The sequence below is a fragment of the Theropithecus gelada genome, chromosome 15 (genome assembly GCF_003255815.1).
Source record: "Theropithecus gelada isolate Dixy chromosome 15, Tgel_1.0, whole genome shotgun sequence".
NCBI classification, from domain to species: Eukaryota; Metazoa; Chordata; class Mammalia; order Primates; family Cercopithecidae; genus Theropithecus; species Theropithecus gelada.
Window position 1 is genome coordinate 41,929,229 of NC_037683.1, and position 244,451 is coordinate 42,173,679.

General features: G+C 46.1%; 1 protein-coding gene and 1 pseudogene across 1 annotated transcript; both read right to left on the minus strand.

Annotated features, from left to right (window-relative positions):
• Positions 1-24,317: 24,317 nt before the first annotated feature.
• Positions 24,318-152,209, minus strand: COL15A1 (collagen type XV alpha 1 chain). Its single transcript, XM_025360377.1, has 42 exons — positions 151,453-152,209; positions 151,276-151,364; positions 109,130-109,677; positions 107,878-107,952; positions 106,010-106,090; positions 99,983-100,130; positions 96,170-96,282; positions 93,553-93,687; positions 92,091-92,243; positions 82,743-82,892; positions 82,191-82,334; positions 75,339-75,392; positions 73,634-73,693; positions 72,329-72,421; positions 71,035-71,160; positions 70,069-70,131; positions 61,461-61,496; positions 60,904-61,044; positions 60,640-60,708; positions 59,786-59,821; positions 59,592-59,675; positions 57,253-57,318; positions 55,430-55,465; positions 53,121-53,183; positions 50,618-50,686; positions 50,484-50,519; positions 47,437-47,490; positions 47,276-47,335; positions 45,755-45,823; positions 45,620-45,661; positions 43,071-43,116; positions 40,851-40,931; positions 40,360-40,409; positions 40,139-40,249; positions 39,106-39,250; positions 35,565-35,629; positions 33,438-33,566; positions 33,247-33,306; positions 32,130-32,189; positions 28,035-28,220; positions 26,425-26,540; positions 24,318-25,439 (listed from the first exon to the last, which is right to left on the minus strand). Exons 1-42 carry the CDS (start codon positions 151,461-151,463, stop codon positions 25,226-25,228), a joined length of 4,167 nt encoding a protein of 1,388 aa, XP_025216162.1. The 5' UTR covers positions 151,464-152,209; the 3' UTR covers positions 24,318-25,225.
• Positions 152,210-203,100: 50,891 nt separating this feature from the next.
• Positions 203,101-211,487, minus strand: LOC112607702 (annotated as a pseudogene).
• Positions 211,488-244,451: the final 32,964 nt, after the last annotated feature.

Below are 244,451 nucleotides of genomic sequence, written 5' to 3' on the forward strand. Positions count from 1 at the left end.
ACTTAACGGTAAGGGCAGAAGATCCCACCTTCATCTAATTATAGAGTCCTGGCCATCGAGACCAGCCTGGCCAACATGGTGGGAAACCTAGTCTCTACTAAAAATATACAAAAAAAAGTCAGCCAGGCATCGTGGCGCATGCCTGTAATCCCAGCTACTAGGGAGGCTGAGGCAGGAGAATCTCTCGAACCTAGGAGGCAGAGGTTGCAGTGAGCCGAGATCACGCCACTGCACTCCAGCCTGGGCAACAGAGTGAGACTCCGTCTCCAAAAAAATAAACAAAATAGAGTCCTGGCCACAAGGTACCTCTGAGAATGCTCTGGGCCAAAGAGTGATGCCAACTATCTCCTGATGGTCTTCTGTGGAGGAAATGGGAGGTCTCAGAGAGCAGTTTCACTGCCTCACCTGGAAAACCCAGGAAAAGGAGGATGAACCGCAGCAGGCTTGAAATTCCCTGCCCTTTAGTTTGAGCATCCTGTGTTCCCAGTTTCATCTGAATATCCCACTTTTTAAGCCAAATCAACAGGATCTGGGCAGCAGTCATGGCCCCAACCAGCTTGAAAGCTCCTAGGGGACCCAGACAAAGTTTTTGTTTATCTTCCCCTGAATGCCAAATGGAGTATTAAGGACAGAGTTACACCCTGACCCCAATGGCAGGAGCTTACATTTGATTTTAGTAAACAAGAGTAGTGCGTTTGCTCTGAGCTCCGAGGCAAGAGACCTGACTTCCAATATGATCTCTGCCACTAGTTTGCTGTGTAATCCTTCCCTTTAGCTGTTTCCTGCTTGTAGACAGTGTGGAGGGAGGTTTGGGAGAATATAGAGAGCTGAAGCTGCCTTCTAAAATTTGTATTTCCTACATCCATCACCAGAGAGAAGGAACATTGCTTCCTGAAGCCTCGGAATTATTAGGATTCTTTAAAAAATTTTTTTTAATTTATTTTTTAAAATTTCGAGACAAGATCTCTCTCTGTCATCCAGACTGGAGTGCAGTGGCACAGTCACAGCTCGCTGCAGGCTCAACCTCCTGGGCTCAAGCTATCCTCCCATGTAAGCCTCCCAAGTAGTAGAGACTACAGGTGCATGCCACCACATCCAGCTAATTTTTTGTGTGTTCTTTGTAGAGATGGGGTTTCACCATGTTGCCCAGGCTGGTCTTGAACTCCTGGGCTCAAGTGATATGCCCACTTTGGCCTCCCAAAGTGCTGGGATTACAGGTGTGAGCCATCGCACCCAGCCATGGGACTGGACTAACCCATTCTTTGGGTTGCAAGAGAAAGGAACCTGACTCAAAAAAGAAAAAAAAAATGTTTTGGCTGTCATAACAGAAAAGGACAAGGGCAGATGATGTCACTGGCTGTCTCACACTCTTGTCTCCATCTCTCATCCCAGCCTTTCTCTGTGTTGGCCTTGTTTTCTCCTTCAGACGTCTTCTTGTGTGCATTACAGGGCAGAGGGAAGGGCCAAGGTGCTTCAGGCTCCCCTTGAGCTGAGGAACCCAAAGAAAGAGGCCTTTTCTTGCCAGACATTCTTAGACAAAACCCAAGGGAAAGACTTGGGTCCAGTTGGGACCAGGGCCCCGTCCTTTAGGTGAAGGTTTTTCAGCAAAGTGTATTGGCCTTTGGAGTAGGACAATTCTTTGTTATAAGACACTGTCCTGGGTGCTGCTGATGTTTGACACCCTGGCCACTAAATGTCAGACACGCTCCCCAATCTAATAACAACAAAAATAAAACTGCCACCCTGTTTTTCCAGCACCAGAGGTGTGGGGTTCAGTACAGTCTTATGTTGTGAAGCACTGCCTTGTATCAGTCGCCGAAGCCAGGGTCTTGAGGCACTGTGATTGGCTGAACTGGGGTCATCTGTTTTCTACCACGGTGGAAGTCAGGTTGGACATGACACTGTGTTTGGCAGCCCCACCAGACCCATACGGTGTGGGTGGTTGAGGTGGAGTCATTTTTCAAAGGAACCCTCACCAGGTTTCTATTCCCAGAAGGGATGCTAAGACCAGCAGCTGTTGATTGCGCCATCCCAGAGGGGAAAAGTGAGTGCTCCCACAGGGAGGGAGAGACGATTACCCTCCTCTTACCAGCTGTCCTCCATGCCTCAGCCACTCTACATGCCAAATCCTGGAACTCCAGCTCAAAACCACACATCCTTACTGAGGCATTTGAGGCCCCCCTGATCGCTTTTGTTTTGGACCCCTCCACGTGTTCCCTGGTCTATAATCTCCAAGAGGGTTGAGGCCCACTATGTCTCCAGTGCTCAGCACCAGGGGTAGGGTGGCAGGGGGGTCAGCTCAGAAATGCTGGAACAAACAAGAGCCAGAAGGGAGGTTCTGTAGACTCATCACATCCAAGGGCAAACGTCATTTTCCACGTGAGCCCATCAGAACTAGGCCATATGGTGTTTCCAGGAAAGACTGGAGAGGCCCAGAGCCCCGGCCATCTCTGCATTCTGAGAAAAGAAGGCGGGGTTTCTTTTTGAAGAGCCCTGGTGTCTTCCTGGCACCACAGCTGTGTTGAGCTGAACCTAGCTGGGGAAGATCGTAGCTGCAGGAGCGGGACTCCGGGAAACATCTCACCCAAGTCAAAAACAGAGGCCAGGATGAATTTTTAGGAGAGATTTCAGAGAGCCTGGGCGAAGGCTGAGCACTACTCAGATAAGGCAGACCATGCCAGCATCTCCAACTCTGCCCTGGCGTCATTATACCCAGCCCCTCAAAGCACAACTCCTGACTCCTCCTTCAGGCCCCAGAATGAAACCAGAACCCCTTCCTCATTTCTGGTAAGATAGTGAGACAATGAGGTACTTTCCAAAGAAACTTAACTGTGAAGCTAAGGGAAATGAAAGAAGAAAATGCTAGGAATCCACCATCCTTATAGAATGTGTGTCTGAGTTCCTGGAAGGTTCTGTTCCACACCTTATCTTAGCGTTCCATTTACAGAGGACTCCATGTTATTTCTGAGGTGGGTTCCTGCCTCTGATTCTACAGGCCCTGGGGCTGCACTGTTGTCTTTCTCCCAGTCCTTCTACGTAGGGTTAGGTGGGAAGGGCAGGTGCCCCTGGAGGGACTGGACTAAATAAAGCAGATCTTTCCACTCATCTTTTCTTCCTTCCTCCCTCAAGCATTGCTAGATCCCCTGCTCTCAGCTCAACTCCTTTTTTTTTTTTTCCTAGGCACTCAGTTTGGTGAGGGAGATGGCTACATACAATTAATTACCTACATACAATTAATACAATTAATTACCTACTCTAGCATACATACTCATAGCTCTAGTATAGCTGATCACCCCGAGTCCTCTCATCATAATGTTTCATCAAAAGAAACGACAGTCTGACTCCTTCCACCACACACCAAAAAGTTGCTTCAGTTTTTATTGAAAATAACATTATTTATTTATTGATTTTTTTGAGATGGAGTCTCACTCGCCCAGATTGGAGTGCAGTGGCGAGATCTCGGCTCACTGCAACCTCTGCCTTCTGGGTTCAAGCGATTCTCCTGTCTCAGCCTTCCAAGTAGCTGGAACTACAGGTGTGTGCCACCAGGCCCGGCTAATTTTTGTATTTTTAGTAGAGACGGGGTTTCACCGTATTGGCCAGGCTGGTCCTCGAATTCCTGACCTTAGGTGATCCACCCGCTTTGGCCTCCCAAAGTGTTGGAATTACAGGCGTGAGCCACCACACTTGGCTAAAAAGAATATTTTTAATGATGCCAGGGGATTTACATTTAAACCTTCTTTCAAAATGTGGTTTATGCCACCCCATCCTCTTTCCCGGATGTCTTCTTTCCTTCAAGAGGTTGTCTGCCCATTAGAAAGTGTATCCAGTTAGCCTTCTCCCTTGACTTCCCCCACTGCCCAGCTGTCCATCGCCAGGGTCCTGGAAGTCTGGCATGCTGTGTAGACCAGGTCTTGGTAGACTAACAGAGGGGAACAGGAGGGAACACTGTTCTCATCTGTATCCACCATGCTGCAAAAGGACAAGCACCGTAGTATCTGTCTTCTCTCTGTCCACCTTTTTCTTTGTCCACTCAAGGCACTATTGCTCCCCAGGGTCTGCCCCAGCTCTTTTCCCTTTGGCCAGAACCTCTCCCTGGACAGCCTCAAATGTGCCCCTGCCTTCCCTGGCATGGACATACTGATGATTCTCAAATCTGTTTCCTTAGGCATTCAGCCTCCTAAGTGCCCAGTCTTTTCCATGTGTAAACTACTCCTTGAGGGAACCCAGTGCTTGAGAAGGACCTGTGGTCACCTACAAAGCTCTCTTTAAGGTAGCAAAACCATGACTTTTATAAGTAGGTTATTAATGGTGTCACTTAAAATTATCCTGTGTCTTATTTGTTTGTTTTTTGGTCTTTTCTTCTCCCTCCCCAGCAGGCTCTGGTCTGACGGTGGGATGGGGTGGACAGTGAATAGCCTTTTTGTGTTTCAGACAAGACAGGGCCTCTCCAAAGCATGTCTTTGTAAGATTTCCAGGCCCATCAAAGGATGTGGTTGGATTCCTGGAAGATGGATCCCTGGATCCAACTGTGGCCAGGGAATGACATGTCCTAGTTGGTGTAGGCATTGGATTGCTGACCAACCCTGAACCGATCCTGGTAGCAACTGGATTGAAATTATGGTAATTGGTTCAGGCTGTTCATGGCCACTCCTACAGCCCATCCAAACCACAGAATTAGCCTACCATAGGGAGAGGTGGAATAGTGGGTACATGAGCAAGCAACCAATGTCCCTGGCAAGGTTCCTCCAGGAGTGGCTTAAAAACATCTTTTGAACATAATTTATAGAAAGAAATACATTTTACACTGTGACCCAGGACACACACACACACACACACACTTTTCACAAAATAACATTTACCCCTTGCTACCTTGCTACTGGGAGCACATTTTGATATTTTTGTAATCCTGGCTGCTTGATAAGGTAACGCCCAGTTCTATTTCAGTTTTTAAAAATCCTGGTCTGAACCCACTAAGTTGGCTTTACAACTCATTAATGGGTCATGCATGACCTACAGTTTGAAAAATGTCATTCTTCAGACTTGCACAAATCTCCTGCATTGTTGAAATGATTGTTAAAATGTGGCATAAATTCTCCAAGAATTTGACAGGGAAACATGTAAGGAAATGGAAATTAGGTTAATGGTAGATCATTAAGGGTTGGGGGGATGGGGGTGCTTGTCACCAGCGACTCAGAAGCAAGGGCCAGGAAGAAAAGATTTTTGAACTCCACAAGTAAGGCAGTCACTAGGACTTCCCTCTGAATCAATGTGACTTGTGGCTACAAAGTAAAACTGCCTTTGTAAAAATCATGACAGCAAGAAAAGTCTAGCATGGCCAACTCCATCTTGCTTCTAGCCTCACAACCTGGCTGTTCTCACTCATTCCTGGGTGTAGGTCAAGCTAACCATGGGAATAACTGGTTTCTAGTTTAACTTGGAAACAAAGAATGATAATCGTCCCTCCCTAAAATTAACCTCCTCCTTGCTCAGGGACCAAAGCCACTTTTGTAAAACAAATGAAAGTCCATGATGTTAGGATTATGGGAGGAGCCTGAATTCTGCTAAAATGTAGGTGTAGCTTCTACAATCTCTTACTGCTCAGGAGTCATGAGGCCAGAAGTCACAAGATATATGACTTCCAAACTTACTCCTAGAGGTAACATCCCTATTGTAGAACCTAAAATTGGTGTTTTGAGATGGTTTTTAGACTTTTTCATTCTGGCAACCAACTTATTCCTCCTTGACCTGTGACTCATGAGTGAACTGGTCCTATGGCCCCCACCCAGAGGAGGATTCCATGCAAGAGGATTGTTTTTCATACCCCTAGGATTTCAACCCCAACCAATCAGCAACACCTATTCCCTAGCCCCCGCCCACAAAATTGTCCATGAAAACCTTTAGTGCAATAATGCTCTGTCTGTGAACTGGCTTTATCTGTGCAGCAGGCAAGAAGAACCTGTTGAACAATTACAAAAGGACTCCACTGGAGTAGCAGCATGGGCATGCAGTGTAGCTAGGTGCTCCAAGATGCCGTGTTCCCATGATTTTTGTTCCCCAGAACCCAATGCCAAACTTTGACCAGACTTCTTCATGCCCTTAGAAATGATGGTGGGCAGTCAGATGCTTTCTGGTCGTGCAAGAGCCAGGCCAGGCCAAGGACCTACTGTATGTAGGACACTGTGTATGTATGTGGAGGGTGTGTAGGGACAGGGGATGGTGGTGAGGATAAATAAACCATTTACCCATTTATTTAAACTTAAACTACATACTCATTTAAATAATATGATACATTAATATAATAAAGACGAAATTCAGAAGAGTGGTTGGAGGTTAAGATACAGGGAAGGGGCACAGAGAAGCCTTGGACAGTATAGTAAAATTCTATTTCCTAATTTAATTGGTGGATACATGACTGGTTGTTTTGGTATTCAGTAAACATTAAAGATGCATTGTATACACACATATACATATGCACACATTTGTTGGAATATAGGACAAAAAATATAAGCCATGGACTCCGTGTTTAACGAGCTCACAGACTCAAGTGGAAGGTAGACATATTCAGAATGAATATATTACACAATGAGGTCATATGAAATCTAAAGAGACAATTCATTCTGAATTGTTATATTACCTTGGGTAAGCCATTTTCTTTTTTGAAGCCTTGTACTTCTGACACATTATATAGAGAGATACAAAAATTTTATATATGTTAAATAAGTATATTATATACAATAGGCACACACATATATATACATATGTTTAACAGATTTATTGTGAGAATTAACTGATATATAATACATGAGAAAATGACAAACTCTGAAGCACTTTGAAAAAAATGTGAGATAATGTGAACACTTTGGGCATCTTTGCAACTATTTCTTCTGTGAAACTGCCATCCCACACAGTTTTGGGCTCAAGTGGCAGTCTGTAGCAAGCAGGTTGTAAGTGACTGTAAACTATTCTTAAGCTAACATATTTTGTGTCTAGCACAATGAGGGATAGAAATAAAGAAGACACTGGCTATTATTGAATAGCTCGTGATTGTCAGAACAGGGACTTGGAGCTTAAGAGACCCATGGGATGGCTCAGCTAGGGGGTGTAGGAGTTTGAACCAGTGGGCTATTTGCAGGGGGCGGGGTAGTGGTTAATGTTGAGAGGAGAGTACTGTGCTTTACCTTCCCTGGGGGCTCTCTCAGTCCAGTTAGCAGAGCCTCACTGCCATCATTACACTTGGCCCTGGCAGGTGCTCCCCTCCTAGTGCTCTGGCCTAAGCAGGGACACAAATCTCTCCCCCTAGTTCTCATCAGCCCAAATGTAAGGAACACTCTGGCTTCCAACATTGCCACAGTAGGCTCTCTAAGATCCCCAGACCCCCTCTTTTTGCCCCTCTGTTATATGAGACACCTAACGTCATCCCAGACAGCCAGCACAGCTCTCCAGCCTCCTCACTCAAAGGCCTGATTTTCCGGCCTCTTGCCATCTCCATGTGAGAGATTCTACTGTAAGTTCTTGGGGGCTTGTTCTCAGGAGGAAGGTGAGAATTTGCAATTCAGACTTAGGAGTTCAGGTTCAAGGAACTTGCAGACACACTGACTCCTGAAAGTAGTCTCCAAATATTCTCCTTCTTGGGACAGAATATGTTCCAGAGACTGGGGGAGGTGGAGTCTCAGGTTGGAGTCAGGTAGTATATCAGTCAGAGTCCCAGATGAACAGGTGGCACACTCAAATGGGGTAACTTGAGGTGAGTTTAATAAAGGGATTATTTTTAAAAGGGATAGCAGGGTATGGGGAAACCACAAGAGACAATGCAGAACCCCAAAGGGCTCATCAAAGCGTGAGTAACAGCAGGTGCTGTTACCTGCCCAGGCCTGAACAGGCAACTGGAAGGAGAGGCTACTGGTACCTGGAGAGAGAGTCCTGTGATGGGAGGAGCCACTTGGTGGGAGCTGAGGTTTTTAATGGAGGGATGCAGCCAGCCCTTGGAAATCCCACGAAGAGGGAACCGGGCAATAAGTACCTCAACCTCACCCTCGCCCTCTTCTTTTCCACCTCTGGTCAGTTGGCTGAACCCAACTGCAAGCTGCAGCATTATATTCCAGACAGGCCAGGTTGTAGGGCACAGAGAAAGGTGGGTGTGGAGGAGAAAATGGCCCCACACAGCCTTGCTGTGATGACGAAGGTCCACGGGGATCGGACTTGAGCAGCATAGCCTGACCATCAAGATGGGAAACCAGGAAGGTACCAGAGACGACAAAAACACGGTCAAGTAGTCTCCTCGGTAAGACGAATTCAAAGGCCACTGGAAGGCAAAGGTACTATGAGCAAAGCCATGACCTTGATGTCTGAATCCAGTTGCCCACAGTGTTTAAACCAAGACAAACTCATATCTTTGTAGAGATATTCTTGGCATGCAAGAATCAAATTCATTTAGCAATTTCACTAGCAGCACCAGGTTGAATTTTCCAATCAACTGCTTTCAGGGACATTTAGAAGCAAATCTGTAGCAGACACTCCATTATTACTTTATTAAGCATCCTTGAATGAGTTAATGGAAAGATCCTTGTCCAGTGATTTAAAAGACCTCAGTATTAGGTTCTGCACTTCCTCTAACTCACTAGGTCCTTTAAGTGACTCCATTTTCCTCTTTGGGTCTCAGTTTCCTTCTCTGTAGCATGAGAGGGTTGGCCATGATCTCTTCTGATCCCTTCTGATTCTGGCATGGTAAGATTCTAATGGACACTGTTCAGAACAAGTCATGATATTTCAGCACAGCCGACTTGGCGGTCACTACATGATCCCATTTTTTTGTAAATTACAATATTGTTTCTTTGAAATCCCTCTTTAAAATTGCTCCATTTCTCTGATGCAGCAAAGAAACAAGAGAAAATAATTGCTTTCCCATGGACCCACGCCCATGAAAATAAACCCAAGTGTCCTGCTACTAAAAAGAATCCGTCTGCCACACTTCCTATTTATTTGGCTTTGGAGAATTGGACAGAGCAGAATTGAGGGAGGCGTGATCCACCACATTGAGTCATCACCTGCAATGGCTTCCCTCTCCAAGAGCCTCCAAGAGCCCAGTGAACAAAGGTAGGGCCTGCTCTTACAACCTCCTGCCTCAGTACACTTCTCCACAAAGGAAGAAATGCTCACTTCCTCATTACGATTCCTGCCCACCAACTTCGTTTCTTGTTTAAGTTAGGAAAGAAAACCAAAACAAGCCTTTGAATGCTCGCTCTTTTTTTGGGTCCTGGCATTAAATCTGACTCACTGTAAGAGGGATCTGTTGTCTTTGCCTGAGCAGCTTCTCTCTCCTTTCTTAATGAGGACAACCATCCTCCCCTTCTTCCCGTAGATATCTGCTCCTCCCCTAGTCCAACCACGGGGTTGATTTTGGTGGGAGTGCCACTCACAGATTCTTAGCACCTGGCCACAAAGACTATGACCTGACCTAGGCGTGACCATCCCCCAGCCACTGAGATTGAATGAGGAAACTGATCAAAGCTGGGATAATCGGCTGGAACTTATGTCCAGTAAAGCATAGGGAAAAGAGAGAAGCCCTCTTCTTGCTTTGGCAGAGCTGAGCTACATAACATGAACCAGGAGATTAAGCCCTGCCCTTGCCAAGATGAAGCCATCTGCAGTCAGATAAAATGAACCCCAAGCACAAAGAAAAGTTGAGAGCAGTTATGGAAGGAAAGTGATGGGAGAAGGGAGGAGAAAGACTTGACAGTATTATTTGTTTATCTGGATGCAGTGATCCAGATTCCAGACCCATTTGGGTTTTTTTTTTTTTTTTTTTTTTACAAGAGTCATTAACTGTGCTTTGTTAGTTAAGCTAATTTTACTTGGATTTTTGTTCCATAACTAAAGAGGCCTGAATAATGCAGAAACTGATGTCTGCAAATGAGGACTTGTAGGTAATGGTCCCTGAAATGTGGAACTGGATGAGGCAAGGTAGTGAGGAGCTGCTTCAAGAGATCTAAGGTCAAAAGATGTCAAAATGGGTTGACTATTTCTTATGCCCTTTAATGAAGCACTGCCAAAAAGGATGTTTCCATCTAAGCTGGGCTGTTTTGAAGCAGAAGAGGAACAGCAGGCAGATATAAGAAAGGCTCCTCCTATTTGCAGCAAGATTCCAATACTGCAGAGTTTGATGGTCTTTTTCCTTAAAGAATTGCAAAAGCAAATTCTGTAACTGGGAAGAGGGATCCCTGAGGGATCTGGAGTAAAGAGGGAGCACCTTATCCTGAAGCAACATTGACAGCAACACTGCTCAGGCCTGTGTTCATCACACAGCTCTCCCTCATCACTCAGAGCATCAAGGCAGCTGAGGCCAGGAAGCTGAGTCCCTGAGGAATGAACACTTTTCTAGGCCTGTGCTGAGGAGCAGAAATCCTTCTACAATGGTGGCTATTTTACTGCTGCTCAGTGGAATTCACACAAATTCTCTAAGGGGTAGGACCCATAGGAGGGCAGAAAGAACTTGCTCCTCTGGCAGCAAAGTAAGTCTGTACTGTCCCTATCCAGAAGGATGGGACATAGGTTCTTAGCCGATGGCAACTGGAATTGCTTCCCCGTTCCTCCTTATTTTATTTTATTTTTTGAGAAAGAGTTTTGCTCTTGTTGCCCAGGCTGGAATGCAATGGCGCAATCTTGGCTCACTGCAACCTTTGCCTCCCAGGTTCAAGTTATTTTCCTGCCTCAGCCTCCCAAGTAACTGGGATTACAGGCATGCACCACCATGCCCAGCTAATTTTTTGTATTTAGTAGAGACGGGGTTTCACCATGTTGGTCAGGCTGGTCTTGAACTCCTGACTTCGGGTGATCCACCCACCTCAGCCTCCCAAAGTGCCAGAATTACAGGTGTAAGCCACTGTGCCCAGCCCATTTCTCCTTTTTAAGTGGAAATCTTGCAAACATACATAGGTGTTCCTCAACATACACTGGGGTAATGTCCTGATAAACCCATTGCAAGTTGAATATATCATGTCAAAAGTGCATTTAATACCTAACCTAACATAACCTAACATGGCTTAACCTAGCCTACCTTAAATGTGCTCAGAATGCTTCCATTAGCCTACAGTTGAGCAAAATCATCTAATACAAAGCTTATTTTAGAATAAAGTATTAAATATTTCATGGTGGTTTGCCACTGTGATTGTGTGGCTGACTGGGAGCTGTGGCTACTACAGCTGCCCAGCATCACAAGAGAGTATCATACCACATATCACTAGCCTGAGGAAAGGTCAAAATTCAAACTTTGAAATACATTTTCTACATTTCTACTCAATGTGTATCAGGTCTACAGCATCATAAAGTCAAAAATCATAACTTGAACCATCCTAAGTTGGGACCATCTGTATAGAGTGGTTACATGCATCATTTTGTCCTAGGTGGCAAGAGCATGAATATAGGCTTCTCAATGACTACCTGATAAACGATTGCTTTTGCATTTATTCAAGACATATTTGTGGGGTACCTACAAGGTAGCAGACACTCTTATAGACCCTGGGGCTATAATCATGAAGAAAAAAAGCACGACAACTATAAATGAATCTTGCCTTTACAGATTCATTCTCGTCCCAGGAGGGAGCATCATTCTCCAGGCAGTCAGCCAGCCAGGTCCAAATACCAGAAATCATTCTTTCACAGCTGAGACCTTTCAGCAAGGCCTCTCCTCCTAAATTCATCCCAAATCTACCCACTTCTCACCACCTCCACTGCTTCAACCAGCGCCCAGGACATGATCATCTCTCAGCTAAATCACTGCATCAGTTTATTAACTGGTCTACTTGCCTGTAGCTTTGTCCCCACAGTCTATTCCACACACAGAAAAGTCACAGTGGTCTCTCCAAAACAATGACCAGTTCATACACTATTAACCTAATAGAGCTGTGGAGAGCAAAGCTCTAGATCGTTGTATCCATCTCAACAATAAAATGAACGTTAGCCAGAAGAGGTGAATTATGCCTTCGTCAGACTCTCTTTGTGTAAGCAGTCAATGTTGGTTTTATTTTTTCTGACAGTGGAAAATGTTGTAATGATCCATCCACTTACAGAATTGCTGCCTTGAAAAAGTAAAATCTGTCCAATTACATGAGCTACATCCATTAGCTTCTCAGAGCAACCAGACATAAAATCTAAGCCCCTTACCTTAGTCTACAAAAGCCTAAGTATCCGCAGCCGCCTACCCATTCTCCCTTATTTTTCTGTGTCCTCCCACACATACTCTTGCTCCAGCTTCTACCAGCGCCCTTCTACCCCTCAGCCACAGCAAGCTACTTTGCATTTAAGGCTTTTACATTTGCTGTTCCTCCTTCTTGGGACACTCTTCCGCTAGATCTTTGCAAGCTCACCTCCTTTCCATTGTTCAAATGCAACAGGATGTTTGATGAGACTTTTCCTGTTTGGGAATTCCAGCTAAAGGCCAGATGTGACAACAAAGAGGCTCTAAGCATGCCACCTTCTCAAGACAGCTACCCATCACGGCACCAGATTCCTCTCCCAGGGCTTATCATGAGAAGTGGCTATGCCTACCAGATCTATCCCTACCAGGCTTCCCCCAGCGCTCCTTCCCAATCTTCATGAGATGACTGTGAAGGCGGAAGGAGGGGAGTTAGTGTCAGAAGCATCAGTCTTGTGGAAGTGCAGTGTTTGTGATGAGAAGTGACTCCTCCCCGCTAAGCTAACTACTGGGGAGACTCCAGAGAACTAGGCATAAAGCAGGAGATCCCTAAAAGAAGGGGCAATGTGTATACTCTTCCCTTCCAGTTGGATATTATTTTCTAATCTGCCCTTGGACTTATCTGGTTAAGCAGGAGATAACGGGAATTATTTCAAGGTGAAAATAGGGGCAGAAGGGGAGCTGCCTATACATAGTCCTACAGTTGCTCTGGCTCAGGGAACGTTGCAGAAAGTGGTTGGACTTGGTCCCATGAGTCCTCCAGAGGACTGACCAGCATTTGAATGCCTGCCACAGTGAGGTTATCTGTGGCCAGCATTAGCCAGAGAAGCAGTACCCGCCAACCCAGAAAGAACTGCAGCTGTGGCCAGATGAGTAAGACTTTTTTCCAGTTTCTTCTCCTTCGGCCCACCTGAAATACACAGGAAGGGCTGGGCCTTGAAGAAGGAAGGGGAGCAGATATCTCAGACCCAGATCATACCCTTTTTCCACTTTCATTTCTAGAAGTCAATATCCCAGCTCAAGAGTGCTCCATGTGAGGGCAAGAGAAGGGAAAAAAGATTTCAATGGAGTTTGAGACTGAAGCCTTAAAGAAGACTGGACTTTTAATAATCAGAAAGTTATGGAATCCTCCTGTGCCTGCCCTGGACCTGTTTGCCCTCCCCCTTTCCCACCCCTGCTATGTACTGGGGCTGGGACCTGATCCCTGCACGCTGTGCTTCCCTGGGTCAGTTACTTTTGGTTATGTGGTGAAAGGCAGGCACAGGTGAGGGACTGGAAAACAGGAGGAAGGAAAACAATCAAGGTATTCATTGTCCACCTCTCTGTCTCCAGGGGAGTTTCTGACTGTGGGCTGTTCCTCTTGTGTGACTCTAGGCCTCACACGGTCTAGCTTTCACTCTTTTTTCATAGTTTCTGGGCTCTGGTCACACATCCTCCTCCATTTGCCCCTCTTCTGATAATATCTGGGTAGTCTTACTGTCCTCTGTTCAGTTTCTCACCTTTTCCATCACCCGTGTAACTAGTTGTCTGCATCAAATTCTCTCTGTTTCAGATACTTTTTTTTTTTTCCTTATACACAGGGTCTCATTCTGTCACCCAGGCTGGAGTGCAGTGGTGCCATCATAGCTTATTGCAGCCTTGAGCTCCTGTGCTCAAGCAATCCTCCTGCCTGAGCCTCCTGAGCACCTGGGACTACAGGCACGTGCCTCCACACCCAGTTAATTTTTTTTTAATTTTAAAAATTTTTTGTAGAGATGCAGGTCTCACAATGTTGCCCAGACTGATCCTGAATTCCTGGCTTCAAGTGATCCCCCTCTTCAGTCCCCCAAAATGCTGGGATTATAGGTGTGAGCTACTGTGCCCAGCCCTGTTTCAAATACTGATAGTGCTGTTTGTCTTTTGGATGGACCTTAACTCATATACTTCACCACAGTCTATAAAGGTCTATGCTCTGAGGGACTATGCTATAGGGATAGCATAGTTGAGATAGCAATGGCAAGAAATCAAATGATTTCATATTTATACCTCAATCAAGACATCTTAATAAACCAATGACAAACATCTCAACTCAAGTGTCATCTCTTCAGGAGGGACTCTTCACAAGAGCAAAGGCAGCACGTCCATCTCCCAATCATATTCAGCCCTGTTACCTTTACCTTCTTTTGGCAGTTTTCAGTACCTGAATTCATCTTATCTATTTATTTGCTTGCATGTTTACTATCTGTCTCCTCCCACTGGAATGTAAGATCTTGGAGGACAGTTACACGTCCTTTTTGTACTCTTATGTCCTCAATACATAATTACTAACTGACCGGCGTCAGGGTCTGATTGAATGGAATGTATCTCACCCAGCGACCGTTGACTTGCAGCTGGATGTGATAGTTGGATGTTGCTTTGGTTGTCAACCCTTAAGGACGAGGTGAGTGCATTGTATTATGTTTGCCTTCTTGGAATTGTATACGTGGAAGAGCGTACGTGGCGTTGTCTCTTTTACTCAAAGGGCGGAATGCCATGAGCATCATTTATTTTCACTTTCCTGTTACTATTTCTTTCTTCTGTAGCATTGTCCTTTCTTTCAGGAACTGTTCCTGTCCCACCCATGAAACTATCTAAGAATGCAAAACTGGGTGAGGTGAGCAGATTTTCCATAGTCTTTTAAATTTCGTTTGCGGTTAGTAAGCAATTCAGATATTTTCTTTATTTTTCTTTTTTGCATTGGTTTTTGTCATTACATTTTCATAGCACATTATCCATTATATATATATTTTAAAATTCATATTAGTAAATTGTATAAGTCTCTTTTAATTTTTAAAACATCTTCTGTGTCAGTGGTTTCTAGCTTTTTCATTACAGTTTTGTATATGCGTGTTTTTCTTTCTTTTGCCAGAAGTCTGCTTCTCAGACTTGCCAGAGGTTTCCTTATTTTCTGTTTTCAAATAACCAAATTTATCTCTTTTTAAAGTTTATCAGGTATACTGTGTTTTATACACTTCGGTTAATTCATTTTTGCTTTTTCTTTTGCTGACAGAGGATCAAATATGTTAAAACATATCATATCCACTGTCGTTGCTCTAATGGGACCCAAAAAGCAATACAGAACTATGTGGAAGATAGGGTCATGACTGAAACTGATGATGAGGAGTGGGAAGGCTGGACTGCTAAGTGGGATTGTAGTTGTTGCCTCCTGTGTCTGTGTCACACCCATTTAGCCCATCTCTGATTTCATTCATACCTGTGATAGACAGTCTGACTCACCTTCTGCTGCTGGTGCTCTACCTCCAGACTCACACCTCTTGTCTTTCTTCATTCTGTGCTAGGGCCTTCTCCTAATGTCAGGAAGCTTTCCAGGCTGGCCCAACTCAGAAGTACCGAGGAATTCGTACCCTATCGGCAACCCTCAAACAATGCACAATGTTGGCCAATGAACAAATGCTCCATCCTCTTCTCCATTGGGTAGACACTTGTAGGGAACATTCTGCATACTTCTCAGAGGTCCTGGTGGAACTGAGCTCTTGTTGCTGACAATAGTGACCTCACAGTGTGTCTGTTGATGGACTTTTCCTCTTTCTCTGTTTTACTCTCCCTATCTCCTTGCTCCTACTTCCTGGGATTGCCTGCACTAAGTCCTTGTCTCAGGCTCTGCTTTGCAGGACACCAAAACACTCATCACCATAGTCTGGGAAATGTTTGAGGTGAACACATAGGATTAATTGTACAACTTCTCAGCTGGCTTCTCTCCTGCTTGGAGAGATGTCTTGAAGAAAACTACAGTGCACAGATGAACAGAAAATGCTGTGCTATTTAAGAGCTGTAACACTGAGACCAGGCAGTTTTACTGTGGGCATCTTAAATAAGCACAGCACTGTGAGAAGAGGCAAACATTCTTGAACTACAAGAAAGCACTGTGGAATCGATTGGCAGAGAACTGTATCAGTGGCAGCTGACATGGTTTGGGTGACAGGACCACAAGAACATCTCTTCAAGATCTCCATGACTTTAGCGGACTGCCCCAAAACACCAGCTGGGCACTTACTGCCAATGGAGTGTTGACACCAAGGAAGTAAATCTGGCCACAGGGGCATCCTGGAATTCCCTTTTCCCAGAAGGTACCCACAGATAAACAATGAGCTGAACTAATTCCTGGGCAAATAGAAGCAAGCCTAGAATATTTGAAGGAATAATTTTTGAAGAATATTTGAGAAAGAAAAAGATGACCTTGTGCTAATTTTGTACCTAGGGCATCAGCCCTGTAATTAAGTTTTAGAAGAAATGCAAACCTGTTTTATCATCACAGTTGGGTAAAGTCTGGAATGTATTTTACAACCACGTTATTGACAATTATTCGGCTCAACATTTCCGAAAATTCAGTCAGTTGTCTATCACCTTGACAATGTATCATTTGTACTATTAGTTACCTAATACTTTCCTTTCAACCAGCCCACTTTTTAAAACTTAAATACTTACTTTATATTAAACACAAATAAATGTGAAATTATGGATTTAGTATGTATCTATATTTTTCTAACAGCTATTGAAATAAATATATAACTGTTAAAGTAAAAACCGTCTCAATCCATATGTGTTATATATACTACACATTGGGAAAAATTGATTTGGATACAACCATAAGTTATCCTGACTTTGTTTCTCATTAGATTTCTATCATCACATCCTCTGCTTTGTGAAATACTAATTCTCGGTTAATTTCCATTTGGTTATAATCCTTTCACAAAGTCTGTTTTTCAGAAAAGGTACCTGGATGCTCTAATTTTGAGTTTTGACACTTCTGAAAATGTCTCTCTTTGTTCCCATACATGAAAGTTTGGTTGGCTGTGAAATTTTAATATAATTCTTAATCCACAGAATTATTTACACTTTACCCCATTGTTTTCTAATTTTTGATATTGCAAATAAGAAGTCCAATGCCAATCTGAATTGCTGTCTATATAGAAGTGTACAGGATTTTACGTTATTACTGAAATGCATAAATTTTACCAGAAACGTACACAGGTGGATATTTTGCAACAATTCTGCCCAGAACTCAGTGAATCATTTCAATCTATAGATTATGCTCCTTCTTTAGCTCAGGAAATTTTCTTCCATTTATTTATTTATTTATATTTACATTTTGATGGGGATAGTGTCTCATTATGTTGCTCCGCTGGTCTTGAACCTCCAGGCTTAAGTGATCCTCCTGCCTCAGCCTCCCAAGTAGCTGGGACTACAGGCTCGAGCCACCACACCCAACTTCTTTTGTTCACTGATACTTCTCTTCCATCTAATATTCTCTTTTATTCTGTGACTCCTGTTATATAAATATTGAAACATTAAGTCTATCTACTTCCCTCATCTTTTATTTCGTGAATTTGTCTTTTTGTCTGTGTCTTCTGAGCAATTATATCAATTCTTTTGATTTGATCTAACAATTCATTAAATCAGGTTTCAGTAGCATATATGCTGTAGTTCTATTTTATTCTGGTGATACAGTCATTCTTTTATTTTCAAGGGCTGTTCTTATTCTCCCAGTATTTCATTTCATGCTTCTTTTACTTTCTGAAAATTTACTGAGAATACCAATTTACTTTTTTTTTAAAATTCCTTGTTTCCAGTAGAGTGGGATGAAAATAAAAATTTGAATCTTTAAAAGTTATCTCCTGTTTTCTGTAATCATTCTTTCAAAATAGAAGCCATTGGCTCTGATTGACTGTTGGTTCCTTTTGGAGGCTGCTAGATCTCCTCAGATGACTAATTGGTGCTTGTTGTTCTGTACTGATGTTCATAAATATGAAAGCCCACATTGGAAGGACTGATAGGTCTTCCTGGTGCTGTCAGTAACTGCACAGGTCTCTATGAGCTTCCCCCTAGCCTTTTCCCGGCTTATTTCTGTTTCCAGCCCCTGCTGGCACTTTCCTGTGGCTATCAGCCTCAGGAGGGACTTGAACACGGGCCCTGCCTTTGCTGCTGTGGCTATAGGATAGCCAATCATAGCGGATTTCTATCTTCCAGAAAGTTCTCAAAGTTTCTGCCAGGTTGATATAACTCTTCCTTTTTTAACATGGGGTTGCAGGGTTTTTTTTTTGTTTTTTGTTTTTTTCCTCTCTCTGTTTGTTGTTTTTATCATTTCAATAAGGTTTGAGGAAGGTATTGTAAGCTTAAAGTGTTATCTTGTAGTAAACCCTGAGTGACTTCCTGCTAGATTGGGCCTGATACTGCAGCCTCTGGGGTGCCCCACCCATAAACCTCCAAGTTCCCACTGCCAGCATCCACGTGTCTGCCTGAGAGCGTTCTGTGGCAGCTGAGCCCACCCTGCCTGTGTGCAGCAGGCCGGAAGTCCTGGACTTTCATCCAGTGCCCCGCCCTCCTGCTTTTCAAAGACTGAGAGAGGTTGGTATATGAATACCATAACATCCTTGCCCCTTTGGTTGGAAACTCCGAGGTGCCAGACTGCACTGGCTCCCAGAATTCCTAAGAGGACAGTGTGATGTAATCATTCACAGTGGGAACTAGATGCGCCCTTTAAAATCTTCCTTCCCATCCCTGTCTCATTTCTCGGCTCTCTTACCTTGTTTCTTGGGATCGCCTTGCAGAGAAACTAAATGAATCCTCCTCTGAAGGGAAACTCATATCAAAACATGGACTGAGTATGGCAGGTTTTCTAGAAAGCTCTCTCCCCTGGTGTGGAGAATGAACTGAGGAGATGGAACTGTGGAGGCCCGGAGATGTGAGCAGCAGTCCTAGGGAAGATAAGAAAAGAGCCAGTACCACATTACCTTAAGGGAAGACTGCCATGTGCAGCACTTTAAAAGGCCGAGGCAGGAGAATTTTGTGAGGCCAGGAGTTCAAGACCAGCCTGAGCAACATTGCAAGACCTTGTCTCTACAAATATATATATGTACTAAACATACATATATTAGTACATATACGTGTGTGTGTGTGTGTGTGTGTGTGTGTATATGTACTAAAAATTAGCCAGGTCTGGTGGTACGCACCTGTAGTTCCAGCTACTCAGGAGGCTGAGGTGGGAGAATCACCTGAGCCCAGGAATTAAGGCTGCAATAAGCCATGATCACACCATTGTACTCTAGCCTGGGTTAAAGAGTAACATCCTGTCTCCAAAAAAAAAAAAAGGAAAAGAAAAATGAAAGTAGTCATCATAACAATATCCCAACTTTGCTGAGCTTCCTAGCACTTATTTTATGGTTCATTGCTGTTGTTATTTTTATTACTAAGGAGACACCTAGTCCATATTGTTGAATAAATAAATGATTCCTTGGCCACTGACTGGATGGTGGAGCCACTCAATGAGAGAAGGACCAGAGGAAAAGGCATAAGTTTAGAAGGAGAGGAGAGGGAGGCAATTTCCTCCCACAAACATATCAGATAAAAGGGTGCTCTGGGTCCTTCTTGGAACTCAGGGTCCCCAGCAGGCTCATGCAGGGGGATGACGAGAAATCTTAACAGTCGATGTGGTACGTGTGACTGTCTATCAGAAAGAATTCAGCCCTCTTGTTAGCAGCCCATCATGAGCCAGATGATAACATTTTAGTTGTTGGATTATGAAGGGCAGGTGCAGAGGGGCAGGATATTCAAGACATTTGGGGTCGTGGGACAATGGATATTTACTAACAGCAGGCAGAGCTGTACCGCTATGTATACATGGAGTCCCAGCCCCGTGCCTGAAGACAGGCAGAGAAGACAGGCAGATTGGAAGATACCAGCTAGGATGGCTGAAGGAGAGATCTCTACCGAGAGACAACTGGAACAGGCCAAAGATTGCAAACACTGATTGGATGCTCACACAGGGCCAGAATGCTGTTTCCAGTGCTTCCTGTAAATTAACTGAAAGGAGAGTAGTTTCCATGAATATCCTTTTACAGATTAAGAAACTGAGCTGCAGGGAAAGATCGAGTGTGGAGCATTATTTTCAGTAACTTGGAGGTTTTCAGTAGCTTGGCTGTGATTACATGGTTAGTAGGTGGCAGGACCAAAATTCAGACACAGACAAAGGCATCTCTCTACTTACCTGCCCTATAAATTGGAGTAGAAGGTGGAAAGCAAAAGGAGAAAATCAGCTAGTGGCTACCAAAGAGGTTTGAGGAGGCTCAGTGGTGTTTTGATGGACCAGGAGCCCAAGGGGTAACCAGAAAAGTACTTCTCCAGCTGTTGGGATAGTGTGCTTGTCTCCCACTGGTAGGGTTCCTGAGGAGTTGGAGAGCAAGCGGCAGGAAATATACATGAGATTTGAAAAGTCTGTGGCATTAGAATGGACTTAGTAGATTTGAAAAGTGGGTGCATCATTTATCTTTGGACTCCCAAGTCCAAACATGATCCTGGGTACAAATTATTATTCAAGAAATATTTCTGAATGAGTGCACGAATAAACAAAAAACTTGCTTGATCTTTCTCAAACATAGATCCCATATCACCTCTTATCTCATTTAAATATTCCCAAGATGTCCTACCAGTTGTGAAGTGGCATCATTGTCTCGGTAAATACCCGGAGTTTGTCATCTTGCACCAAGAAGATTAAGGACAGGGACACATGTGGGAGGGTCAAAGAGCAGAAAGTTTAATAGGCAATAGAAAGGCAAGAGGAGAGCAGCCTTCTCTCTCCTGAGGGAGAAATGACTGAAAAGGAAAAACTGCAGCAGATTTTATACACACTCAGGCTTGAGGAGGTGGTGTCTGACTTAAGTAGGGCCCACAGGTGTGACATTTACATAGCATGTGGGGAAGGCTGGTCACCCCACCCTAATCTTATTATGCAAATGGGCTTTCCACTTGTCCAGTGCCATCTTGTCTGCTCCTTACTGTACACGTGGCTGGCAAAGAGAAGGGAAGATGGAGTCATCATTTTGATCATGCCTAGTCCCAGGTAGCCTTTTCCTATTGGCACAACTGCCAGCATTCACTCATGCAAGCTTCCAGCTTGCTTGTGTATGTCTGCAGATCAATTTTACAGGCTGCTCTTTGTTAGAAAAGAACATGATTGGCTGGGTGCAGTGGCTCACACCTGTAATTCCAGCACTTTGGGAGGCCGAGGCAGGCAGATCATGAGGTCAGGAGATCGAGACCATCCTGGTCAACATGGTGAAACCCCATCTCTACCAAAAATACAAAAATTACCTGGGCCTGGTGCCATGCTCCTACAGTCCCAGCTACTCGGGAGGCTGAGGCAGGAGAATTACTTGAACCTGGGAGGCAGAGGTTGCAGTGAGCTGAGATTGTGCCACTGCACTCCAGTCTGGTGACAGAGTGAGACTCCATCTCAAAAAAAAAAAAAAAGAAAATATGATTCTGGGGCTGCTTTTCATTAAAAGGAAAACCTTACCAAGGATTCCTGTACCCTCACGATCTGCCTAAGTACTTTCTTCTTAACTCCTACATCAGTTGCAGGATAGTCTAAATGCCTCTTCCTGGATTTCAAGGCCAGCACGATCTCACCTCTGTCTATTATTTCACTGCAACGTCCCCCACACTTGATCTTCCCTGCTGCTGTGTGTGATAGAATCTATTTTGTTGGCCTTCTCAACCTTCTATCCCTCATTTTCAGGTCATTGCAAACCCCCATGCATTTTGAATAGAGGAATTTTCCTTCTGCACAACTCATCTCTGAGATGGGGGCTGCCAAAGACACTCATGGGCGTGTGACACAATTGGAACCAATCAGAGTCCTTTCCACAAATTCATATCATCCCAGTTGAAGAGGAAGTCTTCTCTTTCCTCTGGAGCCACTCTCTGGGGTGGTGGAATAATATAAGCCTAGAGCTGTTTGCAGACATCTCTGCCACATGAATCTTGTCCTCACTTGGAGGCAAGGAGCCATATTTACAGAAAAAGAGAAGCAAGACAGACAGACATAGACTCACACACACACACAAACACACGGAGAGAGAGAACAGAGTGAGTGACCACATTGTCATGCCACATTGCTTGAGTCTCTGCATCCCCTGTCCTACCTGGTTTCATGAGCCAATACATTTCTTTAAAAAAAAAAGTGTAAATTTGAGTTGTGTTTCCTTTATGGGCTAATACAAAGTGTCTTGACTGCTATTCAGCTGTACTGGATTGCTGATGGCTCCCAGAATTCCACGCTGTCTCTGACTTACACCCTTTACAGGTTCGAGAGACACCATGTTAGCTACATGAAGTCCAGGAGGGAAATGCAAGGATGGCTCCTGCGACCCATTCTCCTTGTTCCCTGGGTTTTTCTTCGGGCTACTCTGTGTGGCCATGTTCAGGTTGCCAGGGGGATTCTCCTGGACCACCTCTTTCGTGCTCTCCCCCCATACCTGCTCAGACCCTCTGCTCCTTTGTACTCTCCAGAGTCTGCCTCCTTATGGAGCCTGGCCCCTGACATGGGTTGGCAGCCATTACTCTCCCTCTGGTTCTGTTGCTGGGTAGGGGCTTTGGTTGTAGCAGGCTTTAGACCCTGAGGGTGTGCAGTGTGGACTCACAGCAAGTCTCCAAAAGACCTCTAGCACGATGAATTACTCGTGACAATTCTTCCCTCCCTTATCATGCCTGAGACTGTTCATTGGCTTCCCAGCCTTCAGGCACATTTGAGACAGCCAGGCATGAGACAGAGTGAAGGCTTAGAGGCCCTTCCGCCATTGCGTTTCAACTGTGTAACAAGACTCAGATGCTACACATGTCAGGTGTTCAGAGGAGGACGTATGAGGAAAGGCAGGCAGGTTTGGGAGCTGGGGGATGTCACAGATGTGCCGGCCATTGGCAGAAGGGCCAGGCTAGGCCTGGAGTGTTTAAGGCTTTCCCAAGATGGGGTGGGGCTCTGATGACACAGCCTGCAGAGGAGCCTCTGTGGCTTGCCTGATTGACCTTGAGGATACCGGGTTGACAGTTTTCAACAAGTGACGGGAAAGCTTGGGCAAGGGCTGGTGTTTAGTGAATGTCAGTCCCAGGATTTTGACACTCATTCTCCGAGTCTGAATGGGGCTGGGGCTGACTCAGGGCCTCCTTCTGGGTCAGCCAGTTATTCCTCCTGTGGTGCATGGAGAGGCCTGAACGGCAACGCCATAAGCCTCAATAATTTTTCCATGGTTAGCAAATGAGGTCTCCTTGACTTTGGGCTCCTCCCCAAAACCCCAACCCACCTTGCCTCTTCTGTAACCCTGGGCCAGGTGGGCTGTGACAGAAATGGACAGTGTCTGCGCTTCATTGCCTCGGGAGCCTCCTGCCCACCTTCCCCTTGCAGTTCCTGTCCATGCCAAGCACCCCTAGCCCTCCTCACTCAATGGATGGGCTGGTCCTCAACAAGCCACCTCTGGGGCTTTCCGGCCTCAAACTGTCTTCATTCTGTGACTCATTAGGAAGATTCTCACCGCTCATGTATTTATGAAGCCCCTGCATGGAGATTCTGGGCTGCCTTTTTTTCTTTGTTTTTCCTCTTTGATTTCCTTCCTACTTCAAGGAGTCTGAGGGCGGATTCACTTTGCTGAGCTTCTGGGCCGCCCAGCTGAATGGGAGGAAATATCCCAGCATACTTCTTGCCTGGTGATTATGTTTCTCCTAGAGGGTCAGACCAAGAGCCAGAGAATCACATGCTTGCAGCTGGGAGGGAGCAGCGAGGCAGTCTTGCATAGGGGTTCCTTGGGAAGATGATGGGCCCTGATGTGAGACAGACCCTGAGTCTGAAACCAGTCCTGCCATTCACCAGGGTATGACCCGGAACAAGTAACTCCCTGAGTTTTGACTTTTTTTTTTTTTTACATTGTAAAGTAGAGATTAAAAAACTACTTTGCAGGGTTATTATGAAAATTAAATGGGGTATATCAGAAGTCTGATATTTAATGACCAATAGCCAATACTACGCTTGTCTTATCCCAATCTCCTTTAGAGACAGAGGCCAACTTGCCCAAAGTCATGCCCTGAGACGGCGGCAGAATCACAGCTCATCCTGTTTCCCACTCTGAGGCTCTACACAACCTACACTGGCCCCACTAGGTGGGAGACAACAGCCAGGGCAGATGAGCATGATGGGAAAACCCTTCAGTTCTCTGATCATCGCCTGGGGGCAGCACCAGTGGCAGGATTAGCAAACCCACCCCAGGTCCGCTTCCACATCAGCGATGGAGAATAAAGGAACTAGCAGGAAAAAGTCAAATGAAGAAAGCACCCGGAAAAGATGTTTTTATGTTCACTTACACGGAAAAAAAAATCCAAGTATACAACATGTAGATATATGTTTCTCAGAAAATTCATCTCTATGAACCTGTTTGTTTCAGTCGCAGTTATAATTCAAGAATTGCCAAATGGAAGTCATAAAATTGTGGGGTGGGGGTTGGGGAGGACAGCAGCCAAGGGGAAGGTAGTAATTATGTGCTATTTCTTTTCTAGTTTCAGATAATTTGGAGTTTCAACTTTTCCAGCAAGTCAGTTACATAAACAGACGCCATACTAAAATATGATTGTGTAAAAATATAAAATTCCTAAAGCATGATGGCAATAATATTTTAGGGAAAAAAACATTAAAGTCTGATAGCATCAGAAAATACAAAGCAGTCCTGTTTCTGTGTACGAACGGCAGTTGCAAATGATGGATGTATGTGAAAGAAAAAAGCATTTGATCTGTATATAACTTAGAAAGCATAACCTTTCTAAACACTGACTTTGTAAGAAAACATGAAGGACATCTTACACTCAACGACAATGGTTTAAAAGGAGGATATAACTGTCTGAAGGATGCGGTGGCACAATGCCATGGCCTTTGTTTTCAACTTGCTCTTAACCTATGTTGGGATGCGTTCACACTGCTGGGTTTCCCGCAGAATCTAGCACCAATATATGGATCAGATTTTGTCTTTGATCTGAGTCCTCTATGTCTTCAGTTTTGAGTGTATTGAGGTATGTTTTCTTTGGTTGCTGTTGTAGCGAATGTGTAGTAAAAAAAAAAAAAAAAAAAAAAAAAAAAAAACAAAACTATAATATTTACAACAATTAAACATTTTAGATCTCAGTGTCAACTCTTCACATAAGAAAACATTGAAAACTTTAAGAATCATTGGAAGGCCATTACTTCCTAGCGTCTGTCATGAAACTGTTTTCGATACACAGAACAATTAGCCGATTAGCACAGCTGTATGCTTTCTGGTCCAGAATCTTCCCCGTGCTCAGCGGGGAGGCAAGTCCCGTGACCGCCGTGTCCGTGGTTCGCCACGCTTCACAGTAGTTATCCACAAGGCGGACACCATGGGGGCTGGAGCCGTGCCAAATGACCTTCTGGGGCCTAAAAAGTAATTTTGTCGTGTTATTTTTCAAAATGACACTTCTTTGTAGTATTTTTTGGTAAGCAAATTGGCATAAGTTTAGTGAATCAAGTTAAACTCCTTAACCCTGATGCCAGATCACCTCTCTATCCTCATTGCCCTTGCTAGCTTTCTTAACACACGGGATTCCAGCCATACCCGGGTTGCAGTTGTTTTCAAATCACACCCTCTTCTTTTGTGAATATAAACCTTTGCTCATGGGGTCCCTTAGTCTGGAGGGCTTCTCTTTCATTTTCAGACCAGTGACTCCTTCTCCTCTTTCAAAGGCCAATAAATAACTTCCTCTTGCAGGAAGCCATCTCTAATTCTCACCCCTAAGTAAAAATGAAAACACACATTTCCTGTATATCCTATGGTGCCTGTTTCTCCACTTACAATTATAATATTCTGTCTAGAGTCACAGTTAGTGTGTATCTATTTCCTCTGTAGACTGTGAGCCCTATAGGTTTATTACTGTGCCTTCCAGGCCTGGCCTCAGGTCTAGTACAGACTAGGCACTGAGGAGAGGTTTGCTGAGTTGTTCTATTCTGAAAAACACACATAATTTTCAAGATTTAGAGTGCAAATCACAGTGTAGAGTTACAAGATCACCAGGAGTTGCATTGCTTACCACTTGTGATGTGCCCACTGTGTGCTACATGTTTTCATATATATTCATTTTATTCTCACAATGCTATGACATAGACATGGTTATCTTGCCCATTTGACAGGTAAGGCAGCTGAGGTTCAGAGAGTGGAAATGTCTTGCCCAGGATTCCATATTGAGTTACTGGATCTGGGTCTTCTGACTCCAAGGACAAGGCTTTCTCTGAGGCCCTCAGTTGCCTCACTGTGGCTTTATGTTGGCAATATCCTAGAGAAGCAGCTGATAAAGGCATCCCATTGTTAGGATGCCCCCTAAAACTGTCTATCACACCATATCTGAGAACTTCCAGCCTCACTTACCATGAAGGATCTGTCATTACGTCTCGACCATCAAAGGAATATATTGGAACATGCGTATTGAACTGACCTCCATGGCCAGAAAAAATTGAGTCCCAATTATTAAAAAGTACTTGGCCCTATAGAGACAAAACACCACATTAGAATAATTATACCATCAGCCTACAAATGAATTAGATTTTTACTTTTTTTTTTTTTTAGAGACAGTTTTGGTTTTGTCATCCAGCCAGGCTAGAGTGCAATGGCGGGATCTTGGCTCACTGCAATCTCTGCCTCCCAGGTTCAAGCAATTCTCCTACCTCAGCCTCCTGAGTAGCTGGGATTACAGGCATGCACCACTACACCCAGCTAATTTTGTATTTTTAGTAGAGGTGGGGTTTCTTCATGTTGGTTAGGCTGGTCTCGAACTTCTGACCTCAAGTGATCCACCCACCTCGGCCTCCCAAAGTGCTGGGATTACAGGCATGCACCACCACACCTGGCCTATTTTTACTCACTCTTCAAGGCCCAGATGCCCCCTCACACTAGAGTCTCCATCCCCAATCCCAGAGCATGGACAGAGTGAAAACTCAAGAAATGTTTGTGGTTTGATTTTATAATCCATTCATGAACCCTTTTGCTTTTACTGTCTTATGTCTTGAGGCAATTTCTCTCATTACATGTGTGTACAAGACTCCTTCCCATCAAAAGTGTGTTTTATGTCTTTATTTTATTATTGTTATTTTGAAAATATTATACATATGTACTAAGCTTCAAATTTGTGGCAGATCTTGTGCCAGTCTACGCTGTGGGTGAGTCTACACTGTGGGTGAGATAAAGATGAACTTCTTAGTCCTTTCCCTGAAAGAGCCTGATCCCTTGTAGAGAGATCCAAGAATAAAAATAATTTCAGTGGGTGAAGATGCTGGAACAGAATTCTGGGAGAGGAGGTGGAAAGTTCTGGGTATGGGGTTAGGATGGAACTTGCTAGCCTCAAGGTTTCAAATTCGAGTACTGGGGTTGCAGAGATTAAAGGGTCTTGAAGTACCTTTAAGAAACAGTCATCAGGACCCAGAGCTTCTCCAGGGTGTGTGTGAGTGGCAATGAGCTTTCTCTGCCTAATGTTGAAGGAGTCTGCTATTTCTGTGGAATAATCGAGGGATCCCACAGGCCCTATCTTACCCACAAATGGGGCAGAGAAATATCTGCTTAAATGCTCAGAGAACACCAAACCAGGGTTCAGGACAAAGTGCTCTAGTTTGCAGTGATTTTAAGCAAACTGTTTTCTTCTTCTGAGCCTCAGTTTTCTCATCTGACAAACTAAAAAATGAATAATTCTCATGTTTGTTAGAAGTACCTATTAAGATAATGAGGTACTTTGTAAACAAACAAGAAAACCCTGTATCACCTAAAGAAGTTATCATTCTCTCTCTTGTATGCTCCAAGGGTCACACAAGCATAAAGAAAACTGAGGTTCAGGGAAGGCAAAGAACCCGCCCAAAGTGACATAGCCAGTCAGGCAGAGAACGGACTTAAGTCAACAGTCTTCTGTTGATGTCAGGAATGAAAAGTGCCTCCAGCCCCTGTGGCAACCAATGCATACAGAAGGCAATGGGAACCATATTTATTTTTACCTTGAGGTTCACTATGGGAAGGCTGTATCTCTCTGCTTTCCTCACAATGGTGGACAGATCTTGCAAATGGGAAGATAAGAATGCTCGGTAGGTGGACAACAGTCCTGCAGCTCTGGCCTGCTTGAAGCACTGAAAATCAGCTCGAATGTCCCCAGAAAATGGCATGTTCAGAGCAGCCAAATGCAGCTGAAAAATGCGAGACAAAAGAGAGCAGTCAGAATCAAAGGCAAACTCCAGTCCCCAGAACCATCTCACATTCCTGCAAAGATTCCAGACTTCTTAGGCTGGAGGGCACGTTGAAGGTCATTTTATTCAATCCCTCCCTGACATTGGAATTACAGTCTCTGCCTGACCATCTCCAGGAAAGGAGAGCTATGGTCTCCCAAGCAGCCTGTTTCAGCTCTCTGAACAGCTCTAAGTGGTAGAAATATCTTCCTTAGGTGAAAACAAAAACAAACAAACAAAAACAGAACAAAATATTGCTTGGACCAAATAAAGCACTTCAGGGATCTGAATCCACCTGCAGGCCATAAGTTTGAGACCTCTGGGTCTGTGCAGGGGTTTTAAGCTGGCTTTGGCCCTGGATCCCAGAGCTTCTCCCAGCTATCTGCCTGCTGCCCTTTCTTCCATCTCCTGGATAAGCCTGGGGCTAATCACAGGAGGGGTCTGGGGGAAAGCCACTGAAAGAAGGACATGGCACCTATGACTAAGACTGCTGAGATAGGCCGTTCTGGAAACTAGGGGTCTTATAGTAATTCCAGTCTCACATCCCTGCTATCTTGGTCAGCAGCCAAAATAAAAACCAATCCACAGTCTATTTCTCCCACACTTTGTCTCCCAAAACCCAGCCTCCTACTACTGTCCTCTCTCTCAGCCTTTCTACCATACCCTCTGAAATGCATTCCATAATCAAGGAACACTCATCTCCCTGCCTCCCATCAGTCTCATCTCGGGGGTAACTTTTATCTCATCAACTTAGAGCTGGAAGGCTGGTGTAGGACCTGGGTCCAAGTTACCAAAAAGGAAAATATTTTTAAATATCTTAAGCCAAAGGACATGAAATGAGGCTCAAGCGGTGGGGCAGGAGGCGGCCAGTGTTTCTCTCCTGGTTTCTACCCTGCCTCTCAGATCTAAACAAAGCCCCTCTGTGTCCCAGTGACCAGGATTGCCATGGTGGTTTTCTGCTTCTCCAGCTTCCAGCCAGTTGGCCACAACTGGCCATGAGCTACAGTGAGTGTCCAGACTGCCCCAAGCAGCCCTTGCACGTCTCTGGATATTTTTCTCCATTCACCACCCCTTTCGTTCCCGCAGAGGACAGACCCCAAGGCTGCCACCTGCTCCAGTCTCTCTCTTTTTATTCATCCTGGTTCTGTCTTGACCACCATGCTGGATGGAGGTCCAGGTCAAGCAGCATCACATCCCATCCCCATCTCCTTCCTGCCCTGCACTGAGCCAAGACTTCCCCAGCAGGCGTCCCGGTGGCTAGCATTTTATGCTCTACATTCCCAGCATTAGGATAAGAGGGAGCTTTAGCATGCTACCCACCCACCACAATCACAGGCCTGTGATTGATGGAATGAGGCTTCCCCAATGCCAGGGGCCACCTAAGAAAGGCATAGGCAGGGGTTTCCTTGCCATACCTCTAATTCCACCAAGCCCTATTCTCCTTTAGAGAGACACAGAGAAATGTCTGAAATTACAGTTGTTTCTGAATGACAGGATTGGGGGTTTTTGTGTTCTCATGTTTGTATTTCTTTAATTGTTGGAACATTTTTATAAAACAACATTTTTATATTGTACTTTTATTAAGACAGTAATGTTACAACACTCAAAATGTTAAAATTATTATTTTGTGGATGGATATGTAGTTTTAATAAAATTGTAGGTGTGTTACTATTTTCTTCTCCATTCTTTTCATGCATTGTTAACATTTTCTGCAATGAATACGTATTAGTTCTGAATTTATAAAATACCATTTAAAAAATCCTTTAGCTACTACCCTAACTTTGGGGCTTTTTGAAGGGTTACTGATACTCACATCTCTCTTCCTTCACTTCCCACTGACTCTTCAACCAACTAGAGTCTTTTTGGCTACTAAATGCTTTGCTCTAGTTTCTAAATTTGAAGGACACCTTTTGGTTCTTCTTCTGAATTTCCTGGCAGCCTTTGACACTGTTGGCTACTACCTTGCTTGGCTTGCTTTCTTCCTCTCTGGCTATGGCTTCTCAGTTTCCTTCTCATATTTCTCCCATCAGGTCCTTTTCAGTTTTGCTCCTCATAGTCAGATCCCTTCTGACTACACAGATTCTCTTTTGGGAATCCAACCAGCCCCACAATAATGAGACGGCTCATCTCCAGCCATGATTCCACTGTGGGGTTTCAGACCTTCAGAACCTATTCTCTCTTGGTAGTCTCCACTCAGGTTTCCTCCAGGCACCTCAGACTCACCACGCTCCAAATTAGTTCCTCCTTGGTCAATGGCAGCGCGATAGGAAATGCTCACCTCTGTTGTTAGAAAGTGCCCCCACAATCCTTGCTACAAGAAATGGCCTTAGACCTTCAACCTCATTCTCCTGGTAACTCCTGATTGGGCTGGGAGTGGGCAATTGACCCAAGACAGACCATATAAACTATCTCTTCCAAGACTCTGAACTGAGTCAGTAGTACTGGGGTCAGCAGCTATAAGATCACACAGAGTTGGGGCAAGAATCAGTGCCAGGGTAACCCAAAGCTGTGTGCAAGCTCATGTCACCTATGTATGTGTGTTGGGGTGAGGTTGGGAGGAAGAACGACCCTTTCAGAAGGTGGTCTGTAGAGATAGCAAAGCAGACTAGTAGAGACAAGAGTCCCAGGCCTGGCTGTTCTTCCTGTGATGGAGTTCCATGAGGTTTCTTTCTTTTTTTTTTTTTGAGATGGAGTCTCGCTCTGTCACCCAGGCTCCAGTGCAGTGGCGCGATCTCGGCTCACTGCAAGCTCCCTCTCCCGGGTTCATGCCATTCTCCTGCCTCAGCCTCCCGAGTAGCTGGGACTACAGGCGCCCGCCACCACGCCCGGCTAATTTTTTTGTATTTTTAGTAGAGACGGGGTTTCACCGTGTTAGCCAGGATGGTCTCGATCTCCTGACCTCGTGATCCACCCGCCTTGACCTCCCAAAGTGCTGGGATGACAGGCATGAGCCACCACGCCCGGCCTTCCATGAGGTTTCTATGCTGAGTTAAACAAAATCTTTACTTAACCTAGCAAAGGAATAGAGAGAGAGTTTCTAATCCCAGCAATGAAACAATCCCTGGAAAGGAAACTGTCACCACTCAATCATCCAAGCAGAAACCTGGGCATCATTCTTGACCTCTCTCATCCTTAATGTGCCATATTCAGTCAATGACCCCATTAGTCACTCCTACTTCCTTCATGTCTCTCAAATTGCCTACTAGTCTATGTGCTTACTGCCGTGATTCTAGTTCCGGTAACACAGGAGCCACCTAACTGGCCTTTGGACCCCTGCTCCTGTCCCTTCTGATTAATCTGCACACTGTAACCAAGGTAATTTCTGAAACACCAGTCTTATCATACCCGTTTCTTGCTTTAAACCCTTCTGTAGCTCCCCATTGCCCACAGAAAATGGTCAAATTCTTTGGCTTGACTTGCGGGCAGGCCCTTGAAATCTAGCCCTTGCTTTTGCTGACTTCCGCAGACTAAACATCTCCCTTTTCTGCCTTGAACTCTACTTTTTTGCCTGTAATTTAATACTAGCAATTACAGGAATGTACAGCCCTTCCCCTTGCCTCCCTCTGTTCCATCTTCCCTTTGCCTCTTTCTTCCACCTGGCTCACCCCTGACCTCAGCTGTCCTTTGGGTCTTAGTTTGGAGGTAACCTCCTCCAGGCAGACTTCTCTGCCCTTCCTCATACCCCCAGCACCCTGTGTTTGGCTTGCCCAAACAACTTACCACACTGTATTGTACTTCTCTGTTTTTTGTTTGCCTCTCTCACTAGTCTATAAGCATCATGATGGTAGGAACTGTGTACTAAGCATGAGACCTAGCACCTAGTAGATACACACTCAGTAGTAGAAGATTAAATGTATAAATTGTACTTACAGCAGGCTTCTCGTAATTGGTACTTGAAATGGGGTTTGGTGGAGGCAGAAGCTGATGTGGCTGTTATGAAAAGGAGGAAAAGAAACAGTTCTGAATATGCATTCAATCTGTTCTTCAGCGTGTACTGAGGTGCGAGTGCAATGTTTCTTGAGAAGATGCTTTAAATAGTTTGCCATTGTCTGTAACTGTGACTCTTAACTGTAAAGAGTTTCATGACCTGCTGAAGAAATCATCTTCAGAAAGGGAGAAAATGTTCTCAAGACTTTTAAAAAGAGCACTGAATCAAGGAAGGGCATTCTTTTTGATAAACCCATGTCTAATTGCCAACTCTTTCACTTAATAGAGAAAGCTACCTCTTCAGAGCCTCAGTTTCATCATCTGCAAAATGGGGATGATAGTACCCACCTCAAAGCATTCATTGCTCTAGGGCTAAAAGATGGACAATGCCAGTTGCCCATGTTCTTATAAGGCAGACGGTGCCAAAAATTTTTTTTTTTTGAGAGGGAGTCTTGCGCTGTCGCCCAGGCTGGAGTGCAGTGGCTGGATCTCAGCTCACTGCAAGCTCCACCTCCCGGGTTTACGCCATTCTCCCGCCTCAGCCTCCCGAGTAGCTGGGACTACAGGCGCCCGCCACCTCGCCCGGCTAGTTTTTTGTATTTTTTAGTAGAGACGGGGTTTCACTGTGTTAGCCAGGATGGTCTCGATCTCCTGACCTCGTGATCCGCCCGTCTCAGCCTCCCAAAGTGCTGGGATTACAGGCTTGAGCCACCGCACCCGGCCAACGGTGCCAAAAATTAAAGGAATCTTCTAGATTGCTTATACCAACCAATGACTCCACAGATGAACAAACTGAGGCCAAGAGAGAGGAAGCCCTCTGCAGAAGAGGATTTGGCTATTACATGGGGGCAGCAGGTCTCCAGCCTCTGGATCTAGTTATTCCTCCACTCTATTGTGGGAACCTTCTGTTAGCACCCATTAATTTCTAGGACTTCTCCAGATACTAAACCGTGCACAGTTGACTCTCCAGAGTTTAGAGAGCTTGGTGCTAGATACCAAGCAGGACTCAGGAAATGCTGATAAATGAATGCATGAGCAGTGCAACAGGGTAACTACTCACGTTGCTGGAAAGCGCAGGGGGTGGAGGGCTGTCGGCAGGAATGGGGATCAGTTCTCCTAGCTTTAAGAAAAACAGTACATTGAAATGAAAGATCAATTACAAACTTCTAGAAAAAATGGCATTTATGGGAGTAGATTATTATTTTTAGAGGGTATTTGAAGGCAGTGTGTTAAAGGGAGTTTAGAAATTACCTGTAATTTTTTCCAGCCATCTCTCACGCGAATGAAAAACTCAGTGCTGTCCCTCAGGTAGATGAATGTTCCTTCTATAACCAAATGCGCCTTCTGCAGCATGTCATCCATGTTGCTGAATGCTGTGACCTGTCGGATCATTCAAATTCCAAACACTGCCATTATCATTAGAGCAATGGCACCATCTGATAACCCGGCCTTTCTGTAAAGTCAACTAGGAGCCGTCTCCAGATACTCAATAAAAAGACTTGTTAACATGCCAGATAGAGATATACACCTTCATTAATAACCACAGGGCATTCTTCTTGATAAAACAAAAACATGTACACTTTGAAACATAAATCTAACCTATAATAAATGAATTAAAACAAAAACGATAATATTCTGTGAGTATAAACACATTTACAAATTGTCAATGGAGTTATCTTTGTTTTGGTTTGGGCATTAGCAAAAGCATTGGTAAGTTTTGCCACTTCTATTTTTTCAAGCTACTTGGTGGCACTAACATGGTTAAATGGTGTTACTTCATGCTAGTCCTTGAAGAGTTTCAAATTTTTCATTTGGAATAAGAAAGGCAAGCAAGTAAGCAACTATACTTAAGGTCTTAAATCTTTTTTGTCTAGCCTGGTAGTTACATTAAATGCATGATATAAAATGGAGGTCTGTAATTTCTCTGCCTAGAAAAGTGCCAAAGATTAGACAGCCATTTGGCATATCTAGCAGCACATAAAGAAGCTACAAAAATCTATTGGATAGTATCAAATCTCAAAGAAACATCAGCCAAGAGAGTTTTTATTTTTCATTGTAACTGAGAAAGATGATAAAATATTAATTTTCACCTAGCCTTGAAGATAATGGCTTTGTGCATCAAAATGACTTAGATATCCCCCAAGGGAACTAAATATCAAAATTCCATTATATGCAGGACAGTTCTTTCTTTTGGCAGCCAAATTTTACAACTAATATCCAGCAAAGAGCAAAGAACATTATTAGGACTCCTGACATCCTTGTGAAGTATTTGTCCATTTTTCTGTGAATTACAATAATCTTGGAGTGCTATGTCTTGTTCCAATGAACTGCAGGGTAACGAATGTGCCAGAGATGTTCTTTGGCAGAATGGGAAAGACTGAATTACGCAAGTAAATCTGACCAGCTCAAGGATCTGCTGTAACATTGTTTATGCTCTTGGGCTTTTGTTGTTTTGTTTTTTCTTTTTTTTCTAGAGATGGGGTCTTGATTTTTCACCCAGGCTGGAGTGCAGTGGTACAGTCATGGTTCACTGGAGTCTCGACTTCCCAGGCTCAAGTGATCCTCCCACCTTAGCCTCTCAAGTAGCGGGGACTACAGGTATGCACCACCACACCCAGCTAATTTTTACATTTTTCTGTAGAGGCAGGATCTCACTATGTTGCCCAGGCTAGTCTTGAACTCCTAGACTCAAGCGATCCTCCTGCCTCAGCCTCTCAAAGCGCTGGGATTACAGGAGTGAGTCACTGCACCTGAGCAGTGTTTACGCTTTTTGAAATACTGTGATTGGTGGCCAGGCAAGGTGGCTCGTGTCTGTAATCCCAGCACTTTGGGAGGCCAAGATGGGAGAATCACTTGAGCCCACGAGTTCAAGACCAGCCTGGGCAACGTGACAAAAACCGTCTCTACAAAAACAAAAACAAAAATTAGCCAGGTGTGGTAGTGTGCATCTGTAGTCCCAGCTACTCTGGAGGCTAAGGTGAGAGGATTACCTGAGCTCAGGGAGGTTGAGGCTACAGTTAGCTGTGATCTCAGCATTGCACTCCAGCTTGGGTGACAGAGGGAGACCCTGTCCACCCCTCATCCCGCAAATAAATAAATAAATAAATAAATATTATGATTGGTTCTTGTTATAAGTTAGTCAATTAAGGATTCGAATGGTGGAACTTACATATAAATGATTTTGTTTTTCATGTCTGTTTACTTAATAAGTCATCCAAATAGATAATAAATCCCTTCCACTATTTATGGAATTGCACCAAACCTACTGTCATGAAGGCCTGATTCCCAAGTGATGTCAGACACAGCAGATTGTAGCCAGAGTTTTAAGTAAATCCATCCCAAATGGAATGATGATGACACATTGATAATAATACTGACCAGGTTTCTGGATCCTGGAAGCCCTGGCTGTCCTGGAGGGCCAGGGGGACCTGGAAGGGCCACAGCTAAGACAAAACACAAAAGAGAAGTTATACAAAAACCACCCTCTGAAAAATGTCTGAGGTATCATCTGATTCCCAGAGAAAAGTGTGTTCAACCCCATTCACAGTGTCACAAAGCATCCCAACTTCGACCTGTATCTTGGGTGCTCTGCCTGCAACGTATGACTTAGGCTACATTGACTGGTTCAGGGAAAAGCTGGAATTCTTCATTGTTACCCTGGATGAAGCCATGGCTAATGCTTTTCCATTTCAAAAGTGAATGAATTCCTTTTATGGTTGTTTTATAAATGCCAGTTTAAGTTGAATATTTTGTCACTTGCATTCAAAAATATCCTGACTCATACAACTTACTTCACCCAAGAGACAAGCATGTGACACTGAACAGAGGAAGTAGGCTCAGAAAGAGGAAGAGAAGGCTCTAGGGAGTGGGAGGAGACCAGGGTGGTGCAGTGACAGCAACCCTGGCCTTGAGGCCAGAGACATGGACTCAAGTCCTTAGTTTGTCCATTCCTAGCTGTGTGATCTCGAGCAAACAGCAAGCTCTCTGAAGCTTTTTCCTCTTATGCAAAATGTAAAATAGGCATTTCTTCTTCCCTGGGCTGTGGTGAGAACTGAGTGCTTTGCAAATTGTACCTGTACAGCATTCATTTGACCAAGGGCTCTTAGCTTTTGAAGAGTCACAGTGCCCTTAAAAATCAGATCAAGGTTATTGCCCTCTTTCCCAGAAAAATGCACACAACAATTCTACAAAAAAGAAAAAAAAAAAAAAAATTACTGGGATGACAAATCCTGGAGGTATATCCTTGGACTCTCTAGGAGTCTATGATTCCTCAACTGAAAAGCCCTTACTTTAGGCTAACATAAAGTAGTATTATTACAACTATTCCTTTGGCTGTTCTTCTACCTCTCTCATCTTCTGTTCACCCTACTGCCGACACCTCCTCCAAATGTGCCAAGCTCTTGGCAGAATTAAGGGTGTTTTCACAAGTCCCAGTAAAATTATACAATTCTTCAGGTCATTGCAAGCACATGTTCAGTTCCAACATAGGACTTGAACATCCACACATAGGTGGCAAATGCCTAGTGGATAGAGGGCCAGTGGGCTCAGATTTGGATCCCAGTCATGCCTCTTAATAGAATTTGTGACCTCGAGTAAGTCTCTTCACCTCTGTGGAGCTTCAGTGTCTTCATCCGTGAGATGAATTTTATAATAATACCTGTTTTATCTTCCTCCCAGGGTTGCTGTGAAGATTAAATGGGATAATGGCCATGAAAGTGTTTTGTAAACTGAATTGCTATACATTATGTGAGAAGCAATCCTTGCTCAATGCAGCAAGGCATCCCAGGAGCTCTAATGTAGTGTTGCCGTGGACAACAGATTTTCTCCACCTTGCACTCACCCTGTAATATGCCTCCACCTCCCGCAGTCCTACTCTTCCCTCATGGCTGTGTGGGCACCTATGGTTCCATTCACTCAGCACCTTCTTCCTTTGTAGGACCAATGTCCTCATCTCCTTCTCTTGGGACCTACAACCATTTGGTTCCAGAAAGAGCTACCATGTTCTCATGTAATCTGACTGACTGGTCATAGGGGATTGGTCCAAGATTGGGTACCTTGCCCAAGTCAGGCCCATTAGGACCCTTCTCTAGGACTTCCCCATCCCAGGACTTTTCAAACTAAAATAGTAAAAGAAGTTCAAGATTTCTAGCTGACAGTGGAAGCTGTAAGTTGTCAGTAACCATATTTCCCGCTGTGCAGAGGATGTGGTTTGTGGTGAGGAAGTATGAAATTGCATGCAGAGAGAAGCGGAGACAAGAGATGGCCAGAAAATCCTTGCAGGGGTTGAGTTCCTGGCTCTGGCTGTTCCTGAGGTCCAGCTGCTTATCTACCTCTCCCACAAGTTGATTGTTCATTCCCTCCTTCACACCCAGTACATTTCCCCTTTGCTTGAGCTACTTTGAGTTAGGTTTCTATCACTTGCAGCCAAATGATCCAAGGCTAAGTCAAAGCTCCAGCCCCAAAGTCACCTCCTATGTAAAGCTCTCCTTATGCCAAGGACTCTGTATGCTTCCACCATACCTGGCTCCTGCCAAGCCAAACAACAAAAAAGTATGCCTTCATGCTATCATTGCTGCTATTATTGTCTCCTACAACAGACATAGTAGAAATAACACAGGCTTTGGAGATACACTGCTCTGGGTCTGAATCCTGTTGGTGTCATTTATTAGCTGTGTGACCTTGGAAAAGTTCCTAAATGTCTCTGGGCCTCACTTTCCTTACCTGTAAAATGGGGATGTTAATGCTTTTTTTAAAGGGCTGTTGTGAGGTTTCAATAAAATACCATAGTAAAGTGATTAGCAAAATGCCTGGCATCTGATACATGCTTATTACATAGAGATTTTCTTTAATTTCGCCCATTTTGCATTTGAGGAGGTGAGGCTCTAAGGGATGAATAGATTTTTAAATAGAGTTCCAGTCACTGCTGGTCATTAAGGCAGGTTCTCATGCACCTAAGGCATTGACAAAGCAGCCAGGAAGTTTCCACTCACACGTGAAAAGATGCTCAACATCATTAGTCATTAGGGAAATGCAAACCAAAACCACAGTGAGATATCACTTCATACCCTGTAGGATGGCTATAATCAAAAAGATACAATGAGGATACCATAATACGGGAGGACAAACTGGAACCCCCTCATACACTGCCACTGCTGGTGGGAATGCGAAATGTTGTGACTCCTTCGGAAAACAGTCTGGCAGTTCCCAAAAAGTTAAACATAGAGTTACCATATGACCCAGCAATTTCTCCTACGTATATACTGAAGAGAACGGAAAACATGTTCACATAAAAACTTGTACATGAAAGTTCATAGCAGCGTTATTCATAATAGCCAAAAAGTAGAAACAACCCAAATGTCCATGAACAGATGAATGAAAAAACAAAATGTATATCCTATACAATGCAATATTATTTGGCCACAGTAAGGAATGAACTGCTGATCCGTGCTGCAACGTGGGTGAACCTTGAAAACACTGTGTTAAGTGAAAGAAGTCAGACTCAAAGAGCCATATATTATATGATTCCATTTATGTGAAATGTCCAGAATAGGCAAATCCAGAGGCAGAAGTAGATTCATGGTTGCCCAGATCTGGTAGAGGAGAGGGAAAGAAAGAAAAGGTACAACTGCTAATCGGTACAAAATTTCTTTTTGGTGTGATGAAAATGGTCTAGAATTAGACAGTGGTGATGACTACATGCATAACTTCGTGAATATATTAAAAACTACTGGATTAGACACTATAAGTGGGTGAACTTTGTGATGTGCAAATTATATCTCAATCTTAAAGAAAGGAAAGAAGGCTGTATCCAGGAAAGCCCTGTGTTAGGCAGCGCAGCTGTGACAAGCCACCCAGATGAGGTGAACTTGAGCACAATGGTAGGGACAGCATGAACAAGGGCACTGCTTCCAGCACTAACCTGCTCCCAGGATAGCTGGAGGTCCTGGTGGCCCTGGGGGTCCCGGTGGCCCAGGATCACCAGGTCTTCCAAAGCCAGGTGGCCCAGGCAGACCAGGAGCACCTGGGGGTCCTTGGGGCCCAACGACTGTCTCCCCTTTCTGGCCCTGTCAAGGCAAGCACACAGTAACAGAGAGAAAGAATCATTCATCACTAGAAGTCCCATCTAGTCCTTTTATGAGAATATTTAAAAGAAATCAATAAACACCAGCTATTGTTATTACTATCCTCAATCCTGGGCACAATTCAAGGTGGGGTAAGGCCTCCAAGATGGCAGCCCAGTCATTCTGTTGAATAACTCTACAGAGAACCCCAGAGAGCCCTGGAGGCAGAAGGGACCTTGGAGATCATGTAGTCTAGCCTTTGTATTTCACAGATGGAGAAACTGAAGCCCAGAGAAGTGAAAGGACTTGCCCAAGATCATGAAGCAAATTAGAGGCACAGCTAGAGGCAGAACTCTGATCTCTGGCTTTGCTGGTTCTACCCTCACGGTGAGCTCTGGGACCAAAGGTCAATGATCTGGTCATATTCTTGTCAGGGGCACAGCTTGACTTTCTCTCCTTTCACCTGGAAAAACCTCTCATCCTAGGAAAACCACACCTATCTAGGAGCTCCTCTGATAAAATTTCAGAAGAATCAAATAGCTCCTCTAAAAATGTCTCCCTTACCTTCCATTCTGCTTCTGTTATCTGATGCATTCACCATTAATCATTCTTTGTGTGGAGTAAATTTTCCACACATTTCATGAATAAGGCAGTGTGACTAATGGCCTAGAAGTTACCTACCTTCATGTGGCCTTGGCCAGCTACCTTCTCTCCAGGGACCTCAGCCAACCTCCCCATCAATCAACAAGGATGGGGAAAGAGCTGGCTGATCCCCAAGCTCTGCCTCCAGCTTACAGTACAATGACTAGCCCTAACTGCTTAGTCCCATTGGGAGCTTCCGGGAAAGCTGTAAGGCCTTGGGGAAAATGACTTGGAGGGGTCTCTACTCACAGCCAGGCCTGGATTTCCGGGCAGGCCTGGAGGCCCAGACATAAGGAAGCCGTCGTTAATGTCTCCTTTTTCTCCTTTTTCACCTTTGAACCCCTTGTCTCCATTCTCCCCCTGGAAGCAGAGAACATAGGAATATTTCAGTAAGAGTGGGATGAACTCAGTCTCTGACATAAACCAAAACATGAAAAACACACTCCAAATATTGGTAGAGAAACACTCACCTTCAAGTTGTTCAGAAAGTGTCTCAGGTAAGCTAGATCAAGTGGAGGACCTGAAAAAGAAATGCTTCATAAAATTCACCATTGTAATTTAAGAAATTTAAAATAAAAGTCTCTAAGTTGGCAACCACAGTTACATCTTAGTGGACATGACCCTGCACTGGGTTGGCTAACAGAGTCTGCTTGCAAGCAAAAACAGGTGCTATTGTGGGCCCATCAACCCAGACACTGTGGGATCCCAGGTGGGTCCCTGGCCCTCTTTGGACCTTGTTTTGCATAAAAAAAGATGAATGATTGGATTTTCTCGTCTCTCTTAACAATGTTCCATTTTGGATACGCCAGGCCCATGCTTGGGTCTCACTAGAAACCAGTGGAGCCTGTGGTCAGGGTGGAATGTCATTAGTCTTACCCTCTGGCTAGGTCACATTTCTCAGTTGCATTTGTTCTCAGGAGCAAAAAATCAAAGGCAAGATTGAGAACAAGAGCTGGAATACCTGGTGGTCCCTGGGCTCCCTGGTCGCCTTTTTCTCCCTTTGAGCCAGGAAGGCCCCAGGATCCTTTCTCTCCTTTAACACCTGCAACAAAACACATACATGTTAAAAAAAAAAAATCAAAAATCACCTTCATTCCACATAAAACCTTTCTGAGACAGTTTTTCAAACCGAGCTCATTTAGCAAAGTCCACTCAAACAAGGCCCTCCTGAGAAATCAGCAAGTGTAAAATCATAAAGAGGGCACAGGTAGATGCTTCAGACACATTCTCAACCTTGAAAAGCTCGGTCTACTGGGAGACAGACACAGCTCACAGTAACGCAAGGCAAGATGAAATATATGCTCTCACTGAGGTTCCAGCAGCGCATCCCAGGAGTGCAGCAGAGCCTGCAGCTAACCCTGGCTTGGACAGTGCCACGAATGAAGACAGAGGCTCAGCGCCATGTCAATCTTCCAGACTCATCCATCTAGGCCTGTGCAGCATGGGGGTGTGAGGGAAGGAGAGGGTTCTCCCAAGAGTGCCCGCACAGGACAACCAAGGGCGCTAAGTTTTCTACTTACAAAGTTGTGAGAATGCCCACCATGCAGTGTTGTACATCCCCACAGGACTAGTGAGAAACACCTTTTCTGCAGAACTGGCATTCCATCCCTACCTTTCCCCTCAACTCTTTATATGGGAGGGGGCATGGAAGAAAGCCTTTTGGGAGATCACTGCTTGGGAAGGGAAGTGGTTCCCTTTCCCCACCTTGATGGGTAGCGTGGACGCTAGGTCTTTGAATTCCTCATTCCCAAGAGGTGTGGCAGATCAACCCGCCAATGCTCTTGAGCCTAGAGATGGGGCCACAAAGTGTAGATGAGGGTAGGGGCTCAGGCTTTCTCAATGAAGGGGAGGGAATATGAGCATCACAGTCATGATGGTGTCAGCAGGGGGTCAGTAGGGAGCAGCAACTACATCTATCAAGGCCTCTCCAACCCTGGGAATGCTGTGTGAGACCCATGACCTGGGCAGTGGGGCCCATGGGGCCTCCCTCACCCACACTGAGCCCACAGACAGCAGTGATCAGAAGAGCAGACAGCAAGTGCACAAGCACCGACTGGAGCAATAGTGGCTGCACACAGTAAGCAGGATGATTGCCCACTAGGAGCTGTCACATCCAGAAAGATCTGTTCCCTCCCCCTCCTTCCAGGGGAGGCTCACAGGGAAGAGAAACAGTTGGAGATCTGAGAAAACAAATCTGGCTCCATCCCCTGCTCCCTAAAGTCCAACTTGCACCAGGGGAAAGGGGTGCCTTGAACTGAATCTAAGCATAGATTTTAGAAACAGGCTGGGCTTGGTAGGCAGAAGTGACAGAAAAACCATGGGGTCAGATAACATCAGGGAGACCACCACCTGGTGGGCTGGGGTGACGCAGCCAAGCTGAAGGTGAATATTGAAGAAAAAAGATCTTCCCCTATTTAAGCCCCAAGTGGCATGACAGGGTGTGTGGGACAGGGGCACCAGAGTGACTGCTCACCTTCAGGCCCCGTCCCCTGGCCTGTCCCTCTCTGATGTGCCATAGCAAAGCTCCTGCATGTGGCTATGAACATGCTGACATTTACTAATGAAACCCTCTGAGCCAGCATTTCTCACACTTTGCTGTGCACACGCCTCACCTGGGAGATGGTTAAAACACGGGTTCTGATTCAGCAGGTCTAGGGTGGGGCCTGAAGTCCTGCATTTCTAACAAGCTCCCAGAAGATGCTTACAAAGTTGCATGGACACTGAGGCAAGGGTCTCCTGAGCTCCCACGGCCCTTCCCTGATCAGCTCTTGGCATACTGCACTTAATTGTTTTTAAAATAGTTTCACTTATCAGGTTCCAAGAGCCTGAGAGGCAGGAACAGTGCTTCCCAGGCTCTTGGAATCTCTCTCAGCCCAGTGTGGATCATACCAAGTAAGGAACAGGCATCAGTGAATGTTTTATGAATAAATGAACAATTGAAAGAACAGAGTGCTTGTTGCCAACTAGGAGGCTCAGCGAAGATAAGCAGAATAGACATGTGTGACCAAACCAAAGAGAGGTGCACAGCCCCACAGCCTTGGCTCAGCTGCCACCTCCAACCCTACAGCATCCAGTTAGACCTTCCTGACCACCTAGTCTGCGCCCAGCACTGGGCAAAGAAAAACCACCTTCCTCAAGGAGATGGCCCAGAGAAACAAATGATGAAGAAGGGAGTGTATACCGTGAAAGGTGATGAGCTCTGGACTCCCAGGATGAGCAGTATCAACCTGGAAAGAGAAGAAGTCCAGGTCAGGCACTGCAAGCTCTGCTGTGGTGTTTGCAGACACAGGCAGCCACTGTCCCGGGGGCATGTGACAAAAGAGGCAATGCCACAGAGCCAGGCCTTCCTTTGGCTCTGGAGTCCCCCAAAGCCCCGAATCCCCAGCAGTTCTCAATGCACAGACATCCCAGGCTTTCAGCTGGGAGACCCATGATGTAGTTGGGCTGGGGAGACAGAGCTGAGACCTACTGGCCAAAAAACTCAGTCGTAGGGAAGCCCAAAGCTTTAAGACAACAAATTGTGGCAGTGTTGGTTTGGCCAACTATGAGCATTCTTGTCGTCCTTTCTTATCACTTGGGATTGATTCATATATGAGATCAAGCATCCGAGCAAGTGACATGCCCAGCCGTGAAGCTGGGTCAGCCATTAGCTTTGCTATTGCACCTAATCAAAGATGAGCGTCATGAGCAGGTAATTAGCAAAGGGGGTTATCATTAGATTGGGAGTGGCTATTCTGGACTCCTCATTAGGTTCCAGGGGTCTAGAGTCCAAGCTGTTCTGGATAATATTCCTTCCCAGTTTTCCCCAGATTCCTGCATTTCCTTCTCTGTTAAGACAAGGCCACTTGTAACCTGGCTTCTTCCCAGCTGATGTGTGGAATCAAAGTCATCCGTCTGGTGCCAAAATCCTTCTATGCTTAGGGTGGAGGGTCACAAGCTGCTCAGGGGCCACCAAGAAAAGATGGGAGTAGGGAGGAAATATTCCATTAAAAACATTTATAAGTTAAGGATGAAGTTTGCAGCTCCAAGCTGTTATCTTACAGGCTATGCTGATAAAGTTTCTCCACTACAGACATGAGCTGTAAATGATTCGGGTGTTGGAAGGAGCTGAAACTATAAGGGGTTCACGAAATGCTGACTGTAAGAGGAAGCATTTCTGTCTCAAAATGCCCATTTTGAGAGTTGGACAAGAAATTTCCATGACCCAGCTCCTATAGTATCTAGCCAGGCAATATGAAGTAAACAATCTTACTAAAAATGCTTTGAGCCTATCTTTTCCTTCTTTTAGGTATCCCATGACCCCCAAAGACCATGGTTACTGCAAGAGTTCCTGGAGCAGATCATGATCATTGCAGTAGTATTTTTATAGCACTCTAAAATTTGTCAAGTGCTGTTCTGTGGCTGGCTCATTTGAGGCCTGAAATCATGTTAGTTGGGAGGGGCTTCGGCACTAACTCACTGTGTGACCTGGAGCCAGCCCTTTGCTTCTCTGGGCTGGGTCTCTCCTGTGTGATAAGGAGGTGGGATGCAGCGACTGCCCAGGAAGGTCACTCCAGCACTGATATTTTATGTTTCTCTTCAGGCCATGGATATAAACACATACTGGGTTGCTGTTGTCTCCATGTAGAGCCTGGAGCCCCTTAGTCACCTGACATAGGTAGGTCCTGCCCTCTAGGCCAGAGTTCCCAGGCCCTGTGCTGCAGACTTGGATGCCTCAGTGTGTAGACTTAGCCAGATGTCTGGGCAAATATGCAGCCAAACTGTGTCATTTTGTAGCCTCTGACCCAAGTCTTAGCATCACCTCCAACAGGGATCAATTATGAACTCACGTCAAAGAATATTTCTAAATTGTAATTTGCAAGCTCCTAAGAGCGGAGGCCACACCCGTCTAGTTCACCCTTGTGTCCCCAGGGCCTACCTGGGGTAGTACTTGGTACTGCATAAGTGCTCAATAAATATTTGTTGAATGAATGAGAGAATGATTATGTATGGTTCTGTGACTAATGCCTGTGCACAAGGCCCACCCTCCCCTCTGGGTTTTCTCACAGAAATCTGACTCTCTTCCTATGGGTAAAACATCAGGGACAGAGCAGCTCAATAGTTGGGGGGCCGGGCAAGTGCCTGACTCCTCAGAATCCCAGTGTCTGCACCTGCTGCCTGGTGGTTAGGAGACTTGAGTTACAGTCCCAGCTCAGTCAAGTCCTATGACCTTGGACAAGCCAGTGAGCTTCTCTGAGTCACAGTTCGTTTCCTTATTATAAAGTGGGAGAGAGAAGCCCTGCCTGTCAGTGTTGTGCGCTGTGCAGTGACGTGATCATTGGGAAAGGGCAATATAGTTAGTTACAGATTTTAGCCCAAAGTTCCCAATGCAAAGACCATGGGTTGGCATGGCTTGTTTTCTCATCTATGTTTTCTAAGGGGTCTATTTTTCCCAATTTTATACTACTCCAAGCATGAAGCTAATATGATCGCAATAACAAAAGACACTGCTTTTTAGATGGTATGAAAAGAAGCACCTTACCGTGTGTGCACCCTTAGAAGATCCAGTATGTTTCACTGCCACAATCTGTTATCTAAAAGCTTCTAGTCACTTGAGGGTCTACACTTAGGGGACAGAAGACATTCAAGAGGACATTTGAGGATAGAAAGGGCCCAAGACAAAGACTGATTTTTTCTCTGAGTTGCTATGTATTGCAAAGCCTGCTCTTTAAGGCGGTGATTGCTACTTACTGGCATTTTGCAGTGTGGTCGGATGGGTATTGGGAAAATGGCCTGTGGGTAACGAGAACGAGAGGTGAGGTCACCAGGACACCTGACTCCAGCTTAGACCAATCAGGAAGGTCTTCCCACCCCATGCCAACTTACTCCTTTGATGTTAATCACAGCTCCAGGTGGCCCAGGGGGGCCTGGAGGGCCAGGTAAGCCAGGTGGGCCCTGAAGGAAGAAAAAAAGGCCATTCCATTAGTTCAGGTTGTTGTGAGTGCAGGGGCAGCTGCAGGACATTTCCTCCAGAGGAAGAAAAGGAGGGTCCACTGAAGCCAACCAACTTCTCTCTCAGGTTGCCCAGGGAGCCACAGAGCACTTGTATGTCCCTGTCCTCCCTGTATCTTCACAACAAACCATAGGGAGGATGACAGAGCAACAAGTATTGTCTCTGGTTAACACATGCAGCTAATGAGCCTCAGAGAGGGGAGGTGACCTGCTCAAGACCACACAGCAGCTTACAGCAGAACGAGATTGCAACTCAGATTCTGACTCCCAGTTGATACTGAGCCTAAGGCCTCCCTATCAGTGCATTCCCAGTATAGGAGTGGAAATGGACTGTGCGGGTCCCTCATGTGATATATTGCCAGAGGGAATGTGTCTCAGAAATGCAAGCATAAATGCAAAACTCTTTTTAGATAGTTTTTTCAAAGTGAGGCCAGCTTGGCCTTAATACCATGCAACAGTTTCTCCTCTAAGCCTAGACGCAGGAGCTTGCAGCAGGAGAGGTGCGGCTCTGAGGGCAGGCATGAAGAGTTTAGCCCATGTGGAAGGTGTATTGATGACTCTAAATGAAGGCATCAGTATCTGGTTTACCTTCCAGTTCCAGTTGGCTTGGTGAGTGAGAGTCAACCCCTAATGCTTCAGGAAAATAGTATTTCTGGATTTCTGGGCATACAAAGCAGAAGCAGTGTAGCACAAACCGAAGCAGCAATAGACTTAGAGCTGTGTTTACATCTCGGTTTGGGGATTATTAGCTGGGTCACCTTGGCTGGGTGCCTTGACTTCTATAGGCCCCAGTATCCTCTTATGTAAAACAAGACCCCTGCATAGTGTCTCATGCAATGGTTATCAGCAAGACTAAATGAGAAACTCTCCTTAAAATCACTTTGCACAGTGTCTGGTACATAGCAGCTGCTGAATAAACATTGGCTTTTTTCTCCTAGACCAGGGTCCCTGCTGCTGCCCAGTGTTTGCTAACCTGGGAGGCCCCACTTAAGTAGCCAATCTGCCTTTGATACTGACTTCCAGCACTCACTGAGCCCCTAGTGACGTGAGTGAACCCTGGGACTGTGTAAAGGAGGGGAGAGGTGACATTACTGTAGAATTAGAGGCCCTGGGGTTTGGAACCACATTTTCTGAGCATGACCAGATCCCTTTCTCCCCTACTCCCTCTGAGTCCTACATAAGGAAGTCTACTCTCCACTGAGGTGTTTTAGGTGGCAGGACCCTCCTGAGAGGGAGCTGAAGGACAGGACTGGGTGGGAGGACCTTTGGCAGTGGCAATGAAGGAATAAGAACAACATTCCTGAATATTCAGTCCACAGGCCCTGCTCTGTGGACCCCACACTCTCTCACCCTCTCTGGACACCAACCTCTGGCTCCATCCTCAGGATGACTCACCTGCATAATGACCCCTGGATCTCCTTTGGCACCCTTGAGGCCATTCAGTCCTGGGCGACCCTGGAACCCACAGCAGACACCTTAGTAAACCCTCCGCCCACAGACCAGCCTGGCCCATGTGTCCTCCCCCTCCAGCCTGTCCAATGAACGCTGATACCTACAGGTCGTCCGGGGAGACCAAATTCTCCTTTATGTCCTGGTGGTCCTTTGGGCCCCTAGAGGCAAAACAAATGCCAGATTAGAAAAGAACAGAAAGTCTGGGTTCAGGGAAATGAGGGGTGCAAGCCGGCTTTTGCAGGCAGTGGTGACGATGATCCACCGACAGGAGAAAGAAGGGCAGGGAGCCAGGTCGAAGCCCCCTCCCGCAGCCTCTTTGTCTCCAGCCTCTCCGCTCTCGGCTAGAAGCACCTGCTCAACCCACTCCATCGCCTGCTTTCCTGCAGGCTCCAGTCCACCCCAGACTCTGGACCCAACCTCTTGCAGTCAGGGCTAACTAAGGAGCAAGAGGTCAGTAGCTCAGGGCCTCAACTCCCCGGTAGCCAGGCGCTAGGCCAGCCCAGAACATGAATCTCTGCCCTAGGTCTTATGTCCCAGGGCTTACCGCATCCCGCATTCTGAATAATACAACCTTGCCTCGCCCACCAGGCCAGCCTGGCCTGATAACCCGCTCTAGGATTTGGTTCCTTCCTTGCTCTAACTTGCCCCTAGGAACCAGAGTCTTGGTCTGACACCCCAGTCCTCCAGCTGAGTTCCTGACCATGGGCCCTATTTCAGTGCTGGCTTTCCAGGACCACAGGCCTCTAGAGCCACTGTTCTGTTGCAATCTTCAGGAACCCTCCTGCCTTCTAGTGTCTGGGATGCAAACCACTTGGTTGACAACACCATTGATGATATACCTCTTCCTAGAACACATTCTACCCTCGGTCTGTGCCTTTCCAACCCTGCAGCTGGGTCTGCTGTGTCTCCCAGAGGAATGACTGGTTTAAGCCTGGCGCACTCCAAGTTCCTTTTCCTCCTACCATTAACATACATAACCATGATCTGAAAAATGGCAAATAAAAACTGAGTTGAAACAGGGTCAGTAGGTAAAGTACCTAGTCTATATTACTCTTAGGGAAAGAAAAGCAAAGCCAGATGGGGTTGACAGGGCACAGGCCACTTGGTTGGTATGTTCTAGTGCAACACTTCCTGATATGGTTTGCCTTTGTGTGCCCACCCAAATCTCATCTTGAATTGTAATTCCATAACCCCCGCATGTCATGGGAGGGACCTGGTGGGAGGTCATTGAATCATGGAGGCAGTTAAACCCTGCTGTTCTCATGACAGTGAATGAGTTCTCCCTAGATCTGATGGTTTTATAGGTGTCTGGTGTTTCCCCTGCTGGCACTCATTCTCTCTCCTGCTGCCCTGTGAAGAGATGCCTCCCACCATGATTGTAAGTTTCCTGAGGACTCCTAGGCATGTGGTACTATGAGTCAATTAAACTTCTTTTCTTTATAAATTATCCAGTCTCGGTATTTCTTTATAGCAGCGTGAGAATGGACTAATACACTTCCCAAACATCAATGTGCATTAAGAATCACCTGGATCTTGTTAAAAATGCAGATCCAGTATGTCTTGGGTGGGGCCCGAGGTTCTACAGTTCTAAGAAGTTCCCAAGTGATGTCAGTGATGCTGGTGCATGGTCTACACTTTGTGTAAGAGGACACCAGTGAATTTGAGGAGTTATAAGCTACACTGGTCACTAAGGCCACAGCTAGCCCATACAGCACCTTCATGCAAATTAGAAGAAGGTGCCACTTACTGCCTGTTTGGCAAGCTGTGCCCAAGCTGGGCTTCAGGAGGAACCACTGCCATGGCATCTGCAGCAGCCTGCTGGCCCCCACCACTAACTATTGTATTTTCCACAGTATTGGAGGTTAGTAGGTGGTTAACCAGTAGTTAACACAAGAATCTCTCAGTCTGTCTTAGCTACTTGACTTTCGGTGCCCACTCTTCCTGACTTCGGGAACCAAAGGCCTCAGAAGGTCTTTTGAAGAATTCACCTCAAAAGTTACAGGCCATTCTTCAAGGATACAAGTCTGTTACAGAAATGTGAGGTCCTTTCTCCCCACAACTGAGATCCAGCTTCAACCAAATAAAACTGTAGACAATTCTGCAGCCCAAAATGTTTCAAATGTTCAGTGTTTCAAATATTCATTAGAGGCAGTGAGGTTCATTTGAGAAGAGACTGGACCTAGAGCCTGACAGGCTGGCCTCAAATCCCCACTCTGCCACTTACAAGCTGTGTCACATGGGCAGATTACTTAACCTCTTTGAGCCTGAGTTTCCCCCTCTATAAAATGGGGATTCTGAGAGTCACTTCCTGGGGTTGTGAAGATGAAATAAGATGGCCTATGTGAAGCATCAATACAGTCTGACCCAGAGAGAATGTTCTACACAGGGAAGGAAGTTTAGGGTTCACCTTTGGAGAAACAGGGAGAGCTGCTCAGAAGCCCAAATGGGTTATAGATTCCCAGAGCCATAAGGCCAGAAGGGCCCTAATACCATTTAGTACTAATTCAATCCCTTCAATGTGCAGATGGGAAAACAGGAGCCCAGAGAGAGAGGAGGGCTTGCACAAGGTCTCACAGCAAATGAGTGGCATATTCACAACCAAAATCAAAAATCCCAGAGAGGTTTTGTGGGGTTCCTTTGAGGGTTTCCTGGGAAATTGGTCATCTTCAGCTGGCAAGTTCTGTGGTATAACTGCAAGTGCACCTCTCCTTCCTGGACACACAGCTAAACTACACTCTGAGGCCACAGGCCTCTGAGTTTTGGCTTATGGAATGTGCCAGAAGTGATGTTTATTATCTTCCACAATCTCTTCCCCCTCCCCAACTTCAGCCTGCCAGCTCCTGTGCGACCTTGAATCCACAAGATGGCAGAGTCACAGAATGGAAGCATCCTGGGTCCCTGAGTCACTTCTTGGAGGAGAGATGCCAAGCTGAGAACCACCACAGTGGACTTTGCAAGAGCGAGAAATAAGCTGCTGTTGTGTTAAATCACTGAAAAGTTTATTTAATTGTAGTTAGCCTTACCCTAGTATATGCACACTTTGCCACATCTTTGCATTTTCATAACTGGGATGACTAAATCTAACCAAATCAAAGTATGAAAAATGCTTCAAATCCCAGTCCAGATCCAGCTGAGAGATGCTCTGGCTTACCATTGGTCCTGGGGCTCCGTGCATTCCCGGTTCACCCTAAAACAGGAAGAGATGTACTTGTCACTGTTTGGAACAGAAACAAAGATGGGAAGCTGGGGCAGATATGTGCCTGTAGGGTCTGGTGACATAATTACCTTTTTCCCCATCAGCCTTTCCAGAGGAATGTCCCCTGTCAGGATGGCACCTGGCTCTCCCTTCTCGCCCTGTAATTCAGAAAACATCTTGATGAAGTCAGGACTCCTCCTTGACACCTTGTCCAGAGAGCTTTGTACAGAGACTCCTCCTTGCCACCTTGTACAGAGTCCTCTCAGTCCTACAGCCATGATTTATTTATCTTGCCTTCATCCTACTTGAAACCCCACTGCTCCAAAATTACCTCTTGCTAGAGTATTGCAACAGTCTCCTAAATGAATGCATGTTCTCTCAGCCATTCCCTCTATGTACCATCAGAGTTACTGTCCTACGGCACAGGACAGTCCTGTCTTCCATGTCCCTTCAGGGCTCCCACTGATAACAGATTTGCATCCTTACTCTCAACCCTCCAGGATCCAGCCTCAGTGTGGTCCTGTCTATCTCCTGCCACATGGTGCCCTCAAGGAACCTCTGGCTCCCAATGTATTTGATAGCTTGCTTTCCTAGCAACTCAACCTGAGATCTGTTCCCACCAAGAATACTTATTCTTGTTAAAACACTTGAAATTAGGAAAGAGATGAAGGTATAAAAACTAGAGGCCTCTGTCAACATGGAGGCCTTGTGTCTCCACGTGTAACATTGCATCCAAACTCTAAGCTCCTGTGCAAACACTTAGTTAGGCAAAGCTATCTCAGATATTGGGAAATGGGTGATGGGTAGACTGGTGGCAAGAACACAGGATCCTGCCCCCAATCCTGTCCTCAGCAGAGCCATCTACTACGCTAGAGGCTGCTGAGAAGATACTTGTCCAGAGAACAAGGCCAGATGCAGAAACCTTCTATCTGACTCTGAGGCTTTGGCCCTAAACTTCAATGCTGGCCCCTGGGGAGCAGGGCTGAGCCACACAGAAGTCTCCTTTTAATGGGGCTGGGAGTAGCTAGGACAGTGGCATCAAAGCAAGCAGAGCAGCCTCTTTCTTCCATCCCTCTAAGCCCACACCTGGTATTTAGATCTTACCACTCCGCTGGTGAGGAAAGGTAGTCCTGAGCACGCCAGCAGGGAGAAGAAGCAAGCACAAAAGCATTAGAGGCAGAGTGAGAGAAAGCGTGTTTGCTGCAATGGCCGGAGCAGAGCCGCCTGGCTGCCTGTGCCAGTCATTCAAGGTGGCAGGAGGTTAGGGTGCAGATGTCACATCCGTCCCTCCAGATCCATCTGACCTCACCACATAGGAAACAGAGTGTTTAAAGCAAGAGGTGCTCTTGCTTCACTGGGCCTCCTCCCAAGCCTGAGCTGGCCAGCCCTGGTCCATCTCCACAGGCCTGTGGCAGCAAAAGCATCCCAAGACACATTCCCATGTGATGCCAAACCTTCACCCAGCATACCGAGCCCTCCATGCCCTGGAGCAGTGGCCCACTAGATATTGGAGGCCCTCTCCTCCTTGGAGATCATTATAGAATGGTGGGGGTAGAGAAGAATGAGAGGAGCTTAAGTTCCCCCCTCCCGGAAAGCACACCCACCCTCCTTGACTCCCCATGGCAGGCTCAGGGGGTTGCACAGTGCTCCCACTGGCTTTGCACAGAGCTCCATTCCAGCTGTAAACATGTGCTCTGTTAGCTCTTTGCATAGCTCTTCCTCATCTTATTTCTGTATCCCTAGTGCCTAGCACAGGAAACTGCCTGGCACACGGCAGGGGTCAGTGGATGAAAGATGGATGAGTGTATACATGGACGGATGAATACATTAATCTGTTTATGGACGTCACTCTCCCCCTTATCTATAAAAACCAACTGGAAAGTTAATTCTAAGAGGCAACCACAAAAGAATACAAGCACAACAATAGGTTTGGTACCCTGGGAGTTCTCAGGAAGTTTTCTGTGTGCTAAATATTTATTCCAGAGATTCTGGAGCAAGACTGTTGTTCAACTGCAGAATGCCCAACTTATAACTTATAAATATTAACATTTGTTCTATTCATTAATTATACATGCTTCTGCCCACAAGTGTATTCAGTACCATTTGTATACCAGGCCCCATATTAGTATTGGAGCTATGAAAAAGAAGCTGGCAGGATGCCTGCCCTCAGGCAGTGCATGTTCTAATGGGATGCCCAGCAGGTGATTAGACAAAGCACAGTGTGTGTGAGAACAAAAGAGTGTTGAGTTGAGTTCTCTTTCCAAATTATGATAAAAATCAATTTCACTACCCACTTCGTACCTTCTCGTCTCATAGAGAACCTGGAGATTAAAACTGTTAACAGTGGGACAGTGACTGCTAGTAAGTATGGGGTTTCTTTCTGGCATGATGAAAATGTTCTAGAATTACCGAGTAGTTCAGGAGGTTGTACAACCTTATGAGCCCGCCAAAAATCACTGAATTGTATAATTTAAAGGGGTGAATTTTATGGTATGTGAATTTTATCTCAAAGAAGAGAAAAGTTAATAGCTACTTTCAGCCAATCTGAAATATTTAGCAAATTCCAAAGCCAGACACATGGGCCCCTCTTACCTGTTCTCCTTTTAGTCCTGGAAAGCCAGGCAAACCAGTGTCACCTTTTGGTCCTCTAGGGCCCTGGAAGGAATTGTTATATAGTATTTGGTTGTTTGTTAAGATTAAAATGCATAAATCAATCAGAAATATATATATTTTTTCCAAACAGTAGAATAGACACTGCCATCCCCCAGGCAGGTGGAAGTCAGGATTATCTATGACATTTTCTTAACCTTAAGTGGTCCAGAAATTGTGGTCTGGTAGAAAGAAGATAGCACTGAGTGTTGAGGCTTCACACTTCTTTAAACATTGGTTTCCTCCAACTGGGTACTACTGACCCAGTCCATCATCTGGGCCTGTTGCCTCTGCTTGCCCCCGGCTCCTCCAGGCCACCTTGCAGCCCGCCTCCTCCACTATTCCCTTCCACGACTCCCACCCCTTCTCTGGATCCCCACTACCTATGAGATGGGACACAGGTACCTTAGCCTGGCACCCCAGCCCATCCCAGCCAGGCATCAATATCTCATCTCCCACACCATCAGGTTGACTCCTTTCCTGCAGCCTCTCTGCACTCCCCCATTGCCTCTGCACCAGCACTCATGCCATCCCCCCATAGGAATGCCCACCCACCCCTCTGCAGAGCCAAATCCACACACGCAGCCAGAGGCAACCTCTTCTCAACTCCAACAGACACTGAATGCCTGTGACAATGACTCACACAGCCACATTTGCTTCAAAAAGGCATTTCAACACTTTCTTGCTATTTTAACTTTTCACAAGTTCCTGTCTTGTCTGGATGAAAGAGTGAATTACCCATTACAGCAGTGGCTTTCAACTCTTTGTTATTATTGTTTAGCAGTGAAACTCCTTTCTTTCCTTTTTTTTCGCCAAATAAAGTCTTAAATGAAAGCCTAATATATACAAATATGTCCAGTGAAGCTTCCCTTATTGCAGGTCAGTGGCCTGGTATATGCCTATTTGGCCCCCTCCCTACTCCCTGCAGTGGAGGTCCTGGACTCCCTCAGGAACACAGGACCACTCATTTAGAGGAGAATGTGCTCTGAAACGTGCCCCAGGTCTTGGAGCAGCCAAGCCAGGGCTGGAGCTCAGGGGTTTGGCCTTTCCTTCTGCTAACCAAGAGTCATGGTCACAGTCATGGCCATGGTCGCCATTCTCTCTTTTGTTTTTTAATGTCTAGTTAGCAGTATTTTTAGTGTTATCATATGATACGTGCCTTTAGAAAATGTAAAAAGTTCAGAAAATCAGCCAGGCTTAGTGGCTCATGCTTGTAATTCCAGCACTTTGGGAGGCTGAGGCAGATGGATTGTTTGAGCTCAGGAGTTTCAGACCAGCCTGGGCAACATGGTAAATCCCCATGTCTATCAAAAATACAAAAAATTAGCCAGGCATGGTGGCACATGACTGTAGTCCCAGCTGCTTGGGAGGCTGAGGTGGGAGGATCACTTGAGCTTGGGGGGCAGAGGTTGCAGTGAGCCACTGCACTCCAGCCTGGATGACCAGAGTGAGGACCCGTCTCAAAATAAATAAATAAGTAAATAAATAAATAAAACATTCAGAAAATTATAAAGAAATAGAAAAGGAGGCCACTGATCATTCCACCATCAAGAACAAATTTCTATTACATTTGTGATACATTTCCTTCATTCATCCAGAAGCAGTGCATGTCACGCATTGGCATTAGGCCTTTCAGAGCTGCAGTGCTTTGGAGAAATCACCCAGGTCCCACACTGAAGCCACGTCTTACTTTTAGACAGGCTCAAACTTTTAGACAAAACTAATCTCTTTCCACACAGAAGCATGTTTTCACCTTCCATGGTGAAAGCCCCATAGTGGTGCACACAGATGATTATTTATTAGATGTCTAGTCCATGGTTCCCTCCTTTGCACCCCCTCCATCGCCATCATCCTCTCTCTTTAGGGATTTATCTACTTGAAATACTTGACTCGTCCACTTTCATTCATAGCAAGCCAACTGCTGTTTCAGGTTTCGATTGGTCCTGGATAGAGAGAGATAAGTAAAACCCAACCCTCCACAAGTTGTTCACAGGATGGTCAAGAAAAAAAAAGGCAAGGGCACAAATAACTGTTATTTAAGGCAGAAAAGAACCACAGGAGTGGTGACAATAAAGCCTTATGGGACTTAAAGAAGGGGACACTTCCAGGTGGGAGCACCAAGAAAAAGTTAACGAACAAGATGCCACTGGAGCTCAGTCATGCAGACATGGAGGAAATGTCATTCCACGTGGAAGGAACAGAATGATCGCTGCCACGGGGCACAGATAGAAGAGGGCGAGGGTCGTACTTACCGGAAATCCTGGCAGCCCAGGCAACCCGTCCGGCCCCTGTGACATGCCAAAGACAGAGCACGCTGGATTAGGAGCAGCATTTCCAGAGTCAGCAGGACCCCCTCCCTCCCAGCCCCTTCCAAAGGCCTCAGCATGCTCCCACAGCTAGGAAGACAGATTGACACAGCATTAGGGATGAAGGGGCCCTGTGAGGGTCTGGATTTGCCAAGGGGAGGACAGCGACTGGAAAGAAAGCAAGGAAAAGAGAGAAGGGGTGGAGGCATGGTAATGCAGGCAGACAAGGCCCAGGGACTGTGAGGACAGGGATGCCCAATCTCTGGTTTTAGTCTGTCTGTGTTTTGCTTCAGTATCCACCCACCTAATACCCGAAACCTCCAATAGCTTGGGGAAAACAAAGACCTCTTGGGAAGAAACTTTCACGTGTTATCTGGTTTGCTCTAGGGTTTCATTATTGAGGTATTTTGGATTATTTGTTTTCATGGAAATCAAATGGATGCAGTACAGAGGAGACAGGAAGATAGCTCACAATGAGAGGTCACTCAGCAGGGGAGAAACCTGGTGCCAGAAGAGTCTGCAGATATTTGCAGGAATCTTGGGGCAGCACTAGATTTTCCCCTGGATGAATGGGCTTCAGGGCAACCTCACGGGGATCTGCAGGAGAGGCTGGGACATCTGCATTGCACAGCTGTGAAGGTATAAACCTGTCTCCACAATGACTTGCACAGAGCGTCACCGTGTGCTAAGCAGTTTCACATCCCTCATTTCTTACAAGTTGCCTCAAAGGCTGGTGAAGTGTCATCAGAGAAGAGAATCAGGGGCTTAGAGTGGTGTGTGGAGAAGATGGGGCTGGAACCCCAAGGCTCCCAAAGCCAGAGCTCCTTCCTTTCCCTGCTGCTGACCAGCAGATGCTGGGAGATGCAATGAGGATTTATTCTACAGGCTGTAGGAGGAAGCTTCCTTCGTCTAAGGGCCATTGTGCCATGAGTCAACTCTGCCAACATGCAGAAATAATGCATATTTCGGGTTTTTTGTTTGTTTGTTTTGAGACAGAGTCTCGCTGTCACCCAGGCTGGGGTGCCGTGGTACAATATTGGCTCACTGCAACTCCCGCCTGCCAGGTTCAAGTGATTCTCGTGCCCCAGCCTCCCGAGTAGCTAGGATTATAGGCACACGCCACCACGCCCAGCTAATTGTTGTATTTTTAGTAGAGACAGGGTTTCAACATGTTGGCCAGGCTGGTCTCAAACTCCTGATCTCGTGATCTGCCTGCCTCAGCCTCCCAAAGTGCTGGGATTACAGGCGTGAGCCACCACGTCTGGCCAAAAATAATGTATGTTTCTTACACACATTATAGCCCCATTTTAGAGATCTGGAAATTAACACACAGATAATTTCCAGATTTCTAAAATGGGGCTATAAAGACTAGAATGAGTCCATTTCCTCCTCACGCTCCAGTTTCCCTTGAGCACAAGGAAAGATGTCTCCAGGCTCCTCCTATTCTGTGAAATAAGATAATGTAAATAAAAGCAGGCCAAACGTGTGCAACAGACATTATTTGTTTGTTACTTGGCATTCTCTGATTTCCAGGACACATATTTCTGGTGCACAGGACTGGAAGCTTCCACTGCTTTGGACACAACTTTCCACATGATCAAATTAATGTGAAAGCAACTTTTCAAAAAGTGGAAAGCTTTCTTTCCATTCTATTTGATATATCCTAGCTCTGTGCTTCAGGAGCTAAAGGGATTCCAGAGCAACCCGACTTTGTTTCAACAGGGGCGTCTGGGGAAAAGCCACATTCTGAGGCAGCTGTAGATACCAACCGGAGGCCCCACCAGCTCAGGAATGTCCGAGAAATTCATGAATCCATGGGTGATATTGATCAAGGACTGAAAAGAGAAAAATCAGACAATGAGGACAAAGGATGGCATGTGTTCTGCCTTGTTCCTGGCAACAAAGCTTTAATTAAAGTCACCCAGCATAGCAGAACACCGCAGACACTGAGAACGCCCTCAGCCCACTGCCAAACACAGCTCTCCCGCCCCCTTCCTATAAAACAGCTCCCAGCCGCCTTCGCACTTTCCTCCTTTACTTAATTTTTACATCACACAATATCCGAATGTCTTCTCTTTTTAGAATTTAAACATATACATATTACATGCACCCACAGAAAACACAGTGTTGGGGTGTGTGTGTTTGTCCATGTGGTTATTTTACATAAATGGCATCAGGCTCTATTACTCCTCAACTTGCTTTTTTCACTCAGCCAGATTGTGTGGAGATCTTTCCATGTGGAATTTTGGAATATGGATATTTTTAGCTTTAAAAGACTGCCAAAGAGCCATCCAAAGGGGCCAATTTACACTTCCACCAGAAGTACACGAGATTACCTTTTTCCCCGCACACTTACACATATTTGATTTTTAAAAATCATGTTTGTTTTTTTTTCTTCTAACTTTAGTCATCCTTTTTCCAGTTATTTGGGGCTTGTCTTTCTGTGGTCTACCAGCATGATGTTATTTCTCTCTGAAGGGCCAGGATTTTTCATGATGTGATGTCTTAATGTCAAAAGGACACGATCTGGTCCCAGCCCACATTCCAGCCTTCTCTCCAATTTCCATCATTCTCCACACACGACCATACACACTATCTCCTGCCAGTCAGCTCCCTGGGCCTGGAGCACACACCACATTGTCCTACTCTCTGCTTTGGCTCAGGGCGTCCCTGCCACTAGAACTTTGGAAGTTCTAGCCTCCATGCCTACCTGGTAAACTCCTTCTCAGCTTTCCAGTCCCTGCTCAAAGATACTTCCTCCGGGAAGTCTTCCTTGATTCCTCATATCCCAAACAGTCTTTTCTCCCTTGTTCCCGTCTTTGTGTTTCTTTGCCTCTCAGTTACAGCTCTGTTACAGCCTTTCTCCTGACTTCACTGGAGGCTCCTTGAAGGTAGGAACTCTGTCTTACTTATCTGTATTTTTAATTTTTTTAATTAGAAACTTTTTTAATATCAGAGACAGGGTCTTGCTATGTTGCCCAGGCTGGTCTCGAGCTCTTGGGCTCAAGCAGTCCTCCTGCCTCAGTCTCTCAAAGTGCTGAGATTACAGGTGTGAGCCACTGCGCCTGGCCTTACTTATCTTTACACCCACAGAGCCTAGCATGGACCCGATGCAGAGTGCATGCTCATGAGTGCTTATGCCAGAGTATTTAAATAGGAATAGATAATTCAATGACACCCAACATTTCATCCAGCAAACACTGATTAAACCAGCACTATGAGGCCAGTGGTGGGGATACAAAGAAGAAAAAAAAAACCCCAGAGGGCACGTGGAGGAGTCAGACATGTAAATAGGCCATTGCTGTACCATGACGGGGGTTTGAAGGATGAAGTTACTGCCTTCCTTGTCGAGGAGAGTTGGGAAGAAGATGCTTTCCTCCATTTGTGTGGACATCTTCCCACGTGGGATTTTGGAGAATGGGTATTTTTAGCTTTAGTTTTAACAGACTATCAAAGAGCCATCTAAAGGTAGCACACAAAGATGTTTCCTGTGACATGAAAGATGTAATCCTTGGCTTCTCTTGGCTTCTGTACCCTCTCCATGGTGAGGTGGAGGGACCTTCCTGATGGGCAGTTTGGGAAGCATCAAGGGGCATGCCCAGCTCAGTCACACTTCTTTCCTTCAGATCTCCTTGCCTCTGGGAAGCACATCCATCAACCCATGGATAAGTCCGTCTGATTGGCGGGAACATGTGGCTCTCCCACTGGGTGAAGTCCCTCCACCTAACCTCCATCAGTAATCAAGGTGGTATCTGGGCCTACCTCCTCATCTTTGGCTTTATTTCTCAATGTGCTCTGCACTTGGCTGGGGAAGGCGTGCACTGCTTATCTGGGGCTTTTTCAAGACCCCAACATGTCTAATACTCCTAGCCTGTTTTTTCAATTGACCCCAAATGCTAATCAGAAGAGACAAATCTGGAAGCACCATGTGAGAGAACAGCGGAACTGGGGGAGGAACAGACAGGTGCTGGCAGGTGGAAGTTCTAACACCAGGCACTGGCTACATGCCCCCTGCATAGCTAGCAGCTCTGAAGTCATGGACAACCTTCTCTTCCCTTTGGCAAAGCTGGAAAATATGTAGACAAGCTCTGACCTGGATGATACTCACACTAGACAAGACCTCGATGCGCCCAGGTGGCCCTCTCGGCCCAGGAGGTCCCACAATACTGGCTCCATCCGTCCCCCTTTCTCCCTGGTCAAAGCAGCGAGAAGTGAGAAAAAATTCACTGTACAGGGATGATGCTCCTAGAACCAGGCGGGAAAGCCTTCCCGCCCCCACCTCTGTGATCTCTGTAATCTCACCTTGGGTCCCTGGTCTCCTTTCTCTCCTTTGGGACCCTGGAAAAATAAACAAACATAAATATTCTTCTAGTCACTTTGCTCACCTCCATCTAGCCTCTCATCTTGCTATCTCCTCCTAAGTTTTTATGCTTATTTTGTCTCAGGCAACGGGAACCAAGGATAAGCGAAAAATACCCCTTCTGGAGTCAGAAGGAAGCAACACCCCACAGAGTGAGAGAATCAGAGGCCCTCTCCCAGCACTGGGTGAGGGTCCTCTTGACCCTGAATCTTAGGGCCCTTTGCCTCTGGGGAATGAGGGAGGTCTGCTCATTCAGTCATGGGAGGGGCCGTGCTGCTCCTTCCTAGACTAAAAGGCTCAGCTCTGGGTCCCATTTAACAAAGAGAATGAAATCCAGGGGATTGGTCCTCCTGAGAGCCCGCATCACATCATGGTAGGAGATGGACAACACCTGCCAGGGGCTGGAGGCAGTAGGGAGGGGCACCTGTCAGGAGCGCAGGGCTTTGACCTGGGGCAAAGTGTGTACATTGAATGGCGCAAACGGAGGGAGGAATAAGTCGAGATGCTTAGTGGTAAGAGACTGAAGTGGGAGAGGGAGAGAGAGAAATAGATGAAGAGAGATAAAAATGATTTTCACGTTCTCTTTCCACATCATGTTTTCTGCAAAACTTCTACGCTGCTCCTCAAAGACACAAGCTGTAAAGAGCATCTCATTTCCCTATTGCACAGCTGGGGGCTGGAGGCATAGAGAAGGTGAGTTATTGAGAGTGGCAGAGCCGGGATGCAGCCCACAGCTTCCTCACTGTAGCGTGACAGTGTGACAACCCTCATAATGAAGGTTTCAGAGGTGACCTACGATTGCAGCCGTTGGTCTGGAGAGTTTAGGTTCACTCAATAGCTGGGTGCTTCCAGAGCCTTCGGTATCCTGGGGAACGAGCAAGAATGAGAATTTCAGGTCCAGTTCCTGAGCACCTACTTGTGCCAGGTGTGGTGTTGGAAGCTGGCAGCTCACAGGGGAATCTGCACAGCCTCTGCCCTGAAACCAGGGTTTAGCTAGCTGGTCTTTCCAGGAGCCCTTAGTACACATCATTTTTATAACCACAGAAAAGGGGAAAAGTACCTCGAATCCAAGTCCCATTGTGCATCCAGGGCCTGGGGGCCCAGGGGGTCCAGGAGGCCCTGGGGGTCCCATGGCCCCAGGGGGGCCAGCTTGTCCCTTTTTCCCCGGGGGTCCAGGTAAGCCTCTGTTGCCAGGGTCACCCTGTAGGAAAGAGGGCAGGCTGATTATCCAGCCCTGGGTTCACTCATGGAAGGAACAACACGCATGCCTGAATCAGAAAATCACTCTTTGAAGTTAATTAGGTTGATGAATTCTCCGATCGGTACTGCTTAATGGTACAGAAACAGCTGTCTTGTTAATTGACATTTCACTTGGAGATAAGCTGATGCACTCATCTGAATGCATTTGGAGGGAGGGGTGAGGAAGGAGAAAACATCGAAGGGTGTTTACTCCCCACCATCCCCAGCTGTTCTGCCTTCTCTGAGCAATTCCTTTGAGATGTGTTCCTCTCTGTTCCTTGACATTTATATGTTCAATATTCCAGACCAGCAGTCCAATTATAGTAAACTCAAAGAAAGGGAAGGAGGGAGAAGAAAGCTCTTTTTTTTTTGTTTTACCTTTTCACCAACTGAGCCATTAGGCCCTCTTGCTCCCTGAAAAAAACAAAAACAAAAACAAGGACCAATTAATGCATATCTCATTGGGTATGTTCTGAAGTCAATGCACAATTATGGGCTCTTAGGTAATAGGATATTAAAATAGGACTCCTTCTGTCTCAGACTTTTGGTGTCTCCAAACCAAATACATTACAATAGGGGCCAGTCTGTTGGGCAGGTCCCGCTGAAAGCTTGTGAAACCCAATTTTCAGCCATCAGCTCATCACCTACCTCAAGAGTAAACCAGAGAAGTTAAAGATTAACGAGGGAGAGATCATAGAAGACTTCGCTTGGAGAGCTCCCAGTGGACTGGAGTGGTCCCCTTCCCGTGACGGAGGTAGAGGGTACTTCACCCACTCTAAAGCGAGGGAAGGGGCTTCAAGATCTGAAATGTATCCCCTAGATTTTTGGAAATATGGGGGATGATGACTGGCTGTCTTCTGGAAAGAACTAAAGACCCAAAGCTGGCTGGAGTAGTCCCCAGAAGACGGAACCAGGGAGGAGGTTGCATGAGAGCAGATTGCATGGCCATGCCCAGTGGGGACCACACTACAGTTTCCCGGGGGTTAGATGCAGATCTCACAGAAAGGAGTCTGCTGTGAGCTCCAAGCAGAGGGGAGGACCAAAGGGCATGGGTGGTCATGAGTGGTCAGCTATGGGGACGCTGGCCTACATCAGAGGACTGCGGTAGGGGGGCCCCAGATGGAGAATCTCTGAGAAAACCACAAATGCAGCTGCAAGAGATGAAGTCAGCAATTGCATGGCCACACAGGAGATCCTGAGAGCGATGCTGATGTACCAGCCATCAAAGACTATGTCTTTCCCCCAGTCATTATTGTTTCTGGGCTACAGTCTCCTTCTTATATCAAATCCATGGAAATGTGAGAATGGATAGTTCTAAAATAGCCATGCTCAAAAATAAGATGGGGAGTGGCATTAGATCCAAAATAGAAATGGCAAAGGGAAAACAGGGAATTTGAAGACAGGGGCCTCAGCCATCAAGAGAAACCAAAGGGAGAAAAGTCTGCTGCAAAGCCGTGATGGAAGTCAGGTGCATGATGTGGCCCCTGGGCCCCAGAAGGGAGACAGGCTGAAATTCTGCAGGAAGCTAGCTGTCCAGCCCTGCCCATCTCCCCTCCCCTCCCACCCTCACTCCTGCCAAGGAGAAAATAGGGGTACCTTAATTTCAGAAAAATAAGAGTTGCTTATTGGGCCAAAGACATAGGGCAGAGCCCCAGATGACTAGGAAACTCTGTGAGGTCCAGGAGCACCCTACACACGGAAGGTGAGCCACTGAGGTGCCCTGCTTGATGGCACATCTTATTCCTTCCACCCCCTTCCTGAACCCTGCATGTCTCAGAAGGGGCTACTGCCTACCTCCCAACAGTCTGCACCAACAGAGGCAGAAAACAGGCTAAGGCAGGATCCCAATTTCACAAGTAAACACACAAGAGAGAAACACAAACATCTGAGGCAAGGCAACACTGTGAGAAACAACTAATTCAACTATAGAATTACATCCAAGGAAATGGAGTTAAGAAAACAATCCAATAGGACATTGAGTGTAAGACATACATTCTCACAGAGAAAAGGGAGGATAACATAGCCATGAAACAAAGACACACCATTATGAAATAAAAACAGTGGTTATGAAAAAGAACCAGTTAGAGATCTTGGAAATTATAAATAGAAAACTGTCGAAATACAGAACTCTGCAGAAGGACTGCATAACAGAATAGACCCACCTGAAGAGAGAATTAATACAGAGATCAGGCTACAGAATTCTCCCAGAAAGCAACATGAGAGGGTAAAAAGACCTAGACAGAATGACAAAGTAGTAAGAGAGACGGAAGCCACAATTGGAAGTTCCAACATTGGTTTAATTGGAGTGGCAGAGGAGAGAATAAAGAGATAGAAGGAATGCAGTGTTTAAATTTTCTGAAAAAACACAGAAGTCTCCAGATTAAAAGGCACCCCCCAAACCCCACCCCTCCCAAAAAAGTCCATAGAGTACCAAGAAGGATAAATGAAATAATACATTTAAAAAATAATTCACATTGGCCGGGCGCAGTGGCTCAGGCCTGTAATCCCAGCACTTTGGGATGCTGAGGCGGGTGGATCACAAGGTCAGGCGTTTGAGACCAGCCTGGCCAACATGGTGAAACCCCGTCTCTACTAAAAATACAAAAATTAGCTGGGTGTGGTGGTGTGCGTCTGTAATCCCAGGTACTCAGGAGGCTGAGGCAGGAGAATCGTTTGAACCTGGGAGAAGGAGGTTGCAGTGAGCCAAGATCGCACCACTGCGTGACTTTGTCTCAAAATAATAATAATAATGATAATAAATAAATAAATAAATAAAAATAAGAATCCACATTTAGTAACAATGCAGAGGAATTTTTAAACACCAAGAATAAAGAAAAATAAATCCCCAAATTTGCCAAAGAGAAAAATCAGACGACCTCCAATAGAGTGAGAATCAGAGTGAATCTGACTTTGTGTTGGCAACACTGGATGTTGGAAGATGATGGTGATCATCTTCAAATCATCAAGGGCAAATGACTTTCAACCCAGAATTCTATACTCAACCAAATGAGAAGAAAATAAAAACATTTAAAAAAATCCAGGGTCTCAGAAAATTTGCCATCTACAGACAGTCTGTGAAAATATGACTGGAGGACCTACTCTAACAAAAATAATTAAAGAGGAAATAGGACACAGGAGGCAATGAAAACTATATTCATATATTACTTTTATAATTAAAATTTAATTTTAATAAATGCTTGAAGTAGAGTTGCTCTGTCGCTCACCTACCAGCCCTAAGGCACTTCCACAAAGTCCCATGGCTCTGCCAGGGCACAGAAAAAAAGGGACTAAAGCAATCTGCAGGTTCCTTCCAGTTCTGAAACTCTGAGACTCTAGTTGAGTATGAGCCTAAGCAAAGCTCTCAGGGTAGATGAGAAAGATGAGGCCATGGTGTGTCCAGCAAAACTGCCTGCACACAACAGGTAACACCACGCAACAATCTCCCCCTTTCTCCTTCACAGACCTGGGCCCATGCCGTTTGCTTGGTAGCTGTGATAACCTTCCCCAGGGAACTGGCTGCTCCCATGGGTGAGGTTCGTGGATTTGCTAGGTGAGGGCTTCTGCCTGATGCTGGAGGAAGACAAATGCCTCATGTCTGGGAGCATGCGGGGGGCAAGGGAAAGGTCCCATCTCTTGCAGTGTTTTCCTATTGCGACACGCTACCCAGTTCTTGGCCTAGGAATGGGGATCACAGGGGCTGAGGGTGGGCTGGGCTTCCAGGTGAGGCACCAGGCTCTGGAGGCAGGCTCTGAGGCTGGACTGGCAAGGAATTTCTGTAATCGAAGCCCTCCATAAGGTCTCCCAGGGCAGCCTCATAGAACCTTGGTGCCTCTCTTGCAAAGGAGCCAGCAGGGACACTCTGGCCATTCTGGGGAGGTGGGAGGAGAAGGTGTGCTCGGTGAAGGAAGTGACAGTGACTGGGCTCTGTCACCTCCCTGCTGGCCAGCCTCACCAGGGGGAAACTAAGCGTGGCCTTCCACCTGCAGTGGAAACATGACTGCAATAACTGGATGCCCATTTTACTGCCTAACCCAGAGGCTGCAGTTGCTATGTCTGCTTCTCTTGGGTATGACTGGCTTGTTGCTGGCTGCCCATTGCAATCTGTCTTCAATGAAAGTGACAATCTTGTGCATCTTTTCAGTAACAAGTCAAACTACCATCAAGATTGTTGTGAAACAGAAACTAAAATAGCCTCCCTCTAAAAACCTTGTAGCTGCGTTGCCAGCTGATCTTGTTACAGAAAATTATGTCCATAAAGTGAAAAACTGAATTGTTTCAGTTGGCTTCCTCATTCCTTTCCAATCAAGAGTGCATCTTATAGAGTTTCAAAGGAAGTTCTAGAAGATATCATGGGCCTTGGTTTATGGTCTTAGATGATTTTATCTAGCTTAGACATGGTAAAAAGAGACTATTCAAATCCATTCCACTGACCCACAGATAAGATGGCCATCAGCTGGGACCATGAGTAGATTAACTTGTGGGTAGAAGAGCCCACCTTACTGGAATTTATGTGAACAGGCAGGGTGAAAAGGAGGAGCTCCAATGAACAGGCTGAGGGAAGGCTCCTATTCCCAAAATGGTGATGTTGGAGTTGTACATTATTTCTTAATGAGAGAATTTTTGTGCAGTGAGGGCATGCATGCAATCCTGGAATTCCAAATAGCAGAGCTGCAAGTATGGTTTTAAAAGTGATGAAATATGGAGATATCAGTTCACTAATGGAAACATTGCAAAGGAATGAGGTACAGTAGTGCTGTGTGTTACAACATCGTGGTTTAGAATTGATTCAAAATGTTGGCTTACTGTGGTGAATTGGATTTTCTAAGGACATTACTCAATTTCAGCACACAGGAACCTCAAAGAACCTAATGGAGACGAGAATTCTTTTTTCCCTTGTGGCTTCTGAGACAGCACATCTTACTGCCTTGTGGATGTCTGTTGGTTTTCCTTCTGCTGTTTGTAATACTGATAACCAGTTTCTTTTCTGTTACAATTGACTATGTAATTGTATTTTATTTTATTTTATTTTATTTTTTTTTTTTGAGGTGGAGTTTCGCTCTTGTTGCCCAGGCTGGAGTGCAATGACATGATCTCTGCTCACTGCAATGCCGGCCTCCCAGATTCAAGTGATTCTCCTGCCTCAGCCTCTCGAGTAGCTGGGATTATAGGTGCCCGCCACCACGCCCAGCTAATTTTTTGTATTTTTAGTAGAGATGGGGTTTTGCCATGTTGACCAGGCTGGTCTCGAACTCCTGACCTCAGGTGATCCACCAACCTCGGCTTATCAAAGTGCTGGGATTACAGGTGTGAACCACTGCACCCAGCCATCTATTTAATTTTATGGAGGCCTATAATCCAGATATTGAACCAAACACTTCTGATGATGAAAGAAGATATAAAATAGGAAATTAGGCAACTATTTCAGTGTTTCTTTTAAACATGTTGTTAGAAGGTCTAAACCCATTACTGGGTCCTAGGCAAAAGCAGCTTACTTCTCTATCCTTGCTTATACAAGGTTTAGAGAATTGTTCAGAGACCAACTGGGATTGCTTGGAGAAAGGGAAGGTGATGATGATTTAATTGTATTTCTCTTACATCAGTGGAAAAGACAGAAGCTGATTTTACAATGACAGTTTGGCAGCTCAGTGAAATTACTCAAAGGCAATTACTGGCAATTCAGCATTCCTCAGTAATTTCGGACACTGAAGAAAATTTCCAAGCACAAACTCTTTCCTGCCTGGGTGTCCCAGTACCTTTTGAGACTGCAGAATAACATGAATGACTTAGATTCTGAAAATAGAAAGTCAACAACTGTTAACAGTGTCAGGTGTGTTCCAAAGAACTGAATGGTAGAATCTGCGGGGCAAAAGCAGAAAGAAATGATTTTTCAGAGATCCGTCTTCTCCAGCAAGTTCTTCTGCATTCTTTCTAGAAACATTCTACCGCTGAGAAAGCAGGCTACTCCTCACCTATTCCTTCTTGGGCTAAAGATCTTGGAGTTAGTTGCTCATCTTGATTTGGGAAAAATAAAGTAAGGAATATTTCTATCATCGAACTCAGCATAGAATAATCTATTTGATAAATTTTTTTGAGGTACCATTTAAAAATACTTTAATTTTTGTAATTTCAATAGGGTTTTTTTGGGGAACAGATGGTGTTTGGTTACATGAGTAAGTTCTTTAGTGGTGATTTCTGAGATTTTGGTGCACCTATCACCTGAGCAGGGTATACTGTACCCAATCTGTACTCTTTTATCCCTCACCCCCTCCCACCTTTTCCCCAAGTCCCCAAAGTCTGTTGTATCAATCTTTTTAAAATTTTTCTTGGAGATGGAGTCTTACCCTGTCACCCAGGCTGAAGTGCAATGACATGATATTGACCCACTGCAATCTCCGGCTTCCGGGTTCAAGCGATTCTCCTGCCTCAGCCTCCCAAGCAGCTGGGATTATAGGTGTGTGCCACCACACCTGGCTAATTTTTGTATTTTTAGTAGAGATGAAGTTTCACTATGTTGGTTAGGCTGGTCTTCAACTCCTGACCTCATTATCTGCCCACCTCAGCCTCCCAAAGTGCTGGGATTACAGGTGTGAGCCATCGCACCCAGCCTGTTATATCATTCTTACGACTTTGTGTCCTCATAGCTTAGCTCATACTTAAGATGTTTGATGAATTCTTAATAAGCATCATATTTTTATCTCAATCTCATATTTTATAATAATAATTATTATATGCAAAACATTTTTTTCCAGCTAAATAACCTGAACCTTACTCTTTGTAGGGAAAACTCCATTTTAGGTAACTGCCTAGCTTGGTCTATGTGCTGTGCTAAAGAGAAGGGAGGCTGATTTCACCACAGCAAATGGAAAGACTTCCCTACAAGTGGATCCATCCAACGGTGCAAGGCACTCCCTGGGCAGGAGATGAGTTCCTTGTCACTAGAGGTATGCAAGTTGAAGGAAAGATATTGTTGATGGGGAGTCATTGGATCTTATGATCTATTACAGCCCTGAAGTTATTCATTTCCTTTAACACATTTTTTGTCATTTTTACATACTGAATATGTACCTTGGTTTATTGGTTTTTTTGGTTTTGTTTTGTTTTGTTTTTAAGGTAAATATCATGTGCAAGGTTTCCCACCAGGTCTCCAAATGCACATTTCCAAGTTCTTTCCAAGTCTGCTTTTACTAGTCAGAAAACCTCATATGTGCACAGTGCAACAAATTGAGATGCATAGCAAATTTCAGAAACAAATATGATTGATCTCCAACATTCACCCTAGGCAAGCCTGCTGCTTCGTGCACTGCTGATTCTTCAAGCAGCTGCAGAGTGTGTGTGCAAGGGTGTTTTGTATGCAGTTGTGGGTGTGGGTATCTTTAAGTTTGAGACAGAGTATGGGAGGGATGTGTGTGGGTGGGTGGGGGAAGCCTGGAAGAAGAACAGGTAAGAAGAGTGTAGGTCTGTGGTGCTTCCTGCAAAATTTAATTTCTTATGAATCCGTTGGTACACGTAAAATGAGTTCTATAAAGCTTGACAATTGTTTCTTTTTCTGAGAAATAAGCTTTCCACGAAAATTGAGTTATGGCTCCAATTAAAATAAACATACTCCAGAGCTGACGGAAACTAGAAATTCAGTTCAGCAATAATGGCGGTGTCTACAGAGTCAGCATTTTCCACGTCTTTATCCATGAGAGGTTCACAGAAGGCCCCACTTCCGATCCCAGCTGAGAGGGACTCTTCCTCCTCTAGGCCCCAGTAAAACCCATTGATCGCATCCCTAGCCCAGGGCTCACCTTGTCTTTATTGCCTTCCTTTGACAGACATGGCTTATCTCATCAAGCTGTGAACACTGCAGAGGCAGGAACCACCCCCTACACACACAGACGCCCCAGGTAGCACCAGCACAGGCTTGCAGACAGGAGGCAGGACCAGCTTACAGGCAGAGAATGAAGAGGATGAAGGCAGGCCAGACTCTGGCAAAAGCGGACTAACGGTGTCCAAAGGAAATTTCATTCATGCATCAAACACTAATAGAGGCCTGTGCTAGGTTCTAAGGAGAGAGAGGCAGTACTACATGCTCTATGTCAGGGTGGCAGTGAGGAGCAGACAGGTTAGCTAACACCTTTAGTGTCACTGTCAGTAGCATGGGAACTTACTATGATGCTCATAGAAAGCGGAGGAAGGAAGGGTGCTTTCTGCTCATGAGTCAGGGAGAGCTCCCCACAGGATGTATCTGAACTGGGTCTTGGAGGATGAGAAAAGGAAAAGGATATCCCAAACAGGGAGAAAACCATGTGCAAAGGCCAGGAGGCCAGAAGGGAAAAGCATGCCCAGAGCATTTGGGCAGAACCAGCCCACCGGCCAAGAGGCCATGTGAGGAGTTGGGGGATGCGCTAGAGTGGCAGCTCGTGAGAATCAGGAAGGGCCAGTGGTCTGCACAGAGCTAGGGTGTGTCCTGCAGGCAGTGGAGCCCTTGATCTTTTCTCAGTAGCCAGGGCAGGGGCTGACGAGAGCTTACTACAAGAAGGTGAACTGGTCAGGAGGCTGGAGGGTGGGTGGAGAGAATGGGACAGCGACGGGGAGCCCAAGGCCACCATAAGAGTGAGAAGAGATGAGTCCAGCTCAGTGGGGAGAGAAAGGTGAGAGATGTGGGGGTCAGACTGGGCCATCTTGGCACTGACCAATCATAGCAGGAAAGGGAGGGAAGGAGGAGTTAGAGAAGATTCCATTTCTGACTCTAGGTGACCAGGTAGATGGCAATGCCATTCACTGAGGCTAGGGACACACAAGAGTGGGCAGGGAAGGTGCTGAGTTCAGGCTTGGGCATGATGAGTCCCCTGATGGGGACATTCAGCAGAAGTGGCCAGCAGGGGATTTCAGAAGGCCAGGGGGTCAGTCACATAAGAGGCAAGGTCAGGCTTAGGGGTCAGAGAGAATAGTGTGGGCCCGGTGACACCCATGTGTTAGGACCCTCCTGTGTTCCCCGTACCTTCTCCCCTTTCATCCCAGGAAGGCCGGTGGCTCCATCAACTCCAGGCTGTCCCTCAGGGCCCTGGGGAACATCAGTGAAAATCAACCCACAACATTTCTGCTGAGAATCATGTACACATGCTTGCTAGAAAAGGAGGGCAGGGTTGGGAGGCAGGTGAGGATGGTGGGCCCAAGGCCTCATGTCAGGTGCAAGGCAGGAACCTAGTCCTTGGCCCAGGCTGGGTCACTGCTGACTGTGCACCTGCGGTTAACAGTCCTTTACTCTCTGGATCACATTCCTCCTCTATGGGGAAGTTAGAGGCAGAGTTGGACCACATGGTCTCCAAGGGTCTCCTACCCCAGGCCCAGCCCTGATGGCCTATGATTCCAAGATTCTTTATGAATCTGTGTCTCCTGTACAGACGCTTCTCGACTTACAATGGGGCTATATCTGATAAACCAATTGTAAGCTGAAAATATCTTAACTCCAAAATGCATTTAATACACCTAAACTACTGAACATCATAGCTTAGCCTAGCCTACCTTAAACATACTCAGAACACTTCCATTAGCCTATAGTTGGGCAAAGTCATCAAACACAAAGCCTATTTTATAATAAAGTGTTGAAAGTGAAAACAGAATGGCTGCATGGGTACTCAAGGTACAGTCTCTACTGAATGTGTATCACTTTGCACCATTGTAAAGTCAAAAACATCTTCAGTTGAACCATTTGTAAGTAGGAGACCATCTGTACTGATTATGATAAAGCAGCAAAACAATATGTAGGATGATGTTTTTCTTGGCTGCTGCTTCTTTTGAATCTCAGCAATGATTCAGATGAGGAGGATTTCTGTTTACAAACAGCTAGCTGCTCTCTCCTCATCGCGAAACTTGGACAGTGCTGGGTATTGCCATCTGTACACCCCTCCCCGGCTAAAGGAAGTCCCACAGTCGCAGAGATGGGGAGAAGACTTCAGTTGCTCACCGGGGGCCCGGGTTCACCAGCACGTCCATCCTCTCCAGGAGATCCAGGGGGTCCCATGAAAACATCAGTTCCTGGTTTTCCTGGAATCCCAGGTAAGCCAGGTGGCCCTGGGGGCCCTGGAGGACCCTAAAAACACGGAGACTCTGTTAGAAACAGTGGGGGAATACCGAATGAGATACTGAATATATGTGCTTCCTACATTCTCTCAAATTCTTACAACAATCCTACAAGTAGGGTTTGGTGTTCCCACTGAGCAGATGGGGAAACTGAGGCTCAGTGAGACCATGCGACTCAAGGGCTCTCAGACACACAGCTAGTTAATAGGAGAACTGGGATTTGAATCTCGGTCTTTCTGAGCCCATCATAGTGTGTTTTCTCCCAAAAGTCTGAATACAAGAAAGACCCAATTAGCTGGAATACTGAGAGGTGCCCTGGCGAACTTAGTTTTCTGATTAACTGTGAGGTCAGTCAAAAACTGCTTGTTGTGTAGCCTTGTTGTTAAAACTCTTTCTGAAGCGCACTAGTGTTTTTAGACCATTGCTGGGCTGGCTGATCCCACCAGGCTGGGAGATTCATTTGACTCCCATTCCATTTACCCACAGAGTCCAGAACCCTTCTAGCCCTGGCCATGAGGAGTAGGCAGAGGAGCAGCCAAGTGGAGCTTTCAACCAGGGATTCAGCACAGGTGCTCAGGGACAGAGGCACCAGCTGCAGCTAGAGAAGGAAGAAGCTCCCCAGGGGGCAATTTCAGAAAGGGCTGGTGGAGCCCCAGCCTTGGCAGGAGGCCAGGGGAGCAAGAGGCACCAAAGAGAAAGAGTAGTCTGGAGAGGGAGGCAGGGAGAGGGTGCATAAGGGAAGGATATTTCAGGAAGGTTCTGGAAGCTGAAGTAGAATATGCCACCCAGAGACAAGGCCAGCAGTTCTCTTTAATGAATAGGGTAAGAGGAGGGGGAGGGAGGATCGAAAGCCAATTGGCAGAGGTGTAGGGCACTGGGCACACCTGCTGCGGGGCAGCCTACTCCAGAAGCCCACTGGGAAAAGGAAGAAGGTGGGGCGAGGAGGTCCTGAAGATAAATGTAGGCTCATACTCACTTACGATGCAACTGATCAAAGTGGACAATTTCAAACATATATACAAGTACAGGGAAAAGCAGAATGAACCCCCATGAGCTCACTGCCAACAACCCCAGAGGCGGCCAATCCGGTTTCATCTGTCCCCCGCCCCAACCTCCCTCCCTCTGGGTTATTTTGAAGGCAGTCCCAGACACCAGGTCGTGTTCTCTTTCACACTCACTCTCAGCAACTCCTCACTGCCCACCAGGTCACCAGAGCCAGAGCCGACGTCCAAGCCCCAGCCCAGGCCAGAGCCCTCTGCCTCTGCTCCCGCCTGGAGAGAGAAGAAATTTCCACAACTTGCATTTAACTGCCAGACTCCAAGGACAGCCACATCGCTGAAAGTTTTCTCCAAAATGGGGAAATTTTTCTTATATCCTGTAGCCCGATAACTTCTGCTCCCCATTTTCTCTCTGACTTTTCTCCCACTCCCCTCTACAGCTACTCTTCTCCCTTGCCGCCTCCCAGCTGTGCAGCCCGCTCATATCCTCAGCCTCCTTTCCTGCCTTTCAATTCCCGACTCATCCTTCAAGGCCCGATTCCACAGTCTCCTCCTCCACGAAGCCCTCCCTACCCGTTTCCAGCAGAATTCTTCTCTCCCTCCTTGGTGCTCCCACTAGCCTCTGTCAAGTTCTCAATGAAATGCTAGGACCACTTGACTTGAAGCTTAGTTTTGCGTGTGTCTGTCAGCTCCTCTAAACTAGGGCTCCTCAAGAGCCAGCCCAAACCTGGGCCACATTGGGTGTCCAGAGTCCAGCAGGAGGCTGAGCACCCAGAGAGCCCTCAGTGCATACTTGAATGGCATCAAATGTATCTGAAGAACAAGGGGAATCTCCAAAACACCTTTCCGGTACTTAACTCCTGAAGACGGGAACCAGGCAGGGCCTAATTTATTCATTGAATGTGTGTGTACTGAGCACCCCCGCGAGGCACCAAGGAAGACCTGGGTTTCGGGGTTACAGCTGTGTTTAGGAAGGTCACAGTGGTGGGCACATGTGTGTGGGGGAAGGGAAGTGGTGATATGGAGGCAGAGAGACCAGTTAGGAGGCTGGTGCCATTGCCCAAGAGAAGAGGAGGAGGCACTACACAGCTAGACTCAGGGGGACTTGGGGACACACTGGACAGGGCTGGGGAAGGGAGATGACTATTCAAGGATGTTTCTCTCTTGCTGACCAGGTAGATGGGGTGCCATTCCCAGAGATGGGGAACCCAGGAGGAGAAGCAGGTCTGGGGCATGGGTCATGAGTCCAGTTTGGGAAGTGTTGAGTTTGGAGAACTTCTGGGACACTCAAGGTACAGGATTTAAACTGGATAGAAATCAGTTCTGCTGCTGCACACTGCAGAGTCCTAGCAGAGGCAGAAAGCCCTGGGGTCTGACTGCAAGATACTTTGGGGGCCACAAAGGAGAGTCCTCAGCCTGTGGCTGTTTTGGCTGCATCCCTGGTCTTACACCTGTGTGTGTGACAAGCCTGGATGGAAATCTCACCGTGGGTCCAACAGGCCCAGAAGGTTCAGGTGGGCCAGGAATCTCCTCCCCAGCATCACCCTAAAGAGAACAAAATGTTCAGTGAAGTGCTGGAACCCTGTTCCTTCCATCTCCCCATCTTTCTGTAGAAATCACGCTCATCTTTAAAATCAGGATCACACCGGGATGAAAAATGGCATTGTCCTTCGCAGAGACAGCTCGAGGGAACGCCTTGTCCCACCCCAGGGCTCAGAAGCCCTTTGTTTCTGAGCCATACTTGGAGGGCACGGGCTGTGGTGGAAAGAGGTGACCAGCATGAGCATGCATCGCACACACCCTCCCTTCTTCCAGGATTTATCTCCACCCTCTGGTCTGGGCTCTGCTAGAGCACCAGTGCCCAGGCCCAATCTGGACTCCCCTGAAGCCTGCCCTGTCCACCTGCTCCTCCCACCAGGGCCTGTGACCTCTGCTCGCAGCCTGCCCCTCTGGGACCATGTGCCCCTCAAGGGCAGGCACAGTGCCTGAATCACCTCCAGGTCCCAGCACCTGGCACAAGGCTGGTGCCCCAGAAAATGCTTTTCAAATGACAGAAGCACACATTTGGAAAGGAGGCAGATGAAAGAAAACGACAGAGTGGCATCCCAGGAGGTTTTGGCTGTCAAAAAGTGCCCGGAGAAGTGGCTTCTTTGACAAAGTGACAGGATGGCCAGATCCGCCAAAAGGAGAGTGGAAATGTCCACAGTAAAGTCCCCAAATTTGTGTGTTGTGACGCCTCCTCCCAGAGCCTTCTGCTACACCCCAGAGCCCTGCTGGCATCTGAAGTCCACTGAGATGGCCAGAGGCAGAGATAAGTGAGGACACCGCCCTTCCTAGCCCCGGCCCTCCCTTCCCCATACCCCCGTAGGCACTCAGGAGGTCCCAGGACGGGAGCATCATCTGCCACAAGGAATGGCCTCCATGCAGCCTGGAGGGAGGCGAGGCAGGCAGAGGACCAGGGTCACGGTGGGGATGAGAAGGCTCCCAGAGGCAGCCAAGTTGCCGCCTATGGCCAGAGCAGGCTCCTTGGGCAGGATCTCTTGACTGGGGTCACTGTCGACACATCCCCTTGGGAACAGCTTAGCACCAGCAGGTGTTTTGGTAAGAGGAATTTGTTATTCTTGCGGTGACTGACACCAGCTAAAGCACTTCCATAAACATCCCCTCATGTCATCCCACACCAGAGGGTCATCATGACCACCCCCATTTTACAGATGGAGAAACTGGAGCAAAGAAATAGTAAAGAACTTTCAGGAGATCCCACAGCTACAAAAAGGCAAACCTAGGCCTGTGGTCCTCAGAAGCCCTTGTCTGCTCAACATTTTCCCAGGAAGAAAATCAGGGACAGAGCCCACAGCTCGGACACAGAAGTGAAGAAAACTGGTCGCAGATGTGTGGCAGAGCCAGGTTTGGAATCATAGGACCCTTTGATACTCGATAGAGAAGCCAAGGCCCACAGAGGTCAAAGGACTTGGCCACAGCCACCAGGTGGTGAGAAGAGCCTCGGCCAGAACTGCCCAGTGCCCTTTTCATGATTCTCCCAGACCTACAAGTCCATTTCTTTTGGGGTTAGCCCTCTTGCTGCTTCTGCGATCCGCTTGATCAGAGTGGACTAAGTCAAACCCAAATAACATGCTTAGGACACTTGATCAGGAGCCAAAGTGTTCCCCAGGATGGTCACAGCACAAACCTTTTCTCCTTTGGGCTCAGCCTGTCCTTTCATTCCCACATGTTCTCTCTGAGCCTAAAACAAGAAGATTTTGTTAAAACATGGCCACAACATATTTGGGACATGGGGCTGCTGAGTTCTGACGACATTCCCTGGTCCTGGTCAGTGAGCTGTGCATGAGCTAGGGCTTGCACTGGGCTGAAGTCAGTGACCCCCGTGAAGACAGAGGCTGCCTGATCACTGCAGCATCCCCTGCACTGGCAGATAATAGGCTCTCAGTACCTATTTGCCAAATGACAAGTGGGAAGAGCCTGGCATTTGACACACCTGACAATCAGTCTTCTCTCTCACTTGTGTTCCACAACACAGATTTTTAAATATATTACTTCATTTCCAGGGCAACATTCTCCATATATTTGCTAAGATCTATTAGTCAGTCCTTAGAAATGTAATGACATCATTGTGACCAGTGTGGACTTTGCTAATCAGCTTCTGGCTCTCGTCTGAAGACAGTGGTTGTAGACAGTGCAGAAAACCAAAGCACCAAAAAGTCCAGAGACAAAGGCTCTCACTCCTACTGGACCCCTAGGAGCTACATGATCTTGAGCAAAGCTCTAATCCTTTTTGGGCCTCATCTGCAAAATAATTCTAGACAGCTAATTTATTGAGCATGTACTATGTGCTGGGTCATGTTTCCCATGTATAAACTCATTTAATCCTCACAAATCAAGAGGTAGGTTCTATGATTATGATTCCCATTTTATGCATGAGTCAACTGAGACAGAGAGAAGTGAAAAAAATTGGCCACAGATATGTGGCAGAGCCAGGCAAGCTATACTGCCATGGTGACTCTGGGATTCAAACTGACCTAGAGTCACCATGGCAGTATAGCTTGCCTGGCTCTGTCACATATCTGCCAATACTGATCCTAGAGGCCAGGTGCAGCGGCTCACGCCTGTAATCCCAGCACTTTGGGAGGCTGAGGCAGCTGAATCATCTGAGGTCAGGAGTTCAAGACCAGCATGGCCAACATGGTGAAATCCTGTCTCTACTAAAAACAAACAAACAAGCAAACAAAAAAATTAGCCGGGCCGTAGCAGCGCATGCCTGTAATTCCAGCTACTCCGCAGGCTGAGCCAGGAGAATCGCTTGAGCCTGAGAGGTGGAGGTTGTGGTGAGCCGAGATCACGCCACAGCACTCTTGTCTGGGCAAGAGAGTGAGGCCCTGTCTCAAGAAAAAAACAAACAAACAACAACAACAACAACAACAAAAAGACACAAAAAAAAACTGATCCTGGAGATATCCCAGGGTGGGTGCCTTCTTGACAATCTTGTGCTTTTAGACTCTGCTCAGGAATCAGGGCATTCATCTGAGTTCATTGCAGATCCCTAACATGGGGACTTAGCAGGAATTTGTCTTCATCAGACATCAACCACGTCTCTGTTTCTCTCTCTCTTTCTGTCTCTCATTCTATCTCTAACTCTCTCTGTGTCTGTCTGTCTCTCTCTCTCGTCCTTCTCAGAGCTTTAAAAAATCTATCATAAAAATTGTAAGCCACCATAGTGGAAAATGTATTAAACCACAATGTATTAAAAAACTAACAACCTTCCACAGTTCCACCACTTTGAGGCAACAGCTGCCAACATTTACAAAGGGTATTTCCTTCTAGTGTTTTTGCATGTGTGTATTTTTAAATAGTTAACCACACAATATAGTCAGATTTATAACCAGCTTCTTTCACTTAACATTATATGCTAAGTGTTTCCCCCATCATTAAATATTTCTAACAAGTATAATTTTATTAGCTACATAATGTTCCATTGTTTGAATATACTTTGTTTTTAAGCTCATTATTATTATTATTATTTTTTTATCATACTTTATGTTCTAGGGTACATGTGCACAATGTGCAAGTTTGTTACATATGTATACATGTGCCATGTTGGTGTGCTGCACCCATTAACTCATCATTTACATTAGGTATATCTCCTAATGCTATCCCTCCCCACTCCTCCCATCCCACAAAAGGCCCCGGTGTGTGATGTTCCCCTTCCTGTGTCCAAGTGTTCTTATTGTTCAATTCCCACCTATGAGTGACAACATGCGGTGTTTGGTTTTCTGTTCTTGCGATAGCTTGCTGAGAATGATGGTTTCCAGCTGCATCCATGTCCCTACAAAGGACATGAACTCATCCTTTTTTATGGCTGCATAGTATTCCATATAAAATTTGGCTCCACAGTATTCCATATAAAAATTCCATTTTTAGATTTTCAATAACAAAAAATAAAAAAAATGGCCATACTGCCCAAGGTAATTTATAGATTCAAAGCCATCTCCATTAAGCTACCAATGACTTTCTTCACAGAATTGGAAAAAACTACTTTAAAGTTCATATGGAATCAAAAAAAGAGCCTGCATTGCCAAGACAATATGTGCCACATTTTCTTAATCTAGTCTGTCATTGATGGACATTTGGGTTGGTTCCAAGGCTTTGCTATTGTGAATAGTGCCGCAATAAACATACGTGTGCATGTATCTTTATAGCAGCATTATTTATAACCCTTTGGGTATATACCCAGTAATGGGATGGCTGGGTCAAATGGTATTTCTAGTTCTAGACCCTTGAGGAATCGCCACACTATCTTCCACAATGGTTGAACTAGTTTACAGTCCCACCAACAGTGTAAAAGTGTTCCTAGTTCTCCACATCCTCTCCAGCACCTGTTGTTTCCTGACTTTTTAATGATCACCATTCTAACTGGTGTGAGATGGTATCTCATTGTGGTTTTGATTTGCATTTCTCTGACGGCTAGTGATGATGAGCATTTTTTCATGTGTCTGTTGGCTGTATAAATGTCTTCTTTTGAGAAGTGTCTGTTCATATCCTTTGCCCACTTTGTGATGGGGTTGTTTGTTTTTTTCTTGTAAATTCGTTGGAGTTCTTTGTAGGTTCTGGATATTAGCCCTTATATGCAAAACAATAACGTAATCCAGCATATAAACAGAACCAAAGACAAAAACCACATGATTATCTCAATAGATGCAGAAAAGGCCTTTGACAAAATTCAACAGCCCTTCATGCTAAAAACTCTCAATAAATTCAGTATTGATGGAACATACCTCAAAATAATAAGAGCTATTTATGACAAACCCACAGCCAATATCATACTGAATGGGCAAAAACTGGAAGCATTCCCTTTGAAAACTGGCACAAGACAGGGATGCCCTCTCTCACCACTCCTATTCAACATAGTGTTGGAAGTTCTGGCCAGGGCAATCCGGCAGGAGAAAGAAATAAGGGGTATTCAATTAGGAAAAGAGGAAGTCAAATTGTCCCTGTTTGCAGATGACATGATTGTATATTTAGAAAACCCCATTGTCTCAGCCCAAAATCTCCTTAAGCTGATAAGCAACTTCAGCAAAGTCTCAGGATACAAAATCAATGGGCAAAAATCACAAGCATTCTTATACACCAATAACAGACAGTGAGCCAAATCATGAGTGAATTCCCATTAACAATTGCTTCAAAGAGAATAAAACACCTAGGAATCCAACTTACAAGGGATGTAAAGGACCTCTTCAAGGAGAACTACAAACCACTGCTCAGTGAAATAAAAGAGGACACAAATAAATGGAAGAACATTCCATGCTCATGGATAGGAAGAATCAATATTGTGAAAATGGCCATACTGTCCAAGGCAATTTATAGATTCAGTGCCATCCCCATTAAGCTACCAATGACTTTCTTCACAGAATTGGAAAAAACTACTTAAAAGTTCATATGGAACCAAAAAAAGAGCCCACATTGCCAAGACAATCCTAAGCCAAAAGAATGAAGCTGGAGGCATCATGCTACCTGACTTCAACCTATACTACAAGGCTACAGTAACTAAAACAGCATGGTACTGGTACCAAAACAGAGATATAGACCAATGGAACAGAACAGAGCCCTCAGAAATAATACCACACATCCACCGCCATCTGATCTTTGACAAACCTGACAAAAACAAGAAATGGGGAAAGGATTCCCTATTTAATAAATGGTGCTGGGAAAACTGGCTACCCATAAGTAGAAAGCTAAAACTGGATCCCTTCCTTACACCTTATACAAAAATTAATTCAAGATGGATTAGAGAGTTAAATGTTAGACCTAAAACCATAAAAACCCTAGAAGAAAACCTAGGTGATACCATTCAGGACATAGGCATGGGAAAGGACTTCATGTCTAAAACACCAAAAGCAATGGCAACAAAAGCCAAAATTGACAAATAGGATCTAATTAAACTAAAGAGCTTTTGCACAGCAAAAGAAACTACCATCAGAGTGAACAGATAACCTACAGAATGGGTGAATATACTTTAATTCAATTAATCTTCTATTGCTGGCTAATTAAATTATGCCCAATTTTTCTCTATTATGGATAATACTGAGATTAGCATCCTGGTAAACAAAACCTTTTTTTTAAAAAAAAAAAAACAGCGACAACAAAGGTTATCAGACTATCTCCACTAGAATCAATTCCTAGAAGAGAAGTTTCTGGGTCAGCAATATGCACTCTTATGGTTGTTAATACATGTGGACAAAGAGCTCCCCAGGAGCAGCAACCCTCACACTCCCATGAGCACAGCCAGCCTTACCAGACCAACTTTTCAAAGCTGAAAACACAAAGGGTCTAAGGAAGAAACTGACCCAGTTTCTTCAACAAAGTAATGGCAAAAGGGAAAAAGAAGGCGGGAGACAATGAGAGATTAAGAGACACTTAAGAGATGTATCAACCAAATGCAATGTGTAGACCTTGTTTGGATTCAGATTCAAACAAACTAACTGGAAAGAGGTATTTTAAAACAAAATAATCAGGGCATTAGATAATATGAAGGAACCACTGTTAATTTTGTTAGATGCATTGTGACACTGTGGCTATGACCAAAAAAAAGGTACCAGATCACTCTATCAGCTGTACACATTGAATTGTTTATCAGTTAAATAAATGATAGGATGTTTGGGGTTCATTTTTGAATATTCCAGTATTCCCCTTCCCTCCAAAAAAGATGGTGGTAGGAGGTGAAACAGATGAAGCAAGATTGGCAGTGTTGATAATTATCCAAACTGAGTGATGGGTATGTGGGGGTTAATTATACTATTCTAAGCTCCTTTGTGACATTTTTAGATTTTCAATAACAAAAAGTTTAAAAGGGAAAGAAAAAGGAGAACTGGCTCTATCTGTGCCTGATGAGGCATCACTAGGGAGATTTGAACTTGGTGCTTTGTGTACACCTTGGGGTGAGGTGCAGAAGAGGAGGGGGACATTGTTTGGGAAGTCACAGTGCATGAGCAGGTCGATCCAGAGCTGGATGCCCACTAGGATGCCCTGCAAGCCCAAAGCCCCAGCCCCAGTGTTAGTTACTTGGTCTAGCACTGGACTCAGACACCTGCATTGTTTTAAGCTAGCAGCCATCTCTAATGTGTGACCAGAGTTAAAAACCAGAGTGGTTGTTTGCCTTTTTCCTTTTATAGATGATGACAAGGAGGCCCAGGGCCCACCACAAGTCAATGGCATCCCTGGAAGCAGAACCTCAACCTCCTGGCCCCCAGTCCAGGATCTTCCCACCACACCACACTCTCACAAATGAGGACTTCAGCCGGGTGAAGCTCGAGAGCTTCAGCTCTGCAGGCCAGCATGCAGGTTCAAATCCCAGCTTCACCTCTTAGAGGCAGGCAACAGTGGCAGGTGACTACCTCTCCACATCTTACCTCCTATTCGCCTTATACTGAAGAGGGGTGTGGTGAAGGGAATCAGATACACTTGGAGCACAGAGTGATTAATCAATGTCAGTTCAGATGGCTTATTTCCTGCCCCTTGATTGTGAATTCATTGGGGACAGGAGTGAGGTCACATTCATCTCTATTTACAAGTGTCCTGACTGAGGGCCCAGAGCCGCTATGTGTCCAGTCAATGAGTGAATCAATGAACGAATGCAAGACAACTCTAAAGAGACAGGAAGCAGTGTGATAACCACTAGAAAAGGCCCTGGAACAAGGGGCATTCAGGACCTTAGGTGCTCTCCTGATCTCCTGTCCCACAGCCCCACCCTCACAGGTCAGTCCTGCCACACCGTGGCCAATGGACCGCATGACTGTAGCTTGAATGGTGGCTTTCAAAGTGTGCACGATCAAGTGGTGTTTGGGGAACTGACGAGCCTGTGCTGGTCACCAAGGAGATGTTTTCCTTTAAAAATGTGTTCACATTGGAAGAGCAGTCCCTCTTCACACAAGCCCAAGCTAAGGGCCAGCTTTGGGTTTCCTATTTCTAGAAGACAGTTATAGCCCTTAAGTGGTGACAACCCCAGGTGTGTGTACAGAGCTTTGTAAACGTTCTCCAACCTGCATTCTCTGACTTGGCCTTGCAGTCACTCATTTTTACAGATGAGGAAACGGAGGGCCAAAGAGATCAAAGGATTTGCTTAAGGTCACACAGTTGCAGCCAAGAGTGATAAAAACTCATTTTGGCAGGGACTTGGAGGTCAGCCCCCAACACACACACAGTGCTGATGCTCTCATCCCCTCTACAGACCTGCCACATCTTACTGTCAGCTTTGTCCCCAGAAGAGCACTGTTAGATCTCATTTCAATCCAAAGATCAGTTTGGAACACAAAGCCAGGTCCCCTTGATTTTAATTTCTTGCTTTTGCTCTACAAGCTGGAGTTTCCTCAAGTGTTCCCCAGGTTAAAGCTCCTCAAATGCCCAAATTTGCAAACCAACGTGAAAACCTACCTCTGAGAAAGCTGGGGGCCAACCCTCCCACAACTTTGGCCTTTCTTTCTCTCCCATGTAAGGTTTGCCAAGTCAAATCTTACAGCTCTATGCCACTTACTGGAGTGACCCTTCTTTCAGGAGCCACTGTGGGCAGGGGCAGCGGTGGCCCATCAGGGGGAGGGCTGCCGGACTCTTCACCCCGAGCTGTGATGAGGGGCTCCTCTGTTGTGGCTGCTGCCAAGTCTTCTTCATCACCAGGACCCTGAAAACAAAACCAGCATTGAGGCACCACCTCACCTCGCTCATGAGGCTGCTGGGGAGTTGTGGTCACTGTCGTTTCTGTGGTGCCAGACCAGCTTCAAAACACATTCTTCCCTATGATCATCGTTGCCCCCAGCGCACCCCCTCTGAAATATGCATCTCCTCTAAGCCTCAGTGCCAACTGTGGACCACTTGACTCTGAGTAAATTCTTGGGCAAGGCTAGGAGGGAGCAGGGCTGTGGTCCCTGCCACACTCCGGCATTGCGTCCTGCCTCCCTCCAGCCGCTGCCCACCCAGATGCTCATAACCAAGCTGCAGGTGCCCCTGCCAAGGCCAAGGACGGCTGTTGTCTCACAATGCAGACCTGTCTCTCCCCTGTAAGCCAGAGAGGATGCCAGATGACACTTACAGAAGTGACGGCCTGCTCAGGGGTCATGGTGGCTGTGAGGGGGGCCAGGCCATCTGTGGGGACCCCACTGGTTTCCTCATCCTCAAAAGTACTGAGGGACACTTCGGTTGCAGCTGCAGCTGTTGTTAAACTTCCTTCACTGCTTGGACCCTGAAATGAAATTGGCATGAGGAGCTGTGCCCCTTCGCCCATACCCCTGGTTCAGTGGGTGTGAGGCTGGGGGGTGGAAAGCGCTGGGGCCTCAGATGGAGGCTCCATGATTCCCTTTCCTTTGCTCCTTCAGGACCACACCTTCGCCTGGAGCTCCAGTGTTAGAACGCACCTCTCAGGGCATCCCCCCACCCACCCCAGAGTCCCCTCTAGCACATCTCTGCCAAGCGCTTCTCTGGCCTTAGCTTTGTGAAAGGAAAATAAATCTCAGGATCCCCAAATCACTAAGCAGAAGGGAAAAAAAAATCAAGCTGGGAACTACTTAGGGCAAACCTATCTCCCATTGTATTCCTTAAAAAGATAGCTACTAAGATAAAAAAGCTACATACCTCCCTAAAAATTTGTCCTTAAGGAAATTCCTTGCAGACAAAGGACAGACAGAACTCAAGGTCATCCCTCTGCTCCCTGGGATAAATGCATATCTGATTGCTTCCTTTGCAAAGGCTAATCAGAAACTCAGACGAATGCAACCATTTGTCTCTTATCTACCTATGACATGGAAGCCCCCTCCCCACTTTGAGTTGTCCTGCCTTTCCGGACAGCACAAATGCACGCCTTATATATATTGATTGATGTCTCATGTCTCCCTAAAATCCATAAAACCAAGCTGTGCTCCAACCACCTTGGGCACATGTTGTCAGGATCTCCTGAGGCTGTGTCACGGGCATGTCCTTAACCTTTGCAGAATAAACTTCCTAACTTTCCTGAGATCTGTCTCAGATATTTGGGGTTCACATTTTGGCAACGAAGAAGGGATTCTGAGTGGAGGTGCCACTGACCTTTGACAAATCTCATATTGGTGCTTGCTACCAGCTTGAGCTTTCTTTATGGTTCAAACCAATAGGACAATTTGCTGAGGCCTCGGAGCCTCCTCCAGAGAATCCCTGATCTCCCAAAATTTGGTCAAGATCTAAAGTTTATTTTGCTGTACAGTTCTTTTTCTGGAGTCTTACTTACTTCCAACAAGGAATGCAAGTTTTCTTGCTTCTAGGTTGATGGAAGGCACGTAACTCCTTTCTGGAGTTTGAGCTCATTTCTAACAGGGAAGGCAAATTGAAATTCTTTCCTGCTTCTAGGATGGTAGAGAGCAATCTTCCACCTAAGACCTATCTCTAGTAAGTAGCTGAATTGGGGTTTTTTCTTGGCTGAAGTTAAGATGAACAACCAGCTGTTCTTAATTTCTCCTTACTATTAGAGTACTCAGTAATCATATTGTTAGGGTTTTTTTTTGGTTGTTGTTCTAGTCTTTCTCCCATCAGATTTGCCCAACTCTACCTGACTTGGTCAAATCTAAAAGAGAATTCTAAGTTATGGGTAACAAGGCCTCTCTGAATTGGCTAAAATTTCTCACAGCTGAAACAGAGGGGGGAGAAAACCAAAAGCACATGTTTGCTGTCTTTGCTTCCTGTCTTAAAATTTTTTTTTCATTCATTTACTTTTCTTCCACCCTATATCTCTTTCCCCCTTCGCTGTCTTTAGTACCAAAAAAAACCTAGAGGAGGCTTCTAATGACTCAAACCCCTTAAAGTACTCAGAACAAAGGCACCACCTGCCCCTTTTTGGGGTGTTCCATTTTCTTTGTGGAGTTTCAAGAGTCATGAGCAGATTCTTCTTAGGTCTAAAGCTCTGCTCTCCTGTATCGTAAGACCTGACCTCTTTGGCTTTAGGGGGTACCAGAGATTACCTTGTACTGGGAGAGGATTTAACCTTGTGTGTATAATGGTGCATGAGAGTACAAAGTTAGAGGTGGCTGAGGACAATTTACAGGAAGTGGTCTTAGCTGTTTTTTGGTTTTTTTTTTTCCTCCTAGGAAGTTATTATTTAGACCCTAATTCTAGTTCAGAGGTGCATTCTAAAGGGTGTCTTCTCCATTGCCTTTCCTGCTGAAATTAATCTTGATTGGCTAGTATGACCATTTTGCATGAGAAACTGAACTATCGTTTTCACAGATAAATGGAAGAATGAGTTTCCTCAGCTCCAAAGAGAAAGGGCATTTTGCTCCTCCCAGCTGAAAGGTGCCCCTGGGTCACTGGAGGCCAACTGGGAGTGTCTGGGGGTTGACCCCCCCCATGACATGCTGCAACCCTACAGGGAACCCCCAATGAAATTAGTTTAAAAAGCCTCATTCAGGGCCGGGCGCGGTGGCTCAAGCCTGTAATCCCAGCACTTTGGGAGGCCGAGACGGGCGGATCACAAGGTCAGGAGATCGAGACCATCCTGGCTAACCTGGTGAAACCCTGTCTCTACTAAAAAATACAAAAAACTAGCCGGGCGAGGTGGCGGGCGCCTGTAGTCCCAGCTACTCGGGAGGCTGAGGCAGGAGAATGGCGTAAACTCGGGAGGCAGAGCTTGCAGTGAGCTGAGATCCGGCCACTGCACTCCAGCCTGGGCGACACAGCGAGACTCTGTCTCAAAAAAAAAAAAAAAAGCCTCATTCAGGAAGGGCATATAGGAGCTGGTCACTCTGCATTTTGATTTTGAGCCTTCTTGGAGGTGCTAGAACTACAGAGAGAGAAACTGAGACATGTAAGAGGGGGGAAATGGCTAAGTGGTGACACACTGTGGAGCCTCACCTGCAACCAGCACACTTTGACCCACTCCACTAAAATACTAGGCCACAGCTCAGTTCCTACCTTAAAATAAAAAATAAATAAATAAAAATGGCCGGGCACGGTGGTTCACACCTGTAATCCCAGCACTTTGGGAGGCCGAGGCAGGTGGATCATGAAGTCAGGAATTCGAGACCAGCCTGGCCAATATGGTGAAACTCCATCTCTACTAAAAATACAAGAAAACTAGCCGGGCATGGTGGTGCACACCTGTAGACCCAGCTACTCGAGAGGCTGAGGTAGGAGAATCACTTGAACCCAGGAGGTGGAGGTAGCAGTGAGCCGAGATTGTACCATTGCACTCCAGCCTGGGAAATAGAGGGAGACTCTGTCTCAAAAAAAAAAAAAAAAAAAAAGTGGAGTGGGAAACAATCTAAGAATAAGGGAAAACAACGAGAATGACCCTCTTTCAGGCACTCCGTTGGTTTTATGGTCCCTCTTCTTGCAAGTGTTTTTGTAAAATGGACATACATGACATTTTCGTGCACAATTATAGCAAGAAAAATTCAGAGCCCAAAAGTCGATCTGCAACTATAAAGTTCCTAAGTTCTCTATCTCTCGGCTTTCTTCTCTGCTTCTGCCTGCTTTAAGTCTGCTGTTACATGTCTCCTGAAATAAAATCCACTGTTTGCATCCAGACATTTATTTTTGTTATTGTTTCTGCAAACCAATGAGTTTGTATCAGTATTTCATGGCTAGAGTTTTGAAGTAAAAGCTATAGGATTTTGGGTTGTATGAGTGTGTATGTGTGTGTTTATGTGTACATACACATATTTTGTTGTGTTTTTGGCTACAAGGTATGACATTGGCTTAAAGAGCACTCATAAATTAAATAATAAACCCAAATGCTTTTCACGTTCAAATGACCTAAGTAAAGTCTTTAATAAGCTAGCTTTAAAATTATTGCTAAAGCAAATTAAAAATGTCTTAAGAATTGCCAGCATACACTTTTGTTTGCATTTATTGATCAAGCAATTTCATATTTATCCCTGCCAAATACTATAAGGTGTTAAAATTTGGCATAAGGGTTAAAAAACTATAAACTCAGCCCAAAACAGGATAACCTTTGCTTGTGTACTTTCTGATAAATAAGACACGAACATTAGTTTAATGAAAATACCTAAATCTTGATTTAGTAAAACAACCTCATATTTAATCTTAAGGTTCTCCTTAGGTAAACACCTGAAATTCACAGGCTACAAAATGGTTGGCAGGGAAATAACTTTAAATAATGACTATCGCAGTTTTCATAAATACAGTAATCTAGGTACACTATTAAAAACAACTAGGTAAATGTAATGGGATAAATACAGACAAATGTGTCATAATTTAGAATCTAAAGTTAAATTAAATAATAGATATTTCATTAGTTGGGTATTTTCCATTTAAAAAATATATTGTAAGAAAACATTCTTTCTTAAAAAAACTGTGTTTTTTTAAAAAGGTGTATAATTTTTTGTCTCATTTAAAGCTTATTTAAAAGTTATGTATAAAACAAGGTGAAGGGAATCAGGAAATGAGAGAGATGTAAAGAAAGTTATAGAAATAAAGAGGTAATTTGGGTAAGAAAGCTTAAAGAAAAATAATTTTATGTGAGAAAGGATCTTTTATGGTAAATTTTGTCCTAGAATAAAATGACTGTTTTTTTAAGAAAGAGGGATGCTCAGGAAAACTAGAAAGTCCAAGCATGTCAGAAATGGTCTGTTTACATCATAATAAGAAGATTGATGAAAAAAAACTTTCATATAACCGGCCGGGCGCGGTGGCTCAAGCCTGTAATCCCAGCACTTTGGGAGGCCGAGACGGGTGGATCACGAGGTCAGGAGATCGAGACCATCCTGGCTAACACGGTGAAACCCCGTCTCTACTAAAAAAATACAAAAAACTAGCCGGGCGAGGTGGCAGGCGCCTGTAGTCCCAGCTACTCGGGAGGCTGAGGCAGGAGAATGGCGTGAACCCAGGAGGCGGAGCTTGCAGTGAGCTGAGATCTGGCCACTGCACTCCAGCCTGGGCGACAGAGCGAGACTCTGTCTCAAAAAAAAAAAAAAAAAAAAACTTTCATATAACCAAGCTGTCTACAATTAAAGGGAAATTATTTAAAATGGTCTTTCCAGATACTGGGTTTTGATTAAAAAAAAAAAAAACCACTTATACACTAAAGAATTGGTTTGAACTACAAAATTTTCTTAAGGTATTGCTTTATTCTTAATAAAGTACAAGGCATTATAATTTTTTTTATGCAAAGTTCGACTTTTATTGCACCTTGCTGTTTTCTGTTTTCTCTCCCCTTTTAAAAGGCCTGAAATAATAACTAACCTTCAACTCATTTTCAGCTGCTGTAAGATTTTTTTTCCCTCTGGTTCTAACTGTTGTGGCGTGACACTAAAAAGATGTTTCATCTTAGAGATCTAAAAGGAATATTTTCTTCCAACATAATATTCCCCATAGGGAACAGCAGTCACACTGCAGAAGGTCTTTTCTTTTGCCTTTGGGTAACTGGCCTAATAAACGGATCTTACACTTTATCTAAATAATTCCTATGTCATTATTACTAAGTTTTAGTTTGCTTAGAAAAGACCTAGATTAACAAAAAGAATATATTTTTAAATTAAGGTTATTACATCCATATAACTTTCCATGCAGGGAACTGAAGGCCCATGGGACGTGACCAACTCAGCATTCCACTGGAGACTAGATGATCAAACAGCAAACTGTTTATCATGAATGCAGGATGTGAGCAAACTCACGACTGCTTCTGCTGACAGAAGGTTTGCTGGAGGCAATCACTCCCTGGTGCCAAGGTTATCTACTGTGACATCTAAAGTCTGTTGTTTGAGGAATGCAGTCTTGCAAGCCTACTCTGGACTGAGCAGTTGATCCCTTCTTCCACCCCACTTCTCACAGTCTCTTTTACCTAATAAATATGGAGGGCTGTGTAAAGCTCAGGGCCCTTGTCCACTAGAGGCAAGGTTCCCCCAACCCCTTCTTCCAAATATACTCTTTTGTCTCTTGTCTTTTATTTCCACATTTGCCCCCATTTGTTCACTCCACCAGGGATCATGGCAGGTTACATAGTGGCGCCCGGAACAGCAACAGTATCAGGTGCTCTACATTGCTGTATGTGCTTTTAAAGTACTTGTGCCATTAAGTTACAGGGCTTTGATTCTTGGGTTTAAGAAGGACACCAAGTCCTGCTAAATCTTCAACACTGACAGCAGTTAAAGCCTCACCTACAGATCTGGTAGAAGATGTCAACCAAAATAAACTGTGTTCGTGAGACATAGGGCCAAAAATTAAAGCTATTCAACTCCTCAAGGTCCAAAGACTATTGCAGAAGAGGTGGGCACATGAGATTATAAGGGCAGATTTTGAGAGATAAAGTAAGTTTAGTTTCTCTGTAAATTAACCATTAATGTCAAAGGCATGCTGATGCGAGACCAGCATATGGGCCCCTGTGTCAGATTGACAAGGTTTTCTTGGAGCATTAACCCACTCCTTAATAAAGGTTATAAAGGTTACAAAAAGGCTTATGGAAATTATATCTTATGGTCAAGATGATTAAAATTTTATAGATTGTTTAAAAAATTTTGAAAAACAAATTTAATTGGCCTTCTGTTGTTTTTATTAGGGCTGTTTGAGAAATCAATCTCCTCTCTCAAAGAATAAATATTTTTGCCTTTTTTTTTTTTTGAAATCTTTGAGGTATCACTTTGGCTAAATGAATGACTTATTTTACAATGACCTGTGATCCTATTTTGCGATCTCTCCAAAAATTGGGTAATTAGTTGTGAGTATTCTTAACTTACAACAATATAGTTATTTGTGTAAGTGTGATAACAATCTGTTTTCTTTTGTAACAGAGCACAACTGGAGACACTGGTTATTTTACCATGGTTTTGACTGGAGTGGCATGCTATCAGATACAGACTCCTTTAAGGAACCAAAGTTGATTTACAGAGCCAATAAAAGTCCCTTAGGAAAGCTGGCCTCATACCTTGTCTACACAATCTCTGACCTGTGGTAAGTAAAGAATGTCACTTTCTGACAGGTCCAGGAGCCCCAAGTTTTCTTGAGACCTCAAGGTGAGGACTTCACCCAATTAATACAGGTATTTGCAGGCATGGGCTGTCCTTAAGGCATTAAAGTCAAATCTGAGATTCTTTACGGAATAAAGTTCCAGCAAAGTCAATTAAAAAAAAAAAAAAAAAAAAAGAAGAGCCTATACGGCAAATAACTATTCTTGCTGACTTTATGCAAATACTCAGGCCAAGTATAATAAGACTAAAACTTAATTTGCAAATGAAATTGTCCTATGATTTTTTCTTTAGTGAAAATGGGACTGGAAAGAGAAAATTATGTTTTAAAATAAACTATAGAACATCTGTTGTTAGATTTTGATCTTGCCTAATGTTTTTCAATTTTTATTATTTTCTACAGTTTGGACTGAATTCTAACATTTGTCCTGGCTACAAGTCTCCAAAATAATGTTTTCAACTTTTTTTCTTCTTCCTTTCCTTTTTTTCCCCATTTTTGAAATCAGTAAAATTAAGCCATGCTTTCTTAAAGCCCTGCAAACTGAAGCTAGACAACTTAAACCTCAGAGGAAAATAACAGCGACCTCTTTACATAATAAGCCACTTTCATACCTGCCTACTGATGTATGGACTTCAGAGTAATATGACCTATATCAATTTTCCAGGATTGTTCTTCTTTTTTTATTTGTTGTTTTTCTCCCTTCCTCCCCCTATTTTCTCTTGTAGGGCATGCATGAGACTTCACAACCTGCTAAAAATGAACTTTCCTAATAACATGGGACTTACCTGTCTAGGAATAAACCATCCTAGCCATAAGAAATCAACAAAACCTGAGACTAGAGACTCATTTTCTTTAAAATGTTTTATCTAAAAGATTTTAAAAAGAAAAGGGGGGAATGTGAAAGGAAAATAAATCTCAGGACCCCAAAATCACTAAGCCAGATGGAAAAATGAAAATGGAAATTGCTTAGGGCAAACCCGCCTCCCATTCTATTCCTTTAAAAGATACATACTAAGATAAGAAAGGTACATACCTCCCTCACAATTTGTCCTTAAAGAAATTCCTTACAGACAAAGGACAGACAGAACTCAAGGTCATCCCTCTGCTCTGTGGGATAAATGCATATCTGATTGCTTCCTTTGGAAAGGCTAATCAGAAACTCAGAAGAATGCAACCGTTTGTCTCTTATCTACCTATGACATGGAAGCCCCCTCCCCACTTTGAGTTGTCCCACCTTTCTGGACGGAACCAATGTACAACTTACATATATTGATTGAGGTCTCATGTCTCCCTAAAATGCATAAAACCAAGCTATGCCCCAACCACCTTGGGCACATGTCATCAGGACCTCCTGAGGCTGTGTCACGGGTGCATCCTTAACCCTGGCAAAATAAACTTCCCAAACTGACTGAGACTTGTTTCAAATACTCTTTGGTTTACAGCTTATACACCTCCAGTAACTAGGATCTCACCACCTCTACAGACAGCTCTTCTATTTTCAGACAATCCTGCTGGTCAAATTCTAGTTTCTATCAAGCTAAGACTTGGTAGAACTGGGATCGGATCCATGGCTTTCCCAATGTGTCATAAGTGCCTAGACACTAAAGAAAGAGGAGGACACGGAAAGGGAGGGGAGGCGAGAAGAGGAGGAGGAGAAAGGAAAGGACAACTGGAAGAGGAAGAAGAAGGAGAAGGAGAAGACCACTTTGTTCACTGAAAGAATCCATATAACTGCCAGACAGGGCCCTTAGCAATTGCCTGGGCTGGGGACACAGCAGCTCAGTGCAGGGGCCAGCACTGGAGGACAGAGCTGACGATTCACGATGTGTATGGGCAGAAAAGTTAACAAGACTTGATGCTTGATGGGATGTAGAACTTAAGGAAGAGAGAAGACAATTCTGGATTAGGTGACTGGAGGGTGATGGTCCCATTCATTTGAGGTGTGAACATAGGAGGAATGGAAAGGAGTTCACGTTTGAGTCAGCTGAGCTGGAAGAACTTGAGGGCACCCACAGTAGAGACAGCACAGGGACAGACTGGCTGAGTGCCTTGGGATGATGTGCCCTGCCTTCAGGAGCCGGACAGTGTCTGTGCGCTGCACAAGAAGAGGGCTGGGAAGGCCTGGTCATGACCTCTGACCCCTGCTGGGGCCTGCCGCCTGCAGCCTGACCCCCACCGCCCTCCAGGAGCCCGCCACTCCTCCATTCTGGCTCCTGCCTCCTGTGGGTGGAGGCAGCAGGGTCCTGCACACAGCCCTGGGACATACCCCACCTCTCCAACTCACCCATCCCCAGAGCCCGGCTGCCCACTGACTTCCAGGGGCTTCATCACACTCACCCAGGCCTTGGCAAACTCCATCCCCAAGTGAGTATTTGGTCAGAGATCCCCCTGCCTCAGGCTCCCATGGGTTTGCTGAGCAGGAGCCCCATACTCTGAGAAGGCCAGGAGCTGCTCCCACCATGACCTCGACCTCTGGGCACTGCACAATCCTTACCACAGCGGCCTCTTCCCCGAGGCTCTGTGGGGACATGGAGAGGTCCGGCTCCCCCGGGGGCACACCACTGGCCTCTGCTTCCCAAGGTGTGCTGGCGAGTGCCTCGGCCTCCCCTGCTGCTGTTGCTGCTAACCTCTCTTCATTATCTGGACCCTGAATAGAAAGTAAGCAGGAACCACATCAGTGACCCATGATGCTGATCCACCACACTGTGGTGAGGAACAGATGGCCAGGGCCCCTCACAGCACCTGTACACCAAGACCTCACCTCACCTGGAAACCCACAGTGAGACATCAGACAGAAATACACAGGCCTGGCTTCCTCATACCACCCAAGCTGCGAGACCACCCCAGCATCCCACCTGTGTGGTGTGCCATCAGCCCTCCCTGCCAACCCCGAGGGGCATGTGCTCACCAGTAGCCCTTCCAAGCTCTGTCCCCTAATCAGAGAGTGCAGCTTCTACTGCTGCTTAAGTCACTGTGTTGAAACAAAACTCTAGGTCCTCGGACTCCACAGCTTTCTTCTTGAAGCAGTAGTCTACCCTCGTGGACCACTCCCTGTCCCACTCTCTCCCTAGCCCAGTGCCATCTGGCTTCCATCGCTCTGATAGCCCTGAAGCTGCTCTCCCCAAGGCCACTCACTGTGAATGGACAAATTCAACGGATGTTTCTCAGTCCCTTGCTTACTGGGACTTCTGCGAGGATCTGACATTGTTGGCCACACCCCAGAGCAGGCTGGCACCACCACTCACCCAAACTCCAACACAGCCCCCAAGCCCGGCCTCTTTCTCCAAGTTTGCTTTCCTACCCTTTCTCCTCTCAGTAGTCAGGGTGATCTTTCCGGAATTCTAATCTGACTACATCCATTCCTTGTTTCTTACCCTTCAGTGACCCCCTATTACTGCTAATCTTCTCTGTGTCCTTAGAGCCTCTCCAGACACTTCTCCCTGACCCCTGGCTCACGCCTCACCCTGCAGGTATGCTGCCCTTCTTCAGGCTCCAGTTCTTTGCTCCTGCCTGCCCACCTTGCTGAAATATCTGTTTCACCCCCTCTGCTAGGCGACTTCTACTTACCCTCTCAGGCCCACTTTCAGCATCCTTTCCCAAGGGCACTTCTGTGCCCCCCAGTCTGGGCTCTAGGACCCTTTTTCAGTGCTCCCAGAACATCCCATGCTTCACCTACCACTGACCACAGCCCCTCTTACCACGCTGTCTTCAGGAATCAGGTCTATCCTATTTACTATCCATCCCTGAAACCAGGCCTAGTGCCCATCACAGTGTAGCGCTCTGCACACCGCCACTGAATGGGTCAATGCTATTTAGTGCTTACTCCGACAGACCTGCCCCATGAGATTGTCACTGTGTTTCGCAGACAGATAGGGAAAGCCAGTGACTGCTCCCACCCAACACAACCCCCAACCCCAGACACAGGTGAAGGGGAGCTTGCACTCTGAGCTACTTACTGGAGTGACCCCTTCCTCTGGGTTCTGGGTGGACACAGAGAGGGTCGGTCCCCCGGTGGGCACACTGCCGGCCTCTGCTTCTCCAGCAGTGCTGATGGGCGCCTCGGCCAGCCCCACGGCTGTTGCTGCTAAATTCTGAAAACAAAGGCATCACAAGAGACCATGTCTCTGGGCTCCCATCAACATGCCTGTGGCTGGAGAGAACAGACTGCCTAGCCTCCTCCAGCCACCTGCATCTCTGTAGCTTCTTTCCCTCCAGGACTTTCACATCTATGGTTTCATAAATCCAGGGATGGGAAAGACCGCCCAGGCACCTATGTCTGGTGTGTGATTCTGTGTTTGCACCTCCACTAACACGGAAATCACTGCTACTGAGTCAGCCTGGTCTAGCTCTAGATACTTCTACTGAGACCCATTGCCTCCCTGTGACCTCCCCATATACCCATCCAGAAGGCATTAGACAATGTCTTTGCCCATGACAGTGCTTCAGAAATGTGTAGGCAGCACCTCTGTCCTCCTCAGCCTTCTCTAGGCTGGGAGACAGAGACATGCCTGCTTCTTCTCTCTCCCTGTGACTCAGTTTCCTTTGGGAATGCACAGGCAGATTCTCTGAAGGTTTCATAGCAATGGGGGAAATGGAAAGAGAGAGCAGCTTTGGAGCTGGTGACAGCAAATATGTCCTATCTTCATTTCCCAATGTTTGTTTACTTATCTATTGCAAAAATATGGTTCTTTTGGTTACAAAAAACACTAGGCTAATCAAAGTTAAAAAGATTTCCTTGCTGCAGGATTTCTCAGAATCTATAAAAAGAAGAATGTAGAATACAGCTTTTCCCAAAGTCATTTGACTACAGAGCCCGTTTTTCATAAAACATAATAAATCCTTGCAGAATTACTGTCCCAAAAAACAGTGAGAGGAAAGTTGAGGTCCTGGGATGTTAAAATGAGACTCTTTGTGACTCAGCGTCAGCTAAAGCCCCAAAGGGCAAGTGCAAGTTCACAGGCATCAGGTAATCTCCCCATGCTAAGACAAGGAAATGGCACCCGTTCTACCAGCTCCTGCCCATCTCCTACCTCCAGGCTGTGTAAGAAACTGCACAGGACTCATTTTGGGGATAGGTGCCTGGAGAGCAAGAATTCCTTTGGAAAGAATTTCCAGTGTACTGTGGCTCTTCTCCTCCCCTCTCCTCACTCCAAACCATTTGGTGAGCTGGGTATTTGGTGAGCTCCATGTATTTCCTGGAATGTGGGAGGCTCAGGGACTGGTGTGTGATTTTCTCCAGGGTGACAAAATAGAGGAAGCCGTTTAGATTCAGAGTTGGGAGAGAGGGACAAAGGAAGACAGGGGAAAGGGAGAGGAGAGGAGGGGGAGGTGAGGGAGAACGAGAAGAGGAGGGAAGTGGGAAGAGAAGGGGAGGGGAGGAAAGGGGAGAGGAGGGGAGAAAATAAAAGCGGAGAGGAGGGAAAGAGGAGGTGAGAGGGAAAGGGGAGAGGAGAGGAGGGGGATGGAGAAGGGAGGGGTATTTGTCCTGCAGTTGCTTTGCTGGAGATAGACAAGATAAAATCTCTTCAAAGGTTGCTGGCTGAAATGGGCTGTAGTCAAACGGACACGCAGAAGATCCGGGCACCCTGTATGGGGTGGAAGCCCGGGCAGAAGTTACAAGGCCAACTATGGAATTTTGATCCTAGATCCCCTGCAGGAAGACCTCCCAGGAACCACAAAAGCCCCCATAAGAGAGAGTTCCAACAATCAGGCATCTTCCACACCAAAAGCCCAGATCACAATTTCACCAGCCAAATATGACTGTGCCCATTTCTCCAGGTGGGCCAGCCCCTGCAGATGTTAAAAATAGTTCTAGAGGATGGGGAGGTCATGAGGATAAGGAGGAGAAAGAAGAAAGAAAATAGAGAGGAAACCCCTAACCATGCTTCCCTTTCCTGGCAGGTTCCTAGTCTACAGCAGGCCTGAGAGTAGAAGAGGGGAAACTGTGCTTGTAATTTTGTTGAATTTTTGATATTATGCTGGGCTTGACTTTTAAATATCTGTGAAAATTGACTGTTACCAGATAGTGACTGAGAGAGCTGTGAGAACTGTCTGAAGTTTTCATCCCAGGAGAAGGGAAGGAATGAGCTGGCATTGTGGGTTTTCAGCAGGAGCCATTGTGAGAAAACTATTTATGCTTTAATTTTGCACCCTAGGGAGCTCAGCATTTCAAAACTGGCTTCGCAGGTGTAAAAGTCAATTACCAAACAGTAGCATGAATGCACCTGCAGTTAATCTGATTCTGTCTTGAAGGGGACTCAGAGGGTTGATAAAGCTATGTGTCTTCACAACTGAGCAGGAGGGCGGGAGTGCACTGGTGAGGCCTGGACACTCGTCACAGTCAAGTGTGAGGACAAGCTTGCACCGCATATCCCCCACCAGTTCTGTGCATCCCTGGAGAGCCTCTGTGGCCCTGGGACTCTGATCTCTGTACCATGAGGACAGAAGCAATCTTGATGCTGTTCAACCAAAATCTTGTGGTTCTCTCTGGTGCCCAATAAAATCATCATCAAGTTTGAAATAAGCAAACAAGTCTATTACTGACTAATCAAATGAAATTTACCATCTACTCACCTTTTCTTCAGCTATGTCAAGGAAGGCCCCAGCCCCTGAGCCGCTGTCAGTAATGGGGTCACCATCCACAGAATGAATCCCCTCCAGTGTGTCATTCAGGATCTCACCAGACCCTACAGGAAGCAGGCATTCTGCTATCAATAACTACATTTTGCAGTTTTGGAAAAGAATGAAGTATCTCTTCACCAACTAACTTGGAAAGATGTTCAGATACCATGACACAGAGTCAAGTGGCGGAAAAAAAAAAAACCAAGTTGCAGAACAACATACATGGCAAGGTATGTGTGGTTTTCATTCCAAGCTCTGGCACCACCTGCAGACAAGTCGCTCAACCTCTGCCTCATGTTCCTTTTCTAGAAATGGGGAATTACAATAATTCCTACCTCATAGGGTTGCTTTGAGTACTATGTGTCACAAGAACTAAGTAAGCTAATGCAAATAAAGCATTGAGGACAGCCCCTGGCATATAGTAAGCAATTGACAAATGTTCATTGTTGATATGGTTTTATGTGTGTAAAATAGAATGAGTATTTTATCATTATTATATATATAATATTCATGTTATGTAATGATTACTATATGACGTATATAATATATACATATATATGTATATGTATGTGCTTATATATTTATATACTTGGCTAAACCACAGTGTTTAGTAGTGATATTTTCCAGAAGATAGGAGTTTAAGAAGAGGAAACTATTATTTTTCTGGTTTATACAACCGAGCATTAATTTAATCGTTCCCACATGCATATATTTCTTTTGCAATTTAAAAAGCAGCCTGGAATCGGAGGCCGAGGTGGGCAGATCACTTGAGGTCAGGAGTTCGAGACCAGCCTGAGCAACACGGAGAAATCCCATCTCTACTGAAAATACAAAAATTAGCCAGGTGTGATAGCACATGCCTGTAATCCCAGCTACTTGGGAGGCCGAGGCAGGAGAATCACTTGAACCCAGGAGGCAGAGGTTGCAGTGGGCAGAGGTTGTAGAGCTGAGATTGCACCACTGCACTCCAGCCTGGGTAACACAGTGAGAGTCCATCTCAAAAAAAAAAAAAAAAAAGAAGAAGAAGAAGAAGCAAACGGAGTTTTGAAACAACGAAAATTATTCATTGGCCAGGCATGGTGGCTCATGCCTGTAATCCCAGTATTTTGGGAGGCTGAGGCAGGAGGATCATTTGAGCTCAGGAGTTCAAGACCAGCCTTGGCAACATAGCGAGACCCCATCTCTACTAAAATAAAAAAAAAAATTAGCCAGGCATTGTGGCATGTGGCTGTAGACCCAGCTGCTCAGGAGCCTGAGGAGGGAGCTCACATCTGGCAGGTTAAGGCTGCAGTGAGCCATGATTGTGCCACTGCACTCCAGTCTGGGTGACAGAGCAAGACCCTATCTCAAAAAAAAAAAAAAAAAAAATGCGCTACCATAACTGCATGCCTATTATGGCTGGGCCAATGCCAAGATTGTCCCAAGATTGACCAGCAGCAACCCTCCTGCTGGCCCACCTGTCCTGCCCACCGGGACCCCTCCCACCACCTTCCTGCAGGTGGGCAGATCCTGGGTGGAAATCCCACTATCACCCTGTAACAGGTGTGTCCTGCCGGACCCACACATTAACACCTCAGTATTATTAACCCTGGGAATGAGACTGAGGCTGGGAAGGGCCCTGAAGCCAGGTCAGCCTGTCCCTGGGCCAGGCCCTTCCCACACACACTGTGCTCACGCAGGTCCCATGGTCACAATAACTCTGGGGGAGGTGCGAAATCCTCCAAAGGACTCTGCCCTGCTACCCACTCCTGTCCCATCCTGTGATGGAAGCGTGGCCAGCACGGGTCGAGCACGCTCGTCCTCCCTGCTCTGACCACCAGGGGGTGCCGTGCAAGCAGCCGATTGCCTGGTCTCCACGGCCTGACCCCTGGGACGAAGGAGGTGGGGTGGCCCCTTCCACGGGCCAAAATGGCGTCAGGGAAGCTCCGAATGCAAGTATTAGGGGCTTTGCTTAGCCAGGGCTTTCTCCCACCGTCCGGGCTGTCTACACATCAAGAAGAAAAGGACAATTTGGCTAGCTCCGTTGCTTTCGACTGAGTGTGGCTGATACCGGGAACAGGCGAGCTGCATTGGGATTAGAGCCCAGTCCCCACGTGGACCTCATCTCCTCAGTCTAGGAAAGTCCTCGCCCCAGCCCCTTCGCCTTACCCCCTTGCTCAGAGATCCTAATTCCACCCCTGAGAAAAGCATTCGCAATTCAGAAACCACTTCCACAACCGCGGCCAGATTCAGCCCTCTCATCCACCCGGTAGCGGCGATTGTTCACGCTCCCAGAGGATGGCTAAGGAATCTGAAGCTTGGAAACTGATCAGCAACTTGCCCCAGGCCGACAGCAAATAGGGAGCTAGGCAGGGCCTCCTTCCAAGCTGTCTGACTCTCCCCAGCGGGCAGTATTTCCACAGCAACACCCAGCCTCCTTGGCTCTGTCATGACGTTATTAAATTATCCTACAATGTTTTCTCTCCAGTTCTCTATACCTTCTCTGACCCACAGACTCCCCAAATTTAGTTGTTAAAATAACACTCATTAACTGATGACAGAACCAAAAAGAATAGTGATACATATTATTGTAGAAGACTTGTATTAATAAAATACAGAAGTACAATAAAGAAAGTAAAAACCATCCATAATCCTACCACTCAGAGATAACTGCTTATAACATTTTGATGAATATTACGTCTAATATGTGATGTATCTAATACATACACACATCACTCTACATAGCTATATGTAAATAGATATAAATAACATATTCAAAATTAGGGTCATAGACACATAGTTTTGGAATTTGCTTTTTTGGTGGACTATACCACGAGTATGTCCCTGGGTCATTAAATCAGATCTGTATCACCAATGTCAGGGCTGTATGTATGAATGAAATAGAATTTGCTCAACCAATCCCTACTGTGGGCAGTTTGGATTGTTTTTGTTCCTGAGAACAGTGCTGCCAGGAATGATCGGGTACTTACATCTTCAGTCTGAAGTGACAGCCCCTCTGAGAAATGACAATAACCACAAGCGATCTCAGGGCTTGGGCATATGCCAAGCTAGTGCTTGGGGATAGTGTTTGATGCCTGGGCTTTTGCCAGTGCTCCTCCGCACGGGTAGGGGGACAAGAGACAGGGGCCAGAGCCCTGGATGGGCAGCCAGGGGACCAGCTCTTCTCCTAGGGACTGCTGCTGCCTTGCTGAGTAACCGGCCCCTCTCTGGCCATCAGTTTCTCACTTGTGCCACACAGGAGTTTAGCTGATCCTCTGAGAGTTGGGGAGTTTGTGGCAAAAGTCAGAAAGGGTTGGGACTCTGGACTTAGCTTTTCCAAGTGTTGGTTTTTCCACCTATAAAATAGTGGCTAGTGCTATTGAGTAGGCGGTATGCTGTCAGTGTTGGAGACAAAATATCCAAACACTTGGCACACCGTAGGTATTCAACAAACAGCAAGGATTATTACAAACTTTTCTGTTAAACCCCAGAAGGGGTAGAGTCTGGGAGTCAGAAGCTCCAGATCTGGGGGTTAGAAGCTCTGCTATCTGAGATCAAATGCCAGCTCTGCCATCCACAAGCCATTTGCTCCTGGCTGGGTTACTTAACTTCTTTGTGGCTCAATTTCCTCATCTTGCCTGTAAAATGAGGGTGGTTCTCACCCTTTCTTAAAGGGTTGAGGGGAAGGTTAAATGAGATTCTGTATGTTACATATGTGGCCCCGGCTGGACACATAGTAATCACCCAATAAAAGGCCACTATGTAGGCATGTGCATCTGGACTTGCCTTGTTCAGGGCTGCTGTGCTGGATGATGCTCATGTTGGTGGTTTCCGGGGTCCCCTCAGGTACAGGTTCACCGGAAAGTTCCATGTCCTCAAAGGGGGAGGATGGAGTTGGAGGTGTGTTTATGGGTTCAACTTTTGCTTCTTTGGGCTGAAGGGAGGAAAAATGAGACGCAAAATGATGTACTTGGCAGTAAAGCAGAAGAAGTGACAGTGAATATCATTGGAGAAAATAATATATCCACAAGATGCTGAATAAACCAAGGGGAAAGCTTGGCCCCGCTTGGTGTCTACCTGGGCAATGGCTGTACCTCCCAGGGCCTGAAAGAGGTGCCTACTAGAGGTCATTAGATTCTGTTCAGTTGACAGTCAGACTGTTCATCTCAGCCAAAACTCTCTGAGCACAGGGATCATATTTCCGTGATTCCCAAATCCCAGATCAGCCAGAGGAGGTGCCCATTAAAGATCTGTTAGATGAGGGAATGATTAAATGAATTAGTGAACAAATGAATGAACCAGGCTGCACTCAATAAACTGCATATAAATTCGATGCCAGATGTGCACTAGTCATAAACACCTATGAAAATGAAAGATGGGTATGGTTCCTTCCAAGGAAACTTCAGCATCTACATAGTTTTCCCAAAGCCAGTCAGTGTCTCAACCAACGTTACCAACTAGAGAAAAACAAACAAACAAAAACCCAACAGAAACACAGAGTGCTTCAGTGATCTAGGCAGAAATCCTGGCATGGGCTCTGAAAGTCACGACATCACCCTTGGACCCAAGCAGCAGCTCACGGGACCCAGGGCTCGTCAGCATTCAGATAGCCTCATCACCTTCTAAGCTCAAGGGGCTGGGGATGCATAGAAGAATCCTGTGGATCAGTGTTGAACTCGTGGTATGAACAAGAAACCAATCTTTGTTTTGTAAAGCACTAAGATTTTAAGGTTAATTTGTTACTGCAGCATCACTTACCTATCCTGACTAATAACAGAAGGTTGTTTCCTTAATTCAGAATCTAGTAAATCAATAAATTTCTGGTCCATGGAACAAGGAGGATTCTTAGAAGCTCCATAATTTAGAATGTAATAGTTCAGTTCTTACAGTCAGACCTGGATCAAATCCCAGCTCTCCACTTATAAGCTCAGTTATGTTGGGCAAGTCATGGAGCTTCACTGAGCCTCAGCTTCCTCCTCTGTAAAAATGAGGACAATAAAGAACTACTTGAAGGCAGGAAATAGAAAATGCATGGAAGGGCTAAGCACACCTTTATGTTTAGTACAGAAATATTCCATATTCATTACTGAAAACACTGTAAGTGCAGAGGAGCAAAAAGAGAAATCACCTTGAGTCCTAACACCCAGAGACAATCACCATGGATTCTACTGTACTGTAAAATCTTCAGGGTGGAGGTGGGAGGAAAGGCTTTAAGGAGTTGGGCCTTGGAGAATGAGCAGGGTTTCAGAGCACAGGGGTGGAGGGTTGATGGAAGTCAGGGCCTGGCAACTTGAGCGTGGCAAGAGCCCAGGGCTTGAGGAGGTAAGCAGTGGAACAGAGCCCAGGGAGGCAGGGAGAGGGAGGGTCTGGTTCTATGGGGAGAAGAATGGGCTTGAACCCAAGGGTCACAGACAGCCACTGGGAAGCATTGGGCGAGGAAGTGGTGGGGGCAGCTGTGTGTTTTAGAGAGTCCTCGCTGGTGGCAGTGTGATCATGGACTAGGGGAACTGAGCTTATGCCAGGTGACTGGGAGGTGGCGCTAAAGAAGTCCACAAGGCAGGAACCAGGGCAGCAGTAGGAGCACAGAGCAGGTACCTCCCCAGGGAAGGTTGTGAACAAGACCAGGTGGGATGTCCCCATTTCACCCAGATGGATGTTCATCTAGCAGGGTAGATAAAGACCCCTACCCAGGAGGTTTCTCTCCTCTCCCTGTGAGGGATCAAGGCAAAAGCCACTCCATCACTGGTTCAGGAACCAATGCTCAAGCCCCTGAATGCTCATCTCTAGTCTGGAGTGAGGCTGCTGGTGGCTGGTAGCAAAGGTGCTCTATAAGGCATTTGGGCTTTGGGATGAAGCAGGCAGGGCAGGTGAGGGTTCGGGAAACACAGGAAGACAACGGGATGGGGGTTGAGCTCTGTAACTCAGGGTGGCTGAAGTTGGAATCCATCCCATCAGCCAAAAACTTCTTTTGTCAAACTCCCAACAAGGCATCCCAAGCCCCCTGCAAGGACAGGGCATGGTTCTGGTGAGCTGACCCTCAGGAGTGAGGGTCACAGGACCTGCCTCAAGTAGGTAGCTTTGGTTTTCAGAGGTCAACGTGGATGGGGATCCAGTGTGGCCTGTGACAAAATAGGAATCTCAAGTCCGAAGAACTGTTATTAAAAGTGTTGCAATTTGCTGAGCCCAGGCTCACGTACACACAATCAGATTTACTCATTCTGCACATATTTCCAGAGGCCCTACTGTGTGCCAGGTCCTTGGCTGAGCCCTGGGGACACAGAAATGAATAACTAAGACAGAATGTCTGTCCTCAAGTTGTCAGGCAATGGAGAAGCCCCAGACCTAGACCAGACGCAACAAACCACGATTCGGTGTGATGCATGGGATGGCGGGAGTGAGAGCCAAGAGGGAGGAGGGGGCTTAGCTAAACAATGGCCTCCAAGAAGAGGATGTGGACTGGAGCCTGAAGGCTAAGTAGGAACTTGCCACGCAGAAAGGGGAGCTGGGAGGGGCCCTCCAGGCAAACAGAACCGCAGGAACTAAGGCGCCATGGAGGAGAGAAAGTGCTTGGTCTGTCCAGAGAACTGTGAGCATCTGGGTGTGGTTGGGAAAGAGGCCCTGGCTGAGGACCAGAATCACCTGCGGAGCTTTTTGTCAATACAGATTCTAGGGATCTTTCACTCCAGATCTACTGAAGTTGAACATCCAGGTCTGCAGCCCAGGCAAGAATCTGCTTTTAAAGACCAAGCCCCACCCACAGTGCCTCCCCAAACCCCCATGCCACCCCCACCCCCGACACACACTTACAACAAATGACCCTGATGCACAGCCAGGGCTGAGAACCATAGGGATGTTCATTCCAACAGCATAGAACTTTCTGAAAATGCAAAGAATTGGATAGCAAGGACCCCGACCCTAAATGGGAAAGAGAGCAAGGAGGGGCGGACTTTCTAGTCCCTGTCCACTCAGAAAGTCTGCAATTCAGTTCACTGGCGATGGCTCATGTCTCAAAGGGTGGCAGGCTGGAAAGGCTGAGGATGGGGAAGTGAGATTCATTCCAAGAAAGAAGCCAGACAGACAAGGGAGGGGGGGACTGTCTGAGCTGAAGAGGGAAATTCCCCGTCCTAGAGGGTGGCGGCTGAAAAAAGCCATAAAGCCCTTACAGGAGATGTTAAAAGGGGGAAGTCCCCAGCTCAGGGGTGGCATGTCTGAGTGCACTCTGGACCCTGGGCTGGAGACCTGGCTCTGCCACCTTCAGGCTGGGTGGCCTCCAGCAATCATCTCCATGACCTCAGTGCCCTCCTATGTAGAAGAGACTCCAAACACCTCCCTGCAAATGAGACTAAAGGAAATGGAAGCACACGGAAGCGTGTGAACTGTGGCGCAGACAGACAGGCGCACAGGGAAGGCATTCTGACCATCGGGAACAGACAGGTTAAGGTCAGGACCGCCAGGCCTCGAGACACAGCCCAGGGGAATCCCCTTAATAACTGAAGGCAGCCACAGGGGTTTGGCATGCCTGTCAGCCCCAGCCACCGGCCAACCAGGAGGCCCCAAGGGGAACAAGGCATCTGCACTATGCCCGGTGCTGAGTCCAGCCCTGAGCTGCTCTCTGACACATCACATCACCTCCCTTAATCTTCACAACCAATGGGTTTCATTGGTCAACAGTAGCAACAACAGACACTGTCCAAACATTTTGCACAGGGCAATTCGTCTAATTCTCACACTAACCCTGTGAGGCAGGTCCGCTGTATTGTAACCAAGGAGGAAACTGAGCCTTGGAGAGCTTAAGTCACTTGCTCAAGGTCAAGAGTCAGTAAGTGGCAGAGCTGGGATTCACGCTTGGTGGAACTCTGATTTGCACCAGTTCCCATAAAACCACTGAGAAAAGTGGGGCTGGGGAAGCATGGAAAGAAAGTGTTTGAGGTTCCCCAGAGGCCACCAAGTCCATCAAATCACCAACAACTTTTTCTTCTTCACTTTTACAGAGAGTCTGGGGATTGATTTCATAGCCCCCCTTGGCTAACACGTGCCCCACATCTGCCCCAGTGCCTGCAGTGCCATGGTCCTGGGGAGGGTCCAAGGCTGGGGAGTCAGTGGGGCCTGGCTTGAGTCCTGACTTCACTACCCTGTGACCCTGGCAGAGCCACCCCACCTCCTGGGCATTCATTTCTGAATCTGCACAATGGGGCTGATGCCACCTACCTTCAGGGTGGCAAGAAACAAAAGTGAAATCATGTATACAGTAGCACCAAGTACACAGTGGTATCAAGAAATGCCAATTCTCTTCCTTCCCCTCCCACTTCTCTACCTCTATCCAAAGTTGCCCAGCTCCGGTGCCCCATCCCAAGCTTCTCTGCCTTACTCCTCTCCCTATCCTGAGGTGATCACCTCAGGCTCAAACCCCACTCTCCTTTCCTGTCCCTCTCTCAGGGCCACCTTGGGCTGTGGCACCTCTGCCCAAGTTGGCCTCACTGTGAATTGTGAACTGGTGCACAGGGCAGCATCAGATGTGAAGGCCACTCTGTGCCCTGCTGCCCCAGGTTGGGACATGCCAGTGGGATGGCCAAGGGCTGATGGGCACATAGGATAGCCACACCACCCAAAGCAGTTGCCCTCCCCAATCACTAGGTAGGCAAGCAACTTGGACCCTTGACTTCCTTCATCCCAGCTGGCCAAGAGTTGGCTGCCATCCTGGGGATGGACTTTTGCAATACTACCCAGGCCATGACCCCATGGATGGTCATCAGGAGACTCATGCTGTTAACCCAGTCCTGCCCACACACCCTTGAGTCAGTGTCTTCCCCTCTCTGGGCCTTGGTTTGCTCAGTTTGTATACAAAGGGCAGTTTTCTGTACACCTCTGTACAGAAAGAGATGTACAGAAGGACTTTTAGGTCCTTCCAGTGCTAACAGACTCTAGTTCTATTCTGCTGCATCCACAGCTCTGCTGCATCCACAGCCCTGCTGCTGCCCAAGGTCTGTAATCTCCAGCCACTGCCTTATTTCCATTTCCCTGATTTCTATTAGAGATGAGTTTACAAAGTAGCCCAACCAGGCAAGGAGATGGCTGAAGCTCTGCTGTATTTAGTGACTCCGCTGCTGCTTGCTGTTTTCATTAAAAACAGGCTCCTGGGTGTCCCCATAGTCCCCACAGTCTGACTCAGTGCTTTCAAAACCACTTCCACGTCTCAGCCACAGGGTGCATCCCCAGGAGGGAAGAGGTCTAGGACACTGGAAGTTAGGATTGCCTTTCCCATGCGTCAGAAATGAGCTCCCTGGAGGACTCTGTGACTCACAAGACTAGGGTCCTGACTGTGCTTTCACAGCTGGAGCCCTGAGCAAATGTAACAAGAGCCATCGTTCAGGGCCGTTTCTCTCATGCCAGATGCTGGGCTAAGGCTTGTCCCTGTACTTCATCATCTAACCCTGGAAACAACCCTATGAGATAGGGCTATTAGAATCACCATTCTTGGAAGAGGAGTTGAGGTTCAGAATGGTTGAGTAAGTTACCCAAGGCCACAGGCTTTTTACCCAAGGTTCCAAAGCAATAGAGCACAGCGTTTGCCCTTGACAGCCCTCTGATGGTCACGAACACAGGGTGGCACTGAGGGAGCTGGTGTTCCAGTTCACCAGGGGATTTTGCAAAGTGCCCATTGGTTGGCTTTCCTGACCTTCCCAGATGAGTCAACGATTAAGCTCACAGGTCTGAAAACAAAGAGGTCAGACCCAGGGCTCTGGGGTCCCTCTAGTAATTCTCAGCCTGCTAAAAGCTGACCAAGATCACATGGCACAGCATCCCAGTACTCACCGGGGCTTGAGTATAGGTGACGGCTTCTAAGATCTCAGCTACTCCGTCTGCCTCCTGCAGCCCACTGGTCTCTCCAGATGCCTGTGTGGAGACAAACTGTGCCACATACTGGGCAGAGTGGGCAGGGCCCATAAGAGTTGGACAACTGGGAAAGTCACAGAAACTGACAAACCGACTCTCCTACAGAGGAACCGTGTGTGTATGTGTGTGTGTGTCTATCAGAGACACAGTGGGGTTAAGGAGACAGCGGGTGTGCAGTGTGCATGGTTGGTTATTTGTTTTATTTATTTATTTTATTATTTTATTTTTTTGAGACAGGGTCCCTCTTACTCTGTCACCCAGGCTGGAATGCAGTGGTGCAATCTCGGCTCTCTGCAAACTCTGCCTTCTGGGTTCAAATGATTCTCCTGCCTCAGCCTCCCGAGTAGCTGGGATTACAGGCACGCACCACCACACCTGGCTAATTTTTGTATTTTTAGTAGAGATGGGGTTTCACCATGTTGGCCAGGCTAGTCTCGAACTCCTGACCACAAGTGATCCACCCACCTCGGCCTCCCAAAGTGCTGGGATTACAGGCGTGAGCTACTGCACCCAGCCTGGTTGTTCATTATATTTCTTTCCACATTTTATTGCTCAAACAAAATACACAATCATTTTACACTCTAACATACGGTCTTTCATTCTATCCAGGTCCCCACCACTCTCCCAACCTTTGTGAGGCTGTCATTGGAATCTTGCGCTGGGAACCATTACAGCCGAATCATGACTTCCTGGCGTTACCTAATCTTTCTAATTAGCCTCCTAAAGGCAGACAAGGAGCCCGAGTGCTGTGATTTTGTGACCAGTCCTTTGTTCTTGGACCCTTGGGTTGTTTCTACTTTTTCAGTATTACTGGTAATGCAGAGACGAACACGAGACTACACTAATCAGCATCACATGACTGTCAGGCTGGGACCACTGGCTCATGGAACACAGGCATTCTCATGGGCCCAAATGCCACTTCTCAGGGGCTTTCCAACAGAATCCACAGCATTTTGTTTTTCATAAAGTTAACGAGATCAATTTATGTTCTGTTGCGGGGTTGACGCCACCCAAAGAGCAACAGGAATTGTAGGAATGTGCTACCTTCTGCTCGCCTCTGACTGCATCCTGGGACCCCTTCTCCCTGGGAGGACTCACCCTTGCCATTGTTCAGGCATCACCTGCTCCCTAACTTGTTTCAAGTTCCGCCTCTTTCCTCTTCCTGCTCCCACCTGACACGTTGAGTTTGGGTTTGAGGATCTCCCCGTGTTCCCATCACACTGCGCTCTGCCACTGTATTTTGGTATGGAAGTGCATATGAGCAGCTTATTAAACAGTTCCCAGTTATCCCTTTATCTCCAGCACCTACCCAGGGCTGTCACCCAGCAGGTGCTCAGTCAATCCTTAGAGGAAGGGAAGGAGGGAAGGAAGAAGGAGTCATCTTTTTTTTTCCTGCCCACCAGCTTAGGAACGAAATCATTTGCCAAGCATAAAAGCTAAGTTGAGGATCGTTTTTTATGGGACTTTACTCCCAGAATATCTCAGTTTTAACTTTGATTTTAGAATCCTGACACCATTTCTTGGCAAGAAGGCAGGAAAGCAGGCCATTGACGGCCACAGCCATGGAAGATCCTGACACCTTATAAGAAACACAGCTCCCCGCACCAGAGATGGCTGACGCTCTTTAAAAAGTGAAATCACGCCAAAAGCCCAAAATAGGACTTGAGGCAGCACTTGCCAAAATGAGAGGTTTCAGAAACTCCACGCCACTGTCTGGGCATCCAGCCCTCCCCAGGCCCCAGCTGCTGGGGTTGCAGGGCCCTCTGTGGGATGGTAGGGGAGCTCACCGAGGACTCTTCGGGGTCGCACAGCTCCTCGGGAGTCCTGGGGTCAGGGTGCACGGTGAGCTGCTGGAGGGAGCCCTGGGGAAAAGAGAGGGATCAGAAGCCATGGTTTGCATGTTCACAGCATGACTGCCAGTGGAAGACTTGATTGTTTTTGTAATGGAGAAGCACAGGTAAAAGCACGGGAGTGAGGATGTATGGCCTGTGGCCTCAACCACAAAGCCAGGCTACCTCTTGGCCCACTCTCAGTTATGGGGGGATTCTCCTTGGGCCAGTATCATACTGACCCCTGGGCCAGAGAGGTCCTTGGGGAGCATAGTGTTGAAGTATGGGCACTACAGCAGCCTCCTGTCTCCAGGTCCCCAGCTTGTCAGTGGCAGGCCCTGAAACACACGTCTCCCTCTCCCAGAAAGCTCTTTCCCCTGCAGCTCAACGCTTCTGGGTTTGAAGGCCCATCCCAAGAAGGGCTGCTGCAGCCTCCCTGCCTCCACTCTCAGCCCCTCTCCCCACACCTGACAGCTTCCTCTCCACGAGGCTCCCTAAGTGAGCATTTAAAAATTGCCCATCGGATTTTAACTTCTTAACATTCTCCAGTGTCTTTCACTCTACTCCAGATAAACCCAGACTCCAGCCCATGGTGCTGTCCTGTTCACAATGAGACATCAGTAAATACGTGGGCTGACTAAATGAGTACCTACAATAACTTAGTGATCTTTAGAATGCTTTATACATAAAAGCCCATTTTGATAGTAAAGTCAGTTTAATTTTTTTAAGTGCACATTGCCTAGAAGGAGGGAAAAGCTACCTCTCACTCTGGTATTCTAGTGTATCCCACCTTTTCAGAAATTACTTAAGTGCAATTGCCACCCATATCCAAAGATCAAACCATTTAGGGCTATAACAAACCTTGCTCTTTTATATAAAATCTTAAAACGTACAAAGTGTTTTCACACAGGTTATCTTATTTGACCTACAAGCCTGTGGGGTAGGCTTTCTTATCTCCACTTACAGATAAGGAAACAGAGAGGATCAGAGAATCCAGATAACTGTCTCAAATCTACAAGATAAGTTGAAAACTGAGGATGAAAATCTAGGTTTTGGGGTTCCAGGCCTAGTGTTATTTCCTGTCATAACACGCATGCCTCTTTGAGGACATAAGAATAAAATACTAACAATAATAGTTGCTCCATTTATTGCATGGTGAGTCTCTGACCATCCACCTCCCTGGTCTACCTGAAGTGGGACTTTGACTCACAGTGAATCTCTCAAGTCCTGTAGCTCCTGCATTGCCCACGAAGATTCCAGCGCTGGACTCGAAGGTCAAAGCCTGGGGGGACCGCTGGAAGGGGATGCGGCTGTGCTCCTCACAGTCCACGAGGAGGGCCACTTCCTCACCCTGGACAATCACGGCGAAGCGGTTCCACCTGTGGGTCATCACGGGTACCGAGAAGGCAGCAGCCTCTTGGGACACGTGGGAGCCCGGCTCCGTGTAGTAGAGGATGACCCGCTGGTGGCCGTCCTCCACACCTGAGAGCCGCAGGCCCAGGTAGATGACCTTCTGGAAGGCATCAGTGATGGCGAAGAGCACACCACCATGGGTGCTGCTGGGCTTCACCATGACACTGATGGCGAAGTCCCTGAAGAAGGTGGATGGGATGAGAGTCCTGGCTGGGCGGCCGACATTGGCACCAGGGCCAAAGCTGTAGGCCGGGAAGCCACCGTAGCCTGTGACAAAGGATACAGACGAGGGCAGCGGGACACCGATGAGCTGCGTGAGGTCCAGGTGACCCTGGGAAGCAGACTCTGCAGGGAGGGAGAGAGAGACCATGCCTTACAGGTATATTCCACTCTGCTTGAAAATGAGGAAGAAATGCAGTCACAAGTGAAACGGGATCACTCAGGAACCCCACTGAAACTGTAGTTCCTAAATGGTTGTTTTTCAAACGTTTTTGACAACGACTCACAATAAGAAATGCATTTACATTGCAACCCAATATACACACGTGTAGACAGATATCTGTAACACTGAAACAAAAGTTTCATAGAACATGATTGGCTTTTAATACTCACCAGGCACTCAAATATTTTTCTTTCCATTTAATTATTATTTTTCTGTTTCATTTTATTAAAAACATGCTGGTAATGAACTACTAAATTGATTTTGTAACCCACTAAAAGTTCATGACCTGCAGTTTAGAAAATGCTTATGAGTAATCCCTAGAATATACAATGTTCCCCCATCAACTTGGAGATTTTTTTTCCCCACTATAAAACTGAACAGGGGCCAGGCATGGTGGCTCACACCTGTAATCCCAGTATTTTGGGAGGCCTAGGCGGGTGGATCACTTGAGGTCAGGAGTTCGAGGCCAGCATGGCCAACATGGTAAAGCCTCGACTCTACTAAAAATACAAAAATTAGCCAGGTGTGCTGGCACATACCTGTAATCTCAGCAACTTTGGAGACTGAGGCATGAGATTCACTTGAACCCTGGAGGTGGCAGTTCTAGTGAGCTGAGATTGCACCACTGCACTCTAGCCTCAGTGACAGAGGGAGAGTCCATCTCAAAAAAAAAAAAAAAAAAGAAAGAAAGAAAGAAAAAAACCTGATAGGTTTGTTTTGTTTTGAGGTCTATTGTTTAAGTCCCTCCAGTGTGAGGGGAAAATCAAGGACAGAATGAAGTGTTCCCAGGCCTCAGAGTAATTGAAATTTGCATCATTGTCATTGCCTTTGACATCACCACCATCATCATCATCATCATCACCACCATCATCATCACCATCATCATCATCCACATTCCCTACGCTCTCTCTGTACCAGGCCCTGCTCTAAGCTCTCTACATACATTAGCTCATGTAATCCTCACAACAAGCCTACGAGGTTAGGTACTGTTATCCCCATCTTACTTCTGAGAAAACTGAGGCTTAGAGAAATTAACAAATTTGCTCAAGGTAAGTTGCATGCAGGTTTCAAACCCAGAGCATCTGACCCCAGAGGCTATGCCACCACACCTTGCAGGGAGAAATGATGGGGCTCCATTATGGTGTCCTGAAAAAGACCCCAGGCTCAAGAATGTTGGCCCATCCAACTATTTTCCCCACGAGAAGGCTGCAGCCTGGCTTGCAGCAACATGCACCCACTCCTGGAGTTGATAACCAAGGTACCAGCAGTGAGACAGGAAGGCAGGTCCCAGAGAGAGGGGGACAAGACGACTGCAGCCAGGACAATGGACAAGTAACACCCTTTGGCCTTGGAAGTGAAACCAGATCCTGAGGATTCAACCAGATGAGGAGGCCTGGAATGAGTGAGGATCAGAATCAAGAGGTGTCCTCCTCTGGAGGCCAGAGGGCAGGGCAGACTCACCTGATGGCTGTCCGGGCTATGGCCAAAGGCCAGAGGCCATTGAGACCCTGAGTGATTTCTGGGGACTTGGCAGGTTGGTCTCCAGAAAAAACCCCAAACACTAGAGGGGCCCTCTAAGGAAAGCCTGAGGAATCAGCCTGATTTCCAGTTTACCCAACTTGTCACCGTCTTATTAGACACAACTACGTAGCTCTGTGACCTCCAGTGAGTCACTAACCACTCCAAGGCTGAGTGTCTTCCTCTATCACACAGGCACTAGAATGGGCTCCAAAAGAATGACTAAATGAGACAGTCCAGGGAAACCCCTGGTTAATAATGGTAGCAATGCAACAAACATTCACTATTCTTTATTTTTATTATATCCACTGAACAACGTCAAGAGGTCAATGGACAGGGATAATCACTCCTGCAGCACTGACTAGGAAAGCAAGGCTGACATGGGAGCCTGCCTCTGTGCCCTTGAGCTCCCTTATAAGGAATAATAACAATGTGGTTTTCACGCATAGTTTTACTTAGTCCTCACAGCAGCCCTGGAAATTCACTGCTCTTATCCCTTGGGAAGATGAGATGACTGGCCCGAGGTTACCCAGCTAGTAAGTGGCAGGACATTTTCGAGCCACGGCTGGTGTGATTTCTGGCTGATTCACTGCTGCAGCCTCACTGAGATGGGGGAGTCTCTACCAGGGTGGTGGGTGGGGCTCCACCTAGTCTGCCTACTGTATCAATGACCCTTCAGCAGCAAGAAGGATGGAGTCAAGACTCCAGGTGGTCCAGGAACTCAAACTTCCCATGAATGGGTACGTGTACTCGGTGGCTGGGAGAGGGAGACGCCCTGACTGCCGTGCCCCGACCCCGACTCCACAACACTCACAGAGAAGGCTGCTCACGGCCAGTACTAACCTCAATTATTATGAAATATCTAGGTTACACAAAAAAATACAGTATAAAGAACAATATGAGGCACTTGGTTGTTAAATGGTTAAAATGCCAAAGTTTATGCTATGTATGTTTAACCACAATTTTTAAAAACATGAGCCCATAGGTTTGTTGTGAGGGTTAAAGGACATAATACAAAGTGCTGGCACATGGCAAATGCCTAAAAAGTGGTGGATATCATGGCTGGACACACTGTGGCTCACAATAGTAATCCCACCACTTTGGGAGGACAACGAGTGCAGATTGCTTGAGCCCAGGAGTTCAAGGCCAGCCTGGGCAACATAGTGAGACCTCATCTCCACAAAACAACAAAAAAGCCAGGTGGTACACACCTGTAGTCCCCACGACCCAGGAGGCTGAGGTGGGAGGATTGCTTGAACCCAGGTGGTCAAGGCTGCAGTGAGCCATGATCATGCCATTGCACTCCAGCCTGGGTGACAAAGAGAAACCCTGTCTAAAAAAAAAAAGAAAAAAAGTAGCCATCATCATCATCATCATCATCATCATCATCGTTGTCATCATCTAGACTTGCTCATTTAGAAAAGAACCGCAGAGGTCACCTGACACAACTCTATCTGTGGATAAGGTTGTATCAGGTTGTAACTGGTGACTTCTAGGGTTCTATCATACCAGACCCTGCCCTGTCTGGTATGATAACCAGTAGCCACATACGGCTATTGGGCACTTGAAATATGGGTCTTCCCAACTGAGATATGTCATAAATGTAAACTACAAACTAAATTTCAAAGACTTAGTTTGGAAAAAAATCTCAATACTATTTATAGTGATTATATGTCAAAATCATTTTGAAAAACAATGGATAAATAAAATACATTACACATTAATGGGTGTGGTCATGTGTGCCTGTAGTCTCAGCTATTTGGGAGGCGGAAGTGGTAGGATCACTTGAACCCAAGAGTTTGAGGCTGCAGTGAACTACGATCGTGCCACTGCACTTCAGCCTGGGCGACAAAGAAAGACCCTGTCTCTCTCTATATATATATCATTTTTAAAAATTTTAAAATAGGGTCAGGTATGGTGGCTCATACCTGTAATTCCAGTGTTTTAAGAGGCCAAGGTAGGAAGAATGGTGAGGTCAGGAGTTTAAGACCAGCCTGGGCAACATAGAAAGACCTCATCTCTACAAAAAAAAATTTAAAAATTAGCAGAATGTGGTGGTGTGTGCCTGTAATCTGCTACTCTGGAAGTTGGGCCGGGAGGATCACTTGAGCTTAGGAGTTTGAGGCTACAGTGAGCTATGATCACCCCACTGCACTTCAGCCTGGGTGGCAGAGTGAGAGCTGTCTTTAAAAAAAATAATTATAATATTATGAGGAACAAGTATGTGCCCACCGCTGCACTTAAGACAGACAATATCAATTCAGCCGAAGCTCTCATGAACTCTCTTCGGTCCTTTTCCTCTGCCCATGCCCTGGCAGGAGCCATTCTTGTGAATTTGGTGTTTATCACTCCCACGCATTTGTATGTTCACTCGATATGTGTTTCCAACAGAATGTAGAACCATGGTGTGTGTTTGAAACCTCATGTAAATGGTGGCATGATGCATGCATTCTTCTGGAACTTGCTTTTATTTTTCACTCAGTATTGTATTTTTTAGATTTATCCCTGCTGATACATGTGACTCTGGTCTTATATTTTCTTTTCTTTTTTTTGAGACGGAGTCTTGCTCTTGTTGCCCAGGCTAGAGTGCAATGGCGCAATCTCTGCTCACTGCACCCTCTGACTCCCGGGTTCAAGCGATTCTCCTGCCTCAGCCTCCTGAGTAGCTGGGATGACAGGTGTCTACCACCACACCTAGCTAATTTTTATACTTTTAGTAGAGACAGGGTTTCACCATGTTGGCCAGGCTGGTCTCGAACTCCTGACCTCAGGTGATCCGCCCACCTTGACTTCCCAAAGTGCTGGGATTACAGGCGTGAGAAAGCCACCACGCCTGGCCTGGCCTTATATTTTCACAACAGTACTCTATGGTATAAATAAGCTACAATGGGTTGATTCACATTTCTGTTGGTGGAAAGCGAGGTTTCCATCAATATTACAAACGATACTACCATAGACTCCCTTAAATACATCTCCTCCTGCTTGCCTGTGCAGGTAATTCCACAGCTGGAAGTGGAATCATTGGATAATATGGGTATGTGCACCTACAACTTCCCTGAATGTTGCAAAATTGTTCTCTGAAACAACTGTGTCATGTCACAGACCCACTAGCAGCATATTCTTGCCAACATTTAGGGGAGGCAGAGAGACACAATTTGGGAGAGGTCCACAGGGCTTTTCAACTGTAGTAATAGCATTAATTGTTTAGGTGGTATTCAAAAGAAGTATTCATTATATTTTTCTTCATCGCTAATTTCATGGAAAATATTTCATACAATTTTTATAAAAATGATTAACCCCTCCGTGACAAAAGAGCACATCTGATCCTGTTGCTGCCCTGCTTAGAAAATCTTCTATAAAATATGATTATTCATGGCCCTCAGGGCCAGGGCTGACCAGGCTGCTGCCACCTGGCTCAAGAGGCCCTCTGTGGTCAGGACCAAGCTGCACTCCCTACTCTGTGACATGCCTGACACAGCCCCGGAGCACCCCACACTGTCCCAGGGACTCCCACCCCTGCCAGGAATGCTTTCCTGTGTGCCATCTGCCCCAGCCCAGCCCAGTTATTTTCACTGAATGACTCCTGCTCATCAGCCCAGGCCTTGCTTCCCCTGAAATCTCGCTTCACCTCCCGCACCAACACCCTCCCCTCTGGTGGCCGCATTAGAAGCCTTCTCTGTACACACTGGGGTCCCCTATCATAGCCCCTGCGTGTCACTATTGGGTCACTTGTTTCTCTTCCCACTGGGCCATCTGTGTTCCCAGTAACCAACCCAGGGCTGATGAGTGAATGAACAAACAAATGAATGAATGTGTACATATTATCAAATCCCCTCTTTTTTTTTTTTTTGAGACAGAGTCTTGCTCTGTTGCCCAGGTGGGAATGCAGTGGCATGATCACAGCTCACTGCAGCCTCCACCTCCCAGGCTCAAATGACCCTTCCACCTCTCAGCCTCCCAAATGGCTGGGACTACAGGCATGCAGCACCACACTCAGCTGATTTTTTCATTTTTTTGTAGAGACAGGTTCTTGCTATGTTGCCTACGTTGGTCTCGAACTCCTGGACTCAGTAATTCTGCTGTCTCGGCCTCCCAAAGTGCTGGGATTACAGGTGTGAGCCCCTTCGCCCAGCCTCCAATCCCCTCATTTTAGAAAAGACTAAACTAAGGTTAACAGAGAGGAAGTGTTTGCTGGCCATGAACTCAGATTTGATTCTCAATTGAATGTTTATCCTCTCCAGTTCACGACTTGCTTTAAAACAGAAATTAATTTTAGTTAAAATATTGGTAAATTTGGTTAAATTTGACCACATAGAAATAAAAAAGTTCTGCATAGCAAATAATAATAATGATAATCCCCACAATGTCAAAGAAAATCCCCAAACCATGAAATGATATTTGCTACAAAAATCACAGTAACAAACTCATTTCTCTAACATGCAAAGCAAATGAATACCCAAAAGAAAAATGGGCAAAGAATAGGAAATTCTAGACACAGTAAAAGAAATTAAAATCTTAAACATATGAAAAATACTCAACCTCATTCATAATGAGAAAATGACAAGTTAAGATTACGAAGAGATACCATTTTCCCTATCAAACTGGCAAAGATCAGAATACGCTGTGTTGGCAAGGGTTTAAGGCAGCAGGCCTCCTGCGTTGCTGGCAGGAACATAAATTGGTATAATGTGGTGGGAAGCAATTTGATAACATTTATCAAAATGGCAAATGCGCATGTACTTGTTGACCCAGCAGTCATACTTTTATGAATTTTTTAACAGATAAAGTTCATATGTGAAATATAGAGTACATACAAAAATATTCACTGCATCGTGGTTTAAATTTACCTAACATTCCCATCTTTGGGAATGATGAATATAATAAATTATGATAGGTTCACACAATGAAATCCAAGGCAGCATTTCAAAAGATGTGGTTCCTTAAGTGCTAACATGAAAAAATCAAGCAGATGTATTATGTAAAAACAAACAGACAAAATAACAAGGTGCAGAATTGAATTGCTATCATTTGGAAATATATGTACTAATACAAAGTAAATATATAAGAGATATTTAAATATATATGGTATATTACAATATCTCTAGAAGAATACACAAGAAACTGGGGGCAGCGGTTGTCTCCAGGGAAGGAAGCTGGTGACTGGGGGCTGGGAGACTTGCTTTTCACTGGACATCCTTTTATACTTTTTCCTATTTTATGGCATATACATGGTATGAAAAGTAAAGACATTTACATATTTTTAAAGAGATTAACTCCTTGAATCCACTTTTAGAAATCATAAAACCTATTCTTCTTGCTTTTCCTCCCTCAGATTCAGCTTATCTTTGTACAGAAAGAAAGAAAAAAAAAAGGAAAAGAAACAAAGAAAACTAAACATCCCACTGAGATTTCTTTTCTCTCCTCCACGGTTTAAAGATAAAAACAAAACAAAACCACAAACACCCTACTGATAGCTCTGCTTTCTTCTTCCCTTGTCCAATCCAGTAAAAAGCTTTTCCTCTACTTCCTCTCTCTCTCCTGCTGGGAACAGGAGGGGGAAGCCTCTTTCTGCTGGGAAAATTCCTGGTACCACAGACAGTAAAAGTGCCAGAGCTTCACATCCTGTGGCTTGTTTCCAAGTGGTGTGTCTGAGGGATCCAGGGCCAGGTAGGGGTTCAGGGGACACAGGGAGACGGGCCTCAGAGGCTCCCACTCAGAAAGCTCATTGCTTAAACCAGCCCAGTGCTTCCCATGGCCAGTAGATCCATGCTTGCGCGTGGCAATTCTGGGAATTCTTATGTCCAGGAGTCTGCGTAAAAACAAAAATTCATGAATCTATCCAACATCCTTGTTTTCTAGATAGGGAAATTGATGTTCAGGGAGACTTCCATGACCAGGAGGCACAGCCAGGAAGCGACAGATGGGGCAGCAAAGCAAGGGGGGCAGAGTCTTGGTACCATGAGTCCCAGAGCCCTCCCACAGCCCCCGACCACTCCAGGCCCTGGCCGGTGGTTGGTCAGCTGGAGTGGGGGCAAAGGAGGCAGCCTGCAGCGGACAACATCCTCCTCTTTGGACACAGCTGTGATGAGATCCTGCCTTTGCTCTTTACCAAACACAAAGCCTTTGGGCGATGAATTCCTGCTATCAGGGGAGGTCCCTGCCCACTTCCCATGTGGGGATTCAGTGAGACGACAGATGGGAAATGCAAGGTATAAGCTTAACAAAAACCAAAGTCTGCAAAAAAGATCCCTTCCTAACCCTCCCGCACTCCATCCCCCTAGGTCTCAGCCATTCAAGACAGGACACATGGATAGGCGCTGGCCCTCAGGCCTTGTTTCCACAGGGTCCGCCAAGAGGGAGCCCAGCCATGAATCTAGAGCAAGCCCAAGTCAGCCCCAGCAGCCCAGCCCTGCTCTCAGCAACCCCCACCACATCCCTCCACATCCACTGTCCCATGGCATGGCATGGTGGGGGACGACCCCGGCCTGGAGTGACCCACACTCACTCGTGGCTGCGCCTGGGCCTGCTGGCTCATTTCCCCTTGGCCTCCAGCAGGAGGGCCACCTGCTCAGGCAGCCACCAGGGAGCAGAGGAGAAGCCAGGGAGCCAAGACAAACAAGCCCAGCAACTGGGTCCATGGGCTTGACCTGGGATGGCTTGGAGCTGGGCAGGAAGGGAGGAGGGTGGAGATCACAGCTGGTGGGAAGACATCCCACCATTCTGGAGGGGACTGGGGACTGGCGCAGAGCATGCCGATGGGGGCTGATCATGGAACTCTGCAGCCTGAGGATTCTTGGAAGTGGCCCACACTTATCCCCAGATAATAATACCTCTCTTAGAGGACAATTGTGTGACTTAAATAAAATAATATACCTAAAATGTTTGGAACACTGTTTAGCACACAGAGTGCTTAATAAATGGTAGCTGCCATTTCTTTCACTATTATTATTACCCTGCTATTTCCCCATGCAATTGTCATACTGGAAATCTCAAGGTATCCTGAATGGGTCCTACCTTTTACACCTCTGAGCCTTTGTATATGCTGTTCCCTACACCTGAGGAACTGCTCCACATATCTCAGGACCCAACTTCAATGTCATCACCTCCTCCATGAAGTCCTCTTGGATTCCCCCACCAGGTAGTCTGGGCATTCCTGCTCCTGCACTTGGCCTTGACTCTATGTAGCATATATGGCCTTATATTACAGAGGTGTCAGACCCTACCATCTTGGAACCTCCTTAAGTATAGGAACTGGGGTCCACTTCTCCCTGTCCCCCCCACACCCAGGCTCTGTCCCTGAGCAGGTCCTCAGGAAGTGTTTGCTGGGTGAACTAAATCCTAGGCATTCCACATCCCATTACTGGGCATATACCCAAAGGATTATAAATCATGCTGCTATAAAGACATATGCACACGTATGTTTATTGCAGCACTATTCACAATAGCAAAGACTTGGAACCAACCCAAATGTCCATCAGTGACAGATTGGATTAAGAAAATGTGGCACATTTACACCACGGGAATACTATGCAGCCGTAAAAAAGGATGAGTTCATGTCCTGTGTAGGGACATGGATGAAGCTAGAAACCATTATTCTGAGCAAACTATCACAAGGACAGAAAACCAAACACCACATGTTGTCACTCATTGGTGGGAATTGAACAATGAGAACACTTGGACACAGGGTGGGGAACATCACACACCAGGGCCTGTCATGAGGTGGAGGGAGGGGGGAAGGATAGCATTAGGAGATACACCTAATGTAAATGACGAGCTAACGGGTGCAGCACACCAACATGGCGCATGTATACATATGTAACAAACCTGCATGTTGTGCACATGTACCCTAGAACTCAAAGTATATACATATATAAAAAATCCTAGGCATTCCAGAATTGAAGGTGCCAGGCTCACAGTCTGAGGCCCTGGTGAGAGTCACTGGGGTTGGGCTCCAGTCCAATATCCAACAATGACCTCACTGCATGCCCATCCATCACCTGAAAAGTCCAGGCTCCCTCCCACCTCCACAACACTGGGTCCACTGACCCAGGGAGCCCATGTGGGAGGCAGGAATCCATGGGGCAATGAGAGACCCAGGGAGGGGAGGAAGGACTCAGGTTCAAGACACTGTCTGTGACCTTGGGCCAGCTGTTCCCCATCCTTGATCTCAGTTTCTCCATCAGAGAGTTAGACCAGATGGACTCTCAGAGCCACATCCACTGTGATTTATTCTATGTATTTTCACTGCCTTCAAACACCTCCTGGGGCTACATCTGACCAGTCTTATTCTCTCACTTCATAAATGCTTAGAGACAGCTTCATTTCCAATGGGGGTTTTTCAACTTACTTTTCCAATTCATGAATTTGATCATATTTCTAAAGCCCCCACATTGTGCCTTGCGTAGCGTTGGAGACATGGAGCTAAGCCTGGAACATGTGCGCTCAAGCAGCTCACTATCTAGGTGACCATTAGCAGTCATCTGCTCCTATTACAAGCTCCAAAGCCTTCAATGGCTCCCCAGTGCCATCAGCATAAAAGCAAAATTCCATTCAAGACACCTTCTGCTTCATCTCCTCATTCTCCCCCTCTGTCTTTGCCTTCACTCATGCTATTCCTTCTAGTGACATCACTCTTCCCCATCTTCTCACATCTAACTCTTTCCAGTCTGGCTCAGCAGCACCCCAACACACGCGGGCCCCAATCTTACTCTGCAAAAAGGGCCAAAGTCATCCCCCCTCCTCTAAACATCCACAGAGCCAAGGAGATGAAGGAACGGACACAGGGAGACACAGCCTGAGCCTTCCTCCCTCAAATCTAGCTCACACTCCAAAGTGCAGTTTTAGGGTGGCCCCTCCTCAGGGCGCAGAGGAGAAATCAGACAGCTTCAGAGGCAGAGGGAAATCTGAGCAGTCAGGGCAGGGTGCGACTTTCCTCCCAAGGGCCCAAAGCCAGTTTCCATGGAAACCAGGCGGAATCCCAGCCATGAAGAAACAAACAGAGCAGGGTTCAGGTTTTCCTTCCACACAGATGACAGCGATTTGGCCAGAGATGAAGAACAGGAGCGAACCCTCACCTCTCCTCCTCCTCTCTGCCACAGGCTCGGGGACATCATCTGGCACCTCCCCTACCCCGCTGGGCCTCGGTCTCCCCTTCCGTGCGATGGGATGGAATCAGTCCTTGCATCTGTGGGGTCCTGAAGCAGTGCCCGGGACTAGCCTGAGCTTTGGAGCCTTGCCTCCCTAGAGAACTGTAGCTGGCTTTGCAAAGCTCCCTCTCACAGATGATCATCCGGGACCTGAGCCCAGCGCTCGCGATAGTTAGTATTTAAGGCCGGAGGAGGCTAAGGAGCGTTCCTCGCTCCGCTCCGGGTGAAGGAACGCTACGGAGATGTCCCGACAGAGGCGCGAGGGAGGCTGAGGACGCCCCGGACTGTGCGCGGCAGCGGCCCCTGGCGGTCTCTACGGGAACTGCGCTTCCACCAACTGCAAGGAAGGCTTTTCACCTGGGCTGTGAACTGGGATCCCAATAACAGACTCAAACCGAGAGGTCTGTAAGGGACCCAAGAGAGCAGGTCTGAGGTCATGCAGTGAGTGTGGCCAAGCCAGGCCTAGAACCCATAACGCCTCCCTTCCTTCCTCGACTGTTTCCCTGCACCGAGTGCCGGGGAAGGCCGAAGGTGCCCCTCCTGCGTCTCTACCATTCCCACACACGTCTCTAAAGACCAATGGCACACTTCAGTCTGCTTAAACGGGGCCACAGTGACTCCTGCAAGCGGATCCGTGTATTCCCACTGGGGGGCCGGGGCTCAGAGGGTCCAGATGACCCTATACTGCCTGTGGCCTGGGGCTGGACCAGTAGGATGAGGGTATGTAGGGTAAGGTGGGGGGACTGCCCTTGGGACCCCAGAAGGGCTCCTCTCGCCTGAGTTTCCTGGCACTCAGCCCCTGGGGAGAAGAGGTGTTCAATGCCCCTCCTCTGCGCCTGCAGCATGGGGGCAGACCCTCGGAGAAGCCACGTGTCCCTCTTCCTTGCCCTTTGTCAGCTTGTCCTGCCAGAGAGTTGGGAGGGTGGGGTTCCTGCATCTTCTAGGACTGGTCTTTCCCTGCCCTTTGGACACCCCTACAGAGAGGTGGCCCCCAAGGACCCTGGGTATGTCTAAATCACACCTTCTGGCATGTGACTTCCCTTTCTCCCACCTCCCTGGAGGGACAGGAGTTCAGCAACCACAGACTATGTGGGACAGTGCAGCTCACCATCTGGGGAGGAGCCTCCTACGATGCTCACCCATCCAAAGCCACCTGGCTTCCACCTGCTCATCTCCACTCACGGCCACCTGACCATTGCTGCACAATTCGAAGTCTTCAGAAGTCCTTTCTCATGTTGAACTGAGGCAACTCTCCCTGCAACTCCCACCCACCTGGCTGGGCCTAGCTCTACCCCTCTGAGACCACACACAAGTCGGCCTCAACTTCTACATCCTGACCTCTCAGATGTTGCATGGGGTGGTGGAAAGGGCCTCAGCCTGCAAGGTGGACTCTGCCACCAACTTGGCATATGACTTTGAGCAGTCCCTTCCTTTCTCTGAGTCTCAGGTTCAATATCTGTCAAACTGGAGCCTTGGACTAAATATTTTCCAAAGGCCCTTGCCAGGTCTGACAACCTCATCGTCTGTCTCCTCCTTGTCTCCTGCCTGTGTTTCAGTTTTTCTAACCACCCCTAACCGCCGGTTCTTTCAGTCCACAGCCTTCAGGCCTGGAAGGAATGACTCCAACAGGGGCCGGGACAAACCCAGCCCTCCCCATAGACTTCCTTGTCTTTGGCCAGCAAGGCCTGGCCAGAGGCAAGGAGCACTGGCTCAGGAAAATGTCACAGCTCTCTGCCTGTGTGGAAACTCAGCCCCACCCAGGCTGGAGTCTCCGGGGGCTCCTGGTTCCACCTGACTCCCTTTCTGAGGAAAATGAACACAACACAACTCACGGTGCCTGAGGGTCCATCTGCACCCAGCAAAGATGCGAGAGGTTCTTAGAAAAACCTATCACCCGATGCATTTCTTAGAAAAAGAACTGTTTCCCTGCCAAGGAAAAAATCCTGGATCCACTTAGAAAGGAGACCTGGCTCGGTCACAATCAAAGACTCTATTTTTCTGAATTACAGAAGAGCATTTTTCTACATATAAACTTAGAACGCCTCCTTCTCTTTTCCGGTTTTCATATATAGCATAGGAATTTTCCTGCTCAATGAAGTTACTGTATAAGCTCTCCTCCCTCTCTGTCTCTCCCTCTCTCTCTTTCTCTCTTGCTCTCTTTCTCTCTTGTTCTCTCGTTCTTGCTTTCTTGAGCCTCTGACCTAAACTGAGGAGAAGACGATTTGAGGAGGCCTGGAGCTGGGGTCCTGGCTGAAGCTTGCTTTTCCTGGCCAGCAGCTGAAAAGCACTTAGCCCAGCAGGAAGTAGTCCTCACCTGTCCAGTATCCTCTCCTGTTTCCAAAGCATCCTCTCACCTGTTCCTTCTGCCAGGAGGGAAGCAACGCAGGGATCACTCTCTCATTTTGCAGAGGAGGGAATCAAGCCCCAGAGACAGGAAGTCACTCACTCAGAATCCTCAGTGCAGCAGCCAGCACTGAAGATGTGAAGCTGGGCTCTGCCTGTTACAGCCCATTGCCTTCTAAGCTTTCCTTGTGGCTCTCCCAGGCACAGCTGCACACCTCTGTGTTCCCACGGTCCCCCTCCATCCTTCCTCCCAGACACCCTCATCCGTCTGCAGTCCAGTGGCCAGTACCCCTTGCTCTCATATGCTTCGACATGGGCCCTGGGCATGGGCCATGCCAACTCATCTCTCGGTCCTCGGCAACCAGCACAGAGCCTGGCAGAGGGGACTCTCAATGAACAGAATGCCAAGAAACAACAGTATCAGCAGCTAAAATTTTCTGCAGGCTTGCTGCATACCAAGTGCTGTTCAAAGGGCTTTCCACAAATCACTTCATCCTTACACTTGATTATGAGATGGATGACATTATTATCCCCATTTTACAGGTTAGAAAACTGAGGCTTAAATTACTGTTCCAAGTCCATGAGGTTAATAAGCAGTTGGAGTCAAGATTCAAATGGGACTAGGTAGGGTGGCACGGTGTGAAGGTTGCAGCCCTAGTCACATATCAGAGTCACCCTGGGAGCTTTTAAAAGTCAGAGGTCTGCCCCCCCACTGCTTGGGCCTATGGAATCAGAGTCTTTCAGGGTCTGGCCTGCATCGATCTGATGCCCACTCTCAAGTGACAGCCACAGGTAAGGGCTAACTGCCTGGGCTTTGGCATCAGACAGACCTAGGCTTAGTCCTGGGTCTGCCACTCATGGGCCTTCCGCAGGTCACCTCGCCTCCCTGTAGCCTCCTAATCTGTAGAGTGGGGCAGCACTAGGACCTGGCTCACAGAGCCATCGCGAGAACAGACAACACAGTGAGAACGCTACTTAGCACAGGGCCTGGTGTGTAGTGAGCATTTGGGAAACACTGGGAGTTCTCGCTTGTTGGGTTGGGTGCTGACCAGGGCTGGGCACCCTCAAGCTGTCAGTGCACAGCATCTCCGTTCAGCCTCAAAACCACCTGCTAGCCACAAGAGAATTAGCAGCATAATTGATGAACAGACCCAGCAGATAAGGAACTGAGGAGGGCAGCCCGGAGGGAGAGAGCGTGGGGTGGCTTCCCCATCCTGTGACCTGGCTTTGCTGAGAGCGTGGGGTGCCTCCCCCATTTGGTGACCCGGCTCTGCTGAGAGCATGGGGTGACTCCCCCATCCTGTGACCCGGCTCTGCTCGCCACTGCTCCCTTCACACATGTGCACATACATGCGCACACATGCAGACCCTTCAGTCGTGGCAGCAGTTAGCCGCAGTGCAAGAGCCACATCCAACCTCAGGAAGAAGCAGTGGTTCCTGCTGTCTTGCTGTGGTGGGGGTCTTTACATCCCTTCCTTACCCCCTTCCCTCAACCTCTGGTTCCTGGATCCTGGGCACAGAGCCAGCCCAGGGACCATGTGGACCAGGTGGCACAGTGAAGGCTGGCAGGTGCGGGCAGGCATGAGCAGCCATGGGTATCTGGGAAGAGTTTCGTACTCAGCGCTTCTCGGCGTATGGACTTTCCTTTTCCATTTGGGGAACAAAGACTCTTTGAGTGCATTGAGGGCCTTGAATCCTGAGGATGACATCAACTGAAATGAGTCATCACCCCCACCCAGCAGGCAGCTCTGGAGGGCTCAGCTCAGGGTTCTGGGAGGAAAACACATGGAAAATGGCACGGAGAAGAAGGGGACTGTCGGGGGCACGTGAGGGGCAGGGGATGGGAGCATGCAGTGACCTTCTGGACACGGATGCTCTACAGCCCACGGCTCCTGGAGGCCATCAGGCCCAGCATTCCAAGGGGACACAGGACTGCTGGCAGGGCCAGTGTAGACACATAGACCGGAGGTTTCAAGCAGTATTTTCCAGGGCTGGGGATGAGAGAGGGAGGGGGATCGAGGAGGCCTTAACAGAAGAAGTCCTGCCCCTTGGCCCCCTGACACACAGGCACACATGCACACACGGATACATCCACACATACACAGAACAAATCTGTTATTCCTACCACTCTGTCATACACACGCATAGGTTCACATACTCATAACACACACTCATACACACACTTTCAAAGGTTCATGCCACACAAACACACAGATATACAAATACTTACACACACATTTATATACTCCAATATACACCAACTCATGCACCTCCACCCACACTCATCCCAAACTCATACAAGCACACACTGACACATGCACACACTTACCTACTCACACACTCACAATCTATTCATAGACCCTCTCTCACACACTAACCCACGTCCACACACACTCACCTACACTCATATACACACACCCAAGCAATTCAGACTTCATTTGTTTAATAATTTGGGTTCCGTTAAGTCTCATTTGAATGAAGAGTTCTGCGGCTAAAAACAATCAAACCAATCATTGAAAGCCCTTCCACCTCACAGCTGTGGAAACTGGGGTGTTGTAGGGGCAGGTATTTACAGAGGAGCCCACAGAAAGTCTGAAGCCCACACCGTCTTCTCCTGCTACCTCCTTAAGGGCCCGGAGATCTCAGACTGCTCTTTCCACACACAGGGCTTAGTTTCTCTGATTTGGGCACATTTTCTGCATTTCCCTCCTTTCCTCACTGTCAGTAAAACCTTCTCCCCAGCATTATGGACTTGGGGTTCTGGCTTCACAAAGCACTGAACCCCGTGATCCCTCTATTGGAAGCTATGCTAGAAATAGTCTATAAATAAATTCAGACAGCTGCTGTGAACAGGTGATGCCTGGCATGTAATCCAGAGCCTGGCACAGGTAAGTGCTCAGTAAATGTTTGTTTTGTGCATGAGTGAATGGGCAATAGCTCCTGTATATGGAGCCCTACTATGTCCTGGGCAGGAAGTGCTTTACTTGAATAGCAGTAGTTCTCAACCCTGGCTGCACAGTAGAATCACCTGGGCAGACTTTTTTTTTTTTTTTTTTACTAATACCTACGCCTCACTCCCAAAGATGTTGATTGAGTTGATTCAGGTGTGGCTTGGGCATGGTGAGGTTTTACAAACTTCCCAGATGATGCTAATTACAGCCCCTGAATTCTTCACAACAACCCCACTCTTATTGTTTCCAATTTACAGATGAAAGAATGAGGCACTGGGAAGTTAAATAACTTCCTCAAGGGCACCCAGCTATCAAATCCCAGACTGGAGATTTTAAGCCCTCATCTGTCTGATGCGAGGCGTTGCGTCTCTCTCTGCTGCTCTCCAGGGATATTACTTCAACCCAAGGCTGACCCACTCTAGAAAGCACACCCTGATTGTTGTCCCAGCCCTCAGTGACCTTGGGCCCATCTGCCTCTCTATTCCCATTGCCCTGACTCCCTCCCCATGGCTGGGGGCATCAACACTGGGCACCTCCCTACCAGCTACCAGGAACAGGAGTCTGCTGACAACAGGAGAGGGGGTCTCTCACGGGCTTTGTCTTCTGACCAGTTCTGGGAGGGCAGGAGGCTCTAGTCCTGCTGGCCACTGGGCAGCCGCTATTCTCATCTTGCCTGCCCTGACATTTTTTCAGAGTTGAGAAATGGATCTCTGAGCAACCTGATATTAGGGAGAAAGACTCAACCTCGAGTCTGCAGTTAAAAGATGGGCAACTTTGGATAAGATGCTTCACCTTTCTGAGCCACAGTTTCTAGCTCTGCAGCAGAGGAATGCCACCTACTTCAGGAGAGAGATTTGAGAATGACCTGAGATAATAGACATAAAACACTGAGCAGAGGGCCAAGCAAAGGCACACGATGAATGAAGCATAGCAGTGGGGGTAGTTAGTATTATCAGTGACATTAGTCTTCTTTTCTCTCCCATGAATTACTGTGTTAGAATTGCCATGAAAGGCAGTTTTGTGCCATTTTCCCCCTAGGCCTCAGTTTTCTCATCTGCAAAATAGGGTGATACGATCTCTCTCACGAGACTGCAGTGAGGATCCAGTAGGGTTTTGAATGAGAAAATGCTTTGCCAAGTACAACTTGCCAGGGTATAAGGAACAATTAACAGGGACAAAGGGCTCCAGACAGGAGTCTAGGGGGCTGGGAGTGGCGTTTTTTCTCAGATCAGTGAAGTCTGAACATGCTGAAATGCTATAACATAGCCAGTATAGCTTAATAGGCAGAATTCTCTGCCCCAGCCTGAAAATGGGTTGTCTTCAATAAAGTGGAGCTGACCAGAAGCTGGAACCTGTGAATCAGTTTACTCCTCCTCCCCGCCCCTGCCCCCCGCCCCCTGGGCAGGAAGCTATAGGCCAGGCCCAACTGCAGGAGTTGCAAGAAACAACTTAATAATGATAATAGCCTGTGTTCCCTAAAGTGGGCTCAGTGGTGACTGCCAAAAAAGATACGTCCATGTCCTCATTCCTAAACATGTTCATTACATTTAGAGTCTTTGAGATGTAATTAAGTTAAGGATCTTGAGACAAAGAGATCATCCTGGATTATCAGGGTGGGCACTAGATCCAATGATGAGTGTTCTTATAAGACACACATGGAGGGGGCTTGACAGACAGAAGAGGAAGAGGCAATGTGGCCACAGAGGCAAAGATTAAAATGATGCAGACACAAGCCAAGGATCGCTGGCAACCACCAGAAGCTGAAAGTGGCAAGGAATAGATTCCCTGCTAGAGCCCTGGGAGGAGTTCCACCCAGCCCACACACCTCCACACTTCTGGCCTCCAGAACTGGACAAGACTAAGTTACTGCTGTTTTAAGCCACGCAGTTTGTGGTCGTTTGTTACTGCAGCCCTAGGAAACTCACACATTCACTGAATGCTTATTTACGGCGTGCTGTGTCCAAGCACGATTGCAAGTGAGTCACCCGGACTGGGTCATCCAATACTCACAGTAACAATGAGGAGGGCGTTCTTATTACCTCTGTTTTATAGATGAGGAGGTCGAGGTGCAGAGGGATTAGGTCACACGGCTAGTAAGTGGCTGGGCCAGGTTTTGGACCCAGACAACCTGGGTTCAAACTCCATAGCCCATCTGCTTATCCATGACACCAGTGGTTGTCAAAGTGTGGTTTCTGGACCAGCAGCAGCAGCAGCAGCAGCAGCAGTATCTGGGGACTTATTAGAGGTGCAGATTCTCAGGACCTACTCCAGACCTACAAAATCAGAAACTCTGGGCTGAGGCCCAGCACCCTGTGTTTTAACCAGCCCCCAGGTGTCTCTGATGCACACTCTAGTTTGAGACCTGCTGTGCTGTTGAGGCAAACATGGCATCCTACTACCTGAATGGAGGCCAGTCATGGGCAGTCATGGACCTGGAGACAAAAGCAGGCAGCCAGCAGCACAGATGTCTGGTGCAGGGGCCAGAGACCCAGGCACAGGGTTCAGGGGCAGGACTGTAGCTTCTTCCACCATGGACTGACCCAGGCAGGGCCCCAGTACTAGACGGTAGAGATGGCGCTTTTCTGTGATCACAGCACAGCATTCAAGCCACCTCCCAGCCAGGCTGATGGGATGCTAAGTACCCTGAATCACTAGATCCCACTGATGGAAAACAGGAATGTCCTAGGGCCTGGGGTGATGCAGCCAAGTGGCCCCAGCTGTGGGGGAAGAAGGCTGGCCAGCAGGAAGCCTGTCCAAGTCAGACCCTGGAGGTCAATGGATGCAGAGAGGCTTGGGCACTCTAGCCCCCTGGGGCAGGGCCTGTCAGGAGAGGGTTCTGCAGGCAGGGAAAATGTGGTTCTAACAGAGCCGCGGCTCCCCAGGGAAAGTCCGGACACAGCAGGGCGGCACACGCCTTCCAGGAGGGGCCTGCGGTGGCCACTTCCTGGCTTCAGCCCCACTTCCCCTGGCCCCATGTGGCCCTCAGGGGTCTGAAAACATCCAGGGAAGGCCACTCTAGCTACACTGTTAAGCTGGGCCTGGTGGTCCCCCATTCTCCAGGGGACTCTCTCTGGATGTCTACAAGTGAGTCATACTATCTCCCTAGGAACCCCCGCTCCACCCCAGGACCAGTTTCACAGAAAGCTCCCAATTTCTCACTATTCTGTTATCTGTTCCCTTGCCTGTGTCCCTCAGCAGCCCGTGAGCCCTTCAGGAGGCAGGCAGCATGTTCTGTTTCATCTCCATATCTCCCAGCGTCACCCTCACCTCCCTAACGTGAGACCTTGCCTAGAGTAGGCATAAATTGAGCATTTGATGAATGAATGAATGAACAAATAATACACATGTGCGTGAATGAATGAGCTTAATGGACTCTGGACAAGCATGATTTTATGCCCGTCTCAACACATCACATTTATCATCAATCATAAAGAATTCTAATGAATGCCAATAGTTGTCACAGTAATCCCCCTAGCACTGTTTAGCTTAATATGCACTTAATAGCTTAGCTCTCACCTGATCCCCACCGTTGAGGTGTAATATAATATTAATAACCACACAGAGTCTTGATTGTAGCTTTACTGGGGGTTGCAGTCTCCTCTCCCTAAGCAGGAGGCTTTGAACGAGCAGCCTTCTGCAAAATGGCTGTCCTCAGCTCTCCCCCACTGAGATGAGAGTGACTCTTTTAAACACCCTGGCTTCTCAGACTTCAGATTCAATTCCAGTTGCCTCCATCTTCCTCCCCCATACAACACAGTCTGGGTGGAGAATGTGAACAACAGTGCTTCCCCTTCTCTGTTATATGCTGTTAGGGTCCTTGAGGTTTGCCTAGAGGCCTCAGGGAGGCTGCTCGTGGCCTATCCGGGTGTCAGAGCATGAGGTGGGGCCATGGGGCAAGGTAGGATGGGACAGGCCAGTCCTGGAGATCCCAGGAGCAGAATGGTAAGATCCCTGGTCCTCCAGTGTGGAGAAGGCTCCCCACCTCCTCCATGGGGGTGTAGCATTGGGTTGGGAGGAGCCTTGAATGACAGGAGGAGCTTGAAAGAGTATTTTAATTCTGAGCTTTCTAAGTCTCTCTCTGAAACACAAGGCCTGGGGTGTTTCTTGATTTCTTTGACATGATTGTTACTATGTGGTCAGTGAAATCTCTTAAGAGTTGTTATCCACAGGCCTCAAGGCCCCCATAATTTACATCTCCCTAGGGGAGAATGGTCCGCTCTCTCCCCTCCCAGGAGAGTCAGGAGGGGACTTTACTATCATTCCCTCTCTCCTGGGCCCAGTCTGGCCTTGTCCACAACCAGCATCCACCTTCCAACCCTGTCTGGACTTGGCCCTGGTCTGGGCTCTGGGGGATCAAGAGGACAAGGAATTGGGTCCCCTGGAAAAAAAGGACCAGACACCAACACAGGTCCCTGATACAGGTGACCTGAGCTTGGAGCCATGAGCAAAGGACAGGAAAGTCCTGCAGGGGCTTAAAGAGGGAGCTGTCCCTGCCCACCGGGGGACACTGGGAAGGGGACCTGAAGGAGGGGCCAATGGAGATAGGCCTGGGAGGCTTCGCACAGGTGAACACTGTGGAGTGAGCAGAGCATGAGCAAACCCACACAATTAGGAAAACAAGGGCCAAGTGAGTGATTCCAAGGATGGGAGAAATGGGACCCCGAGATATCCTCCAGCACTGGAGCAAAAAGGAGAGCATTATGGATCCAGAGAGATTCAGACTTAGAAATGTTAATCTCACAACAGGCCAACCCTGAGCTCAGCACTTAGATGCATTAGCTCACCTAACCTCAGGACAGTCTGATGAGGTGGGGACTGTGGCTATGCCATTTTCGGATGATAGGACTGAAGCTGAAGGAGCTTAAGACTGCAGGCCTTAACTGCCGTGTTGGGACTTCCCAGCTCTTGCTACTCTCAATTACTTTTCCCTTTAGGAGACTGGAGTCAGAGAGCCTCGAATGTCCAGCCAAGGAGACTAAAATTTATGCAACAGGCAACCGGGTGCCTTGGCAGATTCCTGAGGAAGGTTCCAGCTGACCATTTTAGGAGAAATCCTCATTTCACCCCAAGCTGCTGCCCTAGGCAATTGGGTGCCCTTTCTTTTTCTTGCCAAGAGGAGGGTGGAATTGGGCGATTTGGAATGTGGCGCGAAGGCGATAGTTTGGCAACAGCAGGATACATGCTCCTGCAGCCTCTCAGCACTTGGCATGTTATGCCCTGGGCAAAATCAAGCTGCCCTGGGAACAGCCCAGGGCGTCCCAACAGATGAGCTTGTGCGAATTCAGTCAGGGCAGACAAGCAGCGCAGTCAGAACACGCTCATAGCTTCAGTGGGCACCGTGAAATCTCGCCTACATTGGCCAAGGCACCGATGAAGAATCAGGGTAACCTTTAGAGCTGGGAAGGACCTCAGAAAATACCCAGTCCAATGTCCCCAACATGAGAAAACTGATGCCCAGACTGATGGTGTGACTGCCCGAGCAGCTTCGGCATGTTGTGTTCCCCCCACTGTAAGATCCAGGCCACACTCTCCCATGGCCCTGAAGATGGCATGGGAAAGGGCCTCATCCAGAGCCTGGTACACACTAGGTCCCCAGTATAGAAAGGAATGCATTTGAATCTGTGGTGGGGACCTGTGGTCCACATGCAATGACGTCGATGCTGCTGAGTGGGGAAAAGAAACAACCGGAGAAATTTGTCCGAGGGTTGTTATCAAACACACTGCGTCTTTCTACAGACTTTCCTGCTCCGTTGTGCAAAGAGACACACTCTCTGTGGGATGCTGGAGCCCCATTTGGCTCCGAAATGGGATTTGAGTTTAAGGGAACAGCCAGAACAGATGGTGACCCTGAAGTCATATTTTGAAACAGGCTGACTCTTGTTTAATTTAGATGAAAGTACAGCTTGACAGTCTCCAAATGTTTGCTGGAGGAACAGCCTGTGGACCGCTAGAATAATGGAAAAGGGAATCAGACCTTCCAAGATGAAAATCCAGTGGACACCTCCTAACTAGAGACCAGAAATGGGGGGGGTTGGGAGGGGAGGTGACCTCAGGGGAACCCCAGGAGGACCAGCCTCCCCCAGAATGGTGCAGGACAAAGCACATGGAATTCGATGCCAGAGAAACTTGTATGAAAGTCCCTGCTCAGTCACATACTAGCCAAGTGATCTTGGGCATGTTCTTTAACTTCTCTGAGCCTTAGCTTCCTTTTCTGGAAATAGAAGTAGCAATACCTAGCTCTCAGGGTGGTGGTACAGGGTAAATGTCAGGAGCTAAGCATATTCTGTCCCTTTTGTTCATTCATTCATGTGTTCATTCACAAATGGCTATCAAGCACACACCATCACATGCCTGGCACTGCAAGTGCTGGAGATTTGGGGTGAACGGGACAGGCATGACCTTAACTTCATGGGATGGATGACCCAGCACTGGGTTCCCCATCCCTGGCCCTGAGCACTCCTGGGCATTACCTGCTGAGTAGCTCATGTAGCCCCAGGAGGTAAGACTCCTATGCCCACCACCCACCACCACCATCCAGATGAGGAAACCCATGCTGTTTCTGAGCAAAGTGCCCAAGTCACATAGTAAAAAAAAAGTGCTGAACTAGGATTTAACGTTCATGTGATGTTTCCAAAGCTCAGCTCTAACCACACACTACTGTCAGGCACATCCCTGAGGATGGTACAGATATGATCAAGCAGCATTGGGGAATTTCAAAATGGAGCGATGCCATCCACCTGGATATCAGAAGACCTAGTTCCAGACCTGGTTCTAGAACAAGGAACCCGTTGGGAGTCACATAGCTAAAATGTGTGTAGCTCCCAGAAAGTTCCTTGTTCTCTTTGAACCTCCATCTTCCCATCTGCAGTTTGGGGGAGCTGAAATAGTTGATCCCCAAAGTCCAGCATTTTCTGAGGCCTCAGGTTCCCAGTGGGTTCTGATAGGAGTAAGTTGTTTGAGGGGACTTGCAGGCCTTGTGAGAAGTGAGGCCCAGAGGGTCCTAGCTACCCAAGGTGCATAAATGGTGAACTGTGCCTTCTCCCACAAGGAGCCTACGCTATGCAGCATGGACCACGCTGGGTGGAAGGCTGCCTCTAAAGAATGATTCTTAGAAATCTTGAACTGGAGCAGGGCTGGCCAGCCTCCACATGCATATGCATGACAGCATTCTTCACATTCCACCCAAGATCTCCATGCTAAAGCAGCCCCACACACTATTCCTGGAAAGGTAAATGTGGATGGAGAAACGAAAGCTTCTCATGGCCATCAACACACACATTTCTATTCATTCCAGAAGCATTTATTGAGCACCCTCTGTATAGCAGGCACTATTCTAAGTGCCAGAGATCCAGCAGTGATGGACAAGTTCATTCCCTCTTAGAGCTGACAGTTCTAATCCAAAGCTTTGGAGGGCAGTGACCATCTCCATCTTGTCAATATCAAAGCATTAATGGCCCCCTCCACACACGGGTGTTAGGTGTCTGTAGACAGAAAATGTCCAAGTATCCTTTGCAATAATTCTAAATATCCCCCACAAGTTGGGGACCTCAAGTCTAAATACAACATCATCTCTGCTAAAGCACTCTGTCATCAGATATACCTGAGGGCCTGAGTCTAGCCAAAGAGCCCCCCAGGACCTTGAAAATTTAATTCTCCTGCTTTATCTTTAAAAGCACTTAAGTTTTGAATTCCACTCCAAACATGTGTGTTTGTTTGTTTTAATAATATAAAAATGTTCCAAATTATTCCCCAGTTGTTACTGTCTCCTCACCACAAATTACCAACCACGGAGTAAAATGCTCCAGGAAATAAACAATGTGGCTCTTCGCATGCCACTGTCACACAGCCAAGGACTGTGAGCACACCCGTTTGAAAAGCAGGTCTCCAAAGGAATGGCTTCGACAGGAGGGGCGTAACGCATCCCCCATGTCTCACGAGTACAGCCATGTCTGCAGGAATTGGTCCCCTGAGTGAAAGCATCTAAAAACCTCCCACCCGAGTTATTCCTCCCCAGACTGCATTTCTGTTCCCTGGCAAGAGAATTATTCCTATGTTCACAGATGCATGTTCTCAATACAGAGATCCAGGGAGAGATGAAAAATAAAAAGACATCGCGTCAGACCTGGATGACTTTAGCACTGGTCTGACCTCTTCGTTGTACAGATGGCAGGAAGCTTTGCAAAGCCAGGACTGACTGGAGTCTAACCACAGACCGCAATTGTTAGAAACCTTTCTCACTTACCTCCACCACCTCTTTGCCAGACAGCTGCCATGGCCTGGGAGGCCCTGAGAGGCCAAAGTGGACCAGGGGCTCTTTGTGCTGGCTCAGGGCTCTCTTCTGACTCTGCTTTCCTGGCATTTTACTGCAAGTCTCTTAAATTCTGTTCTCTTATGCTATATAAAGGTAGAGACCCTTTGCCCCCACCCTGAAGCAATTCACTGTCTGATAAGCAGAGGCAGGAGCAAGGCAGGTAGTAGAATCTGGGACTTGACTGCACTCTACCTAGACAAAGGCCCTTACCCTGGGTGGCCCTGGGCGGTAGTTCTGCAGGACTGAGGGACGGTAGGAAGCCAAGATGCTCCCCCAGGGCCAGGCTAGGAAAAGCAGCTCCTGGGCGAAGGTCCTGCTTTCATCCCAGAGACTTCACCCTGCCCTCCTCCCTCAACGTGTTACATGTTCGAGTCACACTCAGGCTGTCTCTTCCATCCTCTCTTCATTGTGTTCCTCTGTATCTGGAACATTCCACGCATCTTGCTGCCCATCAGCCCTACCTCCTTTCCTGGCTAAATCTGTTCACCCCTCAGATCCCATCTTAAATCTCATTCCTTGGGGAGACTCTCCTGACACCCTGGTACAGAAGAGAGTGTCCCGGCATGTGCTTTCATAGCTCTCATTGTGCTTTCTAACATTTTCTACCATTTATAAACATAGAGTCTTTTTGTACAATCCTTTATTTAGCATCAATGTCCCCCACTAGACTATAGGATCCTAGAGGGCAAGCAGCAAGCCTATCTTGCTTTTCATTTTCTGCCCAGGATATCATACATTGCTTGTACTCAGAGGACAGTCAATACATATTACCTAAAAGTGGGGTGAACAAATGGATGAATGAGAAAGCTCCCAGGTTACAACAGGCAGAATGACCATTTCTACCAAGGGCAGAAACTCTGGAATGAATTTGATCCCACCCACTTTGCAAAGTCCTTGTTTAGCTATGTTTCACTTTCCCCACATCGGATTACGATTGTTTATCTCCCTCCACTGGATGGTCAATGATTCTAAACTCCAAACATGAATGACATGCTCCTGGCCCTCCCCATCCTCAGCGAGATGGACTTGCAAATAAGTTCTCACCCCTGATGGAATAAACCCGACACAAGCACTGCTGAGAGAGGATGCAGGACAGCTTAGGCACAACATCAGCTAGCACTGAAATGGAAACTTGTTACTGGTCACTGGCTTTTCCATGTGCCAGGCACTATGCTAAGAGCTTGGGACATTATTTCATTTATAGTTTCCTTGCTCTACAGATGAGGAAACTGAGGTTTCAAAAGGATTAGTACATTGTCCAAGGTCACCAACTGATACATGCAGAGCCTGGAACCAGGCCAGCTGTCTGACTGCCCAGCTCCAGCATTTGCCCACCAAACTACACAGCACTGCAGCTTACACTTGAGCGCCACACACATCACCTGGGGGTCTGGTTAAAGTATAGATCTGATGTTGTGGGTCTAGATCTGGTGCTGTGGGTCTAGATCTGATGCTGTGGGTCTGAGGCAGGATTTGGGATCCTGTATTTCTTTTCTTTTTTTTCTTTTTTCTTTATGAGACAGAGTCTCCCTTTGTCACCCAGGCTGGGGTTCAGAGGTGTGACCTCAGCTCACTGCAGCCTCAACCTCCTGGGCTCAAGTGATCCTCCCACCTCAGGCTTCCAAGTAGCTGGGACTACAGGCACATGTCACTACATCAGGCTAATTTTTTCATTTTTTATAGAGATGGGGTCTCACTATGGTGCCCAGGCTGATCTCAAACTCCTGGCCTCAAGCAATCACCCTGCCTTGGCCTCCCAAAGTGCTGGGATTACAAGTGTGAGCCACCATGCCCGGCCTTGGGACTCTGTTTCTAATGAGCTCCTGGGTGATGCCCATGTGGCTGGTCCAGGGACCACAGTTTGAGCAGCAAGTCTGTCAAGGTGAAAATGCAAAGGAGGATTTCCATAGGGTAGGCTGAGGAACAGCCCAAGCAAAGGCTTGGAGAAGGGAACATGGATGGTCAATTCAGAGACCAGCAAGCAGTTCAGGGTGGTAGAGCCAGGGCATGGGGAAGGATGTGAGAGGAGAAGAGGCCTTGAACTGCAACCCAAGGAGTGTGGAATGTATTGTGCGTCACGGAAAGCATGGAGGGGTTTTGAGAGGGGATGTGATAGTGATGGGACCTGTGTTTTAGACAAATTACTCTGACTCACAGTGAGAAGCTGTGCTAGAGGACAGAGAGATGAGAGATCCTGCTGGCCAGGGAGCTGCTGTAGCAACCCATCAGAAAGAAGTAACACAGGCCTGAAGCCAGGTAGGGCAAGAAGATAGAAGGAGAGGTTGCATGCAACCAGACATTGCAGGGGCAGAATTAATTTTTTTTTTTTTGGCAAGGTCTCGCTCTGTTGCCCAGGCTGAAGTGCGCTGGCACAATCCCAGCTCACTGCAGCCTTGGACTCCTGGGCTCAACTGATTTATCCTCCTGCCTCAGCCTCCTGAATAGCTGGGACTACAGGTGCATGCCACCACACCCAGATCGTTTTATTTTTATTAATGTTATTATTATTATTATTTTGTAGAGACAGGGACTCACTATGTTGCCTAGGCTGGTCTCAAACTCCTGGCTTCAAGAGATCCTCCCATCTCAGCTTCCCGAAGTGCTGGGATTACAGGTGTGAGCCACTGTGCCCGGCCAGAATTAATTTCTTTAAAACAAAGCTACAGTACTCTTTCCAGGTATGAAAAATTTCTCAGCCATTCCATGAACTAAAGCAACAGTGCAGAGATGACAGGAGCTGCGCACAGACATAAACTGAGATGCATACTATTCCAACACAGTCTCACATGGAGCCACTCTTAGAAACGAGGCGCATCAGCCACGGCTTCCAATCCAGCCACCCTATCTCCGTGATGAGCCAGCCTTTTCCTCACTTTGTGGATTGAGTATCTGAGTCCAGAGAATGGAAGGGACTTGGCCAAGCTCCTGTGACCGGGCCTAGAACCAAGGAATCCGAGCCACTAAACCAGTGCAGGGCATCTTAGAGAACTTCCCCCAGCAGAGAAAATGAAGACATTCAGTTGCAATTTGATATCAACCCACCCTTGCAAATATTAAACAAATAAAGCCATTTCATTCCTTAATGAAAGCTCATATCCTAAAAGGGGAGGGGATATGGAGCCATCTACTGTAGACAGTTAGACCTGAAATAAAATTAGAAAATATGTCACATGGAAAAACTCTGCAGTGAGAAATGCTTTCTTCCCCCCCGCTCCTTTTTTCTTTCCGTGGGAGAGTGAGTAATTTGGCATTTTAACTAGACAGGGGGAATGCGCAGCTGTAGTCTCTGTTTTGTACCAAATACATTCAGTTGCTGTGCAGTTTTGTATCCCACTTTGTGAATGGGATGACAGTGAAGGATGTGCTCAGCAGTGGGATGAACAGGGCTGAGCAGAGCTGAGCCGAATCACTGTCCCCAACTGCCACAAAATGCGGCCAAACTGAACTCAGATGTCCTAGAATGTTCATGCTAACGATGCTTTTAGAATTGCCTTTCCACCCCTTCATTTCTCAGATGGGGAAAAGGAGGCCCAGAGAGGTACAGTGATTTGCCCACAGCAGAAGAAGAGCAAAGGATTGTTAATCCTGAGGCCCTGGGAGTCTCCACTGTGTCCCGCGCCGTTGCCATAGTTGCCTCAGGCATGTCATGGGCTCCTCCGTGGCTGGTGGTGACCTGAACATAATAGGGTTCCACTGAGTTATTCCTTCAAAGGGCATTGCCTGAGTACTGGCCACGGGCCAGGCACAGGGCTAGGTGCTGGTGGTACAGAGAATAACCCCAGCCAGGTGTGATGGTGCCTGTAATCCCAGCACTTTGGGAGGTCAAGGCAGGTGGATCACTTGAGCCAGGAGTTTGAGACCAGCCTGGGCAACATAGTGAGACCCCATCTCTTAAAAAAAAAAAAAAAAAGGGAAGGTAGAAAAATTATCCAGGTATGGTGGTGCACACCTGTAGTCCCCGCTACTCGAGAGGCTGAGCTGGAGGACCACTTAAGCCCAGGGAGGTCAAGGCTGCAGTGAGCTGTGATTGCGCCACTGCACCCCAGCCTGGGCAACAGAGTGAGAACCTGTCACACACACACACACACACACACACAGAGAGAGAGAGAGAGAGAGAGAGAAATAACCAGAGTGTCCCTTCCCATATTCTAGCTACTCTGGAGGCTCTGTTGGTTTGAGATCAGGGTGTGGGAAGGGGTATTCTGGGAGATGAGGCCAAGACAGCACTTGGTGGAACTTCAGAGGGCCTCAAATGCCACACTAAGGGGTAGAAGGCCATATTTATTTTCCAATGCTGCTATAACAAACTACCACAAACTTAGTGGCTTACATCAACACAAGTTTTTTTTATCTTACAGTTCTGGAGATGAGAAGTCCAACACAGGTCTTACTGAGATAAAAAATTAAGGTATCAGTAGACCATGCTTCTTTCTGGAAGCTTTAAGGGAAAATCAGTTTCCTTGCTTTTTGCAGCTTCCAGAGGCTGTCTGCATTCCTTGGCTTGTGGCCCCTTCCTCTGTTTTCAAAGCCAGCAAAGAAGGATGCTTAAGTCCTCTCACATCACACCACTCTGATTTCCTCTGCCTCCCTTTTCCACTTTTGAGGACCCTTGTGATTACATTGGGCCCAACCAGGTAATCTGGGACAATCTCCCTCATTTCAGGTCAGCTGATTATTAACCTTAATTCCATCTGCAGCCTAACTCCCCTTTGCTATAGAACCTGATAGAGTCACACATCCTGGGGGTTAGGGTGTGGGTCCTTCAGAAGGCCATGACCCTGCCTACCACAGGCGGTAATCGTGGGAAGATGACACAGCATTCTAAATAGGGAGCAACACAATGAGAGCTGGTTTAGAGTATTGCTCAAATATTAAAAGTGCACGTGAATCACTGGGAATCTTGTTAAAATGTGATCCTCTGTCCCCTAGATGGTATGATTCTGATTTATGAGTTCTGGGGGTGAAGCCAGAGATTCTGCATTTCTGCCAAGTTCCCAGGTCATGCTGATGCTGCTGGTCCGTGGACCACAAGTAGCAAGAAGCTAGAAGCAAGAAGATTGAGTAGCAAGAAGCTAGAAGATTACTATGGCTGCAGTGTGGAGGATGGGTTCTAGGGTGGAGAGGATGGAGGCTGGAAGACAGACCTGTGTGCTGATGTCAAGTTGTAATTAAATTTCTTCATTTCGCAAGGCTGTGGTGAGAATTTCATATATTAAATACACACACAGATACACATACATATGTGTATATATAAATGTATATATAAAATTTATATATGAAACACACACATATATATGTATGTGGATATATGTGTATGTATATATAACAAATATATATATCCTATATATTAAAACTTAAAACAGCACCTGGCACATGAAAAGCACTATATAATTATTAGCACAGATCATACTGTTTTTTGGTTGTTGTTGTTTTTTGTTTCTTTGTTTGTTTTTGTTTTTGAGATGGAGCTTTGTTCTCTCACCCAGGCTGGAATGTAGTGGTGTGATTTTGGCTCACTGCCACCTCTGCCTCCTGGGCTCAAGAGATTCTCCTGCCTCAGCCTCCCAAGTAGCTGGGACCACAGGACCACCACCACACCCGGCTAATTTTTGTACTTTTAGTAGAGGCGGGATTTTGTCACGTTGGCCGGGCTGGTCTCAAACTCCTGACCTCAGGGTGATCCATCTGCCTTGGCCTCCCAAAGTGCTGGGATTACAGGCATGAGCCACTGTGCCCCAGCCATACTCTTGGTATTTTCTTAGGTTCATGTGAAGCACCAGAGCACTGGCCTGGGAGTCAGGATACCTGGTTCTAGACCTGGCTCTCCTGCCAACTTGAACTGTGACCATGAGCTACTCACTTTCCCTCTCTGAGCTAGACAATCAAGTTAGAACTAGCCAGCCACTAAGATTGTAGTTGGAGGGGAGAAACAGCTGGCTGGGCCTATTTCAGAAGTTCTGTGTGTAATGCTGTTGAACTTGCAAGAACTTGGGTTCAGCTTGTCATCAGTTAGGATCTCTACTCTTATTTTCTGTGGGATAAAATGGTTGTAACTTTCCTATGCCGAAAAAAGCACAGTTTAACTTTTCTTTCATGAAACCTTCTATTCTTGACATATATACTATAGGCAATGCCTACTCTCACCCTGCTCCAGCCCCATCATCCTGCAGTGGATGGCTGCAGGGTGGTCTTTCAGTGTGGCTGGAGGCGCACATAGACTTTGCTGGTCAAGGGTTCATAATGCTGGGTTTTCACTAAGATCTCCACAGTCCCAGGCTTTGAATGATTCATTCATTAACTTATTCAAATGCTCATTGTGTCCATTTAGTGCCATGTCAGATGCTGGGGAAACATGGATAAATAAAAACGGCTTCCTGCCCTCAAGGAACCCACAGTGATGTGGGAGCAGTGAAGTAAGGAGGCATGGAACTGATCACCAGTGACAGGCCTGATGCTCACTAATCCTTAGAGTAGGAATTGCCCTAATTTACAGATATGGAAGACAAGAAGTCCCTCTCTAGGACTCAGCATCACCACCTTTGAAAGGAAGCAGTTGGACTGCATTGGTTGTTCTCAGCCCTGGCTGCACCTTAGACTCCAACCAGGAGATTTTCAAACCTGCTGGTGTCTGGATCTCACCTCAGATGTATGAAGAATCCCTAAAGAGCTGGAGGACTGGGCACCAGGTCCCCTTGGAATCCTCAAAATGATTCCAAGGTACTGGAGGGCTGATGACCACACCAAGGTCCTTATGACATGAGCTCTCACATTCTAATTTCCTGAAAAACCCTCTTCTAGCTCTTCCATAGACACATGCAAAATGGATGAATGAAGGAGAAGGGTGGAGAGGGAGTGTGGGAGGGGCCCTAAGCTCTTTCGAGTAAGGCCACCATTTGGAGAAGGATGCTGGCACTGTTCCTTTACCTGTTGCCATTTGCTCCTTTTGGGTTAGAAACAGTAGTAGTAGACAAGGCAGGGGGGACTTGGCATTCTCATATGATGTTGCAGGGAGTATAAATTATTATTGCCTTTCTGAACAATGCAACAAAAGCCTTAAAAATGGGCATGCACTAGACCCAACTATTTGTTTTAGGAAATTGTGTTGTGCTAGGAAAAAATTGCAGAAGTAGTCAAATACAAAGCTATGAGACCACGATCGTCACAATAGTGTTCATAATAGTGAGCAATGAGAAACAGCCTAAAAGTTTACAGGACAACCAAACAATGAAATACTATTACAAACACAAAAAATATTAGAGAAGAATATTTAATGTTCCAGAGAAGGTGTCTAGATGATTGTTAAGGGGGAAAAAAGCCACCAACTAAATGCAATGTACGGAATGTTCTGTTCATATTATGATCTATGTGCATACTTAGGGGTGGAAAATAAACTTGAAACATAGTTCATCAAATGCTAGCAGGGTTTATCTTTGAGTCACAAATAATATGTGATCTTTTTAAATTTTGGCCCTAGTTTTGATAATAACTATGTATTATTTTTATTACCAATTTTTTTAATGTTATTGAAGAAATGAACCTCTTACAAACACTTCTCACATCCCTCTGCCTCTCCCGTCTCCTAGTGGAAATGGACATCCCTACTTTGGTAGTGCAGATGCTTGCTTGCACTGTGTTAGGAAACTCAGGACAAGCTCCTTAACATGCAAGCCAGCTTCCGCACACTGTCTCTATTACTGGACTATGAGTCCCTCCAGGATGGGCACTGAGTCTAACGCAGCTCTTCAGCCATCCTGCCACCCACTCCAGAGAGTGCCTGGGACAGCAGGAAGCCAGAAATAATAGGAGGAAGACAGACATCTGTAAGAGTAGCCATAATACAGAACAGACAGACCATTTTGAAGACTTCAACAGAAATTCCCTTTGGGAGGAAGCTAGTCACAAAAGACTGCCTAGATGGGAGGGGGGTTTTAAGTTGGACCCCATTTGAGTCCCTCAGTGATGGGAGGAGTAACTCCTAGAGAGGCCTAAGCCTAGGCTGTTGCCTGCAAGCCAGACTCCAGCCAAGGTCTCCAAACCCAGAAAGGGGTTCCCTGGCATCTAAGGTCAAGGGTCCTGGTCACTTGAGAGAGATACCAGAGCCCTCAGAGTAGTTTTTTGTCCTGTTCAGTCCTTGAAATCATCCATGGCATGCAACAAATATGAACTGGATTGGACTGGATTTGGTTGGGTTGGGTTGGATTGGGTTGGATTGGATTAGGTTGGGTTGGGTTGGATTGCGTTGAGTTTGATTTAGTTGTATTGGATTAGATGGGTTGAATTGGATTAGGTTGAGTTGGGTTGGATAGGGTTAGGTTGGGTTGAGTTTGGTTATAACGGGGATAAAGAGTGGGCTGCACTCATTTCGTGACCCAGGCCACCTGTCTCTCCCATTAGATGTTGACCAGGAGGAGGGCTGGACCTTCTCCCAGGATCTGCTCTAACCCTAGACTTTTCCTCTCTGTAGTTTGGATAGAGCAGAAGAAGGTAGTCAGCCAGCAAACCTGGCTCCTTCCAACACCACTGATACCACCTCAGCTCCCCTGGGCTCTGTGTTGACAGCAATAGGTCATAACCCACAATCGGATGCTCTGACTTTGAGGTCTTTTTTGCTTATCCATTCTCCACACCAGACATTAATGCCTTAAACTGAGTCTTATTGTAAGATTCCCTCCTTTTTACAACCCTCACCTACCCACTACCACTGCTATACTCCCAGTATCTAATTATATTATACAGAAATTATGGAATAAGCCAACCTATATTAAAGAATTGATGGCTTAATGAAGGAGGCAGGCAGGGGTAACTTATCTTACCAGATTGTAAAACATACCACAAAGTAACAATCATCAAAATTGTGTGGATTTAAAATGACATACACATATTAACACAAGAAAGTGACCAGTAGTACAGAGATACCAGAAAAAAAAGTATATCATTAAAAGAAAAAATATTATATAATAAGATATCACACAACAATGATGGGCAGTACAATGATGGTACAATAGCTCACACTTTAATTAGTACTTTGGGGAAACCTGGGGACCACTTTGGAAAAGAACTGGCTTTAGATTATGCAGTAATCTGGCCAGGTGTGGTGGCTCATGCCTGTAATCCCGACACTTTGGGAGGCCGAGTTGCGAGAATTGCTTGAGCCCAGGAGTTCAAGACCAGCCTGGGCAACATGGCGAGATCCTATCTAAAAAAAAGAGAGACTATATCCTAATCTATGGTTCCTTTTAAGTGATCAAGCTGTAGATATTAAAAGAAAACTGGAAAATCAACTTACATATTTAGCTAGAAGAAAAAAGATAAATGCACAACTTTTGACAAACTGAGAAATCAGGAATAAGATGAATAGAGAGAAGCTGGAAAATAAATGTTTATCCAATTAATATAATAAGAAAGATAAAGAGCAAAGTAACATTAGTGTGAATTCCAGCCTAACTAGTTATTACACTATTGAAGAAAACGACAGCCCTATAATGTTCCCTGAGTACTCAGTCAAGGTCACCCTACAGCTGACAAAGCCATGGAAGAATTGGGATGACTTACGCACCACAGAGGACATAGTAAGTTGATGCATTAGACCACAGGCTAGACTAACTCCTTCATTCCTTCTTTGATTCATTGAAAAAGTATGCTGAGTACCCACTTTATGCCAGTCCCTGTGCCTGGGATCCCTGTTCCAGGATTCAGAGTTGGACAGGCCCATCCCTGCCTCATAGAACTTCCCATGTAGCAGGGGAGGCAGGCAACTAATGTGTGGTCATGGTACAGTCTGAGAAGCCCTGAGACCAAGAGAGGTTCATGATGCCTGGGAGAGGAGAGACAGCTTCCCAGAGCAGAATCTTAAAAGGATGATTTGGGGATCGCCAGGTACTGTGGGGGAAAGGCATTTTTAAAATGGTACTGGTAGCCAGGTGGAGTGGCTCACCCCTGTAATCCCAGCACTTTGGGAGGTCAAGAAGGGTGGATTGCTTGAAGCCAGGAGTTTTAGATCAGCCTGGGCAACACAGCAAAACTCTATGTCTACAAAAATTTTTAAATTAGCTGGGTATGAGGGTATGTAATCCAGCTACTCAGGAGGCTGAGGAAGGGGGATCCCTTGAGCCCAGGACTTTGAGGCTGCAATGAGCTAAGATTGTACCACTGCACTACAGCCTAGGCAACAGAGAAGACCCTGTCTCAAAAAATAATAATAAAATTAAGATGGCACTAGCCTATGCAAAAGCACAGACGTGGGACGTTGCATGTCCCATTCAGAAGCCTGCCAGTGATTTGATGTGAGCTGAAATCCATAGGGACTTAGTGTTAGTGGAGGAAGGCAGGGTCCTCTGGGGCCAGGAGCATGACTCCAACCCAGGTACAATGAGAACGCAGCGAGGGCAATTGAACTAGGAAGCATCATGATTAAATAAGAAAAATCCATCTAAATACATAGTAAGAACTATCCAACCAGTTCTGTTCTTTGATGGGTGAGTTCACTGAGGGGAAATATTGCCAAAGGAAATAATCCAAAAGAAAAAGGCCATTTGTCTGAAGATGTCCCAGCAGCACTATTTATAATAATGACAAATGGCTAAAGTCCAGTTCTGGACAAAGCGGCCAGCTCTGGACAATTGTCTTTTGGGAGATGGAGACTGGAGGCCAATGAGGCAAAACTTCAGGTGTGACTCCTACCCACATCTCTCTCACTCAGAAAAGCATGTCAGACTGCCAGGGAGCAAGACTGGTGTGGTTAAAGGGAAGTTCTGCACTGCTCTAATTCATATGCTTCCCATTAATATCAGGATTTCTCCGGAGAAGATAGTGGCCAAGAAGCACTTGAAAAGATGCTCAAGGTCATTTGTCATTAGAAAATTGCAAATGGTCCAGGCACAGTGGCTGACGCCTGTAATCCCAGCACTTTGGGAGGCCGAGGCAGGCGGATCATGAGGTCAGGAGTTCCAGACCAGCCTGGCCAATATGGTGAAACCCCCATCTCTACTAAAAATACAAAAATAAGAGGGGCGCGCCTGTAGTCTCAGCTACTTGGGAGGCTGAGACAGGAGAATCACTTGAACCTGGGAGGTGGAGGTTGCAGTGAGCCAAGATGCGCCACCAACTCCAGCCTGGATGACAGAGTGAGACTCTATTAAAAAAAAGAAAAGAAAGAAAGAAAGAAGGAAAGAAAGAAAGAGAGAGAGGAAGGAAGGAAGGAAGGAAGGAAGGAAGGAAGGAAGGAAGGAAGGAAGGAAGGAAGGAAGGAAGGAGAAAGAAGAAAAAGAAAGAAAGAAGAAAGAAAGAAAGAAAGAAAAAGAAAGAAAGAAAGAAAGAAAGAAAGATTGCAAATAAAAACCACAATGAGATGCCATTTTATATCCACTAAAATAGCTATAATTTTAAAAACTGAAAACAATCATTGGTGATGATGTGCAAAATTAAAGCCCTCATACATTGCTGGTGGGGATGTAAACAGGGTGCGGCCACTGTGGAAAACAGTTTGGGGGTTCCTCATACTTGAAACACAGAATTATCACGCGACCAGAAATTCTGCTCCTAGATATAAAGAAGTAGAAACAGGCTGTCAAACGTCTGGATAGTTGTATGCAAATGTTCAGAGCAGCACTATTCACAAAAACCAAAATGTAGAAATAGCCCAAATGTCCATCAACAAATGAATGGAAAAACAAAATGTGGTGTGTATATATATATAATATATATATATATGTGTGTGTGTATATATATATATATATATACACAATGGAATATTAGTCATAAAAAGGCATGAAGTGCTGACACATGACACAACATGAGTGAACCATGAAAAGTTTATACTAAATGGAAGAAGTCAGATGCAATAGATCATATACTGTATGATTCCATTTTCATGAAATATCCAGAATAGGCAAATCCATAGAAGCAGAAAGTAGTTTAGTGACTGCCAGAAGCTGGGAAAAGAGGGGAATGGAGAGCGATTGATTAATGCGCATAGAGATTTCTTTTGGGGTGATGAAAATGTTTTGGAACTTGATAGAGACGTTGATTGCACAGTATTGTGAAGGTACTAAATGACACTGAATTGTAAAATTTAAAATGGTTAATGTTACATAATGTAAATTTCACCTCAATAAAACGTAAGTCTGGATATCTAAATGGTCAACAAACACATGAAAAGGTCATTCACTTAATTAATAATCAGGAAAATGGAAATTAAGGCTACCGTAAGATTCAAATATGCACCCATTAGAAATGTTGAAGTTAAGTTCAGTGACAAGACCAAGTGCTGGTGAGGATGTGAAGAAATGGAGGTCCTCATTTCTTGGTAGCTGTGTAGATCCGTACAACCATTTAGAAGACATGCTGGCAGTGTCTACTCAGTTGGGGGATATGCACACTCTGATTCAGCACTCTATTCCTAAGTATAAAACCAACAGAAATTCATGCACATGTGCACTGAAAGAAATGTACAAGAATGTTCAGAGCAACACTATTACGTTAGCCCAAAATGGAAACAATCCAAATGTTGGAGAAGAATGGATAAGTAATATATGCTATGCTAATGCAATGGAATATTACACAGCAATGGCAATGAACTACAGCCACATACAGCAGCATGAATAAATCTCAAAACTTATTATTTATTGAAAGAATCAGACACCAAGGAATAGATTCTGCATGTAAAAAGTTCAAAATTGAGTAAAACAGAACTTCAGAATTTCGGGATACACACTTAGATAGTAAAACTATTTTTAAAAAGCAAGAAAGTGATGACTATTAATGTCAAGGTAATGGTTACCTCAGACAGGAAGAATAGAAAATAAAACCACAGCAAAGGGGTTCAGGAGAGCTTCTGTGGATTATCCTATATCTTCATCTGGATTACATAAATATTTGCTCTGTGATAAATCATTGTACTATACTGTAACTTTAGCATGCACTTTTCTGAATGGATGTTGTATTTCACAATAAAACATTTTAAAGACAAGCAAATAATTTGCAACCATCAACACTTTATTAGCAAGAGCAAATTACTGTAACACCACCATCTCTACCTAGACAATAGCCCCCTTATCTTCTAAAATATTGGGTATTCCAATGACACTGAAATTTTACCAGGAAAAGGAAGGATTGGTGCTGTCCTCTAGCTCAACCCTGACCACTGGAGGCACAAGAGGCCATGTGGGTGACACCCACTGACAAGTGTCTCTTTAAACAGGATGGTGTAGGAGGATGGGGTTGGCTGCACATGGGACATTCTGAATAGTAGATGAGAAGAGCTCAGGAAAAATGGCATTACAGTTGTCTGTGGCCCTTTCTTTCTTCCTGTGAACTATGACCCCCTTGGGGCAGCTGTGTGCCCAAATCCTTTCTGTACCCAGCCAGCATGAGGACCAGCACAGAATGGGTTTGTTGAACTGAACTATGTGAAATAATCAAACCTCAAACTAGAAAAATATTATTTTGTTTTGTTTCCCAACATTTTAAATGAGGACTACAGAGATGAGTGAATCTTGCCTCTCTACTTCATAGATGGGAAAACTGAGGTTCAGAGTGGGAAAAGCAACTCATCTAACTTCATGGAGGAAGTCAGTGATTGGAACCCAGGTTTTCCAATACCTGAACTTGTGCTGTTTTAGGGCGTGAGGGCTATCAGGAAGTTTACAAAGACCCACTTTTTAACAGATCAATGATCTGCAAAAAACCATATGCCTGTGTTCTACCCCTAGCCAAGGAGCCCTGTCCTGGGCCCACAATGGCATTCAGGGATGGGAGAATCGATCCAGAGGCTTGGAGGTGCAGGAGGAACTCGGGACCCATTTTCTGAGAGAATCAATGCCCTAAGAGGCCAGCAGCTTTTAAGTTGTAAGCTGTGTGCCAGCTCTGTACCAGGCTGGCTATGAACCCCACTGTGAAGCCCCACCAGATTTGGTGCCTAGATGCTCTGGGAAAATGCATTCTTTTATTTAATAAGCAGCTTTATTGAGGCATAGCTTACATTCCATAAAATACACCCATTTTAAATGTATAGTTAGATGATTTTAGTAAATTTATAGAGTTGCACAACTACCAGCACAATCCGGTTTTAGAACATTCCCCCAAAAGTTTCCTCATCCCTGTTTGCAGTCATTCTCTGCTTCTGTTTTCTGTCTCTGTAGTTTTACCTTTACAGAAATCTCATATATAGGGACTCTTACAATGTATTGCTTTTTAATGTCTGGCTTCTTTCACTTAGCTTAATGGTATTAAGTTGTATCCATGTTGTTGTAGCATTGATCAATACTTCATTCCTTTTTATTGCTGAGTAGTATTCCATTAAATGGATACACCTCATTTTGTTTTTCTATTCACCAGCTAAAGGATCAGTTTATTTCCAGTTTTGGCCATTATCAATAATGCTGCTATGAATACACATATGAGTTTTTGGGTGGACATATGCTTTCCTTTCCCTTAAGTAGATACTTAGGAGTGGGAAGTGCTGGATTGTAGGGTAAGCATTTATTTAACATTTTAAGAAACTGCCAAATCATTGGGAACATGCGTTTCTGCTCATAACAGCCCACTTACAAACATGTTTTCAGAAGCCACGCTACTTAAGCATACAGCATAGTGGTTAAGAGTACAGATTCTCGAGTCAGACCCTCTGGGCTCAAATTGTGCTTATATTACTGAAGGCTATATGCCCTTGGGTAAATGACTGTGCTTTAGTTTCCTCATCTGTAAAAGGGGACAAGACATGGGGTTGTTGTGATGATTGAGTGAGTTCATTCACGGCAGAGCACTTAGAACACTGCTGGTTGGTAGTACTATCAAGTCTTGGCAATTGTTTTTTATACCCAGTTGAGCAGTGGCCCTATGGAAGGAACAGCACCAGCCCTGAAGTTCACAGATGTGGGAGGGCTATTATGGATCTACCCAGTTACAGTCATGTGGCCTTGAGGAAGTCACATCCCCTCTGTAAGATACAGCCTCATTTACTTCTCAGCACTGCTGTGTGGTGATTCCAGGAACTTGGTGAAGGTGACATGGTGCTTTGAAGACTGCACAATGCCATGCAGATGCAATGGACTCATGTTACCATTGTGACATTCAGATTGTAGGGCTCATTGGAGACCATGGAGCCCCTAAAGCCTTCTCCATCCGTGAAGCTCCTCTAACTGCACACTAGGATGGTTAAGAGCAAGGACTCTGTAGTCAGACTGTCTGGTTCAAATCCCACCCCAGCCACTTAGAAGTCTTGTGACTTTGGACCTCTGCTTCTTCATTTGAAAAACAGAGATAATAACTGTTCTCAGTCCCCACCTCCTGGAGTGGTTATAAGGACTGCATGAATGAAATATGAACATGTTCACACCTCCACCTGGACACAGGAAGTGTTTTATAAGTATCAGCAATATTAAGTTGCCTTAAAAATTCAGTTTGCAGGAGGACAGTTTACATTTTTAGGAATAGTTTCATATCCCCAAAGGGGCACTGAAAACCCATCAGCTGCAAATGGCTCTCCCTAGACCCTTTCTCAGCTCCTGAAGGTTTGCTGGGCCTCTCTTTTTATGTTATAAATGGGAATAGGACTTCCTTTGTGAGAAACAACAGCCCTGACACTGAGGGATCCTAGAGACACACACAGGAGGAGAAAAAAACACCAAAGTTCCTATCCCCAGATCCCTTTTCCTTTTGGGAAACTGGAAGTTGCAGCAAAGTTCACAAAAGACCATGGAACCCAAAGCTGGCCTCTGCCACTGAGTTGGCATGGCCCTATATCATATGCAAAATTGCAACTTTCTGACATGAGCCATGGGGCTGAGAAGCTAAAACTATACCCCAGCTGCCCTTTGATCTGCAATAAATGCCAGGCTGGACGCTCTGGCAGGAAAAGCTATCATCGGATTTGGGTGTTGTTGCCCAGGAGACAATGGGCTGTCTTGGGCTTCTTCAGGCAAACAAAGAGTTAACCAAGGCCACCTTCTCAATCCCGTTTCTTTGGGCTGACTACAGGTTGTTTCCTAGACTTTCTCTCCCTTATTAAATTGAGGCTGTGTACTAATCCTCCAAATTCAAAGGGGAAGGGGTCAGATGCTACAGAAATCATGGTTCTTCTGCAAAACTGCACAGAGAAAGAGCTGAGCAAGAGCAAGAGCCTGCAGACCTGGATTCAAGTCCTGGATTTGGACTGGCCACTTTCTAAGCTTGTCTCAACCTCAGTGTTATAGAAATACCTGCATTGTGATGGGATTAATAGAAGCCCAAATCTCAGCACCATGCAATATACCTTTGTAAAAAACCACACATGACCACCTCCTGAATCTAAAATAAAAATAAAAATACCTGCATTGCTTTCCAACACACAGTCACCGCAAGAATCAAGCAGTAATTTCTACCACTTATTTTGTGCCTAGTATGTACCGGAATCATGGAAAGCACATTATTTCTAGTTTATCTAATCTTCACAGCATTTCTAGGAAGGTAAAATGGTCTAATTAGTTGCCTTTTTCAGATGGGGAAACTGAGGCACAGAGCGATGAAATCCATTGCCCAAGATCACCCAGCCAGCCACAATTCAAACCCAGACAGTCTGACCTTAACTGAGGCCCATTTTAACTTAGGTCTGCTTTAACTTAGATCTTACTATTCAGCCAAGCGCCTGAGTTCTGCTGGAGAAACTGAGGTCCGGAGAACGGAAGGGATCAGATCACTGGCTGCCAGGCCACAGCTCTTTCCATCACCGGTGGAGCCACTGCCCATGATAGCGTGACCGCTTAGGTAACTCAGAGCTGGGTTAAGCGTCCGAGCAATTCAGTTCCGTTATTTCTTGCGCAGCAAAAGCCCCAGATGTCCCTGCTAGGGTTCATGCTTCGCACCTGTGTGCGGAGAGGCACCAGACCTGCCCTTACCAGAAGCCAACCAGCGCGCACAACCTAAGCGCTGGCGCTGGGTGCGCTGAGGCTGTTGGCGCTGGCGCTGTTTCCAAAATCCCTCTCTGCCTAAGATTGGAGGCTCCGCGCCCAGCTCAGACATCTCGGGTGCTCAGACAGCGCTCCACCCGCCCCAGTTGCCCAGCGATCCCATTCACAGCTATAATCCCTGCACTGCCAGGAGGTAGCCGCCCGCGGGACCGCCAGTGCGCACAGAGTGGCGAGGACTCCCTTTTATGTCCAGGAATGAGGCGCGCATCACAGCCGCGTCCGCCGCCAAAACCAGCTTCCCCCACGGGTGCGGGGGCAGCCGGTGCCGCCCTCAGGCCGGGTTGCTTACCTGTCGCAGCGCGGGTCTGGGTGACGGCAGGGAGGGGCGTGGAGACCGAGAGCAGCATCAGCAGACACCAGCACTGCCCGTTGTTCCTCCTGCAAGAAGTGTCCGAGGGAGAAAAGGTGAGGCGGGCAAGAGATTGGAGGGGCCCGGGACCCGAGGAAGCAGAGAAGCGGGTCTTACCTTGGTGCCATCTCGCGGGTCTGCGGAGCCCCGGAAGGCGCGCGGCGAGTCGAGTACAGCGTTGGAGCTCAGCGGAGGACTAAGGGGCGCTGAGCGCTGGCCGCCGCGCTAGCCCTTCCTGCAGGGAACAAAGGCGGCGCTCGGCAGCGGCGGCGGCGGCGGGCAGAATCCCGGCTCCCGGCCCGCGCCCTGAGTCACCCGCGCTCTGAAACCCGACTCCGCCGCGCCCTGCTCTCCCCCGCGCGCTGCGCCCCACCTCGGGCAGCGGCGGCGCACTCACGCCCCGGGGATACTGGCCTCCCTGGCCGCCTCCCCACGCCCCTTTCCCCCTTGAGCGACGTGCGCTCCCCTCTGCTGCCTCCAACCGTGACTGCCTTATGTAACCTGCGAGGAAAGCCCCGCGCCCGCGTTCGTTGGGGCAAGCAGGATGCGACTCCCTCCAGCCCTTAAGTCTGTCCTGTTGGGACTGACCCTCAGAGAAAGCACTCTTTCACAGCCGCCGCGGGAATCCTCTCCACAGCCCAGGGAGGCTGGAATCAGTGATTTCCTTATATGATGGACAAGGAGACTGAGGCTCAGAGAGGTGGAGCGAATGTCCCAAAGTCCCAAGCTGCACTGAGTTACTAGCTGCTGTGACCCACCCTGCACGCCTGACACATGGACTGACTTGAATGCCCAGGAATGGACGTGCCTGGGGCCATAAGTGATACATACAACTAAATGCAACAGAGATAGCCCTAATAAAAGTTTTTAATGTACTGGATTCCAGGGCTTTCCTCCTTGTCTATACCTTGCCTGCCCCCTTCATCAGAATGTGAGCTCCAGGAGGGCTTATCTTTGCTTTGTTCCCTGCCTAAAACAGCTCAGGTAGTAGGAGGCGCCAATAAACGCTGGATGAATGAAGGAGCACAGTCTTGGATGAGGCATCACACCAAGCCCTGTGATGAGATGTGGGGGTCATGAACCAGGCTCAGCCTCCAAAAGCCCTCAGTGGGAGTGAGGAGGTGCAGGGCAGACAAACCCATTTGTTCAGAGCTTATCGCAGGGCACTAGGTAAAAGCGATCTCAATGGTCGCTTTTTATTATTAACACCTGGCACATAGCGTGAGATCTTTGGGTGAGAAGAGGCACCGCTGAAGTTAGCAGAGACCTGGACAGCTCTGAAGCCAGGGAAACGCTAGGAACCTACCTCTCTTCCTGACACATCAAGTAGCCACCGTGGGCCGTGGCTCTGTGGTCAGTTCCTGTGTTTCATTCAGTTCCACTCTCTAGAGGACGGGTCACCTCTTGCCAAGTGAGTTAGCCTTGCAGAGAAGATGGCATGGGAATGGAGATAGCAACTAATGCTTACTTGGTGTGGATTATGTCCCAAGTCCTGTGCTAAATGCTTCAGCTGTGTTATCTCGTTTAATACCCACAACGGCCATGGAAGGTGGTACTGTCATGATCCCCATTTCATAGACAAGAAAGCTGAGGTTCAAAACATTCCAAGGCTAAAGCATGGCAGATGCAACACCCATGCTCCTCACCATTCAGCCATGCTGCCTGCCGGTAAGCAAGAGGATCAGACTCACTCTCTACCCTCAAGAGCAAAATCACAGGGAGACACAGAGCACTCGGACATGAAAGGGTTCATGCCAGCCTGGGTGGTGAGGGCTCAGATGAGGGATGGCAGGGTTGGAGATCGGGAGTCTGGGTTCCAGTCCAATGCTGGCCCTGGCTGCAGGGTGAAGTTGGGCAAATCTTGCCCTTGGTCTGATTTTTTAATTTCTCCACCTGTATAATGGACACAACTACCTTGATTTGAATGGTGGCTGTGAGCCCCTTGTTGGGACCACCTACTGGTAAACCACAGTGCTCTCTGTCCGTTGGATTTTGGCTTCTATTATTAGAGGTTGTGGATATTCTTCTCACTGGTACTGCAGCCTGTGGGGGGGGACAACTGGCAAGACGGAAGGAGGACCCTAGATGAACCTCTTAAGGGACTGAGTCTCCAGTAGCCAAAGCAGCTCGAGAACCAGGTTGGCCCCGTGTGGAGCTAACACATAAGGCAAAGTGCATCCCAACAAAATTGTCCACTTGAGGCCTCTTTCCTAATCTGTTCACATTCCCTGTGAATGTAAATTCTCTCCCACTTGCAGCCACTCTGTAATGGGCCTAACCTTATTTTATTATGATTCAGTAAACATAGGGAATTTGCTTTCATAATTCTATAGTTCTCTATTGTTTGTAAAGTACCACATTAACTAGGAATATAATTGACTTTCTTAGAACTTATTTCTATACTGCTTAGAAAAACCACATCAGTTATGGCTACATAGTAGATCTAGGGTTCTGTTTGACACTTTTAAAACCAGAGATTGTGAACTGGCAGCCATGGGCTCAATTTTGTTTTGTTTTTTGTTTTTGTTTTTGTTTTTGTTTGAGACGGAGTGTCGCTTTGTCACCTAGGATGGAGTGCAATGGCGCAATAGCAGCTCACCGCAACCTCTGTCTCCTGGGTTCAAGTGATTCTTCTCCTCAGCCTTCCGAGTAGCTGGGACTATAGGCACCCATCACCACGCTCAGCTAATTTTTGTATTTTTAGTACAGACAGGCTTTCACCATGTTGGCCAGGCTGGTCTCAAACTCCTGACCTCAAATTGATCCACCCACCTCAGCCTCCTAAAGTGCTGGGATTAAAGGCATAAGCCACCATGCCCAGCGTTCGACTTTGCCCATAGATATGTTTTATCCGGTCTCCTGGGTGTCAACCTCTAGATTAAATTAGCTAGCAATATTTGATAATTAGAAAATTGCACATTAAAATTGAGACTTCTGGATTCTTTTTGAAAGTTTGGAAAACCTGGCGACATAGGGCCTGCATTCTCTGTGCCAACAATTGATTGGCACTGAATAGAGGCTGCTGCCTTCAGCTAAGGCAGTACTGTCCAGTTTGCCATAGTTCCCACCACCGCCTATTGTCCCCAAAACCAAAGCTAAGAATCAGTTGCCCCTTATTACAGCTGCACTCTGCCTTAGCATATAAGAAAAAATGGAATAGGTTGAATGCTCATGTTCCCATTAAAAATGGGTACACAGAAGATATATAGGGAGAATACCATGCTTAAAGAAAGATGGGGAAGAGCATATTTCTACATGTTTAATATACAAATAAAGTGTGTACATTGAAAAAAATGAAGATGAAGGTGCCATTATGAAACAAACCTGACCTGCTCAGTTACATATACAACCTGAAGGGTGAAGGCTTGATTGTGATCCAATTTATCAGTCCAAGATACATATGCATAAGGCAACAGATTCCTTTACTACTCTTGCAGAGAAGTCTTATGTGCACATTTCATATTTTGTTGGTTCTGTGTAACTGATAATACCCAGTTCACTGGAATCTAAAAATGAAGTTCCCCAAAGCACACCTCTCCTCTACAAATGACTGGAAATAGACTCATGTTGAGGTTGTTGATTTTGCACCTATTTCTCCTGGGGAGCCAGAATATGTTCATATTCAAGAAGGGCTCTCAGTTTGCAGCTTGTCCCTGAACTCAGACAGATGAAGAACAGGGAGGGTCTTGGGCCTGGGAGCTGAAGTGGGGGCCAAATGGTCCCAGCTGTGGGTGTGGGAGGGATGGGGCAGGAAGCCAAGCAAGACATTTTACCTCCTGCCAGACCGTGTTTTTAGGGCTTAAGTGATTTCCTTCCATTCAATGTTAAGTTGTAGAAATAGCCAAGAGGAAGCTTCGTGTCATACCCAAGCTGATCTAAATTGTTTACCACCGTTCAGTGTAATCTGTGAGATTGGGATGTATGAAGACTGAGGATCTTATGTCCCAACTCTTGCAGGACTCAACTAAATTAATAGGCTGTTTCATTTTCCCATAATCTACCCAATGTCCCTGATAACTCAGTATCCAAAAGCATTCTCCATACTGTCTTAAGCAGTTGGAAGGGGCACAAAAATCTGTGGAAATCATCCAAAACTTTGGTTTTGGAAGAAGTTACCAAGAATATAGTACATGTCATTTTAGACCTCAGTATATTCACTACATGGGTATAAGGCCTCCCTTGTGGAGTTGTGGTAAGAACGTCTACAGGAGGTAGTTAGAGCTTCCGTGTCATCTGATTTAATGTGCAGAAAAAGTGCAATAGATTTAACTAGCTAACTAGAATAGAATTTGCTAGAATAACTGAAGAGATAGCTGCCTTTTGGATACCCAAGAGAAAATAATGACTGTTTAAACCCACAACTACCTTCCAAGGAGGACCCATTTGTTCTGCTGAGCATCTTGATATGTTTGGTTATGCAAAGAGGGACCACGGGCTGAGACTAGAGTCATTGGTTCAACATAATAGAAAATGATGGATTTGAAAATCTGACAATCCAAGAGGAAAAGAGAAAGGGGGGAGAATGTATCAGACACCTCTTACGTGCCACTGCAACATCCTGTCCAGATCCCCTCCATCTTGATCATTTATGTGCCGGGTGGTTGTCTTCCAAATGCCTGCACCTGCATCCCTTCACCTGAGCACTTTCTGTGGTCCCTGGAGCCTGCTCTGCCCACAAGCACAGAGGACCAAAATTGCTGGGAAATTAATGGAGCAACCCCCTTCCCCAAGCAGCTCTCAATCAGTGATGGTCAGGAGCTGGTGGATGAGAATCTCAGCCCCCTTACCCAGTTGGTGGGAACACCTGGGCAGGCACACATTCTACACTTCTATCCAGAGTTTACACAGGACTGAGCTCCGGTTTCCCACTGGGGTATTGTGCACTCACTCTTTATTGGCTGCCTCATTCCCCGTTCCCCTTCCAGTGCTTCTTAAGAAAACTGACCAAGTGAACTGCTGGCAGTGGAATCCTTGCCTCCAAGTCTACTGCTGGGGGAATCCAAATTAAGACAGCTGCTTGAAATTCCTTTAGTCTCACCTGTCTCCAGGGTCTTTGGCCACTTGTTCTAGCAGCAGTCCCCTCTGTGGAGACCAACTCTACCTGGACTTTCACCAACTTCAGGCAGGTACAACCCACAGCCCCTGGCCTCATGTCCACATTGAGCACCTTTCACTTCCACCACAGGGCTTCCTTGTTGATGCTAAGGCATGACATCCTCAGCACTATCCTTAGTGCCTGCAACGAGCAACCTGGAAGTACAGTGCAAATAACATCCTATGGGGCAAAATTTCAGCCAATGGAAGCCAGTAGATATATTTTTCTCCCCTCCTCTTCCAGATGCACTGTGCCAAGAAAGTAATTTATAAGGCATCTCAGAAGAGGGTCTCACAATGCTTGTGGAGTAATCCATCATGTTTAATGCCTCCTATGGGGCTCTTCCTCCTACATTGCCTCCCTTTCCTTTTCACTTCTGCTCCCTAAGATCATACTCCCTAATGCCACAGAGGCGCACAAGACTTAGCTTCAGATGCTACTGTCTGAATAACCCAGGATGAGACAGGTGATGGAGCTTATCTCTCACCTTCCGATGCACTCATGCATCTTAACAGAGTATCTAAGACACTTGTCCCTTCCTGCTCACTATCTTCAGTTAGCATGATGTCACCAGTATAAGGGACCAGCAGGATAGTCCATGGTATGTTGGAATAACAAGGTCCTTATGGACTATATTATAACAAAGAGCTGTTATGACACTCCTGGGGCAAAACAGTGAATATATACTACTGAATTTGCCATGTAAAAGTAAACTGGTTTTTATCTTCCTTGTGATTCCACTTTGCCAGGTCACGTTGTATCCCACATGGCAAAGGCTATGTTGGTATATTCCAGTAAAGATACCCTATTTGGCATGGCAGCTGCAATGGATGCTACCATCTGGCCAAGTTTACAGAAATCCACTATCATCTGCCATAATAGATTTGGCTTTCGCAGGAGCCTATGCAAGCCAATTAATGGAACTGTAATAGGACCTACCACACCTGCCTCATTTAAGTCATGATAGGGGTTCTAATAGCTGCAATAGTTCCTGAGAGGTGATTTTGCTTCTGATCTACTATCTTGAAGTGGGGGAAAGGGAGTAGTTTCAAGGACTTCCACCTGACTTTTCCTACCAGACTCTACAAGTCAGGTTGTTAATGTAAGGGTTCTGCCAGAAGCTAAGACTATCTATGCCAATTATATATTTGAGATCAGGCCTAAAAAGGTCTAGAAAGCACAAGTAAATTATGTGAAAAGGTAGCCCAGAGTCCCAGGTCACCTACTGCTTTGCACCAACACCCCTTCTTCAGTTCACACTTAGGGCTTCATAGGTGGTTTCCTACAACCAGTAATCAGCTAAGGAAAGAACCCAGGCTGCTTCACGCATGAGCCTGTGTGATATGTCAGTGCTAGTTGAAATTAGCTGTTGCTACATTGCAGCCCTCTCAAGGGTGGCCCCAAAGGACAGTGGCGAAGAGAACTCCTCCCAGGGGGTAGAACCATGAGTGGGGCACTTGGTCAACCTCTTTGAAAGAGAGAGAGGTGGTATAGTATTATGATGTATGTAGATGCCTGGACAGTGGGCAAATGTCTTGGATGTTGGCCAGAGGCCTGAAAGACAAGACTGGATGATCTGGAACCAGGAGATCTAGGGAACCGTAATGTAGACTGACCTACAGAAATGAGCACATGTGTTGGTCTTTGTATCTCAATGCTCACAAGAAACCATCCACCACAGAGGAGATATTCAACTGCCAGGTGACAGGGTGACTGACCCTGTGGATGTCAGTCAGTCTCTCTCCTTGACTATCCCAGGGCTAACAGGGAGGAGTCTTAAACAGTGACAATGATGGCAGCGGTAAATGCTAAGCACAGGCCCAGCAGCATGGGCCCCATCCCTCTAAAGTAGATATAGCTGCTGACATTGATGAATGCCTAGCCTGCTAGCTGCAAAAACTGACTCTGAGCCCTCAATATGGCACCATTCCTCAGAAAGACCAGCCAACTCCTTGGTGATAAGTTGATCCCCTCAGTCTCCGTCCTGAGTAAGTCCTTCCTCTTCACCATCAGTACCCAAATGGAAATGGGTTTGCCCTCCCTGACCAAGTGCTTTTGCCAGCACTGCCATTCAAAGACTTGCAGAATGTTGGATTTATCAGCATGGTGTCTGCACAAGATTGCCTCAAATGAAGGGACTCATTTTATGGCAAAAGCAGTGTGACAACGAGTGAATGATCAAGGAATCCATTGACTTGATTATGTAGCACATACCCCACAAACATTTAGATTAATACAATGGTGGAAAGGCCTGTTAAAGGCTCAGCTAAGGCACCAGCTTAGGGACAACCTGGTGCTGAGCTGTGGGACTCTCCTCCAGAATGTGGTTGGGATAGTCACTGAATTAATGGCCAATACATATTGTTGTTCTCCAAAAACTAGAGTACTTGGGTCTGGAAACCAAGGAGTAGTGGTGGAATTAAGTCCTTTTCCTCTTCCAGTGATCCACTGAAACATTAAGCTCTAGTGGGGTAAAGGTGCTGGTGTTCAGCAGAAGAACTCCTCCAAAAGATACAATAAGGCCACTAAACTTGAAGCTGTAACCACTATCTGGTCACCTCGAGCTCCTCATGCCAGTGGGCAAACAGGCAAAAAAAGAGTGACTGCATAAGTGGGGCTATTGAGCCCTGATGGCCACCGGGAGCCAGAGTAGCAGCTACTTTATGGGGCAGAGAAGATATATCTACAATCCAGGGAATGTCCTGGTGTATTTCTTGGTGCATGCATATCCTGTAATGATAGCAAATGGGCACATGAAGCAATCAAGGCGGCTGAGAGGTCAGACCCTTAAAGGATAAAGGTCTAGGTCACCTCACTAGGCTAGCAAGCCAGATCATCCAAAGTGTGGGCTGAGAATAAAGGAAATCAGACTGGGTAGGGGAGGAGGGACATGACACTAGCTACAGCTGAGGGCACTTTGGCTTGTTTCACTGTCCTGGCTAAAATCTTCTCAGAGATCTCAGTTGGCTATGATCTTGAAAGGGACTCTGTGACTGACTGGACTTGTACCCCTCTTCTTAGAAAATAAGTGATGGGAGGCCAAGATGGGATCACTTGAGCCCAGGAGTTCAAAACCAGCCTGGGTAACATGGCAAGACCCTGCCTCCCCCACCCCACACACACACGCATGCATACAAGGAAAATAAGTGAGAACATCATATTATTTCAAAATTGAAGATCCTATATGATAGCATAGGAGCTAGATCTATTGGGAAGGCAAACTTAAGCAGTGCAGGGAGTAAACTAGGCTACACATCTCTAATGCACTACTTCAAATCCTTCAGATTTCCTGTCTCCAAGTGGTCATTCATTCCAGCCACAGCCATTGCTGCACAGATCAACTCACCAGGGACTCCAGTTACGGGTAAACCTGGCAGTGCCTTCATTTATGCCCAAAGTGTATAACTCTTGCCTCCTACTTTGGGACTTCTATATTAATCCTGAGACATGAGATGCTGCAGGGTTCATTTATTGCCCACGCATAAGTAACTTGGAAATGCAAAGGAAATAATATGTGGCCAGCTTCTGAACAATGAGAGATGGAAACCAGTGAATGGCTATTTCTCCCTCCCTCTCCCACATCAGTCACGCTGAGTAGCAGCTTCTCCAAAAAAAAGTCCCACAAGACTGAGGACTCATTTATATATAAGACCTGTTATTTGCTCTTCCTTCTTCCCTGCTTCTTTTCCCCCTCCCTCTTTCCTGGGACTGAACTTCATAAAGTGGCACAGAAGTCTTTGCCTCAGGCTTTGCGTTTTGGGAAACCCAGCTAAAGGATGATAAGCACCATCAAGATAGTGTGAGGCCAGAAGTTCTGTGTGATGAAGCAGCCAGTGAAATATTTCCAGCATGGGGGCGCCCCCAGAACATTTGCAAAATCCTATGTCTAATGCTTGGTTTGCAGCTGTTTGCATTCCAGTAAATGGAAAGCACTCCTGCAATGACCCTTCCCCCAGCAACAACAGCCTTCACTCAAGTTTACCCGACGCACGAATGCTTTATAAAAATGGACTTTCGTGGATATCAACTGAGACATTAATACAATGTCTTGGTCAATAGAACAGAACAAAGGCTGCACACGTGGGATGCTGTGATGAGTTATAAGCAGAGCTTAGAAACAAGAGCCCAGCATCAGAGGTGAACGTAAGAAGATTAGCTTTCTGGGAATGTGCTTAAATATTGAAAATGACTATGGGCTTCCAAAAACCACAGAATAGGGGGAGATAGAGGCCATTCCCAAGGGACGAAGAAGACCTTCCCCCCCATCCAACATCTGACAAATGAGCAATATAAAGTATCCAAAATCAGACTGCAGGGGTTTAAATCCAGAGACCGTTCTTTACCAGCTGGAGCTGTACCCCTCTTCTTAGAAAATAGGTGATGGGAGGCTGAGATGGGAGGATCACTTGAGCCCAGGAGTTCAGAACCAGCCTGGGCAACACAGAAAATGGCTCAGTCTCTGTGCCTCAAGTTTCATGAATTAAAAAATAGTAATAACAATAGAAAATTGTTGAAAGTGTGAAATTAAATGATTCTGGCATATAACACATCACTAAACATTTTTTAATTTTATCATTATTTAATGTTTCTGTCTAATACAAATAAAAGGCCCAGATATACAGTCATAGAATATCAGATCTAGGCTGGGCATGGTGGCTCACACCTGTAATCCCAGCACTTTGGAGGTCAAGGTGGGCAGATTACTTGAGGTCAGGAGTTCAAGACCAGGCTGGCCAACATGGTGAAACCCCATCTCTATTTAAAAAACACAAAAATTAGCCAGGCATGGTGGTGTGTGCCTGTAGTCCTAGCTACTCAGGAGGCTGAGACATGAGAATCGCTTGAATATGGGAGGTGGAGGTTGTATTACAGTGAGCTGAGATCGTGCCACCACACTCCAGCCTGGGCTACAGAGTGAGACTCTGTCTCAAAAACAAAAAAAGAAAAAAATATCAGATCTAGAAGTGAGCTCAGAGATCTTCAAGCCTAGCTTCCACTCATGCTCAGAGAGAAGGGGATTGCCCAGGACTACTGTTAATCCAGGGCAAAGCCAGAGCCAAATGTCCTGACTCCTATCCAAAGCTCTTTTCTGTGCCTTTTGGGCCTCCTGCTCAGTTTCCCCACGCGTTCAGGGTAAAGACCATTACAAATAAGAAATACAACTGGAAATGCATATTCCATGTTCATCATGTGCCTTCAAGTCTCTGTATGCTCTGCTAAGCACTGCCCTAGAGGGTGTCACTCCACCAAACAGCATTGGTCAGCCACGTCCACAGACTAGTGTTTTTCACCTGTGGCCCACCTGCATCAGAATCGTTCTGTGGAAAGTATGTTAAAAGTACAGATTCCTAGTCTCTACACAAAACCTATTAAATCAGAATGTCTATAGCTGCGGGCTCGAGAATGGCAATTTTAAGAAGCTCCCTGGTCTTTCTTATGCACACTGCAACTTCACTGTCATTGACCTAAAGTTTCACACTTCTATTTCTCATGGCACCTGGTTCCCGAATTCTATCTTTTTTGCATTAGGAAGAAACAGTATTCCAGCGTGGTGGTGGCCCCAGAACATTTGAGACATTGTAAGTCTAATGCTCTGTTTGGAGTTTTTTGTTTTTTGTTTTTTTTAAGAAGGAGTTTCGGTCTTGTTGCCCAGGCTGGAGTGCAATGGCGCGATCTTGGCTCACCGTAACATCCGCTTCCCGGGTTCAAGCAATTCTCCTGCCTCAGCCTCCCAAGTACCTGGGATTACAGACACCCACCACCACACCCAGCTAATTTTGTATTTTTAGTAGAGACGGGATTTCCCCAGATTGGTCAGGCTGGTCTGGAACTCCTGGCCTCAGGTGATCCGCCCGCCTTGGCCTCCCAAAGTGCTGTGATTACAGGCGTGGGCCACCACACCCAGCCTGTTTGGAGTTTTAAATACTATCTCCTACGATGATGCATTTGCACTTTTTAGCTCAGAAAAACTGCCAAGACCTCTCTTAGATGGATTTTCCCATTTGCCACACCCTTGGAAAAGCAAGAAAAAAATGTATTCTGTTGAGTTAAGGCCTTTAGGATCCAAGATTTTGGAGAGAAAGCAGCCAAGAGCTAGAAGGGACCTTGTACCTGATCCCAGGCCCAATTCAACCAGAGGCTTGCTGTACAAATTTATTTAATTTAAAGAAATAAAACAACTAAGGAATCTTCTAGGTACCATTTGATTATACAAGGAGGCCTGTCAAAGAGTTTGTGAGCAAAATGCCACATGTGTGGGCTGCTTGCCTTCCATTCTACTTTAGCTCCCTCATCAGTGCGCCAGACAATGGCTGCCACTTCCACAGTATCTGTAAAGACGGATGGGGAAAATGTAAAAAGCACTACATTTAACTGCTATTTTTGTCTCAAGGAGGATGGAGTTGATAAATGTGTCCTTGAGATAAGCCAGAGAAGGCAGGACATAAAATCTGTCCGAAGTGATAGTATTTTTTGGCTTTTTTTTTTTTTTTTTAGACAAGGTCTTACTCTGTCACCCAGGTTGGAGTGCAGTGGGGTGATCACAGCTCACTAAAGCCTCAACTGCTGAGGCTTAAGCAATCCTCCCACCCCAGCCTCTCAAGTAGCTGGAACTGCAAGCACACGCCACCATGCCCAGCTAATTTTTAAATTTTCTTGTAGAGACGGGGCCTCCTTATGTTGCCCAGGTTGGTCTCAAACTCCTGGGCTCAAGCCCTCCACCTATCTTGCCCTCCCAAAGTGCTGGGATAACAGACATGAGCTACTGCACCTGGCCCTGATAGGAGTTTTATCACAGATTAAGCCTCCGTGTTCCCATATGGCAGGGCCACATCTTACTCTTGAGTGGCCAGTGGTACAGCTGACAAAAAATACAGCCCTTCTCTGTTCCCCTTTATCTGCCTCACTGCCTCCTGCCCATCAACTGTTAGAAACAGCTCTGCTGGACATGACTGTGAAGTGTGGTCACTCGGAGCTGCCACAGGTTGTCGCTTCCTCTTCCTTCAAGCCTAGAGGCTCCAGAGTTTGCAATGGGTCAGTAGCACTTCTAGGGAGCAGTTGGAAATATAAGGGTATGGGAAGTTTCTTTTGTCACAGTGAATGCAGATGTTACTGGCATTTGGCAGGCCAAGGATGCTAAATTCTGCAATGTAAGAGGCAGACTACCTAACAAAGAACTAGCCCAGCAAAAATGCCAACTGTGCTCCACTGAGAAATGCTACCAGATTGTGGCTCTTAATCTTTCTTGACCGAGACCCTTGGTGTCGCAATCTCAAAAACACACATCTGAAACAAAGGTTTTGTGTAGCAATATTTGCCCATACTACATGTAACGCATTCAGATATTTTATACTCTATTCTGCTCTGTTATATATTTTTTAAAAGGCTGATCAAAACCCATTCAATAGATTTCATGACGCACAAATAGGCCACAACCCATATTAGGGTGTGATGATTTCAAAACTCTTCATCAGCCTGAGAGGGTGGGAATATGTGGAGTGAAACTCACCATAGCAATCGTTTGTCTGCTCTCATGCACACTACCTGACCTAAAAAAATCTCAGGGCTAAAGTGAGAGCCCCAGTGACTTCTAATGAGCTAAACCTGACTTGCTGTATCTCCCACAACCAGATGGCCAAAGAGAGACGAACAACCGTGCATTGCTGAGGCCCGTGGTTCTCTCAGGGCTCTGCTCTCTAAAGCAGGTGGCCCATGTGTTTTGTGTTTCCCTGCAGTGGGAACGGATGGATCTGACCCATTCAGAGGCTCTTGCATCACAGTGGACGGTGAAGCTAGCCACAGTGGGAGTGGGGGCAGGGGTGGGGCTGAGAACCCTGAATTAAGCCAAAAGGTCTTAAGTGAGTATTTCTCAGCAACACTGAGCCACAGCACCTTATGCCAGATGGGCAGCCCGGTTCTCCAAACCCATTGCAAAGTTCCCTACCCCCCAGGCAAGCTAACCGGGTCCTAAAGAGACAGAAACAGCCCAGGAATAGAGGCTGCCGAGGAGGCTGAGGGCGGGGCCAGGTTCAAGGGGTGGAGCCTGTGACGCTGGTTGGTGGAAGAACCAGCCACGCTTTGACCATGTCAAAGGCTTCATCACAAATTAAGTTAAGCTGATCCCTTCTTCCAACTGCTTCCTCCTGATAGTTTTACCATGCTCTTAACCACCGTATCAACAAGTTATTGTTAAAGGGTTTACAGACACCATGCTCAGAAAACGTGGTCCTCCCCATACCCTTCCATGGTTATTCCTCCCTAGCTTGGCTTATGCTTTTTCTGCTTCTCGGATTTTGTGGCTCAGTGTTCCCACATGTAGAGCCCTCGTGTAAAGTGCCCCACATTCCCTCTGCCAGCAGCCTGGTGTCACCAAGGAGCCAGACCCCCCCCCATTTCAAACCCTACTCCCACCACTCCAGGCCCTGAGGAACCCAGCCCTACCAGGGTTCCCGTTCTTAATGACTCATGAGATTTCGTAGGTTTCCCATCCAAAATGCTGACAAAATACAACCTTGATGCGCACTGGCCTCTGTTCTTAACAACCTAAACAAGATGCCGCTGACCCACATCTGTCTGGACCTTTACTGTTCGCTCACTACTTACGTCACATGATTATCACAACAACCCTGGGGGTGTGGAAACAGACTCAGGGGTTAAGCAGCACACGCAAGGTCAGTTGGTTGATAAAGAGCAGAGCTGCAGCTGGAACTTGGGTCTCCTGGCCTCACATCCCATTTCACCTACACTTCAGGAAGGCACGCGGGCTTTATTCACTTCAGCCACCTAACCTTGCTCTCTGGCTGATCCAGGGAAAGCCACCTGAAGGTTTTTCACATTCGCATGAGCCCATGCAGGAGTACTGGGGGACTTCTCTGAGAGGTGAAAGTTTCTAGCCGCAAGGTGAGACCGGAGTAATCCCCACACATCGTTGCTGATGTGGATGCCTGGCTGTTTGGTTGGGATCAGCTCCTCAGACCCCCAATGCCAGTAGTTGCCTGTGGTCCATAAATAAAGAGGAAAGATCAGAGCTGGCTTTGTGGATTCTTTCTAGAAAAGCTCAGAAGTGTAGAACGTCCCAGAAAAGACTCTTCTCAAAAACAAATAAAGTGAAAAATAACTTTTTATATTTGTTTATTTTAAAAAGGCAAGCTTTAATTACTTAGAAAAGTATCAGAACAGCTCTATGACAACATTTTAATGTACATGTGTTACAAGGGAGTTTTTGAAGCCAAATTTCCTCTTTTATGTTTGTGGACCTCATGAAATGGAACACCTACCTTCTTCAAAAGATACTTTGAAGCCATAAAAATGTTAATATGCTTTGACTCAGTAATCCCCTTCTGGGAAGCTAGCCTAAGAAAATACCCTGAAATATGGAAAAAGCCATATGCAGAAAAATATTCATCAAAGAGCTGCATAGTGAAAAACTGGAATCATCCCAAATATGCAAAAAGGGGAAGGAGGGTAGTTAAGTAAATTATGGTATAAACCTTGAAGAAATATTCTATAGCCCTTAAAAATGATGGGTATGAAGTTTATGAAGGATTGTAGAAAATGCTTCTGATAAAATATTAGGTGAAAAAGTCTGAAAAAATATTTAAACACACCAGAGTTGTAAAAACAGCAAGGGGACATAAAAATATGGTGTCACTGTCAAAGTGGTAGGCTTATGGCTTTTTACCTTGTTTTCAAATTTCTCTCATGTTATTAGATCTCTACTTTTAAAAAACTCAAATCTTTCAGAAATATAACAACGGATGCTGTGAATACTTTAAGCAGGAAGAAACATCATTAGTAGAGGTGAGGGTAAGATAAGAATTATTTAGTGTTTTTAGAATGCTTTCATGTTTTATGAAATAAATACAAAACATATGCAAAAAGCAAACATAAAAATATAGTTGTGTTCAAGGCACAAAATCTAAAATACTATTACTGCAGAAATCATTCAGGGTTGAAGGATGTTCTTGTTTCTGTGTTTCCTGGTTGCTATGGATGCAGAAGGGTCTTCTTGTCATGAAGAATTGAAAGGATGCTTAGTATGTCTTTCTATTTGTATTTCATTTGTAGCACTAAATATGCCACGATCAGTTAGACATGGGTTTTGGATTCAGAAGATAAATCTCATTTCTCACTTCACCATTCAAGAGATGCAATCATGGAAGAATTGGAAGGCACCTCCCAGGACATTCAGATAGAAATCTTGTTTAAGAGCATAAGTCCCACCAGCGACACAGGTGGGAGTTAGATGTGCAGGGTTCCAAACATGCTACGGAGTCAAAGTCCTACCCCAGAACAAAACAAGGCCAATTTACAAAGGCAATTAATTTAAAAAGAAAAAAAAATCACAAATGCATATCCAAATACCTGTGAAAATATACACCAGAAATGTAAATCAAAGAAACATCGTTCTTATTCAAAAACAAAAAAAGTTCTTCTTATTTTTTTTTTAAAAAGGGGGCTGGGGGAAGGACATAAAGGCACTTGTTCCAGTTACCTATTGCTACATAACGTATCCTAAAATTTGACAGCTTAAAACAACCACCATTTAATTGTATTTTATGATTTTCAGGGTCAGCAATTGAGGCGGGGCTTGGCTCACTCTGTGACACTCAGCTGGCCAATGAGTTGAGAGAATCCAAGGATTCACTCTCATGGCTGCTGCCTGGGGAGGCTGGCAGGCTGGGCTTGGCTGGGATATGGACCCTAGCTCCTATTCAGGGCCTCTCTAGTACGCAGTCTCCTCGCGGTGGCCGGATCTCTTACGTGGTAGCCAGCATGCCCTAGAGCAAGCATTCTGAGAGACCTGGGCAGAAGCTGCAAGGCTTCTTAAAAACGAGCTTAGAGGTCTCAGAGCATTACTTCTGCCACATGCCGTTGGTCAAGCAAGGCACTAAGGCCAGCCTAGGTTCAAGGGAAGGGGAATTAAACTCCACGTCTCAATGGGAGAGGTAACAAGGAATCTGTGGTCATCTTGGATCTACCACAGCATCATTTTACATTTGTTAAATTGGAAACAAAAATTGCAGGGAGGGAGCAGTGTGGACACATGACCCAACGCAGATGAAGGCACGGATATAGAGTTCATACATAAATAATTATACCAGAGACGTGAAAGACTATCTATCAGAGTGATAAAACTAGATAAAACCTTTACAAGTTCAATAACAGAAGAATGATTAAGGCTGAACATAACTCTAGTAGGTAACTATTAAGAATGTTAATGATGAAAGTTCTATATAAAAACTAGAAAACATTTACAGAGTAGTGTTAATCAAACTAACAGGAAAAACCCTGAAGGATTGTATGCATGTAAATGTGAACAGAAGGGAGTAAGACCTGTAATACTAGCACTTTGGGAGCCTAAGGTGGGAGTTCAAGACCAGCCTGGGCAACATAGCAAGACCCCATCTCAACAAAAAATTTAAACAATTAGCCAGGTTAGGTGGTGTCTGCCTGTAGTCCCAGCTACTCAGGAGGCTGAGATGGGAGGATCGCCTGAGCCCAGGAGTTTGAGGCTGCAGTGAGCCATGATGGCACCGCTGAACTCCAGCCTGGGCGACAGGGCAAGAGCCCGTCTCTGCAAAATAAAAAAGGAAGGGAATGGGAAGGAATAAAAACAGTTTTATTAAGATAATGGCATTAGGTCATTATGTTTTCTTTAAAACACAAGGAACAGAGAAACATATTAAACAATAGCACAAGGGTTACTAACAGCAAAATCCAGATTGTGAGACACTAACTCTACCAGCCAAATGATCAGTTTCTCTTTTTTCTTTTTTTTTTTTTTGTATTTTTTAACTGATTTATCATAGTTGTACATATTTTGGGGGGTAAGTATGACATTCTGATCCATGTATTTAATGTGTAATGGTCAAATCTGGGTAATTGGGATACTCATCACCTCAAACATAAATTACAAAGGAAAAGGAAAGAAGAAGGCAATCTAGAGGTCAAAAGAAACTTAAGAGACATATTACCAATTAGAATATACAGACATTATTTCAATCCTGATCCAAACAAGCGAATTCTAATGACAACATTTAAGAAACATTAGGAGATGTTTGAACTCGGGGCTTTTGTTGCTATTAAGGAATTATTGTTTATTTTGTTAAAGATGGTAATGGTATTGTGGTTATTTCTCCGAGTTCTCGTCTTTAAGATTGATGCAGAAATGTTTGCAATTCAAATGATAGATATCTAGGACTGCTTCAGACAACAAGGAAGGCAGGAGCATGTGGGGCCAGATGGAATGAGAGGAGAGGTGGCTGCTGAAGCTAGGGGTATTGGGGGATGGTGCTGTTACACTGTTCCCTTCTGTGTTTCTTTGAAAGTTTCCGTAAGTAAAAGGTGGTTTTGTTTGCTTTTCAAAGTCCTTTCAGGTTGTTTAATGAAGTGGGGACAAGCCGGGTGGTGCCGTGGAGTGATGACACCAACAGTGGTGTGGAAGGATGGATGAGGAAGCTGAGAACAAGGAAAGCCTGAGTGGTGGGGTCTTAGAGACCTAAAGAGGCTCTTGCAGACTGGAGCCCTGGTCCTGGCCCTGGATGGGCTACCTCAAGCCCATGTGCCTCTCAGAGCCTCAGTGTCCTCAGCCATTAACCCAGGAGAAATACCTTCTCCTTCCACAGTGATGTGAGGCTCCTCTGAGAAGCACCCAGGAAGCTGCTTGACACCTGCAGTAGGCAGGGTGGCTATGAGCACTGCATGTACATTCAAAGCAGCAATGAGGCACAAGCTCCATCCCGAACTGTACATGCTCCACCCACTCTTGGCCAGGCCTGGCCGGGTCTGTGAGTGAACACACAGTGACGCTGGCTGCCGCTGACCAAGGGGCTGTGGAGGGGATGCTCGATGCCAGGGTCCTGGGGAGAAGCCAAACAGAGCCCTTGTCATGCCCCACCCGACAGCACAGCAACAAGAGAGCCATCCTGACCCTGACCTTTAGCTAAAGAAACAAGGGGCCTCAGAACTGGAGAAAATCAGGAACTGTTCACAAGGCCAGACACAGGGTCCAGGGTAGGGCAGACAGAGAGGCGCCCGCCTTGAGGACCACGGCAAGGCACAGAGAGAGGTCGGGCCTCCAGGGACCTCGGCCTCTGTTCTCAGCACTCTGAGATGAGGGAAGGAATCTAAAGGTATGGCAGTAAGACCACAGCCTACTGCTGACTCTGCTCCCGTTGTCGTGTGCCAGAGGCCAAACACGCCATATACTGAAAAGATGACAACAGTTAGAGTGACCAACCATCCCGGTTTGCCCAGGACTAAGGAGTTTCCTGAGACAGGACTTCAGAGCTCCAATTGGCAAACCAGGAGGGGTGGGTCACCCTAACTGCTGTTGTTACTAGAGGAGCACAATTCTCATAGAACCTGAGGGCTCAAAAAATTCCTCTAGGTCAAATGCCTTGCTTCGCACATAAGGTAATTGTGATCCAAAGAGGTCATGACCTGCAAAATCAGTCAGTTTGTGGCAAAGTTGGGACGGAAACCCAGGGGCCCATTTTCTGGTCCAGGATTATTGATTTCTACCAGACCGTGCTGCCTCCTGGCACCCTCTCCTGATGCTCTCTACCTGTGAAGCAGGGCTTAAGAAACAATAGCGGATCCTCCCTCCCCCTCCTTTCCCCATAGTAGGTTATGGCGGGAACAGAATCGCAAAGGCACAGTGCATTGGTGTCCAGTGGTCCCCAAAGTTAAAAGGGTTCCTTAGGCTTCCTTTCCAGGCAAGCTGGCCTTGACCTCCAGGTAAGCTCGGAGGTCCCCTTTCCCCAAGAGGGCAATTCTTCATCAGGAAAAAAGACAGACACGGGAAGTGCAAGCATAAGAACTATTCAGGGCCACCCCACCCCGCTGGCCAGAGCGCATTTCTTCACCATGACTGCTTGAGAGAGCCGTGCTGCAGAACCTGGGGTGACACTGGGGCTTGAAAAGGGGGCAGATGAGGGCTCCTGGATGCCTGAAAGAGGAATGAGCTGCCTTGAGAAGGAAGGAGCTCCCTGTGGCTAACAGGGACTCTTCCATCTTTCCCAAGGAGGAGGGGAGACAAGCCTGGCTTTAAATCCCAGCTGTGCCACCTGACAGCTGAGTGTCCTTGGGAAGGTCACTTCACCTCTCTGAACATCAGTTTTGTCTTCTACCAAGTGAAGACAGTAGTACCTGTCTCCTAGGCTTATTAGGTGGATGAAACTAGGCTGGCACTGGGAAGATCTTTAACAAATAGGAGTTGCTTTCCCATTCAAATCAGAGCCCAGGCAGCCACTGCCTCCACATTCTAAGAAAGGCTCTAACTCCAGGAGGAGATACTCAGGGTGTGAAAGCATCATTATCAGCTGTAGCTCCTGGAGAAGGAGCAAGAAGGCAGTGGGGATTCTCCAGGAATTCACTGTCTAAAGCAAAGCTTCTCAGCCCTGGCTGGCACGGGCGTCACAGTGGCGGGGTAGGGTACTTCAAAAGCAGGCATGCCTGGTCCTAACCCCCAGAGATTCTGCTGTGCTTGGTCTGGGGCATAACTGGGACAAAGAGATTATTAGAAACTTCCCAAGTGAGTTCCATGTACAGCCCGGGCTGGGATTTCCTGCCAAGGGGCTTTGTGATACTCCCAATAAAGATCGAGTGAAGGAATAAAATCAGCTTTTCCCTAATTGCACTTTAGGGCAATATGCAGCTGGATGGGGGTTCTTAGAGACCAAAAATGTAGAAGATTAAAGAAAAATGTAGCCCCTCAGACACTAGGGTCAACTCTGGAAATGTCACATGTTTAAAACTTGGGGATTTCAGCAAGCCCGGTTTAAGTCTGCCTTTCCTTATCACATGTTAAATAGCTCTGTGTTGGTTTTATCCCCGCTGTCTGTTATTTTGCAATGGCCTTTCTTCAAAGGCTCTAAAAATCTGGTGTACCATGTCCCTCTGATACAGATGTCTCAGAATAAATTAGAAAACATTTGAAATATATTTAAGAAGAAAATGCCCATTTTGTGCTACAAGGATTGAGGGTCTATAGAAAGAAGCCTTTCAGAATAAATGTCAGGCATTCTTTTCAGATGAATAAGTCCCCACAGAGGTTCTCACTACTGGTCAATTCATCCCCCAACTCAACTCATAGCCGCTCATTGATTCTGTGTGGGGCGTTCTGGAATGAAGCTGGGGCTTCAGCATAGCAGGGGTGACATTGGAAACTCTTGGTCCAGTCCAGGGAAATTGATGCTTTCATTTTTTTTCACAAGCCAGAAGGATCTGACACTTCTTAGACTTCTCTCTTTTACTTTCAGAATCTTCATGCCCCTGAGCTCCAGTGAACAGTGGTCATGGAGGAGGAAGTAAGGCATAGTGAAGTGGTTCTCCAAGGACAGTCCCTGGACCAGCAGCAGCAGCCCCCAGAACCTGTTAGAAATGCAAATTCTCCTGCCCACATGGCAGACCTACTGAGTCAGAAATTCTGGGGCAGGGGGCGGGGGGCGGGTGGGGGCAGCCAGCAGTGTTTCAACCAAACTTCCAGGTGATTCTGGGTCACTGGAGTTGAGAACCACTGATTAAGAATACAGACAAAACATGAACAGACTTTGCTCCAAAGGCCAGCTCTGCCACTAATTACTTGGCCAGGTCACTTTCACCTCTCTGAACCTGTTTCCTCACCTGTAAACTAAGAATGATAATCATGGCCAGGTGCCGTGACTCATGCCTGTAATCCCAGCATCCCAGCACTTTGGGAGGCTGAAGTGGGCGGATCACTTGAGGTCAGGCATTCAAGACCAGCCTGACCAACATGGTGAAAGCCCATCTCTATTAAAAATACCCCCCCAGAAAAAAAAAAAAAAAAGGCCAGATGTGGTGGTGCACGCCTGCAATCCCAGCTACTTGAGAGACTGAGGAGAATCGCTTGAACCCAGGAGGTGGAGGTTGCAGTGAGCTGAAGATTGCACCGCTGCACTCCAGCCTGGGTGACAAAAAACAACAACAAAACGATAATCACGCCTATCACTAAAGTGTTGTTTTGTGGATTAAGGGAGTAAATGCAGGTTAAGTATTTAGCGCTGCTCTTTGCAGAGCCTGGATGAGGGTGAGGCCAGGGAGGCACATAGGGTCAAGCGAGTGCTTCCTTAAATTTTACATCCGTGGATGGCTCCTTCACCTCACCCTAGGTCCAGTCTTGTTTCTTGTATTCCAAAAGTGCTCAGCAAATGACTGCTACTGTTTTATGTTATTGAGGAATCTAAAGTTTTATTCATTTTAGGGGCCTTGGTCAAGCAGTGTTCTGGAGTCAAAGTCTTTAGACAGTTTGGTGTAGAGGAAAGAGCACTGGCTTTGGAGTCCACAGGCCAGGACCTGGACCCTAGGAAGGCTGGCCAAGGACAAAGACACGGAACAGAGACGCCCCACACACCCATGTGGCTCCCTAAGAAGGGCTCCTTTCACTGGGCAGGACACTTTCTTCCCCTTATCTTCTTTCTGAGAGAAAACAGAGGCCACTCTCAAGTTTGAACTCTCTCTCATCTGTGATCCCTGTGTTTTCTCTAGCAGTAGATATCCAAAAAGCATTTGACAATCCAACATCAATTTTTTTTTCTTCTTTTTGAGACAATCGTGTTCTGTCGCCCAGGCTGGAGTGCAGTGGCACAGTCATGGCTCACTGCAACCTCCGCCTCCTGGGTTCAAGGAATATCTTGCCTCAGCTTCCCAAGTAGCTGGGATTACGGGAGCATGCCACCATGCCTGGCTAATTTTTGTAATTTTAGTGGAGACAGGGTTTCACTATGTTGGCCAGGCTGGTCTCAAACTTCTGATCTCAGACGATCCACCCGCTCAGTCTCCCATAGCGCTGGGATTACAGGCGAGCCACCATGCCCTGCCTCCAACATCAATTTCTGATTAAAAGTCTCAGCAAATTAAGACTAGAAGGGGAAAAAGGCTGGGAGTGGTGGCTGACACCTGTAATCCCAGCATTTTGGGAGGCCGAGGCAGGCGGATCACAAGGTCAGCAGTTCAAGATCAGCCTGGCCAATATGGTGAAACTCATCTGTACTAAAAATACAAAAATTAGCTGGGTGTGGCGGCACTTGCCTGTAGTCGCAGCTACTCAGAATGCTGAGGCAGAAGAATCGCTTGAAGCTGGGAGGCAAAGGTTGCAGTGAGCTGAGATCGTACCATTACACTCCAGCCTGGGCAACAGAGTGAGACTCTGTCTCCAAAAAAAAAGACTAGAAGGGGAATAGAAGGATAATTCTTCTATCTGCCAAAAAGCATCTACAAGACCTGCAGCTAACATCATACTTAATGCAAAAGACTGGAAGATCTCCCCTTCTGCATTCGCTACTATTCTCTGTTGTATCAGAGGTTCTAGTTAATTCATTAAGGCAAGCAAAGGAAAAGGCATCCAGATCAGAAACTGCCTTTATTCACAGATGGCATAATTGTCAATGGGGAAAATTTGATGAAATCTACATTAAAGCTACTAGAACTAATAAGTGAGCTTAGCAAGGTTGCAGGATACCAAATCAACATAAAGAAATCAATTTTATTACTATACACAAGCAAAAAAAAATTGGAAATTGCAATTCAAAGGCAATACCATTTACAATAACACAAAAATATGAAACGCTTAGGCATAAATCTGGCCAGAACTGTGCAAGATTTATACTGAAAACTACAAAACATTGCTGAGAGATGTTAAACAAGACCAAACTAAATGAGGAAATATCCCATTGCCTAATTCAAAGTCCTGAAGATTTATACCTTTGTTTTCTTCTCAAAGTTTTATAGTTTTAGCTCTTACGTTTGGGTCTTTGGTTCATTTTGAATTAATGTTTTTATACGATGTAAGTCAGGGGTCCAACTTCATTCTTTTGCATGTGGATATCCAGTTACCCCAGTACCATTTGTTAAAGATCCTGTTTTTTTCCTCCATTGAATGATGTTGGCACCATTGCAGAAAATCAGCTTATCATAAATGTGAGATTGTATTTCTGGACTCTCAAATTCTGTGCTATTGATATATGTCTGTCTTTACACCAGTACCACACAGTCTTACTTGCTGCAGATTTGTAGTAAATTTTGAAATTGTGAAGTTTGAGTCTTCCAACTTTGTTATTTTTCAAGATTGTTTTGGCATTCTAGGTCTGGACAACTGATTCTTGGCAAAAATAGAAATGCAATTTAGTAGAGAAAGCATAGTCTTTTCCACAAATACAGTTCTGGAACAAGTGGATATCCATATGCCCTTGATTTTTTGCTCTCTTCTATCTGTGACCACAGCTTTTGGCTCAACCCCTGTTTTCTGAAATGCTTCTGTTCTTCTGGAAGTTGGTTTCTTATTTCTTTTCAAAAACATAAATTAAATTAGGTTTATTGAATTTAAATATTCTTGGTCTGTGCTTTCTGTTTTTGAAAGCTGTGCCTTTTCTCTCCATTCATAGACTGTTTCCTGAAATCTGGGAGTGTGAGGAGCTTAAAGGGAAACCTGACTGTTGGGAGCTGCGGAGACATCATGTGAATTCTCTTCTGTGCCTTCTCCAGACAAATGGACTTCCTTCCTGCTGGATGGCCCTGGGGAAGGGCCAATGTAGCCACAGCCACAAAGATTCAGGCACCTGCAGGGCCTTCAAACACAGGCAAATGCATGGGGTGACTTCTCTCGCTTGGTTTCTGAAGGAGAAAAGGCCTCCCCAGCATCACCGTCCACTTCCACACCTCTCCATGAGCATAACATATGTCTACCAGACATAAGTCAAGCATCTAGTGCATACAGATGTCCAGCTAACCTGCGTCACAGGCCTGAGGGGGCCTGGATTGGGCCATTGGCAGGGCAGAAGAGCTCTGTGCATAGTGAGACAGGGTTTTTTTGGTTTTGTTTTTGTTTTTTTGAGACAGAGCCTTGCTCTGTCGCCAGGCTGGAGTACAGTGGCACAATCTTGGCTCACTGCAACCTCCACCTCCTGGGTTCAAGGAATTATCTTGCCTCAGCCTCCCAAGTAGCTGGGACTACAGGCATGTTCCACCACACCTGGCTCATTTTTTGTATTTTAGTAGAGATAGGGTTTCACCATGTTGGCCAGGATGGTCTCGATCTCCTGACCTCGTGATCCGCCCACCTCAGCCTCCCAAAGTGCTGGGATTACAAGCAGTGAGACACTTTTATTATTCCTCCTACATGTCATACTGAGATTGCAATATTTTCTCTACCAAATTCCCTTCCCTGAATCTTGATGAGTTTTGCAGTATCCAAAGCTATACAACTGAGCTTTTAGAAGACTATGTATTTGCTAGTAGTTGAAGGTTGGAGCTGTGGAGTCAGACTGCTGGGTATGTGGTCTTGGGCACAGTGCTTAATACAGCGGCTCTCAGAGTGTGGTCCCTGATCCAGGAGTATCAGCATCCAATTTTTAGGCCCCCCAACAAACCTACTGAATTAGAATCACGGGGTGGGACTCAGCATTTCATATTTTAACCAGCCCTTCAGGTGATCCTGATGCACCTTGGCTGTTAAAGAGCTTACCTGTTATCCAGATTTCATATCCTGCTTCTACCATTTGCTACCTGTTACTTAAGATCTCTGTGTCTCAGTTTCCTCATCTATAAAATGGGAATGATAATGGTACTAGCCTCCATAAGGCTCTTGTTCCAATTAATAGAATGAGCCATATAAACCACTTAGGATGTACTTATTAATCATTAATTATATATAAATGTGTGTGTGTGTGTGTGTGTGTGTGTGTGTGTGTGTGTGTGTGAATTTCCCTTGCCTTAGCTGTTTATGAAGATTCATGGTCATGTATAATAGTTGTATAACACATCTTAAAATTGTACAAAGAAACTTGCATATGATGGCCCTAATCATTTTGATAACAAGCAAGGTAGGTATTATTATCTTCACTGGACACATGGAAAACAGGGGCCCAGAGCATAACATTTTCCAGGGTCACAATGAGAAAGTTATGAGTCTAGACTATAAACCACTTCTGCCTTGAACATTTGTGTCTTTTCATTACATCATGAGTTCTCAGAGTGCAGGCCTGCAATCTTGGTTGACACAGGTAAAATTGTTTTAATTTAGGTACCTATATTTGTCCACTATGGGAAAAAAGATATGGTGATGCTGTTAGTTAAATATGAAGTTCTTGGCGGCACCCAGCTTGGCATGTGACTTAACACTGCTTCTTGCAATTCCTTATTCCAAACAGGGAGGCTGTTTGGTGCAACAGGCACTGGAATGGAACATATCAATCCAGCTCCAACTTCTGACTCCAACATTTCTTATCTGAGTGTGTGACCTTGAACAAGGTACCTTGCCTCTTAGAACTTCCTTTTCTTCTTTTGTAAAATGGGGTACCATCCCTCCACTACCCAGCTCCCAGAACAGCACTGGGTCTCAAGTTGAATGATGTGGAAGATGTGGAAGCACTTTGCAAATCATAAAGTGCATGTGCATTGATGGGATTGGAAGGAAGAGTTTGCCAAAGATGAATTCTGCTGGCCCCTGCCAGCTCTAAACGGCTCTGTGGTCTGGCAAGGCCAAGGCAATGTGCAGCTGGTGGGAGGTAGGTGGGGACTAGTGGAAAGTTAGTCAGGATGTGTGGTCTGACCCTTGTTGGGGAGTGGCCTGCCAGGACAGAGGGAAGTCAGAGGCCCTTCCAGGGAGCCCCCAGGCATATGCCATCAGCTCGGGACAAGCCACTGCTGCCTTGCTTCCTAGTTAGCCAGAGACCCTCCGGAGTCAGACCCAAGGAGTCCACTCAAAATGAAACAAATTCTTGTCCCGGCTACCACTTCCCAAGATGACACTGGGCAGGACCCTCACTTCTCTAGGCCTTTGTTTTACAAAACAAAGTGGCATGTGCCATCTCTCAAGAGCAAAGAAAAGCAAAAAACAGAAACCAAAACGAAACAAAATCAATAAAAAATAAAAAATGGCATATCCTCAACTATTCCACCAACCCTTTTATTATTCCTCCTATGTGTAGTACTTAGATCTCAACATTTTCTCTACTAAATTCTCTTCCCTGAATAATGATGAGTTTTGCAGTGTTCAAAGCTATATAACTGAGCTTTCAGAGGACTATTTGCTGATAGTTGGGGGTTGGAACTGTGGAGTCAGGCTGCTGGGTGTGTGAGCTCCGGCACAGTGCTTAACCCCTATGGCATTTAGTGTCTCCATCTGCAAATTAGGACTCATAAACATACCCATCTTACAGGATTGAAGATCAGTGAGATGATGTGAGAAGGGCTTCACCTTACTTCTAGTAGTTAAGCTCAATGGGAAGCTATCACTGTCACCAGCAACACCAGGGTACAGAGGGACCAGCTGGAGCTGATTTCAGAGAAAAGTCAAGACACTGGATACTTTTATGAGCCCATGAGCCCTCACACAGGGGCTATATACTGCTTCTTTTCAGCTTTTGAAAGAACCAAGAATAGTCTGAGCACCTCAAGTCCAGGGACCCCAGCCTAGGAACCTCTGTCCCAGAGTATCATAAAGCTGCTTCCATCTCTGACATTCAAGGTCTCAGAACATCTCAGCTGTGCCGAGGGTCAGCCAAGCCTCTTAAAAGAAACCTGCGTGGTCAGCAGCAGCTGGGCCTGCAATGAGGCCAAGGTAGACCACAGGAGGAGCCACCGCAACCCAGAGTCCCGCCTCCCAGGACCAGGGCCCCTGAAGAAAAGACGCACATCAGAGGAGAGCTCACAGCCTCCTGTTCAGTGCTTCCGGGAACTAAATCTCCATGCCCCCTCCCACCTCTCTGATCTGAAAAAGGCCAGGAGGGAAGGAAATGGTTATTTCAAAGGCTGGACAATCCCCCTTTGCAGACAAGGTCAGAGAGTCTGAGTCTTGAGCTCTCCAAGGAACTACTGAAAGCCAGAACTGTGCCTGCTTCCTTTTCTTCATTTCTCCTTTCCTTTCTTTGCAGTCCTGTTCTAAATGTAGATCTGTAATCCCAGCTACTTGGGAGCCTGAGACGAGTGGATCGCTTGAGTCCAGAAGTTCAAGGCCAGCTTGGGCAACATAGGAAGATCCCTGACTCTAAAAAAAATTAAAAATAAAAGTATGCAAGCATGGTGGCATGCATCTATAGTCCCAGCTACTTGGGAGGCTGAGGCAGAAGGATTGCTTGAGCCCAGGAGTTTGAGGCTGCAGTGAGCTATGATCACAGCCCTGCGCTCCAGCCTGGGTGACAATCCAACCCGATCATCATATAAATGACCGTAAATAAATACTTATTTATTGCTAAAAATAAATAAGTAAGCAAATAAGATCTTGGAGGCCATGATTCAGGCTGTCAAAGAACAGAAACCTAGCCATCAAAGGGAGGGAAAAACCTCAGGATCTGGGTGTTGTACAAGTGATCTCAGGGTAAACCACACACTAGTGGAGTCTCCTGCAGAAAAAGCCAATGTGATGGGAATGACACAGAATCCCTCACTCTGTGGATCCTTCGTGCCCATTCTCTCTCTGGCTCCTCACACAAGCCCCAGAGACATCCAAGGCAGGGCTTCTTATTCCCATTACACAGAGGAAGAAAGTGACAGCCAGGAGGAAGATGATAATATGAAAAGCCATAGCTAACTTTCATTGAGCACTCACTAATTTGCCAAGTAAGGCACTAAGAACTTTACATGCATTATCTCATTTAATCCACACAAGTGCCCTTTGAGGTAGGCATTATTGCTATTCCCATTTTACAGATAGGGAAATTAAGGCAGATCTGCCAGATGTCCAAGCCCACACTCATAATCACTGGCTACAACTGCCCCTGCCCAAGAACCACACGGTGAGAGTGGGAGGCTCAGGAGCCAAGTCCGGGTCTTCTGCCTCCAGGTTCAGTGCTCTTTCCCTGCCACCATTCTGCTTCCTTGTGGTCAGTGTAAGGATGGCTATTCTAATACTCAGATCTATATTAAAAAAAGGAACCGGTTGTGTGGGAGGGATTGAGCACCCCATCACTGAGAGGCATCCTAGCCAAAGCTAGATGATCGCTTGGTGGAGCGCTATGGAGGTAATGGGGGTGGGGCTTAAGGCTCCTTCCAGACATGGGGAGGCAATGAAATCCATTATAGTTGCCAAGAAAACCTCCAGAAAGTGTCTAGGTCTCATCTTTTCTTTCTTCTCTCATGTCATTCATTCTTTCTCTTAACAACTTATTGAGAGCCCACACTGTGCCAGATCCCAGGCTATGTAAAAAAGGACCAGACAGACTTGGGCCCTGCCCTCCAGAACATATGCTCCAGTGACCTCTATCCCTAGCTAACGTAAATAGGACTCCTTTGCCAACCAAGATGTCCCAGCTCTAGACCATGGCTCCTTCTGTTGACTTTCCACCAACTCCTCCTTGATGCTGAAACCAAAGCTATGCAAATATCACCTTGGGACTCTTAACACACTGTTGGTGGGAATGTGAATTAGCACAGCCACTGTGGAAAACAAAATGGAGATGTCTCAGAAAATTGTAAACAGAACTACCCCCCGACCCAGCCATCCCACTACTGGGTATTTATCCAGAAGAAAGGAATTCAAGTGTACCAAAGGGACACCTGCACTCGCATGTTTCTTGCAGCACTATTCACAATAGCTAAGATATGAAATTAACCTAAGTGTCCATCAATAGATGGATGAATAAAGAAAATGTGGTGTGGATACACAATAAAATACTCTTCAGCCATACAAGTGAATAAGATGTCATTCACAGCAACAAAGATGGAACTGGCGTTCATTATGTTAAGTGAAAAAGCCAGGCACAGAAAGACAGATACCGCATGTTCTCACTCACACGTGGGAGCTAAAAAACTTGATCTCATGGGCCTATAGAATAGAATAATTGATACCAGAGACTGGGAAGAGTGGGTAGGTAGGTGGGAGGGGGATGATGAAGAGAAGGTGATTAATGGGTACAAACATACAGTTAGAAGAAATAAGTTCTAATGTTTGATATCTGACTAGGATGACTATACTTAACAACAAACAATATTTTGTATATTTCAAAGTAACTAGAAGAGAGGACTTGAAATGATACCAACACATAGAAATAAATGATAAATACTCAAGATAACGGATACCCCAAATACCCTTACTTGATCATTACACATTCCATGAATATAAGATTCATATATGCCTTATAAATGTGTATAACATTACATGTCAACAAAAGAAATAAAAATTCATCATAGTTTTAAAATTATAATTAGACTGATAAAGAAAAGAAAACTTGGAAGATTAAAATGAATTCAATGAACCTGGCCTAACATAATTAGCACAGTTGATCTTTCATATGTGTATATGGAGTCCTTATTAAAACATTGACATATTATACAACAAATAACAAAAATAAAAGGCAATTTCCAGACTTTTGAGGAAAAAAAAAATGCCACCTGGTCTAAGACACCTTCTCTGGTATTCCCAGCAGAAGTGCTGCTCCTTCTGCCCAGCTCCGTGCCCCCTGCAGGGGCCTTCCCTATCTCACAGGCAGTTGGGTTGATCTGTTCTGTATTTCACATAGATGTTGGATGCAGGGGATGTTCTGGGACCACAGGCTCATGGAATACAGGGACTGTGTCCAATTCTGGTATCCCAATACCAAGTATCCCAGCACAGATAAGATGCTCATTCATTCATTCATTCATTCAACAAATATGTATTGAGCAGCTGCGAAGTGTCAGGCCCTGTTCAGTCACTGGGTTTCCAATAGCAAACAAGGCAGGCAAGAAGCCTGCCCTGGTTTATATTCCAGTGGGAACTACTAGATGAACAAGCCAATGACTAAATGAATATGCATTGAATCCTGAAAACCCTTTTTGAGACTCTACACTTAGAAAAAGGTGCATTTTTGGACTGTTTGCATATCCACAGGCCAAATGTTTATCTACACTAAGTGAGCTCTTGAAGGAAGCCTACCTTCCTCTGTGGCATGAGTGTTTAAAAATTGCCGGGAAGGGATCGTGTCAGAATTAGTCTTCCCTGCTTTGGGAATCCTGAGCTATTGAGGAGTTAGCCAAAGCCTTGAATAAAATAAAATAAACTAAGCTTTAGAGTCAGAGAAATGATTCAATTTCAGGAAACACCAGGCCCAGGGACAATAATAACAAAAATAATCACAGCAAACATTTACACAGCACATACTATGTGCCAGACCCAGGAGAATCCCTGAGTTCCCAACAGATGACAAGGCCATGTCAGAAGGAAGGAGAGGCCATGAGGGGGTTGACCTGACTAGCGCCATCCCCTGGGACCGGGCCATTGTTCACTTGGGCTCTAACTGTCCTGTGATTCACAGCAAGCTTTGAGGCCCAGTGCCTTTGAATTTCCCAGGAATTCAATGGCAGAAAAGACAGGTCTTCCCAAGCAAAAGGACGTTTTCCTCCCTAAAATAGAAAAACTGTGCTCAGGGGAGGAAATTCCTTGGAATAATGGAAGCATCTTTACTCCCTGAGAAGAAGGTTGGAATGCACATTTATTGAGCATTTACTATATGCCAGGCACTGTGCTTAGATTTGGTTTACACTGCCATTTACTCACTGCTGGGCACTATTTTATTGTGGAGCTGTAGCCAGGGATGAAATAGACACTGTCAATCCCCAGGGCTGACCAGGATGTATCTCTCCTCCTCCCCCTCCTTCTTCTCCTCTTCCTTCTGGTCTTCCTCTCACTCCCCCTCCTCTACTTTCTTCTCCTCTTCCTCTTCCTGATATATTCCCCACTTCTCTCATCAACATTTGCATGTATTCATGCCATAAACACCCACAGAGCATCCACTACACGCTGGGCACTGTGCCTGACATTGAGGATGAGGAAGGGAGCAAGATAAACACTCAGGGGCCCACAGTTCATCAGCCCAGGTGCCCAGGCTGGAAACATGAACACCACCTGCAACTTCTGACTTCCTCAGCCCCTGCATGGTTGCTCAATGAGTCCTGCAATTAGCCCCTTTCCCTCCATCTCCACTGCCAAAGCCTTAGCCCAGATCTTCACCCTCCCTCACCATGGTCACCATCCAGCTCCCTCAGCCTCCCTCTGGTATTGCCTTCTCCAGCTCTTTCTCTGTAATGCAGCCAGAGGGACTTCTGTAGAACACATCTAGATCTGTTTGCTCCCTTGCTCAGAGCCTTACGTGGCTACCCTCAGGAGAAAGTCCAAGCTCCCTGACCAGGTATTCAAGGCCCATCCTGACCCCTCTTTTTTTTTTTTTTTTTCTCTTTCGGGCACTGAGCTTTGCTCTTGTTGACCAGGCTGCAGTGCAATGGCGCGATCTCGGCTCACTGCAACCTCTACCTCCCGGGTTCAGGTGATTCTCCTGCCTCAGGCTCCTGAGTAGCTGGGATTATAGGTGCCTGCCGCCACACCCGGCTAATTTTTGTATTATTAGTAGAGATGGGGTTTCACCATGTTGGCCAGGCTGGTCTTGAACTCCCGATCTCAGGTGATCCGCCCACCTCGGCCTCCAAAAGTGCTGGGATTACAGGCTTGAGCCACCACGCCCGGCCCATCCTGACACCTCTTGCTCCAATAGGATTGGACTGGCAGGAGGTGAGCTGTGGGTGGTGGAGCAGTTGGTTCCCAACCACCCACTGACTCCTTATCAGCCAGGTACACATGCACACACACCTCCGTACCCACCCAGAGACACATGGGCACAAACACACACGTTCAGGTGCACCCTGGGGTATAAACAAGCAAGTCCATTTATGCTGACACCCATGCATGTAGACATAGCAGCCAGATTTAGCAAACCAAAACACAAGATGACCAGTTACATTTGAATTTCAGATGAATAACATATTTTTAGTGTAATTATGTTCCAAGTGCTGCATGGGACAAGCTTATACTAAAAAATAATTTGATGCTCATCTGAAGTTCAGATTAAATTGAGCATCCTGTATTTTATCTAGTGACCCTACAAACAGAGAATGGCTAACACAAAGACCAACCCTACACACACATATTACACAGCTTACACACTTATACACATTACATACTTATACTACTTACATGTGCAATTCACGTGTGAACGTGAGCCTCACACTGTTGTGCTTTCTAGACTAATGGGCACCTCACCGCCCAGGACCAAACCGGAACACTGGCCAGCTGCAGAAAGCTCTTCAGGGAAACATTTATTCGGTGAATACATGCCTAATTAACAGGAATTCCTGGACATCCAGCTCCTAAAATGTTGTGTGCCCAAAGTAATCCCTGCGGAAACTGGGCTTTCACTAAGCACAATGCCCTGTGTGGATGGCAGCAGGGAGAAGAGTCTATGGGGCCTGAGCCTCTCATTCCCTCCTGTTCTTTTCACAGATTTCCAGAGCAGAGTTCAGGGCCTATAAACTCCCTTTCCAAACAAGACCTCCTTGTCCCAGCTGGAAGGCTGCCTAGGATCATGAGAAAGTCACAGAATTTAAAGCCAGACAGAAATATGTTCACAAATTCGACTTCCACATATCTGGGCTGTGTCCTTGAGCAAGTCATTTGCCATCTCTGTAGAATGGAAATGTTCCACTAATAAACCAACTCCTTTGGGTTACAAGAGTTACTAAACAAGATAATGTATGTGGAAGATGTTTTTTAGAGTTTTGGATACAAACTTGCTCCTGGGGTTGTAAGTGAAGCACAGAAGCGGAGAATGTGATGAAACTTTGGGACAACTAAAGTCAGGCATTAGTATCAATTAAGTACCATAGAGTCACATCCTAAGTAAATTAGGTTCTAAATTCAGCACATACAGGGAAAATGCTTATGTCCAAAACAGTCTGAAAATCTTTTAGGATTGTGTACACAGCGTTGTACAATGGCAAACAAGAATACTTATGTACACTGGAAATTCAGGACCTCTGAAATAGACCAAAGGGAGAAACAAAAGGAACTTCTTCTATGCAAATGTCTGGGCATATTCTGATTTTAAAATGGCCAGCAAATCCCTAGTGATGAATGGCAAGAGTGGAGAATACTGAAATTTCTTCTTGCCTGCAGGGTTTCCTCTACTATTTTAAAACACTGAGCCTCTATGTAGTCAACATTAATACTTGTTCCTCAGTGTTTCTGGTTATTTTCCACCTGAGCACACAATAGGATTGTAGGTCCCTTCTTTGGCCTGTGAAATGGGAAGTGGTGTGTTACCACCAGGCAGAAGCATTCAAGTGCTGCTAAGTGATTCTTCATCTTCTTCTCCCTCTGCTGCAGTGGCCCACAGCATTCCAGGTGGTGAACCTTGAGTATCTAAGAGAGGTCGGTGTGAACAGCGACCCCACAAACCTACAATGAACGTGGAACATGAGTGAGAAGTGACCCTTTGTCATTTTAAGCCATTCGTATTTAAGAGTTGTTTATTACTGAAGCAAAGTCCAGCCTATCCTGACTAATACACTTTAACATCTTGGTACATATTAATATATTTGCTTGTTGTTGTGAAGCTTTTTTTTCTTTTTTTTTTTTTAAAGGCAAGGTCTAGCTCTGTCACCCAGGCTGGAGGGCAGTGGCATGATCACAGCTCACGATAGCCTTGATCTCCCAGGCCCAGGAGATCCTCCCACCTCAGCCTCTTGAGTAGCTGGGACCACAGGCATGTGCCACCATGCTCAGCTAATTTTGTTTGTTTGTTTGTAGAGATGGAGGTCTCACTATGTTGCCTAGGTTGGCCTCAAACTCCTGAGCTCAACGGATCCTCCTGCCTCAGCTTCCCAAAGTGCTGAGAGTGAGCCATATCGCCCATCCACGGGAGAGGAAATCCTAAAATTACCTTATGACAAACACTTGAGGTGCTGGATACACCATTTACCTTGACGTGATTATTAGGTATTGCATGCCTATATCAAGATATCTCATGTAAGCCATAAATATATATGCCTGATATACCCATAAAAATTAAAAATTAAAAAATTAAATAATAAAAGAAACTTGTAAGTGAGATGAGCCTGATGGAACATCGCTGTAATTGCATACCCTGCCTAGCCTCCTCCCAAACAGAATCTGTGGTAGCTTAATAAATCAAAATACATACTGGCAAACAGAGTCACTAAAATAACAATAGAGGAGAGAGAAGAATCCATTTAGGGAAGATGGGAGAGGATTGTACTTGGAAGTTTTGCCAAAAGCCAAGAATGACAGATTGAACCACGGATCAGTGAAAGCATTTAGGAGTAGGCATTAGAAGAAATTCTTGGTACCAAGAGGGTCTGGGCCAGAAGACTGGGAGGGAGGAAACCAATGTTTATTTTGTGCCTGCTGTGTGCCAGATACTGTGCTACATGCATTGAAATTGTAATTTCTTTATTATTCTCATTAAAACTCAGGGAAGTGAAAACTGAGGCTCAGAGAAGTCAAATAAGCTGTCTGAGGTCACACAGCAGAAGACTAAGGATTCAAATCCACATTGGCCTCATTCTTCCATCAGTGCTCTTATTGGAGCCATCAGGGGCTGAGTCTGGCAGGATGCACTCCCCACCATTTGTTCCAGGCGTGGTTGCAATTTAATATGGCAGCAAGCTAGCATTCTCTTCCCAATAGCTCGGACGCGAAGGCCTGTTGGAGGGGACCGCAGTGTCCAGGTCTGCCCCACACAGGGTGGCCCTGCTTATGACTTCCTGTTCTGTACCCACAAGAGTCCCAGTCTCCTTGGGAGTGTCCTGTGAAGAGGAAACCGCATTCCAGGCCCAGATGCAGACAGCTGTGTGCTTCCTCCAGCCTGTGGTGACTCATACTGTGACAAGAAAGCCGCTTCTTTGCCTGGATTCCCTGTCCCAAAACCCTAATCTGGGGAAAGCTGCCTTAAGCTCCGTTAACACAAGGCCCTGTCCGGGCGGCTGGCGCTCTAGAGGGTGGGGTGCACCGATGCTGTCCACCGAGAGCAGGGTCCAGAACAAAGAGGAAATTCAGGGCGGGAAATCATTTTTTTCTCCCTGGCGAGGCTCCTGCAGCCATCTGGTTGAGGGGGCTGTTATTCAAACCTCTGGATCGAAGTCTGTTTGTTTTTTAGGAGTTTGCAGCTGATTATTTTCATCAAATTCCCTGCAACCAACTGTGCTGGCTCCTTTAGCAGGCAAACCTGTGCAGCCAACATGTCCTCTCGGCTGGGTTCACGGCTCCCCTAGCAGGGAACCAGCAGCATCACTCTCTTCTTATCAATAAGGTCCCCCAGGCCAGGGCAGGGCCTTCAGATCTGGATACCTGAGCTAGCCAACTGGTGGTCTAGCTGACATCAGAGACTGGCGTGAAGGAAGGACACTTGGGAAATCAGAAAGCTCCTGGTGGCCAGACCAACTCCAGTGGCCTTTGGTATAATCATTCCAGCTCTGAAAAGGCAGCACCAGCCCTTCCTGGGTATCTTCACTGTGCAGAAAAGCAGTGAAGAGGCCAGGCACAGTGGTTCATGCCTGTAATCCCAGCACTTTGGGAGGCCGAGGCAGGCAGATCATGAGGTCAGGAGATGGAGACCATCCTGGCTAACACGATGAAACCCCGTCTCTACTAAAAATACAACAAATTAGCCAGATGTGGTTGTGGACGCCTGTAGTCCCAGCTACTCGGGAGGCTGAGGCAGGAGAATCACTTGAACCTGGGAGGTGGAGATTTCAGTGAGCCGAGATGGCGCCACTGCACTCCAGCCTGGGTGACAGAGCAAGCAGTGAAGAGAAGATCTCAGAGATCTCTAGAGAGGATTGAGCTGGAGTTGGAGTTCAAATCACTCCAACCCTTTTGTTACATGGCAAATGAGTCTTCATTTATTCCTTTGGAGATTGGGAATAGTAACACGTTATCTCCCCACAAGTGTATGGAAATACATACATATAGAATAATACACGTGAAAGGCCTAAGACCATGCCTCCACATAGCAGGTTCTCAATAAATATTATTAGTTCTCCCTCTTCATTTCTTCAAGTATATGATAACTTGGTCTTTCATTCCTCTGGTTTGGAGGACAGGTGAGCAGCTGGTGCTCCTTGCTATAGCAAAAAGTGTGCAGAGAGTGGGAACTTTCCTTCAAGAGGCAATGAGAATGATCCATCTTCAAAGTAATCGCACAGACCATGAACTGATAACTTTTTACCCAGAAAGTAAAATCCAAATGGTTTGGTAAGATATAAGCTGAGTTACTCAATATGACTTCTGGACATCAGCCTGTCTTTGGGGTCAGAGTGATGGACTAGGGCCATTCGGTGGGAACAGAAATGATGGCTGTTCTGCACAAAGAAAGAGATGGTCCCCTCTACCATAGCAATTACAAAAAGCTCTATATGAAAGGCAACCCCCTTTATCTAAGAATCTAGGTTAGGGCAATTTCTAAACCAAAGTTTTTTTTTTCTTTGTACTGTAACTACTCAGCTCTTCTGCCGTTTGGAAATGAGAAAAATGGGGCTTCTTAAAATATCTTGCCTGGCTTCCCACTCCCAGCCTCCTCACCCCACAGCTGAGACAGCCCCAGATCCTTGGCTCTTTGCCGGGGTGTTCAGAGGGCTCAGCCCCCATGGGCCCGGCAGCTGGGCCTCCAAGGGGAAGGACTTTTGACTCATTCCTGATACCCGTCCTGGCCTTGCAGCCTGTGTCTTCCAAGATCATTGTAAGTGCCTGAACCCTAACTCCAAAGACGTGAGTCCTGATCCCAAACCTCAGGCCAGTGGCCATAGCCTGGGCTCCCAGACTTTCCCAAAAGCTGTCTGCTGGTCAAGACCCTCCCACAATGCCCATTCCCCAGCTCATGGCTACCACCCTATTTGCTACAAGCCCCTCTCTGAGTCACTAAATGCGCTGCACCAAGCCCAGCACCAGACTTGGTACCCATTGCTGTGTCCTTGAATTAGACCAGGCCAGGCCAGTCCACTTGCAGAATCATTTCACTGCCTAAGGATATGGCCCCAGGGAAGGTCACTACCCTGAGGAACTCACTGCACATGGGACAAGAGAGTTCTGTGAACGAACGAAGGAATGAATGAATGACAATATAATGCAAATTGCATTTGAGACTCACAGATGAAATGTTTGGCTCAGAGGAGAAATAATCCACTCCACCCCAGGGGGTGAGTAGGGAGCCAGGGAAAGCTTTGGGGAGGAAAGTCTAACTTGGAGTTCAAAGCTGGAACAGGGAGACCAGAGGGGACAGTCCAGTTGTCATTTATTCAATGGTCACTTTTATCTTTACCATAATTTATCCCTTTTGTGGCTAATGTCCACTTCAGATTCACTTAATTCTAGCTCTGAACTGAAAATTCAGGGTAGGATCTTGTCCTAAGTTTAAAACTCTGGATTTCTCTCAAGTAGAATTGTTAGTACAAGGAGCCCTAAATGTGGAGTCAGAACACTTGAAGCCTTGGGTCTGTCAGATCTTTAGGAGCAACTCCTTGACCTCTCTCTGAGCTTCGATTTCCTCATCAGAAAAGTGGGAGAAACAATTCTGTCCCGCTCACCTCAGAGGGCAGTTGTATGTTTCAGATGAAGTCACACACATGAACCTGCTTCATGGATACGAGACTCCTCTGGCCCCACGAGAGTTTATTAAAGCAGCAAGACTTCCCCCTGGGCTGCTCTAAGAGCGTATCAAAAAATCAGGGTAGCTACAAGAAAAAATCTAAAGCTTCAGTTCCCCGCATTTGGCATGCCTATAATTCCTGGCTTGTTGGTCAACATATGCCTTACAAATGAGCTCTTACCAGGCCTGGCATTTTGTATCTATTTTCTCCTGCAACTGTTCTTCGGTAGAGAAATTCTACCTGTGCAACAAAGATGCAGGCTCAAGGTCACTCAGAATGAACTTCTGTGTGTGCCAGATGGGTGGTTTTGACACAGCGAGATGTGTGAGGAAGAAAAGAAGAAAAGAATGAAGGGAAGAAGGGAGGGAGGGTACAGTAAAGGAGGCAGGGAGGGCACTCCATTTGAGGAAAAGGAGACCACCTGCCCCTGAAAACCTTAGTGAAGGGTACAGATAGGTACACACTGCTAACCTGCTCCTGACCTCTCCAGGAGAGGCCCAGGGAGGGAGAGTTCTGGAGAGGTCCCCAGAGGTGGAAGTGGCTTTCAATTGCTTTTCAACTGGCTTCTATGGGAAAACAGGAAGAAAGCAATCAGATCAGGGAGCTCTCAAAGGTTGAGGTTCTCAGAGCTGGTGAGAGCCCGTTGATTTCTGAGCCAGAGGACAACTGTGGGAAGAAATGCCAAACACTGAGACCTAGGTTGGTGCAACGGAAGAAGGAACCTTAGGTCCGAGTCCAGAAGTGGGGCCCGGATGTGCTTTGTACATGGCCCAGGACAAGTCACTTCTATCCTCTGGGTCTCGGTTTCCCCTTGTATGCAGCTAGAGAGCTGGATTGTGTGAGCTCTAAGCATCTTTCCAGAAGTGACCTGTGTCGTCCGTGATGCAGCTGTCCATGATGCAGAAACTCAAGGAATGGAGGAGGCTGGTTCCCTGGAGGCCACGCCCCTCCTCTCTGCCCACTGGATTTCCATCCTCATCCACACTCACTGGTTCAGTTCCTAGCAGAAGAAGCCTGCTCATAGTCATTGACCCAGCCTTACAGGGTCTGTCCACCGGCTGCCCTGTTCACTCCTTCCAACAATCCTGTGGGCAAAAAATAATAACTATAGCCGGCTGAGTGATGTTCTGTGCCAAGCACTATTCTAAGCCCTTTCCATTTTTATAATAATTTTACTTAATTCTCACCATAATCACATGGCATATAGGTATTGTTGTCCCCATTTTACTGATGTCCCCTTGCCCTGCCACACATGAGCAGGTGCACAGAAGGGCTCCTCTACATGCCAGTGACCCCAAGCCTCTGAGCCTGACCTCTACCCTCTGCAGCCCCTTTGGCTGGAGGAACTGAACTCCAGTCCCCAGGCCCACACCTGCCTGCTTGCATTAGGCTTCTAATTCTTCCTGGCTGTCCTTGGCTCTGGTGTCCCTCCTGCCAAAGGGAGGTCTTGAGAAATCATTCTCCTGATGCCAGCAGGGAGAGGCCACTCAGGTGGGCTGGGTCTTCAGGGAGACGATGCATTTCTTCTTACAAGTCTGCTCCTCCCAGGAGAAGGGCTGGCCCACCCAAGGCCCCCTGGGCAGGCTGGACAAGTGTCTGTTCTAGGAAACTGACCCAATGTTTCTTCCTTCCTCGCCTCCCAGAGGACCCAGGGTTATGTCTGCAGAGCCAAGCCTTCCACCTGCATCCCAGATCCCAAGGCCTCCCTCCCGGCACTTCCTGCCCTCCCTCTCAGCCCTGTCTCTCTCCTGCTATACTGATTCCTTCCCATTGTCCACAGCTAAAATGCCGCAGAGAGTGCCCCAACGTGAAGTCAGGAGACTGCAGATAAAATCCGATTCTGACACTGACTGAATATGTGACTCTAGACAAGGTCAGTCATCTTGCCGAGTCTATTTCCATACCTGGGGTTTGGGGTTCTGAGGTTATGGTTCAGCACTTTCTCTCTTGTCTGATTTCCTGCTGCTCTTCCTCTTGTCGCTACTGTTCTATCCAGACCTGTCTCCTGTCCGCCGATTATTTAAGAAATTCATTCAGTAAATAGGCTGAGCCCACAAGCCCTGAAATGAAGAAGTCTACAGAATGGTGGGACAGGGAGATGATAAACAGGCAATCACAAGTCAGCGTCCTAAGAACTATGAGGCCCAAAGTGGAGGGTGCTGGGAAACTGAGGAAAGGCATCACACGCAGGCTCAGAATGCCTGTGAAGGCTTCCCAGGGAGGAGGCAGCAAGCCAAGAGCTGAGGGCTAGTAGGAATCAGCCTCCAGGCTAGGTGCAGTGGCTCACGCCTGTAATCCCAACACTTTGGGAGGTCAAGTTGGGCAGATCACCTGAGGCCAGGAGTTCGAGACCAGCCTGGCCAACATGGTGAAACCCCGTTTCTACTAAAAATACAAAATAATTAGCCGGGTGTGGTGGCGGCATGCACCTGTAATCCCAGCTACTCTGGAGGCTGAGGCATGAGACTCTTTTGAACCCGGGAGGTGAAGGTTGCAGTAAGCCAACATGGTACCCTAGCCTGGGTGACAGAGCGAGACAGTCTCTCCCTCAAGAAAGAGAATCAACCTGTAAAATGTGGGGAAGGGGAAGAATATTTCAGGCAGAGAGAGCAGCGTATCCCAAGACCCTCAAACAGGAAAAGGTCAGTAGATTAGGGCAAATGTATATGGTTTAGTTTGATTGGACAATATCACGCCCATAGGTATGCAGACACGCACATGTGTATGTGTGTATCTGTGTGCTTAGCCATGTTGGGGCAGGGGAGGAGAGAGAGGTGAGCCTGGAGAGGTGAGCAGGCACTGGCTCCTCACACAGAGCCTGTGGGTCACTCGAGCCTGGGAGTTTTACAGGGAACAGTGAAGGTCCACTGGAGGGGTTTTAAGCAGGGAAGGGGCATGATCAGGTTTGCGTTTTAGAAAGATTCCTCTATCTGCCAGGGAAAATAGAAGAACGAAGGAGAAATTTGATTTTTTTAAACAAAAACATTGACAACACCAAGTGACTGTGAGGATGTGAAGCTACTGGAATTCTTATTTCACAGACACTAGGGGAGTGCACATGGAATCTGGCACTACCATGTTAAAGAACATTTAGCAATACCCAGTAGAGTTGAAGATCTGTGTATTTTTGGCCCAGTGTCTTAGTCCATCCAGGCTGCTATCACAAAGTGCCATAAACTGGAAGCTGAGAAGTCCAAAGTCAGATTGCCAGCAGAGTCAGTGCCTGGGGAGGGAACCACTACCTGATTCATAGATGTTGCCTTCTTGCCGTGTCCTCACATGGTAAAAGGGGTAAAGGAGCTTTCTTTGGCCTATTTTATAAGCACACTAATCCCATTCACAAGGGCAGAGCTCTCATCACCTAATCACCCTTCAAAGTCCCCACCTCCTAATACCATTACCTTGGGGATTAGGTTTCAACATACGAATTTTGGAGGGACACCAACATTCAGACCGTAGCACCCAGCAATTCCATTTCTCGGTTTCTACCCTAGGAAAAAGCCACACACACATGTGCCCAAAGAGATATATGGAAGGATATTCACTACAGTGCCATTTTTAATAGTGAAAAAGTAGAAATGAGCTCACCAGGCATCTATAGGGAAACAGGTAAACGGTGATTCATTCATACAATGGGATGCTCTACAGCAGTTAAATGAATTAACTAGATCTCCACTGATATAGTTTGGAAGTTTGTCTCCCAATCTCATGTTGAAATGTGATTCCCAGTGTTGGAGGTAGAGCCTGGTGGGAGGTGACTGGATCGTGGGGGCAGATCCCTCATGAATGGTTTAGCTCCATCCCCTTGGTGATGAGTGAATTCTCACTCAGTTCACATGACATCTGGTTGTTTAAACGTATGTGGCACCTCCTCCCTCACTCTCTCGCTCCCACTCTGGCCATGTGACATGCTGGCTCCCCGTTACCTTCCACCATGATTGTAAGTTTTCTGAGGCCTCACCAGAAGCAGTTGCCAGCACCGTGATTTCTGTACAGTCTGCAGAACCATGAGCCAATTAAACTTCTTCTCTTTTTAAATCACCCACTCTCAGGTTTCCTTTGCAGCAATGCAAGAATGGCCTAACACATCCTTGTATCAAGAATAAATCTGAAAAACAATGAGCAGTGGAGAAAGAAAGACAAGTTGCAAAAGGATATGAACCTTATGTATGTGAGCATTACCAATGAAAATACACAAAATGCCATATATGCTTTGTGAATGTAGCATCACTAGAAAAAGTAGAAAACCGTGTAGGAATAATGGTCAATCTAACAGAATATTAGAAAGGGGAGGGAGGGTTAAGAGGTAGAGCAGGAATTCAGCTGAAATTGTCATACTTCTGCAAAAGAACTGAAATGAATATGCAGAAATGTTTATATCTATTGAATCAAAATGATGGTGTCTTGGTGGCCCTCGCATTGTTTACTATACTTTTTGATATGATTGAAGTATTTTGTCAATTAAAAAAAAGATCAACAATATCAATCCATTGGTGGGGAGCAAGACAGGAAGAAGGTAGATATGTTGAAGGCTTAGGTTGTGTCCAGGCAAGGGGTGCTAGTGACTTGGACCAGGGTGGGGCCCAGGGGGATGGAGAGAAGCGGCTGTAAATGAATGATGTTCAGGAAGTAGAATGCACACAACTCTCTGCTTGTATGAAGTCCTTCCTTCCTTCTCCCCTCTAATCTGGGGCACCTAAATGGAGTTCTGCCTTCTCCAGGAGACTTCCCCAGCCAGTCCCCAGAGTTCTCTCTGCTCTTCCATCCCATAGCCTTTGCAGTATTGTTCACTCCTGGGGGCACTTTATGCAACAATGCCTGAACTTGTGGTGTTCATATGTCTCCTCTCCCTAGAAAAACTATAAGATTTTGCAGGGCAAGGACCTTCCCTTATGCTCTTGATGGGTTTCCAGACATGTCTGTGTGACCAGGGCTTTATATCATGCCAGGCCCATGGCCAGTGCTGGAGAATTTCTAGTTGAATGGATGAATAAGCAGATAAAAAAATGAGTTCCAGAAAGACTTAAGGAATGCCAAGAAGCAATGTGGCAGCCCTGAATTGAAACCATGGCTTTGCCATTAACAAGTAGTAACCTTGGAAAAGTCACTTTCCCTTTCTGAATCTGTTTCCCCAGCTATAAAATGGGGATAACTCCCATCGCTCAGAATTAATACTTACGGATGTTATACGTTGCTTATGTTTGCCTATGTATATTATATATTATGGATCTACTATCCGTAATACTATCCACAATATATCTAAGAGGCCGATCACTTCCTCACCAATCACACTTATGTTTTATAGAACTCTCCTTGTTCTTAGCCCAGAAACTATGGTCTTTTGTATCAGGTGACCCTGCTCCTTCTGCTGACAGCTGATTGAACAAGGGGTGGATCTCCGGCACAGGATGGGCCAATCAGATTCTCTCTTCCAAAAATTTGGTATTGAAACACAGAGACCTAGTCAGTTGACATGCATTCATCAAATTTTTGGGCCAGGCATGGTGGCTCATGCCTGTAATCCCAGCACCTTGGGAGGCCAAGGCTGGTGGACCACTTGAGGCCAGGAGTTCGAAACCAGCCTGGTCATCATGTTGAAACCCTGTCTCTGCTAAAAATACAAAAATTAGCCAGGCATGGTGGTGCATGCCTGTAATCCAAGCTACTCGGGAGGCTGATGCAGGGGTTGCAGTGAGCCTAGATTGCATCACTGCACTCCAGCCTGGGCAACAGAGCAAGACTCTGTCTCAAAAAAAAAAAAAAAAAAAAAAAAAGTTGATGAGCAGCCCCCTCTAACCATGCCCTGAAATTGCATAGCTGTATACTTTAGCTGATGTGCTGCAATGCAAGACTCAAGCCTAGGAATTGGGGTGGAAAGAGAACACTGCCTCTCTCTCTCCTGCCACATATAGCAGCCTGCCTTGTACTCGGGGCCTTTGTGGACAAGCCTTCCCTCTCCTACAAGGCCAAGCCTGATTTGTCCCTGCCTTCTCCACAGCACTTAGCCTAGTGCCTGACCCTGAGAAGGTGCTCCGATAACAGGGGTTCAGATGAATCATGTTAGATTTGCATGGAAAGGAACTAAGACTCATGTGGGAGAAAGAAAGCAAGCTGACGGGGGCAAAAAAAAAAATCCAAATCATAGAAGGTAAGCTTTAAGCAATTAGAGATGTTTAACTTATTGCAGAGAAAGCTTGTGGACAGCAAACAGGAAAAGGGATTTGACATTCTCTGTGTCTAAGAGTTACAGAGATGTGAGTTGTGGCTCCATGCCAGGAAAAGCTTTCAGTCAGAACTGCTCAGAGACACACTGGGCTGTCTTATGAGCCTCTCTGTTCTCAGAGGTGCACAAGAAACTGAGTACCACTCAGCAGCTACACAGATACCTACGGAGTTGGATGTTCTGCAAAATTCCTTTCAATTGGGAGGGTCTAAGTTTATACATTTATTTATTAGTGCACCCTCAATGAAATTGTTTTAGTTATCATTAGTCAAAGTTTTAGTTTTTAATGAGGCCTCTCTGGAACCTTGGCCATGTGCTCTGAAAAATCAGACACAGAGTAGCCATGGAATAACTGTTAAGATTTATTATTTCAGTTTTTATTATGCAGTTTATTAATGTTGGGTAAAGTTTTAAGAAAAGCTTTTTTGTCCTAAAAAATATGAATGGGGTGCCAGTCATCTTCAAAAGAGGAAAAATTGCTAACAAGAAAATGGTGTTGTTTTGGTGTTAACCTAGAAGTAGAAAAAAGAAACCAAGTTCCCAGCAGAATGGATGGCATATGCTCCCCATGTGGATGTGTACTGCTCTCCTTCTTTCTACAGCCTCTCCGTAGTCATGAAAAGGACAAAATCAGAACTAAGACCAGGTCGGCTTGCAGAATCCAGTGGAACTTTGTTGTCTGTGTGATACCAGCTGACTAAAGAGGAATAGACAATTATCTAAAATTGTGTAGGAGTAAGAATCCTCCCTGCTCCATAATAATACCTCCTCTGATCCCCTTCCTATTTACTTTTTCCATCACCATAACAATCCACTCCCTGAATAAGCAAGACCATTCTCAGAAGAAGTAGAAAGAGAAGAGCTGGAGGGGCTTTTGGGGGCTCCAACCTGCTCCTGTCTTCTTCTTGGGCCTTTGGCACTTGTTGGTTGCCAATTAACCATCTTCAGGGGACCCAGCGACCAAGCAGGCATGTAAACCCATGCATCCAACTTCCAGGATCTACAAATCAGAGCCAGAGAGAAGCGTCCACATGGCAAACAGAAATGACGGGTGATCCTATCACTAGACATATACTTATAACAGTGATTTTTAACGTTGGTTATGGGAGCTTTTAAAAATCTCAAAGGCTACATATGGAATAATTAAAATTAGAATCTCAGGCATCAGCATTTTAATCTTCTCTTTAAAAATTGAGGTATACTTTGCATACCTTTGAACACATCTTGATATGTTTTGACAAATGCATTCACCCTGTAACCCACAGCCTATCAAGATATAGAACATTTCCATCACTTCAGAAAATTCCTCTTGCCCCTTCTAAATCATCGTCACCTTCAGTCTTCAGAGCTAAAGATGCAACCATTGTTCTGATTTTTTTAAGCCTTAGATTAGCTTTGCTTGTTCTAGAATTGCATGTAAATAGAATGATACACTATGAACTCTTGTGTCTGGCTTCTTTTACTTAGCATAATGCTTTTCAGAGTCAGTCACGGTTTTTATGATATAGATCATTCCTTTTTTATTGCTTAGTTGTATTCCATTGTAAGGATGTACACAATTTATTTATCCAGTTAGAAGTTGGTGGACATTTTTGTTGCTTCCAGTGTGTGGTGACTCTGACTAAAACCTCTATAAACATTCACATACAAGTCTTCGTAAGGAAGTATGTGTTTATTTCTCTTGGCTCAATGTCCTGGAGTGAGATTGCTGGGTTATGTGATAAGTGCGTGTTTAACTTCACAAGAAACTTCCAAAACTATACTGTTTTACATTCCTACCAGCAAAGAATGTGAGTTTCAGTTGCTCCATGTCCTCACCAGCACTTGTTATTGTCATTTTATTATTTTAAATAAACTATTTTAGAACAGTTTTAGATTTACAGAAAAATGACAAAGGTAGTAGCAAGAGTTCTCACATATCCTGCACCCATATTCAATTATTATTAGCATCTTACATTAGTATGGTATATTTGTTACAATTAATGAACTATTATTGGTACATTCTTAACCAAAGCTCATTCTTTATTCAGGTTTCTTTACTTTTTACCTGATGTCCTTTTCGTGTTCAACATTTCACCTACGATGCAACATAGTATCTACTAACCATGTCTCCTTAGACTCCTCTTGGCTGTGACAGTTTCTCCAACTTTCCTTGTTTTTGATGTCCTTGACGGTTTTGAGGAATATTTATCAGGTATTTTGTAGAATGTATCTCAGTTGGATTTTTCTAGTGTTTTTCTCATGATGATACTGGGGTTGTGAGTTACGGGAAGACCATAGAGGTAATGTGCTATTCTCATCACATCATACCAAGGGTACATACCATCAACATGATTTATGACTATTGATGATGACCTTGATCACCTAGCTGAGGTACTAAGAAAACAAATCTGTTAATGTGCCCACATATTTGCCTTTTCCACTACTTTGCACTTTTTCTGCAGTGTCCAATCTGCTCTTATCCAATCTAGTGAATTTGTTAAAATTTCAGATATTAAATTTTTTAGTTCTAGAATTTCTATTTGGTTATCTTTTTTTTTTTTTTTTTTTTTGAGACGGAGTTTCGCTCTATCGCCCAGGCTGGAGTGCAGTGGCCAGATCTCAGCTCACTACAAGCTCTGCCTCCCGGGTTCACGCCATTCTCCTGCCTCAGCCTCCCAAGTAGCTGGGACTACAGGCGCCCGCCACCTTGCCCGGCTAGTTTTTTTTTTGTACTTTTTAGTAGAGACGGGGTTTCACCATATTAACCAGGATGGTCTCGATCTCCTGACCTCGTGATCCGCCCGTCTCGGCCTCCCAAAGTGCTGAGATTACAGGCTTGAGCCACCGCGCCCGGCCGGTTCTCTTTTTTTAAAATCAGGTGAGAGAATCTCATCAGAAAAATGGAAATGATAAAAATCCACAAATATATTGTTAATTTTTCAAAAACTGTGAAATCCACGAACATATTGATAATAACTATTTTAAAGTGTTTGTCTACTAATTGCATTATCTGTATCATCCCTGGATCTGTTTTTACTGACTGTTCTTTCATCTAGTTGGTGTGACTTTCCCTACATCTTTATATTTCTAGTAATTTAAGTTCTTTGCTGCACATTGTGGCTACCACATTGAGAGTCTGGACTGTGTTTGCTTCCTCTAAAGAGTGTTGTGACTTTCGTTCTGGAAGGCAGTTCACTTTTTTCTGAAGATAATAAGATACAGCCTTTCTGAGGTCTCAACTGAATGTCTAGGGTATTCAGTAAGGTGACTCTAATATGGTTAGTCAGAATTCCAACATCTGTCAGCACTGACCGTACCAAAACCTCTGTTGAGTTCACAGTCCTCTGGTAGCTATTACTTGCCAGGTCTCTCAGAGTGTCACTCTGTGCACATAGTTTCAAACTCAGTGAAAGACTTCAGGGGACCCCATGAAAATTTCACCCCAGTATTTTTTAAACTCCCTAAGTGATTTCAACGTACTGTCAAGGTTGAGAACTATTGAATATTAATTCCTGAATTGTAAAGGAACTCGGGAGGGAAATGCCCTGGTACCAAAGACAATTCAGAATTCCTCTAGATGGGCTGGTCCTAGAAAAAGTCATAAAGGATGTTGAAAAAGCAGCTCTACACTAAAATAACTCTCATCTGGTGACACAAAGGAGTAGAATCTAAGATAAATCTGTGAGACAAATTTACTTTACCTCCTGTTCTTTAAAATAATTGGCTATAACAACTCGCTCATACCCTATTTGAACAGTCCCCTTTAAGACTTTCCTATCACCTAAACTGAAAAAACTAAAGTGATATCTGGTCAACAGGAGTTCCTGATGCACTAAAACCAGAAGGAAATTAAATCAACCCTTAATGAATTCTTATCAGTTGTCAGGTTCCAAGTTCAAGGGAAATAAAGAGGAATAAAATATCCTTCCTTCCCCAAAGTAGCTCCCAATCCAGTTAGAATTCCCAGTTTACATGGAGCTAAATGAAATACTTTTCACACTGTGATAGGTCCACGGTATGACAGAAATGCATTCAAACTGCTTTTAGGAACCCAAGTATGTCTAACTTTGAATCTGAAAGGCCTCACAGAGGAATAGCTCTTGAACTAGGTCCTTTTAAGGGTAGGAAGAGTGAGGAAGGTGGTGAAGGTAAAGAAGGTAAGGGGAATTCTAGGAACGAAAATATATGTGAGGGCATTGAGCAGGAAAAATAAGTGGAACATTTGGGGAAATTTGAAATGTTTAGTGCGGAAAAAATGAGGAGTAGAAGATAGTTTACAGAACAACAGAAATAAGATGCCTTCTCTCTTCTCATCAGGTGAGATGAATCAAATTTAGAGAACAAAAAAGAACTTATAAACAGTTATTTGTTCCAAATTTGTAGTAAGTCACACCTTATTGAGGCTGCAGTAAATTCTTGGCATAAATTCAACAATGGTGTGTAATAAGTACAAGAGGATTTACATAGACAGTTTCTAGGGAACAGGAGATGTCTAACAATCTAAGTCTAATCTGAAGAATGCCACCTCACTAAAGCATTGCATTTTAGCACAAAACTTTGAAGAAAGAACTTTCCATGTGGATTGTGATCCTCCTTATTGTTTTGTGCATGCACAAACTGCAAAAAGGCAAAATAATTGTGCTGGGAAGAGTAAGGATCAAAGACGCTTGGCCAAGCATGGCCAAATGTGTGTTGGAAATCTCCCCTGCAGCTAAAAAACCTAAGTGTGAGCCCTGCAGCTGCCATTTACTGCCCATTGTGCCCTTGAGAAAGTCCTTTAAGTCCTCTGAGCCCCAGTTCCACGAAATGGGCACATCAATGCCCACCCACCCTGCTCCCCTGCTCTGTCTCACGAGACTGTCAGGAGAGATCAATGAGCTACTTTGTGTGGAGAAACTTTGTAAAGATTAGAGCACAATAGTGATGCAAGGGTTATTATTACTAATAATAAACAAGAAGAATGTGTGACAATAACCAGAATTTCCTGTTGAGACAACAATTTCATGAAACTATTAAGAAAGGTAGGATGTTTTTTCAATTTCACAATGAGAGTTATGCACTAGTATTGTTTCAATATTCTCCAGGGAATAAAGGGTTTCGTGGCGATAAATAAGGAATGAGTCAGTTTGTCTGAAAGATTCTTTTTCTCTTTAGAATCATTTCAATAGGTTTTTGTGCCTTTCCCTGATTTTTCCAGCCAATCTGCCATGACGGATGAGAATTGGGCATCGGCAATATGATGTCTTCTTTTAAAGAGTGTATCTTTCCATATGCAAATACTCATAATTCAGTGCTGTGAGTTTCCTCCCCCAAACCCCGGGCAGCCCTCAGGCACAGTGCTGGAGCACAGAAGGACATCTGTCTCATCAATAACCTCAGGAGTTTCTTCCACTTACCAAGAAAAGAGGAAAATGCATCCTTGAAACCTAACCACTCTGCAGGAATCCCTTTATTCCTCTCTATCAGCTTAGGACAAGAGGCTTTCATGTAGATACCAGCTGGCATCTGTAAATTCGTCAAACGAATGTGGGCAAGATCCTCTGGAGGAGGCCCACTGCCCTTCAGAAATGTAACACAAGGATTCTTTCTTGTTGGACTGAGGGCTGCTGGTGACTTTGATGACATTTGGGCTGTCAGTTTCATTTCATGTCATCAGATACAGCAGCCAACTGCCCTTCCTCATATCCTGACACTAAGAGTTCTGATCCTCAATGGTGATCCAAAGTCGTCTTCTCCTAAATTTCTACTAAAATAACCAAACTACTGTAATAATGGGAAAAGGCTGCATTGTCGGTGGAAACTTGGAAAGGGTTCCCTCTTTTGCCAGAATTTTACAGCATTTCGTGTGTGTGTGTGTGTGTGTGTGTGTGTGTGTGTGTGTGTGTGTGTGACAGAGTCTCACTCTGTTGCCCAGGCTGGAGTGCAGTGGAGGGATCTCGGCTCACAGCAACCTCTGCCTCTTGGGTTCAAGTGATTCTCCTGCCTCAGCCTCCCAAGTAGCTGAGATTACAGGTGCCTGCCACCACACCTGGCTAATTTTTTGTATTTGTCCAGACTGGTCTCAAACTCCTGAGCTCAGGCAATCCACCAGCCTTGGCCTCACAAGGGACTGAGATTACAGGCATGAGCCACCATGCCCAGCCAGGAATTTTACAACATTTCTCAAATTTCAATGTGCACACGGATTACCTGGGAATCTTGTTAAAATGCAGATTCAGTAGGTCTGGGGTGGGGATCCAAGAATTTTCATTTCTAACAAACTCTCAGGTGATACCACTGGTCCCTGGATCACACTTTGGAGAGCAAGAAATTAGAAGACAAACTTAAGCAATTCCCCCAGTACTCAGAATAAATTATTAAGGAGACAAAAATGATGAAAGGAAGGTTGAGGAGAGAGCCACGAGCTACAATGGAGCATCTATGTAAGGAAGTGAACAGAGGAGATACAGAAAAAAAGATTGGGGTTGTATGTATGTTTCAACTTTAGAAAAACCTTAGTATAATTCATTATCTCAATATAGCAAAGCAAAAATGCCATATAATTATTTTGATAGATAACAAAAAAAATCTGAGAAAATTTAACATTTCATTATCATCATCATTGATGATGCATTTTCTTAAAGTGACAAATGTACTCTATGTAAAATCAAATCCAGCAAGAAGCTTACTGGCGAAATACCAGCAGCAGTCCTGTTTGCATCAGTAACCAGAAGAATGTCCACTGTCATCAGTGTTATTAACACCGTCCTGCAAATGCTAATTCAGACAACCAAATATAAAAATGAAATTAGGGGTGATTTAGTTGGGATCATGTTCAGCTTCATGTAATCATGGCTTAAACAAAATAGAAGTATCTTCCACTCTCGCCTAAGTTAGAGGGAGCTTTTGTAGTTCAAGGACACCAAAGACCCAGGCCTTTGTGGTTCTCTCTTCAGTCATCTCAGAGGTGGCTCTTGTCCTTAGGATCCAAGGTGGCAGTTAGAGCTGGTCTAAGGATGGTGTAGCTGTCATAAACATTTGGTGTCTCAGGCCTCATGAATATGTAGTGTTTCCTTGGTCCTTCCATCCCGTCTCATCTCTGTTCAGCCCATGTAGGCTCGGCCAACTTTATCTATCACATGTCACACAGCTACTGGCTTCTAATTGTTTGCTAAGACAGAATTTAAAACTCTTAAATAATGCAGCAATGCACATTACACAAAAGAAGCATATTACATTAACAAAGCTAAGCTAGAATAATAAACGCATGGCAATGACTAGAGAATTTTAATATGAGTGATAATATGAATTTATCCTAACAAAATTAAATTATATCATAAAGGGGCAAGAAATTTAACAGTATGTTAGCAGCTGAAGAAAAGACAGACCAATGCAGGAAAGAAAGTACAGTAGTAGTCCCAGCCATATGTCAAAAGTAGGATATGGTAATGCTGTTGTTTCCAGGTCAATGAGGAAAAAATGTGTGGCAGTGCAACTTGATAACCATATGAGAAAAAATAAAAGTAGATACCTACCTCACACCACTGACACATTCCAGAAGAATTAAAGTTGTAAACATAAAAAGGAAACCATGAAAGTATGGTTTAAATACACGCACAGGAAAATATGTACATGTATTTAAATAACATTGGACAGGGAAAAGACTTTTAAACCTGCCAGCAAAGATGGAACAAAAAATGAAAACATCAAAGGTTTTATTCTTAATTTTAAAAGTCTGCATCATTCTTAAAAGGCCAAAATTGAACTGGACTAATGAAGAAGAGAGGACCTGGAACAGACCTAGCTAGACTAGCCCAGCCCTCTATCCATTCTACTAAGTAGAGGTTGGTACATCACACCAAGCTCTCATGTATGCTACTGGAAGGTTGATAGGCATATGTAATTTTTTTTCTTGTTTCCATGGCTTTAGGGGTAAATATGCTCTAGAAAAGAATGATCAATCTTGTTGCTTCTGCTTGTAAGTCAGTGGAATGAAGAGCTATGTCCAAGGACACTCCAAACAGTCCTTGAAAGAGACTGCTGCTGTATCCATCTATCATGCATAGACCCAGCCATAAGCACAAGATCTGTAGTCAGCTGGTTCTTTGGGCTTAAACCATAGGCCGATTTCTTTGTTGTTGTTGTTTTTTGTTTGTTTCTTTGTTTGTTTGGGTTTTTTTAATATGTATACTTTAAGTTCTGGGATACATGTGCAGAACGTGCATGTTTGTTATGTAGGTGCCATGCTACCTGCCATGGTGGTTTGCTGCACCCATCAATCCATCATCTACATTAGGTATTTCTCCTAATGCTATCCTTTCCCCAGCACCCCAGTCCCTGACAGCCCCCAGTGTGTAATGTTCCCCTCCCTGTGTCCAAGTGTTCTCACTGTTCAATTCCCACTTATGAGTGAGAACGTGTGGTGTTTGGTTTTCTGTTCCTGTGTTAGTTTGCTGAGAATGATGGTTTCCAGCTTCATCCATGTCCCTGCGAAGGACATGAACTCATTCTTTTTTATGTCTGCATAGTATTCCATGGTGTATATGTGCCACATTTTCTTTATCCAGTCTATCATTGATGGGCATTTGTGTTGGTTCCAAGTCTTTGCTATTGTGAACAGTGCCATAATAAACATATGTGTGCATGTGTCTTTATAGTAACACGATTTATAATCCTTTGGGTATATATCCAGTAATGAGATTGCTGGGTCAAATGGTATTTCTCATTCTAGATCCTTGAGGAATCACCACACTGTCTTCCACAATGGTTGAACTAATTTACACTCCCACCAACAGTGTAAAAGCATTCCTATTTCTCCACATCCTCTCCAGCATCTGTTGTTTCAACCATAGGCTGATTTCTTTGTTTTTTTTGAGACTGAGTTTCACTCTGTCACCCAGGTTGAAGTGCAGTGACACAATCTCAGTTCACTGCAATCTCTGCCTCCTGGGTTCCTGCCATTCTCCTGCCTCAGCCTTCTGAGTACTTGGGACTACAGGCGACTGCCACCACGCCCAGCTAATTTTTTGTATTTTTAGTAGAGACGGGATTTCACCGTGTTAGCCAGGATGGTCTTGATCTCCTGACCTCGTGATCTGCCTGCCTTGGCCTCCCAAAGTGCTAGGATTACAGGTGTGAGCCACAGTGCCTGGCCTGGCTGATTTATTTTTCAGCACTTATTACCGAGCCACTGCCATGAATGATGCATCACCCCACCTGAATACAGAAGTTCCCACAAATGGTGCGTGGCTTAGAATCCATTAGATTGGTCTCCCCAGGTGTCACTCGGCCTGTCTTCACCATATTCAGCCCTTCCCAAACCATGGCCAAGACAGGCCCTGATTTCCTGTACTTCGCCAGCCTGGGGAAGAATGAGCGGTCTTTCCAGTGAATGTAGTGCTGCTTCGGGTGTTCTCAGAGGCCCAGAGGAACTTCATGGCCATGAGGTGGAATCTCTTCTGCTCAAAGCGCTCAATGATCTTGCCAGCCAGGCCACGCTGCACACTGTCTGGCTTGATGGTGATGAAGGTGCACTCAGGTTGGCCATGGTCCAGGAAGCTGGTTGGGCCAGGTGGCAGCTGCACTGTGCTGCGGGAGCCTGTAATTTTTAATTGTTGAGAAAAATATATGGTCAGCACAAATGAACCTTAAAAGTATTCGGCAAAATGAAAGAAGCCAGACCCAGGAGGCTACATGTTGTATGATTCCATTTATATGAAAAGTCCGGAATAAGCAAATCCATAGAGACAAAAGTGAATTAGTGGTTGCCAAGGGCGCGGGGGAGAGGGGAGTGGGAAGTGACTGCTAACATACACAAGATACCTTTTTTTTTTCTTTTTTTTGAGGCGGAGTCTTGATCTGTCACCCAGGCTGCAGTGCAGTGGCGCAATCTCAGCTCACTGTAACCTCTGCCTCCCGGGTTCAACTGGTTCTCCTGCCTCAGCCTCCTGAGCAGCTGGGACTACAGGTACGTGCCACTACAACCAACTATTTTTTTTTCTTCTTTTAGTAGAGACGGGGTTTCACCATATTGGCCAGGCTGGTCTCAAACTCCTGACCTCGTGATCCACCTGCCTTGGCCTCCCAAAGTGCTGGGATTATAGGCGTGAGCCACCGCACCTGGCCTCAAGATATCTTTTGGAGTGATGAGACTATTCAGGAATTAGACAGCAGAGATGATTGCAGAACTTCGGGAATATACTAAAAACCATTGAATTAGATACTCGAAAAGGGTAAATTGTACGGTGTGTGAATTATCTGTCAATTTTTTTCAAAAAAGTATGTGCTGCAAGTCACTTCTGAGACTGGGCTTCAGTACTTCTCAACTGACCCTGCTGTTGTCTCTATAAAATAGTGAGTCAAAAGAACACCCTTCAGGTTCTTAAAGCACAGTACCTGAGCAAGACCCAAGCAAGGAATCTTTAAGTCCTGATGGCCAGGGTGGGTGGGCCAGGAACGTGCTTTCCCCCAATAGGATGCAGGTCCCAGACAGCAGATAGGGCCTCTCCCGTTTGAATAAACTGCCCTGTACACCCACCACCCTGGTTAGGTCTAGCCATGCATCCTCCAAACAACTCAAAAATGTCTGCTTTTAGTTTGCAATTTTCAGCAAATATGTACTGAATCCCCAGTGGGTGGATTTGATCGTCTGTGGTTTCAGAGCATTTCTGAGCTTTTGGTTCCTAAACCATGAGCTTGACCTCACGAGGACTGGGATCCTCTCCCAGAACTCCCTCCCCATCACTTTCCAGCAATTTGTTTCAGCTGGTCTTTCGTTTATCTGGTTCCATGGAAGTGACAGACAGGGCATATCACAGCCAGAAGGAACTTACAGATTAATCAGTCCAACCTCCCCAACTCCAGCCTCCTATGATCCCCATTTAATGGATGAGGTTCAGAGAGGGGAAAGAGCCTTCCTACATCACCCAACAAATAAGTGAGGAAACTAAAATTAAATTTCTGTGTCCCAGTCCCCAAAGCACATGTGGTTTTCACATTCAATTATTTCTGTTGCAATATTGGCCTTAATACTGGCTTCCATTTCCAATTAAATAATCTCTACACTGTGAACACCAAATGGACTGGCACAAGACCAGCACCAAGGCAAGGGTCTTAACCCTTTTGGGATGCTCCTGACAATATTACAGTTGGAAAGCCATGCTCAGGACAGACCCCTTGGGCAGGTACTTTCTCCAACTTACCTATGATTAAGTAAACTTAGCCTTGTTCACAGCAGCAGATAGAATTGGTAGAAGGAACCCAACTATTTGCAGAGCAAATTCTGTGTTCTCATAGAATATTATGCTGGAAAGGAAGCATCTCTCCTCACTATCAGTGCAGCAATTTATTCTATGATGTCAGATGTGCTTTCATTCATTCATTCATTCATTTATTCATTCATTCATTTAATCAACCAACACTTCCTAAACATCTACAATGTACCTGACCCTGTGCTGGACACTGGGACATGGAAATGAGTGAAGCATAAAATTTGCCTTCAAAGAGCTTCCAGTCTACTGGGAGATGTTCCTCTAATGACCAGCCCTGGCTGAGGGGAAGATGAGAGGCAGAGAGTTTATACAGAGCATGATGGAGACACAGGAGAGTCCATGATTCTGGTTTGGGAGTCAGGGAAGGCTTCACAGTGTTGATGACACATCATAAGCTAGATCTTGAATGTTTTCAGTGGCTGAGGAAAAGGGAAAGCTTTTTAGAGATAAGGAACAACAGCACAAAGCATGAAAGTGCATGGCACATTTGGAAAGGAAAGGAGACCAGAGTTTCTGGAACAAGGTGCCTGGAGCTATGCTACCTTGTTCCGTTCCCATTTGCGTCTCCAATAAAATATGGGGTTTTTGGAAATGAGGCCAGGGACTGTGCATTATCCCCTTCTGAATTTACAGCATCTGGCAAAGTGCCCAGCACCTAGTCAAAGCTCAGCAAGTTTTCTCTAAGTGAATGAATTTTCTTTCTCTAAGAGTTAACATGTACTAAGCACTGAGTACAGCTGGTCCTCCATATTGCAGGTTCTGCATCTGTGAATTCAACCAACTGTGGATTGAAAATATTCAGCGGAAAAAAAAGGATGGTGTCTTCTTTACTGAACATGTACAGACTCTTTTTCTTGTCATTATTTCCTAAACAATACAGTATAACAACTATTTACATAGCATTCATGTTGTGTTTGCTATTATAAGCAATCTAGAGATGATTTAAAGCATCTAGGGGATGTGCACAGGTTCTATGCAAACACTACACCATTTTATATCAGGGACTTAAGCATCCTCAAATGTTGGTATTCCTGGAGGGGTCCTGGAACCAATGCCCCATGGATACTGAGGGACGAAGGTATACAGCAGACATTGTACAGAGCGCTTCACACATATCAAATAATGTAAAGCTCACATACATCTTATGAATTTGGTATTATTAGTAATATTAATATTATCCCCCTTTAACAGACGAGGTGGCAAAGACACAGAGGTATAAAATAATTTGTCCAAGATCGCACAACTAGGAAGAAGCCAATCTGGTCTTTCAGGCCAGATCTCTGCCGGGCTGCGAATGTACTCCCCTCTGTGTACTGAATTTCTACCTTCCTACTAGTCTGTAAGCTCCCTGGGGGCAGGGACAACGTCTGTTTCTAGTCCCTGGAGTTTGCTCTCATAAACACTTCCCTGTCGCTGTAGTAGAGATGAACAATGGGAGAGGGGCAGCAGGGGGCCAGATGGTGAAGGGTCTTGACCACCAGCCTCAGGATTCTGAACTTGGTCTTAGAGATGACAGAACTTTTAGCATAAGCCAGCAAATCTCTCAGGAGGTATGTGCCCAGCGTCTTTTCAATCTTAGCGTGGAAATGAGCCTCTCAGTGGACTTTGAAACTAGGACAGACTTGCTGGGAAGGGGAAAGTTGTAACCCAAAGGTCCCTGTGCTCTGCATCAAGGTGGACACAGCCAGATATCAGGGAAGTGGTGAGCAGGGCAAAAGCCCCAATGGGTTAAGGCTTTCTCTGTGTGATAGTCTTAGACATCCGGCTCTTTTCTACGCTCTAAATTTGGAACAACTAGATAGCCACTTCCTCCTAATCAAGATAAGCTCAGGGACGAGGATCCAGGCAATTGTGCTAGGTCATTTAATTGCCTTCCTCTTGGAAACCTTGAGCCAGTCATAGGGAAATTCTCTGACCACGGCAAAGAATAAAGGTCAATGCCTTGTCGCATCCTGATGCCTTTTACAGACCCCAGAGCCACAGGAGAAATCAATTCCAGTCAAAGGAGTTGTAAAACTTTTTTTTTTTTAAAGGGGAGCCAGTATTTTAAGATTTTCCAAGTCATGGAAAAATACACACTAAGAACATGAAAACAACACAAAGTGTCTCATGAAATCTAATCCTCATTGTTGTCCAAACAAGGCCAGGCCAATTTAATAAGGAGGTATGTTCTTTAACCCACCATAAAATGATCTGTTATGAAGTATTAGTGGGAAAAATACTATTACAAGTTATTCCCATTTTTCCTGGCTGCTCACAATTTTGCTATTAACTATGCTTTCCTTTTCAAAGCTTTTTTTTTCTGACTACAAAAGCAACACATATTCATTGTGGGCATTTTGGCAAATAAAGAGAACAAGAAATAAGTAAAAGTCACTGCAACCCACTATCAACAAGTGTGGTTTGGTTTTGTTTTTTTTCCCCAAAAATTAAGATTATACTGCACATAGAATTTTAAATTGTTTTCACTTAGTATTTATCAATAGCATAATCCTATATGCCCAATATTCTTTGAATATGTCATTTTTATCAATTGTATCAGATTTCTCAGTGTGGATGTGCCATAATTAAGCTAGTCACCATCCTGTGGACACTTAGGTTGATTCCAGTTTTATGAGTTTATAAATGAATGTGAGGAATGTCCTTACATAAATATCTTTGTCCTAATTTTTAAGAGTTTCCTTAGGAAGTGGAATTACTAAACAATGGGATATGAAAATGTAAGCTTCACGATGTATTGTCAAATTGTCTTACATTTGTTCAACAAATTTTAATTGAGTGCCCAAGTGCCAGGCATGGTTCTGGGCACTGGAGATCCAGGGGTGAACACAGAGACAAACTCTCTGCCCCAAAGGGCCTTATTCAAATGGTGGTACTGACTTATTTTCCTACCAGCTGTGTATCAGAATGCCTGGCTCCTGATCTCCTCATCAGCATCACGACCTTTTAACAACAATAAATCTTGGACTGGGAGCAGTGACTCACTCCAACAACTCAGGAGGTTGAGGCAGGAGCATCACTTGAAGTCACGTGATATGGTGTGGCTCTGTGTCCCCCACCAAATCTCATCTCGACTTGTAATCCTCAGGTGTCAGAGGAGGGACCTGGTGGGAAATGATTAGATCATGGGGGCAGTTTCCCCCATGATGTTCTCATGAGAGTGAGTGAGTTCTCATGAGAGTGAGTGAGTTCTTATGAGAAATGATGGTTTTAAAGTGTGTCACCTCCCCCTTTGCTCTCTTTCTCTCTCCTGCCACTATGTAAAATATACCTTGCTTCCCCTTCACCTTCGCCATGATTGTAAGTTTCCTGAGGCCTCCCCAGCCATGCAGAACTGTGAGTCAATTAAAACTCTTCTCTTTGTAAATTACTCACCCTCAGGTAGTTCTTTATAGCAGTGTGAAACAGACTAATATACCAGGAGTCCAAGACTAGCCCGGGAAACATAGCTAGACCCTGCCTCTAAAAATAAATAAATAAATAAAAAATTAGCTGGGCATGGTTGTGTACACCTGTAGTCCCAGCTACTGGAAAATAAAGAGAAAGAGAAATAAGTAAAAGGTACTGGTCAGATATTGGTTATGAGATGCTTCTGGAGCTCCAGGGAACGTGACCTCCCTGGTAAGGTGGCTTCCAGAGGAGGCAGCTGTGAGCACCAGCAACCAACACTGCCACAGCTGGTGATAGAGAAGCCTGGCAGAGGGGACCCTGGCAGGGCATGTGCATCTTACCACATGTCAGAGGGACTGGAAGGCCAGAGGGATAGGAGGAGCATGGCTTGGGGTGAGGAGGGCAGTTTTGCAGTTAGCAGAGGTGTATGCAGCTTAAGTGTGGAAAATGCATGGGGGAGAGGGTAGAGATAAACCACAGGAGTCCAGGAAAGATCAAGTAAGTTTAGAGTATGGCAAACACATGCTCCTTACTTTGGCAAGTCACTGTTACCATTCTTAGCAGGTCAGAAACTCTGAGAAATTCTACGACATGGAAACTCGTCTAACCTTGTTCAAATCCACATTTCCTGGGAAATAACAGAGGAAGAGAAGAACAGAAAGGGCATCATGGCAGTCTAAAGGATTAACTCCAGGTAAGAGTAAAAGTCTGGGACTCTGCCAGTCCAGACTTGCAGAGAAGGGGGAGTATTGAAAACATATTCAGGAATTAAAAACAACAGGGCTTAATTGAAGACTGGATATGAAACTGGAGCAAGGGAATGTCAAGGACGACTCTGGAGTTTCTAATTTGAGCCTCTGCATAGTGATGCATTATTCTTGGAGAAGGATTGAGTCTGAGGTCAAATGGGAGGTAGAGGGGAGAAAACTCCAGCAAAGTGTGGAACAGTGGAAAGAGGCCTGGGCTAAAGACTTGGGTTCTCAATCCAGTGCTACCAACAAGTGATTGTATAAGCCTGAGCAGGTCCCTTCCACCCACTGAAACTTGGCTTCCTCACCTGAAAAATGAGGATGATAAGTCATATTCTAACGAGCACACACTGTTGTCATTTTGATCAAATAAAATAATAGAAATGAAAGTGTATCCTAAAGCGTAGAATGCAACCAAAATACAAGAGGATTATTATGATTATTGCTAGCAGTCCTCTGAGGACACTTAATTTATGACTCTCCAAGGAATCAAGTCAGAGCATAACATGAGGTCAACACACCTAGGGACATAAATTTCAGAAGTGGCTGTGTTATAAAACTAATTGCTGTTTCGTGGATTCACTTATAATGATCCCGGCAACATTTTTCCAGGCAGAACAATTTTTTTTTCTCTGTCATTAAGTCTCTCCCTCTTCCCACCCATAATCAATCAGGGCTTTCAACCAGGGTCACCCCTACCCTATCAAAACCTGGTCTCAAGGAAGTATCCATTGATTGGCACTAAAGAAGAAGTGCCAGTAAAGCTTGAAATGCTTCCTTCCCAGGGTTGCTTGTCGCTCTTCAACCAAGGATCAAATCCTCTGCCAAAGGAGACAATGTCTCATGGGGTATTGGGGACACGAGGATCACATTCAAAGTGGTACTGAAAGGAGGGTGTCTCATGGGGGGTTGGGAGCACGAGGATCTCACTCAAAGAGGTGCTGAAAGGAGGGTATCTCATGGGCGGTTGGGGGCACAATGACACATTCAAAGAGGTATTGAAAGGAGGGTGCCTCATGGGGTGTTGGGGGCATGGGGAGCACACTCAAAGAGGTACTGAGAGTAAAACAAGCCAGTCACACAAGAACAAACGTCATATGATTCCACTTACAGGAGGTCTCTAGAGAAGTCAAATTCATAGAGTCAGAAATTGGAATGGTGATTTCCAGGGCCTTGTGGGAAGAAGGAATGGGGAGCTGTTTTTTCATGGGTATAGAGTTTCAGTTTTGGAAGATAAAAAGGTTTCTGGAAAATTCTGGATGGTGGTAATGGTTGCACGATAAACAACATGTGTGTACTTAACACACTGAAGTATACACTTAAAATAATTAAGATGGTAAATTTTATACATATTTTAGTAGAATTAATCATGATCATCATCATGATCATGATGATAAATGGTATTGAAGAAGTTCAGATTCGGGATGCTTGTTTTGGTGCTCTGGAAATCACCCCAGAGAGGGAGCCTGCTACACACACACATGTGCTCACTTGTACACACACACGTGCACGTGCACGCACACACACACACACAGCCCTGCCCAGCCTTCTTCTGTCAGCTAGGCAAGGAGAGCTGAGCCCAGTTATTTGGGCCAGTTTAGGGTTCACTCTGGAGCTTTTAATAGTCAAAGAAATCTTTGTTCTCAATGTGCGACCATTTCTCATCCCAGTGAGCTCTTACATAAGACATATTTTGGATCTAATATATTGGGGAGAAAAAAACCATTACCCATTTTACTCATTTTGAATAAACTAAAAATAACTTCTTCCCATTTCCTGGAGTCAATAAAGACTGTTTAGAAAGGACAGAGGAAAGAAAGACATAGAATATAGGAAAAGAGCCGTGGGCTGGGCACACAGGAGCCTGCTTCAAAACCTGGCTTTCCCCCTCATCTGCTGTGTGACCTTGGGCACATCCCTGACCCTCTCTGGGCCTCAGGCACCTCGTCTATGGAATGAGAGGGCTGTGTTGAGAATTGGAGGTCCCTTCAATTCTCATAGTCTAGTTCATGGTGAGAAGTAGGACTAGGGGTTGAGGCATCTTATTTTGCTAGCCATCTAGTAGATGAATCATTATTATTCCAAAAATTTTCCAAATGAATTTGATGTGATCCTTCTTGGTAAGAAACAGCTAATGACGTCTCTCCTCCCATTCCTGGTCTAGTGTCTAGAAATAGTCTCTGTGAGTAATTTCTACCCACAATCCCCACTTCCTCGACTCCTGCTCCCTCCCCTGCAGTCTGGTTTCCCACTCCCCAGTCCTTTAAAACTGTTCTTGTCAAGGTCACCATAACCTCCTGTGGCTGAGTCCAATAGACATACCTCAGTCCTTTTCTTCCTTGGCCTCTCAGGAACATTTCAACACAGGTGACCACCTTCTCTTCCTTGAGACACTCTCCTCTGTGGGGCCGAGAGGGAAAACAGCCTGCCTTCCTGGAGTCCCCAGGGTCACCACTAGGATTTGAGTGCCCGCCATGTTAGTGCCAAAGTCTGTATGTAGTACAACATGATTTGCGGCCACTTGCTTTCCTGTTGCGCTCACATTGCCACCACACTCTAGATTCACTGGGTGATTCATTTCTTCAGTCATTCAACAATGATTTGTCCAGAGCCAACTATTTCCCAGGCACTATGTGAGACAATGGGAATACGGTAAGGCCAGCATGACCTCTGCTCTCCTGGCATTTATAATCCATTGCAAGAGCCAGGCATCAAATGGGAGAGGGTGAGATCCATGTATAACTACAAATATGATGAGTTCTCGGAAGAAAAAGTGCCCAGGGTTCTGAAAGATGAGATGGGGGACAGACAAGGCATCAGGAAGGAGAGTGACCGGACACCAAGATCTGAAAGAGGGGAGGCAGTGGGCGGGAAGGGCGGGAGTGCGGCAGGCACGGGGGATTGCCAGCACCTTGAAGGGGGAACCTGGGCGACTCAACATCATTACACACCAATAGCACCCTGCATTTCCGAGATGGAAGGTTTGGGAGATGCACATGAAGACGCTGGAGGAGTTAACCCCCACATCGCCCTCCCACCCTCACCCCTTAGGGCTGCCTCTTGTCATCCTTGGACAATGCAAGCTCCAGAAGAAGTTGTAGTTTGGACTGCTGAAGGGTCTGAAAGGAGCCAGGGTGAATGAGAGGACACAGTAAGGTGGGGTGCAGGAAGAGGACAACCCAACGAGTCATCCAGTTATGCTTTAGAAAAAACAGTCCACTGATCTGTGGAGACTGGGGGCAAGGGGTGGGAGGAAGGGTAAATCATGGATGCCTCTTCTTTTGTTAAAAATTATTATTATTATTATTATTATTTTGAGATGGAGTCTTGCTCTGTTGCCCAGGCTAGAGTGCAGTGGCATGATCTTGGCTCACTGCAACCTTCGCCTCCTGAGTTCAAGCAATTCTCCTGCCTCAGCCTCCCAAGTAGCTGGGATTACAGATGAGCGCCACCACATCTGACTAATTTTTGTATTTTTAGTAGAGATGGGGTTTCACCACGTTAGCCAGGCTGGTCTCAAACTTCCAACCTCAGGTGATCCACCCGCCTCGGCCTCCCATGTTTCGTTTTATTTATTTATTTTGTTAGCTTTTATTTTAGGGTCGGGGTATATGTGCAGTTCTGTTATAGAGGTAAATTGAGTGTCATGGGGGGTTGCTGTACAGATTATGTCGTCACTGAGACAATGAGCATAGTACCCAACTCACCCTCCTCCCATCCACTACCTTCAAGTAGGCTCCTGTGCCTGTTGTTCCCCTCCTTGGGTCATGTGTCCTTGATGTTTAGCTCCCACTTACAAGTGAGAGCATGTGATATTTGCTCTATTGTTCCTGCTTTAGTTTTCTTAGGATAGCCGAGGGCCAATTTTTTTGTGTTGACCTTGCTTGGTTCCAACAGGCGTAGAATTAGAAATATTTTTCCAAAAGGGAGAATACAAAATGATTTTCCTCAGTGTTGTTGTTGAGAGCAGGCTCTCCTGGCCTCTTCATTAAGCCCTTGAAGCCCTTCAAGATGACCTGGTCCCATGTCCTCCATGCACAGATGAGGACAGGACACCACAGCCAGCGAGGCTCAGGACCTCCCCAGGGCCATGCAGCTGCCAAGTGGCCCAGGCAGAATGCAAGTCTGCGTGACTCCAAAGTCCACACCTGTCCACACATCACCTTAGATGCCACCTGGGCCAGCCTGCTCTGTTTTACAGATGAGGAAACTGAGCCTCAAAGAGAGGGAGCCCCTTTCCCCAGGAACAGACCTCCATCCCTGGAGGCGCAGCTCTGCTCCTTCTCCAAGCTGCCTCCTTGTGGGTGGCAGAAGAGAAAGTGTCCCCTAAATAAATGCCATGAGCATGCAGCTGTGAACAAAACAATGTCCCCAGGTTGGGAGGCCAATGTCCCAAGGCCACGTGAGGAAAGAGGTTGTTGCCTTCCTGAGGAGGGGGCAGCTGCTGTGGAGCTGGAGCATTGCTCAGCCTCCAGCCTCTCCCAGGAACATAAAACTCAGGAACGAAGGAACGTTGGGCAGGAGCCCATGGGAACGAGGCCCACACTCCCCTCTCCAGGGGCTGCCTTGGCAGCTGATTACGCTCCCAACAAAATCCTTGCTGAACATCTGTATTGTGCAGGGAACTGGTGCCTGGACTCCGCTGCCACGAGGGGCTCGGCACAAGCCCCCAGTTCTGGGGCTGTCACCTCTGACCCCACAGAGACCCTGACTCTCAGGGGCCACATTCTGACCCTGAAAATCTGGAGTGAGTTAGGGAGAATTTAGACAGATGTTGCTCCTTCTAGTTTCCTGTGGAAATTAAGTGAAACCAGAAGGCATCTCATTCAGGGGAAAAGATGAGAGATATGAGGAAAACAGAGGAAATAAATACATGAGGTATGTGTTTGCAAAGCAGTTGTTTCTTCCTCGCTCAGCACTCCTCAGAAGGGAGGTGACTTCTGGCAGGGCACTTTGCAGCAAAGCAAGTCCCTGATCAGCCGTCTGCCACCCCTCACTCCCACCACAAAGAGCCCACAGCTCTTCACACTCAATGCTCCTGCACACTTCTAGTACTTTGCACAAGCTATTTCCTCCGCTTGGAATGCTGTTCCCTCCCTTCTCTTTCTGGAGAACCTCTACTCAGCCCACATGGATCAACTCAAGCCATAATCCCCCGACTCCCTCCCTCCCACCTTCCCAAGCAAAAGAGGTGGCTGCTTCTCCGAGTCCACCCATTACCCTGAAAACCCCTCCATGGTGATCTTATCACGTGGACTTGAGGGCATGTCTACATGCCCTCTGTCTCCCTTGCTAGTCTACAGCAGACACTGTGTCTTAATCATCTCTGTATCCACAGTGCCTGGCAGAAGGCCTGGTACAGAAAATGAACCCAATAAATGTTCAAGGATCGGATGGAAGGAGAGGGGAGAAATGGCAGGAGGGAAGGAAAGAAGCAGAAGTAAAGAAAAAGAATATTGGCTTCTTTGGAGTATTTGGAAGTCCCTCTCTTCTTCCCTATTGATTTGAGCCTATATCTGCCTCTTCTAAATAAAATGCCTGAAAAAACTCATTGATTAGGCTGTGACAAGGCTGAGCTGTGCAACACAAATAACAGGGCTTATGCAGAATAGGAGTTCATCTCTCACTCACATGAAAGTCCGTCTGGCCGGGCGCGGTGGCTCACGCCTGTAATCCCAGCACTTTGGGAGTGCAAGGCAGGCAGATCACGAGGTCATGAGTTTGAGACCAGACTGACCAACATGGTGAAACTTCGTCTCTACCAAAAATACAAAAATTAGCCGAGCGTGGTGGTGGGCGCCTGTAATCCCAGCTACTCTGGAGGCTGAGGCAGGAGAATCTCTTGAACCCGGGAGGCGGAGGTTCCAGTGAGCCGAGATTGCACCACTGCACTCCAGCCTGGGCGACAGAGTGAGACTCCATCTCAAAAAAAAAAAAAAAAAAAAAAAGTCTTTCTGAGGAGGCTGAGGTGGCGTTTTGAAGTCATCGGGGCCCAGGCTGCTTCTGTCTTATTGCTCTGCCATCCTAAGGGGCTGTACTCATCCAGGTGTCCCAGATAGCGCCCCACACATCTTCCTCCATCCACAGAGCCAGTAATGAAAGAGGACACACTCTTCTCTTCAAAGGCACAACTGGAAATTGAGTACAATAGTCCCTCTTATCTGTGGGGGATGTGTTCCAAGACCCCCAGTGAATGCCTGAAGCTGCAGATAGTACCAAACCTTATATACACTGTGTTTTTTCCTATACATACATACCTTATGATAAAGTTTAATTTATAAATTAGGCGCCGTGAAAGACCAGCAATGTAACTAATAAAATAGAACAATTATAATAATACACAGTAATAAAAAATATGTGAATGTGACTTCTCTCTCTCTTTCTCTCTCTCCAAATCACTTGCCGTTCTGGACCTTGGGTAACAGAAACTGTGAGAAGCGTGGATAAGCAGGCACTATTGCACACTGCTTGCCCTCTCCTTCCATCCAGCGCAAGACAGGCTGGGAATTATGGTCTCATGCTGAGCATCTGCACACCAAGGTGAGAGTTTTATTTCCATGTAAAAGGGAGGAAATGCACTTTAGAAACAACCAGAAATCTTTTCCAAAACAACAACACACAGAAACAGAACACCCTTCCAAGCCCCAACAGTGACCTTATACATTTCACCATCCCAACAAATCTGTGAGGAAACTGAGGTTCGGGGTAGGAATGCCTTTGGCTGAGGGTACTATGAGCAGTAAAGGAACGTGACAGAAAACCAAATATCTGGTGTAAACTGGGATTTCTGTCTAAAACCTCACCAATACTAGAAAGAGGAAAGGGAAGATATGACTGCACAGCTGCTTATAGGGAGACGATCCGGGAGTCTGAGTTGACCCCTAGCTCAGTGGATCTGCTGTGTTATGTTTATCTCCAGAGCTACATTAATGGGGGCCAACACCCAGAACAAACGGGGTGAGCGATCTGCTCTCCTAGGGCTGGCCAGACTGCACCTGGAATTCTGTGTTTTTGGGGCCAGCCCTCAATGAGAACACTGAGAAACAGGAATGGGTCTGGGGCCAAGACAGGCTGGGAAAGGTCTGGATGCCCGCCCTGTGAGGAAAGAGCCACAGCTGAACACCATGGAGAGGGGTGAACTCCAGGGGATATAGATCCTTATCTTCTCTCCTGTGTCACAGAGAGGACACGGTGACCTCATTCCAGGTGGCTCTGAGGAGCAGAACAATGACCCATGGAAAGAAGCCACTGGGAGGCAGAGTTGGCTCCAATAAAAAGAGGTAACCAGGGTGGTGCACTGAAGCCCTGGGTAGGCACAGCAGAAAGTGAGAACTCATCCCCCAGGGTGTGCACTAAGGGTGGAGATGCTGTAGAGCCTTCTAAGGCAGAATCTTGCACCTGGAGGCTCCCGCAGCTGAGAATGATCAGCTGTGTCTATGTGCATGTGCACACAGGTGTGCTCTCCTAGGGACAGGGGTCATGGCTCCCTTGAGGTTCTCCAAGGAGTTTGTGACCCAAACAAGGGTCAATGGACTGGCCCACTGGGTCCTTCCAGGGCCCCTGCCTGCTTTAAAATCCCATGACCAGGCCAGGAGCCATGGCTCACGCTTGTAATCCTAGCACTTTGGGAGGCAGAGGTGAATGGATCACTTGAGGCCAGGAGTTTGAGACTAGCCTGGCCAACAACAACAACAACAAAATTAGCCAGGTGGGGTGGCGTGCATCTGTAATCCCAGCTACTTGGGAGGCTGAGGCAGGAAAATCACTTGCACCAGGGAGGCAGAGGTTGCAGTGAGCCAAGATCGCAACAGTGCACTCCAGCCTGGGTGACAGAGTAAGACTCTGTCTCAAGAAAAAAAAAAATCCCATGACCGCCAGTGTAGATGCACAAATGTCCCGATGATGAGGAAGAGGTAAAGAGAGCTCAGAGTGGCAGAAGGAACCTGGGGGCTCACTGAGACTGAAAATGGCTCTGTGAGCTCCACTCTCCAGAGCAGAGTGTGCCCCAAATCCAACCACAGGAACCACCCATTTGGCAAACTTGGAGCCCCTCATGCTCCTCCCCTTGCTGAGGCTGGAGTACCTCCAGAACCCCAACTGCAAAGGGTCCAGGGGTTCCACATTCATCACACACCAGCCTTGGTGTCTGCTATGGGTGCGGCCTTTCTCCAGGACACCCCACCAGCCAGCAGGTGTCTTTTTGTTTTTCACCACTTCCTTCTGTCTTCTACAATTAGAGACCCTCTAATGGCCAGGCACTGTGGCTCACACCTGTAATTGCAGCATTTTGGGAGGCCAAGGCAGGTGGATCACCTGAGGTAAGGAGTTCAAGACTAGTCTGACCAACATGTTGAAACCCCATCTCTACTGAAAATACAAAAATTAGCCAGGCGTGGTGGGGCATGCCTGTCATCCCAGCTGCTTGGGAGCCTGAGGCAAGAGAATCGCTTGAACTCAGGAGGCGGAGTTTTCAGTGAGCCAAGACTGCACCATTGCACTCCAGCCTGGGCAATAGAGTGAGACTGCATCTCAAAAAAGAAATAAAAGGAAAAGAGACCCTCTAGTTTATTTGATGGCAATGTAGAGTGACTTGTGAACCGCTGTTCCCAAGCAGCAAGGCAAGGAGGTAGAGAAGGAGGGGTGAAAATGGACCACAAACACCGGAGTCCTGGCCCCATCCCTGAGTGACCTGCAGCACACTTTCTTTCCTCACTGGGTCTCAGGTTCCACGCCTGTGAGCATGAGGAGCAGACTCTGTGGAGACGCCGTGCCATGATGTATGTGTGTGCCTAGCCCAGTGCCTGGCACACAGAGGGACCTCAACAGCGTTTGTGGCTCACTTTGTACCTCTCAGGGCTGTTTGGGGATTAAGTGAAAAAAATACGCAGAGCACCTGGCTCCAAGCCTGGCACATAGTGAGCACTTGATGACTTCCACTTTGTGCCCCTCCTGTGCACACCCATGCCATGGGCTGAATCACGTCCCTCCCTGAATTCATACATCGATGTCCTAACCCCTAGTACCTCAGAATGTGGCTATATTTGGAGACATGGTCTTTAAAGAGGTCATTAAGTTTGAGTGAGCTCACTGGGGGGCCCTAACCCAATCTGACGGGTGGTGTCCTCATAAGAAGAGATTAGGACACAGAGAAGCATAGAGTGAATGCCATGTGAACACAGAGACTGAAGGCGGCCACCTACAAGCCACGGAGAGAGGCCTTGGAGGAAGCCATCCCAGGGCACACCTTGATCTGGGAATTCTCGCCTCCAGAATTGCAAGAAAATCAGTTTCTGTTGTTTAAGCCACCCAGCCTGAAGTACTTGTCATGGCAGCCGGAGCAAATGTGGACACGCTGCACTTCTCAGCTCTGTGCCTTTATCGACCCCGCAATGCGGCCCTGCCCAGTCCTGAGGCCCAGTCCTCACCCATCTGGCTTAACACCCCCGTCTGGCACCATGCTACTCAAAGTGTGGCCGTGGACCAGTAGCCCTGGCATTCCCTTCGAGCATGTTAGAAATGCAGACTGTCAGGCCCCACTCAGACCTACTGAAGCAGAATCTGCATTTTAACAAGCTCCTGGTGATTCTCAGGCTCATTAAGGTCTGCGAAGTTCTGATGAAGGCTCATTAAGGCTCTCTCCAGGGCATGCCTTGGGCCTCAGGACTGGAGTGCTCCCTGAGTCGTGGGTGCTGGTCACAGCTGTAGCTCCTTCCACCCCTCAAAGGACAGGAGCTGGAGGAGGAGAAAGGAGGTGGCAACATGGGGCAGCTTTGGGTGACCTTCTCAGGGGAAATAACCACTTGTGAGCCCAGAGAAGCTCCCCTGGAGGACCACCTGCTTCTGCTGCCAGTGGGAAGTCACCTCCAAGCTCCTCTGGTCCTTTAGTCCATCATTTTCTTGACACGGGTGGGGAAACTGAGACCAAGATTGGCTACATAACTTTTGGGGGTTGTGCAAAATGAAAACTGGAGGCACCTGCTTCAAACACTTTGAAGAATTTCAAGATGGTAACAGTAGAGCATTACACCAAGCATGGGGCCCATCTAGGCATGGGGCCTTGGGCTCGGGTGGCACACCTGTGAGGCCAGCCTGAGGCAGAGATGGCTCCCCAGTGAGCCAGAGCTCACCCAGCCTAACCTGAGGCCTCCTGAATCCCGTCACTCCTCTTTCTATCAGGGCACCCCCTTACCCTTGCCCTCAGAGCTTGTCAGCCTCCGGGGATCTAGCTGCAGCCAGGCAGGGAGGCGCTGGGATGAGGAGGGAGTCCAGGGCTTGGCAGCCTCCTTCCACCCCAAGCGTAGGAGGCCTGACCTCCTGGCTGCTTCCCAGACGCACAGATTCCTCTGGCTCTGTGGGCCCAGCTCATCTGAGTAGTTCTGTGCCACTCCCAGCTGATGGCACAGGGGTGGGAGATGGCACCAAGAAGGAGGCAGGGGCCCCAGACACAAGATCTGCTGACCTCACGATTTCACACCCACTCTGCCTGGGCCACTGGCAATTGGTGACACTTGCTATTGCCTGATTGGCACGCATCTTCTCTTTCCTGCTTCACTGAGCCACTTCTCCCCATGCCTTGTTCAAGTAGTGCTATGTCCACCCCTGCTCCAAAGGTGGGCATGGAACTTAGGTCCCTCTAGTGCCCTTCTCCACAGTGGTACATCCAGAGATGGACCCTTGATCCAAGAGAATCTAGCAAAACTCAATCCCTGAACTTTCACTGAAAATATTGAGATTGCTAGCTGTAAGAATGATGGAAGCCTGGAGCTTCCTGGAGTCCCTTCATGGAGTAAGGAAGGCTTGCCTCAGAATGAAGCCAGCAGAAGGAAGCAGAGAGAGAGAGAAAAAAAAAAAAAGCCCTAGGATAGATATTGTTGGGATCCTGGATCCAGCTGTGCCTGAAGTCCTTGACTTCTTAGTTCTGTGTGCCAATAAATTCCATTTTTGCTTAATACAGTTGGAGTTGAGTTTTTGTCAGTAGCCATCAAAAGAATGCAGCTTGGGAGGCCAGGTGTGATGGCTCACGCCTGTAATCCCAGCACTTTGGGAGGCCGAGGCAGGTGGATCACCTGAGGTCAGAGTTTGAAACCAGCCTGACCAACATGTTGAAACCCTGTCTCTACTAAAATACAAAAAATTAACTGGGCGTGGTGGTGGGCACATATAATTTCAGCTACTAGGGACGTTGAGGCAGGAGAATCGCTTGAACCCAGGAGGTGGAGGTTGCAGTGAGCCGAGATCACGCCATTGCACTCCAGCCTGGGCAACAAGGTGAAACTTCGTCTCAAAAGAAAAAAAAAAAAAAAGGCAGCTTGGAATGTGTGCTCAGAGGTATCCAAGCTTGTCCACTCACACTTGTAATCCATACGGACCATGGATTCCCTAGATCTGGGAAACCTCACAACACAGTGGGAGTGGTGAACAGTAGAAAAGTTGAGATCATGAGTCACTGATGGGCATCCTGGCCTCCTTCGAAGAGCACTCCCGGGTCTAGAAAGCCTTTTTCTTTGATCCATACAACAGCCCTACAAGGCAGACAGGTCAGGGACTATAACTGATAGGCCAAAAGGGAAACTGAGGCTCAAATAAGGGAAATGGCTTGCTCAAAGTCATACTGGTAGTAAGCGGCAGCGCTGGGTGAAATTAACACTCATGAGCACCTGATTCTGTCTAGATAGCTCGCCTCTGTGCCACCAGAGCAGCCTGTACTCAGCTCAGAATGTGTCTACAGAGTAAAGAAAAGTCCTCCACTGAGTTCACTTTGTTTTAGTTTTTTGTTTGTTTTGTTCTGAGACAGAGTCTCACTCTGTCATTCAGGCTGGAGTGCAGTGGCGTGACCTTGGCTCACTGCAGCCTCCACCTCCCTAGGAGTTCAAGTGATTCTCCTGCCTACGCCTCCCTAGGAGCTGGGATTACAGGCACCTACCACCACACCCGGCTAATTTTTGCATTTTTAGTAGAGACAGAGTTTCACCATGTTGGCCAGGCTGGTCTTGAACTCTGTGAGTTCAAGTGATCCACCCGCCTTGGCCTCCGAAAGTGCTGGGATTACAGGTATGAGCCACCATGTCCAGTCAGAGTTCAGTTTGACTGTGACCTCACAATATGGTTTGGTGGTTGTTTCCCCTTTCCCATTCATTACAACTTCCCTCCGAGCCACAAGGCCCTCCTTCCCAGCAGCAAAAGCAGTCAGAGGACAATGTTCCCTAGTCTGATCTGCTCTTACCTTCCTTCCTTCATTCAATCATTCACTCAGCTGACCAGCAGACACTGGATGACCACCCCAGGGCCAGGCCTTGTGGCAAATGCTAGAGTAATGATCAGACAGACACATCACACCCGCTTTCTAGAAGGCCTCCCTCACAAACCAGATCAACTGCTATGATAAAGGTAAGACAAGGAACAGTGTCGCGGAAGGCAGGAACAAACAACTACAGCAGAGTGGTCAGAGAAGGCTACACAGAGTTGATTGCACTGGACATCAGAGGTTGAGGAAGAATGTTCTTGGAAGAAAAGGTAGGAAGATCGTATCTTCCAGTGGAGGTGTGAGACAGTCTCGGCTATTCAGGGACGTGCAGGTGGAACAGGCATCTTCTTCCAGGGGGTGACAGGTGGCAGGAGGTGAGACCACAGCCTCAGTCAGAGGCCAGGTCAAGGAGGACCTACCAGTGGAGCTCGGGAGGTGATGGGACACTGTGCCATGGTTAGGTTTGTTCTTAGAAAAGCCACGCTGCTGGGTGGGGAGGAGGAGAGATTGAAACCGCAAGTTTGAAGAGGAGGCCACCTGATGGTCACTGGCCATGGCTCAGGCAAAAGAGGACACAGGCCTGAACAGAGGCAATAGCAGTGGGGATGGTAGGGAGGGGACTGGCTAAAGGATTGAGAGCTTTTTGGTATCCCTTAGATGTGGGGAGTGAGTCGACAGGTGGGTCCCAGGTTTCTGGCTTAACTGGCTGAATCAGTGGTGTAGCCCTACAGTGAGATGGGTGTAACAGAACACTTTTGGTTGAAAATGTCTGAAAACCTAGTCAAACTGACCTTTAAAAAAAGGGAAGAGGAGTGCAGTGTTCATATAACTGAACAGTATGAGGGTCACATCATCAGCATATCCTCCCCCCATCTCCCGGCTCATGTACTTTGTGCTGACTCCATTCTTGACAGCTCTTCCCATATCTTTTCAACATGGCTGCCAGCACCTCTCTGAACTACATCCTTCTGGGTTTAAATCCAACGAAAACACACAAGAGCTTGTGTCCAAGTGTTCCTATGAATAGTCTGAGATTTGCCCTGATTGGACCAGCTTTGGTCACATGCTCACCTCCAGCCAATCGCTATGGCTGTGCTAATTGACTTAGACCTAATCCATGAGCTCCACCCCTTAAGCTTTGGTGGAGCCATAGAAACTGTAAGGACTAAGAGGCGAAGGAGTGGACCCCAAAGAAATACTCAGGCTCTTGCTAGGACAAAGGGAAAGAAATAGATGCCAGTGAGATAGACCAGATTTTTTTAGCTTTGTGGGCAGCATGAAAGAAAGAATAGTAGGTTAGGGGAGGACAAGATGATGAGTCCAGATTAGAAGGTGTTGTGTTTGCAGGCTGTATGGTGCAAGCAGAGGACATGGTCAGCAGGCAGTCAGTTAGGGAGAGACCCATGCTGGAGAGGGATCTGGAATTGCCAGTGTGTAGGTGGTGAGTGAGAAGCTGAAGAAGGCAATAATGATGCAGACTTTGGAAGCCATTCTGGACTCCCTGCTTCAGGAACTGCAAGTCTGATCTAGTGAAAGTCTCTTGCTTTCTTTGCTCTTTAGGATTAGGCAGTGCAACAGCCCTTGTGATCCTGAAGTGAGCAATGCCCCAGCCTCCTCCTTTCAACACCAGCTCTCACTTCTTGTCTTAGATTGCTTTGCAATTTCCTCTCCCTTAGTTGATGTCAGGACCTGAATATATTTGATAGTGATTTGGACCACTGACGCTACAAATGAAAGAGATTGATGCTGGGCCCTGGGACCAGGACATGTGACACAGCCAGAGTCCCTCATGGCTCATGGGCATGTGCTGGGACTGACATATGCCCATCGGGATGTGTCTCGGGAGAGGCTAGCATCTCCCGAGAAGACGGAAGGACAAGCAACTCCAAATGGGGATGACATTGATGACTTTTCCACCTCTCCTGGTAACTTTCTCCCCATGCCCATCATGTCGTTGCACCTCTGACAGTACTGGGAGAGGTGCCAAAATGAGGGACAGTACTTGGGAGGACACCAAAATGGGGGAAAGTTTGTGAAATGTTGCAATGGGAGAAAGGAACTCAGTGGCCCATGTAAGTCTTGAATATGTTTGAGATGTGGCATTACCTGTCTCTATATCTTCACAAGGATAATAAGCATCTCCAGTGTTACTGTAAGCCAGTGTGATCCCTATCTTCATTATTTTTTGCCTGGAAACTCCTGGCCCATGACTATTGTAAAAAGTCCTGGCAAAGTGTGCCTAGCTGACATCCACTCTCCTCTTCTTCCTTTCTATCAAAACCTTGCATTTGTTTAGGATGGCAATGTGCCAACTAGAAAAGCCACACTTGACTGGGCACAGTGGCTCATGCCTGTAATCCCAGCACTTTAGGAGGCCAAGGTGGGCGAATCACGAGGTCAGGAGTTGAGACCAGCCTGGCCAAAGAGACTAGGCTGGCCAACGTGGTGAAACCCCATCTCTACTAAAAAATACAAAAATTAGCCTGGCAAGGTGGCGGGCACCTGTAATCCCAGCTACTCAGGAGGCTGAGGCAGGAGAATTGCTTGAACCTTGGAGGAGGAAGTTGCAGTGAGCTTAGATCCCACCACTGCACTCCAGCCTGGCCGACAGAGCGAGACTCTGACTCAAAAAAAAAAAAAAAGAAAGAAAGAAAGGAAAAAAGCCACATTTAATCTCCTTTGCAGCTAAGAGGCAACATACATGGAAAAAAAAAAAAAGAAAGAAAGAAAGAAAGGAAAAAAGCCACATTTAACCTCCTTTGCAGCTAAGAGGCAACATACATGGCTGGACAGTGAGATTGTGTTAATGTGGATTATTCCTCAGCAAATATGCATTCTTCTCCTCTCCCATTGTGAATAGAGTGTAAGTACTTACCCACTGATGCTGAGCTTAGTAACATGACTTCCTTTGGAATGTTAGTGGAAGGAATAAGCAGAAACCTTTTATTTGCTTGCATAGTTTGGTTTCCTTCTTTTCATGATTCATCATGAGAAGAACCCACCCAGGTAATCACTGCTTGCTCAGATCCCAGCAAGTTCTGGATCCCAGAATTAGTGCTGTTAGAGCCACGACCAGCCGATCCAAGTCTGGAGCACTGCTCAGATGAGCCCAGTCTGAATTTGGGAGTGGTTGTTACAGAGCATTACCCTGGTAATAACTGACTGATGCAGAGATATATGTAGACATCACTGGTGGAGCCCCCAGGAAAGCTCTTTAACAAAAGACAGACTCAGCTGGCAGGTCTTTTGCCCTTTCCCCTTCTCCTCGTTGAATGCAGACAGCTTCAATGCTTGGAGGGGTGAGAGGAGGCAGCCATCTTATAACCACAGGTGACAGGAAGACACTAAACACGGCCATGCAGAAAGACAGAAGGAGCCTCCATCCCTCAGCACCACAGAGACATCATATCAGCCTAGAAATGCCTAAATCTGAACTTCCTCTTACCTAAGAAAAATAAAACCTCAATTTGATTCAGTCACTGTTTTACAGGTTTCTGCTACTTCTGATAGATGGCCAGGCACAGTGGCTTACCCTATAATCTCAGCACTTTGGGAGGCTGAGGCAGTCGGATTACCTTAGGTCAGGAGTTCGGGACCAGCCTGGACAACATGATGAAACCCCGTCTCTATCAAAAATATGAAAATCAGCTGGGCCTGGTGGCAGGAGCCTGTAATCCCAGCTACTCAGGAGACTGAGGCACAAGAATCACTTGAACCCGGGAGGTGGAGGTTGCAGTGAGGCGAGATCACATCACTGCATTCCAGCCTGGGTGACAGAGTGAGACTCTGTCTCAAAAAAAAAAAATTAAAATTAAAAAAATTCCTGATAGACACAGGTAACTATTGGTATTAGAGCCACGACTGGCCAGGCACGGTGGCTCACACCTGTAATCCCAGCACTTTGGGAGCCCAAGGTGGGTGGATCACCTGAGGTCAGGTCAAGACCAGCCTGGCCAAAATGATGAACCCCGTCTCTACTAAAAATACAAAAAAAAAAAAAAAAAAAAAAAGCCAGGTGTGGTGATAGGCACCTGTAATCTCAGCTACTCAGGAGGCTGAGGCAGGAGAATCACTTGAACCTAGGAGCTGGAGGTTGCAGTGAGCCAAGATCACCCCACTGCACTCCAGCCTGGGCGGCAAGAGCGAAACTCCATCTCAAAAAATAATAATAAAATAAAGCCACATCTGTGTTTGAGATTCCCCAGGAAGAGCATGAAGGGTCACAAGCAGGTCTCATGGAATCCTGGGGAATGTGGCTTAACAATGCTGGAGGAGAAGCCCACAGAAGTGATTGAGAAGCAGGGAGAGTGGATGGAGAACCCAGATGTGTGGTGGCCACAGGCCACAAGAGGAGAGAATCTCAACAAGAGACAGGGACAGACCAGGCCAAATGCAGCAGTGAGATTCAGGCACATGAGGAAGAAAACTTTTCAAAGGATTTAGCAAATGAGAGGTCCCTGACCTCAGCAGGAAAGGTTTAGTTCAGGGCTGGGGACAGAAGCCAAACCACACAGCCCTCTGCAGAATCCCAGCCCTCTGCAGCTCCCTCCATGGGGGATGGACACTTGAGGAAGGATGATGCAATGGGAGGAAACCACTGCTTGGCCAGCTGCAGCCTTGTCCTCATTGCAGAGACCATTTCTCCTCCTTGCCTCCAAGATGAAATCTAAACTCAACTTGGCATCCAGCCTTCGAAGATGTGGACCCAGCCAAGCTGTGGCCTCCCCTGCCCAGCCTCCCTTCTCCATATTGCAGGATCCCCACTCCCCCCATTCCTTGGACTGCCCCCACTCCCACCACCAACTATCTAGAGCCTACTCCACCTTCTGTGGTGGCACAAATGTCACCCCCTGTAATGAAAACAAGGTCACTCCTTTCTCTGGGCTCCTTGCACCTCTCTGTATCTGCCTTGAATTATATTGGCCAGATTCAAGTGGGATTTGCTCCCAGGGTGGGGACAGTGTCTGTGTTTTCTGTTCCCCACAGGGCAGAGCACACCGGTCTGGCATGAGTAGGAGCCAGTAGCCTTGTTGGGTGGCTATGATGTGCCCTGCAAGAGTTTCCCAGGCCAGGGAGACCAAGTGGGCATCGCCAGGGAGACCAAGTGGGCATCTTCAGGGCCACGTCTGTCCCTTTCCACTCCTACAGACCTGGCTTTAGAGAGCTCAGGAAGGAAGCAGAACAATCAATAGAGACGAGTGAGGGCTTTCTTCTTCCCCTCTCCTCTCTGGAGGCTTCCCAGAGGGCAGCTGCTTCCTTTCTCTCTTGTTTTAGAACAAGAAGACATGATTGTGACCAAATTTAGAAAACAACCAAAAATTCAAATACAACCCATATTTTAAAATCCATTTCAACAGCTCCACCCCACTAAAAGGAATGTCACTTTTGAGCAATGTGGGTGAGGAATCAGCAGCAGAAGTAGTAGCAAGGTGGGCTGTGGTGTCATGGGTTCGGGGTCTGAAGGCTAGGGAGGGAAGAGATCTTCCCGCTAAGGACAGACAAACCCACCTCACCAGCAAATGGGAGAGATGATGAGGGAGAGTAGAGCCAGGCATGAGAGCAGACGGGCCCACATTCAAGGAAGCATCTTCTTGGCTTCTTGTTTCTGCCAATTGCTGGAGAGGACGGATGCTTCTGGAAGCCACCTCAGAGACCAACCACAGCGGATGGGCCCTCCTTAGCACAGAGCTACTTTTAGCCCATTGTTCTACTGTGGGGAACAGAGGGAAACCCAGGGAACCAAACAAACAGTGTCGCCTGCCTTCTGTAATAATAGTAACCAGGTAGGGGGTGTGGACTCTGTGCCAGGTGCTATAGCTAGGAGGCTTTTAAAAATATTGTTTCCAGGAATTCCACATGAGTCATGCTGCCTCAGAGATTTTTATAAGGGGAAAAAAGGTCTTTATGAACCAGAATGGAAGAGATTGATTTATCAGGAACAAATGTAAAAGTTTGCTTTGCAAGCATGGCATTCAAGGGGCAGTTTTGATAAGGTGTCAGGAATGCTCCTGTGTCCTCTGGCCACCATAATAAGAGATAAAGAGTCCAGAATAAAGGAGGCTGTCATCTCACTGAATTTGGTTCCCGTCAGCCTAAATGGGACCCATTCTCTTCGAGTCTCAGTTTCATTTAAAACTTGGAGCTAGAAAATGCCTCCTTCATGAGGTTGTTGTGGAGAGTAAACAAGGAATGTATGAGAATTAGTTAGCACTGTACCTCACAAGTAGTGCACACTTAGTAAATGGTAATAATCAGAAGTGCTGTTATAAACCTTGGCATTTAAATGGAGTTCAGGTTTTCTCACAGAGGTAGGAAGAATCTGGGGACAGATGTTGACTTCATGCAACTGAACTTTTGTTAGGAAAGAGAGTAATTCTGCGTATTTCCAAGCAACAGAACTATGCTCACCGGGCAAAAGTTATTATCCAGCCAATTTCAGCCAAATAAAAGGAAGTATGATCACGAAAAAAGACTGGAAGGACGTAATTCCAAATGGTGCTGTCTTTGGGTGGTGAGAACTTAAGTGGTTTCTTTATATTCTTGTGTAGTTTCCAAATTTTCAGCAGTAATCTTATATTTTTAAATAATTTGAGAAAAATAAAGTGTTAAAGAAAAAGAAGAATTTCACACACATCAGGAATGCTGTTATAGGAATGGGAAACCAAGCTGGATTTGAGATTCTACCAAATGTGAATCTAGTTTCCCAGCATCAGAAAACTGAAATCCATTCCCAACAGAGGCAATGCAGCTGGAGAGGATCCTGCTCTCATCTCTTGGGCCACCCCCACTTGCACCCTCAGAGGACAGACAGCAGACACCTGACAAAGGACCAACTACTCCAATAGAAGGTGTTGCCAAGGGCCTTGGAAGCCTGTGAGGTAGGGAGGAAGTTTTTCACCCCAGCATTAGGGCAAGGATTCCCTCTAGGCAACACAAAAGGACATTTTCAATCCAAGAAAGCTGATTAGATAGATAGATAGATAGATAGATAGATAGATAGATAGATAGAGTCCTGGCCTCATTCTTCAAGGTATGGCCAATCTCACCAACAGAGTGAGATTGGCTTTTAATTAAGAAAACAGTCTTGAGTTGGTTTCTAAAAGAGGCAGACTCTTGGAGTAAGAGGCAGGGGCAGGTGATGGGACAGACGTTGGAACCGGCAGCAGAAGACATGGGTTCTGGTCCCAACCTTGGCTACCCTGGCTGTGTGATACTGAATCAGCCCCTTTGCTCTCTAGGCCTCTGGCTTCACCATCCGTGGTGTCTGGAGGTTGGACGGAATGAATTCTAAGCTGTTATCCAGCTCAAAGTCAGCCACTTGATGCCATAGGCCCTTGCCACACTTTCTCCCAAGACTCCAAGTATCCACGGTCCAATGGACCTAAGAAGCCTTTCAGCCCTATTGTTCTATTCCTGCTTTTAATGAAGCCACATCTGGAGTGTATCTCCTCTGAGCCCTGTTTTGTACAGTTCCTCACAGCTGGGTCCCCATAAATCAATTTGTTCTGCAGACAAGTTCCCAGAATTGTCCAGAATCTTACCCAGAAAAGGCAGTTTGATTTCCCTTCAGCTTCTGGTTGCAAAGGTTGTGCACAGAGCCCAGTCCACATCAGGACAAGCTCTCTGAGTCTTTCAGATCCTACTGCCCGCAGGGTTCTGCAGAGCGGCCGAGGTTCATCCTCCCTTCTCCAGGCACAAAGTATGAACTAGCCTCTGGGGCCTCCGCCTGTCCCCTCTGAGGGAGCCGTGCCCTCAACTCCACAGTGAAAAGATTGGGATAAAATGAACCCTAAACATCCCTGCAGCTCTTGGATTCAGAGTTCTCCCAGGGAGATGCACTAATTGTGAGAGAAGTGTTGAAAAGTTGATATTCCTGCAGATGGAGAATGAAGGAGAATTGGGAATGTCCAAGGACTTCTTTGTTCTACCACAGGCAGCAAACAGCACAGAACTCAGGGCTTCTTTGAAGAGCAACAGTTCCCAGACCCTCTGCTGGCTGAGGCTGATCTGGTTCCCAGGACACTTCTGGGATTGAGCAACCCAGGATCTTTGTCTGGTCAGCATCTGCTCTCCCTCAGGAAGTGGTCCCTGAGCTCCAATTCTGGCTGGTGCCCCAGGCTCCCAGCTTGGCTCCCTTCATCTCCTTCAATCCTCACCACCCCCGCAGAGGTACTAGCACTGCCCCTATAATACAGAAGAGGAAATTGTGGCTCAGAGTGGGTAAGTAACTGCTCAAAGTCCATGTGACCAAGCAGAATTTATACCCAGGTTTCTCCAAGGCAAATCCTGGCCTGTTTTCAATCGATCACGCCAAACAAAGGCAAACTGAGGTCCCTAATTGTTTCCCTACTAATAAGAGTTTGCACTCAGACTCCATTTGGGGAAATTTTTAAATATAATTTTTATCAAAGGAATACAAGTATTTAGCTTAAGAAGCCTAATCATTCTCAAGGTTTATAATAAAATCAGCAGTTCGCCATCCCACCTCTGCCCACCCCCAGATCTGGCTCCCAAGAGAGACTCTATTCTCAACTCCTCCAGCTATTTCTTCCTGTGTTTGCCTTCGTAGTTTTGTTTGTTTGTTTTGAGACAGAGTCTCGCTCTGTCACCCAGGCTGGAGTGCAGTGATGTGATCTTGGCTCACTGCAACCTCCGTCTCCTGGGTTCAAGCAATTCTCCTGCCTCAGCCTCCCAAGTAGCTGGGATTACAGGCATCTACCACCATGCCTGGCTAATTTTTGTATTTTTAGTAGAGACGGGGTTTCGCCATGTTGACCAGGCTGGTCTCGAACTCCTGACCTCAGGTAATTCACCCGCCTCAGAATCCCAAAGTGCTGGGATTACAGCTGTGAGCCACCTCGCCCGGCCACTTTTCAATTTTAGATGATTATTCTTGACTTCCTATTATGGAAAATGAAGGTTTGGGGTCTCACACCATTTTTGTTTCTCTCTCTCTCTCTCTCTCACACACACACACACACACACACACACGCACGCAGCCACTCCTCACCCCACAGCCTGCCAATGTTTTACTACTCTCACAGCATCTGGGGTCAGCCTGAGTAGGCCTGGACCTCTCTGCAAGGATACAGAAGAGAGTCTTGATTTTTGGTTACATGCAGCAGATATCGTCCAAACCTCTGTCTTCACTCACTCCCAGAGTCCCAGTGAAAACCACACCCCACAATAAAGAAACTAGGGCTGCTTAGCCTGGAGCAGAGTAGATGCAAGGCCATATCCTCGCTCTCCTTGACCTTCTGAGGGTGTCCTGGAGCAGAGAGAGCAAACACGCTGGGTGGCTTCAGAGGGATCCCAGAGCAATAAGGGAAGTTGCAGGGAAAGTGATTCCCGCTTCATCACGAAGCCACCCAAGAACAGAACGAGGTGGCTGTCGAGTAAGTGGCAGTGGACAAGCTAGAATTGGCTGACCGAGTATTGGAAACGTGGAGGAGGGATTTCTGCATTCGGAAAGAGTTGAGCACGTGACTTCTAAAGTCCCTTCTAGGTCTATAACCTGGTAATTTGCTTGTTAAAATAACCATTGGTGGCCAGGCATGGTGGCTCATGCCTGTAATCCCAGCACTTTGGGAGGCTGAGGCAGGCAGATCACCTGAGGTCAGGAGTTCAAGACCAGCCTGGCCAACGTGTTGAAACCGTGTCTGTACTAAAAATGCAAAAATTAGCTGGGCATGGTGGTGGGTGCCTGTAATCCCAGCTAGTCGGGAGGCTGAGGCAGGAGAATTGCTTGAACCCAGGAGATGGAAGTTGCAATGAGCCGAGATAGTGCCACTGCACTCCAGCCTGGGCAAAAGAGTGAGACTCCATCTCAAAAATAAACAAATAAATAAATGAAAAATAACCATTGGCAATTAGAATCCAGTGGTGCTTTGCAATCATGCTTGAGTTAATAACTCGAGCCACCCAATAGACACACCCATTCTGGCAATTTCTTTATAGGATGCTGAAATAACTGTCTTAAGAGTGTCATGAGCAATCTGTTCCACTGACCCTTACCTCATAAAAGAAAGGATTCGAGATGATTCACAGAGGAATCATGAAATGGCGATTGAGACAGAACTCTCTATCCCCTGGGTATTAAGCACACTAGAGATGGATAAGGGCTGGATGGAGCAATCACAGTCGATTTGGCCACTGCCTCTGGACCTCTGACTGAGCAGCAGGAGCGTCAAAGAGGGAAACTGAAGGAATACCTCCCACCCTCCTCCCGTTTAAAAGAGAAAGAGGGCAGAGTGTGACATCGCAAGGATAGAATTCCACCTGGACAGCTGCATGTGGAGGAGCATGTTTGGTCCACACGCAACTCCGAACTTGGAGCCCTGTCCCTAGCTCTTCTCCCTGACTTGACACTTTTGAAAGAAATGTGCTTGCTCAGAGATATAAATCAGCTATAAACTCCTGCACTCTCCAAGCAGGACAGACTCTCATTAACTGTCAGGTTGTAACTGGCAGTGTTGTGTAAATGGATTAAGAGTGATCAGGGAATACGAGCTGCCTGGCTTGGGCAGGCCCTCTCCTCCCTTCCCAGAGAGAGGCAGACAGAGCTGTTTGAGCTCTGGAGCAAGACTAAGTGCAAATCCCAGCCCTACCACTTATTATCTATGCAACCTTAGACCAGTTCCTTAGCCTCTCTGAGTCTCAGTGTCCTTACCTTTTAAAGCAGGGGTGGTGGGCGGGAGGTGGAAGTTTTTTAATTTTGAGAATTAAAATAGCTCATTTATATGAAATGCTTAGAAAAGTGCCGAACACATGGTATTATTATTATTATTATTATTATCAGCAGCTGCAAACAGAAGGTAGCAACCTTCAGCTAACTGACTTCATAAGATCAAAGTATTTGTTAAAAAAAAAAAAAAAAAACCTTGAAAGTTGTGTATAGGTGTGAGAAATTTGGTGTGCAGTGTATTAAACCTCACAAACATTAGGAGACTGTAAGAGGCCAGTATTTCCAACTTCACTAATTAAATAAATATTGTGGCTATGATACACCAAGCTGTGCGGCAAAGTCTCTAGAACTTTTTGTCAAGATAGGAAATGAATTTGACTTTAAGATGTAATATAATGTAATACAGCAAAGCCAATTGTTGAAGATACAATTTTTAAAAAGAGGGAGAGAGTACCACTGTAACACTTTAAGAAAAGTGACACACCCACTTCGAACACATTTAGAACACTGACTACCAGGCAGAGTGATGGGAATCGGTCCCTGACTTGCTGCATGGTATCCGGCAAACCCCTCCCCTCCCTGGCTTCAGTTCCCCATCAGCTACATCTGGCACTGCATGGTCTCTGGGAGCCTTCCGAGCCTGCCATCCTGGGATCTCTGACTTGGAGGATTTTTAGACCAATAGACTTGGTCGCCAGGAAAGCACTGTCATGTTTCCTGAGCCGACAACACCATCTAGTGTGTGTGTGCAAGGAAAACACGACTGCCTGGCCAACCGGGTGCTTGCTCCTCGCTGTCTCATTCTCATGTTAATATCTTGCTACTCAAAATATGGTCCACAGACCAGCAGCAATTGCATCACATAAGAGTTTAGGGGACATGCGGAATCTCAGACCCCATCCTAGACCTACTGAACCTGAATCTATCGGCCTTTTTTTTGTTTTTAATTTTGAGACAGAGTCTCTCTCCCAGGCTGGCGTACAATAGCTTGAACTAGGCTCACTGCAACCTCTGCCTCCTGGGTTCAAGTGATTGTCCTGCCTCAGCCTCCTGCGTAGCTTGGAATTACAGGCATGTGCCACCACACCTGGCTAATTTTGTATTTTTAGTAGAGACTGGGTTTCACTGTGTTGGTCAGGCTGGTCTCGAACTCCTGACCTCAAGTGATCCATCCACCTTGGTCTCCCAAACTGCTGGGATTACAGACGTGAGCCACCACGCCTGGCCTGAATCTGCCTTTTAACAAGGTGCCGGGGGATTCCCACCATGCACATGAAAGTGTGAAAAGCACTGTCGTAATAGGATGAGAAAAAGGAAGTAGGTTAGTGAAGGAAATTTAAGTTGAACAGATATTCAACCTATAAAGAAATCCAGAATTGGCCCTTAGAAATAAAACAAATCCTTTCCAACGGACATCCTGTCACATGACAAAGATTTCATTTCTTGGGAAGTTTTGGAAGTTTTCAAAACAGAATCTTCTTGAATGGTGAGTATCAGATGACAGCGATGGTTGTTCCTGAGCCCAAGTTTCCAATGCACCTGCATTGTCTACATTGCTATTTACGTAATAATCCCACCAATGAGTCTCCGTTTCCAGGAATTCTGCATGAACTTGGCCACTCTGAGCTCCTAGCGGCCACACTCAGGTCGAAGCCACGTGGCCCCGTGACAACATGGCAGCTCACTTCTTCAAAGCCAGCAGCAGACACTCTCAACAAGTGGACTCTAGGAGCTGAGGTTCTCAGTCCTACAACCACAGGGAATGAATTTTGCCAAAAAACAGTGAGCTTGGAAGAAGACACCAAGGCTCAGATGAGACAGCAGTCCCAGCCGACACCCTGATTTCAGACTGCAAGATCCAAAGCTGAGACCCCAAGTTGAGCCAAGCAAGCCCCGATTTCTGACCTATGGGAACTGTGAGATAATAAATGGGTATTTTCAGCTGCTGCATAGCAATAGAAAACTAATACAGATTTCAGTGCCTGGAAGTGAGACATTGCTGTAACAAATACCTAAAATGAAGAAGGCTGGAGGGATTTTGAGGAGCATAATAAAGCCTGCATCTCCTTGTGGAAATGTGGATGGTTGCTTTGGGAGGCCGAGGCAGGAGGATTGCCGGAAGACAGGAGTTCAAGACCAGCCTGGGCAACGAAGTGAGACTCTGTCTCCACAAAAAATAATTTTTAAAAATTAGCCGGGCCTGGTGGTGCGTGCCTGTACTCCCATGTACTTGGGAAGCTGAGGCAGGAGGATCACTTGAGCCCAGAATTTGAGGCTGCAGTGAGTTAAATTGCACCACTGCACTCCAACCTGGGCGAAAGACTGATGTTCAGGATGTGGCAATAAGAGGAAGGAAGTGAGGAACATGTTATTGGAAACTGGAGGAAGGGGATCTTTGCTGGATAGTGGCAGGAAGCTTAGCAAAATTGTCTCCTGCAATGCTCAACATCACTAATTATCAGGGAAATGCAAATCAAAACCACGATGAGCTATCATCTCACCCCAGTTAGTATGGCTATTATCAAAATGACAAAGAAATTAACAAATGCTGGCAAGGATGCAGAGAAAGAGGAATGCTTGTACACTGTTGGTGGGAATGCAAAGTAGTACAACCATTATGGAAAACATCACGGAGGTGCCTCAAAAGTCTAAAAATGGAACTACTACATGATCCAGCAATCCCACTGCTGGGTATATATCCAAAAAAAAGGAAATCAGAATATCGAAGAAATACCTGCACTCCCACATTTATTGTAGCACTATTTACAATAGCCAAAATATGGAATCAATCTAAGTATTCATCACTAGATGAATGTATAAAGAAAATGTGGTTTATATATACAATGGAATACTATTCAGCAATAAGAAAGAAGGAAATCCTGTCATTTGCAGCAACATGGAGGTCATTATGTTAAGTTAAATAAGCCAGGCAAAGAAAGGCAAATATCACATGTTCTCACACATAGGTGGGATCTAAAAACGTGGGGCCAGTCACAGTGGCTCATGCCTGTAATCCTTGCACTTTGGGAGGCTGAGGCGGATGGATCACCTGAGGTCAAGAGTTTGAGACCAGCTTGGTCAACATGGTGAAACCCCATCTCTACTAAAAATATAAAAATTAGCCAGGCATGTTGGCAGGCACCTGTAATCCCAGCTACTTGGGAAGCTGAGGCAGGAGAATCACTTGAACTCAGGAGGCAGAGGTTGTAGTGAGCCGGGATCAGGCCACTGCACTCCAGTTTGGGCGACAGAGGGAGACTCTGTCTCAAAAAACAAACAAACATACACCACTGGATGCAGTGGCCCGCCTGTAACCAGCACTGTGGGAGGCCAAAGTGGGAGAATCACCTGAGGTCAGGAGTGCAAGACTAGCCTGACCAACATGATGAAACACTGCCTTTACTTAAAAATTAGCTGGGCATGGTGGTGGGCACCTGTAATCTCAGCTACTCGGGAGGCTGAGGCAGGAGAATCTCTTGAACCTGGGAGGCAGAGGTTGCAGTGAGCTGAGATCGAGCCATTGCACTACAGCCTGGGAGACAGAGTGAGACTCTGTCTCAAAAAATAATAATAATAAATAAAATAAATAAAAAATTAAAAAATGGATCTCATGGAGGTAGAGACTAGAGTGAGGATTACCAGAAGCTGAGAAGAATAGGGGGAGGGAGAGTGAAGTGAAGGTGGTTAAGGGGTAAAAAAAATACAGTTAAATGTAAGGAACAGTTTCTAGTATTCAATAGTACAGCAAGGAACTTATAGTTAACAATCATTTATTGTGTATTTAAAAATAGCTAGAAAAGAAGACTTGTACTGTTCCCAACATAAAGAAAAGATAAATGTTTGAGGTGATGGACATATGCTAATTACCCTGATTTGACCATTACACATTGTATACAGTTATCAAAATATCACACCTAACCCGCAAATATGTACAACTATTACATATCAATGAAAATAAATATTTTTAAAAATTTAAAAATTGTCTCCTGAAGTTATGTGGAAAGCAGAACTTATAAAAGATGAACCATCTATTTATTATTAATTTAAAGTACAATGTGTGGAAGTAAGGGATGAGCCTTGTTGTGCAGCAAAAGATTTTCATCCAATGTTGCCAATGCTGCTTGGTTTCTCCTTGATGCTTAGAGTAAAATGTGAGTGAAGCGAAACCTTCAGGTTTGGCTAAAACCTCAGAGTAAAAGATCAAAAGGTCAGAGTACTCAGTCCCACAAAGGGCTCTTTCAAGAGATGAAGGGTATGTGCATCTCACAGATCTTCTCAACTCAATCAGGGACAGCTAGGGAGCTCAAGGCCATTATTCCTTGGACATCTTAGCAGGAGGCCAACATAGAAAAGGAATTAGCTTGGAAAGATCTGTGGATGTGGCTTCTGTCTAGTGGAATGAAAAGCACTGAAATCCATGCAAGACCCACAGAGTTCTTGAGAAAATTATCCAAGAAATGTTGCCAGCTTGGGCTAAAAAACTCAGGAAGCAGGCTGATAAAACTACTCAACTGTAAATATGTGCTATCTCTTATAAAAAAGGAAGAATGATGAGAGGGTGGAACCATGCCCAGAGGAAGGAGCTAAGAGCCCCTGAGATTATTCCTAGGTCTTGCAAGCTAATCAAAAAGAGTCAAATATTTGCCTGGCTGGATTTCCAAACCATGATAGACTCAACAGATTCACGATGACTTTTGACTTTGTATTCCCCACTTTTTGACCCAGAAAGTCTACAACTGTAATCCTGTGCCTGTCCCACCACTGTATATTGAGAGTGCTGGGGCAGATAACTCAAGTTTCCCAGGACCACATATGGGGAGGAATTGTGCCCCAGTGGCTGTACCTATTGGCTAACACCCAGAAGCCCATCTGTACCTGGACTTGATTTAGATTTTGAACTTTAAGCCAATGATATTTAGATTAAGATGATGACATTTTAGACTTTGAGCTCATGCTGTAATGAGACTCTAGGGAATCTTGAGAGGGTGTAAATGTATGTTGCATGTGGAAGGGATGTCAATTGTTGGGGGCCGGAGGGTGGGTTGTGGTAGGCAAGAATTCAAAGAGGACCCTGATGTACATACCCCACATAATCCACTTCTCCTTGAGTATGAACAGGATCTGTGAATATGATGGAATAGTACTCCAGTGATGCAATTATGTGGATGTAATTAAGATCCCTAATCAGTTGACTTCTGTGTAAACCAAAGGGAAATTATTGTGAGTGGGCCTAACTTAATCAAGTGGCCCCTGAAAAGAGATAAGAATCAGTAACAAACACTCTCCTACTAGCCTTGAAAGAGCAAACTCTCATGTTGTGGAGAGGGCCTCATGGCAGGGAATGGGAAATGGTCTTTTAGAGCTGAGGTTCTCCATCCTGTCACCCCAACAAACTGATTTCTGCCAACACCCAGTGAGCCTGGAAGAGGACCCTGAATCCAAGATAAGATTACAGCCCTAGATGACACCTTGACTGCTGAGACTCTAAGCAGAGAATCCAGCTAAGCCATGGCCAGACTTTGGACCTACAGACACTACGAGATAATATATTTGTTTTAATCTGCAAAGTTACAGAGGCTTCAAATGGGCCATTACAAATATAGTCAAATAATTAAAGAGAACTATATTCAAACAATTAAAGGAAAATGTACCAACAATGAGTCAATATATAGGGAATCTCAACAGAAAAACAAACACTATAATAAAGAACCAAATGGATATTGAGTTGAAAACTACAATAACTGAAATCAAAAGGTGATGAGACAGGCTCAACAGCAGGTTTGAGATGGCAGAAGAAATAAGTTAACTTAAAGATAGATAAAGATTGGTTCCAGTGGTTCACGCCTGTAATTCCAGCACTTTGGAATGCAGAGGTGGGAGGATCACTTGAGGCCAGGAGTTCAAGACCAGCCTGGGCAACATAGCAAGACCCTTAAAAAATACAAAAAATTAGCTGGGGGTGGTGGTCTGTACCTGTAATTCCAGCTACTTGGGGGGCTGAGGCAGGAGAATTGCTTGAGCCCAGGAGTTCAAGACTGCAGTGAGCTATGATTGAACCACTGCACTCTAGTCTGGGTGACAGAGTAAGACTTTGACTATAAAAACAAACAAAACCAGCAGAAGTCCAATTTGAAGAACAGAGAAAGGCATAGAAAAAAAAAAAAAGAAATAATGGCTAAAACCTTCCCAAATTAACGAAAAATATTAAATTACATTCCAAAAAGTTCAACAAACCCCAAGGATGAAAAACACAAGCAGACCACACCTAGACACATCATAATCAAGCTGCTGAAATATAGACAAAGAGAAAATCTTGGAAGGCAGCAAGAGAAACATGAATCATCACACAGAGGTAACAATATCAACAGACACCTTCCCATTCAAAACAGGGGAGATCCTACAACAGTCCAATCACACATTCCAGGGTTGAAAGGGAAAAAAAAAAAGAACCTGTCAACTAGAGTTCTAGATCCAACTAAACTCTTTCAATAATGGAAGGCAGAATAAAAATATTCCCAGATAAACAAAAACTGAATTTGTTGCAAACTGACCTCTCCTAGATAAACTACTAAAGTTCTTATGCTGAAAGAAAATGGCACCAAATGGTTACTCAGATTCACAGGAAGTAATGTAGAACATGGGAAATGGTACATATGTCTGTAAATACAACAGACTCTGTGTGTGTGTGTGCGCGCGCATATATATATAATCTTTTACTGTTGAAAGCGGTAATTATACCCTTCTATTATTGAGTATATAACATATATAGTATACAAGTCCATAATAGCACAGAGGAGGGGCTAGGAAGTAGAGCTGCACTGGTGTAAATTTGCCAAATTTTACTGGAATTAACTCCATGCTAAACTGATGAAAATTGTGATGAATTCAGGAAGCACACTGGAATCCCTAAGGCAACCGCTAAAAAGGTAACTAAGAAATATAGCTAAGAAATCAACAGAGGACATATTTATCCGCATTATACAGATAAGAAAATGAGTCTGTAGTGAATTCTTATAATTTTATGTTGCCTCAGCATCCGTTTTGAATATAAATTGGGCTTTTTCATGCCAGAAACAGGACTTAGTCACCCTTGAGACACAATTTCCAGTTCTCCACCTCCTCCCAGTTCCTCAATGTGGTTGATCCAGATATCTGCTTATACAACTGCCTTCTTGTGACAACCTCCCTAGGGAACAGCTAGATACAACCTACTTGAGTTGCCCACCGATCCCTACACTTCACATGACCTGTGTAGATATGCACAGCAACTATTCCCAGTCGCCTGTGACCTCCCAGAACTCCTGCCTGCTTGTTCTAAACCCATCAATTAAAACTCCCCCTTGGGAAACCTGCTTGGTTTCCCCGGATCCCAATAAAGGCTTTGGCCCTGGCTGGGCACGGTGGCTCATGCCAGTAATCCCAGCACTTTGGGAGGCCAAGGCGGATGGAGCACCTGAAGTCAGGAGTTCAAGACGAACCTGACCAGCATGGTGAAACACCTTCTTTACTAAATACAAAAAATTAGCCAGGCATAGTGGTGCCTGCCTGTAATCTCAGATACTTGGGAGGCTGAGGCAGGAGAATCACTTGAACCCAGGAGGCAGAGATTGCAGTGAGCCGAGATTGCGCCATTGCACTCCAGCCTGGGCAATAAAAAGGCTTTGGCCCAAAGGTCCCTCTCTCTTGCTCCCCACATGCTGGTTGAATGCATATTCTGAACAGCTTTCACCCTCCTATTGGCCCTGTGAAGTGTCTTTCCATGGCCTCTCTGATCTATAATACGCTCTTCTGTTAGTTCATGTGGGGTTTTTTTTTTGCTTTTTGTTTTTTGTGTTTTTTTTTTTTTTGGTGGTTTGTTTGTTTCTTTGAGACAGAGTTTTGCTTGTCACCCAGGCTGGAGTGCAATGGCGCGATCTTGGCTCACTGCAACCTCCACTTCCCAGATTCAAGTGATTCTCCTGCCTCACCCTCCTCAGTAGCTGGGATTACGGGCGGCCACCACCACACCCAGCTAATTTTTATATTTTTAGTAGAGATGGGGTTTCACCGTGTAGGTCAGGCTGGTCTTGAACTCCTGATGTCAGGTGATCCACTCGCTCGGCCTCCCAAAGTGCTGGGATTACAGGTGTGAGCCACCATGCCTGGCCTTAGTTCATGTGTTTTGCTGAGTTGCTCTTCTGTGTCTCACTTGACCAACACACCCAAACCTACCTTCTTTCCCCATCAGGGCTCTCCTAGAGAGGGGCTGTCTTGGTAGGAATAAACTGGACACAGGTCAGACAAGAGCCACAAAGGCATCTTCTAGTATAAACAAGTTTTCTGTGAGAGGAACACCCTGTCATGGGTTCGACACCCAGGCATTAGACTGTCTGCTGGGATAAAGAAGTGTCCCATGAAAGACACACTATAAACATTCATGACCAAACCCCTGGAGCCCTGGCAGGGCAGGGCAAGGGTTTTTACCCATCTCCTGAGAGAGACCTCAAGACCAAATTAGAGGAAACTAGAACAGAGTCTCAGAAGGCGAAACAATCTGCCACAGCTGGGGCTGGCCCCCGGGACTCCAACTCCACACATCAGCCCTGGATTCACACCTGCCAGGGGGGCAGATGGGGCAGGTGGGAACCCATGCAGGTATAATGAATAGATGTGAGAATTCCCTCACATCCCTACGGGCTTTTTCTCAGACTCTTCACCCATCGGTGAAGGGAACGTTTTCTCGAGATATTATAAATTCCCTCCCAGTCTGTGTAAAGATTTCCCTTGACACCTCCCAAAATATGATTTTTATTTTATATTGACTTTTTTCGAGCCTAAAAATGACTGAATGTGAGCAGATGCAGGAGTTAGAGGGGTGACTTCTCAAGCAAAGCTAATTAGCTGCCATGCTCAGCAGACGCTCCAGAAATGCAACCTCTGCAGCCTCCCTGCACTCTTGGTGGATTTTGTCAGCGTTAATTTTATGTCTGCCTGAATTGTCTCCCTGTATCTGGGAGGACCCAACACCCCTTCGTCAAGCTCACACTGACACGGCAGAAACGGTGGGGAGGGGAGGCAGGGCAGGACTTCCTAACTCATGGGTTGAGGGCATCGCATCTGTTTTCACAAGTTCCCACAGCGGTAGGAAGGGAAGCTTGGCCCACGCTGCCTCACATTGATGAGAACTGAGCTGTGTTGAAAGCTATTCCTGCCTGCTAAGGAGCTGCTTAATCCCATAAAGATTTAAAAAGCTAAACTACTTAGTGTTTATTTTTGAATAAATATTAAAGTACATTTCTGAAAATAGAAGCTGATATTTAATAAGCCCATACTGTGGGCCAGTGTCAGGGATGTTCAAACCACAGTGACTGCATCTTGAACAGGGACTGGGTAAAATGAGGCTGAGACCTGCTGGGCTGCATTCCCAGGAGGTTAGGCATTCTTAGTCACAGGATGAGATAGAAGGTCAGCAGAAGATACAGGTCACAAAGAACCCGCTGATAAGACAGGATGCAGTAAAGAAGTCAGCCAAAACCCACCAAAACCAAGATGGGATGAAAGCAACCTCTGGTGGTCCTCACTCCTCATTATACATTAATTATAATGCATTCACCTGCTAAAGACACTCCTACCAGCATCATGACAGTTTACAAATGCCATGGCAATGCTAAGAAGTTACTCTATATGGTCTATGAGAAGGAGCCCTCAGTTCTGGGAAATCCTTGCTCCTTTCCCAGAAAACTCATGAATCATTCACCCCTTGTTTAGCATATAATCAAGAAATAACCACAGAAATAGCCAACCAGTAGTCCTTGGGGGTGCTCTGTCTATGGAATAGCCATTCTCGCTTCTTTACTTCTCTAATAAACTTGCTTTCTCTTTACTCTGTGGACTCACCCTGAATTCTTTCTTGTGCGCGATCCAAGATCCAGATCCCTTTCTGGTAACACCAGGGCCTAAGCCCTGACCTGCTCTGTGCTATTTAATCCTCACAGCTATCCCATATCTTGATTTCATTATCCCTGTTTTTCCAAAGAAGAAACTGAAGTACAGGGAAGTTAAGATGCATCAGATGGATTCGAGCCAGCCCAAGCCAAGTTGTTTCTGGGTAATTGTTAAACGGGTCCTTGCCAGGATCTGAGTGGAGAATGTATATCAAAAAGAGCCTGAGACACAAATTGATACCTTTTAATCAATTCCACGTGTGTCTTCATCGCTCCCATCTGATTGGTCCTGTAAACCAAAAACTATCTGAGACAGGTCTCAATTTAGAGGTTTTTTTTTTTTTTTTTTTTTTTTTTAAACCAAGGTTAAGAATCATGGCCTGTGACACGACCTCAGGAGATCCTGAGAATATGTGCCCAAGGTGGTTGGTTACAGCTTGATTTTATACATTTTAGGGAAACAGAAGTTATAAGCAGACATAACTTGTTTGGCTGGAAAGGCAGGACAGCTTAAAGAAGCGTGGTGGCGGGGGAGGGGGGGGGGGGGGGGAGGAGGGGCGGCTTCCAGGTCACAGGCGAATTCAAAGATTTCCTGATTGGCAATTGGTTGAAACAGTTAAGCTCTGCCTGAAGAGTCCAAATCAGCTTTGAGCTAAGCTAAGTGTCCGGTGGTTGTGGAAGCCAAGGTTCTTATGTAGATGAAGCTCCAGGTAGCAGGCTTCAGAGAGAATAGATGTGAAGGTCTCTTATCAGACCTTAAAAAGTGTCAGACTCTCCTGAAAAGACCTAGTTAGGGAAGGAGATTCTCTACAGAATGTTAATTTCCCCCCCCACCCTCCCCCCCAGCCCCGCCCCGCTCCCACTGGCAAGAGACAGCTTTGCAGGGCCATTTCAGAATATGTTAAAGAAATATATTCTGGGGGTAAAATACTTGGATTTCCTTCAGGGTCATAGGATGTTATACCAGAGTCAGGTTGGAATTTGGTATGTATTGCTACAAAGACTCTTGTCCATCTTAAGAGCTGTGTTTTAACGTGAATGCCAGTCAGCTGTCTTTAAACTCCAAAAGGAGGAGAGGGTAATGAGGCTTGTCTGGATACTGCCCCCTTCTCATCATGGCCTGAACTAGTTTTTCAGGGTTTTAGGG

Coding starts and splice junctions, on each gene's coding strand:
- COL15A1 (XM_025360377.1), bottom strand. Junction 100,131..106,009: donor TCACCTATACTCAAGCCCCG/GTGAGTACTGGG, acceptor TCCTCCCTTCAG/CCCAAAGAAGCAAAAGTTGA. Junction 39,251..40,138: donor CCGGAAATCCAGGCCTGGCT/GTGAGTAGAGAC, acceptor TTGCCTTGACAG/GGCCAGAAAGGGGAGACAGT.